This window comes from Bufo gargarizans, chromosome 5 (assembly GCF_014858855.1).
Source record: "Bufo gargarizans isolate SCDJY-AF-19 chromosome 5, ASM1485885v1, whole genome shotgun sequence".
NCBI classification, from domain to species: domain Eukaryota; kingdom Metazoa; phylum Chordata; class Amphibia; order Anura; family Bufonidae; genus Bufo; species Bufo gargarizans.
In genome coordinates, this window is record NC_058084.1 from 208,110,887 (window position 1) to 208,399,244 (window position 288,358).

General features: G+C 42.9%; 1 protein-coding gene across 2 annotated transcripts; it reads right to left on the bottom strand.

Moving 5' to 3' along the window:
• Positions 1–48,611: 48,611 nt before the first annotated feature.
• Positions 48,612–205,897, bottom strand: DPY19L1 (dpy-19 like C-mannosyltransferase 1). 2 transcript variants are annotated; one of them, XM_044293628.1, is made up of 22 exons: positions 205,584–205,897; positions 164,759–164,783; positions 159,666–159,753; positions 157,078–157,215; positions 153,672–153,792; positions 149,898–149,991; positions 133,310–133,367; positions 128,984–129,075; positions 120,262–120,361; positions 114,689–114,766; positions 106,117–106,203; positions 105,690–105,746; positions 104,145–104,225; positions 93,043–93,144; positions 81,615–81,686; positions 74,324–74,385; positions 70,325–70,349; positions 61,168–61,287; positions 56,472–56,646; positions 53,980–54,079; positions 51,889–52,014; positions 48,612–49,727 (listed from the first exon to the last, which is right to left on the bottom strand). In XM_044293628.1, exons 1-22 carry the CDS (start codon positions 205,804–205,806, stop codon positions 49,574–49,576), a joined length of 2,178 nt encoding a protein of 725 aa, XP_044149563.1. In that variant the 5' UTR covers positions 205,807–205,897; the 3' UTR covers positions 48,612–49,573. The 2 variants fall into 2 exon arrangements, with proteins under 2 accessions (XP_044149563.1, XP_044149564.1); XM_044293629.1 differs by lacking the exon at positions 105,690–105,746.
• Between the last annotated feature and the right edge of the window lie 82,461 nt (positions 205,898–288,358).

The following is a 288,358-nucleotide window of genomic DNA, read 5'->3' on the forward strand; positions in this document are numbered from 1 at the left end:
GTGGTTCCGGTTCTCATCCTGACGGACCACAAGAATCTGACCTACCTTTCTGAGGCCAAGAGATTGACACCACGTCAGGCCAGATGGGCTCTGTTCTTGTCACGTTTTAATTACGTGGTCTCCTACCTACCCGGTTCCAAGAACATCAGAGCGGATGCCTTATCACGGCAGTACTCCGAGCTGTCCAGGGAGGAGTCGATTCCGACTTCGGTCATACCTCCGAATCAGATCCTGGCCGCCATTCGCACCAGTCTGACCTCTCCCCTGGGTGAGCAGATTTTGGCGGCTCAATCTGGTGCTCCCTCTGGGAGACCCAACGGCAGGTGTTTTGTGCCTGAGGAGTTGCGCACTCGGTTGTTGCGAACCTACCATAACTCCAAGGCCGCGGGGCATCCTGGAAAGAATCAGCTGTCCTGGGCTGTTTCACGTCTGTTCTGGTGGCCTTCTCTACGTTCCGACATCGCCGCATATGTAGCGGCATGCTCCGTTTGTGCCCAGAGTAAGTCCCCTCGGCACCTTCCGTTGGGCCTTTTGCAACCCATAGCCACCGGGGAGCGCCCATGGTCACACCTGGGGATGGATTTCATTGTGGACCTCCCTGCATCCCGAGGCCATACGGTCATTCTCATGATTGTGGATCGGTTTTCCAAAATGTGCCACTGTGTTCCTCTCAAGAAGTTACCCTCTGCACAAGAGTTGGCCACGATTTTCGCCAGGGAGGTCTTCCGGTTGCACGGTTTGCCCAAGGAGATTGTGTCGGATCGGGGGAGTCAGTTTGTGTCCAGGTTCTGGCGCGCCTTTTGCTCCCAGTTGGGGATTCATCTCTCTTTCTCCTCGGCCTACCACCCTCAGTCCAATGGGGCCGCAGAACGATCCAATCAGGCCTTGGAGCAATTCCTTCGTTGCTATGTCTCCGATCACCAAGACAATTGGGTTGACCTCCTGCCTTGGGCTGAGTTTGCCAGGAACACGGCGGTGAACTCTTCCTCTGGGACGTCTCCCTTCATGGCCAATTATGGGTTCCAACCTGCCGTGTTACCGGAGGTATTCTCTCCCCAGGATATTCCGGCTGTGGAGGATCACCTTTCCGTCCTACGTGCTTCTTAGGTACAGATCCAGAGGTCCCTTGAGGTCTCTGCGCAGCGCCAGAGACTCCAGGCTGATCGCAGACGTGCGCCCGCTCCTTCCTACCAGGTCGGAGACCGTGTATGGTTGTCCACCCGCAACCTCAACCTTCGAGTGCCCACTCCCAAGCTGGCGCCTCGCTTTGTTGGTCCCTTCCGAGTGCTTTGCAGGGTAAACCCGGTAGCCTATGCCCTTGCGCTTCCTCCTGGCATGCGGATCTCCAACGTGTTTCATGTCTCCCTGTTGAAGCCATTGGTGTGTAATCGTTTCACTTCCTCGGTTCCTCGGCCCCGTCCGGTCCAAGTGGGCAATCGTAAGGAATATGAGGTGAGCAATATCCTGGACTCACGCCTGGTCCGGGGTCGGTTGCAGTTTTTGGTCCATTGGCGTGGTTATGGTCCAGAGGAGCGTTCCTGGGTTCCCTCCGCAGATGTCCATGCTCCTGCTTTGCTCCGAGCCTTCCACGCACGCTTCCCTCAGAAACCGTTCCTTACTCCGCGGAGGAGGGGCCCTTGAGGGGGAGGTACTGTCATGGTCTTACCTTCTTGCTGTTCTCCTTCGTTTGACATGTGCTGGCGGCCATCTTGGTTTCTGGGTTTCTTGTAGCCTCCCACCCTGCGGCTTCTCCTTCCCACTGGGAGGAGCTGGATGCCTAGCTCATATATATAGGAGGTCTGTGGCTTCAGTTCCTTGCTTGGTCCTCCTGTGTTCACATGCTTCTAAGACTGCTGCTGCTTCTGGTTCCTGATCCTGGCCTCGTCTGACTACCCCGCTGGTTCCTGATCCTGGCTTCGTCTGACTACCCTTCTGGTTCCTGACCTCTGGCTACGCAAGACCCTGCTTCGGTTTAGCCATCCGTTTGGACTTTTGCTTACAGCTTGATTTTCAATAAAGCCTTCTTATTCCCACTTATCTCTTGTTGTACGTCTGGTTCATGGTTCCATGACAGCTTAGCACTTGTTGGCCCTTTTGCCTTCACTCTGCGGTCCAGCTCACCCCAAACCATCTCGAGTGGGTTCAGGTCCGGTGATTGTGGAGGCCAGGTCATCTGGTGCAGCACCCCATCACTCTCCTTCATGGTCAAATAGCCCTTACACAGCATGGAGGTGTGTTTGGGGTCATTGTCCTGTTGAAAAATAAATGATGGTCCAACTAAATGCAAATCGGATGGAATAGCATGCCGCTGCAAGATGCTGTGGTAGCCATGCTGGTTCAGTATGCCTTCAATTTTGAATAAATCCCCAACATTGTCATCAGCAAAGCACCCCCACACCATCACACCTCCTCCTCCATGCTTCACGGTGGGAACCAGGCATGTAGAGTCCTACCGTTCACCTTTTCTGCGTCGCACAAAGACACAGTGGTTGGAACTAAAGATCTCAAATTTGGACTCATCAGACCAAAGCACAGATTTCCACTGGTCTAATGTCCATTCCTTGTGTTCTTTAGCCCAAACAAGTCTCTTCTGCTTCTTGCCTGTCCTTAGCACTGGTTTCCTAGCAGATATTCTACCATGAAGGCCTGATTCACACAGTCTCCTCTTAACAGTTGTTCTAGAGATGTGGTCTGCTGCTAGAACTCTGTGTGGCATTGACCTGGTCTCCAATCTGAGCTGCTGTTAACCTGTGATTTCTGAGGCTGGTGACTCGGCTGAACTTATCCTCCACAGTAGAGGTGACTCTTGGTCTTCCTTTCCTAGGGTGGTCCGCATGTGAGCCAGTTTCTTTGTAGCGCTTGATGGTTTTTGTGACTGCACTTGGGGACACTTTCAAAGTTTTCCCAATTTTTCGGACTGACTGACCTTCATTTCTTAAAGTAATGATGGCCACTTGTTTTTCTTTACTTAGCTGCTTTTTTCTTGCCATAATGCAAATTCTAACAGTCTATTCAGTAGGACTATCAGCTGTGTATCCACCTGACTTCTCCACAACGCAACTGATGGTCCCAACCCCATTTATAAGGCAAGAAATCCCACTTATTAAACCTGACAGGGAACAGCTGTGAATTGAAAACCATTTCAGGTGACTACCTCTGGAAGCTCATTTGGGTATATCACATTAAGCTTGAGAAAGAGACTCACAGAGTAAACATGTTGCTGCTTGTCTGGTCTGAATAAATATGGTAATCATTTGAAGATTTGGATTGCCGCGGTACTTTCTACTTGTTTGACATCAGCTAAATGCCATGTTGGAAGCTGGTCAAAGTGGAGCTAGCCCGTTTGTTTTCCATATATATATACACACACACAGGTGAAACTCAAAAAATTAGAATATCGCGCAAAGTTTATTTATTTCAGTAATGCAACTTAAAAGGTGAAACTAACATATGAGATAGCCGATAAAGAATAAGAACAGAATACGGCGGCACTGCTACAATATCAGCCGACAACCCAGCCAGTGCCTCAGGCCATGCACCAACAATGCGGTATTCAAAACTTTGTATGTAGTGCTCATCAATTAGAGAGGGAGTAAATTCAAATGCAACAATGTAGAGAAGATAAATAAAGCAACATGCGGCACTCACCAAAGTAGCAAAATAGTGACTCTTTATTCTTCCGTCTCAAGGATAGTGACAGACGGGATACTGGGGCGGACACACTGTTGCAGATGGTAGCGGCTACGGCCGTTTCACACGTACTATAGCGCTTCTTATGGCCGCTGTTGACGTCATAACGCATTATTGCGCTTTATAGAAATGGCGCTCTGCAGCCGGAGCCATCGGCAACAGCTGAGCGCCGCAGACTAGTGACGTTAAAACCATAACATGTAGAAAAGAACAAATACATGTAAGTTAGTACCAATAATTAATTCAGACTTAACTAACATACTGCATTATGCTGTACAGTGGAATTACTCATTCATCTAACATATGAAAGCAATTGCTAAGCAATGAGGGATCCAACTCCTTGAGGGATCAAAAAAATCCTCAGCTATCTAGACACAACACAGATGGATATCTGAATGTCCTACTTCAGATCTTAAAGGAATACAGACATGTCATTTCTGTCGTTCAGCCCCGCCTCTCCCATGGCTCTAGTAAGTAAAATCCACCTTGCTTCCCTCTGCAGGAGTAGACTATGCCGATTCCCCCCCCCCCCCCCCCCCGGGATGGGTCGGACTTGTTCCACTCCTGCAAAGGAAAAACAACGCGGGTAACCGCCATGGGCGGCTCTAATATGCTCGATCAAGCGGGGACATCCTCTACCTGAACGGACAGAATTGACATGTTCTCGTATTCGCTCAAAAAGTGGATCCACTGCGTGTTTAATTCCTCCTATCTGTAACCACTTGCTACATATATTTAGTCCGCAAAAAGAGCAATGCCCACACTTAAAAATTTCCTCTTGATTTTTTACTCGTGAGCCAGGTCTCCGCCTGCGATTTGCAGAGCACACTATTGACCAACTTATCTTTAAGAGTTGGACACTTTCTGAACGTGAACAAAGGTCGCTGACTAGAGAGATTGCTCAAAGCTAGATCCCCTTTCAACAGATCCCAGTTCATATTGATAATCCGCTTGATAACATCTGCAGCGGGACTATATTTAAAAGCGAGGTTGTTCATTATTTCGGTCCCTCTCCACCAGCAATGCGTCACGGTCAAGTTTGGCTGCCCTCCGTAGGGCGGCTGAGACTATTCTCGGTGGGTAGCCCCGATCTAACAACCGGCTACTAAGCTCATTCTAATTTTAAGCTATATTAATGCAATTCCTTTTAATTTGCATTACTGAAATAAATGGACTTTTGCACGATATTCAAATTTTTTGAGTTTCACGCGTGTGTGTGTGTATATATATGTATAAAATGTATATGAAAAATGAGTGAAAAGAAAAACACTTTATTCACCCTTGTGGTCGCAATGTTTCAGCTCATCCATAGAGCCTTGGGGGAAAACGACAAGAGTATTAATACAGTCACAAATACATGTTCTTGTTTGTTTGTGGGGAGACCTAGGAGGTAGTAAGCATAGGGAATTTATTCCTTCAGATTGTCTAGGTGTGAGGAATACAGGCCATTACAGGAGGCCATAGTACCTTACATCTCCCAGTTATAGCGGACTCTGCGTATGATGTCAGAGAGCTGGGGAATCTGGGTGGATCTCCAATGCTTAGCTATAAGTATTTTAGAAGCAGTTAGGACATGAAATAAAACAGTACGAGTTTTCCAAGGGGTATTTTCTAGCCCAATAAGGAGTAGACAGAAAGCTGGCGTGCAAGGGATATGGATATTCAAAAGTATGGTCAACAGGCAATGGATCTCTTTCCCTAAAGCATTCCCAGAACACATGTAAATAGTACCAGTAAACTGATCACATCTTCAGTATATTGCAGGGACCTCCTGGTATATCAAGGATAAGCGGTCAGGGGTCATGTACCATATGTAAAGCACTTTTCTGGATAATTCTAAGTGTAGTGAACAATTAGAGTATCATTGTGGGGCTAGGAAAACTTGTTGCCACGACACAGATCCTTGTAACATATTCAAATAGGTTAATCTTAGATAGTCCTTTATTCCTCCCTAAATCACAAAAAAGTAAAGCTCAAAAGGAGACCCGACAAGGGCCTGGTCCTTAGGGAGAGAGTCCAAAAAGGATCTCAGTCTCTATTAGACAAATGGAATAAGACTAATACCCTTGAGAAGGGAAGCAAATAGTTTCCTTCCCATAGTTGGCCAATTGATGTAATTCCACTTTGAATCCAATCTTTAAAGGAGATATCAGGAATAAGGAGCTGTACTGTATGCAATGGGATCTGGCAAGTTTTCCAACTTACAAATTTTTTGGGGAAAATCATATTCATCCATGAAAGAAAACTAGCCTTAATAGGAAGAAGCTTTGCCTGCTGAGCATCAATTGAAATATTTAGGACCTTTAAGGAAGTATTTTAGATTCCTAATACCCAAAGCTTCAGTTTCAATAGACACCCAGTGCGAAGGGCATCCTATGGTGAACCAGTAACACATCTGATCTAGAAGTGTGGCATGGTAGCAAAGTAATAAAGCTGTAGGTTTATGCAATGTAGAAGCTGCTACTCTATGCCTAGAATTCTGCCAGACAAATCACAAAAGGAGGCATTGCAATTTTTGAATGTAAAACTTTGATAAGGGAATGGGCACATTTCTAAACAGATATAATATTTTAGGTAATACCATCATCTTGACTGTCGCTATCCTCCCAACCAAAGATAGATCCAACGTTGAGTATGACCTAAGATCATTTGTCACTGTGTTAAGGAGTGGCATGTCGTTTTGGTTAAATAGATCTTTACTGGGGAAGGTCAAAGCAATGCCCAAGTAGGGGATGCTGTTTGTTGCCCATTTAAACGGATATTAGGGAGAAATGCGGGAAACTGCGGATGGAGATAGCCCCATATTCAGAATGACAGATTTGGAGTCATTTAATTTATAAAAGATTGTGCTAAATTCTTGAAGCTTCTTCATTACTGCTAGTAAGGATGTTTGTGGGTCAGAGAGTACAATGATCACATCGTCTGCAAACAGATATGTTCCCTGCCTCCCATAGCCACCCCTCTAACATCTGATTAGCCAATGGCTTTATTATAAAAGAGTAAAGATCAAGGGCGATAATGGACACCATTGGAGCGTCTCGTTTGATATAGGAAAAAAAAACTCTGATAAAAACCCAGAGGTCAGTACTTTTTCTGATTGAGTAGTATATACAGCCATGATAGCAGTTTTGGCCAAATTTTTCTAGAACCCTATCCAAAAATCCCCAGTGGACCCTGTCGAACACTTCTCTGCATCCAAGGATAGGAGCAGAGAATGCGTCCGACACGCTTCCACCGCTCCTAGCAAATCCAAAAGCCGTCTAGTGCCATTGACAGATTATCTCCCTTTCACAAAGACTACCTGGTCTCTATGAACTATATTTGGGAGAACCTCCACCAACCTTCAACATTTCTGCAGGAAAGACTCCACTGTATCTCACCTAGTTAATGAGTTTCTTGAGTGAGGGTGTTAAGAGCTCATTAAACTGTTTGTAGTAGTAATTTGAAAGCCCATCAGGCCCAGGAGTTTTATTGGATTTTAGCAACCGAATAGTATTATTAATCTTTTAATAAATTCTGACCTTCATTTGTCCAACTGATTTGATTGCAGCTGGGGCAAAGTCACTGACTCTAAAAAATGGTCAATGGCATCTTCTGTGGGTTGGGAGGTGCCAATATCTTTACCTATATTATATAACGAAGAATAAAACAAAGCAATGGAGTTCGCAATTTGTTGCAGGTCAAATATTTTAGGACCCTGAGAGTCACATAAAAAGGGGATTTTCATCTTAGATGGCTTTACTTTTAATCTAGAGGCCAGAAGCGAGACTGGTTTATTGTCATGCTCATAATATTGAGCTTTGAGGAATATGGATTAATATTTAATGTCAGCCATGTTCCCACACCAGCCATCAGCTGTCAGATAGCAGAGGTAGTGAGCTCCACAGGGGGGGTCTGCTTCAAAGCCAGCAGATGGCAGAGAACCTCTAGCAGTCCACCAGTGTTTACGATTTCTCACCTCCCTTCAGCCAGCCAGGAACCTAGCTAATGGAACAGGAAAAGCGACCCTGCAGGGGGTCTAAGCCATTCACCACTTCAATAAATTATCAGACATCATGGAACCGGCAGTTACTAAGGAATTATGAATCGCCTGTCCATCACAGACATAAACCTGATACATGTTTGTGTCCCTGTGGCCACGATGAAAAGGCCTGTTGTCTTAATTTAGTGGTGGGAGGCCAGGGAAGGGAGATATACATATCTCCCCACCGAAACCAAATAACGGTGCCATGCTTGGACTATACAGGTAGACAGAACCCAGGTGGATCCATTGGTCCCAGAACCAGCTCCCTGCGACATTCTGGTCTGGAGCCATGAGCCCCAATACGTTTTGTGGCTCATGTGCTGCCAGCCCAGCTACAGGTTAAAAGGCTTGTGCCAGCAAGCGGGCATGTCTTTTCTCTGAAGGAGGGTCACATCGTGCCATGTGTTTAGAGGGACCTGCTGACATCACTGCCCTCCATGTGACTACAGCAAAGGATTCATCACGACCCAAAAGAACTCATCAATCTGGTAAACTGACGTTCGCTCTGTTTAATCCTGTTTGTACCATACCACCTGTATGTGTAACCTCAGACCACTGCATATATTCTTTGTGTGTATAGTGTTAACTCTAGTGAGCCCTTAAGGCGATTAAATATCTAATTTATTCTTGCGCTGTCTTATATCTCGATCACGAATCCCCACGTCCATGTTTTGGCATAGTAATACGCTACCACAGGTTGTTTTTTTTACCCTATATGATCCAGTTTGGGGACCGGGCTTATATAAAACAAAAAACTGGTGGCAGTCTTACCGGGCTGAGAACGCGTTGTTTCACTGGGGAAGTGAAAAGGCTCTCTCAGCTTGGACAGGAGGACTCTGTGAAAACTGTACCAAGACTGACCTTACCCGCTCCTCCAGGAGGGTGTAACGTAACGCCTTGCTAACCAGTGACCATATCGTATCTCGCTGGCTCTACGTAGCTGACATCTGACGTCAGTCAGGGCACTGGGTACGGTATTAGTCACATGAGCTTTAAGGCGTCTCAGTGCCAAAACATATTTATGAAGGTTTAGATTATGTAGTCTATCATGAAGGTCTTTTAGCTCTTCTCTAACTGGGCAGAAAGTATGTTTATTCAAATTACTAGAGTCTGATAATTGAGTTAGTAAGTTGTACCATAAGCGCTTCTCTTTCTTTTTTGTCCATAGTGTCTATCATAAAATGTCCTCTCGCAAAAGCATTATGGGCACACCACACAGACTTTATATCAACCTCACCAGTGTCATTGAGTGCAAAAAATTCCCTAATTATTCTTGTAGAGCTAAGTGCAAAAGACGCCCATTTATTTTCCATGTAGTACGGGGCACAGAGTTATATTGGTCAGTTAAAATGATATGAACAGGGGCATGGTCAGACAAACTAATATGTCCTATATCCAAAGACACAACTTTTTGTAGAGTATTGCCGTCAAGAAAAGGTCAATCCTTGAGTATGTTTTATGGATTTAGAAGAGAGAATAAGTAATTTAGATGGGTCATCAGATTTTGGTGGCGCAGAGGAGTCAAATGCTGGCCACATTAGAGAATTAAGATCCCCCATCACAAGTGACCCCTTCTAACAGTTGAGACTAGCTTAAATAGCTTGTTCAAAAAGTGGGCCTTTATTGGGTGTGTAAAGTGCTACCAAATTAACAAGAGAATTGTTGATTTCACAAATCAAAATTATATATCTTTCCCCTTTATCTAAAATAGAATACAGTAACTTAAAGGGGTTCTCTGGGCTTTTAATATTGATGACCTATCCTCAGGCTAGGTCATCAATATCAGATCTGCAGCGGTCCGACACCTGGCACCCCGCCGATCAGCTGTTCGAAGAGGAGGCGAGTGTCGTTTACCTTCTCGCCGTGGCCTCTGCAGCGGTAAGCAGGTGTAATTACACCTAACTGTCCCATTCATTTCAATAGGACGGATCGTTCCCATACACTTGTATAGGAGCGATCTGTCCGACACCCGGCACTTAATCGGCGGGGGTGCCGGGTGTCGGACCCCCGCCGATCTGATATTGGTCATAAATATTAAAAGCCCGGAGAACCCCTTTAGAGGCCAATGAATCCTTAATAGCTATGGAAACTCCTCTTTTCTTCTTTTATGATAAGGCAGCAGAGTAGATACAGTATCTCACAAAAGTGAGTATACCCCTCACATTTTTGTAAATATTTTATATCTTTTCATGGGACAACACTGAAGATATTACACTTTGATACAATGTAAAGTAGTCAATGTACAGCTTGTATAACAGTGTAAATTTGGTGTGCCCTCAAAATAACGCAACACAGCCATTATTGTGCTGCTACGCAGTTAAAATCTATATAGTTTAATTCATTGAACCATTCTTATATTCTATATTTGGTTATATGCTCCCATCTAATGGCGGTTTTTGGTATTTCATTTGTTTTTCTGTTCGTGATATCTGTGACTCATTTCATTGCTCTACCCCTCCTTCTGTGTACCTCACTTCCTGTTTCTTCATACTGCTCCAGGCATTTGCACAGGTACATGTGTATTCTCATTTAAGCTTACAAAAGCATCATCTTTTGACTGCACAATACCAGAATCCATCTGTTCTGCTGCACTCTGTTATCTGGCTTTACAGAATAAAGCAAATTACACAGATAAACTCGGTGTTGGTGAGTTCAAACTATCTGATAAGGATTGTCCACAGTGATTATATCTGCTTATACAGGCCAAGCATAGAGGTCTCACTAGGGATAAATCACTATTACAACAATCGTAGTCAGAATAGTCAAAAAATGCATAGAATTCCTACAACCTGCTGTGTATATGTGTGTGCCTAATCTGCAATCAAGCTCAGTGCCATCCGCCATCTTGTGAATTTACATTGTCGCACAAGCTTACTCCACTTCAAGTAAATGTTGAAAACTGTTTCTCTACATTGCACTGTGTTACCTCACCTGTCTAAGGGCTCTTTCACACTTGCGTTGTCCGGATCCGTCGTGTACTCCTTTTGCCGGAATTACACGCCGGATCCGGAAAAACGCGTAAGAACGCATCATTTTTTCTTTCCGGATGCGTCTTTCCGGCTTTTTTGGTAAGATACTGATCCGGAAATCCTGAAGCCAACATCAACGTTTTTTTTCCGGATCCATCATACGGATCCGGTATGGGGCCGGATCCGTCATCCGGATCCGTCGAAACAGTGGATCCGTCGTGTACTGATGAGCGGATTCGGTATGTAAATTATTATCAGAAAATTTCTAGTTTGTTTTACAACTAATAAAATATGCAAGGGACAAACGCACACAATACTCACCTCCAGGAGCTTCTTTCACGCCATGTCTTCTCCCGCGTGGGCTGTCTAGTGGAAGTTTTTCGCGCCAGCCAAGCCCTTCCTACTTCCTGGCGCAGACGCAACTTCCGGATCCGTCGTTGCATCGTAACAACTGAAGATGTTAGGACGGATCCGGAATAATACATTTCAATGGGCTATTATTCCGGATCCGTCGATACGGCAAGTGTTCAGGATTTTTGACTGGAGCAAAAAGCGCAGCATGCTGAGGTATTTTCTCCGGCCAAAAAATGTTCCGGTCCTGAACTGAAGACATCCTGATGCATCCTGAATGGATTTCTCTCCATTCAGAATGCATGGGGATAATCCTGATCCGGATTTTTCCGGCATAGAGCCCCGACGACAGAACTCTATGCCGGAAAAGAAAAGCGCAAGTGTGAAAGAGCCCTAAGCTGCTGTTCGTCTTCTTAAAGAGACAGTACAATTTTTTGCAAAACCGTAAAAAATGTCTAGACAAGGCTCTGAACACTCTTTTATGGCTGAACCAATGCAGATTCATCATGCCTCTGACCCGGCAGATGTACAGGGAGCAGATTCTGCAGATATTACTGAACAGAGTGTAAGATCCAAACGTACAATAAAACCAACACAGAAACTCAGAGAAAACTATGAAGCCACTAGAGATGAATTCTCGAGTAATCTGTCAGACCTCTGGGACAGAACCTCATACTGCATGTCAGTTTTGTCACACTCTAATGATCAACCAGCTGAAATAAGAGACTCTATAAATCACCTATTTGCTGCGTATGAACGCTACCAGCGGATGTCTGCAAAATACTCAGCCTTCTTGCAGGACTCTAATATAGAGGATTCTTCAGAAGCACTGACCAGGACTGATACACTGAACCAACAAAGGGATCTCGCAGTGCAAAATGCTAAGCTTAAGGCAGAACTCTGCATTACTCAACTGCAGGAGACCAGATCTTACAGATCCACCACAACCAAGCGCACTGTACTTTTTTCCAGAAGATCAACATTAAGCAACAAGTTAATAGAGGTCCACGGTGATGCCGACTCAAAAAAGGCGCAAAGCTCCTTTACCAGAAAGCAAGCAGAGATGGAAGCTCAAATGGTAGCTCAACAAGCAGAGATGGCAGTTTGTCAAGCACAGATGGAAGCTCAAAGGGCAGCTCAACAAGCAGAGATGGCAGCTCATCAAGACAAGATGAAAGCTGAAAGCAAAGTTTTCCAAGCAGAGTGAATATGTTCTAAAGCATAGCATCTGCAAAGATACAGAGTCATCTCCTGTATCTCCTACTAACAATACTGTTCTGACTCCCAACGCAGAGACCTCTCAGCTCTATATGTCTGAGCATCTTCAAGTCTACAACACAAGTACATCTATGCAGCAAACCAGATAAACTCATGTCAACAACAAGGTGACTTCCGGTGATAAGCCGCAGCTCAAACCAAAGCCAGCACAAGCCTTAGAGACTGCTCCATAGTTAAACGCTCATGCAAAATCATTTTATCCTGGTAAACCTCACCCTGCATCATGAATTCCTACAGATTGAATGAGGAAGTGCCCTGGAGTACAATAATATATGGTTAAGGGGAGGTAGTTAATGTCTAATCTGCACAAGGGATGGACAGGTCCTGTGGGATCCATGCCTGGTTCATTTTTATGAACGTCAGCTTGTCCACATTGGCTGTAAACAGGCAGCTGCGTTTGTCTGTAATGACGCCCCCTGCCGTGCTGAATACACGTTCAGACAAAACGCTGGCTGCCGGGCAGGCCAGCACCTCCAAGGCATAAAAGGCTAGCTCTGGCCACGTGGACAATTTAGAGACCCAGAAGTTGAATGGGGCCGAACCATCAGTCAGTACGTGGAGGGGTGTGCACACGTACTGTTCCACCATGTTAGTGAAATGTTGCCTCCTGCTAACACGTTGCGTATCAGGTGGTGGTGCAGTTAGCTGTGGCGTGTTGACAAAAGTGTTCCACATCTCTGCCATGCTAACCCTGCCCTCAGAGGAGCTGGCCGTGACACAGCTGCCTTGGCGACCTCTTGCTCCTCCTCTGCCTTGGCCTTGGGCTTCCACTTGTTCCCCTGTGACATTTGGGAATGCTCTCAGTAGCGCGTCTACCAACGTGCGCTTGTACTCGCGCATCTTCCTATCACGCTCCAGTGCAGGAAGTAAGGTGGGCACATTGTCTTTGTAGCGTGGATCCAGCAGGGTGGCAACCCAGTAGTCCGCACACGTTAAAATGTGGGCAAATCTGCTGTCGTTGCGCAGGCACTGCAGCATGTAGTCGCTCATGTGTGCCAGGCTGCCCAGGGGTAAGGACAAGCTGTCCTCTGTGGGAGGCGTATCGTCATCGTCCTGCGTTTCCCCCCAGCCACGCACCAGTGATGGGCCCGAGCTGCGTTGGGTGCCACCCCGCTGTGACCATGCTTCATCCTCATCCACCTCCTCCTCATCCTCGTCCTCCTTGTCCTCCAGTAGTGGGCCCTGGCTGGCCACATTTGTACCTGGACTCTGCTGTTGCAAAAAACCTCCCTCTGAGTCACTTCGAAGAGACTGGCCTGAAAGTGCTAAAAATGACCCCTCTTCCTCCTCCTCCTCCTCCTGGGCCACCTCCTCTTCCATCATCGCCCTAAGTGTTTTCTCAAGGAGACATAGAAGTGGTATTGTAACGCTGATAACGGCATCATCGCCACTGGCCATGTTGGTGGAGTACTCGAAACAGTGCAACAGGGCACACAGGTCTCGCATGGAGGCCCAGTCATTGGTGGTGAAGTGGTGCTGTTCCGTAGTGCGACTGACCCATGCGTGCTGCAGCTGAAACTCCACTATGGCCTGCTGCTGCTCGCACAGTCTGTCCAGCATGTGCAAGGTGGAGTTCCACCTGGCGGGCACGTCGCATATGAGGCGGTGAGCGGGAAGGCCGAAGTTACGCTGTAGCGCAGACAGGCGAGCAGCGGCAGGATGTGAACGCCGGAAGCGCGAACAGACGGCCCGCACTTTATGCAGCAGCTCTGACATGTCGGGGTAGTTGTGAATGAACTTCTGCACCACCAAATTCAGCACATGCGCCAAGCAAGGGATGTGCGTCAAACCGGCTAGTCCCAGAGCTGCAACGAGATTTCGCCCATTATCGCACACCTCGTCGGTCTGTTGTTCTATACCCCGCCACAACTCCTGTGCGGTGTGGGGCCTGTCCCCCAAACATATGAGTTTCAGAATGGCCTGCTGACGTTTACCCCGGGCTGTGCTGAAGTTGGTGGTGAAGGTGTGTGGCTGACTGGATGAGCAGGTGGAAGAAGAGGAGGAGGAAGCCGAGTAGGAGGAGGTGGCAACAGGAGGCAAAGAATGTTGCCCTGCGATCCTTGGCGGCGGAAGGACGTGCGCCAAACAGCTCTCCGCCTGGGGCCCAGCTGCCACTACATTTACCCAGTGTGCAGTTAGGGAGATATAGCGTCCCTGGCCGTGCTTACTGGTCCACGTATCTGTGGTTAGGTGGACCTTGCCACAGATGGCGTTGCGCAGTGCATACTTGATTTTATCGGATACTTGGTTGTGTAGGGAAGGCACGGCTCTCTTGGAGAAGTAGTGGCGGCTGGGAACAACATACTGTGGGACAGCAAGCGACATGAGCTGTTTGAAGCTGTCTGTGTCCACCAGCCTAAATGACAGCATTTCATAGGCCAGTAGTTTAGAAATGCTGGCATTCAGGGCCAGGGATCGAGGGTGGCTAGGTGGGAATTTACGCTTTCTCTCAAATGTTTGTGAGCTGGAGAGCTGAACGCTGCCGTGTGACATGGTTGAGATGCTTGGTGACGGAGGTGGTGTTGGTGGTACATCCCCTGTTTGCTGGGCGGCAGGTGCCAACGTTCCTCCAGAGGCGGAGGAAGAGGCCGAGGCGGCAGCAGCAGAAGAGGTAGCAGGGGGAGCCTGAGTGACTTCCTTGGTTTTAAAGGTGTTTACTCCACTGCAGTTCATGCTTTGCATGCAGGTGCCTGGTCATGCAGGTTGTGCTAAGGTTCAGAACGTTAATGCCTCGCTTCAGGCTCTGATGGCATAGCGTGCAAACCACTCGGGTCTTGTCGTCAGCACATTGTTTGAAGAAGTGCCATGCCAGGGAACTCCTTGAAGCTGCCTTTGGGGTGCTCGGTCCCAGATGGCGGCGGTCAGTAGCAGGCGGAGTCTCTTGGCGGCAGGTGTTCTGCTTTTGCCCACTGCTCCCTCTTTTGCTACGCTGTTGGCTCGGTCTCACCACTGCCTCTTCCTCCGAACTGTGAAAGTCAGTGGCACGACCTTCATTCCATGTGGGGTTTAGGACCTCATCGTCCCCTGCATCGTCTTCCACCCAGTCTTGATCCCTGACCTCCTGTTCAGTCTGCACACTGCAGAAAGACGCAGCAATTGGCACCTGTGTTTCGTCATCATCAGAGACATGCTGAGGTGGTATTCCCATGTCCTCATCATCAGGAAACATAAGTGGTTGTGCGTCAGTGCATTCTATGTCTTCCACCGCTGGGGAAAGGCTGGGTGGATGCCCTTGGGAAACCCTGCCAGCGGAGTCTTCAAACAGCATAAGAGACTGCTGCATAACTTGAGGCTCAGACAGTTTCCCTGGTATGCATGGGGGTGATGTGACAGACTGATGGGCTTGGTTTTCAGGCGCCATCTGTGCGCTTTCTACAGAAGACTGGGTGGGAGATAATGTGAACGTGCTGGATCCACTGTCGGCCACCCAATTGACTAATGCCTGTACCTGCTCAGGCCTTACCATCCTTAGAACGGCATTGGGTCCCACCAAATATCGCTGTAAATTATGGTGGCTACTGGGACCTGAGGTAGTTGGTACACTAGGACGTGTGGCTGTGGCAGAACGGCCACGTCCTCTCCCAGCACCAGAGGGTCCACTAACACCACCACAACCATGTCCGCGTCCTTTACTAGATGTTTTCCTCATTGTTATCGTTCACCACAACAACAAAAATATTATTTGACCCAATGTATTGAATTCAAATTCAGGCCTTTTTTTAAAGACAACTAACACTATCTGGCTATCTATTTAGGTACCGTATTACACTAATACAGGCACAGCAGTAACCACAGATTTAGCTGACTATAAATTTGAGGCCTATTATTTAGGCGCTGGGTGACAGGTATAGGTTTACTGACAGAATTAGACTTGGAAATGCACAGTAGCGTGTGTGTGACATTATTCAGAATGACCCTATGTGCACCTTGAATCTGATATACGCTTTTAGGGATAAATTTAAAGTAGGCCTGATACAGCAGAAACCACTAAATTAGGAAATTGCTAAAATTGGGAATTGTATTTCAACCCAGAACAAAAACTGTGCTTTGACGGACACTAAATAACTTGACCAGCCACACCAGTAACGACAGATTTAGCTGGATATAAACTTGAGGCCTAGTATTTAGGCGCTGGGTGACAGGTATACGTTTACTGACAGAATTAGACTGGGATATGGCCAAAAAATAACCACACTATTGATGGTTAAATGCACTTGGTGTGACAGCTTGACCAACCACACTACTGAGGGTTAAATGCACTTGGTGACAGGCGCAGCTTGCCCCTGATGTAGTATATGGCCAAAAAATAAACAGACTATTGCTGGTTAAATGCACTTGGTGTGACAGCTTCACCCTGATGTAGGATTTAGCCAAAAAACAACCACACCATTGAGGGTTAAATGCACTTGGTGACAGCTTGCCCCTGATGTAGTATATGGCCAAAAAATAAACAGACTATTGCTGGTTATATGCACTTGGTGTGACAGCTTCACCCTGATGTAGGATTTAGCCAAAAAACAACCACACCATTGAGGGTTAAATGCACTTGGTGACAGCTTGCCCCTGATGTAGTATATGGCCAAAAAATAACCAGACTATTGCTGGTTAAATGCACTTGGTGTGACAGCTTCACCCTGATGTAGGATTTAGCCAAAAAACAACCACACCATTGAGGGTTAAATGCACTTGGTGGCAGCTTGTGCTGGCGCACCACAAGACACAAAATGGCCGCCGATCTTCCCAGAAAAAAGTGACTGAAAAACGCTCAGGGCAGCATAAAAACAGTGAGCAATTCAATAGCAGCAGTTCAATCATCCACAGCTGCAGATCGATCTCTGAATGAAGTCTTTTGGAGGAGTTAATCACTGCCTAATCTCGCCCTACTGTCGCAGCTGCAACCTCTCCCTACGCTAATCAGAGCAGAGTGACGGGCGGCGCTATGTGACTCCAGCTTAAATAGATGCTGGGTCACATGCTGCACTGGCCAATCACAGCCATGCCAATAGTAGGCATGGCTGTGACGGCCTCTTGGGGCAAGTAGTATGACGCTTGTTGATTGGCTGCTTTGCAGCCTTTCAAAAAGCGCCAAGAAAGCGACGAACACCGAACCCGAACCCAGACTTTTACGAAAATGTCCGGGTTCGGGTCCGTGTCACGGACACCCCAAAATTCGGAACGAACCCGAACTATACAGTTCGGGTTCACTCATCCCTAATAATGGCCATCTGAAATTAATCCTGCAGATCATGCTACTAGGCCACTGTCTGCAAGTGTATTTGCAAATTCTTCCTGGTTAACAGGTCCTGAATTCCTGCTGGATCATACAGAAGAGACCACGGCTGACATCTTTGGTCTTCTAGAATCTGACAACGATCCAGAGAACCCAACTATCCTTACCCCAGCTACCCTGCTTACCCAGAAGCTTAGGACCGTTCCTGTTCCACCTGGAAACTTTAAAGACAGAGTTACGATCAATTGAAGCAAGTACAAAACCGTGCCCAACGCTTCTGGAATCGGAAGCTTGAGTATCTTTCCACTCTGAAATGACGCAGTAAATGGCAATGACAGTACCCTAACATACAAGTTGGAGATCTCATTCTGTTCAGCAAGCCGAAAGAATCGAGTGGCCTATGAGACTTATTGTGAAGAGCGTTCCTAGTGATGACGGTAAGGTAAGCATGGTGGAGGTGAAAGTTGCAAGACAAGGAACTGTGAAAGACTTTCATCAGGCCTATCAGGGAACTTATTCTACTCTTGCCCTTTGGAGAGTGAACTTATTGCCTATGTTGCGGAATTCTACCTGAAACTTCAAGCAAGAAGTGTTTGGACTTTAATTGTTTACATTTGAAGCCTTACATTTTAGTTGTTGGATTATATGCCTGTTCTCTTTATGTTTTTCAGGTCCTCGGACATCAAGCAAATTGCACTGTTGTTTATTTGCAATTACAGTTGCAAGAAAAAGTATGTGAACCCTTTGGAATGTTCTGGATTTCTGGACAAATTGGTCATAAAATGTCATCTGATCTTCATCTAAGTAACAATAGACACAGTCTGATTAAACTAATAACACACAAATAATTAAATGTTACCAGTTGTTTTTTTTTAACACACCATGTAAACATTCACAGTGCAGGTGGAAAAAGTATGTGAACCCCTAGACTAATGGCATCTCCAAGAGCTAATTGGAGTGAGGTGTCAGCCAACTGGAGTCCAATCAATGAGATGAGATTGGAGGTGTTGGTTACAGCTTCCCTGCCCTATAAAAAAAACACAGTTTTGGGTTTGCTTTTCACAAGAAGCATTGCCTGATGTGAATGATGCCTCGCACAAAAGAGCTCTCAGAAGACCTACGATTGGAAAAAATTCAGCACTGCTGCTACTCTCCCTAAGAGTGGTGGTCCTGTAAAGATGACTGCAAGAGCACAGCACAGACTGCTCCATGAGGGGAAGAGGAATCCTAGAGTGTCAGCTAAAGACTTAGAAAAGTCTATGGAATATGCTAACATCCCTGTTAATCTACGATATGTAAAACACTAAACAAGAATGGATTTCATGGGAGGATGCCATAGAGAAAGCCACTGCTGTCCAAAAAAACCATTGCTGCACGTTTACAGTTGGCACAAGAGCACCTGGATGTTCCACAGCAGTACTGGCAAAATATTCTGTGGACAGATGAAACTAAAGTTGAGTTGTTGGAAGAAACACACAACACTATGTGTGGAGAAAAAGAGGCACAGCACACCAACATCAAAACCTCATCCCAACTGTGAAGTATGGTGGTGGGGGCATCATGGTTTGGGGCTGCTTTGCTGTGTCAGGGCCTGGACGGATTGCTATCTTCGAAGAAAAAATGAATTCCCAAGTTTATCAAGACATTTTTCAGGAGAACTTAAGGCCATCTGTCCACCAGCTGAAGCTCAACAGAAGATGGGTGTTGCAGCAGGACAACGACCCAAAGCATAGAAGTAAATCAACAACAGAATGGCTTAAACAGAAGAAAATATGCCTTCTGGAGTGGCCCAGTCAGAGTCCTGACCTCAACCCGATTGAGATGCTGTGGCATGACCTCAAGAAAGCAATTTACACCAGAAATCCCAAGAATATTGCTGAACTGAAACAGTTCTGTAAAGATGACTGGTCAAGAATTACTCCTGACCGTTGTGCACGTCTGATCTGCAACTACAGAAAACGTTTGGTTGAAGTTATTGCTGCCAAAGGAGGTTCAACCAGTTATTAAATCCAAGGGTTCCCATACTTTAAATGGTGTGTTGTGTGTTATTAGTTTAAGCAGACTGTGATTGTCTATTGTTGTGACTTAGATGAAGATCAGATCACATTTTATGACCAATTTGTGCAGAAATCCATATAATTCCAAAGGGTTCACATACTTTTTTATTGCAACTGTATATAACTATCGTTATGGTTTAAATAGTGACATTTTCAATTCCAGACAGTGAGTGTACTGCTATGCAGTTAAAATCTATATAGTTTAATTAATCGAACCAGTCTTATATTCTATATTTGGTTATATGCTCCCATCTAGTGGCCGTTTTTGGTATTGCATTTTATTTTCTGTTCGTTATATCTGTGACTCATTTCATTGCTCTACCCCTTCTTCTGTGTACCTCACTTCCTGTTTCTTCATACTGCTCCAGGCGTTTTCACAGGTACACATGTATTCTCATGTAAGCTTACAAAAGCATCATCTTTTGACTGCACAATACCGGAATCCATCTGTTCTGCTGTACTCTGTTATCTGGTTTACAGAATAAAGCAACTTACACAGATAAAATCGGTGTTGGTGAGTTCAAGCTATCTGATAAGAATTGTCCGCAGTATATATACTGCATTATATCTGCTTATACAGGCCAGGCATAGAGGTCTCACTAGGGATAAATCGCTATTACAACAATCAGAGTCAGAATAATTATTGTCTAAACCTCTGGCAACAAAAGTGAGTACACCCCTAAGTGAAAATGGCCAGATTGTGCCCAATTACCAATTTTCCCTTCCCAGTGGCATATGACTCGTTAGTGTTACAAGGTCTCAGGTGTTAATTGGGAGCAGTTATGTTAAATTTGATGTTCTTATGCTTACACTCTCTTATAATAGTAATTGGAAGTTCAGCATGACACCTCAAGAACTTTCGGAAGAGCTGAAAAAAATTATTGTTGCTCTACATGAAGGTGGCCTAGGCTATAAGAATATTGCCAACACTGTGAAACTGAGCTACAGCACAGTGGTCAAGATTATAAAGGGGTTTAACAAGACAAGTTCCACTCAGAACAGCCCTCGCAATGGTTGACCAAAGATGTTGAGTGGCACGTGCTCAGCATCCTATGCAGAGGTTGTCTTTTCAAAATAGACGTATAACTGCTGAAAGCATTACTGCAGAGGTTAAAGTGGTGGGGGGTCAGCCTGTCAGTGCTCAGACCATACGCTGCACACTGAATCATTGGTTTTCATGGCTGTTGTCCCAGAAGGAAGCCTCTTCTAAAGATAATGCACAAGAAAGCCCGCAAACAGTTTGCTGAAGACAAGCAGACTAAGGACATGGATTACTGGAACAATGTCCTGTGGTCTAATGAGACCAAGATAAACGTATATGGTTCAGATGGTGTCAAGAGTGTGTGGTAGCAACCAGGTGAGGAGTAGAAAGACAAGTGTGTCCTGTCACCTGTCCTGTCACCATGCATGGTGGTAGGAGTGTCATGATTTGGGGCTGCATGAGTGCTGCCATCTGTGGGGAGCTACAGTTCATTGAGAAAACCATGGATGGCAACCTGTTCTGTGACATACTGAAGCAGAGCATTATCCCCTCCCTTCGGAAACTGGGCTGCTGGGCAGTATTCCAACATAATGACCCCTAACAGACGTCCAAGACGACCACTGCCTTGCTAAAGAAACTAAGGGTAAAGGTGCTGGACTGGCCAAGGATGTCTCCAGACCAAAACCATAAGGAGCATTTGTGGGGGCATCCTCAAACAGAAGATAGAAGAGCACAAAGTCTATAACATCCACCAGCTCCGTGATGTCATCATAAAGGAGTGGAAGAAGATTCCGGCGACAACCTGTGAAGCTCTAGTGAACTCTATGTCCAATAAACAGCAATGCTGAAAGATAATAGCGGCCAAACAAAATATTTGGACACAATTCGGCCATTTTCACTTAGGGGTGTATTCACTTTTGTTGCCAGCGGTTTAGACAATAATGGCTGTGCATTTAGTTATTTTGAGGGCAGGCCAAATTTCCACTGTTATACAAGCTGTACACTGACTACGTTACATTGTATCAAAGTGTCATATCTTCAGTGTTGTCCCATGAAAAAGTATAATAAAATATTTACAGAAATATGAGGGTGTACTCACTTTTGTGAGATACTGTATGTGGAAAGCACTTATGCTTTAGTCTAGAGGTGTCGGCTCTGAGCAATGCATCTCCTGAATATTTAATATATTGGATCTATCTGTAAAGGCTGATTTCCAAAGTTGTGATCTCTTGAAAGGGCTATTTAGATCCTTTGCATTAATGGAAATGATTTTAAATACCATTATCAAGGATTACAATTAATGCTAAGAGCCGAGCTCTCCAGCCCCAGGTGTTCCCCGCACACATCTCTCTCAAACTTCCCAGAACAATGGTATGGCTTGGCAGTATAAGCACAATATGGAAATCAGACTTTGACAGAATCAGCCGATCAAGCCTAAATGAAACAAAAATAAGAATATCACCAGCGTGCAGGTCCTTCAGGTATCTCAGATGTTAGCCCTCGGGATCTTTCAATACGCATTGGAGACAACAACTTTGAAGGTAAGCGAGAACTTGTAGAGGGCATTAAATGACAGCTGGATATTAAGTTGATAGCTTCTTCAGGATTCGCTGCCACAACATTTCCTCTATTACTAGAGATAAGCAGCTTGAGTGGAAAAACCCACCTATAGGGAATTTTATGGAGGTGTAGGATTCTTGTGGCGTTTTGAAATTCCCTTCTCTTGGCTAAGGTGGCAGCAGAGGTCTGTGTAGAAGGAAACCGATTGAAACCTGTCAGGCAATACCGGGTTATTATGGGCAGCGGCCATTAAGTTTTCATTCACATGGTAGAAAGTAATACGCGCTAACACATCCCTAGGTACATCAGCCGGTAGACGTTTAGGTTTCGGGATTCTATGTGCCTGGTTAATGAACAACTCACTTTATGAAACCCCAAGTAGCAAGGCAGTGAATAAATAAATGCAGGTCTTCTTTCTTGACTGTTTTGGGGATACCACTAAATCAAATATTATTTTGGAGGGCGTGGTCTTCTAGATCAATTACTTTTGCCTTAAGAGTGGCTAACTCCTCATCTTTATCATTTGTAAAGTCAACCAGTTCATTATGAGCTTTAGCAAATTCCGCCATTTTGCTCTCCAAGTGGGAGGTTCTGTCACCTATTTCAGTGATGTCCTTTTGTAAAGGAATTAACATTTCTTTTATGTCAGCTTGAAGAGACTTTCTCAGATCCCCCATTAAAGCTTTCAATAAAGCCTCAGTGACAGGTTTCTCTGTCTTCTTGCCTTTGTAATGGCACAAATGTAATGATGCATTTGATTCCCTCCATGTCCCTCTAAGCAGCTGCCGTGACCCTGCGATACCACAACCCCCAAATACTATTGTGGTTGAACTCCCTATGTACCTTGGATAGGCAAAAGTGCCAATAGAGAAGCTTCCAGCTCGTTACAGGGCCTTCAGAAGGCGGCCTGGATCTCAAGTGCAGTGAAGATATTGTTGAAGCGAGAGCCACGGCCGCAGGTTCATCAGCAGGTTTGTGACGCCACTGCCACCATCTGGAAGAGCGCTTACTGCCGGATAAAAATCTGTGAGTTTTGAAGATATTGGCTTCTTTTTAGTTTTCGCTATTTCCGGTAGGTCCCACGATCAAGACTGACTCCTTGTAGGTTACCCAAATCACTGGGTAAATGCTGTGAGTCGATAATTAGGCTGATAGCACCGGAGCACAGTTAAACTGCAGCCTACTCCATGCTCAGCCGCCCATGGCCCCTGTGCATTACATTCTAGTGCACTCACATTCATAATTAATCTGTTCTGTAGGTACTGTGGCATCAGTATTACAGGCAGTTGTGATTTATCGCCATCTACATCATTGTACAGGGCAATAAGATTCATAGCTAATCCCTTCTGTTAGCTGTGGAATTAATGTGTGTCAGCATTACAGGTCAATAAAAGCATCAGGTCAAATTTATCGCCGTGGACTTAACCGGGCAGGGCCCCAAAATTTCAAGTAGTGGCCCCATGACAAAGCAGGGACATTGGCAGCGGCAGTAGTAGCCCCATGACATACAGGGGACAGTGGCAACAGCACCAGTAGTAACTGTGACAATAGTTTGTTTCCGTTCTCCTGATTAGTCAGAACATAAAACAAACAAAAAAACAAAAAAAATCCTTTATTTTGAGCATCCATAAAGCTTCTTGCAGACAGTCAGTATTTTGCATCTGCATTTGATTAGTAATTGTAAGCCAAAAAGAGTGTGGTTCATTCCGATAACCAATGAGACTCCTCCTTTACCTGCCATGTTTGATACATCCAGCAAGTTCAGCCCATCTGGTTTTAACCCAAATACATGTTGAAAGAAAAATACCATTAAGTTCATAGTATGGAGGTATCCCAGACCTTATGAAGGTATACACATGGGTTAAAATTTAATTGCACTGAACAGTAACGTGAAATTTGTTTACAATTTGACACAACTGTGATGCAGAATACAATTTTCGATAACAGAACATGTTAGCTAGGAATGATAAATTTGGGTCCAGTTGGTGGAGCGATTTGTCTGATACCATCATACTTCTGACAAACTATTGCAGTTATGACGCAGACTAGTTTTTCGCTAAAACAACATATTAGCTACAATAAATTTGAGTCGAGTTGGTGGAGCGATTTGTGTGGTTCATTCCAATAACCAATGAGACTCCTTCCTTATGGCAATAATCCAGCTGCCATGTTTGATCCACCCACTAAGTTTGGTCCATTTATTTTTAACCCAAATACAAGGAGTTTGTTGACCCCATGCGGTCAGCGTCCAACATCTTCAAAGAACAAATGTCTTTTACCACTAACTGTTCTGTGATGCCCTTACTTGTGTGGGGCTGCATGCACTGCACTGAAGGGATCGTTGTGTGTCTAACCTTTGCCGACAGGTGTGGGTGACCGGCTCAACATCATTCGTCATAGAGATCGGAGATTGTAATACTGAAGCAGACTAATTTATTTGGTAAAAGACAAATTTATTCGCTAAAAAATTATTTTTTTCACTACAAGACTAATGTTTTCGCAAAAAAAAATTTCAGATAAAAGAACAACTTTTCCAACAACAAACGACAATTAACTCTGTACTGCGAAGAACCAATTTATTTGCACTGTCAACACAGTGTTAAATATGACTGCTCTGTAAAACAAAACCACAGTAACTGTTTGGCTTACAGAATTGGCTAAATATCAATGTGGACACGCCACAAATAGTAGAATGACACAGCTGTATCACCCCAGTTTTTAAATCAGGCTTATCTGAATCTAATTGCTTATCTATTAATCAACTTGGACATGCCACAAAGTGCAAAATGAGACAGATAATTACCCCACTTTGTGAATCAGGGCCTAATAGAATTGCTTATTTAGTAATCAAAGTGGACATGCCAAAAACAGTAGAATGAGACTGGTGTATACATAGTTATATAGTTGATATGGTTGAAAAAGGACATAAGTCCATCAAGTATCACCCCAATTTGTGAATCCGTGCCTAATAGAATTGCTTATCTATTTTTAATCAATGTGGATACGCCACAAACACTAGAATAAGACAGGTGTATCACCCCAGTTTGTGAACGAGGGCTTAATAGAATTGCTTATCTATTGATCAATGTGGACACGCCACAAACAGTAAAATGAGACAGGTGTATCACCCATAATTTGTGAATCAGGGACTAATAGAATTGTTTTTCTTTTAATCAAATGTGGACTGTTCAATTAGATTGCTCTCTGCCCTACACCGTCCTTGATTGATTCAGCCTGCACTGTCCCTTAAGTATCCCTACAGCTTCAGATAATTGTCCCTGCACTGTTCCTTTCACTCTCGCAATTGTTTTCTTTTCTTTTTTTTAACAGATTGTTAGTAAAACTATCCCTAGTGCAACAGCACTTCCACATCTCTCCCTATGAGCAGCTGGCACAGAAATGGTGGCGACCAATCAGAATTAAACTATTAAAGGGCTGTGACATCACAGAGGGTTGATAGCTCCGGATTGGCTGGCTGCACGGCGTTATGGGTGATAATTCCTGGGCTTGACTCCCTTACACTTACTTTCATGTTGTCACATGTGCAGCTGCCATTTTAGGAAAAAAATTGGATTTGTTACCATGAAGTGCCAGGAGATCGCAAAGAATCAAAGTTTTCCCAAAATTCAGATAGAATTTCACTTCCTTAAGTTCTATGGAGGCAGTTAGTTTGATTAAATTATTTGGTTTATTGTTAATTTTACACTCAGATGCTGCAATCATGTATGAACGGTACAATGACAGGGGCGTCGCTTTCTCAATTCCCTGTCATTGCACCCACTACTTACAAATAAATGCACTTCGTGACTAAGTAGAATTTTTAAGAAAATCGCTTATAACTACTTATAACCACTGCTGAGATTGCATTGAACTTGTGCAATACAGTGTTTAGAAAAGATTCACTATTACAATTAGGTCTATTTTTTCTAGTAGATAAATAAATCTAAATATAAAAATTATGAATTTGCAGTTGTAGTTTTGGGTGTTGACTCCATTGGTAGAAGAACTCTGTAAGGTAAAATGTCCACTTGTAACTTTATCCCCTCACAACGTAACTCTTGCAACTGCTGCTCTTCATTGTCTAGATAGAAATGGGCTAGAGTATGCAATGATACAATGGCAAACAATTTCTCAATCAGGTGGTTTATTTACTTACTTTAATTATTCAGATATGTGCCGAATGTGCTGCACTTTCACAGCTTACACAGCCCAATTTAGGCAATTTTCAGGCTCTCCTGGAAAGAACATTAGCTATTCTACTAAAAATGATAACACATGCAAGCTAATTCAATAATGGAAATGTCACTATAGGTCTGTAGACAGTAAAGCTAAAAATCTGAAGGGTGTGAAGGAACTTTCACACAAGTAGAGCATTCTTGTTCCAAGAAATGCATTTTACATATATTTTCACCGTCGTAATGTACCACACATACCATATTTTCCACCCTATAAGACACACCAGCCAATAAGACACACCTAGGTTTTTGAAGGGGAAAAGAAAAAAAAATTGAACCAAAAGGTGTGCTTTTGGTGGGTTTTCAACTAATGGTGGTCTGTGGTAGACACTGTTATGGGGATCTTTGGGTGGCACTGTTATGGGGGCATCTGTGGATGGCACTTATGGGGACATCTGTGGATGGCACTTATGGGGACATCTGTGGATGGCACGACACTGCTATGGGGGGGGGGGAATCTGTGGATGATACATATATAGCATCTTATGCTATGTGTCATCCACAGACCCCCCCCCCCCCCCCCAATAACAGTGTCCCTGTGTAGTGAATGATTCCCAATTTCCCAATACAGGGGGGGTCGGCATCTGGTTTTGTAATGGCAGCGCGGCCCGGTGCAGTCGCTGTATTTTATTACACCGGGCCCGGCTCACTGTAGTAATCATATCTAACCTGTAGGGCAATGTTAAACTATAGAAATCATGTGCAATCCAGCCTGTAGTACTTACTACAATCTTCCGGCCACCCAATTATTACCGGACAGAAATAAATCACGAAAAAATTGACTCACAGATGGAGCCACAAATATCACCCAAAAAATTGAACCACAATCTTCAGAGAGTGAAAATCAAAAAAACTTTATTGATAATGTATAATAAATACATATATAATAATAAAAGGCAGCACAAAGGTGGAGGTTGGGTCCTGTTCCTCATCCTTGTGTTCCACCTTTGTGCTGCCTTTAATTATTATGTATGTATTTATTATACATTATCAATAAAGTTTTTAGATTTTTACTCTGTGAAGATTGTGGTTCAATTTTTTGATGATATTACTACAATCTTCCGTAGCAGGCAGGAGGCTGGCGTAACTCACTACGTCACGCGCCTGCTTAATTCATAAAGTGGGAGGAGCACATGATTTCTATAGCTTAACATTGCCTACAGGTTAGATATGATTACTACAGTGAGCGGGGCCTGGTGTAATAGAATACAGTGACTGCATCTGGCCCCGCTGCCATTACAAAACCAGATGTCGGCCCCCAGCCCCTCCTCCCTTCCAGCTGATATACCCACTGGCCGCGCAGTGCAGCATCGCGGCAGTGGTGTATCAGTGTAAATTGCAGCATTCGCCCCATAAGACGCACTGCCATTTTGCCCCCACTTTTGGAGGGGGGAAAGTGCGTCTTATAGGGTGAAAAATACGGTAATCTATTGAAAGCGCAAATGTTCATTTAGGTGAATGCATTTAATCGCGTAACATCAAACCATAGTTTGTTCAAATCATATTGGCTTGTGTAACATGTTTTTGCTGCTAAAATGTAATCATAATGGGAGTGATGTTTCACTTGAGGTTAGGTTCACATCTGCGCTAACTGTCTGGTAAAGGAACAACATTCCTTTATTTATTTATTTATTTTTTTCTGTGACAAAAGCTTCTGCCGAAACCTCTGCCACAGATTTGCACTTAGTGTTCACTTGCCCCCAGACAAAGTTGGAAATGCAGCTATTAACATTTAAATGTTCAGGCAAGGTTAAAAGTTGCATTGGAAAGCTACAATCAATTTGCGATTGAAAGATCTCTGCTATTCTAGCACATACATATACATTCTTTGTCAGCAGCAGATCACCATGTGCACAGGCCATCACTGTTTTTATTTGATGTATAAAATACACTATATCATAAAGAACTAGCATTTGTGTATTAAAAGTTAAAGTTCAGCACATTTACATGGTCATATTTTTTAGTGAAGAGTTCATCCAGAATAATTGCTCCAATCCATGGCTCATGTCATTTATGGCTACATCCACATAAGAAGGATTTTAAACAGTTTTTTTATGATTGCATCACAAAAGGAGAAATAGTTATTGGAACAGATAATAATTATCTCCCTAATTGGAATCCATTCTTGATCTACCATCAAAACCAACCATAAACAATGTATTACAGCTAATCATTATTTACCACTTAACCGATCCAGCTCAATATGCTCCGTGATGTTTTTGACTGGACTATTATAACCAATCAAGCTTTTAGCCAAAGAAACTGTACAGCTGATGCAATCTGCGAAGATAGACATAGTAGAAAACTTGAAAAACATGAAAGTGGTTTCTATGGCCTTTTTTGTGATAAAACATAGGTTTTATATTTGGTGTTTTTGAGGGGTTTGGGGTCTTATTTTTTTTTTGCTTGCTTTTTTTTGAACCATTTTTTAGGCATATAATGCTAGCTGTTGCATGGAAGTGTATAGGAAATATTAAACACAGGTCAAAGTAGTGGTTTTTGTAGAGGCATTCTTTTTTACACTAGTGTTGTGCTTTTTTTTTCCAGAGGGCTTCATACTTTCCTACAAAAATAATTAATAAAAGCTAGGCATACAAAAAAACGCCATAAACAACTGCCGGGTGGTAAGATAATCTATGGCCGCCTGCACAGACCAATTCAGATCGGAGCCTTCAGTGAGCAAAATAAACAGGCCTCAGCATAGTTCATTGATATAAAAGAACCTTGGTGCTCCCACAACAACACAGAGAGAACTCAGCAGGTCTGAGTTCTCACAGTTTGTAGTGAGAGCATCGTGGTTCTGTTATGTCAAGGAGGAGGGGGGGGGGGGGTTCTAATTATATTTTCTTAACCATTGGAATCTAAGCTATACGCTGGTGTTAGCTGGGGGTGACTAAATCTGATGACAGATTTACCTTAAATAATATCTTTTTTTGGTCTTCTCTCTCAATGAAGCTCAATCCTCCTTCTCTTTCCATAGTCTTCTGGGAGCAGCATGTAATCAGATCCTTCAGTGAGCAGACAGCCATCGTTGTCTCTCAAGACTGACTTACCTGAAAAGGTTACTGAAGAGGGGTGGGGGATATCCGATAAGATAAATTACAAAGTTTACATTCACCTGTACTATAGATTTATGCAAGGTTTGTTGAAACGATAGTGACCACTTAAGGCTTGTGTACAAGTGTCTGTCTTTTTTTCTTTATTTCCTTTGGCTCCATAATACAGGCTTTGGGTACTATCATATAGTGCTTCCCTCCAGCACTGCGTTTCAAAGAATCTTTACCCTAGAAGCAATACCTCTTTAATACGACATAGTTTATGCTTTTGGTTAGGTTAGGTTAGATTTATTTGTAGCAAGATTTTCCAAATACTTTGTCTAAAAGATGTAGAAAAGTCCAGGTCTTATAATATAATAAAACTGCCAAGGTCAGTTACACCATGCTTACCCCATTATGTATATACTGTACTTTTTAATTGTAATTGAACACTCTATACAGTATGTATTTACCAATGATATAGTACTGACCTATCACCCAGTGCTGTACAGAGATTGTAACAATCTGTATAACATTGCAGTGTCTATTTAAAGGGGTATTCTGGTTACCATAAATATAACTTCTGTTTTAGACTAATTCATCGTCAATAATTACATAATATAATGTACATGTCACATATTTACCATTAAGTAGTTATAAAAGTATTTTTTTCCCTTTGCTAACCACTGTGTTTCCTCATAATATACTATGGCATCGACCTGTAGTTCTGAGCCTTTGTTAGGTCGAGCATGCTGAGTGTGTTGCTATCAATTCTCTAGCTAAATGTCTTGTGAAACAAAGGGCGTGTGGAGGGGGCATGACTGGACTGTATATCAGGCAGCCAATCAATAAACATTAACACTCATGAACAAACACGCACCCACAGCAGAAAAGCTAGGGATTGTAGTTTTGTGAGGGAAGAACAGGTGCCATGATACTTTCAGTGTGTTTCAGGCTCACACAGGAGCTAGAAAAAATGGATTGAGAGGCAAACTGAAACTCTGGTTATATGTATAGGTATGGGTTCTGCTTGGGTCACAGTTTGCAGCCTTAATGCAGTTTTTTAAAAATTAAGTTACTTTACTGGAGTACCCCTTTAAGAAAGAAACCTAGTAACCCATCAGTATGTTTTTTAAATGTGTGGGGGGAAAAGTGCAGTTATATTTATCATACATCTTATTTTTCAGATACTAGAAACAGAGGAAGAAACAGATAGAAAACACAGGAAGTTAACATGGAGAAATACAAATTGTATTTTATTCTTCAATAAAGATATGCAATCCATTACAAAGTTCATAAAAATACTCTTTTCTGCTATAGTAGTAAAACACATCCATCCTTAAATGCTGTATAACTGAGTATGTTATTATTTTAAACTTTTATGGCATGGTAAGGGTTAGCTGGACTCTCTGAAGGTAAATACATTTTAAAACGTTTTATTTTTGTGAAGCAATAGCTAAGATGAGAAATAAGTATTTAAGACAATTACAGTAAGTTACACAATGTAAATCCCTTTACAAGTTATACAAAAATACAATGTAAAGACACTAATAAGGTTAGTCATATATGTTAAAATAACGTTAAAGAAGTATGCATTCAAACCATGACACAAAATTATATATTAAATTATAATATATATAAACCATGCAAACATGACTGAAATTGTATAAAAATAAGCAAATAAAACACAACCCATGCATTAAAGCACTTGAAATAAACTTTTTCAATACAAAATTAAATAAGAGAACCCTTTGCAGCACTTTACATCCATTGCCATTTTGACATATCCAACATAAAAAAAGATGTAAATAGCATGATCAGATAAATTATTAGTTCTTAATGCTAAATAAGCATCTATACTAAACAGTTCCATAATGCCAAGAGTATATAATAAAAATAATTTATAAGACATGGGAGAAAACATTATATTCAGATATATTTATATAAGATATAAATATTCTTAACCTCTCTATTGAAATTTGTAACATACTGCTTAAGGCAAATCCCTGCTGCCTGATTTATACAGACATCATAGAGGGTGCGTACAAAACAAAACAAAAAATTTTAATTCTCTACATGCACAGCACTGCTAGACTATTATCACCATAAAATAATCCAGAATATTTCATAAACTGCCAACCACTAGGTTACAGTTATACCAGACTAAAGAATTCCACTGTGTTTTTAAAACAAAATATATAGTACTCATTAAAAGGTTAGAAAAAGGTAAGTATGTAACAATTTGTACTAAATATAATTTCAGGTTTCATTTTAAATGATAGAAAGGACCTCAAATAATTTCATGTGAATTGAAATATTTGATATACCGTATTTTTCGCCCTATAAGACGCACCTAGGTATTTGAGGAGGAAAATAAGGAAAAAAAATTTTTTGAACAAAAAGGTGTGCATTTGGTGGGTTTTGAACTAATGGTGGTCTGTGGATGACACTGTTATGGGGGATCTGTGGGTGACACTGTTATGGGGGATCTGTGGGTGACACTGTTATGGGGGATCTGTGGGTGACACTGTTATGGGGGATCTGTGGGTGACACTGTTATGGGGGATCTGTGGGTGACACTGTTATGGGGGATCTGTGGGTGACACTGTTATGGGGGATCTCTGGATGGCTCTTATTGTGGTCTCTGGATGGCACTGTTATGGGGGGGGGATCTGTGGATGACACTGTTATGGGGGGGATCTGTGGATGGCACATATATGTGTGTCATCCAAAGATCCCCTTCATAACAGTTTTCCTGTAGTGTGAATGACCCCCAATACAGGGGGTGGGGGTCGCATCTGTTTTTATGACAGCATGGCCCGTGCAGTGACTGTATTGTACTCTACGGGCCCTGCTCACTGTATATACCGTAATCTTATCTATAATTGTAGGCATTGTTAATATATACAAATTCAGGGTAATCATCACCTGTAATACAACAAGCACTCAGTAGCAGAGAGAAGGGAGGAGGCAGGCCGGGAGGACAGGCGCTGGCAGTGTGAGTCACTACGTCATGCGCCCACGCCGCCTGCTTCATTCATAAAGTGGGCGGCGCAGGCGCGTGACGTAGTGACTCACACTGCCAGCGCCCGTCCTCCCAGCCTGCCTCCTCCCTCCTCTCTGCTAACGAGCACTTGTAAGTAATACAGGCGCTGATTACCCTGAATTTGTATATATTAACAATGCCTACAATCATAGATAAGATTACGGTATATACAGTGAGCGGGCCCCGTGTAGTAGAATACAGTCACTGCATGGGCCCCACTGTCAGTATAAAACCTGATGCCGGCCCCCAGCCCCTCCTCCCTCTCAGCTGATCCACCCGCCACGCGGCATCGCGTATCATTGACAGTTCGACAAAATGCAGCATTCGCCCCATAAAACGCACTGCTATTTCCCCCCCCCCACTTTTTTTTTTTTGGGGGGGGGGGGGGTGCGTCTTATAGGGCAAAAAATACGGTATTTGAAATTTACATGTTCTTTGTGTATAGATACGGGCAATAAGAACTTAAAATAATGCTGGCTAAAGAACAGTAATTAACATTTTTTTCCAGACCATGTTATATACTATATAGTAAGTAAAATCTAAATCTATGTATGAAATCATATAGAGGGAAATTATCATACCCAGCATTAAAAAAGTTGCAAAAAATGTCTTGTGTGTCTTTTTTTGGGTCACTACAAATTTGACCATTTTTTGCTTTTTACACTACTCAATCCATTTTTGAAAAGTGGGTGGGAAAGTGGACTCCAACGCAGGCTCAAGCAAAAGTGACTACCTTCCAGAAAAATTCCGCCATAGTCAACAGTGAAAATTGTTTTAGATGTCCTTAACTTGGTGTACTTTTGTAATAAAGAGATGATAGAAGTAGTTTTATTAAACAAATAATGGAGAGTAGAAAATAAAGGAAAAATAATGCTCTGTATTCAGTTCTACTCTTACATTTTTCCCTATGTACACATCTGATGTACCCATAGACTTATTAGGTATACTAAAAAGAGTGTTCTTTTGGCATGTTTTGTTGGTATACCTTTGGGAACGCTGCAGTCTCAAGTATATTGAAATACATAGTTGAAAATGTTTATATATAGAAGTCAACACAAATAATGTATATACCATATGGGATCAATGACAGCTGCATACATTTAGTGCGTAAGGCTACTTTCACACTAGCGTTTTTGCTGGATCCGGCATGGTTCAGCAAAAACACTTCCGTTACTGATAATACAACCATCTGCATCCGTTATGAACAGATCCAGATGTATTATGTTTAACATAGCCAAGACGGATCAGTCATAAACTCCATTGAAAGTCAATGGAGGACGGATCTGTTTTCTATTGTGTCAGAGAAAACTGATCCGTCCCCATTGACTTGCATTGTGGGTCATGATGGATCCGTTTTGCTCTGCATCCCAGGACGGAAAGCAAACTGCACCATGCTGAGGTTTGCTCTTTGGTATGAGAACAGAACAGAATGCATTTTGGAGCACTCCGTTCTGTTCAGTTACGTTTTGTCCCTATTGACAATGAATGGGGATAAAACTGAAGCGTTTTTTTTTTTCCGGTATTGAGACCCTATGACTGATCTCAATACTGGAAAATATTAACGCTAGTGTGAAAGTAGCCTTAGTTTAGTAAAACTCTTCAAATCATTCTGGCAAACATAGTGTCAAAAGGCAGTTTGAAATTATCCCACGTAATAATATATTTGCGTCTCTCAGTGACATACTGTATTAGAAAATCTACACAGCTGTAATAAATTATTTAAAATATGACAAACCATCCCATGATCACTGTGTTGGAAAACTGTGGGTAAAACTTGTAAAGACTGGCACGTCATATGCCAGTCTAAATAACAACTGCACCGGAGTAAAATACAACAAATTTATTAAAAGGTGCAGATCACAATAAATTTGGCAATATCTTCTGGCAGTCTGTGCACCAGAAAAGTAAATACAGGCAAGCTATGAGCTGAAAACTGTTCCTGGTGTAAATTAAAGTTAAAGAAGAAACTCCTGCAATTTTTTTTATTCTCTGACCTATTAGACAGGTACATGATGTAATCTGTATTAAATGTAAGGGTCCATTCACACGTCCGTAGGTGTTTTGCAGTCCGGAAATTGCAGATCCGCAAAACACGGACACTGGCATTGTGTGTTCCGCAATTTGCGGACTGCACATCGCCGGCACTATAATAGAAAATGCCTTTTCTTGTTCGCAAGTACGGACAAGAATGGGACATATTCTATTTTATTTCGGGAACAGAATTGCGTATTCGGAAATTTGGATGCGGTCAGCAAATTGTGGACGTGTGAATGGACCCTAATTCTTATGAATACCTGTATTTGTAATGATAGCTGTGAGCACAGGAAGTCAGTTACTCCTCTAGTCATCCCTATGAGACTGACATTGAGTCTCCCATAGGAATACACAGAGAAACTGACTTCCTGTCCCCAGATAAATGCTGTGTTATTTGGAAAGTCTGATTGCTGGTTACATGGCACAGCTGAGGATCAGAAGGGAGGGGATAGCTCATGAATACTCATGAAGATTGCCTTCACTACAGATTACATCATGTACCTTTGTAGAAGGTGAGAGAATAAACATTTGTGTGGTAGTTCTTCTTTAAATGAGTCAGGCTGTAGAGGGCCACGTATTTCCCATTATCCCATCCAAATTTTTTCAAGAGTAATGTGAGCATTCTGAAATAAATACAAAAGTAACAACTTTTTGTGAAATGCCACTTGTGCAAAAATTTACAGCTTTTGCATAGCAGAAAACTTCCAAACAGCCTTTGATAATTTCCTCCCATTATCTGTCACAGTGGATTTGCTTTTCTAGTAGGTATAGCTCAGGATGAATTTTGCCTGGATGTTCTTTGAAGGGATTATGTTGACACATTGTACAATACTGATATAGAAGTATATAAAAAGACACTTCTGACAATCAGATTTCAAGCTGGTTTTATTTGACAGTGTTGTATTTTAAATATTTTTCCTGATGTCATCTACCCTATTAGTAATACATGAGAAATCTCATAGAATCAATATATACTTCGCAATACAATTACAAGAAGAGATACCGTATTTTCAGCTTTATAAGATGTGATTTTTCTCCCCCAAAACTAGGGGGAAAATGCCAGTGTGTCTTATAAAGCCAATAGAGTAATATTACATGGCTGGCACATTGCATGCTGTGCTGCATAGGCATAGCGGCCTGCCATGTGCCAGTGACATTTTATAGACACGAAAGCTATCAGGGCAGTACTGATGGTACTGCCCTCAAATGCCGGTCAGAAGCTCCATCTTGGGGGAGAAAGGGTTTGGGGGATGGCAACTGCTGCTGCACACGTGTAAAGTCTATTTCGTTCAGCCCCTAGCAGTGGTGCTGCTTTCCAAAACTAATCACTAATCTGCAAGCAGTACTCACTATGAAAGCAGGGGGCAGGCTGGCAGTGCAAGTCACTCACGCCAGCCCACTTCAATTAATGAAGCGGGCAGAGCCGGAGCATGTAACTGAGTGAGTGACGTGCGCTGCCGGCCTGCCCGCTGCTTACAGCTTAGTGATTATCGGTAGTTTAGCAATGCAGCACCACTGCTACTGGCTGAACTGAATAGACTTTACAAATGATAGCTGCGATGACCGGGGCCCAATGTAATGGGGGCAGATCCCCATCAGCTGCAGTTCCCCCCATAAGAGTGTCATCTGCAGATCCCCACATAAAAGTGCATCATTCACACATCGCCCTATAACAGTACGTTATCCACAGATCCCACCATAATAGTGCATCATCCACAGATCCCCCCATAAGTGTGTCATCCACATACCCCGCATAACAGCGTATCATCCACAGGTCCCCCCATAATAGTGAGTCATCCACAGATCCCCCTATAACAGTGTGTCAGCCACAGATCCCCCTATAACAGTGCATCATCCACAGATCCCCCTATAACAGCATCATCCACAGATCCCCCTATAACAGTGTGTCATCCACAGATCTCCCATAACTGTGCCTCATCCACAGGCCCTGCTTAGTTCAAAAGCCACCAAAAGCACACCATTTGGTTTAAAAAAAATAAAAAATCATAGGTTCCTAATCTAAAACCTAGGTGCGTCTTATCATCATGTACATCTTATAAAGCGAGAAATACAATATATTTCCTTTTAATACACTTTGTAATGTAATCGTACTCCCCCTCCTAAACACTATACAATAAGAGAACCCTAAAATAGAGTACAGTAAGTTGAGATATTTAAAGGGATTGCTCAGGTCCAAAATTGATATTTATGTTGAATATAACTGTATAATTAACCACTTACTAATATATTCTTTGTTTCAATAGTGCCTCTTCTCCTTACTATGTTTCCATTTGTTGTTACTTATAGAGCGCTAGTTGTCAACAGTTACAAGTGCTGCTGCAATCCAGCAGCAGTGGCTGTGTCTGCTCACTAGACATTATAGCGCTAAAGAGAGCATAGTCACACATGCGCAGTAGCTCCCTTCCTCATCGTATATGCAGTCTTAAGCAGCTCAAGATATTTAAAGAAATAAAGTATTACATGTCCAGGATCTACAGTCATGTGAAAAAATTAGGACACCCTTTGAAAGCATGTGGTTTTTTGTAACATTTTTAATAAAAGGTTATTTCATCTCCGTTTCAACAATACAGAGAGATTAAAGTAATCCAACTAAACAAAGAAAACTGAAGAAAAGTCTTTTCAAGATCTTCTGTAAATGTCATTCTACAAAAATGCCTATTCTAACTGAGGAAAAAGATAGGACACCCTCACATGTATTCCCTCTTAAATTGGCTCAGATCTCACACAGGTATATCACACCAGGTGCACATAATTAGTAGATCGTTACTCTGCATGTTGAATGAGGCTTGCCCTATTTAAACCTCAGACATTTAGTTTGGTGTGCTCCTGACTGTTGAAGTGAGAGAGCACCATGGTGAGAGAAAAAGAGCTGTCAGAGGACTTCAGAAAAAAGATTGTAGCAGCCTATGAGTCTGGGAAGGGATTTAAAAAGATCTCAAAAGATTTTGAAATCAGCCATTCCACTGTCCGGAAGATAGTCTACAAGTGGAGGGCTTTCAAAACAACTGCCAACATGCCCAGGACTGGTCGCCCCAGCAAGTTCACCCCAAGAGCAGACCGCAAGATGCTAAAAGAGGTCTCCAAAAACCCTAAAGTGTCATCTCGAGAACTACAGCAGGCTCTGGCTACTGTTGATGTAGAAGTACATGCCTCTACAATCAGAAAGAGACTGTACAAGTTTAACTTGCATGGGAGGTGTGCAAGGAGGAAACCTTTGCTTTCCAAGAGAAACATCGAGGCCAGACTGACATTTGCCAGAGATAAAGTTGACAAAGACCAGGACTTCTGGAATAATGTTCTTTGGACAGATGAGTCCAAAATTGAATTATTTGGACACAACAGCAGAGGACATGTTTGGCGTAAACCAAACACAGCATTCCAAGAAAAGAACCTCATACCAACTGTGAAGCATGGAGGTGGAAGTGTCATGGTTTGGGGCTGCTTTGCTGCAGCAGGACCTGGTCAGCTCACCATCATAGAATCCACGATGAATTCTACTGTGTATCAGAAGGTGCTTGAAGAACATGTGAGACCATCAGTTAGAAAATTAAAGCTGAAGCGGAACTGGACCATGCAACATGACAATGACCCAAAACATACTAGTAAATCAACCAAAGATTGGCTGAAAAAGAAGAAATGGAGAGTCCTGGAATGGCCAAGTCAAAGTCCAGATTTGAATCCCATTGAGATGCTGTGGGGTGACTTGAAAAGGGCTGTACGTGCAAGAAACCCCTCAAACATCTCACAGCTGAAAAAGTTCTGCATTGAGGAGTGGGGTAAAATTTCCTCAGACCGATGTCGAAGACTGGTAGATGGCTACAAGAACCGTCTCACTGCAGTTATTTCAGCCAAAGGAGGTAACACTCGCTATTAGGGGCAAGGGTGTCCTATCTTTTTCCTCAGTTAGAATAGGCATTTTTGTAGAATGACATTTACAGAAGATCTTGAAAAGACTTTTCTTCAGTTTTCTTTGTTTAGTTGGATTACTTTAATCTCTCTGTATTGTTGAAACGGAGATGAAATAACCTTTTATTAAAAATGTTACAAAAAACCACATGCTTTCAAAGGGTGTCCTAATTTTTTCACATGACTGTAGTTCCATTTCTCTGGACATGTAATACCGATCGCTAGAAGCAACTAGCAGCTTTGGGCGCGCGCATGCACAGGTAAGCGGTGGGAATGCATTATGCCAGCACCTCTTGCCTGTGACATTGTCAAACCAAGAGGCATTGCTCTCTTCAGCATTGAAAGTGAGCTTATCGACCATCGGGAAAACATTGAAAAGAGGAGGTAAGACAACTCCTTAAAATGTGAGTAGTTTTTGAAGATTTTTCCTAAATGGAAAATATGAAAAGTCCTTTATAGTGACCCTAGGGTAAAGGTACTCACTATTGCCTTAAAGTCAGATTTACCTAGTCCCAACAGTGTGGCATCCATGGACATTGTCCCCCAGGTGCTTAAATGCTATGGGAGCATTTTTTTTTTTTATTATTGCATGGTATTCTTTTTTTTTTTTTTGCTAAAAAACTTTTTTTCAATTGGTCTTTATTAAAAATGCTGAGCACCTTTCTCTCTCTAGCATTAAGATTCTGAAGTAGCAGGCTCGGAATTTTTACTGTTTCCTGTCAGGCAGCTCAGCTGACAGCTGCTTGTCTCTAACCTCCTAAGCACTCATTATAGCTAAAATCTTATCTTACAGATAAGAATGTGGCTTAAATAAGTGTTTATTAACTTTTAGTAATTCAGAGATAAGATTTATTAGATGACCTGAAAAAAGTAACAGTACAGCTAGACAGTTAACCCTTTGTGTCAGAATGGCAGAATATTTTTAACAGAGACCACTTGAAAAAAAAAAAATTTTAGCCCAAAATGAGTAAAATGCAATTATAAAAAAAAAAAATGCCCAAGAAGGTGCACATAGTCTTTAATGCAGTCTCCTATCTCATGTATGTCCTAGACAACGGATGATATGACCTGCCTCTGAAGGTGGACAGGAAGTAATTCTCTGTGTACATTAACAGATATTTTATATTGAGGTTCCCGGATGGCTCATGAGAATGGTTTAGGATCAGAGTATCTCAGGCAGCAGGCAAAATGTGTGGAACTCCACATTGACTAGGAACAGGTAAGTATAAGTTTGGTTGAATTTTCTTTTAGGATTACTTCAAGGTTTTGACCTTTAATAGTAGGTGTATGCTGAAGAATGTTCCCTTAATCTGTAACTTTTGTTTCAGGTAATTTTTCAAAATTACCTGCCGTGTTTATACACAAGGAATAACACACATTCTGACTATTATAGGACTTGTATCTGGCATTGTTTATCAGTTTTTCCCTCTGCAATCTGTCTGTAAGGGCTCATGCACATGCACACAACCGTATGCCCTCCGAGAGATATGGTCTGTGAGAGGGCAATATGTCCCAAAGCGGCATACATCGTGCGAACGGGAGCGCACAGCATCATAGATTACTAGGATACTGTGTACATCGGGCCGCCCGCGGGACTATTGTCCTGCACTCACATGATCATATAAGTTCAGGACAGTAGTCCCGCAGGCGGCCCGATGCACACAGTATCCTAGTAATCTATGATGCTGTGCGCTCCCGTGTGCACGATGTATGCCGCTTCGGGACATATTGCCCTCTCACAGACCGTATGTCTCGGAGGGCATACGGTTGTGTGCATGAGCCCTAATTCTTAGTTTTTGTCAGAGCTACTGGGTGGGGACTGGTTGCTCATCAGGATATGGATAAGAGGACATGGAAAAACCAGATAATCTGCTACCTAGGATAGCACATAGCAGTACTGAGTAATTTAGATGTAAATGCAGCAGGTAAAGGGGTTCTCCAGCAAACATAAAATATTGAAAAAACATGTTAATATAAAAATGCTTCTATTTATAATGGCTCATTATGTCTAGGTTTAGTCAGTGAAGATATTAAAATAGCTGTTGTCAAATTCCTGGAAGTGGAATCCGTCCTGACTTTGGCGGACGCGCCGAGTCAGAATGCGGAGCACAGAACAGGAGAAGTATGGAAGATTCTATATAATGTACAGATCACAGTCAATCTCTCATCTTTTTCAGTCTGAATGGAGTTCACCTCTCCCTCACAAACTAGAATGAGGGACCAGACACACACACTGCTGTGCGAGAGGTGTATCATTAGCAAACACTTCAGCTAGTCATCTCCCCCACAGCAATGTCTAGTCCCTCATTCCAGCTTGTAAAGTACAAAGTGAGCGCCTTTCCAACAAACACACAGCTGTGATCTGTACATAATACGTATAAAGTGCTTTACAGGGCTGATACAGGCAGATACAAACTTCCATACAGCTCCTGCTCTGTATTCCGACTCAGGCGTCCTCCAGTGTCATTAGGATGGATTCCATGTCTAGGAATCTGACAGGGGCCGTTTTAATTACTCCACTGATTGCCCTGTCGACAAAATGAGGCATGTAGGGGTATATTTATATTAACATCTTTATATATATATATATATATATATATATATATATATATATATATATATATATATTATTTTTATTTTAATTTTTCCAGGGTTACACAGGAAATCACTTACAAAGTGAGCAGCATTATATCCGCCAGTCTCTTTGCCTCTGCCCATCTGCAGTGACCACTCCCTTATCCTTCCGTCTCCATAGACTTCTAAGTAACCTGATCCTTCAGTGAGCAGGCAGCCTGTATTGACTGCAGATGGATATGAGAAGTGAGTTGAGAGAAATGGGGAGGGAGAGTGGGAGCAGGACAGGAACCTGATAAGATGAGAAGAAAGCATCTTTCTCTGATGAGATATATTAAAAATGTGTAATATTCACTTGTACTATTCAATTATGGAAAAAAAAATATAAACAGTTGCTCTTAAACAGAGCCAAAAATAAGAAGGAAAACACCAAAACATCAGCTAGAACACATTTTGTGTCACTTGGTTTAAAAAAAAATAGCATTTCCTGTGTCTGTCAAAGTGACACAATAGGACACACCAGCTGTAAAAAAAAGTAGTTCCCATGAGGGAATGTCAACTACTTTTCCAAGAATTCCAAATGGCTAATCTTCCAAGCAAAGCAGTGATTAAAATTCAGGCAAACATCAAATCAGATAAATGAATCTTAAAATTAAAGATGATAACTTGTAAGGGAGCTGGAATAGCTAATTCTGTAAATATAAAAGTATAAAGTAAAAAAAAAAGCCAAGTATAAAAGAATAACTCTAATAATGAATTCCCACTGATTTTAAGTTGGACACCTTCTTACAAAAGTAATGTGCCGGGACAAAGATTTACTTTCATCATAAGCAGCAGTACATTGTATGTTAATATGACATTTGTTTTTGTATAGTTTGTTTTGTACACTAATCCATTTAGTCACATTATTCTGCCCTTTTGTATTGAATTACAACAGATATTGCGGTACAGTTTCAAGGCTATGTATACAATTCAAATGTACTCTAGCTGAACATCTGTTCATTATGAACATTTATACAGTAATTGTAACTTTATAAGAAACTGTCACAATAGAAAGGTCATCAACCTATGTCCATTACAAAAAAAATGAATAAATGTAACAAAATTGTCTAAAGAGACCCATACACCTTCAAAAGTGGCTGGCTAAACGCTCGTCAAACTCTCTAACAACTCCACACACACACACGTTTCGGGCTGTATATATGTGTTTCAGTGGGAGAGTGGAGAAAGCCACAAACAAGCACCTCTGGCCTAGGCTACTTTCACATTTGCAGCATTGTGATCTGGCCGCCAGATCGGGCAGAGAATGCCAGGAATAACCCATCCCTGCAGTGAAAGGAAATGCAAAACCTGTACCCCTGTAATGACAACAGACAAGATCCGGATTCCCAACACACAACAGGACTATAAGATCCCTGGAACATTCACGTTTTCTACAGCCAATGTTGAATACCTGATTCTCAGCACTATATGTCCTAATGGGGGTCTCTATGTTGGAGAAATAGGACAGAAACTGAAAGCAAGTATAAGGTCCCATCGTCACACAATTAACGAGAAAAAAGGTACACTTTCCTGTGGCTAAGCATTTTTGTAACCCAGGACACAAAAAAGAACACATGAAAGTAGTCATATTAAAAGGCAATTTCACATCTCAAAGAGACAGAAGAATGTTCTAATATAAATGTATGACACTGCTTGACACATTGAAAACTGTACTGAATTTGTCCTAAGGATTTATGGCACACTACAAGATCTAAAGAATCTACACCAGAGATAGTGGGGGCACCAGGTCTCAGCACTTACATCAATTTATAGACCATAAAACTTTCACACTGCTTATCTGTAAGCAAATTAAGGACTCGTTCTCATGTCTGTTCTTTTTGAATATACAGATGTAGCAGGGTTAGCACTCAAACTCTTACCTTAAATTTCTTAACTCATTGCGTTATCTTGAGACAAAAGCCATTGAAAAGCAATTGAAGGTGTTTAACGCATTTAGTTTAGATAACCCGTCTCATAAATCATGAGTGTTAACTTTACTACATCCGTATGTATTGCTGTTTTAGATTTGGATTGCCTTGAAAGCTCACTATGTAACATCCCAACTTCTATTTTTGCTAGCTATTAAAAAGGCATCAGACATGCCTAACTCTTATTTTATTTCTCTTAAATGGGTTCTCCGGGAATTAAGAAAATGAAAATACTTAAATATTATTAATAATTCCCAAATACCTTTCATTAGTTATAATGGCTCTTTATGTTTGAGGAGCAATCATTAGGAGAAATAAAATGGCCGCCGTCCTATTAGTGCACACAAAACTTGTCCTAATCACACAGCTGGATAAGTTATTTCAGAGCACTGACGTAAAGAGCTGCCTCATCCTCCTCTCTGCTTGTCAGGGACTATGGTCCTCAATACAGCTAATAAGATCTGGGAATGGAGACTGCAGACAAGTGCTGCTGCTCATTACCCCCACCCTCCGCTCTATATTTCATGTCTCCCCATGAACTCCATTCCTAGAGATTCATTTTATTATCTGTATTCAGGGCCATAATCCCTGACAAGTAGAGCAGAGAGGAGGATGAGGCAGCTCTTTACCTCAGTGTTGTGAAGTAACTTCAAGTCCTCCTGTGTGATTTGAACAGGTTTTGTGTGTACTAATAGGACAGCGGCCATTTTATTTCTCCTGATGATTCGCAGGGAGAATCAAGACCATCAAAAAAAAAAAAAAAAAAAAAAAAAGGCTGGTCTTGATAAATGTCCCCCTCAGTTCGCACATTCCTTGTCTTTTCCAACATCATCTGTTGAGGGAAAGTCAGGAACTAACAGACATAAGATTGTTTGCCAGTCCCACCAAAAATATAGTGGGTTTTACATGACAATACACAATATCTTAATGCCTTATAAACCACTTCAAATACCTTATAAGGGAATTCTAAAGTAAAAGATAGGTAGCCACTTTCAGAACCTCATGGGACCCTAATCATTTCTTAATCTGCAGTACATTGTCATGAATTTTAATTCAGCTTGCGTAATAACCTCAGTGATATTGTGTAGAGACGGGTTCATGCTGCATTGCAGCAGATCTCTGCTGGACTACATATGGAAATCCTATAACTGTCTCAACAATAAAAAGGTACCAATCTCAACATTACCCTAGGAGGTCTTCTTGTCTTTAAAAAACTGTGTGATGTATTGTATAAAAAGGCCTACTACATTTGAGTTCTTGAAGCATACAGCAAAAAGAAAAAACTGTACAATGGAAAAATCATACCATTCGGTATCTGCATACATTTTGATATGAAAAGGGACAAAGAATACTTTGATGGCATACACAGGATTTGGAGCAATTTACGTGACATGTGTATTAGCAAGTGTTAATAATGTAGCATATTTAATCATACTTTTTTTATTTGCTAATTTTACATTACCGGTACTTTATTTTCTAATATACTTTACTTACTCCCGGGAAGCAGTCCAGCAGCAGGGAACCTGTCACTATGAACATGCAGTTCAAACTGCAGGCAGCAAGTTATGGAGCAGGAGGAGTTGAGCTTATTAATGCATAGTTGTATGGGAAAATATAAAGTAAAAGCTGTAATTTGCTCATTTAAACCTCTGCTCTTTCTATGCTTAAAGGGGTTGTCTCACTTCAACTAATGGCATTTATCATGTAACGTTAATACAAGCTACTTACTAATGTATTGTGATTGTCCATATTGCCTCCTTTGCTGGCTGGATTCATTTTTCTAGGACATTATACACTGCTTGTATCCAGGGGTTACGACCACCCTGCAGTTCAACAACGATAGCAGTTCTGGCCACTAGAGAGGCTGGCGCTATCTTGTGTAGTGTGTAAGCACGGCCACCGCTGATGGATTGCAGGGTGGTTATAACCCCTGGATAGGAGCAGTGTATAATGTGATGAATCCAGCTAGCAAAGGAGGCAAAATGGAAAATAACAATACATTAGTACATTTCTTGTATAAACTCTATCTACTTGATAAAAGCAATTTGGTGAAGTGAGACAACCCCTTTTAAAGCTCCACACTGTAATATTTTTTGTCCATATTTGATCCGCATTTTTGGCGGACTGGGAGGACTCATTCATTTCAGTGGGGCTACAAAAGATGCGGACAGCACACTGCAATAAACAAACAAAGGGGTAGTCCTACTCAGTAACTCTGCATGAGTAAGCATAGAACGTTAGTCAGTAATTAGGACCATATACATGACTCCTAAGCGTAGAAAGAGCAAAGGTTTAAATGTATAAATTACAAGTTTTATTTCCTTCCTTTTTTGGGTGACTGAAAATCCTGTTCTGCATTAGGTCTGTATTTCTTCTATAAGAGAACTGCTCTCCACAATCCCCTTACAGCATTCTTTACCACAAAGTCTGAAATTAGACAGTGGAAACTTCAGTTGCGTTTTGAGTCAAAATTCATATGCATCTCCACCGCAGGCATAAAAAATGTCTGCATTATGCATTCCACATGTAGGACACATAATAAAGAAGTGCCTCTAGACCCAACGCAAAACAGCTACTGAAACCTCACTAAAATAATGTTATAAAAGAGAATATCATCTCCAAGGGAAAAGTAGAAAAAAGGCAGTTTTTTACTCTTTATTTAAATGGCCATATTATAATAAAAGAAATGATAGTTTAAATGATACTGTCATTGTAAAGTAATACCGTGCATAAAATGTCATCTGTGTGCAATACTGTATATTATGCGGATAGTAATTCTAATGCAAGTCAACATGGCTTCTACGTTGTCATCTTCCTAACCAGTGTTTCATAAAATTACTAAGCAATGTACCCCTTACTAAAACAGTTGCGTCAAAGTATCTCTTAAGGTTAGGATCATATGCTGTGCAGCATCTTAAAAGAAGCATGAGCACCTATTCTCTAGGGGAAGGGTTCACAACCTTTTCTGGTTGGGGGCTACACTGTCAGAACCCCAAGGGATGAAAATAAAATTTAAAAGGCTATGACCAACTAAAATACTGTGTTTATGGCATATTAAGCACATGGTATACAGGTGAAACTCGAAAAATGTGAATATCGTGCAAAAGTTCATTTATTTCAGTAATGCAAATTAAAACGAGTTGCATTAATGCAGCTTAAAATTAGAATTTTGTGAAAAGGTTCAATATTCTAGGCTCAAAGTGTCACACTCTAGTCAGCTAATTAATCCATACCCCCTGAGCAAAGAGTATCTGAGATTGTGACTTTGGGGTTTCATAAGCTGTAAGCCATAATCATCCAAATTATACCAAATAAAGGCTTGAAATATCTCGCTTTGCATGTAATGAGCCTCTCATATGTTAGTTTCACCTTTTAAGTTGCATTACTGAAATAAATGAACTTTGCACAATATTCTAATTTTTCGAGTTTCACCTGTATATTCTAAATGTCCAGTTACACATCTAATAGGAGAATACATGAAAAATAGATGTAATACATGTCTGTTACTAGATGGGGGGGGGGGATTCACAGAATGGTATAGAGGGCAGCAGGTGGCACCTAGGTCACAGATGATGCAACCCTGAGGCATACCACGGGTTATGAACCTAGGCTGTCACTGTGATATCACACGAAGTCAGATGATCTAACAGTTGGTGATGCTATGTAAGACCAAGGTGACTGCATATTGTAAAATTTGGATGTCTTTAATCTGGTTCCCCTGGCTCATACACATCGGCATATAATATGTTTATTTTAGTTTTATGTACAGAAAAATAATAAAACTAAGTTGTACTTTGTCTTTACTTCATAATTACAACTTCAAAAATTGTGAATTGTGTGAGGGCTTGTTTTTTGCAGGGTGAGCTTTAATTATTATTTGTACCCTTTTGGAGTATGTATAAAAAAAAATATTATAACTTTTTTTTATGAAATTTTTTGAAAGAGGCGTGGTGACCAAAAATAGCAAATATCACATTATTTTCCATTACCGCACTTACCACGTAGGAAAAACATCTTTAGATTTTAATAGTTTGGAAATTTTGGTGGCAGCGATAACCACTAAGCCTATTTTTTGTTTATTATTATTATATGTAAAGTATAGAAGGAAGGGGAGGTCATTTAAATTTTTTCTATTTTTATTTATTTTTTAAATTTTTAGTTGTACATACCATCTTCTGATCAATTGTACCATAGACTGCAACAGAAGATTTTGGGGAATGAGTTTAACTTCAGATTTATCATTGTGACTTTTTTTTAAAAGTCGCAAATAAGTCTTAATCTCATTCCAGGAGGAGGGAGGAGTAGGAAAAGTGGAGGAGCTTCTCTAGACAAGCCAAATTTATCAAACAACCTGAGACATTTGATAAATGAGGAACAAAGTACTCAAACGCAGATTCAAGCAAAACTAGTAAAACACATTACTAGTATAACACTGAATTACCCATGATGCTCTTTATGAATGTCCTAGAATATATGGAAGTAGATTGATCTAAGGCACCATAGTTAATAAGTATATATTGGGAATATACTGGCATTTACACATACTCAGCTTATTATTACAAGCATGTGTAATAATGAATAATGGCTCATTTCATATAGTACCTTTACTTAGGGACCCTCATAATATAAAATGAAGAGATTCAGTGTGCAAAAATGGATCCTTGAAAAATGGATAGCCCCACTGGACTTCTGTGGGTCAGTGACCTATCCGTTTGAAAAACAGATGGCACATTGAAGAAAAATATGGTCTTGTGAATGTGGCCTGAAGAATAGAAGGAAATCTAGTATAGAAACCTGTAACATCAAGCATGTTTTAACATACACTTAAAGGGGCTGTCTCACTTTGTTGTTCATCATGTAGACAAATACAAGGCACTTACTAATGTATTGCAATTGTCCATATTGCCTTTGTTGGCTTGATTCATTTTTTCATTGCATTTTACATTGCTTGTTTCCAGGGGTTACGGCCAGTGATGGCCAGTTTGCCCGTGAACACATGCGGGCTGCCACCTTAACTCACAAGTCTGGCGATGCACAGGTAAGTCCTTACCTGTGCCTGTGTAGGGAGACGGTCTGAAACAAATGCGGTCACCGGGAGCAGGCAGTTCCGAGAACAGCCTGATGAAGGCCCCCGGCAGCTGTTCTCAGAACTGCCTGCTCCCGGTGACCGCATTTGTTTCAGACCGACTTGCGCACAGGCACAGGTAAGGACTTACCTGTGCATCGCCAGACTTGAGTTAAGATGGCAGCTCGCAAGTGTTCGCTGGCGAACACGGCGAACTGGCCATCACTGGTTACTGCCACTGTTGCAGCTGGAAGCTGCTGTTCATGCATACCTATGAACACTCCCACGGTCCTGGCCACCAGAGAGACCGGTGCCCTTTCCTATAGTGTGAAAGAACAGCCACCGCTGCTGGATTGCAGGGTGGTCATAACCCCTGAAATCGAGCAGTGTATAAACTGATGGAAAAATGAATCAAGCCTGCAAAGGCAGCAATATGGACAATTACAATACATTAGTAAGTGCCTTGTATTAACTTGGCCTACATGATAAATGCCATTTGCTGGAGTGAGACAACCCCTTTAGGGGTTATAAGATACTTCAGTCTGAATAATGTCCTAGAAAAAAAACCTGACCAGCACTAAAAGTTAGAATGTTGATTTATTAATCAAAGACATAAAACTTATTACTGCACAATTTAGCTTGCAGGAGCAACCGAATACATGACATCTAACAACAAAAACACTGAAAATACACTGAGGGACATTGCTGAAAACTAGAGCCAATCAAGTATTACTTGGAATGTGATTGTTTGCCATTCACTGGATTCCTTTGCGCTAGTCTTTGTCAATGTCTTTACTCAAATGGAAATGTCAAAGTTAAAGCAAAATATACTAAAATATACTGCATATGACAAATTTACAACACAATATCAAAACCAAGAAGAAAATAAACTATATCATTCTGTACTACCTAGCCTTTCCCCACAAAGTCCCAAGTTACAGAGCTTATAAAGGGGTGTAGCCTTGAGGAAAACCGGTATGTGGCGATCAGTGTGGTTTAACAGAACGTGGGCATATCTGGCATGTACCCATGTACCACTTACTCATAATGTGAGGTATACTGCTCTAAAACTGGCCCTGAAGGTTGCACTCCTTATATTCATTCATTTGGCACTGTAGCAGACACCAGGTTCCCACAGCACCAGTCACGAATCAGTACAAATAAAAATAAATGTAGCATAATAAAACACAGCTACATAAAACATTGTTGAAACCTCACACTACATTACATAAATATACAAATTTCATATTCTCTTTGGTGCTCGACTGAAAAAATTGTCTTGTAACAGAAACGTCTGCCAAATGAAAGCATTTTAAGGCAGTTTTTGTAGGTCTTTGTTCTCCTCATTCACTTGCAACTAAACAAAATAATTTCACCTCTCCACAGAAGGATGTAATGTATTTTTCAAACAATTTTCTTAGCAATAAAGATTTGCATAGCATTGTGTATGTTACAAAACCTCAGGCTACAAACATCTGTAAAACCAGGTTTATACCAGAATTAAAAACTGTTTGTTTTATCTGATATGAATTTTTTTTTTTTTAACTTAAATGCCAACTTTTAAAACTTTGTAAACGTTGTTTTGAAATAAAGTGACAAAGTGAGGCAATGATTCCTTGGACAAAATAGAACATAAGGGAGTCTTCCCAACATTAGAAGGATTCTCTATATCCCAGATCTCTGACATGGTGCAACCAGTTCTGAAAAACAAAAAACAAAAAAGTTCAGAATCCATCAACAGTAAAATATTTATAGCCCCGTTTCCTGTATATATATATAAAAAAAAAAGTCCCAAAACTGGTGACTGACAGAATCTGCTTTAAAAAATAAAATAAAGAGCAGTGAAAGATAAGAAATACAATCCATTATTTTTGACCATGAAGTTACTGATATTTTTATGCAAGATACACCTGTAAGAAAAATAGAATGATGGCCAAAGGTGCACAATGCAAGCTTATTGATGAAGTTCACACATTTGAAAATATTTAATTTACACAATTCATTACGTTTCTGAGCTGGACAGTGTGGATTTCACACACATAAGTCACAGTGTTGTGCTGGTCCAAGCATCTTAGAATGAAATACATTTTACAATCAGACAGGGACAGACTGACGGGGGCCCAGCAGTGGTGGCAGCGGCAGGGAGAGATGAGCACTTCCAATCTCTGTATGCCCTGTTACTGCCACACAACTGGGCATTTTTTGTGTACTGGCGCACATTTTAAGGGGGCTTTATTACAACTGGGGGACTATGGGAGCACTATTACTGCTGGGACACAATTACTGTTGGGGGCACTGTGCGAGCACTATTACTACTAAGTGCACTCTGGCACAGAATTATTACTATTTCTGGGATTTTGGGGAGCACTATTACTGTGGGGGCAGTCTCCACAGTATCAGCTTAGCACAGTTATTTTTGGAGGACATTATGGTTACACTATTAGTGTCAGGGACACTATTTGCTTGGTGCAGTTATTTTTTTTTACAGAATTGTGTTCCAATAATTATTGAAGGGGGCGCTATCTGTTTGAAACTAGTATTTTCAGTGGGTTTATCCGCCTCTACAATATAGTTTTGGGGCGCACAACGTCTCAGTTCTGGGGGTGCATGATGGGATGTTGAGAAGGTGGGAGGAAAAGTAGGAAACCAAGATATCTGTCTGTCAAACTCTGCAGAAATGAGAGATAGCTGAAAGAAATCATCATGGCAGTCTGGTCTGAATGGAGAAGATGAAGAAAGAGATCATCTACATCAAAGGAGACATCACTGGATGTAAGAGGTATGTGGCGCTGTATTAGGCTGCCGTCACATATGCGTTAGTGATTCTAGTAGGCTGTTCAAGCTGAGAACAGCCTGCCGAAATTTACTGCATCCGGCACTGCTGGATGCAGACAGAATGCCCGCCGGCCCCATTAACTATAATTAACTTTTGAACATAGTGAAGAGAAATTCTGTTCAAAGTGTAGGTGATGTCGGCGGTGTGATGTGTGTGTGGGGCGGTGTGATGTGTGTGTGTGGGGCTGTGTGTGGGTGTGGCTTGAGAGTGGGCGGGGATACAGAGGTCCCATAATCTCCTATTGCCCGGGGGCCCCATGAGTTATCAGTCCGCCCCTGCAATTAGAATGTTCAGATCCACACATGTAGGTGAATAGCATACAGCCTTCACGCTGTTAGGGCATATGGATGTCATAGAGGGTGTTCCCTACTCAGGACCCCCTACCTATGAGCAAGTAGGTCTCAGTGTCGCCTGCCCTGGGAGTTGGCTTATCTGTCCATTTCATTCGCTTGACTACAATGTAAGACTACATTTTGGCCGCTGAAGGGGAAATGTAATTGCTAATTGCCAAGAGTTTTGAAGACAGACTTGCATTAGTCAGAGGACTGCTCATTAAAAAATGGATTATAAAGATAAGACAGCCCCTTTCAATGAAGAATAAGGTATATGATGTTTGCAAATAAACATAAAAAATAAGAATTTCTGAGCATTTAGATTATTGTATCTATGTTATATGCAAAAATAAAAATAAAAATCCCAAATAGTATGATTATAATGTCACTTTCTAAGTCAATCACATTATGTAAAGTAGAATATAACATTCGCTTGGATGTAAACCGTTTAAAGTGACAAAATTCACAGATTTAAAAAAATAAACAGGTTGTCCCACCATAAGAACGTATCACCACAGGATAGCTGATAAATACGCGACCAGCATTCTTATCACCGTCAGCCCCATAGAGAAGCATGCATGCGGACTGTAGCTCCAATCACTCCAGGGAAACCTATCTCTTGACTGGTTGGGGTCTCAGCAGTCCGATACTGGTGGGACAACCTCTTTAACAATGACAATCCCACATACTCACTTTGTCCTCCTGGTGCACCATGCATCTTCCAGTATAAAATACTGTACACCCATATCAATCAGGAGCTTTTTTACTTCTTTAGCAGGTTTACGACTGTACATTGAATAAACCATTTTTGTTCGTGCTCTAAAAATATATGAGTGTAAAGAGAGGAAGGTAAGGCATGTTAAATACTGAGATTTAACATTTCTATTAGTTGTGTTCTACTGTTGACAGTCTTAGCATTCAGTGTGCATACAAAAGAAGAACCTTCCAAAGCCTTGAACCTACATACAGAACACGCTAAAAGATACTGAACTTCTATGTGTGCACAAAAGCACACCTGTGCTAGCATAACCAATAGCAGCCAAGGACAAAAGACACGTACTCTGCTAGATGAAAGCCTTAAGAAAAAATGTAGGAATCATATAATGTCAATGGAAAGAATGCGTCATTGCACAACGATAATAGCTCTATTATGGGACAATTATAAAGTGTTGTGTAGGTCTGCATTAATACATTGCTACCAGGGTCATATTTAAGGAGTATTGTCATCAAAATTGTGTTTTTTGCTGTTTTTGAATCATATGCGAAATACGTATGTTCTGCTCTGTGTGACTGTGGTTTGCATCCACAGCAACTATCCTCAATTTTATCTCAGCAACTTAAAAAAAAGATCACTGATGAATACTCATAAAGGCTTACCCTCCTGTCCAACCTTTTTAAAATACAGGATTTAGCAGCTGTTTAGCCAATCAAGTGACCTCACATAAGGGTAGTGATCAACACTGAGTCCAAATAGTCCTGAAATCAGATATTGCCTTTAGACTCACTCAGACACAAGCAGACCCTTCGGACTCTTTCATCCCAAAGTGAATATGCAAAGAGGTCTCTTCCAGGGAAAAAGAACCATCTTGTTGGCAACACCCTCTGGAATTGGCTCTCTAATAAGTCAGTCGTACTTTTTAACAAGCCTTGGAATATGACAAGGGAAAATAGTCAAGCCAAATATCCATCCATAGACAGCTGTTTTGGGGTGCTTGCCTCTCATCAGTACAGAGCAGGACTCTGGAGTGTGATGCCTTCAACAACACAAAGTGAATGCTACTGAATATCAGGAGAAATAAGTCAAAGTAACTGGACTTTTTTTTTTTTTTTTTTTTTAAGACGTCTCGCTAGTCATCTGACTGGCTTTCACAATTCTAATTGAGAACTCTGGTTACTTTGACTTATTTCTATTGATGTACTGTACCATGATCTGAAAGAAAGAAAACCTCCACAAACTGAATGCTACTGAAGACTGGCAAAAATACGCAAAAACATAGTAAATAATACAGTACATAAATGAATGATTAGCTGCAAATGAATTCTAAAAAAAATTAAATTGTTGATTACAGCCTAAAAATTGCACAATTACACTTAAGGCACTTGAGGTCAAGCGTCTAATGTACCGATTTGCAAGAAATCTCATTATCAATATATATCATTGCTGGAACAAAATACCATTTGTGAATTTGGCGTGACTGTGCGTACAATATTGTATGTGCACTAAAAGTGCTTGGGGCAGCATGAACTCAAAATATGGCCTTGTTTGTTGCCTAACTAATCGAATGAAAGGTGGAATCTGATGGCTTACTATAGGTGAAAATGCCCCATTTCTTTTCCTCTTTTGATACATGAGACTTATTTCAAAGGCTAATATGACAACCTTGGTAAAAAGGCCATTTAACAGAGAATCTTCTGCAAAATCAAAAATGCCACAGATTTCAGTAGCAACTACCACAGACCAATGGCAAACATTTTGATGATGACATTTTAAGAGAAAACTGTTAATTTATTATCACACAGTGTTTCTATTAAAATCATATAAAATAAATAAAATAATAAGATAAAAAAACAGCCCTATTGAGATAAAGAGATCAGATACAAAAAGTCCTTCACACTGCGCCACAAGGCTGGTAAATCATGGTTTTGAGATTTTTTATTGCCTTGCATATTTAAAATGTGATATTTTGCTATCAATTAATATTTATTTGTCCCTAGGGTACAATTCAGTGCTTATAAAAAAAAATCTGATTTCATTCCATTTATTTTTCCCACATAGAAACTCACCTTAAACCAGCATCTTCATAATGAGGGTGGTTGACAATGGGGCGTCCTGTAGACAGCTTAACACTTGCCATGGTAGGCATTGCGCCAGCAAATACTGCATCTGGGTAATAGTAGGTATATTATACAAATGATATGCAATTTATGAGATTATCACAGTTTTAGGTACAATAATCAGCAGAAAAAGCTTTGCTGTGCACTTATCTCTACTGAGGTCAAGTTTTAATCTTCTGGATTTGCACATTCCATATTAAAGGGGTTTTCCAAGATTCTTATACTGATGACCTAGGATAGGATCCCAGGCGATCTTCTGTTTGAGAAGGCAAGCTGCCTTCTCAAAATAGCTCATCAGCGGGGGTCCTGGGTGTCAGAGCCCTACTGATCAGATACTCATGCAAAACGGGTTCCCTGTCCTACTGTAAAATCTATGGGCTCTGCGGACGTCTTTGCGATCTTGTTCAAATATTGCGACAAATGCTTAGTCTTGCGTCTATGAATTGACACTTCGGTTATGCGCATAAATTACAGTGTCAAAATCCAGAGCTGAACTTAGCTTCGCTAATGAGGCACAAAGCCGAGCTCAGCATCTAATTTTGACACTGACATTTATGTGCAGAAAGCAAGTGTCACGTCAGACACGAGACGAAGCAAGTTTCACGATATTTGCAGCACGAGAGCAAAGTCCTCCGTGGAGCGCATACATTTTATGGTGGTATGGAGGCTATATTGTTAATTAAGTTTTCAAACTAATAGAGTTCGGATGCAGCAGCCCGAACCTGATTTGCTCACTAGTCATCAATATAGAAATCCTGGAAAATCCTTTTAACTATGCCAAAAGGAGTAACCATTTATTACCATCTGCTATGCAGTTACTTATGAGTAATCTTAACGCTACCAGTTTGCACCCACTGGACTGATGACCTGCTTGTGGTTTCAAGCGTGTGGAGTATGGAACCCATATACCATCTCGCTGCCAACACCCTCTGGAATTGGCTCCCTATAAGGCCTCTTTCACACGGGTGTTGCGGGAAAAGGTGCGGGTGCGTTGCGGGAACATGCACGATTTTTCAGTGTGAGTGCAAAACATTCTAATGCGTTTTGCACGTGCGTGAGAAAAATCGGGATGTTTGGTACCCAAACCCGAACTTCTTCACAGAAGTTCGGGCTTGGGATCAGTGTTCTGTAGATTGTATTATTTTCCCTTATAACCATGTTATAACGGAAAATAATACATTCTGAATACAGAATGCATAGTACAATAGCGCTGAAGGGGTTAAAAAAAAATTATAATAATTTAACTCACCTTAATCCACTTGCTCGCGCAGCCCGGCATCTCTTCTGTCCGTCTTCTGTGCAGTGTGCAGGAAAAGGACCTGTGGTGACGTCACTCCGGTCATCACATGGTCCGTCACATGATCTTTTACCATGGTGATGGATCATGCGATGACCGGAGTGATGTCACCACAAGTCCTTTTCCTGCACACAGCACAGAAGACAGACCGAAGAGATGCCGGCTGCGCGAGCAAGTGGATTAAGGTGAGTTAAATTATTATAATTTTTTTTAACCCCTTCAGCGCTATTGTACTATGCATTCTGTATTCAGAATGTATTATTTTCCGTTATAACATGGTTATAAGGGAAAATAATACAATCTACAGAACACCGATCCCAAGCCCGAACTTCTGTGAAGAAGTTCGGGTTTGGGTACCAAACATCCCGATTTTTCTCACGCGATCAAGTGGATTAAGGCGAGTTAAATTTGTATTTATTTTTTTTACCCCTCCAGCCCTATTGTACTATGCATTCTGTATTCAGAATGCTATTATTTTCCCTTATAACCATGTTATAAGGGAAAATAATAATGATCGGGTCTCCACCCCGATCGTCTCCTAGCAACCGTGCGTGAAAATTGCACCGCATCCGCACTTGCTTGCGATTTTCACGCAGCCCCATTCACTTCTATGGGGCCTGCGTAGCGTGGAAAACGCACAATATAGAGCATGCTGCGATTTTCATGCAACGCACAAGTGATGCGTGAAAATCACTGCTCACGTGCACATAGAAATGAATGGGTCCTGATTCAGTGCGGGTGCAATGCGTTAAACTCAACTCACGAATCGCATCCGCGCGGAATACTTGACCGCGTGAAAGGGGCCTAAGTCAGTCGTATTTTTTAACAAGCCTTAGAATATGAAAAGGGCAAATAGTCAAGCCAATTATCCAGCCATAGACAGCTGTTTCTTTTTGAAGACGTCTCGCTAGTCATCTGACTGGCTTTCTCAATTCTAATTAAGAACTTCGGTTACTTTGACCTTTTTCTATTGATGTACTGTACTGTGATTTGAAAGACCTCATATACTTTCTATCAGAAGATCTGATGAAAGACTGAAGAGGCAGAGGGCTCTGAGTAGTTCGACCCCTTAGTATTTTTATTTTTTTATCAAAAGTTCAACTTACCCTTTAATAAAGAATTCGGTTCAAGAGGAAAAACTTACTTGGTTTCGTGCTAAATTTTATCCACTCCAGTAGTTCTTCCTGAGCAATGTTGCTGAACTCCCCTTTTATATTCAGCTGAGTTTGAATGTTGCCAACACCTTGTATAGACATCAATATTACTACGATAAAAATAAACAGTGGGCGATTCAGCCGGCTGAAGATCCATCCGAAAAGCTACAAAATGAAAATGAAAAAAGTTACATCCTGTTACAATGTACGTTAGCCAGAGAGAAAGATGACTGCAGGATCAAACTACACCTAGGGTTTATAGCCTGTAACCATGGCAGAACATAGGTATACATACAAGCTGCACTCAAAACATATTGGGGGAGATTTATTAAGCTGGTGTAAAGTAGAGCTGTACTAGTTGCCCATAGCAACCAATCAGTAGCCACCTTTCATTTTCCAAAGGAGCTGTGAAACATAAAAGGTGGAATGTGATTGGTTGCTATGTGCAACTAAGCTAGTTCTAGGTTCACTAGTTTGATAAATGTCCCCCATTGTTTCATCCAGGACATGCTGTACTGTTATATGATATTAAAAGAAGCATACATTAGTGTTTTTTTTATTTATTTATTAATTTTTTTATTCACCCTGTTCTTTGCCCTAAATAAAGTGTAAATTATTTTAAAAGCACCTGTCCACAGGATCAACTGTATTAAACTAGGCATGCTGCCGTGTAGGGTTGACCCTGTTGATTAAAATAATACCTGTCTTGTACCCGAGAAAAAAACATATTTTATTTCTCATGCAAACAAGGGCTTCTGTGCAACAAGGGACAGTGCCTAGCCCTTTGGTGTACCTCAGCTTTCCAGGGCTGGCTATGCCTATCAGTGAACTGAAGCTCTCATTTGCACGAAGAATAAAAAAAATAAAAAAAATTCTTGGGCACACCACAATTAATATCATGAGAAGGTAACTTTTAATCAGCAGAATCAACCCCATCAGGCAGTTTTTGTGGCTTGATCAGGATGATCCTGCTGGTAGGTGCTCTTAAAAGTGTAGGCTGTCATGCACATGGGGATACCAAATATTTTATGTCATATACATTTAATGAAAAAACACATTTTACTTACAAAAGTTAAATGTGTATTTTTATATACATTTTATTTTCATTTACATTTTTTTTAAATTAACAATATGCAGGCTTTTTGTGTGTTTCTCCAAAAAGTTCCATATTTCCCTTCTACAGAAAACCCTAAAAACTGGCACTCTAAGGCCCCTTGTAGAAGAGCGTTCCTCCCGCAGCGAGTCCGCATCGCAGCACCTGTCCTGACCTCTCAGCACTGACGGGATTAACATAGAATTATATGGATTTATGACGCTATGTAACACTTACAGTTCTGGAAAGTATTGGATAACACTTGCAGCATTATGCCAGTGTCATCCAATACATTCCAAACCTGTAAGGGTTACATAGCATCATAAACCAATATAATGCTATGTGACCCCCGGGAGTGCTGGGAGGTCAGGCCGGGAGCTGTGTTGCGGACTCGCTGCGGGAAGAACGCTCGTCTGCAAGGGGCCTTAGGCCCCTTTCACATGAGCGTGATGGATTAGGTCTGGATGCGTTCAGGGTGCATTCAGTAAAACTTGCACCATTTTGTCTGCAATTGCGTTCAGTTGTTCTGTTTTTTCCACGCGGATGCAATGTGTTTTGATGCGTTATTCACGCGCGTGATAAAACCATCAGTAAAAAACGCATTGCACCTGCACTTGCTTTCGGATGCAATGCGTTTTTCACTGAAGCCCCATTCACTTTGATGGGGCCAAGGCTGCGTGAAAAACTGAATTTAGAACATGCCGTGTTTTGTACGCAACGTGTGAGAAAAAAAACACGCTCATGTACACAGACCCATTCAAATGAATGGGTTAGGATTCAGTGCGGGTGGAATGCGTTCACGTCACGCATTGCACCCGTGAGGAAAACTCGCTCGTGTGAAAGGGGCCTTAGAGGACGTTCACAAGACGAAGTTTGGGCGTGGACAGCCGTGCTGAAATTTCGCTGAAAGCACGCTGGCAGCGCACAGGACAGTGGATCGGTGTAACTGAGAACGTACATGGTGCTTAGGGTGGTGTCACATGCAGATTATTTTTTTGATCCAACAGAAAAAAGAAAAAGTTCTTCCTTTACATGTCTCATTCCCTTCCAACTCACGTCTCAAAAAAACGGCATCAAAAACTACTGCTAAAGGCAGTGTGTGTGACATGGAGGATGTTATCAGCTAGTTTGGCGTCGATTCTGCCCAAAGATACGCTGGGCACTTTTCTCTATATGTGCCAAATTCAGCTAGCAACCTTTATGTGAATCATTTCATACACAGTGGGTTATTCCTTTATGGATGCAAAGTGAATAGGAACTATAAAAGATGCACTTCGAGTTCTCCTTCCTGCTGGGTCCACGTCTGGTTCTGGTGTTTTTCCAAATAATGCTGCGTGCAAAACCACTCTAATGGTAAAATATATGTACAGGAAGCAACTTGTGAGATATTTACAACAGTAGGAATCATATTTCACATGGATATTCATTCCCATCATGGGAGTAAACAAAGACATTTGACCAAAATTCAAGAGGCTTTACGCAAATTATTTATAATGAGCTTAGCGAAATGTCAGTTATTCCGATTTCCATTTAGATTGCTGCTTGTTAGCATCCAAAAACATACTGATAGGGAATTTAGATTGTGAGCTCCATCAGGGACAGTAAGCTATGAAAATGTCGTTGTGCTGAGGAATATGTCAGCGCCATATAAGTGAGTGAAATAAGTCATACGTCTGTTTTAAGACTTTTTCTGAACTGAAAAAGATAGTCTTCCAAAAATTGATTTTCATTAGCAAAATAATTAGCAAATCTTTAAAACCAAACACATCTGCTGTAACAGCTGCTCTTCTATGCTCGTACACCATGCAAAGTGTGAAAGTACATATTCTGCGATGTATGCAGTAGAAAATGTAAAAAAAAAATGAAAAAAATATGCTGCTTTTACCTTACAGAACTTTGGGCTGTGATGAACGTATACATATTATGATGTAGAAAACTTATACACAGTAATTTTATATTAATGATCATCAAAGGGGTTGAGCCAAGACGGTTGGGTCATCTACTAACCAGACATATGTCTATATTAGGCGTATTTTTGGCTCAGATTGTGGCGGAAAAGGTCCTTTGCGCCACAATCTACGAGTTTTCCCCGCTCACGCTAGGTTTAAAAAAGTTGCCGTGTCGTGGGTGGTGTAGGGGACAGGTCGGCAGGCCTGTCTCATTTATCATTTTCTACGCCTGTTTTAGTTAGGAAGCGGTCTTACATTTAGAAGCGCCAATGGGTACGCTGAAGTTATGTAGAGGACGGCACCTCTGCATAACGCCAGCAGATCCACCGCCAGCTGTAGGTCTAAAACGCCAGTCTTAACAAATGACCCCCAAGTGTCTGAGTGATGGTGGTCCGCATTTGTGCTGGACTGCCACAGATCAGACACTTATCCCCTAACCGGTGGAGAAGTCTAAATCTTGGCACAACCCCTTTAAGGGTCAGCAAAATTAAATAGGTTATTATGAGAATTGCTCCCTTTAAATGCAAGTTATTCCAATAATACTAAGGATAATAATGTTTTTGCTGACACCATAACATAGCATGCCAGTACACTACTGTCCGATGTAGTGCCTCCGAATAGCATCGGTTGACATCAGAGTGCCCATCTCGTCAGATAAATGTGCACACCCCCAGGTTTCCAATGACCTCTGTATCATATATTGCCATAAGGGGCTAATAAAAACAGAAACTGCTTGTAAAATGAGTACACTATAAGGGTAAAAAAAAAGGGGTTTTGTCACTTCAGCAAATGGCATTTATCATGTAGACAAAGTTAACCAAGCCACTTACTAATGCATTGTGATTCTCCATATTGCCTCCTTTGCTGGTTTTATTCATTTTTCCATCACATTATACACTGCTTGTTCCCATGGGTCACGACTACACTGCAATCCAGCAGTGGAGGCCATGCTTGCACTACAAAGCGTCAGGCTATGTGAGCTCCCACAGGCCCAGCCACCAGAGAGGCCAGCGCCTTTTCCTATAGTGTGCAAGCACGGCCACCACTGCTGGATTAAAGCAGTGATGGCAAAGCAGCAGTAATCTGGAAGAGATAATTGAGACGGCATGTGCACACTGCGCGCACCGTCTCCTCATACAGCTGATCGGCAGGGGTGTCTGACTTTCACAGTTCTGAACGGATTCCATCGTCTGCATTATAGGAGCGGATCCGTCTGTGCAGACACCAGACGGATCCGCTCTGAACGCAAGTGTGAAAGTAGCCTTAAATGCCTGGAAAACCCCTTTAAGGGCTCATTTGCATCCCTTTTGTTCCCAGAATTCCAGAGGAGCATGTATGGCCTATAAGTCTCCTCACGGCGACTAGTACCCACCAGGTGCTAAATGTGCACAGGAAAAATAATGGGTGGAATATTATATGCAAATCAGGACAACATGAAATTAATTAATTATCGAATGATGGTCATCAGACTGTTTGTAATAAAGTGGAGTGACATTATCAATGCATTAATATCAATACCAATCAATGACATTATCAATGCATTATTATCAATACAAATCAATGACATTATCAATGCATTATTATAATTGCAGTTTTTGGGAATGGACACATGAAGAACAGACACATGAGACACTACTGCCTTACCGGTCTGGAGCACAGCAAGGACGCCATTACACACATATGGGGTGTTAAAAACAACTTCAGTCTCATAATTAAAATAGCAAGGACAGCAAATGCCACTAGCTGCAAAGCATGGTACACCAGCTGTGGGTGAAAAAAACAAAACACAACATTAATTCAATTTATGGCATTTCCCTTTAATTCCAATTTCAAAAGCAATGTAGTAAATTACTCATGTGTATCACTTGCCCGTCGGATAATATTACTGATTCATGGGGAAAAAGAACTCTTATCAAGACAAGGGAAGGAGCTCACAGGAACATGGGAAGAACATACAAAGTCCATGCAGATGTTACTCTGTGTCCTATTCCGACCAAGGAACTCAGTGCTGCCAGATAACATGGCTAATCACTGTGTTGAAATCCATCCCTTGACATAACGGGGGAGATTTATCAAACTGGTGTAAAGTAGAACTGGCTTAGTTACCCATAGCAACCAATCAGATTCCACCTTTCATTTTTCAAAGCTCCTTTGGAAAATGAAAGGTGGAACCTGATTGATTGCTATGGGCAACTAAGCCAGTCCTACTTTACACCAGTTTGATAACACTCCCTCGTCTTTTAGTCCTCATGCACAGGGCTGTTTGGGTTTGCATCCGAGCTGCTATTTTTGCGGCTCAGATGCGAACCCATTCACTTCAATGGGGCCGCAAAAGATGCGGACAGCACTCCGTGTGCTGTCCGCATCCGTTGCTCCATTCCGTGTCCCTTCCAAAAAAATAGAACGTCCTATTTTCGCTCACTTTGCGAACAAGAATAGGCATTTCTACAATGGGCCGCCCGTTCTGTTCCGCAAATTGCGGAAGGCACACAGACGGCTTCCGTTTTTTTGCGGACAGCAAAAAACAGAACGGTCGTGTGCATGAGGCCTTAAATTAACCTTATTTACAACCAGTGGTTGCCAGATTGTAAAGTAACCAACACCAGCAGCTAGAAAAAAAGGAGTTTGCTAAAAGTTAAAGGAGGTCAGTCACCAGGAAATTCACCGATATACCAAAACGCAATTCCTTATAGGGCCAGCTAAGCTGAATGTAATGATACCTCTCACTTAGCGATCTGTTGCATCATTCTGAAGAAAGTATACTTTTGATCCATATGCAAATCAGAAGTACGCCTAACAGGCTCTCCCCTCGCCTTCTTGATATATAGGGCCAGGTCAGATCACTATGCAGGAACCTTTACTTCTCTCAGACCAGGAGTGTGGGTGATGGCTCAATTACAGCATTACACCTCCCCTATGGCTGGTCATGGCTTCTAACAGTATAGTAATTAATGCAATAGTTGTCTGCTTGAATCTTTATCTAAGCCTATCAAGAGAACAATAATTGCCATTTTGATATTCCAGTCCTCTATCTACTATCCTAAGAAGATTACTATGCAGATTAACCCTTCCCAATTCAGTAGAGCCACAAACTCTGAGATTACTGATAAAGACAATATTTTGTATTTCATTTTACTACCAAAATACTTTTTCTAGAACATTTTAAAAAGTTCTCTACAGATTCTGAGTTTTACAAAATTACCCTTTAAAATGTCCCTTTAAACATTAGCCTGAATTTTGTGTGCGTCTCCAAGAAAACTATTACAAGCTCCTTTCCAGAAAGTACAAAACAACTCAGCTGCTATATGCTCGGGGGCTATCCAAAAGCTACTGGGGTTGCGGGGTGTTGTGGGCTCCCTCTCACATATATGTGGGACGTGCCCTTTAATTTCCCCTTTCTGGGCCAAAATTAAAGAGGTCATCAGAAGGACCTGTTCAGCTGACTTCCGTCTCTCACTAGAGATGTTTTTCTTGGCTAGTTACAGAAAGTCCTACTCCCCTTCTAAAAGAAATCTGATTAAAGGGAACCTGTCATGTGGATATTTGATTATGATCTAACTAATTATGTACAATCATTAACTACTAAAAAGTGCCTTAGATGTATTCACTTACTGGTGTGACAGACGGTTACCTCATAATATACACACAAAGATGCCGCATGCTAATGAGCTGATTCGAGTCCGGCGTGATGTCATTGAGTCCAGCGTATATTTAATTCAGAGCTATAGCCACTCCCCTGCCCACCTGCTGCTGATTCATATGGAAACAAACGGTCATTCAGCAGCAGCTGGGAGGGGAGAGTCAGGAGCTCATGAATATTCAGGACTCATCATTATCAGCTGGAGCTTTTCAATACAAGATGTTGGCAGATTGACTGGGTCAATTGAAGAAAGTGACCCAGGATTTTGCTAAGAGAATCAGTAACTTATTTATGTTGCCCTTAGTAAGGACACCATAAAACTGGTGACAGGTTCCCTTTAAGCATCTCATTGCTGCTGCATAAGCATTGATCCCCTTCCAGGACTGGGTATCAAAAAATAATCAGTCTGCTAGTTTGAAGAATTATCTAGTTGGATTGGTAGATCACATGAGAAATGCCTCCACATAAACTGGCCTCCATGGCAGCTCATTGCCACTACACTGTGAGCGCTCCTCTCCTCACTCAGCTCTAGAAAATGCTGCCTGTAGCTTACATTGTACTTTCATGGTGACAGGATCCCTTTAAGCTAATTCTTTTAGGTGATGTAGAAAGTAAAAAAATTATAATGGGTTCACCAATTCACCACCAAAATGTAAAAGTCCTCTCTAATAAAACAGAGTTCTCCACAGATGGTTCAATGGTTTTATAGCCCCTATGGTCAGCTTGTGACTGGTATTATGTACAGTACATTATCTGCCAAAGGTGACAGAACATTTCCGTCTTGAGATGGTTCTTAGTATAAAGCATGGTCGATTTTGGCCTACTTCTGTGTATTATACTACATTAACCTAAGTATGGGCTTCATTAAAGGAAGTATTTCAGCTTGTTATAGACTATTAAAGTAATCATAGTTGCCTGTAGCGCACGAATAGAACATTTTTGCTTTGCAGATCTGTTTCAGCACTAACCAGAAAAAGCACTTTCTACAAATATGCTATATTAGATGCCCCTCAATGCACTAATTGTCAGTCTCCTTCCCCTTGTTGATTGACAGGGCCAGACATCTGTATCCTGCCCGTGCCGTTTGCCAGAATATTGGTGCATGCTCAGTACAGAATCTGATTCCGGCCCAGGAGAGAGAACTTGTAGTGTGCCAAAATCCTGGCACACAGTGTTGGTGAAAGATTATGGAGCCAGGTGAGAGCAGAGTCGACCATACGAACGGGAAATCTGCTGTTGCCATTACCATCTCACTTTGATCAATATCACCAATCCATCTCTCAACTAACATTTCAGGTTTTGGAACAGATAAAAAGGGCGACATGAAAAGACAGCTATTGCGAAGGGAGGCCTATTGGATCCACACCTTGGGTACATTACAACCCAGAGGACGTAATAGGGAATATGATGTTACACCTCAGACAAAGTAACACTTAACATTTATTATTGTTGTTATTCCTCTTTTACAGACAGCGACTTCAAGATGATCTTATTTGATGTAGGAATTTGCTGCAAGTTTATGGTATCTTTAATATCAGTAATTATCATGGTTTATGTTCCTTTGTTGCTCTTTTGTTTTTGGTCACACAAGCTTGGTATTTACCTTACTAGGGTGTCTTTTGTTACCAATCTGGGCTTCTGACGTCACTGCATGTGGCAAGTGTAACTGTGATTTAAGACAGCGTAACACATCATTATGTTTGTTGATGAAGGCTGGATGGGTCGAAACGCGTCCTCTTTATGGATGTATACCCATGGAAATAAATGAGCATATAAATTGAATACAATCAAGCGTCTGCTGGAGGTTTGTTACACTGTGTTTGCTGGAGCTTCCTCCTTCCCGTGACGGCGCATCAGGTGCTGACCATATCTCTTCATATTACTACGTTGGCAGCATTTGTAAATGCGTCTGGTCTAATTGTGCTACTAAACCAGAGAGTACATCCGCGGCACTGATATATAAAGAAGAATTACTGTAATTTATCTCCGTATCACTCAAGTAAGTGTGCCGGCACACCGGAGGACTATAAGATCATCGTGACTAGAGGTGAGCAGAGTAAAATTGTTAACTGCCGAAGGGATGCCATTGGAAATTTCCCTGCACTAGCGACAAACCTTACAGTTAAATGGGGAGACTCTGGACACTGGTAAGCGGCACCACTGTATTATATACCTAATTCGATCCACTGGCCACATAGGATATAATATTACCACAACTACTGAAATCAATCCAAATATGGAGGTGGCGTGTAATCGGTTAAGTGCATAACCAATGCTGCTCTAATTCTCCCCATATCAGCTATAAAGTGCACAGCTGAACGGGACAATTCTGGATGCTGACAAGTAGTGCAGCTATATGATAAATTGTGCCTATTTATTGGAAACATAGTATCAGCATTATTATTATGACTGATTTAGGTAAAGAGGTGGTGCATAATTAGACAAAAGAGTCATCATAATTGGGACTATATATCAAGCCTGGAAGGAAAAACAATTAAATGTGCACCAACACTGGATTTTTATTTTTAAAAAGGATTTTATTTACCGCATTATATGAAATATTATAAGTTCCTTTTTGCAAGACTTCCACAAATAGGAGCCAATTCAGGGACCGTGATTGAACATTTTTTGATATTACTTTATATATTTTATATTGGTGTATAATTGAATAAACTGTTTAATATTACTTTTGCTGTGAGCCAGTCATTCATATAGGTCTTCTGTCTTAGCTAAGTGGTTATAGCATCGCTGAGCACCAGCATATATTCTGGTGAGCTCTCCATGTTTATTTATTTTGTAAATGTCATTTTATTTTTTAGAAAGTTAGAAGCAATTCTTAAAATGTTAACGAAAATTTCCAAAACCCATTTTTTAAGGACCGTTTCAGTTATGAAGTCACTTTGTGGGGCTCACATAATAGAACTCACCCATACATGGGTGGTTTTTAGAAACTAAAACCCTCAAGTTATTCAAAACAGATTTTACAAACTTTGTTAACCCATTAGCTGTTCCACAAGAATTAAAAGAAAATGGAAATGAACTTTCAAAATTTTCCATTTAATCAACTTTCTGTAACACAGCAAGGATTAATAAACAAAACTCAATAAATCTATTACTTAGATTCTGCAGTTTACAGACACTCCCCACCATACGTAGTCGTAAACTACTCTATGGGCACACTGTAGAAGAAAAGGAGTGCCATATGATTTTTGGAGGGCAGATTTTGCTGGACTGGTTTTTAGACACTAGGTCCCATTTGAAGCCCCCCCGATACACTCCTACAGTCGAAACTCCCAAAAAGTGACCCCGTCTTGGAAACTATAGAATAAAGTGACAGTTTTATTGGTACTATTTTGGTTTAGATATTATTTTTGATCACTCTATATTAATCTTTTTATGAGGCAAGGTAACAAAAAAAAATTCCTGTTCTAGCACAGTTTTAATTTTTTAATTTTTTTTACAATGTTCACCTGACAGGTTAGATCCCATTTACCCTAATAGAATCTCTATTAGAGTGAATGGGACATGGTAGGGGTGGGCAATATGGCCTAAAATCTATATTGCAATATAATTTTAAGCATGTGCGATATGCGATATATATCACGATATATTGTTTTCTATATTTGGGGGGGTTAAACTTTTTTTTTAAACTTTTTATTTAATAACTATTAGCCCCCTTAAGGGCTAGAACCCTTGTCATATTCACCCTAATAGATCTCTATTAGGGTGAATAGGACTTTACACTCTCCCTGCTGCCCTGTGCTTTGTGCACACAACAGCAGGGAGCCGACCATGGCAGCCAGCCTCTGATGTGCCCGCCAGCCTCTGATCAGCCCCCCAGCCTCTGATGTGCCCCTCAGCCTCTCATGTGCCCCCCAGCCTCTCTCTCTCATCAGCCCCCTCTGGTAACTAAACCCCCCCCCCCTCCCCAGTATTAATCATTGGTGGCAGTGGCCACAGGGTCCCCCTCCCCCCCATCATTGGTGGCAGTGCGCCCCTCCCCCCAGTATTGATCATTGGTGGCAGGGGCCCCCCCCCACATCATTGGTGGCAGCAGCAGTGCGCCCCCCCCCAGCATTGATGGCAGGGCCCCCCCATCATTGGTGGCAGCAGCAGTTCCGATCGGAGTCCCAGCTCCGATCGGTTACCATGGCAGCCAGGAGTCACGCTACTGAAGTCCTGGCTGCCATGGTATGTCAGTGAGCAGCATTATACTCACGTGCGCCGTGGCCGCCGGGCGCTCCTTCTCATAGGTCTGTGCGGCGCATTAGCAATGTGCCGCACAGACAGAAGAAGGAGCGCCCGGCGGCCACGGCGCATGTGAGTATAATGCTGCTCACTGACATATCATGGCAGCCAGGACTTCAGTAGCGTGACTCCTGGCTGCCATGGTAACCAATCGGAGCCCCAGCATTACACTGCTGGGACTCCGATCAGAACTGCCGCTCCGTGGTCATATCGTGGTCCGGCGATATACACAAAATCCATATTGTGGCACAAATTTATATCGCATATCGCCTATACCGCCCACCCCTAGGACATGGGATGAAAAGATTCCAGGTTCTAGCCCCCTAAGGGGGTTAAAAGTTTTTATTATAAAAAGTAAAAAAAATAAAAACATTAAAATTTTAAATCACCCCTCTCCGAATTTTACATACACAAAATTAAACAAAATAAAATGTCCTGTGCTGTATTTTTTTTTTTTTCAATTTAAACCCACAAAGAATTTTTTTCACCATTTTCCAATAACAAACATGGCAAACAGAATGGTGCCCTTAATAAATACAACTTATACCACACAAAATAAGCCCTCATATTGCTATATGAATCGAATATTAAGAAAGTTATGGTTATTGGAAGGTGGGAAGGAATACATTAAAATGCAAAACCCCAAAATGGGCCGTATACTTGAGGGGTTAAAGAGGGATTTATTAATGTTACAGGGAATTATAAATAAAAGGTTAACTAACTAAAGGACAGGGACAAAGGGGACAAAAGGAAAGAAAGTGCTCAACCAGCTATGTACGTACAGTCATATATATCAAACGTGAGTTCACAATCACACCCACAAACACCCACAACTCTGGCCTTCTCTCCAATCAGAGTCTAGTAGCACAATGAGGGCACCTTGGTTGTAATGATTCTATCTTCCTGTGGATGGCGCTCTTGCACTTAAAATGAGTCCTTTTAGGTTGTCTCCACTACCCCAGGGCCATTGTACAGCATTCCCTAAATGTTTGCTGATACCACAGAGGCAGTCTCTATGACCTTTCAAAACAATAGCTGTCCATCGCACTCACATCTGTATTCTCCATTGGTATAATTAAAAACTTGTTGAAACCAACGGACAGTTCCTATGGCTTTCACAGGGTATACAAGGCAAGCAACACCAACTTGTTGATAACCAAATGGCACCTGAAACAGGTTGCAGTTCATAGTCCTGTAGCTGTTTGTAACTGTATATATTCAATTTCTGATATGTTGAATGTTGTCCATGTCCATGTTTCGCTTCCAAGAGTATTTACTTGAATCCTTCTGTTAACCAGTTATTAATATGTAAACTGGCAAGATGACAGACTATGCAAATGGCAGGGAGAACTGAACCAGTGGAAAATGATGCAAAGAATAACTCTAAATGTTCTGATGCTCATATCAGGGGGGGATAGAGGGGGTAAAGATGGGGATATGTCCAGGTTTAGCTCTGAACCCAGACAACCCCTTTAACTGAATGCAACTACTGTACACAGCAAAATATTTGTGGCAGAAAAACAGCTGTATACCTTCATGCAAATAAAAAGGTAATGTACATGTAGCACTATAGATTTTACATTGAAAATACTAACTGCTAACACCTTGTTTTATCACTCATTCCTTCCCCGATCTCCTAACTGCTGCGGTCATTTACTGTGAAAATTATTGAACTAACAGCTTGTTTTGGACTTGCCATCAATGAATAAACAGTCTCCACAAGGGATCACCAGAATGGTCATAAAAGTCCACTGCCGCTCCATTCAACTGAATGGGACTGCTGGCTAGAAGAAATCTGTATCTAGGTATCTCCATCAGTATCATAGAGTTTAATGGAGTGGTAGGCCACTGGTGCTCCATTCAACTGAATGGGACTGCTGGCTAGAAGAAATCTGTATCTAGGTATCTCCATCAGTATCATAGAGTTTAATGGAGTGGTAGGCCACTGGTGCAATTGTTCAATACATAGTAACAAGGAAAACAAATGAGTAAAGGCGTCAAAGAGGCTGCAAGCAGAGTAAGTTCGCAGAGATAGATGAGTAGCATGAGCTGTTATATTCTCTATTATCATCCACAAAGTGGATGTTATAGAATAGGTGCAACAAAAATCTTCCAGCATGCAGCCCATCTGTGATCTCACAGACAGAATCAAGAATAGAAACCTAGATCCTCTCTCAATTCCAGGTTCTTCAGACCATTTTACTGTAGCTGGAAAAACTCCAGATCAATTATATCAAAAAGTTTATGAAAAATATGTTTACCATAAATGCTGCATTTGGAGAAAGAGTGGGGGAAATAGCAGTGCGTCTTATGGAGCGAATACTAGTGAGCACTTCTAGTATGCAGGAGGCATGGGTAGCGATGAGTGCAGCACTGCCTGTACTCACAGCTCCCTAGTCTTCCTCTAGGCACCACTCTGCACGTGTCCTGGTTGTGTACAGCATCAGGACGTAGTGTGCACACTATGAACTGATGCCGTAAGCAGTCAGGTCACAGTGCAGTGCAGGCGTGGAGAAGACCTGGGAGCAGTAAGTGCAGGAGAGATCGCCAGTGGTGGCGAAGCAGGAGAGGCACTTACCTTGTCTGATGGGGTCTGATCTAAGGTCTAACGCAGAATGGGGATCTCATTTGAGGGCTGATGGGGGTATATCTGATAATCAATGAGGTCTGAGCTGAAGTCTGATTTTAGGTCTGATCTGAGGTCTAATAATGAATGGGGCCCGATTTGAGGTCGGATAAAGATTGGCGCTCTAATCTGTGGCCCGATGAAATTTTGAATTTTTTAAAATTTGTCTCTAAAATCCTAGCTGCGTTTTATGGTCCTGTGTGAAAAATACAGTACTTAAAGGCACAATAATAAAACAAACTGAATTTTGTAAACTTAAGAGACATTTGGGAATTAAAGGCATTTACCTCTCCACTTGTGGAATGTTCCCAACTAAAACAGAAAGCATTAGAAAAGACAAGTTAAACCAAAACAATTTTCTAGTCTTAAGTGTAATATCATAGAAAAAAACAGACTGCACTAAAATCATCCAAAATGTGACAAAGACACGAAGCTAAAAATCACAAACATTGCGGATTCATCTAAAAAAAAAAAAGGGTATTCTGGTTATATAAAGTTATCCCCTATCCTGTGGATAACTAGTAGATCGGTGTGGACATATCCATAGGCTCCTGTTATACAAAATTAGGCTGTTCTTTTGGCCAACGCTGGGCGGCATACAACATTAACGGAACTGCTAAGTTGTCACGATTATGGATATGACAGACATGTATGTTACTAGTGGTCACAGGAAGTGCTGTTAATATTTTTAATGAAAAAAAAAAGCCTTTTATTTCCTTTGCATTCTATTTTATTATTTATATTTTTTGGTATATTACAGCTAGACCACACATACTGCATCTGTGATTTCTGCTCTGGCGACCTCCCTATTTCAACCGAGTCCTTGATAAATGACCAATATTGTCTTAGACAAGTAGATGACAACATTGGCCAAATGAAGAATCACAACATAAAAAGGATTTTCATAGAAAAGAGCATTTTCAGAGATTAGTAAAATGAAATGACGCAACTGCCACATGCAGCCGACTCACTGTCATTGTGAAGTGTACCAATAATGGCAAAAAGGGCATAGCCTGCTGTGTGGGTACATCTGCTGCGTCTGTGTCAAGTGACTAATTCCGCAACACACAGTGAATCTGTAGGAGAGGTAGGGCTTCAAACCATTGAAGATGAATCGGCTCAAGTTATTATCTCCATCTCTACTGCTATTGGCATGCAGCCATTAAAACTCCAATGTTCAAAGGACATCAGATTTGAAAGGCAGAATAAGTTGCACAGCGTGTCAGAAGGCTTAGTAATAGAGTGACTTGACATGCAGGTCAGGAAGAAAGGACAACAGTCAAATTTCCATCCGTTTTCTCTATAAATGTGCAGGGCGTATGTAGAGAGATGATTCCGGACACTTACATTTCCCATGAAGTCACACTCTAAGTGGTATCAGCCAAATGACATTTGTCAGAGCTCTTTTATAGTGGCATATTTGAATCTGCATGCAATTATACTTAAAATTATGATTCTATACAAAGTCGCACAAGGGCGTAAGTATAAATTAAGGAGATGCAATTTTACGGCCTGTACTACGTATGTGAAAAAAGACCAAAGGGGGTCATTGCGACTGTTACCTGCTCACGCCAGGTCTAAAAAAGAGGTGCGGCGTGGGCGGGCCAGCAGGACCGTCTCAGATATCATCCTTTACACCCGTTTTAGGAATAGAAAGTGGTCTGAATCTACGCCAGCAAGGGAGCTAGCGTAGATTTAGACATGCGGTCTAAGAAATGCTGAAGTTATGTAGAGATCGGCGCCTCTACATAAATTCGGCTGCATTCACCGGCAGCTAAAGGGGTATTAAGAGCGGTGTCTAAAATGCTAGTCTTAATAAATGACTCCCATAGATTTTAGCAATACAGTAGCTTTTTGGATCATGCAATATTAGAAATAAACAAATTGATTCATCTCATCACAAGAGTTCTTCGTCTGAGAGGGGCTGCCCCCCTTGGTGAAAAACGTCCCCCATGCCACTTGATTGAAGGAGCTGGACATCTCACCCAGCCCTGATAATCTTGAGACAGTACCAGCATCTGCTTTTTCTTCTGGAGAAGTAATTGTGCATGCACAGCTATACTCTTGGGTAGTGGCACATAAACATTTGCTCATCTCTATGCAATATAGAGTTGCAATGTTTTGCAAATGAAGAAGAAATTTTGCATTCCAGCTCTTTTACAATTTTTTTTTTTTAAGTGCAAGCTAGTGGTTTACAGTAATAACCACCATCATGCAACTTTAAGATGTACTTCAGAAAAATATAAGATACAGACGTGGACAAAATTGTTGGTACCCTTTGGTCAATGAAAGAAAAAGTCACAATGGTCACAGAAATAACTTTAATCTGACAAAAGTAATAATAAATTAAAATTCTATAAATGTTAACCAATGAAAGTCAGACATTGTTTTTCAACCATGCTTCAACAGAATTATGTAAAAAAATAAACTCATGAAACAGGCATGGACAAAAATGATGGTACCCCTAACTTAATATTTTGTTGCGCAACCTTTTGAGGCAATCACTGCAATCAAACGCTTCCTGTAACTGTCAATGAGACATCTGCACCTCTCAGCAGGTATTTTGGCCCACTCCTCATGAGCAAACTGCTCCAGTTGTGTCCGGTTTGAAGGGTGCCTTTTCCAGACTGCATGTTTCAGCTCCTTCCAAAGATGCTCAATAGGATTGAGGTCAGGGCTCATAGAAGGCCACTTTAGAATAGTCCAATTTTTTCCTCTTAGCCATTCTTGGGTGTTTTTAGCGGTGTGTTTTGGGTCATTGTCCTGTTGCAAGACCCATGACCTGCGACTGAGACCAAGCTTTCTGACACTGGCTAGTACATTTCTCTCTAGAATTCCTTGATAGTCTTGAGATTTCATTGTACCCTGCACAGATTCAAGACACCCTGTGCCAGACGCAGCAAAGCAGCCCCAGAACATAACAGAGCCTCCTCCATGTTTCACAGTAGGGACAGTGTTCTTTTCTTGATATGCTTCATTTTTTCGTCTGTGAACATACAGCTGATGTGCCTTGGCAAAAACTTCGATTTTTGTCTCATCTGTCCACAGGACATTCTCCCAGAAGCTTTGTGGCTTGTCAACATGTAGTTTGGCATATTCCAGTCTTGCTTTTTTATGATTCGTTTTCAACAATGGTGTCCTCCTTGGTCGTCTCCCATGTAGTCCACTTTGGCTCAAACAACGACGGATGGTGCGATCTGACACTGATGTTCCTTGAGCATGAAGTTCACCTTGAATCTCTTTAGAAGTCTTTCTAGGCTCTTTTGTTACCATTCGGATTATCCGTCTCTTAGATTTGTCATCAATTTTCCTCCTGCGGCCACGTCCAGGGAGGTTGGCTACAGTCCCATGGATCTTAAACTTATGAATAATATGTGCAACTGTACTCACAGGAACATCTAGTTGCTTGGAGATGGTCTTATAGCCTTTACCTTTAACATGCTTGTCTATAATTTTCTTTCTGATCTCTTGAGACAGCTCTTTCCTTTGCTTCCTCTGGTCCATGTCGAGTGTGGTACACACCATATCACCAAACAACACAGTGATTACCTGGAGCCATATATATAGGCCCAATGGCTGATTACAAGGTTGTAGACACCTGTGATGCTAATTAGTGGACACACCTTGAATTAACATGTCCCTTTGGTCACATTATGTTCTGTGTTTTCTAGGGGTACCATCATTTTTGTCCATGCCTGTTTCATGAGTTTATTTTTTTACATAATTCTGTTGAAGCATGGTTGAAAAACAATGTCTGACTTTCATTGGTTAACATTTATAGAATTTTAATTTATTATTACTTTTGTCAGATTAAAGTTATTTCTGTGACCATTGTGACTTTTTCTTTCATTGACCAAAGGGTACCAACAATTTTGTCCACGTCTGTATGTGGGTACACTTACTGCGTCCGATGACAGGCATAATTGGCACGTGTAAACTCTGCATATCTTGAACTTATTTTTAGGAGATGATATGTGCCAAAGGCTATGTTTAGTTCAGGCTTTTTCATCAAAATGAATTTTTATAAATCGTTTTTCACCCAAAAAAATTACACTTTGTTTCAAAATTGCATACAGTTGCCAAATGAAATTTTTTCTATGTGTTGGATGTCTACTTTCACAGAATAGCAAAGTATAAATCTGGTCATGATAACGCTAAATAAATTGACACAATAAGTGTTTAAATGAAAACAAGACTTGTTTAAGCTATCAAAAGTGCATACAGTTTACACATTTCTCTCATACGTATATCATTAGAAGTTTTTGTGGGAAAATAAAGAAAAATACCTTTCATTATCTTGTCCCCTGGTAGGTCTTTTTTTACTTGATGTAAGAATATCTTTAAATGTCTGAAACAAAATAAAATCAGCAAATCAGGTCATATGAAAACATGTTTAACATCAGTCATGGAAGGTTTCTAATTTTCTCTGCTGTCAAAGGAAATGCATCTTGTATCAAAGTGGAAGTGGAAAATATAAAGTAATTTATATTGTAAGATGATGTGCTATTGCATTTTAACCAGTCCTGGTACCTCAGTACTCTGAATATGTTGAAGAAGAGATAGATAGATAGATAGATAGATAGATAGATACAGTCAGGTCCTTAAATATTGGGACATCGACACAATTCTAACATGTTTGGCTCTATACACCACCACAATGGATTTGAAATGAAATGAACAAGATGTGCTTTGACTGCAGACTATCAGAGCTTTAATTTGAGGGTATTTACAATCAGGTGAACAGTGTAGGAATTACAACAGTTTGCATATGTGCCTCCCACTTGTTAAGGGCCCAAACGTAATGGGACAATTGGCTTCTCAGCTGTTCCATGGCCAGGTATGTGTTATTCCCTCATTATCCCAATTACAATGAGCAGATAAAAGGTCCAGAGTTCATTTCAAGTGTGCTATTTGCATTTGGCATCTGTTGCTGTCAACTCTCAAGATGAGATCCAAAGAGCTGTCACTATCAGTGAAGCAAGCCACCATTAGGCTGTAAAAACAAAACAATCCCATCAGAGTGATAGCAAAAACATTAGGCGTGGCCAAAACAACTGTTTGGAACATTCTTAAAAAGAAGGAACGTACCGGTGAGCTCAGCAACACCAAAAGACAAAAAGTAATGGGACAGAATAATAATCATAAATCAAACTTTAACTTTTTAACACTTGGTTGCAAATCCTTTGCAGTCAATTACAGCCTGAAGTTTGGAACGCATAGACATCACCAGGCGCTGGGTTTCATCCCTGGTGATGCTCTGCCAGGCCTCTACTACAACTGTCTTCAGTTCCTGCTTGTTCTTGTGGCATTTTCCCTTCAGTTTTGTCTTCAGCAAGTGAAATGCATGCTCAATCGGATTCAGGTCAGGTGATTGACTTGGCCATTGCATAACATTACACTTCTTTCCCTTAAAAAACTCTTTGGTTGCTTTTGCAGTATGCTTTGTGAAGCGCCGTCCAATGAGTTCTGAAGCATTTGTCTTAATATTAGCAGATAATATTGCCCAAAACACTTGCTTTTGTCAGCAGTCACATCATCAATAAATACAAGAGAATCGGTTCCATTGACAGCCATACATGCCCACACCATGCCACTACCACCACCATGCTTCACTGATGAGGTGGTATGCTTAGGATCATGAGCAGTTCCTTTACTTCTCCATAAGCTTCTCTTTCCATCACTCTGGTACAAGTTGATATTGGTCTCATCTGTCCATAGGATGTTGTTCCAGAACTGTGAAGGCTTTTTAGATGTTGTTTGGCAAATTGTAATCTGGCCTTCCTATTTTTGAGGCTCACCAATGGTTTACATGATGTGATGTGGTGAACCCTCTGTATTCCCTCTGGTGAAGTCTTCTCTTGACTTTGACACACATACAACCTACCTCCTGGAGAGTGTTCTTGATCTGGCCAACGGTTGTGAAGGGTGTTTTCTTCACCAGGGAAAGAATTATTCAGTCATCCCCACAGTTGTTTTCCGTGGTCTTCAATGTCTTTTGGCGTTGCTGAGCTCACCGGTACGTTTCTTCTTTTTAAGAATGTTCCAAACAGTTGTTTTGGCCACGCCTAATGTTTTTGCTGTCTCTCTGATGGGTTTGTTTAGTTTTTTAGCCTAATGATGGCTTGTTTCACTGATAGTGACAGCTCTTTGGATCTCATCTTGAGAGTTGACAGCAATAGATCCCAAATGCAAATAGCACACTTGAAATGAACTCTGGACCTTTTATCTGCTCATTGTAATTGGGATAATGAGGACCTTTTATCTGCTCATTGTAATTGGGATAATGAGGGAATAACACACACCTGGCCGTGGAACAGCTGAGAAGCCAATTGTCCCATTACGTTTGGGCCCTTAACAAGTGGGAGGCACATATGCAAACTGTTGTAATTCCTACACCGTTCACCTGATTTGGATGTAAATACCCTCAAATTAAAGCTGACAGTCTGTGGTTAAAACACATCTTGTTAGTTTTCATTTCAAATCCATTGTGGTGGTGGATAGAGCCAACATTTTTAGAATTGTGTTGATGTCCCAATATTTATGACTGTAAATAGACATGAGATGATAGATATTTTAGCTTAACTGAGTGTTTATGAGATCTCAGGAAAGTAAAGGTAAGGGCTAGATTTCTGATGAAATTCATGAGAAGAAACAACAAATACAGATATAAAACTGAAGGCTGTAGAAGACAAAATTGTTGAAAATTATTACTAGTGACCAGCTATAAAAATATTTTTTAGCCCAAGATAAGTGCACAGTAAAGTCATTATTATGACCACCAGCTAATAGCCAGAATACCCGCATTGGACAGCAGCTAGATGGGCTGGGAATGACTCAGTAATGTTCTGGTAGGTTGTCACAGGTATCTGGAACCATGCTAACTGCAATGCATCCCACAACTGCTGCAGGGTGCGGGGGGGGGGGGGGGGGGGGGCAGGATTCATAAAGAGAACCTGACAAACGAGGTGGTACCACAGATGCTCAACTGGGTTCAAGTCTGGAGGATTAGAGGGCCTGTGTAGTATCTGGAAGTCTTGGTCATACTCTTCCAACCATTGTCAGACGGCGCTAGCCATGTGACATGTTGCATCTGGAAGGTCCCATACGCCCCAGGAAAGACAACCAGCATGTCTGGGTGTACCCAATCATAAAGGATGGATTTATACCGAAATTGGTTGAGAGTGCCTTCCACATGAATTAGTGAGCCAAGAGAATTCTATGAAAACATTTCCCAGACCATAATGCTTCCATCACCAGCTTGTGTTCTTCCACTAATGGTGTTTTGTTCTCTGATGTTTCTCATTTGTAGTGCCAACATCCATCTGTTCAATGAAGCAGAAAACTTGACTCATCGAAGGGCACAACCCTTTGACAATCAGCAGAGGTCCAATTCGGATATGGCCACAAAAATGTAAGCATTTTCTGCTGGCGTAACTTCGGAACCAGAGGTGCAGTGACTATTCATCTGTTTCAGAACCCCATATGCAGTAGGGTTTGCTGAACTGTTTTAGACGTTTTGTAGCCTCTGGCTTTATCTTGGTGGTGAGCTGTTCTGCTTTAGCATGTTGGTCTGCCCGTGCACACCTTTGTGGTCGACGTTTATCTCTCACATCAATAACGCGTGGATCTCCTCAGTTTCCACACCGCCTATTCGCAATGGTGCCATTTGTCTACTCAGGATGCTTTCATCACATAGACAGTTTACATAATAAAAAACAATAATAAAATAAAAGCAATAATAAAAACTGCCCAAAAACAGGTCCATAGCATTTTAACCCATTCACGCATTGTCATGTACATGTACGTGAGGGAATGCAGCTTTTTGCTGCATCCTTACTTACATGTACGTGATGTGATCGAGCGGGTGCAAGAGTTGCACCCCCCTGATCTGCAGCATGAGTCGGGCTGTTACTGATAGCTGGGCCCCTGCTGCATCTGCCGGCATCGCTGTATTTCTTTCACATGCCGCAGTGAGCATGTGTGGGGTTTACAGAGGGAGGGGGCTCCCTCTGACTCCATCGGCCCCCCGTGCTGCACCGACAGGAGGCTCATGGTTGCCATGGCAGCCCTGATGCCTTACACAGGCATCGGGACCTGCCAGCTACGGAAGCCCAGGAGATCCACCCTGAGGGGATCCAGCCTGGGTCTCCTAGGTAACTGTCAACGTCTTACTGTGTAAGACGCTGACAGTTTAATTCAGTACAATACAGAATGTATTGTACTGAATTGAAATAGGGATCAAACCCTGAAAAGGTTGAAAATTTCAAGTAAACAAAAAAAAAGGCCCCCTTACCATAAAAGTGTTTAAAAAAAATGTATAAATAAAAAAAGACATATTCGGTATCTCCGCATCCGTAATGATGTGCTCTATAAAAATGTCACATAATCTACCGCCTCAGGTGAATGCCGTAAAAAAATAAATAATAACTAAGCAAAAAATGCTATTTTTTTTGTCACCTTACATGACAAAAAGTGTAACTCTAAGCGATCAAAGACATATATGTAACAGTCAAACCGTCATCTCTTACCACAAAAAATGAGTTACTACTTAACACAATTGCCCAAAAGAAAAAAAAAATGGCTTTCAGAAAATGGAGACACTAAAACACGATTTATTTTTCTTCAAAAATGCTTTTATTGTGTAAAACTGAAATAAATGTAACAAAAAGTAGACATATTAGGTATCTCCACATCCGTACGTCCGTAATGACTTGCTCTATAAAAAATATTATATGACCCCTCCCCCCACAGTGAACACCGTAAAAGAAATAACTAACTGTGCCAAAAATGCAATTTTTTTGTCACTTTCATCACAAAAAGTGTAATACCAAGCGATCAAAAAGTCACACACCCCGAAATGGTACCAATCGTCTCTTCCCGCAAAAAATGAGACCCTACCTAAGACAATAGTCCAAAAAATAAAAAAAATATGGCTTTCAGAAAATGGAGACACTAAAACATGATTTTTTTTTCCTTAAAAATGCTTTTAGTGTAAAACTGAAATAAATGTAACAAAAAGTAGACATATTAGGTATCTCCACATCCGTACGTCCGTAATGACTTGCTCTATAAAAAATATTATATGACCCCCCCCCCCTCCAAGGTGAACACTATAAAAAAATAAAAATGCAATGGTCACCTTTCATCTCAAAAAGTGTAATAACAAGAGATCAAATAGTCATATGCAACCCAAAATAGTACCAAACCGTCATCTCTTCCTTCAAAAAAATAAGCCCCATCATAAGAAAATAACCAAAAAAATGAAAAAAATGGCCTTCAGAAAATGGAGATGCTAAAACAAGTTTTTTTTTCCTTTCAAAAATGCTTTTGTGTAAAACTGAAATACATAAAATAGATATATTAGATATTGCCGCGTCTGTAAAAACCTGCTCCATAAAAATATCACATGATCTACTCCCTCAGTTGAACGCTGTAAAAAATAAAAATAAAAAACTGTGCCAAAACTGCAACTTTCTGGTCACCTTGTCCCCAAAAAGTGTCATATTGAATTATCAAAAAATCATATGTACCCAAAAATTGTACCAATAAAAATGTAAGCTGTTCCTGCAAAAAAAAAAAAAAAAAAGAGTCAGAAAAATAAAAGAAATGTAGCTTTCAGAAAATGAAGACAAAAAAAACATTATTTTTGTTTTCAAAAATGCTTTATTATGTAAAACTGAAACAACAACAGAAAAAAAAACATATTTGGTATTGTCACGTCCGTATCAACCTGCTCTATAAAAGCAACACATGATCTATCCTGTCAGATTTCCAGAAAAAAACAAATAATAAAAACTGTGCTGCAACAGCCATTTTTTGTTTAACTTGCCTCACAAAAGCATAATATTGAGCAATCAAAAATCATATGTACCCCAAAATAGTACCAAAAAAACTGTCGCCTCATCCCGTAGTTTACAAAATGGGGTCAGTTTTTGGGAGTTTCTACTCTAGGGGTGCATAAATGTGACATGGCAACTTAAAATGATCCCAGTGAAATCTGCCCTCCAAACCCCTCATGGAGCTCCTTTCGCTCTGCACCCGGCCGTGTACCGAAACAGCAGCTAACGACCATATATGGGGCGTTTCTGTAAACTGCAGAATCAGGGTAATAAATATTGAGTTTTCTTTGGCTGTTAAACCTTGCTGTGTTGCAGAAAAAAATTGATAAAAATGGAAAATCTGCAAAAAAAAGTGAAATTTTGAAATTTCACCTCCATTTTCCTTTCATTCTTGTGGAACACCTAAAGGGTTAACACATTTTGTAAAGTCAGTTTTGAATAACTTGAAGGGTGTAGTTTCTAAAATGTATGGGTTATTTATGGGTGGCTTCTACTATGTAAGCCCCACAAAGTCGCTTCATAACTGAACTGGTCCTTAAAGTGGGTTTTGGAAATTTTCTTAAAAATTTTAAGAATTGCTTCTAAAATTCTAAGCCTTCTAACGTCCTAAAAAAAATAAAATGACGTTTACAAAATGATGCCAACGTGAAGTAGACATCTGGGAAATATACAGTAACAACTATCTTATTGTAATGGGGAGCCGAAGGCGCACTCGGTCTCCCATCAGCCGAAGACCTGCTGCTTAGCTTCAGGAGCGAGGATCTGTGTTTGGCCTCATTCCCAGGGCGGCCTTGCTAGCTTGGAGGCTCCCTGCTCCTAGGTCTGCCTTGAGCGCCGAGCTGATCACTCGGAGTTCAACTTGTTTGTCTGTCGGTCATGTGACGCTGGCCAAGTCACATGACCCTCACTCCCCACTATAAATACAGGCGGCCTGCTGGCTACAGGTTGCCTGTGATTTTCGTCCTATAGGCTGTGTACTTTATTGTTATTAAGCTACCTCTGGAATTGAACCTCGATCCGCCTCTTGACACCGCTTCTGCCTGCTTCCTGTATCTTGACGCTACCTCTCGGATTTTGACCTCGGCTTGTTTACGGATTTGTCTTTGCCTCTTCCCTTGTTCTGACGTGACCTTCTGGACTGGCCTCAGCTAGTTGACCCGCCTCGCCTTCCGTTTTTGTTCTGCCTCTTGTCCGCTTATTGCAACTTCTCAGTGGCTGTCCACTTCCCTGCTGTCTCTTTCTCTCTGCTTGCACATATTTAGGTACTGTCGCCCAGGTTAGGTACTGTCGCCCAGTTGCGCTCTGTCACCTAGAGCGGGTGGTGCAAGAAGGCAGAGACAGGGGACCGGATGGCAGCTCAGGGGGTGCACCTCCACTCTATCTTGATTCCCGTGACATTTATCAGGTCTCAAAATCTGCTTTAAAAGCAAAGACATTCAAATTTCAAAAATTTTGAATTTTTCCAAATTTTCTGTAAATGTTGGATTTTTTTTTTTATAAATAAAAGGTGAAACAGATTGACTCAAATTTACCACTAACATGAAGTACAATGTGTCACGAGAAAACAATCTAAGAATCACTTATATAGGTAAAAGTGTTCCAGAGTTATTACCACATAAAGTGAAACATGTCAAATTTTCAAAATGTGGCTTGATCCTTATGGTGAAAACTGGCTTCGTCTTGAAGGGGTTAAGGAATATGCACATTTCTTTTCCAAGTTGCTATCAATAGTACTTACCCGCACACATATGGCTAAAAACACAAGGATAACTACTGGAAGTAATAATGTCTTCAGATATCTCCATGGTGTCTAAAATAGAAACAGAAAGATTTTGCTTCAGATAAATCCATTTGTTAAGTGAAGGAAAACATACAGTGCTTTGTAAAAGTATTCACGCCCTTGACTTTTTTCGTATTTTGGTGCCTCACAACCTGGAATTAACATGGATTGTTTGAGGATTTGCATCATTTCATTTACAGAACATGCCCACAACTTTGAAGATGTTTTTTTATTTATTTATTGTGAAGTAAACAAGTAGGACAAAATAACAGAAAAATTCTATGTGCATAACTATTCACCCCCCTAAAACCAATACTTTGTAGAGCCACCTTTTGCAGCAATCACAGCTCCAAGTCGCTTTAGATAAGTCTCTATGAGCTTGCCACATCTTACCACAGGGAAATTTGCCCATTCCATCATGCAAAACTGCTCCAGCTCCTTTAAGTTGGATGGTTTGCACTTGTCAACAGCAATCTTTAACTCTGACCACAGATTTTCTATTGGATTGAGATCTGGGCTTTGACTAGGCCATTCCAACACATTTATATGTTTCCCCTTAAACCAATCAAGTGTTGCTTTAGCAGTGTGTTTGGGGTCATTGTCCTGCTGGAAGGTGAACCTCCTTCCTAGCCTCAAATCATGCACAGAGTGGTACAGGTTTTGCTCAAGAATATCCCTGTATTTAGCACCATCCATCTTTCCCTCAACTCTGACCAGTTTCCCAGTCCCGTCTGCTAAAAAACATCCCCACGTTTCACTGTGGGGATGGTGTTCTTTGGGTGATGTGATGTGTTATGTTTGCGCCAGACATAGCGTTTTCTTTGATGGACGAAAAACTGGATATTAGTACTCACCATAAAATCCTTTTCTCGTAGGATGCATTGGGGGATACAGCACCATGGGTATATGCCCAGCTGCCACTAGGAGGCTGACACTAGAACTAAAAAAGTGTTGGCTCCTCCTATCTAGGCTATACCCACTGCAGATGCAGGAGCAATCCAGTAGGTAGAAACAGTGGCGTTGCTAGGGCTGGTGTCACCCGATGCGGTATAAAATGGTGTCAACCACCACCACCAATTGGGCTAAGGTGGTGGCTACTGCCATAGGGAGCATCCGTTAGCTCAGAAGACCCCCCCCTAGCAGTCAGAGCCTGGTCTCGGGAGGGGCACTTCCAGATTATTTTTCTGTCCGCTGCCACAAAACAATGGTGCTTATAGAACAGACTACACAGTGTAGCGGTATACTGTATATTGTGGGGCACAGTGTAGGCTATATGTGTATAACAAACATATTTCATATGAAAACTTAGTTACTTGGCTTGACCCTTGGGGATCTCGGACGCCACTTCAACACTTGGCTGGGGGGCTCGGCGGAGCTGATGTCGTGTTTTATCCTAATGAGAAAGATTTAATAATAAGGATTTGGAGAAGGGGCAGAGGAATAGCAGAGCAGGGAGAGGCTGGTGCTGCTACTAGGGGGTCATACCACGGGGAGAGTAATAAAGCCCACCTAGTAGAAATTATTCTCCTTATAATGTGACAGTGCAAAAAAATACCCCCTTGTAATGCCCCTAGTTGAGCTAATGTCCCCATAGTGCCCCCATAATGTGCCAGTATAAAATACCCCTATATAGTGCCCCCAGTAAATGCCCCCATAGTGCTCCTCTCCCCCTTCCTGCTAGTGCCCACCATAATGTACCAGTATAAAATGCCCCATATATAGTGCCCCAGTAGATGCCCTCAGTGTCTGGCCTCTGATAGGCTGCCGGCCTAGTGTCCCCCATAATGCCCCCCAATAATGTGCCAGTAAGTGTCCCCATAGATGCCCCCCATCATGTGCCAGTATCAAGTGCCTCTCTCCTACCCCCCACATGTCCCAGTATCATAGTGCCATCTCCCCCCCCATGTGCCAGTATCAAGTGCCTCTCTCCTTTCCACCCCCCATGTGCCAGTATCATAGTGCCAAACCCCCCCATATCCCAGTATCATAGTGCCATCTCCCCCCCAAAAAAATAAAGTGCCGGTATCAAGTGCCCCCCCCCCCCCATGTGCCAGTATCATAGTGCCGGAATCAAGTGCCTTCCCCCCATGTGCCAGTATCATAGTGCCTCCTCCCATCCTCACAGATGACTATGCTAAATGAGAAGTGTGCAAGTTGCTGGCCCTGCTGGCGTCACCCCGTCACTGGTGTCACCCGGTGCTGCCCGCACCTCTCTTGCAATGCCACTGGGTAGAAAAGCAATAGGAGCACAAGACAAAATTATAAGCCAACAAGTCCTAAACCAGAGAGGACCAACAGAAAAAAAATAGCCACAGAGGGTGGGATCTGTGTCCCCCAATGCATCCTACAAGAAAAGGATTTTACGGTGAGTACAAACATCCAGTTTTCTCTTGAATGCATTGGGGGACACCGCACCATGGGACGTCCTAAAGCAGTCCACAAGGGAGGGCAGAAAAACAGCCATGCAACGCAACTAACTCACGGCTGCTTGCAGAACCCTGCGACCCAAACTGACATCAGCAGAAGCCAAGGAGTGGATGTGATAATATTTGGCAAATGTATGGACAGAGGCCCATGTGGCGGCCTTGCAGACCAGGGAAGCTGAGGCTTGATGTCTAACTGCCCAGGAAGCCCCGACCGCCCTAGTGGAATGAGCAGTCAACCGAAAAGGAGGAACATGACCCTTCGCAACATAGGCCTCCTTAAAAGGGGTTGTCCGGGTTCAGAGATGAACACGGACATCCCTCCATTTTCACCCCGGCAGCCCCCCTGACATGAGCATCGGAGCAGTTTATGCTCCGATGCTCTCCTTTGCCCTGCGCCAAATTGCGCAGGGCAAAGGCATTTTTTGGAGTTCCGGTGATGTAAACGGGGCCTTCCATGGGGCTGCCAGGAACCCCAGTGATGTCACTGGCACTGATGGGCAGGTGACATCACCGAACACACTGCCGGGTGGGTTACCGCCCAGTAGTGTGTTATTGAAAACAAAAGAGCCCTTGCTGTCTGCGACTTAGCCCAGGGCAAGGGAGTGCATCAGAGCATGAGATGCTCCGATGCTAGCCTCAGGGGGGCTGCCTGGGTGAAAATAAGGGTATGTCCGGGTTAAGATCTGAACCCGGACAACCCCTTTTACTGCCGACCTAATCCAACGGGATATGGTTGCCTTGGAAGCCTGCAGGCCCTTGCGAGGACCCTCAGGGACCACAAAGAGGGAGTCCGACCGGCGGAAGGACCCAGTCAACCGAAGATAGAGGCGAAGAGCCCTAACAACATCCAAACGGTGAAGAGAAGGCTCCCTAGGGTGAGAGGGGTTAGGACAGAAGGAAAATCTCCTCATTAATGTGGAATGAGGACACCACCTTAGGGAAAAAGGAAGGGACCGGACGCAGAATCACCTTATCCTGCTGAAACACCAAGAAAGGGGATCTGCAAGAGAGCGCAGCAAGTTCAGAAACTATGCGAATAGAAGTAATCGCCACAAGAAAGGCGACCTTAAATGAGACAAAGGAAAGAGAAATATCCTGTAAAGGCTCAAAGGGAGAGGCCTGAAGAGCGTCCAGAACAATGTTCAAGTCCCACAGGAGGACGAAAAGGCAGAACGCTGTGAGCGACCCCCTGCAGAATGGTTCTCACTTGGCGGCGAGAAGCCAGTGGTTTCTGGAAAAGAACAGATAGGGCCGAAATCTGACCCTTGAGAGAGGCCAGCCGAAGGCCCTTGTCAAAGCCCGCCTGGAGGAAAGACAAAGACTCTGGGAAAAGAAAGGTAGAGAGGGTGAAACTGAGCAGCCTCACACCAAGAAAAATAAGTCTTCCAGGTACGATGATAAATTCTGGAAGACTGGGGCTTGCACGCGTGGAGCATAGTCTGGATAACAGACTCCGAGAGACCGCGGCCTCAACAGCCACGCCGTTAAACACAGCTGATGTAAACTCGGGTGGAGTAGCGGACCTTGGGAAAGGAGGTTGGGACTGAAGTAGGAACAGAAGAACAGTAGGAACAGAAGATCCGCGTACCATGCTCGGCGAGGCCAGTCCGGGGCCAGAATCGCCGGAACCCGGGCTGACTTCAGGCGCTAGAGAACCCTGGGAAGGAGCGGAATGGGAGGAAAGAGGTACAAGAGAATGAACTGGGACCGAGGAAGGACCAGAGCGTCCGAGGCCAGCACCTGAGGGTCCCGGGACCTCGCAAAATAATGCGGTACCTTGTGGTTGAGACTGGAGGCGAAAAGGTCTATGTCCGGCGTGCCCCAACGCTCCAATGAGAGACAGCCAGAAAAACCGCCCTGAGCTCGAGAATATTGATGTCCAGGGAGGATTCCGCTGCTGACCACATGCCCTGAGCAGAGAGGGACCCGAAGACAGCTCCCCACCCCGTCAGGCTGGCGTCCGTGGAGATCACCCGCCAACAAGGGGGAGGAAAGGACTTGCCCAGCGATAGGGTGCGAGGTAGAAGCCACCAGCACAACTCCTTGCACACGAGATGGGGAAGACGAACCAGACGGTCGAGGCCCAGCTGGGACTTGTCCCAGCTGGACATGATCGCCAGCTGAAGAGGCCTGGAGTGGAATTGCACAAAGGGAATTGCCTCGAAAGAGGCAACCATCCGGCCCAAAACCTGCATGCTTGTCCGAAGAGGTAGAGGGGACAGCTTGCGAAGGCGAACCACTGCATCTTGGAGAGCCACCACTTTGTCCTGGGAAAGGAACACTCGACAGAGGCGAGTGTCTAAGGTCATGCCCAGGAAATCCATTCTCTGGCGGGGAACCAGGGAGGACTTGGGATAGTTGACCAACCACCCGAACCGAGACAGGACAGACAGGGTGATACGAAGGCTGGTCAGGTTGTCCTCCAGGGACGAAGCCTTCACCAACAGGCTATCCAGGTAGGGAAACACTGCCACCCCCTGAGTGAGGAGGAGAGCGATAAGAGGGGCCAGGACCTTCGTGAAGACCCTCTGGGCAGATGCAAAGCCGAAGGGCAGAGCCACAAACTGGAAATGCAGAGAACCCACCGCAAAGCGAAGGAACCGCTGATGGGCCACGGCAATGGGAATATGGGGGTATGCGTCCTGTATGTCGATGGACGACAAATTTGCCCTCCTCCAGGGAGGCAATCACCGACCTGAGCGACTGCATGCGGAAGTGCCGGGTCCAAACAAGGCGGTTGATCGCGTTCAGATCCAGGATAGGGTGGAAGGAGCTGTCCTTCTTGGGGACCATAAAAAGATTTGAATAAAATCCCTGGAAGCGTTCCAAATGGGGGACTGGAACGATCACTCCGAGGGATTGAAGGGAATGAATGGCCTGGAAAAAAATCTGCCACTTTTACGGGAGACTTGGGGGGACACGACATGAAAAACCGACCCGAAGGAAGAGTGAAAAACTCTATCCTGTAACCGGAGGAGACGATCTCCAGGACCCATGCGTCGTCCACGCTTGCACGCCACAACTCCTGAAAGTCGAGCAAGTGGCTCCCACATGTGGTAAAGCGCAGTCATGCAGAAGAGGTTTTTGCAGACTGGGGCTTTGAAGGCTTGGGGCGAGAATGCCAGGCAGGCCTGGCCTTGAAGGAAGGCCCTCCCTACTTCTTGTCCGAGCAGGAGGAAGAGTCCCGAAAGGAGCGACAATTTTTGGACCTTGAAGCTGCCAAGGGAGGGTAACGGCGACAAGGGCGGTTATGGGGGGGGAGGGAGCTTTTTCCTTCCGTGGCCTCTAAAATAAGCTCCACCAGGCATTTCCCAAACAGCTTTTCACCCTGAAAAGGGAGAATGATCAGCGCCTTTTTGGAAGCCGCATCTGCCGCCCATGAACAGAGCCAGACTGTACGGCAGATGGCCACAGAGTTAGCAGCCGCCCTGCCAGACCAGCGAGCCGATTCCAGGAAGACATCACATAGGTACCGGAAAGCCTGGAAAAGCTGAGAGGCAAGAATGGAAACCTCACCTGGAGCAGAATCCGGCAGCAAACTGATGAGCTGCTTGGCCCAGACCACGCAGGCTTTGGTGTCCCAGGAGGAGGCAAAAGCAGGCTGAACAGCGGAGCCTGCCTCTACAAAAATGGCCTTAGCCAAGGAATCAATCTTCTTGTCAGCGGGATCCGACAAGGTAGCCGCATCAGCCAAGGGAAGAGTGGTGGCCTTGGCCAAACGGGCCACCTGAGGCTCAACCAGGGGTGGGACAGACCAGAGGTTCACTGAAAGGAAACAGAGCGTCCGAACCCTTAGAGGTCTGCAGGCGCCTATCAGGCTGACGCCACTCCTTGGCCAGGAGTGCGTCAAGGTCTGGCTGGTTAGGAAAAACCAACACGGAACGCTTGGAACGGCGGAAGGACACAGAATCCTGAGAAGAGGAAGCAGTACCCTTCTGCACATGGACAGCGTCTCTAACCGCCTTAATGAGGTCCTGCATGGCCGCAGATAAAGTAGAACTCTGCTCTGATACAGAATCGGAGTCAGAGGTGTCCCCAGGAGCGGCAGAAGATGAGACCTCGCCTGCCTCAGACTTGTCCAGGGAGTGACCACAGGATGCCGAGGAAGAGCGGGACGTGGCTGAGATCACTCGAGGTCTTTTACGGGACCTGGTGTCAGAGCGGAGGCAAGCCCCTTCAGCAACATGGTCCCTGTGAGGGGCAGAGACTGCCGCAATTTGAGCAGGCAAACGGTCCAGCGACTGCACCATGGACCGGAACAGAGTTGCGGGGAAGGAAAAGCCATAATGCACTTAGAGCAAGCATAAAAAATAGCCACCCCAATAGACACCTGGGCTTTAGGGTCCGTACTAGCAGAGGACATAATGTCAAAAAGAGACCAACTACAGAAAAGAAGTGTCTAGCCAGAGAGGCTATCCTACCAGGCTCCCAGGTGCTGTGCCCCACAATGCGCAGAAGCAGCGAAGGGAGAATAGGAACACTCCAAATGGCGATCAGGACCTGAGCTGCAAGATGGAGCTTCTCCTTCCCAGCAGCAGAAGATGATAGGGGCTAAGCAGGAGGTCCAACCCAGTGAGAGGAGGAGTCGGGCAGAAGCTCGGGAAGAAAAAAGGGGCGGGGCTAAGTCACGGCCTAGCAGGTCGAAAAGCAGGGGACTAAATTAGTTTAAGCGGCCGGACCGCAGCTCCGGCGGCCGCGCACAGAAATGGAAGGGAGCTGGAAAGATGTGGACCCCAGCGGAGGAAGCCGCAACACCCCAGGAGACCACCAGAAAGAGGTGTAACCAACCAGGAGGCAGGATTGCAGGCCTTATGTCCAGCTACATGCGTTCCTGAATGGAAGAGTCCCCTTGAGTGACTACCCAGGAGCCCCACTGTTACCCAGGAGAGTGAAACCGCTGTTTAGAAGAACCTCCCCTTTTTTAAATGGTCAATAATCGCTGTAGGACGCCAACCTTCTGAACTGAAATAAAAGGGAATACTCCAAACTTCTGAACGGGACTCACGAACCGTGGCTAACTGCCGAATATCCGTAGTACCCAAGCGGCTTACATTACCAGCAACCAGTCTCTAACCGCATACAATAAATCCCCCCAAAAACGAGACCAAGCTCTGTGTTGAGGGTAAATCAGAGTCTCCCTTTACTGAGGGCTACCCGCCCGTATTTATGCAGGTCCCCATCTGGTGGACACTCCCCTAGGGGGACCAGATGGAATACTGTGACACAGGACAGATAAGCAGCAATTCAGGACACACAGACACAATACATCCCCACAATGCATCCTGGTTTTCTCCTCTCTGCCCCGGAGACAACCGAGGAGTAATTCAATTATCTCTCAGTACAAAGGGAAATCACCCTTATACACGAGGGGACAACAGGACAGAAATCACTATTCAAATATACAATGTCACAACCATTACAGTAAACATAGACATTTAACATATCCCCAGATAGTCTGAGTGCATATTATTAGGTGATTGGCACTCAGACTTCACGAATACAGTAGAATCGCCATGGAGCCAAAGTCTAGTCTTTCGTTATCCGAATCAGCTCCATGGCATAGCTATCTGGGTACCCTCACATAACATACAAAACAATTCCAATAGCGCTGAATGATCGGCAGTTCGGTTTACGAACGGCGGCAAAAGATCCATAAGGTGGTAATTCCGCGGGACTTCGGACGAAAAAGTGTCCGCCAAACTGGGCAGAGCATCGCTGGCTGCCCGGGGAAGCTCCAACACCGCCATCGTGTGGCGGCTATGTGCAACAACGACCACCCAGGAACAGTCAATTAAGCTACGGTTAACCGCAGCTTCTGGGTGGTCAATTGGAGGCACACGCCAGCTTCACGATGGTCGTGCATTCGGCAGTACTTTCGGGTAAAACACGGGGAAACAAGGGGACTGTACGGGCAGTGAAATAACCGAACAACAGACGAATGGAAGAAGCAGAAATACAATCAAAAAACAGATGGTTCTGTCACACCCATGAACAGATGCCCTGGCCAAGGTAGTAAGGGATCAGTGGTCCAGAGGGGGGAGAGGGGAGAGAGCTGTACTTACCCTCTGATGTCTTCAGGCACAGCAGGGTCACCCAATCAGCAGACAACATGGGCCCCGTGGGAATGCTGGCAAGCCACTGCAAAGGCAGTAATGGGGACTGGGTGGCCAGCGGTAGCAAAGTACGCGCCCGCAGGGGGTGCAACTAGAGTGGCAGCCCACAATGGAGCACCCACCTGCAGCAGGAGAAAATCCTGCATAAAGAAGAAAAAATTTAATAACAAAATAGCAGAAAGACCTGCAGGAAAAAAGCAGGTTGTGTCTGCCTCCTATAGACACTAGAAAAAAAAACTGGTTTGCTCCTGCATCTGCAGTGGGTATAGCCCAGATAGGAGGAGCCAACACTTTTTACTTCTAGTGCCAGCCACCTAGCAGCAGCTGGGCATATACCCATGGTGCTGTGTCCCCCAATAAATTCAAGAGAAAGTTAAATTGTAGTCTCATCAGACCAGAGCACCTTCCTCCATACATTTTGGGAGTCTCCCACATGCCTTTTCGCAAACTTACAACGTGCCTTTTTGTTTTTAGCTGAAAGTAATGGCTTTCTTTTGGCCACTCTGCCATAAAGCCCAACTCTATGGAGTGTACAGCTTATTGTCGTTCTATGTACAGATACTCCAGTCTCTGCTGTGGAACTCTGCAGCTCCTCCAGGGTTACTTTAGGTCTCTGTGCTGCCTCTCTTCCGTCTCTTGGCAGGTTTGCAGTTGTGCCATATTCTTTCCATTTAGTTATGATAGATTTGATGGTGCTCCTGGGAATCATCAAAGATTTGGATATTTTTTTACAACCTAACCCTGACTTGTACTTCTCTACAACATTGTCCCTTACTTGTTTGGAGAGTTCCTTGGTCTTTATGGCAGTGTTTTGTTATGCCTCTTGCTTAGGTGTTGCAGCCTCTGGGGCCTTTCAAAAAAGGTGTGTATATGTATTGACAGATCATGTGACACAGATTGCACACAAGTGGACATCATTTCACTAATTATGTGACTTCTGAAGGTAATTGGTTGCACCAGAGCTTTTTATGGGCTTCCTAACAAAGGGGGTGAATACATACGCACAGCCAATTTTCTGTTTTCTATTTCTAAACAATAGTTTTATTTATATATTTTTCTCATTTCACTTCACTAACTTAAGACTATTGTGTTCTGATCCATCACATACAATTCAGATTAACAAAACATTGAACTCAAGGCTGTAATGTAACAAAATACAAACAAGTCAAGGGGGTGAATACTTATAGTTCAATTCAAAGGAATTTTTTTACAGAGTGCACAGAGCCATATAATGCTATTTACAGTAAAGAGAACTATGCTCTCTAGGGTTGACTTTCATTATCTAACAATAGAAGATTGTGGAGAAAATCTAACATAATTACAGTCCACACACTGAAGCCATATGACCAATTTTTGCTTTTTTTCTTCAGTGATACATTAGATAGCACAAGATATTCAAGAGGTACAATACACATGGGGGGAATTAATAATGAGGGGAATATTTGAAGCCAGGTTGCTTGAGTCTACGTTGATGTACTTTACGCCACATTTTATCAAATGTCACATGTTGTTTGATAAATTTATCTTATTGTCAAATCTAACAGTAGTTCAGAAGCAGAGTTCAGTTTCAAGTTTTAAATTGGTTTTCCACTTTAAAAAATCAACTACCGAAGTTATTCAACGAAGTCACGCGCAACTTTGTGAATAATTAACTTTGGCTCATCGGAGCCCATATAGTCTAATACTGTACGAAGACAAATCTCCGTACAGTATTAGTACAAATTTTTTAATGAAGCGACTTCGGATGAAGCATCCGAAGCTCGCTTCACTCAACACTAATTTTAACAAAATGATGGAGAGTGGTAAAATAATTTTAAAAAATAACTTACCTAATCTTTCTGCATCCCTTCTGATCCAGCACTGCCACTCACATACCACACAAATCCCATAAAAATTGAAGTGTTTCAAATAAGTTGGGAAAATAAATGAATACTGAATAGAAAATGAACCAAAGCATGTTGTAGCAGGGATTAAAGTGGTATTTCATGAGTTTAAACTGATGCCCTATCATCTGGATAGACCATCAATATTTGCACCAGAAGTAAATGCTGCAACTACAAAGCTCATTCTGAAGATAATGGAACTGGTAAATGCACCATTGTTCCCATTGAAGTGAATGGGGGTAGTGCTGCATTTACCAGCTCTGCCCACTACACAATGGATAGAGTAGTTTAGTTTAGACGCTGACTTAAAGGGGTGTTCCCACCTCGGACAATGAGCAAATATTGATAGGTCAAGACAAAGGGAGCATATCCCATCTCATAAAACGCAGCAGAAAATGAAGCTGGGAAAGTGGTAGCCGGCAGTGCCGGGTCCGGCCACCACCAATCTTTCCTACTGGGCCACTGAAAATAGCTGAGCGGCACACTAGGCTATTTTCAAAATCTCAGTGGAAATGAATTGGAGCGCACCACCGCTTCTATTCACTTCTATGGGGCTGACGGAAATAGCTGAGCCAGTGCTCTACTATTTACAGTGGCCCCATAGAAATGAAAGTTAAGTAGCTTTAGGAGATAGGTGCAGGTCCCAAAGGTGGGACCCGCACCTATCAGACAATGGGGGCATAAACAAGCGTTATGCTCCCATTGTCTGAAATGGGAATACCCCTTTAAGTTGCTGATCCTATTGTACTCTGAAACAGCTGGTTGCTAAGGGTGAAGGATTTTGGACCCCCTGGTGATAAGATATTGATGACCTAACCTAAGGATAGGCCATCAATACAAAAATCTTAGAACACCCCTTTAAAGTTTACAAAAAAAAACAAATACCGTCTATCATACTCAGCAATAGCGGTGGTTTAGTGCATGTGTAATAGTCTTGAAAGCATTTGCTGTTATGAAACCATACCTCATTCTCCATAAAATCAAATTCAGGTGCACAGGTATACATTAATGTGTCAAAATCCTTGTAACTTGTAAACTTTGACTTCAGTATATTGAAGATGTGCGCCTGAAAAAGTTAAGAGAGAGCACTGATGCAGTAAACATATTTCAAATTTAAAGAATACAATGACTAAGTTTACATTCACTTTAATGTTTCTCAAGAGATGTCAATGCTGATGTGGCAGCCATATACAGTGGATATAAAAAGTCTACACACCCCTGTTAAAATGTAATGTTTCTGTGCTGTAAAAAAAAAAAAAAATGAGACAAAGATAAGTCATTTCAGAACTTTTTTCACCTTTAATGTGACCTATAAACTGTACCACTCAATTGAAAAACAAACTGAAAACTTTTAGGTGGAGGGAAGAAAACAAAACAAAAAAACTAAAATAATGTGGTTGCATAAAGTGTGCACACCCTCTTATAACTGGGGATGTAGCCGTGTTCAGAATTAAACAATCACATTCAAAATCATGTTAAATAGGAGTCAGCATACACCTGCCAGCATTTAAAGTGCCTCCGATTAACCCCAAATAAAGTTCAGCTGCTCTAGTTGGTCTTTCCTGAAATTTTCTTAGTCGCATCCCACAGCAAAAGCCATGGTCCACAGAGAACTTCCAAAGCATCAGAGAGATCTCATTGTTAAAAGGTACCAGTCAGGAGAAGGGTACAATTTTTTTCCCCAAGCCATTAGACATACTATGGAACACAGTGAAGACAGTCATCATCAAGTGGAGAAAATATGGCACAACAGTGACATTACCAAGAACTGGACGTCCCTCCAGAATTGATGAAAAGACGAGAAGAAAACTGGTCTGGGAGGCTACCAAGAGGCCTACAGCAACATTAAAGAAGCTGCAGGAATATCTGGCAAGTACTGGCTGTGTGGTACATGTGACAACAATCTCCCGTATTCTTCATATATCTGGGTTATGGGTTAGAGTGGCAAGACGAAAGCCTTTTCTTTTACCAGGAAAAACTTCCAAGCCAGGCTACATTTTGCAAAAACACATCTGAAGTCTCCCAAAAGCATGTGGGAAAAGGTATTATGGTCTGATGAAACCAAGGTTGAACTTTTTGGCCATAATTCCAAAAGATATGTTTGGTGCAAAAACAACACTGCACATCACCAAAAGAACACCATACCCCAGTGAAGCATGGTGGTGGCAGCATCATGCTTTGGGGCTATTTTTCTTTAGCTGGAACTGGGGCCTTAGTTAAGCTAGAGGGAATTATGAACAGTTCCAAATACCAGTCAATATTGACACAAAACCTTCAGGCTTCTGCTAGAAAGCTGACCATGAAGAGGAACTTCATCTTTCAGCATGACAATGACCCAAAGCATACATCCAAATCAACAAAGGAATGGCTTCACCAGAAGAATCCAAACAGAGCCCAGAACTGACTCCAATTGAAAATCTGTGGGGAGATCTGAAGAGGGCTGTGCACAGGAGATGCCCTCACAATATGACAGATTTAGAGTGTTTTTGAAAAGTCAAGTGGGCAAATCTTGCCAAGTCAAAATGTGCCATGCTGATGAGACTCATGCCCAAAAAGACTGAGTGCTGCAATAAAATCAAAAGATGCTTCAACAAAGTATTAGTTTAAGGGTGTGCACACTTATGCAACCATATTATTTTATTTTTATATCTTTTCTTCCCTCCACCTAAAAGATTTCAGTTTGTTTTTCAATTGAGTGGTACAGTTTATAGGTCACATTAAAGGTGGAAAAAGTTCTGAAATGATTTATCTTTGTCTAATTTTTTTACATCACAGAAACCTGACATTTTAACAGGGGTGTGTAGACTTTTTATATCCACTGTATAAACGATGAACTGTGGTATACTTCTATCCCTAGATTAACTTTTTGTCATTTTAAGTTGAAGTTTTGTGTCCTTGCTCTGAGGCATCTCCTAAAACGTACCATATTTCCCCTTCCCATACAGGGGTTTTCTACATGATAGCTGAGAGAGGCTAACGAGATGAGAAAATGAAAGCAAAACAAAAGGAACCTCAAGGAGGAGGTTCTGAAAAATGTCTGTCAGAGCTTCTCAGATGTCTGGTGGTGACATTTTCTCATGAAAACAAGCCCTCTCCTTAGCAGCCAATGGATTTAGCTCTGGCAGCCTTAGCTCATGCAGGGCACCAGTCACCAAAGTTAAATACATAACCCACCACAGTTCATGCAACCTCCCCCTACCCCGATTCTTCCCCACACCCCCACCAGCAATCACATTTATGTTTACTCTGTTTTTATTAAGTATTTTTGAAATATAACATATGAGAGCCATGTGTCTTAGGGTACTTTCACACTAGCGTCTTTCTGTTCTGGCACAGAGTTCCATCATACGGGCTCAATACTGGAAAAGAACTGATCAGTTTTATCCCCATGCATTCTGAATGGAGAGAAATCCGTTCAGGATGCATCAGGATGTCTTCAGTTTAGTCACTGAACTGCGTTTTTCTCTCAGTCCAAAATTCCGGGTCAGTTGCCGGAATGCCAGATCCGGCATTAATTTAAATTGAGATGTATTAGTGCCGAATCCGGCATTAAAAATACCGCAATGCCGAATCCGTCCTTCTGGTCTGCGCATGAGCAGACCGGTAAAGATGTGGAAAAAATATATAACGGATCCGTTTCTCCGGATGACATCTAGAGAGACGGATCCGTTCTTGCAATGCATTTGTAAAACGGATCCGCATTCAGATCCGTCTGCTGTCCGTTTGCATGCAGATTGCTGGATCACTCTGCCGCAAGTGTGAAAGTAACCTTACATATACTCCCATAAAATTTAAAGAAAAAAAAAAAGGAGAAGGGGAAGGGAGATAGGGAAATCATGTGTGGAGAAGGGTCATGATCACTCGCCTAATTTGTACATGCTAAAAAAAAGGTCACAGCATGTTCCGACACTCAGGAGAATCCAGGTAAGTGAGCAGCAGGTAGTATATGTTCATAAATATTTCTGACCACTCCTGTTGATACACTATCAGTTCTTCCATACGTAAAATATACTGAAGTTCCCTAACCCACTCACAGAGAGTGGGTGGAAATTTGGTCTTCCAGTGCCTGGGAATTACCATTCTCGCTGCAGACAGAAAATGCCTTAGAACCCCTTTCTTAACCCTCGAGCCAAGGAGATAAGAGAGAGTAGGGTTACTTGAGGAGTATATGGAATCGTCTTACCAGAGTATTCAGCATACACCCGTAATACTCGATCCCAAAAGGAGCAAATTGCAGGGCAGCTCGACCAGATATGTAATAGGGAACCCCTATCTTTCTTACACCGCCAACACAAATCTGACGCTGAAGGAAACATATGGTGTAATGTAGTTGGACAATAGTACCATCTAGAGAGAATTTTGTAATTCTTTTCTTTAGCTTGTGCCGCCAACGTTATTCCATGGGAGAACATATACATTTTGATAACATCCACATCCATGAATTGGACCTGTAAATCGGATTCCCACCTATCAAAGAATGGGGCCCTGTCCGCACTGTACAAGTCTAGGAGAACCCTATACAATGCAGACAAAGTACCCCTTCTACCCGCTGATCGCAAATATGTCTTGTCAAACCCTGTCAGGGGGCCAGTTGGGTGTTAGAGAAGGTGGCTCCGAAAAAGGAACGCAGCTGAGCGTATCCTAACCAAGAGACCATACAAAAGGTAGAGCTCATATGCAAGGCTTCAAATGAAGCCAGCTTCCCGTATGTTAAGACGTCCCGTATTCTCAGAAAACCGCTGTGCACAGTTTTAATCAGAAACGATGAGGGATCTAATCCGGGGCTAAAAGCTGGGTTGCAATATAACAGAGTCATAGGGCAAGGTCTATACGAGATCTGTGATCTTGAGATCCAATCATCCAAGACTGCTAGAACATGTCTCACAAGATATGGCCAATCCAATCTGGGTGGTCTGTCTCCCAAGGAGATCCAGGGCGCAGCTTTAAGAGATAGTGGAGACAGAGATTGTTCCAGGGAGACCCACAAGTTCTGTGAACCCTTGTGTGTCTAGTCTAGTATCCTAGAAAGTACCGCTGCATTGTGATAAAGGTGAAAAACTGGGAGGCCAAATCCTCCTAGGGATTTATGTTTAAATAGAACCCGCTTGTTTAACCTAGGCTTACTGGTATGCCATATAAACCTGGTGAGGGCCTTTTGTATGGCTGAAAAATAACTCCTCGGAACATAGATGGGTATAGTCTGAAAGAAATAAAGGAATCTCAGAAGGATATCGATTTTAACAGTATTCATACGGCCAAACCATGACAGATGTTTCAACTTATATTATATAACCGTAGGTCTTCAAGAGTCCTCCTCTGCAGTGGCAAGTGATTCAGGGGGAATAGTAAATGAGTAAATGTAATTGTGCTGCAATTTGGATGCCCAAATATGTCAGACATTGGTCTATCTACTGGAAGGACAAATTGCTTTGGATGGATAAAGCCTCTGTCTGGGAGAGGGAGACATTCAATAGTTCTGTTTTAACAAGATTCACCTTAAAATTACTAAGATGACCAAACCTGTCAAATTCCTAAAGTATAGATGGTATAGAGATATGGGGGGGAAGTCACAAAGGAGGAGATCGTCTGCATAAAGCACTAGCTTGTGCCCCTGGTTCTCAACCTCAACTCCTTTAATATCAGGATTATTCCTGATTGCCATGGCTAGGTGTTCCATCGTCAAGACAGAGAGAGAGGGGAAAGAGGACACCCTTGGTGCGTGCCGTTATGGATCTCAAGCGAAGGTGCCAAAATATCACTAGTCCGAACCGGTGCCAAGAAGTGTGTGTACAGAGCTGCTGCCATATCTACATATCTCCTGCCCAGGCCAGCAATCATATATTTAGACCTCATCACCCCAAGAGAAAATGCAGTGCTCGTTCCATATTCTTTATCTTCTCCCCCAACATCATTCAACTAGTCAGACCTCACCCCACATCCAGAGTAACTACAGCTGTTTTCCCATGCCCAGACACAGCACCGTAGTCATATAGACCGTGCTGCCCACAGTACATCCTTGAGGACATACAAACAGTGCTAACTTGACGGGAAACGGCAGGTAGTCACAAACAGAGCTGGGCGCAATTATGGAATAAAGATTCCTGGCAGTCATGTCTCCAGCTTTATTGTGGTGGGTAGAATGATGGTCTGGCTTTCTTCAAGTGTGTGGCATTGTCTACTCTATGTGCTAGCTGAGCTACTAGAGTCCTATGGGATCCAGGACAAATTTTGGATCTGCCTTCCAACCACCACCATGTTGGTTGAATGTGAAAGACCAAGGGTCAGATTTATCATGACTCTGACAGCTCACTCCACTTTCACATATGGCTGGTCAGTTTTAGCCAAGTCAGATTTATGACCGGCCCTTTAAGACTGTAATAAATGTGGTTTGACGGTAGCAGTTTATCCGTCAGTAAGCAGCTTTACGAAAAAGTCGCACGTTTTTATGAAAAAGTCGCATGTTCTATAAAAAAGTCTCATAAGATAAGCATGGTCCTCACTGGAGTGAAATTGCGACTTTTTTGCGACTTTTTAAATAGTCCCAACAGTAAATCTGTCTAGAGATTAATTTACATAAGAAAACACACACACTTTCAGAAAACTGGCGAGCATAGTGCAGAGCGTAAAAAAGTCACAAATTTGTGCACAGTTTTAGCGTTTGGGACTTTTTTACTCCATTATTCTGACCTGAGCTAATGATAAATCTGGCCCCAAGTGTTTCTGCTAGGCCCTATAAATATATAGGATCTCCCCCAACCCAAATAAATAAAAAGCCAGACTATGAAGCCAAATTATCAGCACATAGTGACTAATAATACTGAAATGGAATAAAGACCACTGTACTAAGATAGTGACTATATAAATGGTACACAAATGACCTGCTGGCATTCCAGTACAGTTCTATCATACATCTGCTTCTGATGGATCTCTCTGTCTCTTTTCATACTGCAAGGCGTCTTTCAGTCATTGTTTCGTCAGTGTTTGATCAATGATTTTCATCAGTGATTGTGATCCAAACCCAGTGTGATAATGTGAACAGTGCTGGAAGGTGTGTTGTCCCACTTCAGGTACCTCAGATGGGTGAGACAGATAAAATCCAGAGAGTGGCAGTAGTCTCAGCAAAGCATAGTTTGCTGAGACATTTTTGTATACATTTTCTGGGCTGGATTTTACTTGGACTGGTGGCTAGGCTTGGTAAAGGGAGTTCCCAGTCCACACCCTTCCAGTATGGGTTTTCCCTTCTACCTGAGGTGATCGCAGGTGAGGCCTGCTGTAATCAGGCTTGAATAAAGCGCCTCAGAGTAGGTCAGTCTGAGGCGGGAGAGCGAGACTGTTTTGTGAAGCAGAGGCTCTGTGTGTGGTCTCAGTCAGGAGGACTGAGGGGCCACAAGGCTTTGAATAGCCTGAAGTTTGGAGGACCTAGAGAACGAGAGTTGCACGCCCAGCGTCTGGAGGACTACTGGGCCACACTCCCCCAAAAGGTACTGGAGTTTCCACAGCCTGGAGGCTGCAGTATTGATGTTGGCTGAGGAAAGCTGCATATAATGTCCATGTGTGAACTGAGCTCTATGAGTGAGGTAGGGACGTATTTTGTTTAGGTAGCGCCTAGACGGGCAGGAGTTTATTTGTGTTTTAAGTGTTGGCGGTGCGGGAACCTCACCCCACCCAGTGATGTATAACTGGACTATCCTTTATAAGAAGACTGTCAAAATAAATGCACAGTTTGGACATGAAAATCCGTTGTCTGGTGAGATATCTGCGAGTGCGACCCCATGAAAAGAGATGATCCCTTACACCAGGTACGGGTTAAAAGCACAGAACAGGTGCAAGTCTTTCCATTATACTTTCAGTATAGGCTCCACTTTGGGTTTTGGCTCACAATCACTGGGGGAAACCACTGATTAAACACTGACCAATGACTGTGTGAAAGCAGCCTTAGGGTCTATTCACACGTCCGCAAAATGGGTCAGCATCCGTTCCGCAATTTTGCGGAACAGGTGCGGACCCATTCATTTTCAACGGGGCCGGAATGTGCTGACTGGGTCCGCACTTCCGTTCCGCAAGAAAATAGAACATGTCCTATTCTAGTCTGCAGTTGCAGACAAGAAAAGGCATTTTCTATAAGAGTGCCGGCGATGTGCGGTCCGAAAAATGTGGAACGCACATTGCCGGTGTTTTGCACATCTGAAAAACACATACGGACATGTGAATGGACCCTTAGAGGTAGCAGCAAAACGTGTGAGAAGGTTGTACGTGGCAGATGTGTGTGGAGAGGGGGGAGAGGATCCAAAGGAAGGCAGTTCACACAGACTATAAATAGGAAGGAACAGAGGAGGCCGTTTGCTGGGGGGAGGCAGCAGCATCCTGGAGAACACACATCTTGCATCTATTACTAAGAGGAAGACCACATATGAAAAAAGTTTGACACGCTAAGCAAGTTGCAAACTGAATAATCAGGAGATCTGAAAATAAATGAAGGAATCAAGCTTGCACACTGAAACTTGGTGCGACTTTATACTCAAAGTAATCACTAACATACATAATAATTATTTTATAGGTTAAGTTAAAGGGGTTGTCCGGGTTCAGAGCTGTATCCCCATTTTCACCCAGGCAGCCCCTCTAATATGAACACCGGAGCATTTCAGGGCAAAGGCTGTTTGTTTATAGTGGTGCCCCTGCCTAGAAGTGGTGCTGATGACGTCACTGGCACCGATAGATGGGCTTTAGCGCTGCCCTATCCGTTTTACAGGCTAGGGCAGCGCTAAAGCCTGCCCATTAGTGTCGGTGACGTCACCAGGCTCACTGTTAGGGGGAAGCCTCCGCCTAGCTTTACCTGTAGCCCAGTACATCACTGGATCTAAAAAAAAAAAAAAAAAAAAAGCGCCTTTGCCCTGCACAATTCAGAACAGGGCAAAGGAGAGCATTGGAGCATGAAATGCTCTGATGCGCATATCAGGGAGGCTGCCTGTGTGAAAATAGGGATTTGTCTGGGTTAAGCTCTGAACCTGACAACCCTTTAATCATTTTATGATTTTTTTCCCCCAATACATTGAGAAGTTTATTCTTCCAATTTTATTTTATATAAAAAAAAGTTATTTTTCTTTTCATCTGGGAAGGATACAAGAAAAATCTAAATACATTTTTATTTTTTATTTTTTTACACTGGCACTAGTATTATTCCTAAAAATGTATTTTCTTTCCAGTATAACAATGTTGATATACTGCACTAATACATCTGAGGGACACTGCAACCTTATATTTATTTTTTCACTACTATTTTTATCTGTAACTGTTGCGAGCACTCCGCATTACAGGGAAAAACACGGGCTTGGCATTTACGGTTCCGGTCTGCTAAGACCTAGCAGTTTAGCCCCTACCGAGCACTCAGCCTTCAATTACTCTACCATGTACTCAGCGATCTATGGGCCGTTTACAAGTGGTTAATAGTTGTAGGCTTAGAATTTCTTTTCTCTCTCTAAAGAAAAGGAGACAGTGAGATTTGCCATCTTTATGTAGGAAGTTTCAGTGCCAGCTGGAAGTGGGAACTATCACTGTAGAATTTCACTTGATTTCTTGCCTTCTCTAAGCAAACATCTTTTTCAGAAAATTAAATAAAAATTATATAATTATTATTCCTGTAACAAGATTTAATACAATCTTATTATCTGATTCTTTTTTGAATTATAATAGAGCAGAAATATTCTTCATTCAAGATTCTCTCCTGAAACCTAATTTAGATACGTGACATATGTAAAACAGGTTATTAACTATCTCTGTATGTGAGGGACGATTATAACAAGGTGGACTACTTCATTGTTTATTGGAGAAAATTCATTCACAGACAGATACAATGTAAATGACTGAAAATTAATGGATGGCAATGACCTGGTGCCATTGTGTCTGCATTATGGAGCTAGCAATATAAAGGTAGTCAGTCAAAAAGATGATTTTTATGTGCTTGTATTACATGCATACCTGCCTGTGAATGTAGAAAGAAGTGACGAGATGAGTTATTGTTTGAAAGATTAGAAACAGAGAAAGGGATGTCTGACAAAAATGCAAATATGCACTGATATAATGGTAAAGGACTCAGGGATTGATTTGTTAATACACCAGCCTAAAAAAAAATAAAAAAAATTACCATATATATATCTATCACCGGAGTGAAATGCAAAAAAATGTTAAATTTATTAAAAGCGCCTAAAAACCTCCTAATAAATTTGGTGCATTTCTCCCAAAGTCAGAATTTAATCTGGTTTACTTCTGCCCCAAGCTTTCCGGCTTTAGTATTAATGTATCTGTCTAAAAGTTTTATGCTCTCCCCAGATAAACCATTTCACCATAGCGTCAAAAAGGGTTTATTGTGCTGTCTGCATCTTTTGTGGCCCCCTTGAGATGATTGGCGCTGCATCTGATCTGCAAAAACACGGATCAGATGCAGACTGAAACTATGGCCATGTGCATGAGCCCTTAGGGAAGTGGCAGTTCTCCTTAATGGCCCACTAGGCTGGGTTTGGGCATTCAGGTTTTTAAGGCAGTTTTTAAGCCAAAGCCAGAAATGCCATCAAAAGGAGGAAAAGACTCAGGGTAGATTTATCAAAACTGGCTTAGTTATCCATAGCAACCTGATTCTGCCTTTCATTTTTGAAAGCTCCTTTGGAAAATTAAACTTAGAATCTGATTGGTTGCTATGGGCAACTAAGCCAGTTCTACTCTTCACCAGTTTGATAAATGACCCCATCAGTCTCCCCTTTATGATGCGTTCCATGCTTTGGTTTAAAAAAACTAGATATAGAAAGGAACATGGAATCCCAGCCTATATAAGTGTTTCAGCAATCTAGAGCTGTGTATAAATAAGAGGACAATCTGTACAGCGCACTAATTACACACCGCTTTCTCAGCTTTTAGTTTAATCAATGCTCATTTTTACTATAGTAGCAGATTCATAAGCATATGGACATCATGGTTTGCCGCAAAAGTCACACATGAAAGTTTATGATAAGGATGTTCTGCAGAAATTAGTTAAAATGGCTCCCATAAACCTATTCTAGAATGTGAGCAGGTGCCATCACTTGAACAGCTGCCTGGGGGGGGGGGGGGGGGCAGGGGGATGAGGCCTCACTACACACTACGCTCTCGCACCTGCACATTGTTTCGTTTTCCCGTAAGGCTGCTTACCCCTGATAGCATATCTCAAACAGGATTGCATCATTACCATCTATTATAGACCAGCGTAGTGAGGCACCGCTCCCTCACCACCCTAGGCAGCTCTGCAAGTGGTGGCAACCAGTCCTGCTCACATTGTAGGAGAGGTTTGTGGCGGCCATTTTATATAAATCCTGGAGAAAACCTGCAACAACCTGTTTAACGATTTTTTTTTTAATGGAAATAAATAATCACCTGTATTAATCAAAGTTCTTGAGTGCTGAACCAAAAATCTGCCTAGCAATGCATGAGAGAGAGGTTACGTATCACTACAAAATGAAGATTGTCCAGGAAAGGCATCCCACATGTAACGGACTAACAATTTTTCTCAATAATAAGACAACTTAAAGACGTAAAGAAAATACGTAATCAGACAATTAGCTATTGTTTAAATCAAGTTTCATTTTTTCTTAATTTAAAAAAAAACCTTTTTTTTTAATTGTCAACATTTGTATCTATATTAAAAAAAATCCCATAGAAGTGAAGCAATCATGTCCAAACTACAGGTTTCTATGGTCAATGCTGCTGCTGTAAAGGAAATACAATATCTGAATGCTGTTAATTGCTGTCATGATAATCTACCAGGAAGGGAATAAAACATCAATTAGAAACAAATGTGTGTCAGTACCTGGTTTGAATTAATAAAATTAGAGTAAACCTTTGCATAGTGATGAAAACCCAATAGAAATTAACTTTTTAATATGTTCATGCATTTGTTAGTGGAGTTTCCATGGTGGATATTAGGGTAATTAGGATTATATAGGGACAGTACTCTAGTAGGGTCATCCTTTTTGGGCAGATGCTCCCCTCTTGGTAGGTGAACAGTGTGGATGGTTGCTTTTAAGGTATCATCATACTCACATCATCTTTAACACCAAGTATCATTGATGTCAGTGCTTTCAATGCTACAGTCCCGAAGATCCAAATCAACACTTGCAACATCTGAAAATACAAGGAAACAATATTCAAAGGGCTCTACAGGCACAACTCCTGGGTGGTCTTACAGACATATACTCTTCAACAGTCAAATTGTAACACCAAGAAGATCAAGCCATAAGGTTATGAAAATCAAAGTAGCAGGAGTCCCTAAGATCTGCAGATGAAATTTTTTTCAAGCACCTAGCTCCAATCTGTGGCAAGAATGAGGAGCATAAAGCCAGATTGAAAGTAAAGTTTTTTAGCCTCGTGGGATGATTGTCCGATGCTTCCCATTAATTAAAAGTGGCAGTTATCGTCACAAACTGAAAGGGACAGAATTTGGCAGATCATTATGCGCCTAGGCCGAGATGTCAGCGCTGTTTAACATTGTGTGTCCCGGTGGTTGGGAGAAAATTTACAAACTGAAATGACCTGGAATGAGGAGCAGAGAAGCAATCGATTTTGTACTGCAAGTGAAACTAGACGTCACATCCTAAGCCTACAGCAGCAAACAGTGTCTACACAAACCATTAGAAGGTGTTTGAACAACACTGGGCTACGAGCCAGAGATCCAGCTACAGGAGTTCCATTGACTTCAAACCACCACTCTCAAAAGCTACCTTGGTGCTTAGCAAGATGGCAATGGATGCTAGAATAGCAGTCTGTATTCTTCAGTGATGAGTCCCACTTTTGCCTTGGATGCAATGATAGTTGGAGATTGGTCTGGGGACCAAGTGGGCAAAGCCATGAAGAGGCCTTCACAAGGGAATGTCCTACTCCAAGGATTATTGGGAGGGATGGCATAATGTACGGTAGGTAGCGAGAACACTCAGGTCTTCATTTCAGGTACACTAACAGCTTGGTGTTACACTCATTTGGTTGTGGAATCAATTGTACGTATGGTAATTTTTCCAAAGAGTCTTTTTTATTATTATTATTTTTTTAATCATCAGGACAATGCCAGGAAGCATGTTGCTACTATGACCAGCCTGTGTGGTGTAAATGTGCTACCATGATCGGCAGTGTCATCGAGCACATCTAAAATGTCATTGCTCGGCAAATAAAAAAGGAGCTGCCAGCAACGGATTTTGATGATGTGTGCCCAAGTAAATTCTGAATATTTCTCAGACAATCATTAATAACCTCACTGATAGCACGCCGAGGCATGTGAATGTATGTATTTCTGTGCATGGCGTTCATACTCAATAAATTTAGATGTTTTGAATATTTGTTTCCATTTTTAACATCTGCATCTCATTAACATGTCTATCTATCCTGTGATTTCCATGATTCCATGACTTTTCCTTCTTGCTGTTGCAATTTCAAAATTTCAACAGTGAAAAGATAAAGTAACACAAAATCACATTTTTTTATTTATACATTTTTTTGCAAAGCTGGTCACCTCACATGCCACATTTCTCAGGACTTGTTGAGCTAAGCCAAAAGGCAAGTGAGGACAACAACAATATAAAAATACACACAACATACCCAACTTATTATTGCCATCTTTTCAAGTTTTAGGACGTCTCTGCTTATCGCAATAACCTGTGAAAACATAATGTTTACTGACAGATACAGCTATATACGCCTGAATTTATAGAAAAGGGGATGATGACTGAATGAAAGATAAGTGGGTCACATCACCTACTTCACTATGAGATCACTATGCCAGCACTGAGGGGAGGGAAGGGAACAGGGAAGCTACTGAAGTACAAATTAATATATACCATGTGAAATTAGTTGCAGTGTTCCCGAGAAAAAGAAAAAGACCTCTGCTATAGCTTGTCTGGGATTACTGGTACATGGTTGTGCACAAGATCCTAACATTACTTGGAAATGACTGTGGTTAACAAGTCTTGTACATAAAAACACCAATTTAATATATAAAAACAGTCTACTTACACAAAATACTTACACAAATAACTACGAGCGAAGAAGCATAATAAGATGTCAAAAGCATGGAGTTTCCAAACATCAATATGACGCACAGTCCCAGTGAAACCTAAAGAATCAAACAAATCCTCTAATCAGCAAAAACGGTTTGCACATAAAGGCACTACCAATTTATCCTAATGGTTGTTTCTGCTTTGCCGATAGGCTCCATACAACTCCTTCCCTACAGCAGCTGTCCATGTGAAGAGGGTGACTGCGCTCGACATAGGGGTCCCACAATTTTTTTTTCCTACACGTATTTTCACATAAATATGGATAACATGGCAGTGAAACAAAGAGGTAGTCACAAATTAAGTCCAGCTAAGGGTGCATTCACATCACAGTTTTGTTTTCTATTTTTCTGATCAGTCAGTTGGCACTAAGAGTAACTGACTCATCTTTTTTGAGCATCAGTTATGAGCAGTTTTTTCGAGTCTCACTTAACGGATCTCCAAAAGGAACTGAAGGCTGCAAACTGCTCAAAATGAAGGATTTGCTTTCTATTTATTTTCCTGTTCTTCGGGCGGATCAGAAGTATGGAAAACAAAACTGTAATGTGAATGCATCCTCGATTATAGACTGATTAAAGACCCTGAGGACAGCGGTGACAGTCTGGAGGGCAAAGAAGCTTCCAACAGGTTCTGTTTAAATACTTTTTTTATAATGCAACCATATGATAGAAAACAACCATATGATAGAAAACAACCATATGATAGAAGCAAGATTTGGTGAAAACACCTTTAGGCCCCTTGCCGACGAGATTGACTGGATTAGGTCCAGAAGCGTTTAGTGAAAAATGCGCGATTTCGCAAGCCATTTCATTCAGTTTTGCCTGCGATTGCGTTCAGTTTTTATTGCGCGGGTAAAATGCGCAATGATGCATTTTTCACATGCGTAATAAAAAACTGAAGGTTAACAAATCTCTTAGCATCCATCTGTGATTTTCACGCAGCCCCATTCACTTCTATGGGGCCTGCATTGCGTGAAATAACGCAGAATATAGAACATGCTGCGTTTTTCAAGCAACGCACAAGTGATGCGTGAAAACCAACACTCATGTACACAGACCAATTAAAATGAATAGATCCGGATTCAGTGCAGGCACAATGTGTTCGCATCACGCATTGCACCTGCGCGGAATACTCGCTCGTGTGAAAGAGGCCTTACACTTTGATTGTACGTGCTCTATAACACAGGTTAGGCTGGGTTCACATCACCGTTTAGTTTTCCATTCCTCTGATCAATCAGAAAGACATAAAAAAAAGAAGGATCCGTTATTCAGAGCATCACTTATGATCAGTTTGTGTTACATCCGTCAGAGATCAGTTATTTTTGATGAGATGTATGAAGTACTTTTCATCCTGCCAAAAATAACTGATCTCTGATGGAAGTGACACAAACTGATCATAACTGATGCTCAAAATAGACGGATCAGTTATTTTTAGTGCAAACTGACTAGGCTAGTTTCACATTAGTGCTAGACATCTCTGGCAGCCTGTACCACCAGGGAGTAGCCTGCCGGAGATGTCTGGATCTGGCATTGACAGATGCTGCCTAATATCCGCCAGCTCCATTAACTATAATTGGATCCAGTAGAAATCCAGCCACAACGCAGCAAATATGCCAAGAATCGGACGGCCTAAAACCGTTGCGTGCCTTTAGGCAGCTTCCGGCAATGCTGGATCCAGACATCTCCAGCAGGCTGCTTCCTGCCGGAGAGGTTTAGCGCTAGTGTGCAACTAGCATAACGACTGGAGAAGAAAAAGTTCAGTTTCCAGAAGTGGCAAAACTTCTTTACTGTAAGAACTGTGAATCTGTGGAATAGACTTCCTCAGGACATGATTACAGCAGGAACAATGGGCAGTTTTAAAAATGGTTAAGATGAATTCTTAAAAGTAAATGACTAATGCTTATGAATACGTGTAGAAATCTGACTCTCACTTCCTTCTGGGATTCGCGTCCCCACCTATCCCTTGGCTGAACCTGATGGTCTTTTTTCAACCGTATTAACTATGTAACTACAGTGCCTTGCAAAAGTATTGACTTGACTTTTTTCGTGTTTTGGTGCCTCACAACCCGGAATTAACATGGATTGTTTGAGGATTTGCATCATTTAATTTACAGAACATGCCCACAACTTTGAAGATTTAAAAAAAAATATATATATTGTGACGCAAACAACAAATAACAGAAAATGTAAATGTGCATAACTATTCACCTCCTAAAGTCAATACTTTGTAGAGCCACCTTTTGCGGCAAATCACAGCTCCAAGTCGCTTTGGATAAGTCTCTATGAGTTTGCCACGTCTTATGCCCATTCCTCCTCGCAAAACTGCTCCACCTCCTTCAAGATGGATGGTTTGCGCTTGTGAACAGCAATCTTTAAGTCTGACCACAGATTTTCTATTGGATTGAGATCTGGGTTGTGACTAGGCCATTCCAACACATTTACATGTTTCCCCTTAAACCATTCAAGTGTGGCTTTAGCAGTGTGTTTGGGGTCATTGTCCTGATGGAAGGTGAACCTCCATCCTAGCCTCAAATCACGCAGTGGTAACAGGTTTTGCTCAAGAATATCCCTGTATTTAACACCATCCATCTTTCCCTCAACTCTGACCAGTTTTCCAGTCCCGGCTGCTGAAAAACATTCCCACAGTATGATGCTGCCACCACCATGTCTCACTGTGGGGATGGTGTTCTTTGTGTGATGTGATGTGTTGGGTTTGCGCCAGACATAGCGTTTTCTTTGATGCCAAAAAGTTCAATTTTAGACTCATCAGACCAGAGCACCTTCCTCCATACATTTTGGAAGTCTCCCACATGCCGGTTGGCAAACTAAAAACGTGCCTTTTTGTTTTTACTTTCATAATGGCTTTCTTCTGGCCACTCTGCCATAAAGCCCAACTCTATGGAGCGTACGGCTTATTGTTGTCTTATGTACAGATACTCCAGTCTCTGCTGTGGAACTCTGCAACTCCTCCAGGGTTACTTTAGGTCTCTGTGCTGCCTCTCTGATTAATGCCCTCCCTGCCTGGTCCGTGAGTTTTGGTGGGCGGCCATCTCTTGGCAGGTTTGCTGTTGTGCCATATTCTTTCCATTTGGTTATGATAGATTTGATGATGCTCCTGGGGATCATCAAAGATTTGGCTATTTTTTTTATAACCTAACCCCTTGACTTGTACTTCTCAACAACATTGTCCCTTACTTGTTTGGAGAGTTCTTTGGTCTTCCTGGCAGTGTTTTGTTAGTTATGCCTCTTGCTTAGGTGTTGCAGCCTCTTGGGCCTTTCAAAAAAGCTGTGTATATGTAATGACAGATCATGTGACACTTAGATTGCACACAAGTGGACATCATTTCACTAATTATGTGACTTCTGAAGGTAATTGGTTGCACCAGAGCTTTTTATGGGCTTCCTAACAAAGGGGGTGAATACATACGCACATGCCAATTTTCTGTTTTCTATTTCTAAACAATAGTTTTATTTACATATTTTTCTCATTTCACATCTCCAACTTAGACTATTGTGTTCTGATCCATCACATAAAATTCAGATTAACAAAACATTGAACTTAAGGCTGTAATGTAACAAAACCCGAAAAACGTCAAGGGGGGTGAATACTTTTGCAAGGCACTGTATGTAACTGATGTTTAAAATAACCGATCAGAAGAATGGAAACCTAAACTGTGATGTGAACTCAGCCTTGGTAACACACTGTAGGTATCAATAAGAATGAAACAGTCTTTTTATAGTTTAAAGTCCATTTTATTTCTATCAGATGTTGGAGTAATTCACATTGCTCGTGACATTTGAAGTTCAGCACTGCAGAGAATAAATACAGCAGTCACTCCATTGTGACTCAGAACCCGCTGAATATGTGAATGTTAAGGTAATCAATAAAGTAAATTTGGTTTGAACAAGCACAATTATTGCATTGCTGAATGAAATATTCCAGCAATTAAGATGCATTGTCACTTCAAAGTAAAGTGCGAGAGAAGGCAAGGAAACCTGGAGAGAAAACACTGCAGAAATGAATGTTATGCAAGGTTCACATCTGTGGTGCTAGTCAGTTCTTCTGTTGTGATAAAAGCAATTCTGGATCTGGTGCCCAACGGATCTTTTATATGTTTTATGCCTTTTGTCATTTTGCCAGACAAAATACCTCTGCATGCAGGATTTTTTCATTTAGTGCTTAGCCCGAATAAGTACCTAGCCTTATCATATAATGCACCAGGTTTTAATATTGTTCTCATTAAATAGCATTAGTTATATGGTGATAAACACATTAATATAAAAAAAAAACTGTTATGTAGTAAAGATGAGCAAATTGATTCGTATAAATAGATTTTTTTCATCAGACTTCTTGAGCAACTAGGGGATGGCCCTGCTGCGTCAAGAGGCTCCCCCTTCTGCCTTTTTTGACAGGGTACCTGGAACTGTAGCGGCACATACACAGTTGGCATCTGCGCTAATCCAGAAGCAGCAGCAGAGCCACTTGCACTGCCACCTGGAGCTACAGTTCAGTCGCAAGATTGACAGGGCCAGGTGAGATGCCCAGCACTGTCAATCAAAGGGTGTGTGGGGGGGGGGGGGGGGGGCACACCTCTTGAGAAGCGAGCCAGCTCCTGGCTGCTCAAGAAGTCTCTTAGGTGAACTAAACAATTTATACACATTGGTTTGCTTATCTCAATTGTACAGTCAGTCAAATATATAGGGAGAAATTTATGAAAATATGTACACGTACAAAAGTCACACATCTCTGCACAAGCAGAAATTTGCTACTCTTTCCATATTTCATGACACTCGCTCCACTTTAGAAAAGTGTGAACAGAGCTTAGTGATAGGGGGCATGGTCAAAGACCAGCACAAATATAGCTCAAATCGACACCAGCTTATAGCCATTGTAGATTCTATTTTCTGGCACATGAATTTCAAAAAAGAGGCGCCAATTTTATTAAGAAATTGGCATATAGGCAAAAGAGAAAAACTTTTCTCACTCTACTGACAGTAAATAATACAATAAAAAATTGTGTATTCTAAAACTAAAATATTCTAAAACTCTAAAAATACGACTGGGTTCTGAACCAGCTAGTTTTCCTACTATAAAAGGGCAGTGGCTGTGGACTCACTGTGCCAACTAACCAGTTTGACTTAAAGGGAGTCTGTCACCAGATTGTGACCTTATAGACCGCTTACATAGCGCTCTAGCATAGCAGTCTATGATTCTAATGGTACCTTTGATGTGTGCTTCTGAAGTTCCCCCAAGGCAAAAACGGACTTTTATTCAAGGTATCGCAAGTGCCCAGGGCGGGGTTCACCTTGTTGGAGCCCAGGCTGTTCTGCCTCTTTTCGCCATATCCCCGCCGAGCCTCTTCCTCTGCCCGCCCCGCTCTTCCTTTGCGTCCTCCTTCTCTGCAGCCGAATCCCGCGCCTGCGCTATCCATTGCTTGGCCGGGGCATGCGCACTGCGATGCCCATTGTGGGTGTATCTGGTCCGCCTCCTCGCCGCTGTTGCTCGCCTTTGGCCGGCGCATGCGTAGTAGCTACTGCGATGCCGTGCCCACAATGGGCATCGCAGTGCGCATGCCCCGGCCAAGCAATGGATAGCGCAGGCGCGGGATCCGGCTGCAGAGAAAGAGGATGCAAAGGAAAAGCGGGGCGGGCAGAGGAAGAGGCTGGGGCGGGGATATGGCGAAAAGAGGCAGAACAGCCTGGGCTCCAACAAGGTGAACCCCGCCCTGGGCACTTGCGATCCCTTGAATAAAAGTCCGTTTTTGCCTTGGGGGAACTTCAGAAGCACACATCAAAGGTACCATTAGAATCATAGACTGCTATGCTAGAGCGCTATGTAAGCGGTCTATAAGGTCACAATCTGGTGACAGACTCCCTTTAAGGCTAGACCTAAAGGCATTGTCCTGGCAGTACCTTTTAACCCCTACACAGGGATCTGCACTTTGCTGCAAGAAACCAACCAGGCCATTACCTTCTGGAATAGTCCTGGTGTAGTTGCCAGCTCACCCATGGGTTCAGAGACACCAGTGGGAAGCATCGAAGGATCAGGCTATGCTCGTAGTTAGAAACAGGCGGAGGTCTGAGCAGGCAAAGTTCTTGTAAAACAGGTTCAAAGTCCGGGCAGGAAGGTAAGGTTCGGTATACTGGCAGTCGGACAGAAATAAGCATACCTTCACCAGAACTAGACAACTAGAAAGCTAAAACTCACACAACCTCCCACTAGGGAAGGTGTCTATTATATCCAAGGACAAACAGCCATAGGCTAAGGAAAAAACTGGACGTTCGTACGCTAGCCCTTTAAGAGGCCAAGAGCACACGTGAACAATTCTAGGAGAAGGCTGAGAAGGAGAGTGCATGCCGCACAAGGCTTGAGGAACCCTGGGGGCCGGGCTAGGTGGTGGTAGCTAGGAGCATGTGGATCCGGATCGCTAGCAAAGCATCATGCAAGGCAGGGTAAGAGATGACGCCTTTTCCTGCCGTTCAGAGCAGGGCAGCAGCGGACAAAGGCCGCCATTGTGACAAATACAATGCATTCAGAATGTCTTCAGACCCTGTACCGTTTTTTTCGCCCCATAAGACGCACCCCCCCCCCCCCCCAAAGTAGGGGGAAAATGTTAATGCGTCTTATGGGGTAAATGCAGTGCAGGGGGAAAAAATGGCCAGCACATTGCATGTTGCCAGCACATCGCAGGCTGTGCAGCATAGGGATAGCAGCCTGCGATGTACCGGACATCTGTCTTTTCACTGACTGCGGCAGAGTGAGTGCGGCAGGGGCTGGAGGAATGTGCTGCTGGAGAGCCCGGCGGGGGGGGGTGGCTGAAGGAATGTGCTGCGGCACATATCTTCCCCCCTTCTTTGTCTAATCGCCAAAATCTGATTCATGTATATTGGCCTTAACACTGCCAAAATCAGCAATTCAGATCATCCATACATGGTTAACTCTACACAGATTCCTTATACACAATTTATATGGCACCTATATAACAGATTAACTAAAATACTAGTGCTCTATGCAGATACATTTCTGTATCACAGATAAAAAATGTATTTGAACGAGAAAAATCTAATAGCTGAGATAAACCATGCCAATTTGTATGAAAAATAAATAAATCAATAGATGTGACAGAAAATACAACTCAGGTAACATTTTGCTGTTCTCTTCGCCATTTGCAGCATGAACATTTGTTATCAACCATTTTGCAGTTAATTTTATAAAAGGACACAGCAGTGAGGTTTCAATGGTTTTCAAAATAACATTAGTAGAAAAATCAATACTTGTAAAGCTGGTCATAGACATTAGATCCGTGAATCTCAATGATTTAGACGGGATCTCACGTTTATGGGGATAGCCCAGCTGTGTCCTTTAGGGCTAATTCGACACAAAAAAATAATCAATGCAAATTTTTAGCATCGAGGATTCATTTGTCATGTGACCACAGAGCGGGAGTGAAGCGCTTGCTATTATTTAGCGCTCCGTGGTCACCCGACGACCCGTACTGCACTGCACTGGATCCTGACACATCGTCAGGTCATAGTGCACATAAGCGCGCACTATGACCTGATGCTGTGTGATGTCAGGATCCAGTGCAGCACACGGAGAAGAAGAGGAAGAAGCTGTGGAGCGGCGCCCCTACAGGAAAAGTATTTTATTTCACTGCTGCTGGGGACATGGCACTGAAGGGGGACAGCCGGCAATGGATGGCATGGAGGGGCTGATCTGATGGCACTGGGGGACATGGAGGGGCTGATCTGATGGCACTGGGGGACATGGAGGACATGTCAATGGATGGCATGGAGGGGGTCATGGCACTGGGGCCGTGCAGCTGAAGGCATTTGGGGAACGGAGCTTATGGCACTGGGGTGGGGGGAGCTGATGGCACTGGGGGAAACTGATGCACTTGGGCTGATCGCACCGGGGGGAACAAAGGGTTTTGGGGACTGATGGCAGGGGGTCTGATGAGTTTTTATAAAGGAAAACAGTCTATTAATTAATTTTTTCTTATTAGATTACTCGATTAATCGCTAAAAATAATCAACAGAATACTCAATTACTGAAATAATCGTTTACTGCAGCCCTAGTCTCCTTAAGTGTCCAATGAAGGCAAAAGAGGTTGAAAGGGTTTGAGCTTGTAATTCCTAAGCTCTATTGCCTAAAGTTGAACTGTAATCATCAACATACAAAACTTAAAGGAACTGTCCAGATTTTCTTCTGTGCCCTATCCTTAGGATAAGACATCAATATTACATACACATAGATGAAAGTTTGACTCTTGGCACCCTCGATGATCAGCAGTTTGGAGCGTCTGCAATGCTCTGGTGACCACTGAGGCCTCTCCATTGTTTACCAGGTACAGAGCTGTAACCTTTGCAGTGGCTCTGTGTGGTACTGCAGCTTTGCCCCATTCAAGTGAATGTGACAGAGATGTGTAATGCCAGGCACCACTATCAGATGCACAGCACTTTGCCTGAGGTACAAGAAGTTAGACTTCAACCAACTTCATATAAAAAATAATGCAGAAAATAAATAACCTGAAAATCAACTTACCATGTGAGTATACAGTATGTTCAGAAATTTCTCAGAATCAAGGTAGCCAATTATATATATTGCAAAAAGTGAGGCTATCTGGAGAAAAATAGAAATAATTATTATTTGTAGTAAGCGCCATTTATTGCAGGGTGCTGTACACATGAAAATAGTTAAAGTTTTAGTATACAATAAGATAAAAACAACAAGTACAATAAACATGAACTAAATAAGTGACATACTGGTTGAGCGAGAGAAAGGACCATGCTTACATTCTACAAGGGTGGAAGACAATATGTGACCCATGTTGTATTGTAGGATTTCTTTAAGAAGTAGGTTATCAGACTGCTTTTGAAGGTTTCACTGAAGGGAGAGAGTCTGATGTCCTGGGGTAGCAAGTTCTAGAGCAGTGATGGTGAACCTTTTAGAGACCAAGTGCCCAAACTGTAACCCAAAACCCACTTATTTATCACAAAGTGCCAACACAGCAATTCACCCTGAATACTACAGTCCAATACAGTATATCTTCCATGTACTTTATCATTTAGATATAATAGCCTGCCTACATTCAATGCACTGCCCGTGCTTTCAAAGTGTGCCCTGCGCTGATGAATGGCAGGAAGAGTCTAACCATAGACTTTTTCCAGGGCGTGGGTGCCCACAGAGGGGGCTCCGAGTGCCACCTCTGGCACCCGTGCCATAGCTTCGCCATCACTGTTCTAGAGTATGGGAATGCACATGAGAAATCTTGGAATCGACTGTGTGAGGGGAACACAAGAGGAGGGAAGAGAAGTCGTCTTCTTGGAAGAGATTATTCATTAGGTCAGAGATGTATGGTGGGGATAGGTTGTGGACATTATAAATAATTTGAAATTAATTTGCTGGGCGGGAGGGGATGGGAGGAAACACCAATAATATATCATCTAGATTTGTTATCTTCTTACAATAGACAGTTCAGAAAAAGTAATTACATTTTAGCTTACTTTTGTGAATCACAGCAACATATTAATATATCAAATGTAAACATAAGTGTGATTAGACAGACATTGTCTGCAAAGTAATATCTAGTAGCATGGGATTATTACTGGCCAGTGTTTTATTTCTCTATGGACAATGCACATAATCTAGCACAATACGGGGAATTTATCAAGGTTGGTATTTTATGTCTTGATCTAGTTTGATCATGAGAGAGATGCACCTAATTTATTAAGAGATGCAAGCTTCTAAGGGCTGTGTTACACTGGCAGATGAGCGTAACTTCCTGATAATCGCCTGCTTGGCAGTGAAGCAGACCATTGCAATTACATGGAGCGATCGCTTGTCCCCATACAGAATCATTATTTCCCGGCAGTGGAGCGCGATTAGATGGTACGATCTGCTGCCGGCATGATTTTTTTTGCCTGCATAAAAGATGTGATTTCCTGATGAACGAGCATTTTCCGACCCTTGGCCAGTGCAATACAGGCATAAATTAGGCACAGCTCTGGCTCTCTATGCAGCAGAATAACATACTACTTTAAAGTATGATTGGTGAAAACCAGTCCAGAAAGGATCTTCCTCATTAAATAATTTACAAGACGACTAAACAGGGAAAAATAATACATGACTTTTAGTAAAATCAGAGTTAAAGTGAACCTGTAAAGGGATTTATAGTGCTCTGTGAGTAGGATAGGATAGAGGGAAACAAGCTAAGCTCTGTGATGCATAGGTACTGTAGATTTTATTACCATAAAAAAGTATTGCGATACTGATACCATGTGAAAAAAATAAACCACCAAAAAAGCTGCGCGCATTCGGCATTTTATGGAACATCCGGCCCATAATAGAACCTATTTATTGGGGGGACAATGTGACAAAAAATGGCAAATCTCGTGATTTTTTTTTTTTTTTCTGTTACTGCAGAGGCCTCTCACTTACTGTAGCTGCTATTCCTTGCCCCAAATCCTAGCACAGCCTAGAAGACCCTCCCAACATGCACACATCCGGAAGAGGGGACAGCCCTGCTCTGCACACAGCCTCACTATTGGGGTAGGTAGAGAGAGGCAGTCAGTCACACGGCAGCACAATGCATCCTCCCCATCCCACATAACAATGGGCCCGCTGCCCATGGGAGAGCTGCATTCCATTCCTGCCGTTTACTCTGCTGGGGCTGCAGTGTCATTGAGGCCAGGTGACGGGTGTGATACGGCCAGCAACCGCATTTGTATTAAGGAGTTAATTATATTCATTGGTGGTGCAGTGGCCCCAGGTCCTCCCCTCCTCCTCAGTGCTATTTTCATTGGTCGTCAGCAGCAGCCGCGTCACAGTGGGAAGGGAATGCCTCTTTTTCCACTGTGCCGGCTAATGAGAACATGCTGTGCGGTAAGGGAGGTGCGCGCCATGTTCTCAAACTGATACTAGGCTGCGGTACAAAAAAAAAACAAAAAAAAAAAAACTTTGTTTAATGCCATGTTCAAACCGTTATTATCTGTTTGCTAATAACTTAAATGATGGAACAAAAAAACTAAATGTAAAAACGTTGATATAAAAGTTGATAAAACTCAAATTACTCATACTCTCCAATTAACAAAGAGATGGTCCCAGGTAAGACAACTGGAACTCTGTACTCCTTAGAGCACCGTGAAATTAATGGAGGGGCAAGTCAGGCATTCATTCAGGTCTTCTGGAAATAGTTGAGCGCAGTACGCATGCTCGAACCTTCCTCTCTATTCATTTTCGGGTGCTCCAAGGGGTATTGGGTGATTGGTGGGGGTCTCAGCAGTAGGACCCACTCTGGTATAAATGTTATAAAACTTTTTACAACCAGAATTCTTTTTAATGGGAGAGTATGAGTACTTGATATATCTTGTTACTTTAAACACCTTTAAAAATATTTTTTGAGCTAAACAACCCCGAAAGTTTCTTGCAGCCTGCTAACAATCTATCATTCTAATCATTTCTCCGTTTTAACAATAAATAATAAAAGATTGCCACATTTTTTGCAGTAAGTGTATTTTTGACATAATACCTTAACTCCAGTTTATTTTTGTAATAATACCATAAAGTTACATATCATTGCAAAGATGATTTCAGGAAAAATGTAAGGCAGCATATTTTATAAAGAATCCATAGTAGAACAGCAGTTATAGACAAGAAAATTGAAACACATAAAAAAATATAAAAATAAAGACAAAAAACAAATACTCAAAACCACCTTCACAATGTCAGATAATACTTATTTTGGAACCTTTAAACTTAAAGCATACCTAACCTTTCAACAAACTTTGCAATAAGTAGTAGGGTGTGTGTACATGAGGAATAACACTATTTCTGGCCATAATATCACTTGTAGCTGGCATTAGAAGTTTCTACTGTGCATAGTGAATGTCTAGTTTGGAGCTCTCTCAGACACGGTAGGTGGAGACTGGCTGCCATCCACTGCACACAGAGAGTAGAAGGGATTCTGTTTCTTAACCTTCTCTTTTTCACTCGGAAGCAGCCCCAAGATCATGGGGAACATTACAGAGAGTTATGGGCCTGTAAGATTATGAATAAAGTGCTTAGGAAGTTTATATCTCAGGCCATGTACCTATAGTAGTCTGCATATCTGTGTGTGCTCCTGCTCACTCCTCCACCTTCTCCTCTCCATAGACTTAGATTGATAAATGTATAGCATTTTTTAATTGATTTATGCAAAGTTGTGTGACCATTTAATTACGTCCTTACAACGCCTATCCATGGAGTGAACCAAGTTATTGAATTATTCAGGTGTTATAATCTGAAACCAAGATTCAATTCTATTAATTGTGTTTTATTTCTTGGTTGCTTCTGACTAACAAATTTATTTAATTGGCTCCATATGTTTGCAATAGGATTATGGTCAGGACTACTTCTGAAACCACTTTTTGAACACAGCAGCAACATGACATGGAGATGGATCTTGATTAAATACATCTTGGAAAAGATCATGTACCGAAGGCTTCAGTTTGGACTCAAGTATGTAATTTATGTATCTTTTGGCATGTACAGTCCAATATCATACATTTTGGCCACAACTTTCGCTATCATACATCTTCAAATTATAAGACCAATTCTCCTTTTGTATTTAATGCAATCACTATCGAACAGGAAGATTCTGGTCTTCTTACTCCAGATGATTCTGTCCCATTGTTCCCCTGTCCAGTTTACATGGGTTTTAGCCCACGGTAATCTTCTCAATTTTCATTTGATACAACTCCATTTTTGTGAAATTCTAACCTTTAGACCAAATTCTTTCAGTCTTCACTGAACAGACCTTGCACACAAATTCAAACTACCTTGAGACAGTTCACTATGTATAGCTATAGATGATTTTTCTTCTTTTTTTCCATCACCACTTCTTCTATCACTTTTACTATTCTGGTTTTGTAGTGAGTCAGTCTTCTTATCCCTCCTTAAAAGTTTCAAAATGCCTCCTTTGGTGAGGTTTCCTCTAAACAAGTATGGCCTTGTTCACGCAAATTACTATTTCACATCACTTTCTGGGTGACCAGTCAACTTTGATCACCATTGTTATCTTCATTTTACCAAGTTCTACAAGCTCACTACACAGTAGAAAACAAAAAAGCAACCAACTTCATAACAATCACACAACACGGAGAGATATTCTGCTGTCAGCACTGATACCCGACTTTGAGAGCAGAATGTACACTGTAACCCAACACAAAACTACAAAACTTACTGCATTACATTCAGATTGAACAGGCCCAAAGGGGAACAGGAGAACCCTCCAGTGGGCCCCTGAGCATGGCCCTAGTCCCCCACCCCCTACACAATAGGCACAGTAGACAGACTGCACTACATAGATTGGCAATTTATTATTGTAGATTCATCCGGCAGTTGAGATGACTTCTAGGCACAGAAACAAACCGGCCAGCATCCTTTTTCTTCTTGACCTGCCTTTTCAAAATTGCTGTAGGGACCCAATAATCAATCATCTTGTATCCTCTTGCTGCTGCGTGAACAGATGGCATTTGCTTGTAGCTGTACAGTGGGCCTCAGAATGAATGTTACTGGTTGGCTCTAGGAACCTCAGTCCGGCACTTATTACAATCTAAATTAAATTATCTTAAAGTCACAGTACAAAAATCCCTCCTCTTAAAAGTTAACTTTTAATAGAGACTAGTAGAAACCACAATATAACCCCCATATACAAAACAAAAATATAAGAGTAATATCTGTTTGCTCCAAAGGTAGTCACCTTATATAATAATCATTAGATACTGTAGATATGAAAAAGTATACCTGATTCATATTATGTGATATTATCTTACCCACGATACATAACTATGCGGTATTACTAAATTAAAAAAAATATCTGGTGTTATGAGCCTTCAAACATCAAAAATGCACTTTTCATGCTGCAATATGTCGATTTATGCTGTAGCTTTCACCCTTGCAATGCATACCTTGAAATCTGCTGCAAATCCTTGACAAACCACATGCATTGATTCCATCCTGGAATATACACCTGGTTTGGCTGCAGCCTAAAGATATACATCCAGACTTCAAGAAAAATATTAACACAAGATATTTGGATGTGGTTTGGATCATATATACAATGTTGGAAGGCTTACCTGTGTTAAAAGAACAAACTGGGCAAATTGCCATGGAAGCATAAAACAGATATTCGAAACACAAAGAACCAACATGCTTCTTCGACCAGGAGTTGGCGTCCTGAAAAAGAAAAACAAAAAATGGTAAGATGCCTAAAAAATAAAAAGGTAAAATAAAACAAATTAAAATGGGAAAATATCATGTTATGAAGTTAGACTGCATTTTACTGAAATTGAAAGAAGAGAAAATAACTTTGTAGACACATAAAAAATAAAAGAAAGAAAGAAAAAAAAAATGACAGCAAACCACTGAGCACTGTCAAGTGCTGTTCATTACGGCAATTGAAAAGAACAATACGATACATTAAATGCTCACTTAATAATGGTGTGCTTATGTAACTTACTGCTATAAAAAAGAAAGATCAGCAATAAAGTCATCCAGAAAAGATTATTACCAATAATGTTCAATGCATTAGTAAAATACTAGCATTAAAATAATGGCATTTGATTGCTCCTGTAGAGTTCACTTTTGATTTGTCCTTTAGAAAAAGTTTCTAAATGAACAAAATGAATGACTGGCATTAAACTTAGTCATATTCATGTACAAATAAAAACAGGAAATGTCTACAAGTAAATTAACTAATACTTTGTCCACACGTTTGGTAAAACCTGCATAAAATAATAGGAGGAACTATTACTGTGAATTCTTGCTAATATTAATCAGGAAATTATCTTATTATAAGGTTATTAAAACTAAACCCTAACTAAATTATACTAATGCACAATGTTAAAATACCGTAGATAGTGAACTGAATACAGAACACGTCTGCAATGTAGAAACTGAAATAGACAAATACCGTATATGCCTGAAGGAACTTCAGCATAGGATGCCTAAATACAAGAGAATCTTATTTTCTACCTGGTACCCCGCTGGTCTCTGCTCACTAGGTTCTCTGCTGGCCACATCAGTGAGTTGCCTAAGAAAGTGACTGGCTGAGCAGTCAAATATTGTGTGTTGAGAGGGACCAGGAAGTAGACACTGGCAAGGGGCCACCGGAGACATCAGAACTGAAGTGGCAGAGGATTGCAGTGTCCAGCAAGAGATGCAATCACAGGGCAAATGTCTTCTTCCCTCTAATACACACATCACCAGGAAAGGATACAGGTTCTGTCAGATATTTGCATGAAGAAATGCTAAACAAAACAATTAGGATCAGCAACCTTCGGCAATCCAGCTGTTGTGAAACTACAACTCCCAGCATGCTCCTTTTACTTCTGTGCGAGTTCAGAAAACAGCCAAGCAAGTGTGCATGATGGGAGATGTGTTTTCACAACACCTGGAGTGCCAGATGTTGCTGACCCGGGCACTAGAAGATGCATAGTTGCCATCACTTTTGGGAAAGGGTGAATCCAACCGAAAAGGGTGGGGAATGGGTTGGGATTTGTGCAAATTTATCACAAAATGGGAAAATTATAGGAGTTTTCTAGGAGTTTTAGGGAGGTTATGGGCACAGGAATAAGCAGCCCTGGGGGACAGGCTTAAAGTGTAACTGAAATTCATTTTTTTTGTTTTAAATACATGTGCACTCTATGTAATTTTTTTTTTTTTATGATCATAACACCCAATCACTAACACCTATGGTTTTCCTTCTAATGTGCCGCGAAGGGCAGCGGCATTGAGGATCAGTGGTCATAATCAGACAGAGGCACAGGGGCAGGACAATCCATTGCAGAAATACCCAATACACTGAAACATCAGGTGATTGGGTTTTTCAGCAGCGAACCGGCTGAGGACAAGCTGTGCCTCTAACCTGTACATGAGCCACATTCAGTTGCTGAGAGAACAAGGTGCTGCCACACAGTGCGATTGTGATTCACTTATAAACTGCATGGAGTCACTGCATCAAGAAAAATGCATTTAAAACACAAGTTGTAGAATTTAGCCAGTTTGGCACCTAATTAAACACTGCTGTTCTGCATTGGAGAATTTATCTGAACGATTAAATTAACTGCAGCGGACTACATTCAAAAACGGTGTTGTGAATTCATATTTGTTGATGCAGTAACTGCATTGCAATGGCATCCCGAATGTACTGTGTGCCAGCATACTTAGGGAGGGTGATAAAGTAATATGGAAAAACTTCATAAAATCACCCAACCTACCGGAAAGCTCACCAATGTATAGTATATGCAGGAGCCAGAGTCTAATACAGAATTGTCATACACTTCTTTATGGGAACAGATATCATAGCTATATTTTGTTTGGCATGGCATCAGTGCAAGAACTGCCATGTTTAGCATGGAAATTGGTCAAAAGAATGTTCCCCGACAGCAGCATCCTTATGAAAAATCTGCAAAGGTCTGAACCTTGTAATCTACAGCATATGCTGCTGTGTCTGTGTATCCCCAATGACTAATTAAGTATGAGGATCAAGCCAAATAATTCCAAATCATGTCGAGATAAACACTGAAGAAGCGTCAAACAAGTCATGCCAACTTAGAAAACCTCATCGCATCAGAAAACAGTTTTATTCCAGGTCACTCTTGCCCTAGATTCTGTTAAGCGAGGAAATAGATTTTTAAGATTAAAATTAGTTCTTGTACCGTCATGCTAAAAGTAGCGCAGAATATGTCTACTTCTGCATTTCCAACAATAATCACACATTCAGCAGACTTTGCATGGCAGTCACCAATGATTGCTAAAGTGACAATGAACAGTAACACTTAACTAGAAGTAAAATTGAAAATAAGCAAATATTTGGCTACTGTGCTGCAAATTTGCACTTTGACATTTTCTTAATATGACATATAACACTCTAGTTTCACAATATGAGCTTAATTTAAGTTATAATATGCAGGCGTTATGAAATAAAACAGACAGTAGGAGCAGCTATGAATGATATCTAATAAAAAAAAGTTTCAGGTTAATTTTAATGGTGGTGTTCAAAAACGTAGAAACAAATAATAAAATGAAAAAAGAGATAACTAAAATAGTACCCACGTATAGAGTTCCTCCAGTCATCCCGCCTTCCCCCACCAGTCTTTTGTTTATATCTCAGGATGGATGAAGTGCCTCCTTATTATCATAACCACTGAGGTCAACGTTTTCAAGATATTTCTTTAGCCGTTTGTGAATGAGAAGACTCTTGCTTAGAGCAGGAATGGTTATGTATTCGTTTGTAGCTTCTATCCCCAGTTAACAGGGTTCTCTCACCTCGAAGACTGGTGGCATATCGCTAGGATTTGCCACCAATGTCAGATGGGTGCAGGTCACACATCTGGGAATTCTTCTGAAATGCAGAAACGCTGGCTCATCACACCAGAAATGGTCAATACAAACAGCACACTGCACTACACAAACCTTATTCCTGCACATATAAGCATATTTTTAATAAGTAATAATGGGTATAAAAACATAGAGGGTCATTCATTAAGACTGTCGTTTTAGACGCAAGTCTTAATAAAGCTCCATAACTGTCCATGGATCCGCCAAAGTTATGAAGAGGCGCCAGCTGCAGAAAATGATGAATGGGACGGGCCTACTGGCATCCCTTTACTGGCCCACAATTGTAGACCTGGCATGAGCGTGAAAAAGTCGCAGATTCAGCGATGCTGAAGATGAGACGGAGGCCGATGCCCATAGGATTGTATTGGGCATGTGCCGGTTCTTGTGAAGTCTGGGACAGTAGTAGCCGCCCAGCGAAGTGAATATTGATGAGCTGGGCGGCGCTTCAAAATGGCAGTTGGGGCAGCTGGCTGGGCGCAAGTGGAGATGAAACGCCGCCCCTTGGGCAGATTGAAGACGCTTCAACCAGGTTATAAAACTTCGGTTTACTGTATTTATAAGGTGGACAGGGGGATACTTAGATGATTTTAATACACTTTAGAAGACCTGTACCGGGCGACCCGGTAGGCTACTCTCCAGAGTAATCTCCAATCAACAACCTAAAAAACATATAGAGAAGGTTCGAGTGAGGGATGGTAGAACAGTTACTGGTCAGGGTCCGGTGGAGAAGGCCTTTTTTGATTATTTTCTTGATATGTATAAGGCTGATTCTAATATTACAGACGATAAGATAGATCTCTACCTAGATAGGATTAACTTTTCAACTATTACTGAGAACCAAAAGAAAGCATTAGAACTGGAGGTCTCAATTAAGGAACTTGAGAACTTGAGGGAGCTATTAAATTATGTTCATCTAATTCTACTCCCGGTTCAGACGGGCTTCCATATGAATTTTATAGCAAATATGGGGACTGTATTTTTCCTAGATTACTGGAGGTCTTTACTAAATCAATGGAGGATGGGAGGTTGCCAGATTCAATGATGGAGGCTACAGTGATACTAATTCCAAAAAAAGGCAAGGACCCTCTAGATTTAGAATCTTACAGACCAATTTCACTGCTTAATGCAGATGTAAAGCTTTTGGCGAGGGTCCTTGCTACAAGGCTCTCTGGGGTCATCTCCTCCATAGTCCATCCGGATCAGAGCGGTTTCATTAAAAATAAGGGTACACATTATAATCTACACCGGCTCTTTTCTAATATCCAGGCCCCTGGGGGGACCGCCCGCTCCATCCTGTCATTAGATGCCTCTAAGGCCTTTGACAGGGTGGAGTGGCGTTTCCTCTGGAAGGTTCTTGCTAGGATGGGCTTTGGAGAGAGGTTTATACGTACTCTTAGGCTATTGTATGGATCTCCAAGGGCTAAATTGAGTCTTAATGGAATTTTGAGTAGCAGTATCGAGTTAAACAGAGGCACCCGTCAGGGTTGCCCACTATCTCCCTTATTATTTGATATATATATCGAACCCCTTGCGATGGCCATTAGGCAGGACGATCAGATCAAAGGATTTGGTACGCTAGGAACACAAGATCGTATCTCACTATATGCAGACGATGTTCTGTTTTTTATAGATCATACGGAAACCACTCTCCCTAGGATTATTCAAATGGTTAAATTATTTGGTGAGGTTTCTGGTCTTCTTATAAACTGGACCAAGACTAGTCTGCTTCCAATAGACCCCCTACCACAGAAAGAGATTCCTGTTACACAGTTGGATATTGTTGATACTTTTCAATATTTGGGTTTGACGATATCGCCTCGGGTCGAAAATTTTGTAGAACTTAATTTGATCCCCATAATAGTAAAGATCAGAGCTAAAATAGGAATTTGGCTGAAACTTCCCCTATCTAGAGCTGATCGAGTTTCACTAGTCAAAATGGTGATATTACCACAATTGCTCTATGTGCTCAGGAATACACCTATTTGGATACAAGACAAACATTTCAAACTTATAGAGAGACTAATTAATGATTTAATATGGGGAAGAAAGCGAGTTCGAATTAAGTTGGAGTATTTGTATAGATCAGTGGAGTGCGGGGGTTTAAATCTCCCCTACTTTAAGGGATACTTTATTGCAGCCCAGCTATTGAGGTGCTATGAATCAGAGCATAGCGCACTACTGGGGAAGTTGGTAAATAGTCATGCCCACAATAATATTTTTTCCTTGTTGGAATCTGGCCTATTGAAGAGCTATGAGCAAGGCTACAGAGAGACTATAAAACTACTCCTTAAGGTGTGGGCTACAACTAGGACATGGTTGAAAGTTAAGGGTTCACTTACATTTACGCCACTTTGGCATAATTTGTATTTACAAAGGCTGGATGAAATTGCAGCTGACACATTTTGGCAGAAGAATAAAATTTTATATATTTCACAGGTAGTTAAAGATAGAGAAATTAAATCCTATATAGAAATGATACAAAATTTAAAAAATCTTTCATGGTTTAGGTATTTCCAATTGCGTTCTGTGTTATCCAGCTTGGATGATAAGCGGCTGTTGGATATAGATAATGTATCCTTTCTGAATGATTGGGTAGGAGGTACACATTCCAGAATAAAAATTTCAAATATATATAAGTTATTACTTAAAGCACGGTTTAGTGACATACACTCTCCAGGACAAAAAGCGTGGGAGGTGGACTGTCCGAATGTACAAATAGAAGGGTGGGATAATATTTTTGGGAATCTATCTTCACTATCCCAGAACTTTAACCATGTCCTGATACAATTTTATATCTGCCACAGATTATATATTACTCCATTGTGGATGAACAAATGTGGGTTAAGAGACTCGTCCAACTGTCCCAAATGTGACACTGTAGGAGCAGACTTTCTCCATATGATATGGACCTGTCCAGAACTTATAAACTACTGGAACGGTATCAATAACTATATTATGTGTAAACTAAAAATTCGAATTCCTTTTGAACCACAAGTATTTATTCTCAATGATCTCTCCAAATTAAAAAATCATAAGTATCAAAAGATTCTCTTGAGTAGAGTATTGATGTTGGCTAGAGTTTTGATCAGCCGCACCTGGTTTGCCCGATCCACTCCAAACAAAAACACATGGATAAATTTAATTGATAAGGTAATGAACTACGAAAATTTTTTATACAGACGGAGGGAAAATGAATATCAATGGACCAGGATATGGGGTGGTTGGAGGTCTGGTTAGCTGAGATCAAGTTGTTTTATATATAAAGGTCCTACTTTGACGCACCACAAACTGGGAGGGAGGGAGGGGAGGGTTTTCTAAATATTTTGAAAAGATGAGTGGAATATACGCACATATAATCACTTGGGTTACTAAGAATTGAGAGACTGTAATAAATTTTTTATTGTAAATGTTTTGTAGTTTTCCCAATAAAATTTAAAAAAAAAAAAAAAAAAAAAAAAAAAGAAGACCTGTACTGTGATATATATACCTAAATATGCTTATTGTGCCTGTAGGTGTCCCTTTAAGGCTAATCCGCAGTGTTCAGCTGCAAACACAAAATGGCCAGGAAAAGTGTACTAAGGATAATCTGAAATGAGCCCTTTTTTCCAAAGCTTGTATTTATTAGGTTTTTCCAACAGAGCTCGTTTTTGTAACAACATTGGTACAGCTAATGAGGGGGTGGATTTTGTCCAATAAATATATTATAAATATATAAATATATTAGGCAAGATGCCCTGCAACCAGGGGGCAAATACTTTTATCAACAGTTTATAGTCTTGGCTCATAAGCACTATAAGCCTAAAGGACTGAGGTACATCGGGTCCCTTGAGGTTAAGGGATTAAAATTGTGTGGGCTTTTGTACTGTACAGCGATCTGGATGGACACCATGTTTATAGATGTCATTATATAGCTTATTTGGATAACGGAGAATTTTGTGAAAAACCATCAGTTCCTGGTGTTTTGTTATTATGGTAATGGACTATGGCTCTCTGTATTTCTGCATCTGCCATTGTCATGTACTATACAATGTCTGATTTTAATTATTTACATAAATCGTGGCATAACCCCTTTAAATAGTTTACTAAGAGGCCAGAATTTATTGTCTTTGGATGGATTGTCTATATGATTTAAATGGGTTTTCCGAGACTTTACTACAGATGACCTATCCTATAGATAGGTCATTAGTATCTGATGGGTGGGAGTCCGACACCAGTGAACCCCGCTGATCAGCTGTTTGAGAAGGCACCGGCGCTCCTGTGAGTGTGGCAGCCTTCTCTGTGCTCACCAAGCATAGCACCATACATTGCATAGTCTCTGTGGTTAGTTTTGCAACTCAGTCCCATTCATTTCAAAGGAAAAGCGGAGAGAAGGCCGCGGCGGTTCTGCGAGGGCCACTGCCTTCTCCAACAGCTGATTCGCGGGGGTCCTAGGTGTCGAACCCCCACCGATCAGATACTGATAACCTATCCAGACGATTGATCATCAGTAATGAAATCTCGGAAAACCCCTTTAATTGTGCCTGTGTAGTTTTGAAATATTCCCTATCCTTTCAATGATGTTAATTCAACATAACTATCTACATGTCCCTCATGACTGCTTTAGAGGTTGTCCATAACAAGATTGCGTTGCTTGATGTTATTGTCCATTAAGTTAAGTCAATTGGTCTGCAGATAGAGCAGAGGTTTAGTGAAGATTGCAAGGTTGTGGGAAATTCATAGGTTTTACTTACGGGCTGATTAAGCAAGGTAGTAATGGTTACTGTACTAGGCCCATAGTCATAAACCCTTATGAGATAGATAGCAGAGTCTCATTCCTTAGGATAAAGAGAGGAACCCAAAAGGATTGCATCTATCCTAGAGTGGGATTCATGAACAAGAAATTAGCACTTTTCTGCGGGAGAAGTAGAAACAGATTGAAGTAGACGGTAGAAGAGTACAGTATATCTCAAGACTCCTATTATGCTCACTGAGGGTCATATGCAGTACAAAATTCCATCAGGGCCACAGATGTGAAAAAGAAGGTGCCTGTCTGGGTGGCAGGTAGCATTAAAACATGTCCCTTAAGTCTCATGCACACAGCCGTTGCCATATTGAGGCCCACAAACAGGACGTCCGCAATATGCGGGCACCGGCCATGTGCTCCCCGCATCACGGATGTGGAACCATTCACTTGAATGGGTCCGCAATCCGGGGCTGCGATGCGGAACGAAGGCGCAGAACCCCACAGAAGCACTACTGAGTGCTTCTGTCCGTGCCTCCGCACCGCAAAAAAATTGAACATGTTCTATTTTTTTTACGGTGCTGATGGATCACGGACCCATTCAAGCTGAATGGGTCTCGATCTATCCTGGCCGCCTCACGGATGTTGCCCGTGCATTGCCCCCACAAATTGCGGTCCCCATTGCACAGAACGGCCACGTGCATAAAGGCTTTAAGAAAAGTTGAAAAGGAAAATACCTTAGGATATACGTCAAGATGAACATTTGAAGAACCAGGAATGGGTATGAAAAACTCTCACGTAGAGGTGGAGTCCACATTACTCTTGTGCTCTAAAAAAAAAAAAATATATAGATTATTAATATATTATTTCCATATACAAACGAAAAACATGTGAAATAAAAGTATTACAAGTTAGTATCTAAAGCAATTCTAATGGGACTGCCATAATGATCTGTTTCAAAAGTTTTGACTTTATTGGTGACCTTAAAAAAATGTTATATATGCAACGTATTTTTTGACCTATTAGATGCAGAGGAGGAAAATGAGAGAAAAATATTTCTCATTAGACCTCAGCTCAGATCCCCAATGTTAATAAGACCACAATCAAACCCCCAATGTTTATAAGACCCCCAATAAGACCTCAGATCAGACCCCCAATGTAAATAAGACCCCCTATTCAGACCTCAGATCAGACCCCCAATTTGAAAGCTCCCTAATCAGACCTCATATTGCTTTAATATTTATTTTGGAATAAAGAAGATTTTTATTGGAGCCTGTTGCGATCATTTTTCTATATTTACTGTTTAGAATGTGATTGCAGTCTTCTGTAGGGCAATGCTGTTAGCTATATAGGTGTCAGCAGAATTGTACCTATGAAACTAGCTGACCTGTGGCAGCTGAAGACAACTGTGTTGCTCCCATGTTCATATGTTCCCTCATTGCTGTAAAAAATGATGTTTTAATATATGCAAATGAGCCTCTAGGTGTAATGGGGGGCATCACCATTGCAGAGAGCTGTGCCCATTGCTCCTAGAGGTACAAATCTGCTGACAGATGCCCTCTAAGTTCAAGTTTTTTTAAGCAGAAATGTACAGACTCCAGCTTAAAAAAATATTCAGGTACTGTTATGACCGACACTTAGCATCCCCATCATTCAGCAATGCTTGTATGAGTTCTGTCTTCTTTGTCCCATCCACTTGAACAGAAAGGAGCCGGCCCATTGAAGTGAATGGAAAGCGGAGCGGTTGCGACAGTGTGCAGGTAAACAATTAAGAGAAGGTAGCGCTCGTAGGAGCACGGCTTTCTCTTCAAACAGCTTATTGGTGGGGGTGCCAGGAGACGGACCCATGCCGATCTAATACTGATGACTGATCCTGAAAATAGGTCATCAATATAAAAAAGTGGACAATCCTGTTAGGCTCACTAACTTCATTACAATTACAGCTGACGTAAACCTTTGCTGAAAACATGAAGGTGCTGAATTGCTGCTCACATAGCTCTGCACCGTTTGGATTTCATCGGCTCTGCTTGGCTACTCAAGAATGTGTAATATGCATCACATATACTTTCTATGGATCTAACTAAACACTCTCCAAAAGCCGAGCAGAGCTGATGAAGGCAGCAGGTGCAGATTTTCAAAATGGGACTGAATCAGTATTTTAACAAGAAACAAATAAATGAAATGGGGCAAATTTAAAGATGTAAGCAGTAAAGGGCATCAGTCAACAGCACTTTAGCCAAGCATAAGACCTTATCTAATATACTGTATATTAAGCATTTTGCTCACTTCTGGGAAGGCTATCACTGACAAACTATAAAGTTGAAAAGTACAAAAATCACAGAGGAGAAGGATAGGTACATCAACAACGTATTTATCTTATGGGATGGCACTAGGGACTCATTCTCAGAATTTATGACCCACCTTAATATCAATACGATAGGTCTGAGATTTCCTCATGAGATCATCAGGGATAGTATTGCATTTTTGGATATCTGTATCACAAAATACCAGGGGGCGCTGCACACTGAAACCTATCGAAAACCTACGGCTCAAACAGCCTGTTACAGTGGGACAGCTATCACCCTGTGAGTCTAAAACGGGGCATCCCTAAGGGACAAACCCTTCGGCTTACAAGGAATTGTTCCTCGTATGAATCCTTCTATTGTCAGGCTGCGGACATGCGTAAAAAAATTTCAAAAACAAGGCTACCCCAGTGAAGTCCGTAGAGATGCCTTTCAACACTCCAGTAGAATCGACCATCACTCCTTACTAGTAAATAATGCTCGAAATGACCAAGATAAGACCAATAATGTCATTAGAATCATCGGCACATATGATTGTGAAACCCAGAGAGTGGAGGGTATCCTAAGGAGATACTGGGATATCCTTCTTACTGACCCTGATGTAAAAGACGTTCTCCCTCCTGTACCAGCAATTACGTATAGACGTGAAAGATCTTTAAGAGATAGGCTGATACCCAGCCATTATCAAAAACTGACAAGAGCAACAACATGGCTCAATCCTAAGCCGGTGGGCACTTATAAATGCGGCGGGGATTGCATTTGTTGTCTCTTCATTTTGAAGTCTAAATTATTCACTAGCAACAGTACGGGGATAACATATACCATGCGCGATTTTGCCACACACAGGGAGTCATCTATCTCTGTACCTGTGGCTGTCCTTTAAACTATGTCGGCAAAACCAAACACGATTTGAGGAGACTAGTTGGTGAGCATCTAGGTGATGGGAGAAACCGCAAGGGATAAACCCATCGCACGTCATGTGCTAGATGTTCACAATGGTGATGTTAATACCCTTAGATTTCAGGTTATCGAGGTCATACGACAGTCACCAAGGGGTGGCGACTGGGACAATAGAATTCTCCGCAAGGAAGCTCAGTGGCTATATCGCCTTAAAACGGTATATCCCCTGGGATTAAATGAGCAGATATCATTTAGCTGCTTTATCTAGGTATTTTTTCTCCCTCTTTTTCTGACTAACCATTTCTATGGTGATCTGCTTACTAAATTCTTTTGAAGCTTAGGATCATCTGCCTTATATCGAACAGAGATTGGTTCATATACATAGTTATCAATTCTGATGGGCATCTGTGTGGGACATTATTTCAGTGTCCCCACAGCTATATATTATCCCCCAATATAACCCCATTATTAAGAAAAGGGATATCCTTGTACTAAAGTGTATTTATTTGAATGATCTTACATTTAAGCCTTTATATCCACCTAACCCAGAATATGAATGGCATATACCTCTAAATATGCCATTCCACTTGCCTTCAGTTGTTCTAATCATTGCTATGACTCTCCCTAGTCCCTGTGCATGCTCCCTGATGCGTTCCATGCACCGGAAGAATCAATCGGCTGAAGCGCCTAAGCACTTCCGGTTTTGGAATCACATGTGCGTTCCACCGACCGGAAGTAGTGCATTTATTAGTGCTGGCTTTGCGATTAGCTGGCTGAGGAGGAGGGGTGTTCTATTAGCGCCAAATTCAAGCTATTTAAGGCTGATTCCCCATTATGCGAGTGCACCTTACTACACCAGGATGCCTATATCATTCTGATATTTTCATTGATGCCTACGAATACTGGAATTACTTACCTTTGGTCCTCTGATGAACCAGCTCGAATGACACTGGGGAAACACGTTGGGACAAGCATTCATTATATCCACTGGCAGGGTCACAAGTAGGTGACAGCGAGGGCTTAGCCACCGAGAGGTGGGGTTGCCTCTTTCGGGGCGGGTGCTCCGCCTTTAGGCAGGGGTAGCTTTTAGGGGTACATCAGGAAAAATTTCTCCCTGTCCTGACCTCACTTCTCGTATGCCAAGTATCCAAGCCCTCGGTCTCCAAACTGTAAGTTGTTGCATCTTTGTTTACTTGGATGGTATTATCCTGGACATGTCCAAAGTAAGGCTCTGCCTTCTCTATTTTGGCACAGTATGTTATCATATCTTCTATATATTGTGGGGTATTATTTTAATATCTAGAAGTAAAAGTTAAGTTTCATATGAAAAGTCATTCTCTTCTGTGATCGGTCATTTCTGGGAAGGCAGATATAACTACTTAGGATCAAGTGCATCTATAATAGAAGTTTACGTTGGGTCCAGGGCAAGACTCTCTGTCTTCAGACTGAGCACTGATTACACTTCTGCTCGATGCTGACCAGTCGCTCCCATAACTGCCTTTGCAGAGAAAAAAAATGCCTGCCTGGGAGTGAAAAATATTAGATGTATACAAGACCTGCTGAGGGAGATTTTTCATAACTGAAACTGGAGGCAAAAGAGAAAAGATTTCTAGAGCACAATTAGAAATAAAACCATCAACCTCATTGATTGATAAAGGTTTCACTTTTTTCTTACACTCATTTTTATTTTATTTTTTTATCTTCCCCAATGTCTTTATATGCCCCACATTGGCCATTTCCAGGCATAAAAAAAACAAATTAATATAGTAGGGCCCAGCAGGTCCCCGTTAGAAAAATGCACAGAAAACTCATAGAAAACATGGCAGTGGTTTACTCATAAATAGATTAGCACATTCTTACCTCCCCATGGTTATAAAAGAAGCACAGGACTGTCATAAGTCCGCCAAGCCGACTCCCACTGGAAACCAATAAAAGAATAGAGATTAATTCCAGTGGAGCACATCCATGTTATAAATAACATGCATCATATCAAAAAAACATTATACACATCAAAAGTACAAGATTGCATGCAGTTTCTTGTTCTACAATGGGGCTTGTGAATCCTTCAGAATTTCCTATATTTCTACATAAAAACTACATCAGATTTTCACATCCTGATAACTGTGATTGCTAACCTTCGCCACTCCAGCTGTGGTGAAACTATGACTCCTAGCATGCTCCATTAATTTCTAGGGAGTTCTGAGACCAGCCAAGCAAGTGTACATCTTGGGAGTCGTAGTTTTACTGCAGCTGGAGTGTTGGAGTCCATAAGTAGATAAAGATAACCAAATCAAACACATAAATATTAGACTTGATCATTTTTTTATGGAGGAAAAAGATCCAATATCACATGTGTGAGTGGCAAAAGTATGTGGACGTATGCTTTCAGTATCTGATATGACTTCCTTGTGCAGCAATAGCTGCAACTAAAGGTTTCCAGTAATTTAATAATCCTGCACATTGGCTTGGAGAAATTTTAGCCCATTCCATTCTATAAAATAATTCAACTATGTTATGTTGGTGGGTTTTCTCCTACGAACTGCTTGCTTCAAGTCACTCCACAACACTTCTATTGAATTAAGGTCAGGGCTTTGGCTTGGCAAAGTTCTTCCTCAAGCCTGGGGCATGTCCTGGCAGAACTATACTGCTCTTGACTTCCTTTCCCATACTTCTAAGCCAGTGATGGCAAACCTATGGCACGGGTGCGGCACTTAGAGCTCTCTTTGTGGGCACCCTGGAAAAAGTCTATGGTGTACCAATATACTCTGGACTTTACCAGCCATTCATCAGCGCTGGGCACACTATGAACAGCACTGACAGCACATTGAATGTAGGCAGGTCATTATACTTAAATGATAAAGTACATGGAAAATATACTATACTGGACTGTAGTATTCAGGATAAGTATTCAGAAGCACAATGAGCTAATGTTGGAAAGGTATGTATTAGCTAAGGTATCTTGCAATTCTGTGCGAGCCATAAGAACAGAAGCTCCAGAAGGGTTATTAAATGGGGAATGCAAATAGTTACTAAGACATGTGTCAGGAGAGGTGACAGGTCCTCTTTAACCCCAAAAAAGTGTGGATAAAAACCTCTAGTTACAACACTCTGAGCTGTATTAATAGTGTTGGTGGTCATGAAATTCTGGGCCTGGCATTATATTCCCTTAAAGGGTTATTCCAGTTACAAGTTGTACCCTATCCACTGAATAACTTGCAGGGGAGCTTGCTTGCACGCCATAAGGCTGAAGACATGAGAAGAGTGTGCAGGCTGCAGCATGCAACACAAGAGCGGGCCAGTGGCGGCCCCATGGAACACTAGCGGCCAGACTTACTGCAGGAGACAGACGAAGGAATGTGGGTGTGGACCGCTGGTAAAGCAGAATGGGAAGTGGGCTAAAAGGACAATTGGCTCATGCCCACTCAGGAGAACAGAGCATTGGTGGTCATGGGCCACCATCATAACAGGAATAAACAGTTGCAGTTACACTGCACTGCTGGTATGAGGGTCATGGCGTGCAGTTAAAGTTTGAAGAGAACAAAGCACTCTCATAAGATAATCAGTCATGCGGAGAATCGAACCACCACCAATCTGATAAGTCATCAATATTACACCACTGTACAACACAATTTGCTCTCCCTGCAAGACACTCCTTCCCTGTAAGATTTGCTTCCCTGTTGCTCTGAAAGAATAGGAGGAGGACAAAAAAGTGAGTTGACACAAACAGGAGGTTTGTACTGTTGGATCTGTGTCAGAAGCAGCTGTACAGCTACCAAGGCGAAGGAGTAACACAGACTGAACAATACAGCAACAAAATTATGCACCATTTTTAACGAAGACTAGTTAGAAGTAGTGCTGTAGCAATCGACTATTTGTGTAATCGAGTATTCTACCGATTAATCCAACGATTGAGTACTCTAATAACAAAAACTAATTAAAAGGACGTTTTTCTTTATAAAAATTCATCAGCACCGCCCCCCCCCAATACCATCAGCTTCCCCCCTTAGTTGCGTCATATATGAAAAAACCACAGCACTCACTTGTCTTCAATTCTGTGGAATTTATTTCACCAGCAATAATGCAACGTTTCGTAGTCAAAACGTCGCATTATTGCTGGTGAAATAAATTCCACAGAATTGAAGACAAGTGAGTGCTACGTTTTTTTTATATATGACGCATCCAAGGGGGAACTTCAGACTGGCTCCCAACACGGCTGGCACCACCACAAGATAAGGTTTTATTTTATTTTTTGCTGTCCAGCAGGTTCCTCCCCAGTGCCATCAGCTGCCCCCTAGTGCCACCATCTCCCCTTCCTAGCCATGTCCTCAGCGTCAGTGAAATAAAATACTTACCTTTCCTGTAGAGCGCCGCTCCATAGCTCCTCCATCTTTTCTCTGCACTGTCTTCCTGAAGTCACACAGCGTCAGGTCATAGTGCACGCTTATGTCCTGGCGATGTGTCAGGATCCAGTGTAGGGCGGTACGGGCTGGCGGGTGACCATGGAGCAGTAAGTATAGCAAGCGCTTAACTCATCGAGGATTTTTTTGCATCGAGTTACTTGATCTAATCAAGTAATCGCTTCAGCCCTAGCTAGAAGGTTGCTTAAATTTTTTAAAGAAATTAAACAATAAAAATAATTGCAGTACAAAGGTGTCCATAGCTTTTAAATGACCAGGCAATTTTTTTTGTTTGTTTTTCGAATTCTTAATATTTTTTTTTACATTTATTTTTACAATGGCCATGGGAGGAAATGCTCAAAAACCCCAAACACTGTGGCGTGTTTATAACCGGGGGAGCAATTCCTCCGCATGTGATCCGTTGCTAACGGCAATCCCCAGCAAAAATGCATACAATGGAGGATGTCGGCAGCGGACCACATGCACCACAAAGGCATCCTACACAAGATGGGATAATGTGTGGATGTGAATATAAAAATACATAAATCACTGCGAAAAAGGTGCACCACAATGATATGCAACTGACAACACTGGCTAATCCCTCAAGCTGATGTTAAGAACTGAGACTTTAGCCAATGTATTCCAGTTAGGAACACATCGGAGCCCTTTTGCACCACCGTCAAAGTATCTCAGTGTGGCAGGGGTTCCTAACAACATGGGTTAGCCAGTGTTGTCAGTTGCATATCATTGTGGTGCACTTTTTGCAGTGATTTATGTATTTTTATATTCACATCCACACATTATCCTATCTTGTGTAGGATGCTTTGTGGTACATGTGGTCCGCTGCCGACATCCTCCATTGTATGCATTTTTGCTGGGGATTGCCATTATCAACGGATCACATGCGGAGGAATTGCTCCCCCGGTTATAAACACGCCACAGTGTTTGGGTTTTTTGAGCATTTCCTCTATGGCCACTTCATTTCAGTTATTTTTCTTGATATGTCTAGAATGTGTCATTGTGTACTGCTGGTAGAATTCTGTTGCACCTGGTAGCCTGTGTCCAGGGGCGTAACTACCATAGCGGCAGACCATGCGACTACTACGTGGCCCAGGGCAAGAGAGGGCCCATTCTCAGTTGGGATTATCACCTCTACTACTGGAGGTAAAAACTTGGTCAGACCTCTACCCGCCAAAGGAACAACTTTAAGCAAATCAGGTAGTGGAAAAATGGCCCAAGGGTCATTGAAAAGGGTTTAGGTAGAAACCCTTTTGTCCTGTTTCGGGGGCCAGGTTTGAGCCTTGCTATGGGGCCCTTACTTCTCTATGTACGCCACTGCCTGTGTCACATGGCCCGTTATAGGTGGGGCTTGGCTATAAGTTGTATCTTAGCACCTCTCAGACCGTTGTTCACACTCTGTAGGTAGTCTAGTGGTAGGACCCATGCCATACTGAGATACTTTGACGGTGGTGCAAAAGGGCTCTGATGTGTTCCTGACAGGAATACATTGGCTAAAGTCTCAGTTCTTAACATCAGCTTGAGGGATTAGCCAGTGTTGTCAGTTACATATCATTGTGGTGCACCCTTTCGCAGTGATTTATATCTTTTTTTTCCGATGTACTGATTATTGTTCATAATTTTTTTTTTAGCACATGGGGCGACATTTTTTGTCAGGCTGTTCTGTATATCATACAATCACATTACATATATGCATAGCATAGAGTCTTTAGATAAAGGCACTACATGACGCAAATGCCCATCATAATGGGTTACGATTTCTGCAACAAACCTGCCATGGGTAAATATAACCTCACATTGTGTCTAATGTTTTATTGATATAGGTAGCAAAAAATTCTCTGCAGGGTTATCGCCATGTGGACATTTATTGTATATCTACAAGATAAGTCTAAAATGTCCTGAAAGGTGCGGGTCCCAGGGCCTGCCTATCTATCTGGAATACAAGGGCAGCTGCATGGTGGGCGGACAACAGGCTTGTTGCACTGTTGAACGTAGAGGTGATTGCACATGCGCGGCATTCTATTCACATGGAAAGGCCTACATCAAGCACATACCTGCTGCAAGGTGCACCAAGCAATATGATTAAATATACAAAAAATGAATTTAACTTGTGTTTCTGAAACAAAGACAATAACAAAAAAAAAACAACAAAAAAATAGTAATAATAATAATAATATTATTATATATATATATTTTTTTTTTCTTTCTTTTTTCTTATTAATGCTATGGAGTTTAAGTAAAAATGATTTTTATGATGCTGTAAGGTATAACTTCTTAATTCAAAGCGCTTAATCAGTTTGTTTCAGCAATATGTTACAGATGAAAAATGATTAATATAATCCAAAGCTCCATATTACAGAAACAACTTATTCTTGATGAATTCTAAAACATTTTGCCAACTAATTAAAAGCTAAATCCTGAAACAGATTTCCTTGGGGATATAGTCAGCACATAACCTGTAAAGAGTTTTACAGAAGCAGATTTCATTTTTCACAGGAAACTACTGCCATCTAGTGGTAAGTTAGTAGTATACTCCAATTTCTAAATCATGCCGTAAACCAGGCATGCCCAAACTGCGGCCCTTCAGCTGTTGCAAAACTACAACTCCCAGCATGCCATAATAGCTGTAAGCTATCCAGGCATGCTGGGAGTTTTAGTTTTGCAACAGCTGGAGGGCCGCCGTTTGGACATGCCTGCCGTAAACTCTAAAGAAAAAGGATTTATAGTGACTATAACATTTAAATTGTTAAAAAAAAAAAAAAGATGCACAAAGAGATAACTGTGCTTTTGTTCTTAATGAATGCATCCAACAACATGGCGCAGCAGCAGTTAAAGAAAAAAGGTGTTTAATAAGTGACTTCTATAATGCCCTAATGATAACCTACAAGTGGAACACATCTGTCTGGGTTCTGGATGACACAACATGGGCATCAATCGATGGGGATGTTCTGTCTAAATGCTGATTTGACAGGTACCCAACACATTTTCATGACGTAGCATACTATAAACTATATGGCTATGAGTAAACATGCCTAGTTTACACGTCCAGCACATGGTTCTGTATGTGAATAATTGAATGTTTAATTATATAAATAAAAAATGATAAAAAAGAGTAGTTAACAGTGTACGGAAAGGCAAGGCATCTAACTAGGTTATGCCACCATTTCCAGAATGGTAAGGGTGCAATTGCCTGAAAATGACTGGGCCACAGTGTCCCCATAGTGTTTTCCTAAAAATCTGTGCTCTAAGTCCCCATTTGTGCAACAAACTGCATCACAGCTCCATTAAAAATCCATGTCTTGCCCCTACGGATCAGAAAATGATAGCATATCCTAGCAATAAGTCATGACTCTGTAAGGAGAAAAGAAGATTTTGTGGACTCATCTGTAAAATCTCTTTCTTGCAGAGTTCATTGGGAGGGGGGGGGGGGTGGGGGAACACACAGGACAGTGGGTATAGCTGTTGCCACTAGAAGGCAACACTAAGCTAGAAAAAGTGTTAGCTCCTCCTGCCAGCTCTACCCCCCTCCCACCTGGAGAGAGCTGATCAGTTTGTGCACTAGCAGTAGGAGGAGAAGAATCCAAAAATGATATAACAAAACAACCAGGAGGTCCGAACCTAGAACTGAGGACCCAACCAGCCAACCAACCGCCGCCTCAACGGCAAAATCAGAGAACAAACAAAGGGTGGGAGCTGTGTCCCCCAATGATCTCTGCGAGAAAGAGATTTTACAGGCGAATCCACTAAAATCTAATTTTCTCGCTTGTATTATTGGGGGACACAGGACCGTGGGACATTCCAAAGCAGTTCACGGGGAGGGAAAGAAATCACATGCCTAGCCCGCGGGAGCCTAATACACCACAGCGCGCAAATCCTTGTGACCTGGAGCAGCGTCAACCGACGCAAAGGTATGCACCCAGTTGAATTTGGTAAATGTGTGCAACAAAGACCCAGTAGTTGCCATGCATAACTGCAAAGCGGAAGCCTAGCAAAAACGGGCCCAAGCAGCGCCCACTGCCCTGGTAGAGTGAGCCGTGATATGGGATGGGGGGAGGCGCCTTGCCCTGGAAGTGATACGCATCGGCTATGGCCAAGCAAATCCACCTGGCAATTGTAACCTTGGAAGCTGCCAGATCCTTGGGGGACCCTCAGGAATGACAAACAGGAAGTGAGTACATCGAAAAGACTCCGAAGCGGATAAGTAAATGCACAGGGCACGAACCACGTCCAGCCGGTGGAGGGCCTGTTCCCTAGGATGTGACAGAAAAAGGGGAGGACAAGGTCTTCGTTGATATGGAAGGCGGAGACCACCTTTGGAAGGAAGGAGGGCACGGGGCGAAGCACAGCCTTATCTTGGTGTAGAATAAGAAAATGCTGCCTGCAGGAAAGTGCCGCCAATTCTGAAACACTTCTGATGGAGATGATCACCACAAGAAAGCCCACCTTCCAGGAAAGAAGGCAAGGAGAAACAGTGTCAGGCTCGAAGGGTGCTGACTGAGTAGAGCCAAGTACAAGATTCAAATCCCAAGAAGGGAAAGGGGGGGCGATAAGGAGGAACGGTCTGAGCCACCCCTTGGAGAAAGGTCTTTACCAGAGCCTTTTCAGCCAGAGGCCGCTGGAAAAAGATTGACAGCGCTGACACCTGACTACTCACCCCATCTTCTTTTCACCCTCCCTCGGTGGACCAACAGGTCACCTCCTCAACTACTGGCACAGAAGTGGCAGGGAGCTGGAGTGGAGGGAGGGATTGGCAGATCCAGGTGACCCCATGGCTGGTGGGATGTAGGGGAGCTAGGCTGCCCTGGGCCATTTTGTCTTCTTGGGGGACCTGGACGGAGAGGGGAACAGACCACAGCCATGCTCTCCAGAGGAACAGAGAGGCTAGGCGTCTTTGTTCCCCCTACCTGTAAAAAATAAAATAAAGAAACAAAAAAAAAAATGCAGAATTGATCCTGCAGTGCAGGGGGGGTCTGCCTCCTACGACACTAAGCTAAAAAACTGATCAGCAATCTCCAGTCTGGAGGGGGTATAGCTGGAAGGAGGAGTTGACACTTTTTCTAGCTTAGTGTCACCTCCTAGTGGCATCAGCTATACCCACGGTCCTTTTTCCCCCAATGATACGAGTGAGAAACCCCTTTAATGTTAGGTTCACAAGGAGATACACATACAAAGCTAGCTCATCTGGTCTGATCGAACAGAAGAACTACTGTAGCACAAATTACTGAACATGCTGGCTATGATAGAAAAGGTTGTCACAGTGTCAGAACACAGAAAGATGTATTGCAGCTTTCTGTATATGGGACTGCGCAGGCCCTACGGACCCCTGCCCACCACCATTTGTCTACAATGGGACTGTGAGCATTACAACTGGAACATGGAGCAATGAAAGAAGATAGCCTGGTCTGATGAATCATGATTTCTTTTCCATCATGGGGACAGCCAGATGCATTGAATACCTTGGAAGGAGTGGATGGTATCAGGATGCACAATTGGAAGAGGACAAGCCATCGGGATTAGTGTGATGCTCTGGGCAATGTTCTGCTGGAAAATATCGGGCCCTGGAATTCATATGGATGTTACTTTGACACCCAGTCATGTTTAACTGTATTCTCCAAAGGCAGTGGCCTCTTTTAGCAGGATAATGCATGCACCACAATACAAAAATTGTTCAGGAATGGTTTGAGAAACATGAAAAGAATTAAAGGCGTTGACTTGGCCTCCAATTTCTCAACCTGATTGAGTATTTGTGCTAGAAAATAAAATTAGATCCATATGAGGCCCTACTTCAAACCTCACAGGACTTTAAAATGATCTTCTGCTAACTTCTTGGTACTAGATGCCACAGGACAAAGTCAGATGTTTTGTTAAGTCCATGCCTCGACAGTTCAGAGCTGTACTGGTGCTACGAGGAGTACCTACACAATTTTAATGATTTCAAGTTCGGTGTACAAGGTTCGGGTTAAGATTATCTAAGAATTCCGTTATGGATTCCGCTACCACGGACCATAAGTTATGCTCCGTGGTAGCGGAATACATAACGGAAATCTTAGATAGCCCGAACCTTGTACGCCGAACTTGAAAGAAGTTTGCTCAACACTAGTTATGACTAGGGTTGAGCGAACCCGAACTGTAAAGTTCAGGTTCGTACCGAACTTTACGTTGTTCGGCACCCGAACATTTCAGTAAAAGTTCGGGTTTGGGTTCGGGTTATATTAATATACCATCGGATCGGAGTTTTCTCCAATCCGATGGTATATTTTAACTTGAAGCGTCCCCATCACCATGGGATCTGCACCTGAGGGGTTAATTGTGCAGATCTCAGCCCCCTGTAAGAGATCTGGTGCTGCCAGGCAGCAGGGGCCAGACCCCCCTCCCTCCTCAGTATTAAAATCATTGGTGGCCAGTGCGCCCCCCCCCCCCCCCCCCCTCCTTCTGGTAAGTGAAAGGTCCGTGCAGTGCTTTGCTTATAGCACAGACCTGTCACTTACCAGTAGGAGGAGTGCCCGGCCGGCCACAGACAGCGCACGTAAATATAATGCTGCTAAAAGTGCTAAGTAAATCAAATTACAAACAAAGATTATCAGGTAGTTGACACACACAGGCCTCAAAATATCTATCTTCCAGGTGACTGTTTAGAATAAGCTGTTGCGTGCATGAAATAGTGTGTGTGTATATATTACAAAAATAAGGCCACTGCGCTCCCAGCACGTTAAATGGATTGTCCGGGCTACAGATATTGATGACCTATTTTCATGATATGTCATCAATATCAGATTGGTGGGGTCTGACTCCCGACACCCCCATTGATCAGCCGATTCTGGCAGCCCCAGCGCCAGAAATTATACTGTGAACAGAGCACAGCTCGGTACATGGTATATCGGCCATGCATCTGTCCTGAAGCGCAACTCCCACAAAAGGGAATGGCAACTGGGCTACAGTACATTGGCAGGTGAAACTATACAGTGTACAGAACTTTATGCTTCCAGCTCCACACCTTGTATAGATTCTGGTGCCACGGCTGCTGGTGGGTGTGCCGGATGTCGGACACCTACTAATCTGATACTGATTACCTATCCTAGTGAGAGTTGTGAGAGATGGATTTTATTTCTCTACATTCTGTAGTACACATTTTTGTCCATTGGATGGCAGCAAACTAGATGTATGAGCCTTGTGTGCATTCTTTGTTTTAAGGTCAAGGGGGAGTTAGGTTGTAGTTTTCAAATCTACCTATGAACTCAGAGTTGAAGTTGCTGATACCACTCCCATCACGTTAAGGAGCCAATAGTCTCTTCTTCAGGAACACCCCTTTTGTGATGTCATATCTGCTATATATGTGAATGTATTTTCAAATAAACAGGGTCTTGCTCAGGGGGATGAGGAAGTGCTTTCCCATGAAACCACCTAGTGTGTCTGGTCTCATTATAAAAGCTGTCTGGCATGCACATACTTATACTTTTCATTGATTTGGCACCATACAAAAGAAGAAGGGAATCACATAAATTGCGATGACAAAGTCAATATCTGTAACCCAGGCAACTCTTTAAATGTATTTCAAAAATGTATATTGTGCTGCACTGAGATGCGGTTCTGCTAGGGCAGTATATTGTGCTGCACTGTGGTGTTTGGTTCTGCTGGGACAGTATATTGTGCTGCACTGTGGTGTTTGGTTCTGCTGGGACAGTATATTGTGCTGCACTGTGGTGTTTGGTTCTGCTGGGACAGTATATTGTGCTGCACTGTGGTATTTGGTGCTGCTAGGACAGTATATTGTGCTGCACTGTGGTGTTTGGTTCTGCTGGGACAGTATATTGTACTGCACTGTGGTGTTTGGTTCTGCTGGGACAGTATATTGTGCTGCACTGTGGTGTTTGGTTCTGCTGGGACAGTATATTGTGCTGCACTGTGGTGTTTGGTTCTGCTGGGACAGTATATTGTGCTGCACTGTGGTATTTGGTGCTGCTAGGACAGTATATTGTACTGCACTGTGGTGTTTGGTTCTGCTGGGACAGTATATTGTGCTGCACTGTGGTGTTTGGTTCTGCTGGGACAGTATATTGTGCTGCACTGTGGTGTTTGGTTCTGCTGGGACAGTATATTGTGCTGCACTGTGGTATTTGGTGCTGCTAGGACAGTATATTGTACTGCACTGTGGTGTTTGGTTCTGCTGGGACAGTATATTGTGCTGCACTGTGGTGTTTGGTTCTGCTGGGACAGTATATTGTGCTGCACTGTGGTGTTTGGTTCTGCTGGGACAGTATATTGTGCTGCACTGTGGTATTTGGTGCTGCTAGGGCAGTATATTGTGCTGCACTTGGTGTTTGGTTCTTCTAGGGCAGTATATTGTGCTGCACTGTGGTATTTGGTTCTGCTGGGACAGTATATTGTACTGCACTGTGGTATTTGGTGCTGCTAGGACAGTATATTGTGCTGCACTGTGGTGTTTGGTTCTTCTAGGGCAGTATATTGTGCTGCACTGTGGTATTTGGTTCTTCTAGGACAGTATATTGTACTGCACTGTGGTGTTTGGTTCTGCTGGGACAGTATATTGTACTGCACTGTGGTGTTTGGTTCTGCTGGGACAGTATATTGTACAGCACTGTGGTGTTTGGTTCTGCTGGGACAGTATATTGTACTGCACTGTGGTATTTGGTGCTGCTAGGACAGTATATTGTGCTGCACTGTGGTGTTTGGTTCTTCTAGGGCAGTATATTGTGCTGCACTGTGGTATTTGGTGCTGCTAGGACAGTATATTGTACTGCACTGTGGTGTTTGGTTCTGCTGGGACAGTATATTGTACTGCACTGTGGTGTTTGGTTCTGCTGGGACAGTATATTGTACTGCACTGTGGTGTTTGGTTCTTCTAGGGCAGTATATTGTACTGCACTGTGGTGTTTGGTTCTGCTGGGACAGTATATTGTACTGCACTGTGGTGTTTCGTTCTGCTGGGACAGTATATTGTACTGCACTGTGGTGTTTGGTTCTGCTGGGACAGTATATTGTACTGCACTGTGGTGTTTGGTTCTGCTGGGACAGTATATTGTACTGCACTGTGGTGTTTGGTTCTGCTGGGACAGTATATTGTACTGCACTGTGGTGTTTGGTTCTGCTGGGTCAGTATATTGTACTGCACTGTGGTGTTTGGTTCTGCTGGGACGATATATTGTACTGCACTGTGGTGTTTGGTTCTGCTGGGTCAGTATATTGTACTGCACTGTGATGTTTGGTTCTGCTGGGACAGTATATTGTACTGCACTGTGGTGTTTGGTTCTGCTGGGACAGTATATTGTACTGCACTGTGGTGTTTGGTTCTGCTGGGACAGTATATTGTACTGCACTGTGGTGTTTGGTTCTGCTGGGACAGTATATTGTACTGCACTGTGGTGTTTGGTTCTGCTGGGACAGTATATTGTACTGCACTGTGGTGTTTGGTTCTGCTGGGACGGTATATTGTACTGCACTGTGGTGTTTAGTTCTGCTGGGTCAGTATATTGTACTGCACTGTGGTGTTTGGTTCTGCTGGGACGGTAGATTGTACTGCACTGTGGTGTTTGGTTCTGCTGGGACAGTATATTGTGCTGCACTGTGGTGTTTGGTTCTGCTGGGACGGTAGATTGTACTGCACTGTGGTGTTTGGTTCTGCTGGGACAGTATATTGTACTGCACTGTGGTGTTTGGTTCTGCTGGGACAGCATTTTGTGCTGCACTGTGGTGTTTGGTTCTCCTGGGACAGTATATTGTACTGCACTGTGGTGTTTAGTTCTGCTGGGTCAGTATATTGTACTGCACTGTGGTGTTTGGTGCTGCTGGGACGGTATATTGTACTGCACTGTGGTGTTTGGTTCTGCTGGGACAGTATATTGTGCTGCACTGTGGTGTTTGGTTCTCCTGGGACAGTATATTGTACTGCACTGTGGTGTTTGGTTCTCCTGGGACAGTATATTGTACTGCACTGTGGTGTTTGGTTCTGCTGGGACAGTATATTGTACTGCACTGTGGTGTTTGGTTCTGCTGGGACAGCATTTTGTGCTGCACTGTGGTGTTTGGTTCTCCTGGGACAGTATATTGTACTGCACTGTGGTGTTTAGTTCTGCTGGGTCAGTATATTGTACTGCACTGTGGTGTTTGGTGCTGCTGGGACGGTATATTGTACTGCACTGTGGTGTTTGGTTCTGCTGGGACAGTATATTGTGCTGCACTGTGGTGTTTGGTTCTCCTGGGACAGTATATTGTACTGCACTGTGGTGTTTGGTTCTCCTGGGACAGTATATTGTACTGCACTGTGGTGTTTGGTTCTGCTGGGACAGTATATTGTACAGCACTGTGGTGTTTGGTTCTGCTGGGACGGTATATTGTACAGCACTGTGGTGTTTGGTTCTCCTGGGACAGTATATTGTACTGCACTGTGGTGTTTGGTTCTGCTGGGACAGTATATTGTACTGCACTGTGGTGTTTGGTTCTCCTGGGACAGTATATTGTACTGCACTGTGGTGTTTGGTTCTGCTGGGACGGTAGATTGTACTGCACTGTGGTGTTTGGTTCTGCTGGGACAGTATATTGTACTGCACTGTGGTGTTTGGTTCTGCTGGGACAGTATATTGTACTGCACTGTGGTGTTTGGTTCTGCTGGGACGGTATATTGTACTGCACTGTGGTGTTTGGTTCTGCTGGGACAGTATATTGTACTGCACTGTGGTGTTTGGTTCTGCTGGGACAGTATATTGTACAGCACTGTGGTGTTTGGTTCTGCTGGGACGGTATATTGTACTGCACTGTGGTGTTTGGTTCTCCTGGGACAGTATATTGTACTGCACTGTGGTGTTTGGTTCTGCTGGGACAGTATATTGTACTGCACTGTGGTGTTTGGTTCTCCTGGGACAGTATATTGTACTGCACTGTGGTGTTTGGTTCTGCTGGGACAGTATATTGTACTGCACTGTGGTGTTTGGTTCTGCTGGGACAGTATATTGTACTGCACTGTGGTGTTTGGTTCTGCTGGGACAGTATATTGTACTGCACTGTGGTGTTTGGTTCTCCTGGGACAGTATATTGTACTGCACTGTGGTGTTTGGTTCTCCTGGGACAGTATATTGTACTGCACTGTGGTGTTTGGTTCTGCTGGGACGGTATATTGTACTGCACTGTGGTGTTTGGTTCTGCTGGGACAGCATTTTGTGCTGCACTGTGGAGTTTTCAGTTCTGCTGTCGCAGTATTTTCTGCTGCACTGTGCTATTGCTGGCGCTGTCCAATTGTGTTGTCCTACCGTCTAACAATTTTATCTCATCTACAACATGGTTTCACTTTTAGTTATTTTGTTTCTTGGAGGGCCACTTTAAGTTCCCAGTCCACCCCTAGTCCTGAGGTCACATCTCATTCATTCTACAACCTTTTCTCAGGTTTTATACTATACAATTAAAAACCTGAAACATGAGTACATGTTTTGTGTGTTTTTTTTCTTCTAAATGGGTATTTATGGCAATATATATTGTGATCGCCCAACCCTACTCAGAATGCTGCCATTTTGTATATGCTGCCAATGGGAGTTATAAAGCTGTATTCCCCCCTTGTAAAGTGAGAGCATATCACTAAGGAAAGGACTGTGACATGCCACCTCTTAAACAAGATGGGACTAACCCATCAAGCAGAAAATTATTACATTTTTGAGGGGTAGCTCATAGTCACAGCTTGATGTACAAGTGGATTTAATCTTTTCCCACCCTGGTCTATACTGTCATGTCACTTCAAGTATCTTGGTAAGAGCCCGTTCACACAGAGTTTTTTGGCACTGGTTTTGGAGCTTCAAAAACACATAAAAAAAGTCTTCCATTCTTTTCAGTGGGAAGCTGCAGTTTTTTTTTTTTTCCCCATGTAAAAAAAAAAAAAAAAAAAAAAGTGGAAAAAAGAAGCAGCATACCCTATTTTGGGGCAGAATAAGCTCTGAATCTCCCACTGAAATGAATGGGAAGCATAAAAAAAAGCTCAATTTTTCACACTGAAAAAAAAAAAATTGGACTGGACTGAAAGGGTTATATCCATATCATATATTGGTGGCACAGCAGTTGGATACAACACCAATGCCAGGTAGGTGTGGAATTTGGGGGGGGGAATTCTGCCAGTTTAAGGGTTTCATTTTTACAGTGTTCCCTAAGAGTTAAAACTGGCCTGTTATTTTCATTCTTCAGGTCAGTATCATTACAGCGATACCCCATTCAAAGTTTTGCTTGAAAAAGTTTTTGGGTGTATATAACTTTTTGATCACTTTTTATAATTTTTTTTTGGGGGGGGAGGGGTAGTGAAGCAATGAAAAAAATGGCAAATAGGGCACTTCGATTTTTTTCTGTTACGGAGTTTACCGTACTGGAAAAATACGTTTACATTGTAACGGTTCTGGCATTTTTAGACATGGCAATGCCCATGATGTTTTTATTGTTTAGTTTTATTTTAATTACGGATTGGGGCGATCTAAATTCTTATATTTTTTAAAACTTTTTTACCTTTTTCTTTTCTATGTCACCCTAGGCGAGTATAAGAAGAAATTCACTGCAGATGTGCTATGCTCTTATGGAGAACTGCCACCTGCAGGGCGCCATGGGAACTACAACAACATAGGTTTCTTCAAATTCAGGTGCACATGTATGACGGCTGTCAGGAAGGGGTTAAGTATCAAACCAGTCTGTGTCCTTAAAGGGGTTGTGTGCAATCCAGCAGCAGTGGCCATGCTTGCAAACTATAGAAAAAAAAAAAAAAAAAGCACCAGCCCACATGAACTCCCTTAGGGCCGTTTCACACGAGCGGATGCCGTACGTGGCATCCGCTCCGTGAAAGAGTGCCAAGACCCGCTGCAGACTGCAGAGGCACGGAGCAGTTGTCACTGTGATTTCGTAGTAAAGAGATCACAGAGAGGCACGGAGCATTAACAGTCATGTTACTGCTCCGTGCCTCTGCAGTCTGCAGCGGGTCTTGGCACTCTTTCACGGAGCGGATGCCACGTACGGCATCCGCTCGTGTGAAACGGCCCTTAATGGTGTAAAAAACAAAAGCAGGAGGCACTGCCGTGTCATATATTAATGAACTGGGTCCACTAACCCCTGACCCTTTTCCAAGCACGTGTACGTGGTGCTCAGCCCAGAATAAATGCCAATAACAATAAAATGTGGAGAGTAGAGAAAGTGGGGCACTCAAATACTGGTAAAAAAATAAATAAAAAAAAAATAAATAAATAAATGAACTCCCTTGGTCCCGGCCACCAGAGAGCTTTTTCATATATTTTGCAAGCACGGCCACCGCTGATGGATTGCAGGGTGGTCGTAACCATGGAAACAGGCAGTCTATAATGTGATGGAAAATTAATGAAGCCAGCCAAGGAAGCAATATGGACAATCACAATACATTAGTAAGTGCCTTGTATTAACTTTCTCTACATAATAAATGCCATTTGCTGAAGTGAGACAACCCCTTTAAGTGGTTAAGGTCTCTTTTAAGAGATAATTAAAATCAGGTTTAGACATGTTTGGTTAACATGCATGTTAGATAAATTTGTCTACAGGACTTTGACCTCCACTAATCAGCTCATGCTGAAAGTATAGAGTCAATCATTATAATAAAGTATCTAGAAAGAACACACAGCAGGACAGGGTAGTATGTGATCAGAGGTTGTCTTTATGGGTTAACTACATTAAAGGGAATCTCTCACCACAATTTTGGATTATCAGCTGTTGTAATACATGAGTAGTACTGCAGATAAGGAGTCCATATTACTACGTTTTATTTTCCTACTGCACCCCGTTCTCCCGCTGTCAGCTTTTAAATCTGCATTAAAATAAATGGTCAGGACTGCTGGGCATGGAGTCCTCTCCATTATATTAGCGCTGAACAGCAGTCCATCCAAGCTGTGCATTTCAGGGATTGGGGGGTAGTAGGAAAATAAAAAAGGGCAACCTGCCCTCCTTATGGGCAAAGCTACTCATGTATTACTGCAGATAATGGTCTAAAATCATGGTGACAGACTCCCCTGAAGGGCTGGAAAAATGCTTACCTTAAATATGTTCCATATATGTAGAATAAGGACATCATTAGGCCATTTAAAATGAAGATCAGTGTGACATAAAAGTAGGCAGGATCTCCAAGGCCTGAAAAACACAGGAGAGGAAATTTATTACAATGGGAATTGTTAATGTCAATTTAGCTGGAGTCTGTGTTGCTGTAATTTAGGCCAAATTTATCAAAATGTTGCATGTGGTTTGATAAATTATGTGCATCTAGCCCTTTTTTCTTACTCTACTTTTTATGCCACCCCTTTACTGGAGTAGGGCCTCATGCACACGACCGTTGTGTGCATCCACGTCCGTTTCGTCATTTTTCACAGTTTAGCGGAGGTCCCATTCATTTCTATGGAGCTGTAAAAAAAAAAAAACTGATAGTCCTCCGTTTTTTCTCCGCGTCCGTGATTCCAGTCCGTCAAGAAAATATAACCTGTCCTATTCTTGTCAGTGGAAAACGGAGGACGGACCCATTCAAGTCAATGGGTCCGTCCAAAAAAACAGATGCACAACTGGTATGTTATCCATGTCCGCGTCAGTGTCCGTTTTTTTCTACAAGACCTCGGTGCAATAAAATTACACTTTTCAATAACCTTCCTTTTTTTTCCCGTCAGACAAAATAAATAAATAAGGAAGACACAAGGAAACACAATTGAAGTAAAATCGGACCACTGAAGCCAAATCCCTGACAGTGAAAAAAAGACAGACAATTTTTGACAGTTTAAAAAGCCTCAATTGATAAATTTGGCTTACATCAGCTCAGCAGGCTAACCCCACCCACTTTTTAAAACTAATGTGAGTGGTGCAAAAATCTAAAATGGTCTCTAAATTTTTTTAGCAAATTAGGCTACATTCACACTAGCGGCAAGGAACTCAGGCAGGCTGTTCCAGGGGGTGAACATCCTGTTGGATCCGTGCTGCCGCTAGTGCACATGTGCCCCCGGACTACTACTCCGGCCCCAATGACTATATTGGGGGCGGGCCGGAGTTCCGGCAACATGTCAGAGTTTTATTTCGGCCGCCTCTAGGCATGTTTGCCGTGCTACCGCCAGAACTCCGGCCCGCCCCCATTATAGTCAATAGGGCCGGAGCAGTAGTTTGGGTGCACAGATCCGACAGGCTGTTCACCCGCCGGAACAGCCTGATGAGTTCCTTGCCGCTAGTGTGAAACTAGCCTAAGCAAAAAAAAAAAAGTCTAAAAGCTCAATTTTAAGACTTTCTGAAGCAAGAATTCTGGGGTGCTGACTCTGATAAATTTTCCTCAGGGTTTAGTGACACTTTTTGGCCAGTTTTACACCAGCAATCGGGACATGCGACAGGCTGTTCCGGCAGAGTACAGCCTGCTGCAGTTCTCTGGATCCGGCATTGCCAGAAAGTGCTGCCTGCTGGATGGACCCCGTTGGCTATAATGGGAATCAGTAGAGATCCAGCACTCCGGCATATATGCTGGTATTAGGCTGGACCAAAATTGCTGCAAGCCACGATTTTTGTCCAGCTAAATCCCAGCACATATGCTAGAACAGCCTGCCGGATGTCTCCTAATGATGGTGTGGAAGCAGCACAAAATAAAAGAAGCGTTACTCACTTCACCAATCCCCCACCATTTCTACTCTTGAGCGGTCCGAGCAGAACCAGTGAGTAGCTCCTCTTTTATTTCAATTTTTTTTAACCCACTCTGAAACATTTGCCAACATATTTTCCCAATCTACCATCTTTTTTTTTACAGTTTACCACCAATTCCTACATGTTTGGAGTAGCCCTTTAGGCTGAGTTTGTGGACTTGGCCACCTGTTCTAAATATGGACTGAACTACAGTTTTTGAGTTGGAATCGCCACAGATTCCACCATTTACATATTTGAAAATCTAAAAATCAACAGCAGTTTCACAAAATACTACATTTTGATATACTGCATGGTACTACAGTATGTAACTGAGGGCAATGTGAGAAACTGATACAATATCTCACAAAAGTGAGTACACCCATCACATTATTTAAATATTTTCTTATATCTTTTAATAGGACAACACTAAAGATATGACACTTGATACAATGTAAAGTAGTCAGTGCACAGCTTGTATAACGGTGTACATTCGGTGTGCCCTCAAAATAACTCAACACAGCCATTACTGTATAAACCGCTGGCAACAAAAGTGAGTACATCCCTAAGTGAAAATGGCCAAATTGTGCCCAAAGTGTCAATATTTTGTGTGGCCACCATTATTTTCCAGCACTGCCTTAACTCTTGGGAAGAGTTCACTATAATCCTCTTACACTCCACCATGATGACATCACAGAGCTGCTGGATGTTTGAGACCTTGCGCTCTTCCACCTTCTGTTTGAGAATGCCCCTCAGATGCTCAATAGAGTTTAGGTCTGGAGAAATGCTTGGCCAGTCCTGCACCTTTACCCTCAGTTTCTTTAGCAAGGCAGTGGTCGTCTTGGAGATGTGTTTGGGGTTCTTATTAATGTTGGAATACTGCCCTGCGGCCCAGTTTCCAAAGGGAGGGGGATCATGCTCTGCTTCAGTATGTCACAGTACATGTTGGCATTCATGGTTCCCTCAATGAACTGTAGCTTCCCACAGCCGGCAGCACTCATGCAGCCTCAAACCATGACAATCCCGCCACCATGCTTGACTGTAGACAAGACACACTTGTCTTCGCACTCCGCACTTGGCTGCCATCACACACGCTTGACAACATTTGAACCAAATACATTCATCTTGGTCTCATTAGACCACAGGACATGGTTACAGTAATCCATGTCTGCTTGTCTTCAGCAAACTGTTTGGGGGCTTTTGTGTGCATCAACTTTAGAAAAGGCTTCCTTCTAAAACGACAGATATGTAGACCAATTTGATGCAGTGTGCGGCATGTGGTCTGAGCACTGACGAGCTAACCCCTTTAACCTCAGAAGCAATTCTGGCAGCATTCATACGTCTATTTTGAAAAGGCAACCTCTGGATAGGTCTGTTCCGAGTGGAACCACTGTATGGTCTTGGCCACCGTGCTGTAACTCAGTTTCTGGGTGTTGGCAATCTTCTTATAGCCTAGGCCATCTTTATGTGGAGTAGCAATTGTTTTTTATTCAGATCCTCAGAGAGTTCTTTGCCATGAGGTGCCATGTTGAACTTCCAGTGACCAGTATGAGAGAGTGATAACACCAAATTTAACACACCTGCCCTCATTCACACCTGAGACCTTAACACTAAGGAGTCACATGACACCGGGGAGGGAAAATGGCCAATTGGGCACAATTTTCCCATGTTGACTTAGGGGTGTACTCATGTTTGTTGCCAGGGGTTTAAACATTAATGGCTGTGTGCCGAGTGTTTTTGAGGGCACAGCAAATGTACACTGTTATACAAGCTGTACACTGACTACTTTACATTGTATCAAAGTGTCATATCTTCAGTGTTGTCCCATGAAAAGATATAATAAAATATTTATAATAAATGTGAGGGGTGTAGTCACTTTTGTGAGATACTGTATATTCATGCAGTTTAAATCTGCAGTCAAACTATTTGTAACGTTGGACTTGCTTCTTAGCTTCAGGTTCAGGTGACGGGTTCTTCACTCGGTATGCTATGTGGCATTAGAGCTGGCTTTTCAAATTTGCAAGTGTTAAGAAGTAGGTCAGAGGAGATTTTCATAAGCAACTGCAAATGGAATGAATTAATCTTCTCAGCAGCAACTCATCTATCACCTCCATGACAGATCCACTTTAAACATAAGGTTCTAATATTTAATGTTCTGCTTGTGAACTTACCTTCACAGCTTTCTACAGGACTGAGCTCATTGCCCCGATTTACTGTCCAGCAAGTCTTGGTCTCGATGCCAACAACACTCATTGTAGATGTATAAATGCGGAACAAGCCGGCTAGCATCACCTGCATGGAGAATGGGATTTTGAGTCATGTGGAGAATGCCTTTATAATAGAGTCCATACACGTCTGCCAAAAAATGGTATTATTGCTCGCTTTGCCAATTTTGAAACAACCACTGACATGTTTTGCAATCACAACCACTGCAGCAGAATATAGCAATAAAATGGCAATCTGAATATGAGAACAAAAACATATTCAATTTTGTTTCTACAATCACAGCAAATTTCTACCTTTGAGGTGACGTACTCTAAAAACAAGCATTTTTCCAATATTTTACAAAAAATACTTTATTTTTAGAAGAGTAATTCACAGAGAATGTTATAGCCTTTTCGGATGCCAGAAGCATGATGTGTTGCGCCAATTGTCCTCTCCAATAATCCACAGCCTCAATTGCCTCAAAAGCCAGATCAAGTGATGCTACAATGTCTTTTGATCCAGAACAACCTTGCTGGAGGACATCTACACTGGATATATGTGAAGTCAACCATATACAAAAAAGAGTTGAAGAGCAGCACACAAGCAAACAACTGGTGCAATACCTTGAAAAAGACCAAGGTCTTGTTGCATATACAAAAAAGAAAAACCAAGGCAGCACACAGGTATCCGTGTCAAACAGTGGGTAATTTATTAACCCATGTGATAGCAGCAACGTTTCAGCTCACTCCATGGAGCCTTCGTCAAGCCTTAATACATGTGCTTATAAAGCATACATAATTAACATGGTGATTACATGATTGAGTGTCAATATCCTTCAAAACAGTTTAAAAATCCATAATTCAAGGTGATATAAACAAAGTGTATATTATTCATGATCAAACATAAAGTGCAGTGTGCCAATATTACATACATAAATGTATGTGTTACGGTACATATCCTAAAAGACCCTTGATTAGCCAACATCCAATCTCAGGTGTACATAATTGTGTATATTAAAAACAAATAGCTAATTATCCAAGATTCTCACATGTAGCTTGAGACGGCAGGACCTGTTCGGCGTCAAAGAAACCACACTGCGCAGGCGTAGAGTACTTCTCATCCCGCTAGATTAACATATCGCATAAAGGACATACGAAACCACAACCAAGATGGCAACCCAACAATAAATGTCGACAGGATGATGTGACCGGCAGATTGCATCCACCTCCTTATGGGCTTGAGCATGCTCAGTCGACATTTATTGTTGGGTCGCCATCTTGGTTGTGGTTTCGTATGTCCTTTATGCGATATGTTAATATAGCGGGATGAGAAGTACTCTACGCCTGCGCAGTATGGTTTCTTTGACGCCGAACAGGTCCTGCCGTCTCAAGCTACATGTGAGAATCTTGGAATCTTGGATAATTAGCTATTTGTTTTTAATATACACAATTATGTGCACCTGAGATTGGATGTTGGCTAATCAAGGATCTTTTAGGATATGTACTGTAACACATACATTTATGTAATATTGGCACACTGCACTTTATGTTTGATCATGAATAATATACACTTTGTTTATATCACCTTGAATTATGGATTTTTAAACATATATTTGTAATGTTTCGATATATTAATTAATAAAGATAATCAATTTAAAAAAATAAAAAATAAAAAAAATCTTGGATAATTAGCTATTTGTTTTTAATATACACAATTATGTACACCTGAGATTCGATGTTGGCTAATCAAGGGTCTTTTAGGATATGTACTGTAACACATAAATGTATGTATGTAATATTGGCACACTGCACTTTACGTTTGATTGTTTGGATATATTTGATCATGAATAATATACACTTTGTTTACATCACTTTTGAATTATGGATTTTTTAACTGTTTTGAAGGATATTGACACTCAATCATGTAATCACCATGTTAATTATGTATGCTTTATAAGCACCTGACTTTGCACGATGTATTATGGCTTGACGAAGGCTCCATGGAGTGAGCTGAAACGTTGCTGCTATCACATGGGTTAATAAATTACCCACTGTTTGACACGGATACCTGTGTGCTGCCTTGGTTTTTCTTTTTTGTGAATGCAACCATAGCTATACTTAGCATAGTGAAGTCTGCTAAGCTATTGTATACAAAGACTTCCCACCAAAAATATATAGTTTTTATTTTTAAACATGGGAGCCTATAGGTGACACATACTACTTTATGGATAGCTGGAATGTGATGTCCAGTCTGGTGTAGTAGGAGAGGTTGATAAGCAATTATTTACATGGATTTAGCGTGATAACTTCTAGTGCAGACTGCGGCCATGAAGTCCTATCATGGGGGTGTAAGTGGGATTGGGGAGGATTCTAGACTATGTTATCTCTGCAATTCACATATACCAATAGCAGGGTCAGAAAATCAGTGACTGATACTGTATCATTCTTTGTGTAAGTGTGTATACAGAGATAGCTGTCAGTCACTGATGGCTGTACACAGGGGAGGTGTTATCAGTGAATGATAGCATTCTCTGTATAAGTGTGTATACAGAGATAGCTGTACGCGGGGGAAATTTTATCAGTGATTGATAACATTTTCTGTGTAAGAGTGTGTGTGTGTGTGTGTATATGTATGTATATATATATATATATATGTGTATATATAGATAGCTGTCAGTCACTGATAGTTTTACACAGGGAGGTGGTATCAGTAATTGATAAGATTCTCTGTGTAAGTGTGTATACATAGATAGCTGTCAGTCACTGATAGTTAGGTGACTGCACTACATCTCACATGCATCATAAAAATCAGGCTGTTGATCCGGCCTAAATATCTGCTGTGTTGTGGATTCTGACGAGGATATAGCTGTGGATTTTTAATATTTCTTTTTGCACTGTAATGAATGAAATCTATGGAGAAAATCTGTGCCATTTCCGCAACAACATGTTACAAATATAAAATTCTTAGAATGTGCTAAATGCAGTGTGATTGGTGTGAAACTGAAGGCCATACTGTATACTCACATCTCATACAGTGGCATATGGCAGCTACTAGCCAAGGTGTAAAAAAAAAAAAAAAAAAAAAAGAATATTGTGTGTGATGTGTTCTTTTGTTGTTGCCCACTGTATATGAAAGCACAGTCTGATAGGCTGGTATGTTGGCAGACACATCACCCTAAAAGGACAATCGTGTCTGAGGATACGTTTAGCGAAATAACAACTTTCACTACTACCAAACTAGAAATAAAATTGTCAAAGCTGAACTGCAAGTTAGTGTACAGTACTGTAGAGAAAGTGATACACTACATTGCAAAAATAATAAAATAAAGCAACTGATTTAGGAAGCCGGCAAACCTTCTCCATGTCCTCTTACCTCGGGGTAGACATTAAACCTTTTTAAAGTATTTATTACGCTAGGATATTCTGTAACATTATCATTCATGATGAACAGCAACCCAGAAAAATAGGATGGTGCTTCAGCGATTGATTTGAAGAAGGAATAATAGAGACCCTGGAAAAAAAAAAGTAATAAAAATTCTGGTTTAATACACAAATAACAATACTTTACTATTACTAGGAGACTGATGTCAAGTCATAATAAGCATTATCTGGGGGTTATTTTACTCTCAGGAAGCATTGGTAGTCTGTGGTCCACTTCGTGTGATATTTTTCTAGAGAAAAGCCATTAATCCACATTTGCTAAGTTTAAAAGGGTTTTCCAAGATGTTATAACTGATGACCTATAGTCAGGATAGGTCAGTGATGGTGAACCTTTTAGAGACTGAGTGCCCAATCTGCAACCCAAAACCCACTTATTTATCGCAAAGTGCCAACACCGCAATTTAACCTGATTACTACTGTCCAATATAGTATATGTTCCATGTACTTTATCATTTAGCTAAAACAGCCTGCCTACGTTCAGTGCACTGCCTATGACGTTCGTAGTGTGCCCTGTGCTGATGAATGGCAGGAAAAGTCTAAGCCATATTGGCACAAGGGTGCGGGTGCCCACAGAGAGGACTCGGAGTGCCATCTCTGGCACCCGTGCCATGGTTCATCAACAGTGGGATAGGGATGGTTCATTACCAGATCAGCTGCTCCTGTGTGAGCCATGCTCTTCTCCGTGCTTACCAAGCACAGTACCTTACGCAGTAAAGCAGACTGTAGCTCAGCCACATTCACTTCTATTCGGCTGAGCTGCTCCTAAGCCACGTGACTGATGTACGTGTGGTCACTGGCCTAGGAAAAGCTGAGAGAAGGTTTTGGCTGGCGCTACTGCGAGCGGCCCTGTCTTCTCAAACATCTGATTGGCGGGGGTCAGATCCCCACTGATCAGATACTGATGGTCTATCCAAAAGATAAGTCAGCAGTTATGAAGTCTCTGAAAACCCCTTTAAAGCCCCCATTTTCTGGTCTTGTTTGCGCCATTTTTTGTGTAGATATATCCATTATATATTTATGTCAAAAAGTCGTGTGTCACTATTGTCTTTTTTTGTTTGAAGGTGGCTGTGGTTTAGTGGAGCCATATTCTGCAGCAAATGTATTATTTACAAGTGCGCAAAATAAAAATGGTCCAAAGTAATTTAACCAATAGATTGATTAAAAGGGTTGTGCCATAAACTACTTTTCACTCTAAAGTATATTTTCAGCAATTACTCTATATCCCATTCCTCCTTGATATTTTTATTTACTTTTTTATTCACCTTATTTGCAGTTTGTCATGTTTCCGCTGTCCCATCATGCCTTTGGGCAGTGAGATGTGTCAGAACATCAGCAGATCATGTGACACTAACCACGCCCCTTGTCCTTACCAATAAATCTTCCTACATCCAACATTACAAGGCTCCTATAAAGGTTCCTACATAACAAGTCTCTGTTACAGCAACTGAATATCAAAACCGATTTGCCACAGGGCGCCATGGTTGGCTAATAACTTTGGAATAAGGCAGTTTTAATAAATGGCGGTATTTGAAAAAAGTGATAGAACTGTGATATCTGTTGAGTGGGATACATTTATATTAGTGGCACAAACCCTGATGTGCCCATCTTGTGCCTGGCTGGTCTATATATTAAGGCGCATAAATACGACCGTAGTGTTTTGCAGTCCGCAATTTGTGGATCCGCAAAACACGGATACCGGCCCATGTGAGTTCCGCAATTGCGGACAAGAATAGGACATGCTCTATCTTTTCTGCGTAACAGATGCAGACCCATTCATATTGTCATGTGAATTAGCCTTTAGACAGCATAGGGTCATTACGTTTTAGAAATGCCAGTACTCTACATACCTTGGAAATGAAATTTGAAAGATCAAATTATAAAATCATAACTAATAAAAAATTGGCAAAATTAAAGGGGTTGGCCCCTTTCTGGCTACTGTTGACCAATATGTTTGTGAGATGATAATATGACACTAACATAGTCTTTGTTGTAATTTGGCACCATTTTCTATATTTCATAAGGTGTGCGCCGTGGCTTACAAAGTTATTTGTGCTATCCACACAGAGGTCCTGTTCATAAAATGGCTGCTGATAGAGGGTCATGTGACCAGGCAAATCACCTCCATGTGATGTCTCTTCCATTCAAATACACTGCACCTGGACTAAACTCCCAACAGAACAAGTAGAGATGGCATGTGCAGTGTATTTGAATGGAGCAGACCTCTATATGGACAAGACCTCTATGTGGACAGCACATAAGGGAGAATACCTTATGAAATATAGAAAATGGTGCAGAATTACAGCAAAGACTATATTAGTAAGTCTCATATTATCATCATCATCATCATCTCATAAACACACTGGTCAACAGTGGACAGAAAGTGTCCGACCCCTTTAATAATGCCACAGATACTTTTTAACAATGTGAGCCAAGTGTAAATTTCAAACCAAATTAATATGGACCATAAACTACGACAGGTATCCTTAATACATGAATTCATTCTAGATGATGAAAACAAACCATTTCAGTGCGGAAGGCCATCTCTCGCTCTAAAGTAGAAAGGTGAGAAAAATGACGATCATTTTCAAAAAGGGTTGATATGTAACCCCTGGAGAAAGAAAAAGGAGAAGAAAAAAAATAAATAAAAAAAGAATATAAATTGAAATGAACCTTAAATAATAAATCATCTTTTTTTAACAAAATCTGTCAATAACAAAGCTAGATTCTCTCTTAAAGGGGCTCTCCAAGAATGATTTAAAGTGACCGTCAAAAATTAGTACCTTAAAGGGGTTATATTTGTACTATAAATATGTCCTCCATATGCCGAGCCCCTCACAGTGAATATACTTACCCTGCTTCCTGCACCGCCGCTTCTTCCTGTGCACGGATGTAAACATCCGGTGTCGGGGGGAGTAGCCAATGGCAGACGGGGACAAGCCTCCCTAGCGGTTGACGCTAGAGAGGCTTGTCCCTGTCCCTGCCTGCCATTGGCTGCTCCCCCCGACACCGGATGTTTTCATCCGTGCACAGGAAGAAGCGGCGGTGCAGGAAGCAGGGTAAGTATATTCACTGCGAGGGGCTCGGCATATGGAGGACATATTTATAGTATTGGATAACCCCTTTAACTCTCTTGACATATTTTGTTTTAGAAAATACTTGTATTGCACATAAAATACAGATTAAGCAGTTCTTAACCTAAGGGCTCTTTCACACGAGTGGATGCCGTGCAGGTAATCCGCTGCGCGAATGACAGCCAAGCCCCACTCCGGACAGCAGAGACACGGAGCAGTAATATGATTGAGGACGCTCCAGGCCTCTTTGTTATCTTTTTACTGAAAAATCACGGATGACAACGTTATCTTACTGTGATTTTGTAGTAAAAAGGTCACAGAGAGGCACGGAGCATTATCAATCATGTTAATGCTCCGTGCTTCTGCTGTCCGCAGGGGATCTTGGCTGTCATTCACGCAGCGGATGTCACGCATGGCATCCGCTCGTGTGAAAAAGCCCTAACTGACATCACATCACAAAATTAATTGAAAATTAAGGGCTCTTTCACACGAGCGTGCCAGATTGGCTCCGGATGCGTTCAGTGAAACTCGCATCATTTTGCAAGCAAGTTCAGTCAGTTTTGTCTGTGATTGCGTTCAGTAGTTCCGTTTTTTTCAGCGCGGGTGCAATGCGTTTTTCACACGCGTGATAAAAAAAGTTAAGGTTTACAAACAACATCTCTTAGGCCTCTTTCACACGGGCGTCATGTTTTTTGCCCGGATAAGAGGCGGGTGCGTTGCGGGAAAATGCGTGATTTTTCCGCACGAGTGCAAAACATTGTCATGCGTTTTGCACTCGCGTGAGAAAAATCGTGCATGTTTGGTACCCAAACCCGAACTTCTTCACAGAAGTTCGGGCTTGGGATTGATGTTCTGAAGATTGTATTATTTTCCCTTATAACATGGTTATAAGGGAAAATAATAGCATTCTGAATACAGAATGCTTAGTATAATAGTGCTGGAAGGGTTAAAAAAAAAATAATAAAAAAGTTAACTCACCTTATCCTCTTGATCGCGTAGTTCCCGGTCGGTCTCTTCTTTAGCTGTGGGCTAAAGGACCTGTGGTGATGTCAGATCACATGCTCCATCACCACGGTGATGGACCATGTGATCTGACATCACCACAGGTCATTTAGCCCACAGATAAAGAAGAGACCGACCGGGAACTACACGATCAAGAGGATAAGGAGAGTTAACTTTATTTTTTTTAACCCTTCCAGCACTATTATACTATGCATTCTGTATTCAGAATGCTATTATTTTCCCTTATAACCACGTTATAAGGGAAAATAATACAGTGAATAGACTGTCACCTAGCAACCATGCGTGAAAATCGCACCGCATCCGCACTTGCTTGCGGATGCTTGCGATTTTCACGGAACCCCATTCATTTCTATGGGGCCTGAGTTACGTGAAAAAACGCTGAATATAGAGCATGCTGCGATTTTCACGCAACGCATAAGTGATGCGTGAAAATCACCGCTCATGTGAACAGCCCCATAGAAACGAATGGGTCAGGATTCAGTGCGGGTGCAATGCGTTCAACTCACGCATTGCACCCGCGCGGAATACTCACCCGTGTGAAAGGGGCCTTAGGCTACGTTCACACTTGTATTTTAGGCTTATCAGTCATGGATCTGCCAAAACTGATCCGTTACAATAATACAATCGCATGCATCCATAATGAACGGATCAGTTTGTATTATCTGTAACATAGCCAAGACGGATCCGTCATGAACTCCATTGAAAGTCAATGGGAAACGGATCCGTTTTCCATTGTGCCAGATTGTGTCAGAGAAAACGGATCCGTCCCCATTGACTTACATTGTGTGCCAAGACAGGTGTGTCTGCTTCCAGAGCGGAATGGAGACTGAACAGAGGCAAACTGATGCATTCTAAGCGGATCCTTTTCCATTCAGAATGCATTAGGGCAAAACTGATCCGCTTTGGACCGCTTGTGAGAGCGCTGAACGGATCTCACAAACGGAAAGCCAATGTGTGAAAGTAGCCTTAGCAACCATCAGTGAAAAACACATTGCATCCGCATTTGCTTCCAGATGCAAAGCATTTTTCACTGAAGCCCCATTCACTTCTATGAGGCCAGGGCTGCGTGAAAAACACAGAATATATAACATGCTGTGTTTTTCACGCAACGCAGAACTGATGAGTGAAAAAAGGTCCTTCTATCTTCATTCAGCAGGACCTGCGCTGACGTCACCGCGCTCACCACATGATGAGCGCGATGACGTCAGCGAAGGTCCTTTTGCAGGTCCTTCAGGAAGAACAAAGAAGAGGATCCCGGCTGCGCAATCAAGTGGATGAGGCGAGTGATGTTTTGTATTATTTTTTAACACTCAAGTCACATTTCACTTTGCATTCTGTATTAAAGAATACTATTATTTTCCATTATAACCATGTTATAATGGAAAATAATAAACTAAATGGGGAACCGAGTCGCTCATCTCTTTAGCAACCATGCGTGAAACTCGCATCCACACTTGCTTGCACCATTCAGATCTATGGAGCCTGCGTTGCGTGAAAAATGCTGAATATAGAACAGATTTTCACGCAACGCACAAGTGATGCATGAAAAACATTGCTCATGTACACTGACCGACTGAAATGAATGGGGCAGGATTCAGTGTGGGTGCTATGCGCTCACGTCACGCACTGCACCCATGCGGAAAACTCGCACGTGTGAAAGGGGCCTAAAGATTTCTTGCCACAGAATAAGTTAAATCGTTAAAGGGTTTGTCTCACTTCAGTAAATGTCACTTATCGTGTAGACAAAGTTAATAAAAGGAACTTATTAATGTATTGCGATTGTCCATATTGCTTCCTTTGCTGGCTGGATTAGTTTTTCCATCACATTATACACTGCTGGTATCCAGGAGTTATAACCACCCTGGAATCCACCCTGAAAAAGCACTGGTCTCTCTTGTGGCTGCAATAGCGGGAGTGCGCATAGGTAGTCACCTTTTCTATAGTGTGCTAGTACGGCCACCGCTGCTGGATTGCAGGGTGGTCATAACCATGGAAACAAGCAGTGTATAATTTGATAGAAAAAATTAAACAAGCCAGCAAAAGAGGCAATATGGACAATCACAATACATTAGTAAGTGCCTTGTATTAACTTTGTCTAAATGATAAAAGTAAAGCCAAGTTAAAGTAGAATTCCCATAAATATTTTTATTCTCTGACCTTCTAGAAGGGTACATAATGTATCCTGTAGTGCCTGTATTTGTCAGTTATAACCTCCCTTCTGATTCTCAGCTGTGTCATGTGACACAGGACAGAAAGTCAGTTCATTCACTTTTCATTCCTAGAAGACCGACACTGAGGCTCCCATAGGAATACATAGAGAAACTAGCTTCCTGTCCACACATAAGATGCTGTGCTATTTGAAGAGTGTTGGTCACATTACACAGCTGAGGATCAGAATGGAGGGGATAACTCACAAATACAGTCACTGGTAAGAAGATTTAGTACGGTTTACATCATGTACCTTTCCAGGTGAGAGATTTTTTTTTTTTTGTAGGAGTGCTTCTTTGAGTGTCAAGATGAAGATTGCTACATTGTCACCAATTTCTTTTTCAGAACTCTGCATAGTGCCATCCCTCTGTTATTCTGTGTAAAACATGAATACTCCAGCCATAAAACATTCATGGTTTGGCCTGCACATATACTATAAATGTCTGAGAAAAGCACTTTAGAGGGAACCTATTACACTGAACATGCAGTCTGATCTGGGGACAAGAGGTTCAGTATAACTTTCTTTATATGGAGAAGGTTGTCAATCACTGAAAGAGGCCACCCACTTCCTCTAAAGGACCATTCAGATGCTAGGTTCGCAGTTGACCATGAAATCTGAGAGTTTAAATGTCCGTGAACACAGTTGTCTCCAAACACACTGCAAGCAGATGTGCGATAACAGCAGGCACCCACTGACTATGGCACCCGCCCAGCTTCTGAGCAGGAGCCATGTTTACAGACCCTACATCCGCCATACATGTACAGGGGATGTGGCAAACCCCTCCTGCTCTATTGCACAACATTTCCATGGCGACAGGTTCTCTTTAAAAGCTATGTACACCTTCGGAGGCAAATTTTTTATGACTGTATTTTACTCATTTGGGGCTAAAAATCATTTTTTTAAATGGTCTTTATTAAAAATATTGAGCCGTTCTGTCTCAAAGGGTTAACAGTTTTTCTAGCTGTGTGCATCCTACTAAATTACTAAGAGGTCATAAACACGTATTTAAGTCACTTTCTTATCAGTAAGATAAGGATTGAGCTTTGATGAGTGTTTATAATGTCTGAGAGCAGAGATAAGGAGCCCATCAGATTAGCTGGCTGACCGAGGAGAGAGAAAATTTAGATTCCTCTATTAGAGCATCTCAGCCCTGTACAGAAAAAAGTGTTCCATATTTGTAATTAAGACCAATTTAAAAAAAGAATTTTAGCTGATAAGGAGTACAATGAACTAATAAAAAATAATTTTCCCCATAGGACATTACAGACATCATAAGTTTTGATTAGGGGGGGAAAAAAAGCACAACTTACCAGTGCAAAACACCTACAAAAGCAGCTGAAAGGAAAGCAGACATCTATTAGGTTTTCTACAAATCACTTTATAAATGTCACTAATGAGAAGTATTTAAAATAGGTTGTCTTAAGATTTAAATGTATCCCCTTATCCACAAGATAGAGGATGTCCAATTGATGGGGAAGCTTTCTTACTTTGCAGGCATCTCTAGGTTGAGAAGGAGGCAGGGTAGTTAGCAGTAGTTTGCCAGTGCTAGTGCAGAGAGCTCTGGGCACTGTATGAAGGAGGTGAAATAGGGGGTGGGGCACTTCTCCTGCAGCTCCTGACATCAGCTGGCACCTCTGCGCTTTCCCACGGTCCCAGCCACCAGAAAGTCCGCCCCTTTTTCCTACAGTGTGCATCAGACCTCAGATCAGAGCCCCAATGTTAAGACCCCCAATTCAGAACTCAGATCAGACAGAAATCTTAATAAGGATTATCAATCAAACACAGACCAAACCCCCAACGTTAGGACCCCTATTTAGACAATAACACTAAAATCAACTTACCTCTCAGCACCAATGTCATCATACTGTGCGCAATCACAGCACACTGAGCGACTGAGGACCAGGAAGCAGCGAGTACAGAGCGCGGGGAGTGCTGCCTTCACTGCTTCCAGGTCCTCCTGTACTAATGAGTACTAATAAAGCGCTCATTAGTATCCAACCCATAGGACGCACAGACATTTATTCCTCACTTTGGTGGGGGGAGTTGAGAGTCTTATAGGGCAAATAAATATGGTAACTTGTATTTTATTCATTTAAATTCTTGCTCATTTTGAGTTTTGAAGTCAAGGAGGCGGTCCTATCAGTGATTGACAGCTATATGCGTATGTACAGTCATGGGAGGCTGTCTTGACTTCAAAACTCAGAATGAGACGGAATTTAAATGTATATACTGAATCTTTTCTCCTAAAATGATAGATCCATCTGTTCAGCTACTCCAGCTCTGTAAAATGCTTGCAGCTAAAACACCATGTTCAATGTGAAAAGTTCCCTTTAACAACTGCACGCGCTAATAGCCAAAACAGCAGAATATAAAGAATATTTACAGTTCTGTCCAAAACCCCCTGCCTCAAGTCATGTGATCAGCATAGAAGGCCTCTGTATGATAATGATTTTTGGGGAAAGAGCTCTCCATATAGAGTAATGTGTCTTGTTAGAATTGCTACTCAATTATCTGTCCTACGAGTCAGTAATTTGTAATTATCATATGACAGACATCACAAATACCAAGACCGTATCCCACCTGCACACGCGCTGTTTCGCTGTGCGTCAAGCTAAACAGCATGTGGGTAGAGTGATCAGCATGAAGATCAATTACCTTGTCATGTCTTGAATTGTGCTCCAATTAAAATGCTGGTCCATGCGATGAGTCATGATGTCTTTTGGAGCAAACAACGTTACTTACAACTATTCCAATTCCACTCGTCATGAAAACCGAGAATGGGAATGCACTGCACCTAAGGAGTTGTACTTCTGGAATTATTCTCTCTCCCTGTGCATACTCAGCAAAAACGGAGGAGACACCCTCAGTGAACGGCTTTGTTTTGAGCCAGTCATTTTCTTAAAACCCCCTTTGAGCAGCTCCAGTGAGACTCAAGAATGGACTCAATGTAGTGCACAAGCCCTCTGAAAAAATAAATAAAAAAACCACTATAAAACTGCTGACGGCTTCCCTTTATGCCTCATGTGCACAACCTTATACGTTTTTGCAGTCCTCAAATTGTGGATCCGCAAAACAAGGATAACGGCCGTGTGCATCCCGCATTTTTCCATTCCATAGACCCCGCAATATATTTGAAATGCCTATTCTCGGCCGCAAAATGGAGAATTTTTTTTGCCACGCCACAGAACGGACATACGATGTGTGCTGTCTGCATCGTATGAAAGGTGGAATCTGATGGGCAACTAACTCCGTTCTACTTCACACCAGTTTGATAAATTTAAAGATTAATTTGACCCAATTACTTTTTAAATTCATATGTAGGTTTTAGTAAATAGCCACTGGCATAAGATGTGCCAAAATGATTAAAGGGGTTATCCAACCCCTATAATGACCCCCCCTAACTCCTAGGCCCCTCATATACATTATACTTACCCCGCTCCTGATCGCTGTTGCATATCCCCGTCGTGTGGATCAAAACCTCTGGCAACAGGGGAACAGCCAATAGCAGGCCGTAACAGGGGTCATTATAGGGATTGATAACCCCTTTAAGAGGCACACGCTAATCATTTTGCTTTATCTCAGGAGTGCAGCGTGCCAGAGTTTTGTTGCATAAGATATCTTAAAGTGGCAGGGTAGCAACATATGAAAAGTTTAGATCGGTGGGGGTCTGAATGTTGAGACCCCCATCCATCTCTAAGATGAGGGGAGAGAAGCAGGTGCTGCAGGACAGGATGCCAGATGGACTCATTAGATTGTCAGCGTAGTAAACAGTTATGTAAGCAAAGGATTTGTAGAATCTGCCCTTGAAAAAGTGCAAAGAATGTACAAAACCTATAAGCAGGCAAGGGGTTGTGTCACTTCAGCAAGTAACTTTCTCTACTTGATAAATGCTAATACAAGGCACCTACTAATGTACTGTGATTAGTCCATATTAAGGTTGTCACAATACAAACATTTTGATTCGATTTTGATGTCCTAAAAAATTATTGCGATACATGATACCATTCAATATACGGTACCACGCGGAAAAAAAAAAATCATCAAAAAGGCTGCGTGCATTCCGCATTTTATGGAAAGTCCGGCCCATGATCAGTCCTATCCTATATTTTTGGGGGACAAGGTGACAAAAAAAAAAAAAAAAAAAGAGAGAATCTCCTACGGCATTCACCACATAGGAGGTACTTTTTAATAATGTAACAGTTCGCACTTTTTCGAGTGTGGTGATATGTAATATGTTTATTTTTTATTGTTTATATATTTTATATTTAAAATTGGGGTGATTTAAACTTTTTATTTACTATTAGCCCTCTTAGGGGGCTAGAACATGAGCCGTTTTAATCCCTCTTCTTATTCACCCTAATAGAGCTCTATTTTATTAGGGTGAATAGGACTTCACACTCTCTCTCCCTGCTGCCCTGTGCATAGTGCACACAGCAGCAGGGAGATAACAATGGCAGCCAAGGCTTTAATAGCGTCCTGGCTGCCATGGTAACTGATCGGAGCCCTGAGATTTCACTGCTCGGGCTCCGATCGGAAGCTGCCACTGCCACCAATGAAGAGGAGGGGGAAGGGGACCCTGTGGCCACCAATGAATATAATACTGGGTTGGGGGGGGCGCACTACACCACCAATGAATATAATTAATCCATTAATTAAAGTGAAGGCTGCAGGTGCCTGCAGCAGTATCACATACCCGCCACCTGGCCTCTATGACAGGGTGCTGCAATCCGTCAACTGAGGGGTTAATTGCCGTGATTCACTGGATCACATGCCCTGTTATTGAGGACTAATGCCGGGTATGTGATACCAGCACCCGCAGCCTATACTTGAATTAATGTGTTAATTATTTTTAATGGTGTCGCAGTTGCCACAGCCCCTCCCCTCCTCCTCAATATTATGTTCTCATTGGTGACAGCAGCAGCACAGTGGGGAGAGACTGATACTAGGCTGCGCAGTAGCACAGTCTACAGTAGTATTGTTAAATAGTAAAACCGGGTATCGTATCAATCCAGGTCTAAAAGTATTGATTGGGTATTGATACTTTGATACCCGATGCAACTATAGTCCATATTGCCTCCATTGCTGCCTGGATTAATTTTTCCCATCACATCTTGTTTCCATGGTTATGACCACACTGCAATCTAGCAGCAGTGGCCGTGCTTACTGACTACAGAAAAAAGCACCAGCCTATGTGAGCTCCCGCAGTCCTGGCAACCAGAGAGGCCAGCAATTATTCCTATAGCGCTGCTGGATTGCAGGGTGGACATAACCATGGACAACAAGAGTGTAATGTGATGGGAAAATGAACCAAGCCAGCAAAGGAAGCAATATGGACAATGACAATACATTAGTAAGTGCCTTGTATTAACTTTCCCTTTATTTCGACTAGAAATTATGAATGAATTGCTAGAAGTCTGCAGTAAGGGTACAAAGGGGTGTTAACCAATTGGGGGTGTGGGTGTACCTGCACAGACTTTCTCCATCCAATCAGTGCCCCAAATTCTTTATTGTTCACTAGCAGAAGGATCTGGCTAAAAGATAGACAGTATCCCCCATAACAGTGACCTCTACAGAACCCACCCCATTAACAGTGAACTCCACAACACCCCACCCCTTAACACTGACCCCCCCCCCCCCACAGTGCCCCGCCACTCTAAAATGGGACCTCCACAGCAGCCCATCCGCTTAACTTTGACCTTCACAGCAGCCCACCCCTTTAACAATGAGTTCCCCAGCACCCCACTCCCTCGACAGTAACCTCCACAGTACTCTGCTGCCTTTACAGTGACCTTCAGAGCAGTTGCCCCTTTAATAGTGGCCCATGCCCCTTTAACAGTGACCTCCACAGCGACCTGCCCCTTTAATGCTTGGGCTACACGACAACATGCATCGCGCAACATTTTGTCTCAACAATTTTTATAATGATAGGATATGGTGTTGCACTGCGACATGCTGCGACACGACAGTTGCTAAAAATCCATCCAAGATGGATTTTCCTGCGACTGTCGGATCGCAGTCGCAGCATGTCACACTCCAATAAAATAACAATGGCTCGTCCATCCCAACGCGTGTACTCAGCTGAAGAGGCATATGCCTTTCTTGCCTCCGATACAGAGACTGCTAGCGAGGGAGAAGAGGATGCCACTTTCCTCTACTCCTAATGAGGGACCCTCTAGAAGGCACCCCAGGGTAGCAGTGGAGGCAGACCCCCAGAGTGACCCCATATGGACCCCAGCCCCTGATGATTATCAGCCCCAAATTCCAGAGTTTGTGGGAAATTCTGGAATCCAAATTGACTGCACGGTCTTCACTGAAAAAGATTTTGAAAAAAAATCTATTTCTGTGAAGATTTATTAAATTTTATTGTGGCCCAAACAAATTTATATGCCCAGCAGTTTATTACCCAGAACCCCACATCGCCATTCGCAAGACCCCTTGGTTGAACCCCAGTTACAGCAGCAGAAATGAAAATCTTCTGGGGGCTTCTGCTGCATATGAGGCTTGTTAAAAAAAAAAAATAATGAAATTAGACAGTATTCGAGTGCGGATGTCTTGTACCACACTCCAATATTCAGTAATTCCATGGCCCGGAATAGAGTTGAGTCGATTTTGAAGTTTTTGCATTACAACGATAATGCACAGTGTTCTATCCTCAGATGCAAATCCAGTTATCTCTGTGTGTTTACCAGTTACATTACCTGTGTTTGTATCCCATCTGTATTATATTGTATGGTAACAGCACCATCTACTGGTGGGTTTGTGCATTTTGTCTAGCCTGTAGTTCCGATGCATTGTGGGTAGTTCCTGTTTCTTGGTGGTCTTGTGCTTGTTTAGAAGCAGCAGCCATCTTATGTCTGTCTGAGGAGCCACACACTCACTTGTTTTTCTGCTCATGATCTGTTATACAGCCTGTTTCAAGCATAGTCGGTAAGGGCACCATCTATGTGTCAATATACTGCAGTTTATTGAGCTCATTGTCATTGCATTATTACCTCATGTACTGTATGTATAGCAGATTATTCTGTATCCTATACAATATACTATTGCTATATATGTTCTGAAATACTACTGTTTTATTTCTGTAGTTTCACCTTTCCTGTCACAATCTACTAACAATAAAAGAGAAGGTTACAGCTGCACAGCCTTTTTTCTTAAGAAGACAGGGGGTTTAGCTACATGTCAGATTACACACTGTGCTAACGTGTATGAGGACAGTATACACAGTGTCTGCCCCAAAATGACCCAACATTTGATCGGCTGTTTAAAATTAGGCCCGTTCTTGAACACTTCAGCACCAAGGTTGCTGAAGTGTACACCCCAGAACAAAATATCTTGATATGCCTTTTCATAGGATATTTAGATATAAATGTTAAACTGTAGAGGGAAGTCAGGTGGGCGTATGTATATGGATATATATATGTATCTGCCATGGCTCTCCCCCAGATATAGATAGATAGATATTGCCCCAGGTTTATAATGAGTGTATATAGATGCACCCCAAGTATATATATATATATATATATATATATATATATATATATATATACACACACATCTATATACTTAAATGCAGCCAATTTTCCTAACCAGCCAGTTCCTGCAGGCGTGGATATGTCTCCAGGTGGCTGGTGACTTCAAAGGTTTATGGATCAATTGATCTGAGGCCTTTTGTTGAGTTTAGCAGCCTAGTTACTATGCTCTGCCCCACCTTATGTTTGTGACATGGCTGGGCGTGTGGTGCTGCTAGCCTCAGGGGGCCAACTGGCAGTCCTGGGTGCAGGCATACGTCACAGTCACACTATGATGTCACATCCCTGAGGAGGGGAAGGTGAGCTGTTTCTGAGGCTGATATAGGAGCCCCAAGTCAGGAACACGCGCCCTGGAGAAGGCCTAGTAACCCTGGAAGGGCCAAGTATACCCCTGCAGCATTATCCCCCTCACTGCTGCCATGATTAACCCCTACCTGTCTAGCCCCTACCCACCCCTCACACACACCCTATATAACCCCTTCCCTGCCACCAACACATCCCATTGCAATCCCCTGCCCTATCCCTGCAGAAGCATCCCTGTTCCCCTTTACCCCTTTTACCCCTGCTGTAACCCTGTATTAACCCCTGCAGTGTCACCGTTAACCCTTCGTTCATAGGGATAGTTTAGAGCCAGGTTGGGTGGGCTGCTAATGTGTATGTGTGTGTAGAGTTTATAGGGTGGAATTGGGATTGTGTGTAGTGTAGTATTATCTGTGTTGTAGGTGTTTATTGTAATAATCTTACTGTACTGTGATGTGTCAGTCTATATGTGTATATATATCTATAACCATTGATCTATAGATATAGCGTAGTAGTAAACTATTGTGTAATAAATATTTCAGCGCAGCGTGCAGACAAGGCGAGGGTGCATATGTTATATTATGTTAAGGGAATAAATAGGCGGGGTCATCAGTAGACGATTTCGCCTATTTATGAATATTATTGATATTTGCATAATTATTGGTAATTAATACGCCCCCCTTAACACTAATTATAGTGGATTTGGTATATAATAGGCCATGTGTGTTATATTCACCATTGTGTATTTTAAAGATGGACAAAAGAAGTTCATGGAAAGGACACTGTTCATAAGGTTTATTCTCTCATAGATGTACCAGTCTGAGAAGAGTCATTCTTGTCTCCTTTTAGATTTATGACTGAGATAAGGATATTTTCTAGACACAGCTGGTGCTAATTACCTCTATAGTTTGGTATCTATTAATGAAGAAGAAAATCTATATATGCTTATAATCAACCTTAGAAACAAAGAAAGCCCAGGAGAAAGATCCCAATGACCAGGACAGACTTTGGAGCCGACTTCCCTTAGGCTACTTTCACACTCGCATTTGGTACGGATCAGTCATGGATCTGCACAGACTGATCCGCACCGATAATACAACCGCATGCATCTGTTCTGAACGGACCCGTTTGTATTATCTTTAACATTGACAAAACGGATCAGTCTTGAACACCATTGAAAGTCAATGGGGGACAGATCAGTTTTCTATTGTGCCATATTGTGTCAGTGAAAACGGATCCGTCCCCATTGACTTGCATTGTGTGTCAGGACGGATCCGTTTGCCTCCGCATCGTCAGCGTTTTGGTGTCCGCCTCCAGAGCGGAATGGAGGCGGAACGGAGGCAAACTGATGCATTCTGAACAGATCCTTATCCATTCAGAATGCATTAGGGCAAAACTGATCCGTTTTGGACTGCTTGTGAGAGCCCTGAAACGGATCTCACAAATGGAAACCAAAACGCCAGTGTGAAAGTAACCTAATATGTAAGCCCCAGAAAGTGACTTCAGACCTGAACTGGTCCTGAAAAAAATTGCGTTTTGGAAATGTTCTTAAAAATTTTAAGATTTTCTTCTAAACTTCTAAGCCTTCTAACGTCCCAAAAAAATAAAATGTAATTTTCAAAATGACCTAAAACATGAAGTAGACATATGGGGAATGTAAAGTAATTACTATTTTTGGAGGTATTACTATCTATTATAAAAGTAGAGAAATTAAAATTTTTAAATTTGCTAAGTTTTTAGTAAATTTTTAATTTTTTTTCAAATAAAAATATTTATTTTTACTCATTTTTACCACTGTCATGAAGTAAAATATGTGACAAGAAAACAATCTCAGAATGGTCTGTATAAGTTAAAGCGTTTTATTACCACATAAAGTGACATGTCAGATTTGCAAAAAATGGCCTGTGCAGGAAGGTGAAAACTGGCCCAGGGTTGAAAGGGTTAAGTGTTCCCTTTATTTTTTTTGAGCAGTGTATTTTTACCGGTCATTATTTGGGGGTGCTTTTATACCCACTGGGTTGAAAACACACCAACAACCCCCAAAAAATAGCATGCAGTACTGTACTGTCCATGGTTTTTCTTCTGCAGGATACAGCCTGAAATAATAGCCTGTATGAATTATTCTCATTTAAATCACATAGAAAAATCTGTAAGAGAAGATTTAAGAACATAATGATTTGTAATGAATAGGAAAATTTGTTTTTTTGTACTAAATATAATATATAATTACTAGTCAATTAATTCATACCCCCTTCAAGATAATAAATGTGCTACTCTGAAAGCTTTTCATTGCAATGTAAAACAGGTGTGATGAAACGCTATCTTTTATAATGAGAACACTAAACTGGCCCATATCCAATTTTTCAGAATACATACATGTGGCCATTAAGGCTGTAAGGCCTCTTGCACACGACCATATGTATTTTGCGGTCTGCAAAAAAACTGATCCACAAAAAAAAAAAAAAATACGTATGATGTCCGTGTGCATTCCGTATTTTCCGGAACGGAGTAGCTGGCCCTTAATAGAACAGTCCTATCCTTAGCCGTAATGCGGACAATAGGACATGTTCTATTTTTTTTGCAAAACGGAAATACGGATATACTGAAAAGGAATGCACACAGAGTAACTTCAGTTTTTTTGTGGACCCATTGAAGTGAATGGTTCCGCATACGGTTCGCAAAAGAAACCGGAACGGACACAAAGAAAATACCGTACCTTCATGTGCATGAGCCCTAAATCAAATTCATATGCTAGTATCTAATGCCACAAATCACTAAAGCTTCATTCGCACCTGCAACTGAAATTAGAAAATGAGCTCTGGTATTAAGTAGTTGTTAATATGCATACAAAGCAAGCTGTGGGTAAACATCATTAGGATATGTCTCAGAGAGTGAGCGGTGACTCACGTACCAGCCATTACACAAAGCTATTTAGGGGGATAAGCAATTATTGCAGGCTATACGCTAAAAAACCCTATGTGCTGAGATTTACGCTCCAGAAAGTAGAACATACTGCCATCTTAAAGGGATCCAAGAATCCAAGCCCTGCAAACCTCAGGCTAAACTGAAGGACATGATGGGACAAGACAGTGCTGTGGCAATGCACATGTTAATACAAGGTGAAGCTGCTTTAGTGTTCCAGTTTTAGGGGTCTGATGCAAAGTCATTTCATACAAGTCCAATCTTTCATTACATCAGTCACAAGTGCCACTCAACATGTACAATGGTCTAAATAATTATATAATTTAAAGGGGTTTTGTCACATCAGCAAATAGCATTTATTATGTAGAGAAAGTTAATACAAGGCACTTACTAATGTATTGCGATTGTCCATATTGCTTCCTTTGCTGGCTTGATTCATTTTTTCATTACATTATATACTGCTCGTATCTAACGTTACGGCCACCCTGCAATCTAGTAGCAGTGGTCATGCTTGCACACTATAAGAAAAAGCACGGGCCTACGTGAGCTCCCATTGTCCCAGCCACCAAGGAGGCCAGCGCTTTTTCCTACAGTGTTTATGCACGGCCACCACTGCTAGATTGTAAGGTGGCTGTAACCATGGAAACTTGCAGTGTATAATGTAATGGAAAAATGAATCTAACCAGCCACAAGCAATATGGACAATTACAATTCATTAGTAAGTGAATTGCATTAACTTTCTATACATAAATGCCACTCCATGAAGTAAGGGAAAAAAAACAAAAAAAAAAAACTTTTAACCCTTTCTACCCGAGGCCAGTTTTCACCTTCCTGCCCAGGCCATTTTTTGCAAATCCGACATGTGTCACTTTATGTGGTAATAACTTTGGAACACTAAATTATCCAAGTCATTCTGAGATTGTTTTCTCGTGACACATTGTACTTCACGACAATGCTAAATTTGAGTCAATATATTTTTCCTTTATTTATTTTAAAAAATCCCAAATTTAACAAAAGTTTAGAAAAATTCACAATTTTCTAAATTTGAATTTCTCTACTTTTAAGGCAGATAGTAATACCTCATAAAATAGTTATCAGTCATCATACTCCATATATTTAACCCAAAAAGGCACTATGGAATACTATTATATATAAGTATATAAAAATAGTCTTTATTAAATGAATTACAAGTATATATGATAAGACAATTTGGCAGAGATAGACCTGATGTCAAAATTGATAGACAAAAACATGGCTAGGTAAGGTAAGAGGAGGAAATGTAGGAGTATATCATGCCACAACCTCCCCAAATATGCTACTGCTATCTATAGTGGCAAAATTGCACAAATAGTAAGAATCAAATAAACTGCCTTGATGATTGGTGAGGAGTCATCTATAGGAGGTCACAAATATGATGTACAGATGATATGAAAATGTTGTTTTGCAACCTCATTAATCCATCACAATCTCTAGTGCATAACTGTAACTAAACAATGGTGCCAAACGTGCAATTCCACAAACAAATCGCCCCACATAGATTCAGTAGCCTAGGGTTAAGCGTATCTACTCAGCTGTAATCACATACATGGTCTCTAACATACCTCAAGACATGATAAGTCACTGCTAGGACGACGCCTCAATCATCTGACACCCCGACGTGCGTTTTGCTCCTCAAAGCTTCGTCAGGAGGTAATCTGTCCATAGGATGTTGTTCCAGAACTGTGAAGGCTTTTTTAGATGTCATTTGGCAAACTCTAATCTGGCATTCCTGTTTTTGAGGCTCACCAATGGTTTACATCTTGTGGTGAACCCTCTGTATTCACTCTGGTGAAGTCTTCTCTTGATTGTTGACTATGACACACATACACCTACCTCTTGGAGAGTGTTCTTGATCTGGCCAACTGTCATCCACCACAGTTGTTTTCTGTGGTCTTCCGGGTCTTTTGGTTTTGCTGAGCTCACCGGTACGTTCCTTATTTTTAAGACTGTTCCAAACAGTTATTTTGGCCACGCCTAATGTTTTTGATATCTCTCTGATGGGTTTGTTTTGTTTTTTCAGCCTAATGATGGCTTGCTTCACTGATAGTGACAGCTCTTTGGATCTCTTCTTGAGAGATGACAGCAACAGATTCCAAATGCAAATAACACACTCGAAATGAACTCTGGACCTTTTAGCTGCTCATTGTAATTGGGATAATGAGGGAATAACACATACCTGGCCATGGAACAGCTGAGAAGACAATTGTCCCATTACTTTTGGACCCTTAACAAGTGGGAGGCACATATGCAAACTGTTGAAATTCCTACACCGTTCACCTGATTTGGATGTAAATACCTAAAATTAAAGCTGACAGTCTGCAATTAAGGCCTCATGCACACGACCGTTGTTTGCTTCGGTGTCCGTTCCGACGAATTTAGCGTTTCAGGTGTGGACCCATTCATTTCTATGGAGCCGTTGAAAATGCAGATAGTGCACAGTTTGCCATCCGCGTCCGTGACCCGTGGTTCCAGTCCGTCAAAAAAAATATAACCTGTCCTACTATTTCTGCGGAAAAGGGTTCGCAGACCCATTCAAGTCAATGGGACAGCTAAAAAACGCGGAGGCACACAAGATTGTCATCCGTGTCCGTTTTATTCCTATCATTTGCATGGCAAACCTGTCAGACTTTTTTTTTACATTCCTTTATGTCTGGTGGTCCTCCAAAAATAAAGGAAGACACACGGAAACAAAAACGCAAACAGATCACGGAACAACGGAACCCTATTTTGCGGAAATGAACGCAACAACGGTCGTTGAGGCCTAAAGCACATCCTGTTTGTTTAATTTCAAATCCATTGTGGTGGTGTATAGAGCCAAAAATTTTAGAATTGTGTTGATGTCCCAATATTTATGGACCCGACTGTATATATTAGTATTCCATAGTGGCTTTTTGGGTTAGGTTTAGTTTCATTATCTTGCCTATGGGTTAGTATTAATGCATAGAGAGGTTTTTGTAGATAATTTATCATTCCCCATATGCCTGCCTTATGTTGGCATAATTTTGTAAATGTCATTTTATTTTTTTAGGATGTTAGAAGGCTTAGAAGTTTAGAAGCCATTTTTTCAAATTTTCAACAAAATTTCCAAAACCATTTTTTTAAGCACCAATTCAGTTATAAAGTGATTTTGAAGGGCTTACATAATGTAACCACCCATAAATGACCCCATTTTAGAAACTAAACACCTCACATTATTCAAAACTGATGTTATAAACTGTGTTAACCCATTGGGTGTTCCGCAAGAATTAAAAGGAAAATGGAGAGGAAATTTCAAAATTTCGTTTTTTATGCAATTTTTCATGTTAATCAATTTTTTCTTGCAACACAGCAAGGGTCAACAGCAAACTAAACTTCGAAATGCATTACTCCGACTCTGCAGTTTACAGAAATACCCCATATGTGGTGTAAACTGCTCTATAGGCATGTGGTAGTGGTCAGAAGGAAAGGAGCGTCACATGGATTTTGGAGGCAGATTTTGCTAGAATGGTTTTTGGGCCCCATTTTGTATTTGAAGAGACCCTGACGTACCCCTACAGTGGAAACCCTCAAAAGTGACCCCATTTTGAAACCGACACCCTTCAAAGAATTAAGAAGGGTACTGAGCACTTTGACCCCCTATGCGGTTTACAGAAATTGAAAACACTTTGCTGTGAAAATGCAAAGTTTCATTTCTTCCAATAAAATGTTGCTTTAGCCCCAAATTTTTTATTTTAATAAGGGGTAACATGATAAAAACCACCCCATGATTTGTTACCCAATTTCTCCTAAATACAGCAACACCCCATATGTGGTGGTAAACTGCTATGGGGTCACATGGCAGGAATCAGAACGGAAGAAGAACCATATGGCTTTTGCAGCTAAAATTTTGCCATTGGTTTTTATTTTTGAGCGATTGTCTTACGTGAGGGCTAATTTTTTGCTTGGTATTACACATTTTATTTTATCCACAACTTTTGGGCGTCTGATCCCCTGTACAATGCATTACAATACTTCTGTATTGTAATGCATTGGCTGCAAGTGTATTACCAGTGTAATACACTTACAGTCTTCCTCTGCCTGTGAGATTCAGGGGGCTGGATCTCACAGGCATACATGGAAGGCAGCCCGATGCCTAAGGAAGGCATCGGGCTGCCTTCTCTGCCATTGGGTCCCAGTCACAGCAGCGCGAGGAGCCGATGGGGAAGAGGAGGGTGCTCCCTCCCTCCACACACCCGAAGGTCAGCACTGACCGCGGCATAGTAAGGGTTAATGCGCTGGCATCAGTGTTTTCACAGATGCCGGCGCATACAGCACGGGTCCGGCTAATGAGAACAGTCGGTACCCTGCAGCTGATCGGGAGGGTGTAGCTCCTGCGCTCGCCTGATCAGGAAGTCATGCCCCGCAGTGCCATACTATTATGGCGCTGGTCTGGAAGGGGTTAACTCCTTAATGACCAGGCCCTTTTGAGCCTAAGGCCCCTTTCACACGGGCGAGTTTTCCGTGCGGGTGCGATGCGTGCGGTGAACGCATTGCACCCGCACTGAATCCTGACCCATTCATTTCTATGGGGCTGTGCACACGAGCGGTGATTTTCACGCATCACTTGTGCGTTGCGTGAAAATCGCAGCATGCTCCTCTTTGTGCGTTTTTCACGTAACGCAGGCCCTATAGAAATGAATGGGGTTGCGTGAAAATCGCATGCATCCGCAAGCAAGTGCGGATGCGGTGTGATTTTCACGCATGGGTTCTAGGTGACAGTCTATTCACTGTATTATTTTCCCTTATAACATGGTTATAAGGGAAAATAATAGCATTCTGAATACAGAATGCTTTGTATAATAGTGCTGGAGGGGTTAAAAATAATAAAAAAGTTAACTCACCTTCTCCTCTTGTTAGCGCAGATGCCGGTCTGTTCTTTATCTGTGGGCTAAAGGACCTTTGATGACGTCAGATCACATGCTCCATCACCATGGTGATGGACCATGTGATTGGAGCATGTGATCTGACGTCACCTCAGGTCATTCAGTCCACAGCTAAAGAACAGAGTGGAATCTGCGCGAACAAGAGGAGAAGGTGAGTTAACTTTTTTATTATTTTTAACCCTTCCAGCACTATTATACTAAGCATTCTGTATTCAGAATGCTATTATTTTCCCTTATAACCATGTTATAAGGGAAAATAATACAATCTTCAGAACATCAATCCCAAGCCCGAACTTCTGTGAAGAAGTTCGGGTCTGGGTACCAAACATGCGCGATTTTTCTCACGCGAGTGCAAAACGCATGACAATGTTTTGCACTCGCGCGGAAAAATTGCGCATTTTCCCGCAACGCACCCGCCTCTTATCCGGGCAAAAAACATGACGCCCGTGTGAAAGAGGCCTTAAAGGGGTTGTACAGCGTCGATTATAACTCAGTGGCCAGCTGGACGATGTATAAAAACACAAAGCTATGTGGACATATGTGCAAGAATGGCATGTGACCGCTGAGCATGTGTGGTCACGTGCTGTTCCTGCTCACAGATCACTAGTTCAGCTATTGATTAGTAGACATAGAAAGTAATCTATTCTTAAAAAATGTTTTCTGCACTTTCCAGATGACGTCTCTGTTTTAAAGGGGTTTTTAAATTTTTTCTTTTTTCATATTGATGACCTCTACTCAGTATAGGTCACCAATATCAGGTCTGCGTGGGTCTGACTTTAGAATCCTCGGTAAAATCTCACTCCCTTGACATGACTGCACAGGTAGAAGTCCAAGTCAGGGTTAGGCCTCATGCACACGGCCGTTGTTTGGGTCCGCATACCAGCCGCCGTTTTTGCAGCTCGGATGTGGACCCATTCACTTCAATGGGGTCGCAAAAGATGCAGACAGCACTCAGTGTGCTGTCCGCATCCGTTGCACCGTGCCGTGGCCCCGCAAAAAAAAAATATAGCATGTCCTATTCTTGTCCGTTTTGCGGACAAGAATAGGCATGTCTACAATGGGCTGACTCGCCCATGTGAAAGGGGCCTAAGGGTGAATAGGACAAGGGTTCCAGCCCCTAAAGGGGGGCTAATAGTAAGTAAAAAACACAAACACTAAGGCTACTTACACACTTGCGGCAGTGTGATCCGGCGGGCAGTTCAGTCATCGGAACTGCCTGCCGGATCCGCCGATCTGGATGTGACTGAAAGCATTTGTGAGACGCATCCGGATGTAGATCAATCTCACAAATGCATTGCAAGAACAAATCCATCTCTCCGCTTGTCATGCGGACAGACAGATCAGTCTTGTATCTTTTTACACATTTTTACCGGTCTGCGCATGTGCAGACCGGAAGGACGGATCCTGCATTCCGGTATTTTGAATTCCAGATCTGGCACTAATACATTCATGTGAGGGAAAAATGCCGGATCCGGCATTCAGGCAAGTCTTCAGTTTTTTCGCCGGAGATAAAACTGTAGCATGCTGCGGTTTTATCTTTTGCCTGATCAGTCAAAATGACGGAACTGAAGACATCCTGAGCGGATTGCTCTCCATTCAGAATGCATTGGGATATAACTGATTAGTTATTTTCCAGCATAGAGCCCCCGTGACGGAACTCTATGCCGGAAATTAAAAACGCTAGTATGAAAGTACCCTAAAATATAAAGTTTTAATCCCCCCTTTCCCAATTTTACATATAAAATATATAAACAATAAATAAATTAACATTTTGCATAGCGCTGCGTCCGAAAAGTCCAAACTATGAAATTATTAAAAAATATCTCCTATGCGGTGAGCGTTCGCCATTTTTTAGTCACCTTGTCAACCCAAAAAATAGGATCGGACCGTTCTATTATGGGCCGAACGTTTAATAAAATGCATGCCGCATTTTTTTTTTTTTTTGCGCGGCATTAAGTAACAATACTTTTTTATGGTGATGAAAGCGAATAAAAAATGTTGGTATCGAAACAACCCTACGCCGATCTGATTGGCGTAGCGTTGTCACAATACCAAAATTTCGATTCGGTTTTCATTTGGCGACTAAAAATTTTATTTGGATCCTAAATTTTTCAGTTCAGGAGCCAATGGCTACTAGGTATTTTTTTTAGTCTGGAGCACTGGCCTTAAGCAATGAAAATCCTGAGTGTGGCGCACATTGATCTCAATGCATGGTAAATGGGAGAAGTGGATCGTCTTAAGAATTCAAAACAATGGGGAGCACATTGAGAATATCCTGCAGTTAATAACTTTGGCAGGAATAAGCACAGTTTTGGATTCCTCATCAAATTCTCATCACAGGGATGCCCAACCTGCGGCCCTCCATCTGTTGCAAAACTACAACTCCCAGCATGTTCAAACACCCTACAGCTATCAGGGTATTTTGGGAGTGGTAGTTTTGCAAAAGCTGGAGGGCCGCAGGTTGGGCATCCCTGCTCTATCAGACACGTCACATGCATCCCGTATCATTTGAAAATATCAACTTGGTGAGCCAAAACCAGGTGTGGGTCTAAACACAGAACAGGTGCAATTGGTTTTGGCTCACAAATCACTGATGGAAATCACTGACGTGTGAATGAGGCTTTATGAACAAGGGGCCAGATTTATCATGACTGACAGCTCACTCCACTTTCACATATCGCTAAAGTCAGTTTTAGCCAAGTCAGATTTATGATCGGCCCTTTAAGACTGTAATAAATGTGGTTTGACGGTAGCAGTTTATCCGTCAGTAAGCAGATTTACAAAAGTCGCACATCTTTACGAAAAAGTTGCACGTTTTTTATGAAAAAGTCGCATGTTCTATTAAAAAGTCTCATAAGATAAGCAAGGTCCTCACTGGAGTGAAATTGCAACTTTTTTGCGACTTTTAAAACAGTCCCAATAGTAAATCTGTCTAGAGATTCATTTACATAAGAAAACACGCCCACTTTTAGAAAACAGGTGAGCATAGCGCAAATTTGTGCGCAGTTTTAGCGTTTGGGACTTTTTCACTCCATTATTCTTACCTGAGCTAATGATAAATCTGGCCCAAGGACTGCTGTATTAGGGGCCAGATGTTACACAAGACCGATATCCATGTTTTGTGGATCCGCAAATTGCAGACCGCAAAACATCCAACAGTTGTTGGCACGGGGGGGGGGGGGGGGGGTTCATATTTATTTATTTATTACATTAGTGGTCAAATCATGTTTTTGTTGCAATTACAGGAAAGTCCTGGCAAACATTCTTGCAGAGATTTCAGCATTTTGTTGTGGTAATACTGTATTAAGATAAAGCAATTTTACAGCTACCTATGAATGTATTATATTATATTACTAGCAGTATTTTCTCCTCTAATAAACAGGAAATAGGACCACGGAGAAATGAACTACTAGAGGACATGCCCAGCAGGAAGGCAATCAGAAAATAATAAGTATTTGGAAATATTACTGATTCTATGTACTCAAAGCACTGAGCCAACAATGTGATCTTGGGAATACCCCTCGATAGGAACATTGAAATCCTACTACTAGGAAACACCATCAAGCCAGATCACAGGTGGCTACAAAATGTGTAGCTGCTATAGGGTAACAAAGCTAAATGGGTAACAAACTTGCAGAATCTGGTTATAAAAGCCAAAATCACATCACAAGAAATAGGTTCTACCACAGCAAAAACAATGACAACATAAATGAAGAATTTGACTGTAGTGTTGTAGGATTTCAGCCATTTTCCCCCTCATTCCCACAAGCTTATGATTGCAATAGAAGACCAAGTCCCACCTCATTTAGATAAGCCCAGTCCTTCAGCTGTCTGTCCGTCACAAATGGAAGGGATCAGGACGGTGTTGCCGATAAAACTAAAAAAAGGGGGAGATTTATGAAGACCTTTCTGCGCCGGTCTTGATATTCCCTGGGCTGCTGAAGGATGTGCCCAATTTATGACGAGGTGCACGTCTCGTTATGAAATAGGTGCATCCTATGGCAGTTTGTGTGCCTAAGGTAACTGAAATCTACCACAGCTCAGAGCCGCCAGAAAACTTGTGCAAATAAAGATAAATTTGTCTCTGCTGTTGGCCACGCCCCCTTTAGGAAAAACGGCAAGTACAGTGTAAAAAGAGGCTCTTGCAACTTTTTCCCCCAAAAAAACTGCATTTAAAAAGTAACAAATGCACAGCTTGCGACTTTTTAACCACTTGCCGCACGCGTGACGCTGATCGGCATCCGGGCGGCGGCAGTCTCAGGCTCAGTGACTCCTATCGGCGTCATCTCGCGAGACCCGAGATTTCCTGTGAACGCGTGCTCACAGGAGCACGCGTTCACAGGATCGCGCAGTTCACAAGTTCATCTACAGCCTGTCGGCCGCGATCATTGGCTGGCGGGCTGTAGATTTTTAAAATAACCAATGAAAGAGGTATATCAGACGCTATATTGTAAATGGCGTCTGATATACCTGCTACCTGGTCTCTGGAGGTCCCTTTTGCTTGGATCGACCACCAGAGGACACAGGCAGCTCTGTAAGTAGCACCAATCACCACACACACATTACACCTCCCTGTCACTTATTAACCCCTTATTAACCCACCTGATCACCCCATATTAGACTCCCTGATCACCCCCCTGTAAGGGTCCCTCATTACCGGCAGGTAGTTAGCTACTTGTTAGGTAGTTAGCGCCCAGCCCACCGCAGTCACTGATTAGTCGCTGATTACCGTCATCGTTGTCGCTAATCATCACTAGTACTATATAGTATCTGTAAGTGATCAAGACTGATCGCAATCAGATCTATATCAGTAGATTAGGGTCACCTTAGGCTCTACAAAAAACGCAGTGTCCGCCCAATCAGGCCTGATCTTGTGTGCACACTTGTGTTCAGTCCGCCCCACCGCAGTGACAATTTTTTTTCTTTCTGATCACTGCAAAAACACTGTAAAATCGCTGCGCCGCTATAAAGATCACTTTTGAGCTTTCTGGATCTTTATTAGAGATCACAGCTTTACTTCGCAAGCACTCCTTTTTACTAGGTAGGTTTGCTCTTTTTCCTGGATAGTCTCAGAGGAATACCCCCTAAATTTAGTTAGCCCAAAATGTCAAACAAGGGGTATTCCGCTGAAGAGGCCTACAGGATTCTGGCCGTGATGGATGAAAGCGATGGGGACGCCTCACCCGCTGAATCCAGTGGTTCAGAATATGAACCTGTAGACCTGTAGACAGCAGTGACACGCTAACCGCTAGCGAAGATGACGAGGTTGAGGTCCCTGCTACGGTCAGGCATACCCGATCCCATGTCAGTGTTCTGCATACCCCTCATTTGCAGCAGAGTGGTTCTAGGGCGGATCTTTTTATGGTGCGGCATACACCAGCAGCGCAGCACATCCTGGACCTTCTACCAGCACTGCCGTATTCCCTTATGAAGTGGCGAGCACCAGAAGGGCAGTTCAAGCTGGTACGGTGGCACGTGCAGTAACTCCCCTGTCGCAGCCACCACGTTCACTGGCCCGTAGAGCCCTTAGTCTCCCAGAGGTGCTGGCAAACCCAAATTGGCACTCCCCTGTTTCCGCCGCACCCGTATTGCCCCCTTTCACCACCCAGTCTGGAGTTCGCGTGGAGACAGCTCATTTAGGATCAGCCCTCGAGTTTCTTGAGCTGTTCTTCACCGCGGATCTCTATGACTTAGTTGTGGCAGAAACCAACCGCTACGCCACACAGTTTATAACCGCCAATCTGGAAAGCTTCAATGCCCAGCCTTTCCGATGGAAACCAGTCACAGTTTCCAAATTTAAATTATTTTTGGGCCTTATCCTCAGCATGGGTCTAACTAAATAAAATGTATTGTGGTCCTATTGGTCTAAAGACCCAATACATTACATGCCCATGTTCTCTGCTGCTATGTCCAGGTTTTGAGGGCATCATGCGCTTTATGCATTTTACTGACAATAAAACCTGTCATCCAAGAGTCCACCCTGCTTATGACCGGCTCCACAAAATTCGGCCCCTCATAGACCATTTGTCATCCAGATTTGCAGATGTGTCTAACCCCAATCAGAACATCTGCATAGACGAGTCCCTAGTACATTTTTCCCAGCGCCTTGGCATCAAACAGTACATCCCCAGCAAGCGCGCCCGGTATGGGGTCAAACTGTATAAGCTCTGTGAAAGGGCAACAGTCTATACATATCGTTTTAGAGTCTATGAGGGAAAAGACTCAAAACTGGAGCCGGTCGGATGTCCTGACTACCTGGGGAGCAGTGGCAAGATTGTCTGGGACTTGGTGTCACCCTTACTCCACAAGGGGTACCACTTATATGTGGACAATTTTTACACAAGCGTGGCCCTCTTTCGGCACTTACATCTAGTCGGAATTCAATGCCATGGCACCGCGCGACCCAGTCGCCGGGGCTTCCGCCAACGGCTCGTTAACACCCGACTTGAACGGGGGGGGCTGCCTTGTGTGACCAAGAACTGCTTGCGGTGAAGTGGAGGGACGTTTATCTTCTGTCCACCATTCACGCAGACACGACAGTGCAAATTTAAAGGGCAACTAGAGAAACCCCTCTCTGTCCACGACTATAGACTATAACCTTCACATGGGAGGGGTGGACTTGAATGACCAGATGTTGGCTCCCTATTTCACCAGTTAGTGGAATGAGACTTTGTAATAAAGAAAAAAAAAAAAAAAAAACATTTTCCGCTAACTTGTGCCAAAAATAAATAAAAATCTTCGATGAACTCACCATGCCCCTCACGGAATACCTTGGGGTGTCTTCTTTCCAAAATGGGGTCACTTGTGGGGTATTTATACTGCCCTGACATTTTAGGGGCCCTAAAGCGTGAGAAGTAGTTTGGAATCCAAATGCGTAAAAAATGCCCTGTGAAATCCTAAAAGGTACTCATTGGAATTTCGGGCCCCTTTGTGCACCTAGGCTGCAAAAAAGTATCACACATGTGGCATCATCGTACTCCGGAGAAGTAGGGCAATGTGTTTTGGGGTGTATTTTTACATATACCCATACTGTGTGGGAGAAATATCTCTGTGAATGACAATTATTATTTTTTTTATACAAAGTTGTCAATTTACAGAGATATTTCTCTCACCCAGCATGGGTATATGTAAAAATATACCCCAAAACACATTGCCCTACTTCTTCTGAGTACGGCCATACCACATGTGACACTTTTTTGCAGCCTAGGTGCGTAAAGGGGCCGAAAGTCCAACGAGTACCTTTAGGCTTTACAGGGTTGCTCACAATTTAGCCCCGCCCAAAATGCCAGAACAGTAAACACTGAATTTTTTTTTTTTTTGCCAGAAGTTAACAGAAATGGAAACATATATATATATATATATATATATATATATATATTTATTTATTTATTTTTTTTTCCTCAGAAAGTGTCAATTTCCGCTAACTTGTGCAAAAAAATTAAATCATACATGAACTCACCATGCCCCTCTGCGAATACTTTTGGGTGTCTTCTTTCTAAAATGGGCTCATTTTGGGGGGTATTTATACTATCCTGCCATTCTAGCACCTCAAGAAACATGACAGGTGCTCAGAAAGTCAGAGCTGCTTCAAAATGCGGAAATTCACATTTTTGTACCATAGTTTGTAAACGCTATAACTTTTGCGCAAACCAATAAATATACACTTATTGGATTTTTTTTTTCTGACACAAACTTGTAATTATATTTGAACAATTTAACCAGAGAAAAGTTAAAATACACTTTTTTTTTATTTTTAGAAAATTGCGGCCAATTTAGATTAATATCGGAAAAACTAAAAATCTTAGCAGCAATCAAATACCACCATTTGGGTGCCAAGTTGCATGACCGAGCAATAAACCGTTAAAGATGTGAAGTGACGATTTGTAAAAAAGGGCCTGGTCACTAGGGGGGTATAAACCTGTGGTCCTTAAGTGGTTAAAGCCATTTTTCTGGTACAAATGAGATAATAAAACTCCTCCAAACTACTTTTAAAGACAAACCAAGCAAGGGGAGAAAAGCCCAGTGTGCATTGCTTTCCTGCCCTGCTTGACTGGTGTGTCACCCTATGGGCAAATAGGGAGAGACCAATCAATCAAGACAAGCTGGGAGAAGCCACTCAAGGGACTCTTCTCGTGCCTAGCTTGTTTGCAATTCTGTTCCTTTTTATTATTACCTTTCTGTGTAAGTCTAGTACCCATCCTCCCCCATCCCCATTGTGCTGATAAGACCACATTCCTGAGTGATCTCCGAGACATGTGCTGCACACTGGAGGAGAGGCTAACAGGTTTAAACTCTGTGGCACATTTTGGGAGACTCCAGCTTAAACTTCATCCTAGGTAGGGCTCATGCACATGACCGTATGTATTTTGCGGTCCGCAAACAATACGGATGACATCTGTGTGCATTACGTATTTTGCAGAACGAAACAGTTCTATCCTTGCCCGTAATGTGGATAATAATAGGAAATGTTCTATTTTTTTTTGCAGAACGGACATACGGAAGCGGAAAGCACACAGAGTAACTTTGTTTTTGTTTTTTTTCGGACCCTTTGAAATGAATGGCTCTGCATAAAGTCCGCAAAAAAACAGGCACGAAAAGAAAATACGTTTGTGTGCATGAGCCTGTAGGATGTAAGTATTGATTTGCCGTATCTCTTGTATACCCTGCGGTGTTGGTGATGTGTTATAACGTGGTAGACAGCCATGTGCTACAGCATGATCTCCACCCGATTTAGGCTAGTAATGGTTATTTACATTTTATTATTCTGTATGTGATTTGTCTGTGTTATTTTATATCTAAATCACACTTAGTAAATATATTTATTCACTTAGCCTGTGTAAGCTTACTCTTTCTCAAATCTTTTGAATTAACATTATGTTAAAGTTTCCCATACCAACCAGATTGCACCATGTTATGAAGCAGGAGAAGCAGAGCAGACTGACAAATAGTTTTCAGGAAAAAGTTTCAAAGTAACTTGTATTTTTATTAATTTAAAGGTGCTGTGCAAGAATGAGTGAGGGGTGTTAGCCATCTCCCCCCTTCCACTTGGCCGGACCAGTAAAGGAAAGATTGCTTGCTTCTCTGTTATCATCGCTTCACTTACTACAGTACAATATACCAAATTAGCAGCTCTCTAGGCATGAAAGTAATACAGTGGTCAACTATGAAGTATAAATAAATCTTTTACTTACTAATTAATTTACTTTTATAAAACAAAACAATAATTATATACTGGTAATGTAGCAGTAAAGAAAAAAAGGTGCAGGCCAATGCAGGAAACAAATATTAAAATATAAATTAAATATAGGCAAGTATAGGTGACCTCCACAGCACTCCACACCCTTAACAGTGACCCCCCCAACCGCTTAACAGGGAGCTCCACAGACCTCCGCCCTCTTAACATTGACCTCCACAGCATCCTGCCCCATTAACAGTGACCTCCACAGCACAAAGTCCTCTTAAGGCCTCATGCACACGACCGTTGTGTGCATCCGTGGCCGTTGTGCCGTTTTTTTCCGCAGACCCATTGATCCGTTTTTCCGCGTCCGTGATCCGTTTTTCCAATCCGTGAAAAAAATAGGACCTGTCCTATTTTTTTCACTGACAACGGTTCACGGACCCATTCAAGTCAATGGGTCCGTGAAAAGTCACGGATGCACACAAGATAGTCATCCGCATCCGTGTCCATGAACCGTGTCCGTTTTTCCTATCATTTTCAATGCAAACTTGACTTATTTTTTTTTTTTCACTTTTCATGTCCGTGGATCCTCCAAAAATCAAGGAAGACCCACGGAAGAAAAAAACGGTCACAGATCACGGAACAACGGAAATCCATTTTGCGGACCGCAAAAAAAAACGGTCGTGTGCATGAGGCCTAACAGTAACCTGTAGCAGTGAGGAAAAATGGCTGAGTTGTTATGGAAACCTAGTATAAAACTGTGTGAATGTCAAGACTGAATGACCTGCAAGCTTCTATGGGCCAATAAGGTTCATGTGACTGTGTATGGCAGTTAGCCAATAGGAGCTTGCATATCCTAATACATTTTTTTGGGAATATCTCAAGAACCATATGTCCTAGAGCAGGCATGCTCAACCTGCGGCCCTCTAGCTGTTGCAAAACTACAACTCCCATCATTCCCGGACAGCCTACAGCTATCAGCCTAGAGAACGGAAGTTGTTGTTTTACAACAGCTGGAAGGCCGCAGGTTGAGTATCCCTGTCCTAGAGAACTGAGACCTTTATGAAAACTTTCCCAGACACTTGATGTACCTATGTGCCAAATTTGGTGCAGAGTGGACAATAGACAGAAATTCATTTATATATATGCAGCTCTCACCTCCTCTGACGAGCAGGCAATTATCTTCTGCCTGTTGTCGGCCCATATGAACGGGCCTTAAAGGGGTTGTCCAGGTTCAGAGCTGAACCTGGACATACCTCCATTTTCACCCCGGCAGCCCCCCTGACATGAGCATCGGAGCAGTTCATGCTCCGATGCTCTCCTTTGCCCTGCGCTAAATCGCGCAGGGCAAAAGCATTTTTCTGAGTTCCGGTGACGTACCGGGGCTCTCTATGGGGCTGACAGGCAGCCCGGTGACGTCACCGGCACTGATGGGCGGGATTTGGCTCTGCCCTAGCCAGTAAAACGGCTAGGGCAGAGCTAAAGCCCGCCCCTCAGAGCCGGTGACGTCACCGAACACACTGCTGGGCGGAAGTTACCGCCCGGCAGTGTGTTATTGAAAACACAAGAGCCTGTGCCCTGCGCGATCTAGCGCAGGGCACGGGAGCGCATCGGAGCATGAGATGCTCCGATGCCAGGCTCAGGAGGGCTGCCGGGGTGAAAATAAGGGTATGTCCGGGTTCAGCTCTGAACCCGGACAACCCCTTTAAAGGGGTTGTCTCATCTGTGACAATGGGGGGATATCGCTAGGATTTGTAACTATTGGTGTGCGGGACCCACACCTGGCAGACAATGGGGGTAATATCCTAGCAATATGCCCCCATTGTCTCAGATGAGACAATCCCTTTAACAACTGGGGTGGACAATGTTGTCAGTATATCTGCATGCATAGTTAAGCACACCTAATCTGGAGCATAGATTGTAGCCGTCTCTTTACGCAAGCAATAGTTCACCAAAATGAGTCTCCTTGATGAAAGTAAACATTGCTAACAATATTCTCAGCTGCTTTTACAGAGCTAGTAACTTTTTGCTGTGTCCCTTTAGCACTGGAATATTGGATCCCTGTTAGAAGACTGACTGGATATCTGGAAACAGAGACGCCTCCAAAGTGAGTAGTGGGGGGCTGGTGATGGCTGTTTATGGAGAGTAAAGAGTGTATTAGACAGGCAGATTGTCTGCCAGATCATTGCTAATGAGTATTCGTATGAACGCTCGTTAACGTTGATCTGCCACTGATAACCCGACGAATGAGCGTTTGCTCATTCATCAGGCAATTCAAAATCATTGTTTGCCAGCAGCAAAACGTGCTGTCTAATCACAATCTGCTGCCGGCAAACAACTAGTCAGTATTAGGGTTAGCGATGGCATTAGTGATTGCTCCTCCCCATACTGAGGAGGAGATCGCTGCATGTCATAGCAATGGTCTCCTCCACTAACAAGCAGGCAATTGCTGGGAGGGAACGCTTCCTGCACGCTCGCCGTATGCAATACAGCCTTTACGCATGCGTAAAGGCTGGTGACAGAATCCCTTTAATGGGTCTGTGTACAGGAGCATTGTTTTTCACGCATAATTTCTGCATTCAGGAAAAATTACAGCATTTTCTATATTCTGTGTTTTCAACACAGAATATAGGTTCCATAAAAGTGAATGGGGTTTGCGCTTTTCACTGATGGTTGCTAGATGTAGATTGTTATTCTTCCGTTTTTTTAATCATGCATGCGCGTGAAAAACGCATCCAAATCGGATTGCACCTCATGGAAAAAACTGAACACAATCGCAGACAAAAGTCACTGAACTTCTGTGCAAAACAGTCAGTTTTTTCCTGAACAGACCCCGAGAGAATCTGTAACGCTCATGTGAAAGAGGCCTAAAAGTTACTAAAAAGCTACGCAACAGCAGCTGAGAACATGTAAGAAATAGTTACTCCCATCAGGAAGAATCGTTTTGGTGAACTATTTCTTGCGTCAAGAGACAGCTACATCCATATTACACAATAGGAGTGACATTGTCCATTCCAGATGTTACTGATAGAACTAAGAATTTCAGTGGATTACGATTCTGTTGGATTCTGCCCTTTTATCAATAGCTAGCCATTATTGTGAGTCAAATATTATTAGTGGCTGCTAGGTCCCAGCAGCAGTTCATTTTAATAACTGTATTTTTCGTCCCTATAAGGCCTCTTGCAGACTAGCGTGAGCGGATTAGGTCCGGGATGCGTTGCGGATGCGTTCAGTGAAAAATGCGCAATTTCGCAAGCAAGTTCATTCAGTTTTGTCAGCGATCGCGTTCAGTTTTTATCACGCGGGTGCAATGTGATTTAATGAGTTTTGCACGCACGTGATAAAAATGGAATGTTTACAAACAACATCTCTTAGCAACCATCAGTGAAAAACGCATCGCATCCGCACTTGCTGGCGGATGCGATGCGATTTTCACGCAGCCCCATTCACTTCTATAGGGCCCGCGTTGCGTGAAAATTGCAGAATATAGAAAATGCTGCGATTTTCACACAACGCACAGGCGATGCGTGAAAACCAACGCTCATGTTCACAGATCCATTGGATTGAATGGGACTAGATTCCGTGCGGGTGCAATGCGTTTGCATCACGCATTATACTTGCTCGTGTGAAAGGGACCTAAGACACAGGTTTCAGAGGAGGAAAGTAAGAAACAAAAATATGTTTCATCAGACCTTAGATCAGAGCCACAATCAGACCTCAGCTCACACCCCCATGTTACTACGACCCTCAATCAAACCTCAGATCAGACCCCCAATCAGACCCCACATGTTAATAAGATCCTCAATCAGACCTTTGATCAGACCCACATGTTACTAAGACCCTCAATCAGACCCCACATGTTAATAAGATCCTCAATCAGACCTTTGATCAGACCCACATGTTGCTAAGACCCGCAATCAGACCCCTAAGTTACTGACCCTCAATCAGACCCCATGTTGATAAGACCTGCCTGAAAAACCTGCCACTCCTGAGAGCCAGCACTCCTCCTGCTATGCAGTGCTGTGACCCGCAATCGCACAGTGTGCGGTGACAGAGCGCGCCAATGTCCTCACGCCGTGCGCAGGTCACAGCACAGCGTGCAGAGCCCTGCAGGACAAGCCTAGGAAGTGGTGAATACCAGCAAAGGAAGCGCTGCATTCACCGCTCCCTGGTCCTCCTGTACTAGTGAGCATTAGTTTTTGCCCCATAAGATGGACTCCACCCCCCCTTATATTTATTTTATATTTTAATATTTGTTCCACTGCACCTTTTTACCTTCTATACTACCTTTACAGTATATATTGTTATTGTATATACAGTAAGTATGTTATTTAGAAGTAGCAGGGGGCAGCACAGTGGTGGTGGCTCAGCACTGGTACCTTGCAGCTCCGGGGTCAAATCCAACCAAGGACAACATCGGTATAGCGTTTGTATGTTGACCTCGTGTTTGCACAAGTTTCCCTGAGCTTGGCTGCCATCCCAATAAAAAAATAAATTAAAAAAAAATAAATTAAAAATCACAAACATTTTTTATGGACAAACTGGAAAACCATTATGAATGATTGAGATTATAAAATAAGTAGCACATGTCTATAGCTCAATATACTAATAACACCTTGTGAGCTATAAAATGATGATAACTGCTACCAAAACAATCTAGCCAAGTACCACAAGGCTCAAAAAAAAAAAAAAAAAACACAGACACATGAAATGCTCTAATGCTCATATCAGAGGGCCGGAGGGGTGAAGATGGGGATAAGTCTGGTTTCAGCTATGAACCCGGACAACCCCTTAAATGGATTTGTCTCTTTTCAACATATGGCATTTATCATGTAGAGAAAGTTACGGTAATACAAGGCACTTACGTATTATTACATATTATTATCCATATTGCCTCCTTTGCTGGCTGGATTAATTTCTCCATCACATTATACGCTGCTCGTATCCATATATGTATATGACCACCCTGCAATCCTGCCTGTACACTATGGGGACATGGGGTCGCACATAGGTATGCATGCACAGCAGCTCCTGGCCACCTCGTATCCGTGCTGCCGCGTTGCGATAACCCCTGGAGACGAGCCGTGTATAATGCAATGTAAAAAAAACATTACTAAGTTTCTTGAATTAACGTTTTCTGCATGGTAAATGCCATTTTCTGAAGCGATACAACCCCTTTAATCTCTTTTGCGCGCACAGTATAATAGCAGCTAGATCTTTAAACACTTCTACTCGTAATGCTTCTTACATATTTATAGGCAATGAGTTTACACAGCACTGGAGGATTCAATGGCCTTGTCATGTGAAGCATCGTGTTGCCAGGCAATGAATGGGGATTCAAGCGTATTAGCTCTATTTTATAATAGTGGCACTACTAGAAAACCGTTACAAGCTCAGGCACTGCTCACCTACATAAAGAAGGATCCATATTCTTTTATCTAATTAATGCCTTGACAAAAAACAGCTTCTCAATGATAGCTACTGTTGAAAGAAAACAGTCATTAGTGCTTAACGCCTCTCCCATCATATGCTTTTCATATTCTTCTACACCGGCAAAATAATCTGCATATTCAAAGTGAAGATGGCTTCGCACTGTGCCATATTTCAGTCCAACGAGACAAGCATGAAAAATGAGCACGCTCCTCTGGCATACCGAAGTGCTCAATTTTGTAGATTTTCTAACAAAGTGAAAAACCTTTTTAGGGATTAACACATTCTTCCTTTTCTCCTTAAGGGCTAATTCAGTCGACCGTATGAATGGCCCTGTATACATTCCTCAATTTTACGGAAAGGGCAAGGACCCATTCATTTCAATGGGTCCGCATCCGTAGTTCTGTTCCGCAGCCCTTTTACCTCTTGCAAGCAGCTCCGTTCCAGTGTGAATGTTCCCGTCCCCGCTGTTTCCAGACCCAAGTGGACTAGAAGTCTGAACATTCCATTCATAAGCATGTGCACCTCTGAAGTGAACTGCCGCATGAAGAACTTTCAGCAAACTCTGCACCAGTTACAGGAAGATTTTGCTGTGGATTTCTCCCTATGCCTTGTAAATTCTGAAATTTGCAGTGCAGATCTGCAGCATAAACTGAAACTTTCTACACCGATTCTGCACTTATCTTTGCATCCCATTTCTGGGTAAGAGATTTGTTCAGAGGTCATACACTTTGCTGCAGATTTGCGGAAGATTGCGCCACTAAAAGCAGGAACGAGCTGCCCTAGCTTCACTGCGCCTACAGCTCCGCTCCCTGCGCCGCCGCGGCGTCCCCCGCCTACAGCTCCGCTCCCTGCGCCGCCGCGGCGTCCCCCGCCTGCAGCTCCGCTCCCTGCGCGGCGTCCCCCGCCTGCAGCTCCGCTCCCTGCGCGGCGTCCCCCGCCTGCAGCTCCGCTCCCTGCGCGGCGTCCCCCGCCTGCAGCTCCGCTCCCTGCGCGGCGTCCCCCGCCTGCAGCTCCGCTCCCTGCGCGGCGTCCCCCGCCTGCAGCTCCGCTCACTGGGGCACATTTACCAGGCTCACCTGTTTTTAGGTGTAAAATTAGCCTGGCATATTTGCTTTGTCTGTCAGTCTTTTGCCTAGTATTTTATTAAAAGTCGCACAGCACGTCATGAATTAGACTAGGCGTATCGTTATTGGTCAGTTTCAAAGTCACATAGACTGAACTAATTAGTATGTTCATGAAAAAAATAAAAAATAAAGGCGCAAATGAGCTGAGAAAAGTCACACATCTCCCTGAAAGTGCAACTTTTAATACAAAAAAAGTCACACTTCACCTCTCAAAACAGAGAGAACAGTATGCCAGCCCTGGAGTGGAGTAGAAATTAAGACTATTATTGAGACAAATTCCTACATAAATAGGATTGGAAAAAGGGGGTAAAAATTTGAAAACATTGAACTTCAAAATAATCTAACGAGGTGCAAAAGTCTCCAAAACAGGTGCAATTTCAGTGGTAAATGCAACAAAAAAAGTATTTGCCTGTCTAAAGACAGGCGCAAAGACTATAGTAAATGTGCCCCACTATGTAGTGGCTGTACCTGGTTACTGCGGCACTACTACCATTCACTTGACAGAGCAGTGCTGCAGTAACTAGGCTCAGCCAATACACAGTGAACGGAGCTGTGTAGTTTTAGGACTAGTTCACACTTCAGTGTTTGGTCAGTGATTTGTGAGCCAAAACCAGAAGTGGAGCCTCCATATACATTAGGTAGAAGGGAAAGATCTGCTCCTGTTCTATGTTTAGAGCTGCACCTGGTTTTGGCTCACAAATCACTGATGGAAATCACTGACCGAACACTGAAGTGTGAACGAGGCCTTAGGCTGGGTTCACACCTGAGCGTTTTACAGCGCGTTCCTACGCGCTGTAAAACGCTCAACAAGGAGAAACCAATGATTCCCTATGGGAATGGTTCACACTTGGGCGTTTTACAGCGCGTACGATCGCGCTGTAAAACGCCCGACGCTCCAAAAAGTACATGAGCGACTTTTGGGGCGTTTGTGGCCATAGGACACTGTAGTGAATCACACAAACGCGCGTCAAACGCGCGTTTACTATTACAAAAACGCGCATAAAAATGCGCGTCAAAAACGCGCGTAAAACGCGCGTTTGCGCAACGCTCAAGTGTGAACCCAGCCTTAGTGTCTGGCTCTGGCGCTGCAGCTAGTGAAAAAAAAAATCATTGGTGGAGGTGCTGGGAATTGGACTCCTGCTGATCCAATCTAGATGAGTTAACCTAAGGCTGGGTTCACACTTGAGCGTTGCGCAAACGCGCGTATCACGTGCGTTTTTGACGCGCATTTTTATGCGCGTTTTTGTAATAGTAAACGCGCGTTTGACGCGCGTTTGTGTGATTCACTACAGTGTCCTATGGCCACAAACGCCCCAAAAGTCGCTCATGTACTTTTTGGAGCGTCGGGCGTTTTACAGCGCGATCGTACGCGCTGTAAAATGCCCAAGTGTGAACCATTCCCATAGGGAATCATTGGTTTCTCCTTGTTGAGCGTTTTACAGCGCGTAGGAACGCGCTGTAAAACGCTCAGGTGTGAACCCAGCCTAAGGGTACTTTCACATTAGCGTTTTTCTTTTCCGGCATAGAGTTCCGTCACAGGGGCTCAATACCGGAAAAGAACTGATCAGGCGTATCCCCATGCATTCTGAATGGAGAGTAATCCGTTCAGGATGCATCAGGATGTCTTCAGTTCAGTCATTTTGACTGATCAGGCAAAAGATAAAACCGTAGCATGCTATGGTTTTATCTCCGGCAAAAAAAAACTGAACACTTGCCTGAATGCCGGATCCGCAAAATACCGCAATGCCGGACCCGTCCTTCCGGCCTGCGCATTCGCAGACCGGTAAAAATGTAAAAAGATACAAGACGGATCCATCTGTCTGCATAACAAGCGGAGAGACGGATCCGTTCTTGCAATGCATTTGTGAGACGGATCCGGATGCGTCTCATAAATGCTTTCAGTCACATCCAGATTGGTGGATCCGGCAGGCAGTTCCGACGACGGAACTACTTGCCGGTTCACACTGCCGCAAGTGTGAAAATAGCCTTATAATAAAAAATTTAAAAAGTCCTGGAAAGCCCTTTAAAAATGGTAAAATGAATGATATAAATACATTTTAATAACTGAACGAGTTTCATGTGACTCAAGCAGGCAATTGCAGCCACGTAGGATGATCTAAGGACAACAGGAAGTGGCAGAGTACCCCCTGCCCAGGCCAGGAACAGTTCCACATGTAAAGGCAGAATTATTCCTTTTTTTTCTCTTTTTTTTTTTTTTTTATGTTTTTTCCTCACTGATAGAAGCTTAGCTTTGTCTCTGCATCAAATCCATTGTCCCGGCTGGACAAGCTTTCAAACACAGCTTTGTCAATAAAATGTGCAGTACGTGTTTGCAGCCTATTGTAATGTAAAGATCAGCTGCTATTTTCTCAATATGTGGCCAAGAATGTGCAAATGTCGTCATCTGTGAAAAGAACAAAACAGAACTGTTTCTCTCCCAGAACAGGGGATGAAATCTCTGATGTATCTCCAAACTCTCCAATCTCTGCATCTCATTTTTAGGCCTCATGCACATGACTGTATTTTGGGTCCGCGTCCAATCAGCATTTATTGCAGACCGGAAGAGGACCCATTCATTTCTATGGGACCGCATTAGTGTGGCTGTGGCCGTTTCGCAAATTATAGAACATGTCACAAAACGGACAAGAATAGGCAGTCCTATTAGCAAAATGCGGAATGCACATGGCCAGGATCCGTGTTTGCGGACCGCAAAATACATACGGTCGCGTGCATAAGGCCGTAGGCTAAGTTCACACAGGTCTGATCTGCTGCAGAAATCTAATCCAGAATCTGCAGGGAAATCCACACTACATTGTGCTGGCCATTGGAAGGGGCAATCCTAAATATATTTTATGTTCTATCAATCTAAGGCCCTTATTTATCAAAACCAGTGATAAGCAGGGTTTTAGTGGTGATAGAAAATCAGTTCTCACCTCTCCTGTGTTCTCCCCTTTCCTTATACTATAAACAGTGATAAGTGGTGACATATAATCAGTTCTTTCCTCTTCCGAGTTCTCTCCTGTCCCTTATTCTATAAACAGTGATAAGCAGGGTGTTGTAATGGTGATAGATAATATATCCTCACCTCTCCTGTGTTCTCTCCTGTCCTTTATTCTATAAACAGTGATAAGCAGGGTGTTGTAATGGTGATAGATAATCAGTTCTCACCTCTCCTGTGTTCTCTCCTGTCCCTTATTCTATAAACAGTGATAAGCAGGGTGTTGTAATGGTGATAGATAATATATCCTCACCTCTCCTGTGTTCTCTCCTGTCCTTTATTCTATAAACAGTGATAAGCAGGGTGTTGTAATGGTGATAGATAATCAGTTCTCACCTCTCCTGTCCTTTATTCTATAAACAGTGATACGCAGGGTGTTCTAGTGGTGATAATCAGTTCTCACCTCTCCTGTGTTCTCTACTGTCGTTATACAAGGTATCTTCATGCTGTTCTAATGCTCTTAGTTACAATGCCTGAAACTGTGCTGCACACACTCAGCAGTAAGTTCCTCCTCTAAAGACCAGAAGAGGAAGTTCACTGTTGGAAAAGCCTACAAGATATCTTAGAACTGCTAGACAGGACAGCATTAAAAGGTGTTGTCTGGTAATAAGTAACTTTTCACAGGCGCCTGCACACTGCCTTCGCTAAGGAAAGATTCATACTTACCTACTATCCGCCACTCTGGTCCTGCGTGCTGACTCCTGTTTGTCCATCTTTTGATGCATGCATGTTTAATTTGTTATTGGCATGGTCCATCTGCAGCCAATAGCTGGCTTCAGCAAGTGGTGATGTGCCTCTTGTGGGGAAGATAATCATGCTCAGGCTGGAAAAGAAATAAACAAGCCGCGGACCACAAAATGGGCACATGGGAGCCACTGCACAGGACTGCAGCTGCAAGGAACAGGTAAGTATGACTCTTTTCTTAGCAGAGGTAGGCTGTGGGCACCTGTGAAAAGTTACTTTTTAATGCAACATCTTTCAAGTGCAACACTTTAAGTCCACATACCGAATTATAGTAGAATATAATATTATGGATATGGAATCCACTTTGTCATCACTGTCTACTGACCATCACCCAATTCTCTCCTTTCCAGGTAGGTCTGCATTGATCCTAACTGCTGCACCCAACTTTTCCATTGTCCGATATTGTCCACACCCCTCATCTTTCCTTCTCATCCCCTGGTCTGCATTGAACTTTTAATGTCTCTTTCCTGCTGGATTTGTTGAGTATTTGTATGTGCTCCCTTGATTAGGCCAAATGTAGCCCCCTCCCCTCTTGTTCACGCCTGATTAAAAACGGAGTCGTATGAATCTGAGGGTACTTTCACACTAGTGTTATTCTTTTCTGGTATTGAAATCCGGTGAAGGGTCTCAATACCAGAAAAAAAAAACGCTTCCGTTTTGTCCCAATGCATTCTGAATAAAAAAAGCAATCTGTTCAGTATGCAACAGCATGTCTTCTGTCCCGTCCCTTGTACGGTATTTGACTGGTGTTTTCTCCAGCCAAAATTCCGGAACACTACTGCACTTGCATTGAAGTGTATTAATGCCGAATCCGGTACCAAGTGTTCCGGAAATTGCTGCTAAAATTGGTTTTCCAGTCTTTCTAGCTTTGAAAAAAATTCAATACCGGATCAATTATTCCGGATGATACCGGAAAGACTGATCCGGTATTTCAATGAATAAGCTTACATGCACACGTGTTTTGCGGTCCGTATCTGAGTTTTTTATTTATTTTTTCTTCGATTTAAGTCCTCTTCCGTTCAGTTATTCCAGAAAACATATCCGTATGGTTCCCGTATGCAATCCGTTTTTTTTGCGGATCAGAAACGGAAACAGGAACTTATTAATCACCAAACACATGAGCTATAGTTTTTTTTTTACTTTTTGGGCAATTGTCTTATATAGGGGCTCTTTTTTTGCCGGATGGGGTGACTGTTTTATTGGTACCATTTTGGGGGGCATACGCCTTTTTGATCGCTTGGTGTTGCACTTTTTGTGATTAAGGTGACAAAATGGCTTCTTTTTTTTAAACAGCTTTTATTTTTTATGGTGTTTATCGGACGGGGTGGATCATGTGATATATTTATAGAGCCAGTCGTTACGGACGTGGCAATACCTAATATGTATGTGTTTTCTATTCTCTCTTATTTTTCTATTTTATTATATAAAATCAGGGGAAACTGGCGTTTATTTTTTATTAAAACCTATTTTTTTTTTTTTTTTTTAGGGAGAGGGAGACCCGATAGGCTCCCTCACCCTCCGCAAATCCCTTCTATGCCGCGGTCAGTGCTGACCACGGCATAGAAGGAGTTAATCCGCCGGCATCGGCTTGTACAGCGATGCTGGTGGATATAGCAGGGGCCCGGCTATCGGGGACTGCCGGGCCCCTGTAGTGATCAGGCGCACACCGCTCCGATGCCCGTCCGATCACCATGACATAATAGTACGTCAAAATGCAGGAACGCACTATTACATCATATGTCGGGAAGGGGTTAATGTCTCTTTCCCTGCTGGATTTATTGAGTATTTGTTTACATTAACTATTTCACCCCTGTATCTGGTCCTCACTTAAATAGGCCAAATGTAGCCCCCTCCCCTCTTGTTCCCACCTGATTGAACACTGAGTGGCATGAATCTAAGTCCTTAGGTCTTTCAGACCTTGGTCTTTTCAACGCAACATCTTTCAAGTGCAACTATTTGGCAGATGAGCGTTCCTCCAGCAGCGACTCGGCATCACAGCACCTGGCCTGACCTCCCATTGCATTATATTGATTTATAATGCTATGTAACCCTTACAGTTTTGGAATGTATTGGATAACACTGGCAGCATTATGACAGTGTTATCCAATACATCCCAGAACTGTAAGGGTTACATAGCATCATAAATCAATATAATGCTATGTGACCCCCGTCAGTGCTGAGAGGTCAGGCCGGGTGCTGTGATGCGAACTCGCTGCAGGACGAAAACTCGTCTGCAAGGGGCCTTTAAAGGGGTTGTCCAAGTTATATTTATTGATGACCTATCCTCAGGATAGGTCATCAATATCAGATCGGCGGGGGTCCGACACCCGGCACCCCCTCCGATCAGCTGTTTGAAGAGAAGGTGTGCGCGGTGTCAGCGCTGCCTCCTCTTCACTGTTTACCTTCTAGCCGTTGCATCTGCAGTGGTGAGCAGGTGTAATTACACCCAAGCCTTCCTATTGAAATGAATAGGACGGCTTGGGTGTAATTACACCTGCTCACCACTGCAGATGCAACGGCTAGAAGGTAAACAGTGAAGAGGAGTCAGCGCACGCTTTCTCTTCAAACAGCTGATCGGAGGGGGTGCCGGGTGTCGGACCCCCGCCGATCTGATATTGATGACCTATCCTGAGGATAGGTCATCAATAAATATAACTTGGACAACCCCTTTAAGTGCACATACCGAATTATACCAGAATGTAACCAGAAGGGGACCAAAGGTAACTACAGAAATAATTAATGCAAACAATGTTTCAGTCTTTCATCTTACTCTTCCCACTTTTCCAAATCCTCCTGAAATACCCCCACATCCATTTACCTAGCAAGGAACTATTCATCTCTTCCTCCATCTTAACTTCTCATCTGACAGCTTGCGCAAACCTGTTTGGCAATGTAAAACACTTCCTTCCCAGACACACACAGATACCTCATGCCCTCTCTTATTCTCACCTACTTAGGCCCCTTTCACACGGGCGAGTATTCCACGCGGATGCGATGCGCGAGTTGAACACTTTTAACTACCTTCTCCATCCCCCAGCGCCCCCACCCTCTCCTCTCATCTCAGCTGAGGACTTTGCCACATTCTTCAAGCAAAAGATGGTCAACAACAGAGAAAGCTTCAGTGCACAGTCCCCACAGACCCTCTACACAACTGCTCAGTCCTCTTCTCCTAAAACCCGCTTCTCCACCATTACAGAAGAAAAACTCTCTAGATCACATCTGACCACCTGTGCACTTGACCCAATCCCATCTCATCCCTAACCTCACCACAGTGTTTATCCCAGCTCTAACTCATCTCTTCAACCTATCACCATCCTCTGGCGTCTTCCCCTCTGGTTTTAAACATGCTACCATTACACCCATCCTAAAAAAAGCCTTCACTTGACCCATCTTCTTTGTCCAATTATCGCCCCATATCACTTCTTCCATATGCCTCAAAGCGACTTGAGAACATGTCCATTCTGAACTGTCCTCTCATCTCTCCTCCTGCTCCCTCTTTGACCAGCTACAATCTGGCTTCTGACCCCACCACTCAACTGAGACTGCCCTTACTAAAGTCACCAATGACCTACTAACAGCCAAAACCCAAAAAACACGACTTTGCCCTCCTTCTCCTTGACCTGTCCTCTGCCTTTGACACTGTCGACCACTCCCTTCTGTTACAAACTCTCATCTCTTGGCATCACTGACCTGGCCCTCTCCTGGATCACATCATACCTCACAGAGTGGACATTTAGCGTCTCCCACTCTCAAACCACCTGCTTGTCTCATTCCCTCTCTGTTGGTGTCCCGCAAGGCTCTGTCCTAGGACCTCTGCTTCTAAGTCCGCTGCCTTGGAGTGACCTTGGATTCTGCCCTCTTCTTCAGACCGCACATCCAAGCCCTTTCCACCACCAGCCGCCTCAAACTCAAAAACATCTCCCGCATCCGTGCTTTCCTCAACTTTGAGTCTGCGAAAATGCTTGTACATGCCCACATCATCTCCCGCCTAGACTACTGCAACATCCTCCACTGTGGCCTTCCATCTAGCACTCTCGCACCCCTCCAATCTATCCTCAACTCTGCTGCCTGACTAATCCACCTCTCACCCTGTTACTCCTCTGCCTCTCCCCTCCCCTTCACTAGCTGCACTGTTTACATGTTTATTTATTTATTCCCATTTAGAGTCCCACATGATTCTCTGCATTTCTGGGAAATACATATGGAGCTTTTTAACTTTTTTAGGTAAAATTCATAGATTTCTAACAATTATTACGTTTAACTGTGTTTTCCAGTTATTAAATACATAGTGCATTGCATATTTAACTTACAGGAATTTAGAAAAGGTCAGGAATTTCAGAAATTGTATTTCAATAAATATGTATTATGTTCTAATAATAGCCTGATTACTTAAATAATGATAATAAAAAGTCAGATGTTACCATTTTACTACTGTTATTACTAAATTATTAGCCATTTATGAAGGAGTGGGAGTGTGCTAAAATGGAGTCAGAACATTGGCAGCCCCTGCAGTTTTTGCTGTAGATCTGCAGGTAATCCCCTGCAAAATCCAGCATTTCATTGCAGATTTTCCCTTCCACTTGCTCTTTGTGCAGCAGAAACTGAGATCCTACATATTTAAAAATCCCCACCACTGGTCTGTGCAGCACATTTTTACAGCATGCGATTAGTTCTGAATGAAACCTACATTGCCGCCATTGTATTCTGGCGCAGGTTTTCCATGCTGTTTCTTTGTATGCAATTTTCTGTTTGAAGTGGTTTTTGATGTGGACTTTGATGTCATTTTCAGGACTCCCATTGATTTCAATGGGTATTTTTTTTTAACATGGAATCCACATTATCAATCATCGCATAGAAAAAGAAAAAACACTTTGTATGAACTACAGAGCGGATTGACCGATTAAAAAAAGAAAAATCGAGTTGGATTGAGAGCAGGTTATGTATGGATTTCGGTGTGGAACACGTGCAAAAACCTGCAAACAAGATATAGCAAGTGAACATGGCCTAAAGCTACATCCACACGTAGAAGAAATTCTGCAGAAAACCCACAGCGTGTACGAGAAAGGGATATTTTTTTTCCATGAGGACATGTTCTAAGAATCCAAAAAGGCTGGAATTAAATTAAATAAAAAGAGTGAGATCTGTGTCTACTGACACCAGAAGGAAGAGCAGCCGCAGAAGACCCTGCCCGTCAGGGTGACACTGCCATATGATGGATTACGTGTGGTAGAAACCCGTTATATGATACATTCATCTCCTCAATACCTCTGGCTGTGTACAAAGGCACATGGAGATTTCCTCTAGTACGAATTGTTTTATGTTATATTCCTGCTTAAAAAGGTTGATTTATGCCACTTATTATGATTTTTTTCAATAGGCTTTTATTAAAGGAAATCTGTCACCTAGTTTACCCTATAGAGCTGCGGACATGCAGGGATAGATCTCCGCTAGCATGTCCGCAATATACCTGTCCCATAGGGCTGTGTGGTTTTATTTCGTTTAAAAAATTATATATATATATATATATATATATATATATATATACCTGGTAAGGCGCCCAGCACCGCCCCCTGTGAAGGCGCCCAGCACCGCCCCCTGTGAAGGCGCCCAGCACCGCCCCCTGTGAAGGCGCCCAGCACCGCCCCCTGTGAAGGAGCCCAGCACCGCCCCCTGTGAAGGAGCCCAGCACCGCCCCCTGTGAAGGAGCCCAGCCCCCCCTGTGAAGGAGCCCAGCACCGCCCCCTGTGAAGGAGCCCAGCACCGCCCCCTGTGAAGGAGCCCAGCACCGCCCCCTGTGAAGGAGCCCAGCACCGCCCCCTGTGAAGGAGCCCAGCACCGCCCCCGTCCTCCGAATCTCCTCCTTGCTCACAAAGTTACAGTGCCGTAATCTCGCGATGCCTATATATAAGTGCCTATATCTGAGCAGCAATGTTTGCAATAATTTTTTAACGCAGATTTGTCATTAGGCTTTATTTACACTAGCGTATTTGTCATCAACTGCATTTTTTACAGACAGCACTTTAACCCAATCATGTCTATGGGGCCATGCACAAGTCTAGATTTTTGCAGATGCGTGTGACCGTTCCACAAATTATAGAACATGTCCTATTCTGGTCTGTATTGGGGAGAAGGACAGTCCTTTCTATTGATGGGGGTGAGAACATGCAGGACGCACGAGGAAGGTTTCCATATTTTGCGGATCCGTTGGTGGTCTCGAGTAGTGTTGAATCGCGTAATGGATTCCGCTACCACAGACCATAACGGAATTTAGAATCCATAACGCGATTTTTCGATAACCCGAACTTTAGACGCCGAACTTAAAACACAAGTTCGCTCAACAGTAGTCATGAGGCATTAAGAAGAGACATGTCACTTTATGCGGTTCCTGCTTGTTAACCGCGATGGCTTCGCTGCTCAAGGACTAGATCTAGTCCACATGGGGTAATTACTGTACAGACCCATGGCAGTTGTTGGGGTTAAGCCAAGTTTTCAAGTTATCCCCTACTGATTGCTGGTTCCCCCGCCAATGCGGAGAAACGGGGGTCCCGTTTCCATGTCTTGATGGAGCTGCATGCCTCACCATTCATTCTTTATGGGACCGCTGCACTCAACTCCCTCCAGCAGTTCCATAGAGAATGAATGGAGCTTGACATGTCGCTCCACTAGGAAGGGGGAACAGGACCCCTTTCTCAGGATTGGTGGGGGTTCCAACGGTTACTGACTGAAGTCTCATATCTCTGTCACAAAAATCCACTACATGATCTACCCACAATTCTGAGGTGGAAAGTCCACAGCATATCTGCTACATGTGAACATATAGAGGACTACTACCATCACTATGTGGACCCTTAGAATGGCATAATACATAGAAGCACAGATCTCTGCCAGTCCCTGGCATCAGACCTAACATTATAAACTTTCATGCCCTGACCTTACAATGCACACATCCCCAGAAATCAGCTCTCACCAATAATCAGGGTCGTCCCAACCGTTACATTGGCAGGGCTGAGGTAAGACGTTGCCTTATTCCTGGACTGGGTGGTCTCTGTGCCCGGGTGCGGGGTCCTGGTCCTCCCCTTGGTGCCAGCTGTACCCCTCTGCCTGTGCCTAGGGTGCATATCCATTAAGCCACTCTGCTCCTTCGACTTGTTTGACAGATCTTTATGGCCGGACCTTCCTTCCACAGCCATGCGATGGATCACCTCCAAATCACAACCCCTGCGATAGAAATGGAGAGCTCAGGCACTGATGGGAGCAGAGCTCAACCTAGCGATCACTGTGCGCAAGTTAATTGGAGGGTACAGCCTAGAATGTATTGGCTTCTTTGAGAGCGTGACGTCAGGAGATCACGTGACTGCTTCTCCCCGCCCCTTACAGACTGTGCCAGATGCAGGACAAGAGCTGGAAAGAGGAGCAGAGCAGCAGTGCTGCGTCCAGGGCAGGGAGAGTGCGGGCACTTGTGCTGTGGTCTGATGAGGGCCCTGGCAGCTGTATAATGTAGTCTGTAGGGGAGTATATAAGGGGTCTGAGAGCTGCTGGAAGCTGTTATAACGTACATCACCATACAACCCCTTACAAGGTATTTCTAACTCCTCTGTGCTCCTTCCACACTGTGGTTTTTCCTCCTTAGTGCCCCCTCCACATGGTGGTTTTGCCTTCTGAAGTCCCCCCACCCCACCACGCTGTGGTTTTGCCTGCAGAGTGCCCCTCACGCGGTGGTTTTACCTGCGGAGAGCCCCTCACACTGTGGTTTTGCCTGCAGAGTGCCCCCTCCACATGATGGTTTTGCCTTCTAAAGTCCCCCCACCCCACCACGCTGTGGTTTTGCCTGCAGAGTGCCCCCCACGCTCTGGTTTTACCTGCGGAGAGCCCCTCACACTGTGGTTTTGCCTGCAAAGTGCCCCCTCCACATGGTGGTTTTGCCTCCTCTGTGCCCACTCCACACAGGTTTTGCCTCCTCTGTGTCCCCTTCACATGGTGTTTTTTTCCTCCTCTGTCCCCTCCACACAATGGTTTTGCCTCCTTAGTGCCACCTCCACATGGTTTTGCCTCCTGTGTGCCTCTCCACATGGTGGTTTTGCCTCCTTAGTGGCCCCTTTGGACTATAATTTAGCCTCTTTAGTTCCCCCCCCACCGCATGGTATTACCCTCACACAGAAGTTTTGCGCCCTTTGTGCCCCCACACGGCAGTTTAGCCTCCTTAGTGCCCCCCCCCCAAGGCTAGTTTCGCTTTTAGTGCCCCCACAGTCTTGCATTCTTACCCCCACAGTACTTTTTCCCATTTAGTGCCCCCCAAACACGGAGGCATCAGAGGCTATGTTAGGGTTGCCACCCGTACGGGAATGACCCGGACAGTCCGGGGTTGTAATCCTGTGCCCCGGTACAAGCCTTTCTCAGACCCGGGCACAGGATTCAAACTGCAGACTTGCACACCTGACAGCTAGCGGTGAGCGGCGGCCAATGAGGTGTCAGCAGCGGGGACGATCAGCTGTCACTGCGGGCGATTTTCTGCTTGGCCCGTTCTACTGTCCTCTCTGATATCCTGTCTGCTTGGCCCGTTCCTCAGTTACAGCTTGCGCTCCACAGCTGGACCCACTTCCGGCCTGTGGAACGCACTCGGCCCCGATGCGTTCCACCGGTGTTCGAGTTTGGCTTGAAGAAAAGGTGGCAACCCTAGGCTATGTGCTGTAATTCCGTTACACTACAGAATGGTGACGCTGTTTCTCACTGCTTCCGATGCTCTAACGGGCGCAGTGTACGGTTTTGGAAACGCTTCCCTGCTGCATTGAGTTCCACCCCACCGTTAGATTTGGAGCTAATCAGTGACATTCGTGCAAGCAGCCAATGAGCTCACAGCTTTTAGGTGCATCCTTTGTCGCGAACAGTAAAAGAAGGGTGCTGATAGGCTGGCAGCTCAAAGCGCAGTCAGCTGTGGAGATAAGTAGTAAACTGGCCGTCTGACTGAGCACGAAAAGACCCGGCTGCTGCACAGAGAAGAAATGGGGGTGGCACATGTCCCTTCAGAATTCACATAGAAACAGTCCTCCACTGTGGAAGTTTTCAAGCAATTTTATTTTCAGGCACCAAAGTTAGTAAAAAGCACAAGTGGTCAAAGTCCTATAGCAGTGTGTGCCAACCATAGATGCCCTCATGTTATTAAGCGTGTGTGCCAACCATAGATGTCCTCATGTTATTCAGCATGCATGCCAGCCATAGATACCCGTGTGTTATTCAGTGTGTGTACCAGCCATAAATGCCCTCATGTTTTTCAGCATGTGTTGCAGCCATAGATACCCTCATGTTATTCAGCGTGTGTGCCAGCCATAGATGCCCTCATGTTATTCAGCGTGCGTACCAACTATAGGTGCCCTCATGCTTTTCAGCGTGTATAGCAGCTGTAAATGCCCTCATGTTATTCAGCGTGTGGCAGTTTTCTTAAAGAAGTTTTGACATTTAACCTCTTAAGGACCCATGACGTACATGTATGTCATATCTGGGCAGGACTTAAAGACCAGTGATGTACATGTACGTCACAAGGTCCTCTGTGCGCTGGGGCACGATCGCGGTGGAATCAGGGCACCATGGCTGCTCTTACCAGCATGCAGCCATGCCAGGTAAGGGCAGCATGGTGCTGCAGCTCCAAGCGCTGTGATTGGCCGGTCAATGAAGACCGGCACATCGCACCGCTGGAAGCTGTATACAGCTGCGGGGCGGGTAAGGGGGAGGTGACCGGTGCTGAACTAGTCCCCTCCGAGGTAAGGCAGGAGACACCAGTGTTTGGCATCCCCTGCCAGCGCTGTGATTGGTTGGAGTAACGCTCCAGCCAATGACAGCACTATAGCTGCACAGGAAAGTGTCAGTTTAAAATTTTGCACGAACGCACCATCAGCGTACAGGTATTTTGCAACCACTGAGCACAGATCAGTAGTGTCCATTACTGATCGTGTCTGCTCAGTTTGCACTGCAAGTTTTTTTTTTGTGTGCAAGTTTTTTTCACAATTTTTTTTTTTGACGTCAGGATAGTGCAGTGAATAAATTAAGTAGTAGGCAGTGCTGGGCTCTGGATCAATGGGCGCGGCTGGGCTCCAGGAGATCGTGGGACAACCCCTTGGGCTCCTGACAGAGGTGATTTACATATGAATACGATCGCTTTTTATAAGAATATAAGGCACGCAGAGCATAAACAGAGGGTTCATTGTAAACACTGCATGAAGACTAATGGGCACATACAGTCCTGATCAAAATTTTAAAACCACTTGAAAAATAGCAAAAAATCATATTTAGCATAGCTGGATCTTAACCAGGTTCCAAGTAGAGCTTCAACATGCAACAAGAAGAAATGGGAGTGAGACAATACATTTTTTGAGCATTCAATTAATTGAAAATAATGATTAAACTGAAACAGGCTGTTTTTCAGCTGATCAAAAGTTTAGGACCACATGCCTTTAAAAGGCCAAATCTGTGCAAAGATGTGGATTCATTGTCATTTTCTGTCAGGTAGTCACACGTTGTGATGGCAAAGGCAAAAAAACACTCCCTTTTTTAACATGGTCGGGTTGTTGAACTGCATAAGCAGTGTCTCTCACAGCGCGCCATCGCTGCTGAGGTGGGACGCAGTAAGACAGTCATTTGGAATTTCTTAAATGATCCTGAGGGTTATGGAACAAAAAAGTCAAGTGGAAGACCCCAAAAATTTTAATCAGCACTGAGACGGAGGATCCAATTGGCTGTCCGTCAAGACACTAGACGATCCTCGACCCAAATTAAGGCCCTTACTGGTGCTGACTGTAGCCCCATAACCATCACACGGCATCTGAGACTGAAGGGCTTCAAAAAAAAAAAAATCTTCAAAGATCTCGCCTCCTTGAACGCTACAGAACTGCTCATTTGGAGAGCACCAAACATGGGACATTCAAAGGTGGAAGAAAGTTTTATTCTCTAATGAGAAAAAATTTAACCTTGATTGTCCTGATGGTTTCCAACATTACTGGCATGACAAGAAGATCCCACCTGAGATGTTTTCTACGCGTCACAGTGGAGGGGGCGCCATAATGGTCTTGGGTGCTTTTTCCTTCAGTGGAACAATTGAGCTTCAGGAAGTGGAAGGGCGTCAAACGGCTGCTGCCTACGTCCAGATGTTGCAGAGAGCATTCCTCATGACTGAGGGCCCTCGTCTGTGTGGTAACGACTGGGTTTTTCAACAGGACAACGCTACAGTACACAATGCCCGCAGGACAAGGGACTTCTTCCAGGAGAATAACATCAATGTTTTGGCCCATCCTGCGTGTTCCCCTGATCTAAATCCAATTGAGAACCTTTGGGGATGGATGGCAACGGAAGTTTACAAAAATGGACAACAGTTCCAGACAGTAGATGGCCTTCGTGCGGCCGTCTTCACCACTTGGAGAAATGTTCCCACTCACTTCATGGAAACGCTTGCATCAAGCATGCCAAAATGAATTTTTGAAGTGATAAACAATAACGGCGGAGCTACTCATTACTGAGTTCATGTTTGGAAGTTGGATTTCTGTTTTGGGGGGTTTAGGTTTTTTGGGAAGTGTGGTCCTAAACTTTTGATCAGCTGAAAAACAGCCTGTTTCAGTTTATTCGTTGTTTTCATTAAATTGAATGCTCAGAAAATGTATTGTCTCACTCCCATTTCTTCTTGTTGCATGTTGAAGCTCTACTTGGAACCTTGTTAAGATCCAGCCATGCTAAATATGATTTTTTGCCATTTTTCAAGTGGTCTTAAACTTTTGATCAGGACTGTATAAATATCTACATATCGTTAATCCTGGTGACAGAATCCCTTTAAGAAATGTGTGCTTTGAAATCCTTTTACAAATGTTTCTGCCTTCTGTGAGACACTTGTTTGCTGAAAAGTTTCCTTTTTACCACTTAAAATGTTCATACTGGGGTGCTCTTTCCAAAATGGGGTTACTGCTTCGGTTTTTTATTTTTTGGGGACCTCAGGAATTGCGACATGGCACCTAAAATCCATGTCTGTTTATTCAAGCCTGCAAAAACCATATTTTGTACTTTGGCTCTTGGTGCACCCATACAGCAGGCTACAAGCACATATTGGGTGTTTTCTGAATGGGGAGAAAATGGGGAACACATGCTGTGGTGCATTTTCTACTTTAATCCCTTGTGCGGAAAAAAATAGGGTCTGCTAGTAATTATATTTTTTTTTTCACAAATGTGTGCTTTGTTATTCAAGCCTGCAAAAAATATATTTAGCACTTTGCCTCTAGAGCCATGCTGTGCACCCCTACAGCAGACTACAAGCACATATGGGGTGTTTTTTGAATAGGGAGAAAATGGGGAACACATACATTTTCATTTTCAGAAATGTGTGCTTTGAAATCCTTTAAGAAATGTTTTTGCCTTCTGTGAGACACTTGTTTCTAAAAAGTACCCTTTCCACCACTTTAAATGTTCGTACGGAGGTGTTCTTTCTAAAATGGGGTTACTACTTGGGGTTTTAAATTCCTGGGGACCTCAGGAATTTTTTCAATACAATACAGAGATCGCCTTGACTTGCGGCAGACGGGCTCAAATTATTTTGTACAAAATGTATTTGCCTAGCATCTCTAATTTATAAGTATAGCACTAGCAATTATTATGCATTTTTGTACTTTATTTGGTTTGCAGAGAGCTGTTGCATTGCATGTTTTGTTTTAGGCCCCATGCACACGGCCGTTGTTCACAGCCGTGTGCGGGCCGTGGAACCGCGGCCTGGATCCCTCCTGAGAGCAGGAGCGCACGGCGTCACTGGTTGCTATGACGCCGTGCGCCCCCTGCTGCCGGCACAGTACAGTAATACACTGGTATAGATCGTACCAGTGTATTACTGTACTGTGCCGGCAGCAGGGAGCGCACGGCGTCATAGCAACCAGTGACGCCGTGCGCTCCTGCTCTCAGGAGGGATCCAGGCCGCGGTTCCACGGCCCGCACACGGCTGTGAACAACGGCCGTGTGCATGGGGCCTTACAGTGTTGTTTTCAGCCATAGCAGCGTGCCCCTGCGCATTGGGATGTGCTGACTGACCCCCTTTTTTCTCTGTAGCTTTTGCTGGAGGTGTGGCTGACACCTCAGTCGTGCACTCCTGACCAGCTCGTCTGCCCCATAGGCTGATTTTAATTAGTGTGTGTATATAGCTTAGCCTGCGCTCTCTCATTCACTGGAAGCCATTTGGCATCAGGAGAGGTATAGTGTGGACTCTTATTGCATTCTTTGGTGGCCATTTGGCACCAGGAGAGGTGTGGAGTGGGCTTATCATGCATTTTGGTACCTGCATTTCTTGGATATAATGGAGGCCATTTTGGCACCAATGATAACAGAAATTAAAGCAGGCCCAGCATGCATGTGGAACCTACACTCCCCTCTGGTTGATGCTCTGACCACTTCAACGCCCTGGAGGCTAATGGCGGCAGTGCTATCTGAATGACATTCAGACATATGGCGCCCTATAGGGGTATCTGCTTTTTTGCGAATATCTCCCAAAGGCTCCCCTATACGTCGCCTGGACTCTCAAAGCGTCTTGCCCTACATATTGCATACCACATGTACAGGTCGCAAGGTACACCAGTCCCATGGTCTTACAGTTAATAAAACTTCTGATGTCATAGGACCGGCCTGTTGATGTACAAGTGAATATGCTACCTTTTTTGATGGAACGGCAGGCAATGCACTTCCCGCATCTAAACGTCCCTTTTAGCGGATTTTGTAACCAATTACTTGTGGCCATAGGGGGTTAGAAGAAACTGTGCACCAGGTCTCTGATGTTACGGCCTCTTCGATATGTAATAATAGGTCTCTCTCCAACAAAGTGTCCCACATCCGGATCAGCACCAAGATGCACTAAAATTCCGATAGCACTCCCCTCACAGCTTCATGGGAATTATGAAAGTTGCCTATAATGCAATTTTTTTTCCGTTTTCCTCCCTTACACACGGATTTAATAGGGATGCTCTATCCTGACTAAGGGCATGATGATATGCTCGTTTAAGAACTTTGTCAGGATAGCTCTGAGATAAAAAAAAATCTGTCGTTAATCCACAGCCGCCTTCTGAAAGTCCCGTAGGGGATGCCACATCTCAGGGGTGCCGGATGACAACTCCTCCAACCCAAGAGACTGTTATGTAATGCTCAATGGGTGGGTCTCATATGTGAAAAAAGGCCCAAACCGTTAACATTAAGTTTGGCCTCAAAAGATGCAAACATATCTCTGTTCTCCTTGAGAGAATGAACACGTCATCAATGTATCCATATTACAATTGACAACGTTTCTTCCATGAATGCCTCTCCAGTAACAATCTCACGTTCCCACCTGCCTAGATATATATTGGCGAACGTGGGGGCGCATGGGCTTCCCATGGCCAAAACCTTTTTTTTGTCAGATGAAACTTGTTATTGAAGAGGAACGTATTATACTCCAAAATGAATGACATCAGTTGGAGCACAAATGTATTATGGTTATGGAGGTGGGTTCCTCATTGAGAAAGAGTATTCGCCACTGCCTCACATCCCCTATCATGGGGAATAGAGCTATGCAGTGCCTGTATGTCCAGGCTTGCTAGTAACATGTCATCTTCCATCTGGATGTCTCAATACGTTTGATGACATCCATGGAATCCCTGGCGTAGGAAGGCAAGGCAGTGACGAATGTTCTTACTATCTGGTCCACATATGTACTGATCGGGTGCGTCAGGCTGTTTGTGCCTGACACAATGGGTCTACCCTTTTATGGGTTGAGACCCTTGGGGATTTTAGGAAGCCCATAAAAGAAGGCCATTTGCGCATTTTTGGGCAATAAAAAATCAACTCCGATCTGCTTATAAGTCTGAGTTCAAGGGCCTGTGATAAAATAGTCTGCAGCTCATGATGATGTGCTACCATTGGATTGGATGAGAGAACTGCATAACATTGTCGATCATCCAAAATCCTCATGCACATGTCCATGTATTTCTGACAGTCCAAAATCATGATATTTCCTCCCTTGTCAGAAGGTTTTATAGCAATCGAAGAGTCTGACTATAAAGACCTCAGCGCTGTCATTTCTGCCCTAGTCAAGTTACTGGGGCCCAACCCATGTCCCTCCTGTTTTTTGAGCTGGCCCATTGCAACCAGCGGAGGTCCCTAACCCAATCAAATACATTAAATGCATTTGTGGGGACAAACAACAGGCCCTTCTTGAGGAGACTCATCACTGTTGAGGGATTTTTTGGACAAATTGGTTATCTGCATTTCATCTGAAGGTCCTGAGGTGCTATTTTCTGTCTCTCATTAGGTATTCTGACATAGGTTGGTCTCTCCCTAAAAAATTACTCCTGTTACGTGGGCCTCTTGCTTGTCTGTCTCTGTAAGTTCTACCTCTGGATGGGGCTGGTTGATTTGGCAAAAATGGTTGTGCTTTGTTAAAACCACAATCAGACTCACCCCCAGAAAGATGAGGGCTCAGTCTCTAATTCAAGCGCCTTACTTTGTTTTTGACTTCAGTCAAATATATGTCCCTCTTTAAAATCGGTGGAATCCCTGACAAATTGAAAATTTTTATGCTCCTTTACTTGAGCCGTAAACCTCTTCACTGTTTGCTGGAGTGTTTGTTCTTTCTTCGGGAACTCAGGATTGCTCGCAAATAGTTTTATACCTTCCATCTGTTCCCTCAAAGCGATAGTATTTTTCTCGTATACACCTTTTCAAGCAGTAGGGACATTAAATGTAAAGAGGAGTCAATCAACCCCTTTTCCCACTTCTTGAGGAATTCAGTGGAACAAATGCAGACTACAGGTACCAATGGAATTCTGAGACTGCGAGGTACAATCCCGAGCTTTACATATGTTTCCAATGTCTGGATTTCCCACCATTCTCTGATGTTATCTTTATATGTGTTTGTTAATTGTTTGAAGGAATCATTAATACTTGGCGCCCGTGATTCCACAGGTAGATTTGCCTCTGAAAACACTAGCATGGCTTCATCTGCCCAACCTGTTGTATTGATACCACCTGACAAATATCCTGCCATTCCTGTGTGCAATTTTTGAATAAGTATCACCGTATCAAGCTATTAAGAAAAAAAGGAAGCAAAATATGTAAAAAAAAAACTAACATGGCCATGAAAACCCACTGACACCGAATACATTGCAAAAACACAGAAAAACAATGCTGTGTATGTAGTCATTAGCAAATATAAAAACCACACCTGAATAGCCTAAACAATTACAAGTTTTATAATGATATATGTGATATATAAGCACATAATTAACTGGCAGATTAAAAACTCTTAAAACCTGATTTATACATGAAGAGTAATTTTTGAAATATAATTATGGCTATCACCCCACCAAACAGCACTGACCCCCAATAGGGTGACCATAACCATGAGACCAAATACTATGAAATTTCTATCTCATATAGCATTCTGAGTTTGGTTAGATTAAACCAAACCAGTGAATGGCATAAATAAAATTCAAATGCTTAAGTGACATAAATGACAAACAAAAGTATAATGTGGCATCAAATAAATATAAAGTAACATAGTTTCTAAGTACGTAAAAAGACATCTGTTCATCCAGTTCGGTCTGTTATCCTGCAAGTTAATCCAGAGGAAGGCAAAAAAAAACTGTGAGGTAGAAGCCAATTTCCCTCACTTAAGGGGAAAAAAATTCCCTCCCGACTCCAATCAGGCAATCATAATAACTCCCTGGATCAACGACCCCTCTCTAGAATCTATAGCCTGTAATATTATTACACTCCAGAAATACACCCAGGCCCCTCTTGAACTCTTTTAGTGAACTCACCATCACCACCTCCTTAGGCAGAGAGTTCTATAGTCTCACTGCTCTTACCGTAAAGAATCCTCTTCTTTCCTCCAGACGCAGAGTATGTCCCCTTGTCACAGTCCTGGGGATAAATAGATGATGGTAGAGATTGCTGTACTGACCCCTGATATATTTATACATATTATTTAGATCTCCCCTCAGTCGTCTTTTTTCTAAAGTGAGTAACCCTAATTTGGATAATCTTTTAGGGTACTTTAGTCCCCCCATTCTAGTTATTACTTTAGTTGCCCACCTCTGAACCCTCTCCAGCTCTGCTTTGTCTGCCTTGTTCACAGGAGCCCAGAACTGTACACAGTACTCCATGTGTGGTCTGACTAGTGATTTGTAAAGTGGCAGGACTATGTTCTCATCACAGGTATCTATGCCCTTTTTGATGCAACCCATTATCTTATTGGACATGTTATATATTTTTTGGGGTGCCACGGAACAGAGTGCTGTCCGCATCTTTTACGACCCCATTGAAGTGAATGGGTCCACACCCGAGCTGCAAAAACTGCTGTTCGGATGCGGACAAAAACAACGGCTGTGTGCATGTAGCCTTACCCAGTGTTTTACCATTTAGTATGTACGGGTGACTTGCAATTTTCTTTCCCATGTGCATAACCTTACATTTGTCAGTGTTAAACCTCATCTGCCACTTATCTGCCCAAGAGTCCAATCTATCCAGATCCCTCAGTAGCAGTATATTGTCCTCTTATGTGTTAATTACTTTACACAGTTTAGTGTCATCTGCAAGAATTGATATTTTACTGTGCAAGCCTTCTACAAGATGATTAACCCCTTAAAGACCGGGCTCATTTTCACCTTAAGGACCAGGCCATTTTTTGCAAATCTGACCAGTGTCACTTTATGTGTGAATAATTTTAAAACGCTTTTACTTATCCAGGCCATTTTTATTTATAAAAAAATACCAAATGTACCAAAATTTTTGAAAAATTTCCAAGTTTCAATTTTTCTACTTCTATAATACATAGTAATACCTCCCAAATTAGTTATTAATTTAGATTCCCCATATGTCTACTTTATGTTTGCATCATTTTGGGAATGCCATTAGATTTTTTGGGGACGTTACCAGGCTTAGAAGTTTAGAAGTAAATCTTGAAATTTTTCAGAAAATTTCCAAAACCCACTTTTTAAGGACCAGTTCAGGTCTGAAGTTACTTTGTAAGGCTTACATAATAGAAACCCCCCAAAAATGACCCCATTTTAGAAACTACACCCCTCAAGGTATTAAAAAATGTTGTTAACCCTTTAGGTGTTCCACAAGAATTAATGGAAAATGAAGATGAAATTTTAGAATTTCACTTTTTTGGCAGATTTTCCATTTTAATAATTTTTTTTCCGCTAGCAAATCAAGGATTAACAGCCAAACTGAGCTCAGTATGTATTGCCCTGATTCTGTACTTTACAGAAACACCCCATATGTGGTCATAAACTGCTGTACGGGCACACAGCAGGGAGCAAAAGGAATGGAACACCATATGGGTTTTGGAGGGCAGATTTCACTGGGATCATTTTAACTTGCCATGTCACATTTGAAGACCCCCTGATGCACCCCTAGAGTAGAAACTCAAAAAAAAGCGACCCCATTTTGGAAACTATGGGATAACATTGCAGTTCTGTTGGTACTATTGTAGGGTACAGATAATTTTTGGTTGCTCTATATTACACTTTTTGTGAGGCAAGGTAACAGAAAAAATAGCTGTTTTTGCACTGTTTTTATTTTTTGTTATTTACAACGTTTATCTGACAGGTTAGCTCATGTGGTATTTTTATAGAACATGTTGTTACGGGTGCAACAATACCAAATATGACTTATTTTGTTGTTTGTTTCAGTTTTATATAATATAGCATTTTTGAAAAAAAAAATTTTTGTGTCTCCATATTCTGAAAGCCATAGTTTTTTGTTTTTTTGGGGGCGACTGTCTTATGTAGAGCCTCATTTTTTTTGGTATGAGATGATGGTTTGATTGGTACTATTTTAGGGTGCATATGACTTTTTGATCGCTTGCTATTACACTTTTTGTGATGTAAGGTGACAAAAAAAATTGCTTTTTTGACACCGTTTTATTTTATTTTTTTACGGTGTTCATCTGAGGGGTTAGGTCATGTGATATTTTTATAGAGAAGGTTTTTACGGATGCAGCGATACCTAATATGTCTGTTTTTTATTCACACTACATTTTGAAACACAAAAATCATGTTTTAGTGTCTCAATAGTCTGAGAGCCATAGTTTTAACATTTTTGGGGTGACAGTTAGATTGGTACTATTTTGGGGGGCACATGCCTTTTTGATCGCTTAGTGTTTCACTTTTAGTGATGTAGGGTGACAAAAATGCCTTTTTTTGACATTTATTTTTTTATAGTGTCTATCGGACGGGGTGGATCATGTGATATATTTATAAAGCGGTCCGTTACGGACGCGGCAATATCTAATATGTGTGGTTTTTTTTTCATTTTTTTAATATTTTTTTTCTTATAAAATTAGGGGAAAGGGGCGTTTTTAACTTTTTTTTCAACTTAAACCTTTTTTCAACTTAAACACTTTTTTTAAAATTTTTTTTACTCTTATTTACTCTTACACTAACAGGTTGCTTAGGAGACCCAGCCTGAGGCTGGATCTCCTCCGCTCCTGTAGAAGGCAGGTCCCGATGCTGTGCAAGGCATCGGGCAGCCTCTGCACTGCATTGGGCAGCCTTGTCATGCATCGGGTCCCCGCCACAGGAGCGCAGGGACTCGATGCGCTCACTCAACCACAAACAACTTCTATGTCGCGGTTAGCGCGGGATAGAAGGGGTTAATTCGCAGTGATCTCTGATACGGGGGGGGGGTCACAGGACCCCCCTCGGCATTGTCACAGGGTGCCTGCTGAATGATTTCAGCAGGCACCTCATTCCGATCACCGCCCGCCGTGCGACAGTGATCGGAAAAACCCAGGGCGTACCTGTATGCCCTGTGTCCTTAAGGACTCGGACATCAGGGCGTACAGGTGCGCCCTGTGTCCATAATAGGTTAATAAATATATTGAAGAGAATAGGACCCAATACTGACCCCTGTGGTACCCCACTAGTCACCCAATATGAGTGTGTAACATGTCAGAACTATTGGGTATAAAAAGAGTCCATAGTATAAGGCCTATGCAGATGTATGGACATGAACTTTAAGAACGACCATTTGTCTTATTTGGGAAGGGCAGGATGAGGTCAAAGCCCTTTGAACTCAGGATTACTAACCTAAGATTAACAATGAGAACAAGGTTTCACAAGGTCTAATGAAAAGTATTTACCCAGATAAGACAATGGAGTAGAAATGTACTGAGTGTTAGTTTATCTCAGTGAATAGAAAGAATATAATTTTATTATTCATTGTAAGGTTTATATTAATCCTCATGTGTATGGATTTTAGGTTCTATATGATATGTCCTCATATTGTGTGGGTTTTAAATAATTAGATGTGTGATTTTTATATATATATATATATATATATAAATAAATGTACGATATGTGTAAAAATTAAGGGAATGTCTCCCAGAGTAAAGTGTAAGTTAATGATCTATTTCCCTGAAGATTTCTTGAATAGAGAAATGTGGAAACAGGTGATCATAAACAAACCCTGTCTTTTTACCAAACAATGACCACAAGTGTTGTAGTGTATGTTTGGGAGGAATTGGGTTCAGTCAGGGATTTAGAAAGAGTCTAGATGTTTGACAAAAGATAAACGTCATTGTTTCTTTCCAGTCTCTTCAAGTTCTGTATGAAACCTTAGTTAAAATGTATCCCTTCTTCAAATTAAAAGAATATATACAGGAACTAGCTATAATTGCCTCGGCTTTTGTATGGAGTACTGGTGCCATCTAGTGTAAGGATAACATTAAAGGGGTTCTGCACTTTCTGATCGGCGGTTTGTATAGATAAACCAGATTTGGGTTTAATCAGATATTTGTCCGCTGAGAGAAATCAGGTATCAAATTGATTTAAAATATAATTGAGGGGTATTGTTATAATTATTTATTTTTATTTTTAATTTTTTTTTTCTCAATTATTTTGACTTTCTTACTATTTTGCATATCATTGATTGAATTTCAATTGTCACCAATTTTCTTGTAGATTAGTTTGCACTGTATTATTGTTATTTAATAAATATATATTTTAATTTACCACCGCCTTCTTTTTGTCTTCTAACTTAGCACAGATCACGAGCTTGTTTTAGCTTGGTATTTATGATAAAAGATTAGAATCTCCTTCATTACAGATTCTAATTTATTCACATAAATAATATAGATTGTCAATCGGAGACAGCATAAATATTCCGACAAACATTAATAACCACCCTCTGTTTTCTGTTACTCAGCCAGTTACTTACCCACGTACAGACATTTTCTTCCAGTCCAAGCATTCTCAGTGTCAAATGCTTTGGAGAAGTCCAGATATACGACATCCATTGATTCGCTGCTGTCAAGTCTAGAACTTACCTCCTCATAGAAACCGAATAAATTAGTCTGACATGACCGATCCCTCATGAAGCCATGCTGATATGGCATTATTTGCTTATTTTCATTGAGGTACTCCAAGAAAGCATCTCTTAGAAAACCTTCAAACAGTTTACCCACGACAGATGTTAAACTTACCAGCCTATAGTTTCCAGGCTCTGTGTTTGGACCCTTTTTGAATATTGGCACCACATTTGCCAAGCGCCAATCCTGTGGGACATTCCCTGTCAGTATAGAATCTGCAAATATCAGAAATAATGGTCTGTCTATGACATTACTTACTTCTCTTAGGATATGGGGTGTATGCCATCTGATTCTGGCGATTTGTCTTTTTTAATCTTTTTAAGACGCCACTGTACTTCTTCCTGGGTCAGACAGGGCATTTAAAATTTCTTTATTTAAACATACTTTATTGGATTTTCTATATATGCCAATAAGACAAGAAAAGAACAATCATTGCATATCCAATATGCGACATAGATATGAAGTTATACAAATTCTTCACGATTGTAATGACATATAGTGAGATTTGAGGTACAGTACATTGATAATGATTATTCCGGTACATTTAGAACAAACATCCCCGAACTTACCCTCCCCCCACCTAAGATGTTGGTGCTGACATTTTTCTCATTTAAGGAGTTTTGCTTTCCCAACATCAGTATACATGCCCACAATAGACATATCCCTCCCGACCCATCCAGTCACCAATCACCTAGTCCCTTGTATCATAGTACTTATGTATTTATGTAATGACAGATCATGTAAACTTGTTTGTTTATTAACTTGTTAATCTGATTGTATTTCGAGATGTTACTCCAATTTTCCCAGTATACCTCTTACCTATTCTGTCAAATACCAAGTCGTTGATCTAAATGGTTTTATTACCACTTGTATTTCTTCCTTGTCAAGTACCCTCCATTTTTTCCATGAGACCTTTTATTAGACTATCCTTTGCGTGTTCTGCCACTAATAATTCCATTCTCATGCACCATTTGATTTGGTTTACTATGTCATTTAAATGTGGTGTTGATGGTTTCAACCAATTTTGCAATAAACAGCTCTTTGCTGCTAATATGCTTATATGTGTTATTTGCGTTATTTGTGTGATATGTGTATTTTCTGGGTGATAGTGGCATAACAATAACTCAGGTGATAATGGAATCTTAGTCTTCAGTACGTCCTCAGACCAGTTTATGAAAGTTTTCCAGTAAGAAACTGACTGTGGGCATACCCATAGTCCATGATATAGGTTTGTATTACTAGTTTTGCGCTTTGGACAGTGTGTTATTCTACATTGTTGTAGATTGCTCTGGGCTTGCATAGAAGCCATACATTGCTTTGTGGTTTATCCTGAACTGTGTTTTACGCCAGATTTCATTTGGGGTTCATTTGGGGTAAAAAATATTTAATGCTTTGCTTTCTCGTCATCGCTCTCTGCAACTCTTCCTTCATTACTCTGTAGAGAGCTGACACCTTCAGATTTATACTTTTTACCATTTATATAATTGTAGAACATTTTAGGGTTAGTTATGCTTTCTTTGGCAATTAATCTCTCGGTCTCTAGTTTGGCAGCTTTTTTTTGTTTTTTACATATTCTATTTTTTTACTTTTAGTTTTGCAGTGCTTCCTCTCTACCCTCCTGTTTTAGTGATTTAAATGCTTTCTTTCTGTCATTTATTTCTTTCTTTACAGTTCTATATATCCACATTGTATTTTTTTTGTTCCTTAACCTTTTATTCCCATAGGGTATATACATCTCACAATTAGATTTTAGGATGTTTTTTAAAAATATCAAATTTTTGTGGCTGTTTTTTTTATTTTTGAGGACTTTTTCCCAGCTAGTTAGGGCTATGGCCTCTCTTAGTTGGCTAAATTTTGCTTTTTTGAAGTTTGGTATTTTTGTTCCTCCCTGAATAAACACTCTTTTGAATGACAATTGGAAGGTTATTACTTTATGGTCACTATTTCTCAGGTGTCCCCCAACCTGCACATCTGTTGTTCTGTCAGGTCTATTGGTTAATACTAAGTCCAGTATGGCTGTCCCTCTAGTCGAGTCCTGAACAAGTTGGGAAAGGTTATTGCCGTTTCCTTTATGATATATACAGGTTTCAGTTTCCCAGTCTATATCTGGGTAGTTGAAGTCCCCCATAATTACGACCTCATTATGATCTGCTGCCTCATCTATCTCATTTAGTAGTAGATTTTCTGTGGACTCTGGTATATTAGGTGGTTTATAATAAACTCCTATTAGTATTTTATTATTGTTTTTGCCTCCTTGCATTTCTACCCACAGTGACTCCACATGTTCATGTCCCTCAATTATACCTTCTCAGACTGTGGGCTTTAGACAGGACTTTACATAAAGGCAGACCCCTCCCCCTCTCTGTTTTTTGCGATCCTTTCTAAACAGACTGTACCCTGTATGTTAACCGCCCAGTATCTCAGTTATTCCCACTATGTCATAGTCCTCCTCACACATCACTAATTCCAGTTCACCAGTTTTATTAGTAAGGCTTCTGGCATTAGTATACAGACAATTAAGAGGTTCATGTATAATTTTTACCCTACACATTTCCTTCTGAACTATTCCCTCCTTCCATTCCTCCCCCAGTCCCATTTCCTTGCCCCCGGTCTCTATCTTCCCATCCTATAACATAATTACCCTCCCCCAGTCCCTAGTTTAAACACTCCTCCAACCTTCTAGCCATTTTGTCCCCAAATACAGCTGCCCCTTCCACATTGAGGTGCAGCCCATCCATACGATAGAGCTTGTAGCTGACAAAGAAGTCAGCCCAGTTCTCCGGGAAGCCAAACCCCTACTTCCTACACCAGTTATTGAGCCACTTGTTAACCTCCCTAATCTCCTCCTGCCTTTCTTGTGTGGCTCATGGTACTGGTAGTATTTCGGAAAACAGTACTTTTGAGGTCCTTGCCCTAAGCTTGTGAACTAAGTCCCTAAAATAATTTTTAAGGACGATCCACCTTCCTCTAACTTTGTCATTGGTTTCGATATGGACCATGACTGCTGGATCTTCTACAGCTCCTCCCAGTAATCTGTCAACCCGATCCGCAATGTGTCGAACTCGAGTGCCAGGAAGACAACACACTGTTCGACGATCCCGGTCTTTGTGACAGATCACCCTATCTGTTCCCCTGATAATTGAGTCTCCCACTACCAGCACCTGTCTGGCCTGCCCTGCTCTCCTGGTCCCTGCTTACTGGAGCTGACATTCCCCTGATTGGCATAGGAAGGGTCCAGCTGAAGCAGTGCTCTCCCTGACACCCCTCTCATCTGCCAACCTTGCAAACTTGTTGGGGTGTGTCAGATCAGGGCTAGCCTCCCTGGCACTCTTCCCTCTACCCCGCTTTCTAACTGCCAGCCAGCTAGCTACCTCACTTTCCTGAGCCTCCTTGCTACCACCCTGCCCCACATCTACCCCAAGACTGAAAATTCTCCCCAAAAATGTGCAAGGGAGAATGAATAAGGAAAAAAAGATATTAGGTGAACAAAAGCCTGCAAAAATTGTATGAACGTCCACAAAGCTAAAATGCAGGAGATGTGGACTCTGAACAAGTGGTATTGTGAGATGGAGACACCATGTGTTTTGCTGGGGGTAACTAATAACTCATGTCAGTAGTGAAGGATAGGTCATCAATATTAAAAGCCTGGAGAACCCCTTTGATCATTACTTAACGCACATGTTTCAGCAGCTAGAATATCTGTCAGTATTGAAGGTACCTTACTGCGTATGCTAACAAGAATCTAATGTGATAGCTACTGCGCCAGCACATCAAATGCCAGACCTTCGATATAAATCGGGTAGTGCATGTCAGTAGATTTCCTGCCCAGTGACTACTGCACATACTCATGAGACCCGTTTAAATTATGGTAAATGGTGAATACATATTGTCTATTCATACACTAGAGATGTCACCATTATCTTCCGCTACAGATAACAAGGGAGAACACTTGAGAATAAAGTGGAGTGCCAGCAATGGTTTTAAACACCCAAACTTATCACTGAAAACAGGCAAAACCATATGAAAAGCAGCACAAGTAAAAATGAATAATAGTATAATATTTTATTAAAAATCCAAGAAATTTAAATATCGCATATAATAGAAACCTTGTGCAGGACTGGATAAATCCATGCACAAACACGTGCACATTTAGACCCAAATGTGGAAAATCAAATATAACCAGGCAACACCAAACATACGTGGTAAATATAATCCAAATTATTAACTGAAACATGAGATCAAATGCAATAAGATAAACAGCAATACCCACAATAATGGAGGGTGTCCCGGTAAAATGAGCACACCTACCTTGCCCCACCATTATCCTCCACTATACATGCCCCTATGTTTAATCAGAATAGTGCTGCAGAACTATTGATATACAGTACAGACCAAAAGTTTGGACACATTTTATTCAAAGAGTTTTCTTTATTTTCATTATACAAGTAATTAGAGAGGGCTCACCTATAAGCTCAAGAATGGAAATGGGTGCACCTACCAAGAGGATTCACCCAATCCTCAAAAAACAGTAATAAAATTAGAACAAAAAGTGGTAGGGCACACCAATATTCGGTACTACACAGATGGTTATACCAATATTTTATTTATTTGTGATATACACTGTTGAATAAACTTACATAAAATATAACACTCTTAAAATTAATAAAATACTAGAAAACCATTGAATACATTAAAACCCAATATGATGGTAATCGAATAATATTTGGATATAATTATTGAAACCCTTAGGCCTCATGCACACGACCGTTTTGGTCCGCATCCGAGCCGCAGTTTTTGCGGCTCGGATGCAGACCCATTCACTTCAATGGGGCCGCAAAAGATGCGGACAGCACTCCGTGTGCTGTCTGCATCCGTTGCTCCTTTCGGTGGCCCCGCAAACAAAATATAACCTGTCCTATTCTTGTCCTTTTGCGGACAAGAATAGGCAGTTATGTCAATGGCTGTCCACGCCGTTCTGCTGCGGAACGAACACTGACGCCATCTGTGTTTTGCGGACAGGAAAACACATAACGGTCATGTGCATGTAGCCTTAACTGCACTCCAGATGTATCTCCAGTAACTGGTGCGCACATAAGGCCTTTATAATTAATTACTTCCCAGAATAAAGTTAAAATGTATCCATTACCTACAGATTAGTGGGGGTCCTACTGATGAGACCCTCACCGATCACGAAGGCCCCGTACCCCTGCTGCTTCCTTCAGCAACAGGCACTCCGGTCATTTCAAGGGCGCAAAAGGGAGAAGCGTGGGGAGGGGTGTCGAGCAGCAGGAAGTATGCCCCAAACTGAACTGTGGATAGGGGATAACTACCGGAATACCCCTTTAAAACATAACCCCTAAGTGTACATAGGGTTACACTAGTGATGACAAGGAAAAAGAAGATAGATACAGTAAAATATGTTTAGTTTACAAATAAAAACAAAAAGCAAACTCCAAGTCATTCACCGATTGGCGGTATAAAATATAAAAAAAAATATATATATATATATATATATACCAGCATGTTGTCTTTGCAGTGACCCTATGCAGCAGAAACGTTAAAAATCACCTAAAAAGGACACTTCTGAGTAAAATAGACACCCCAAAGTATTCAACGAGGGGTATATTGTGAAATTAGCATTTTTCTTTTTTTTTCCACTTCTTGCTGGAAGATGGAACAAAAAAATATAAAATAAACATTTTTTCACTTTGCTGCTAATTTAGCAAAAATTACAGTACAGAAAACATGCTGCAAACCATCAAGAAAAAGCACCCCAATATCAATGTGGGAAGCACCCCTGAAAAAAAAAAGGGTCCCTTAGGGTGCATTCACACGTCCATCTGCAGAACAGTTGCTGACCCATTCATTCTCTATGGCAGGCATGTCCAAAGTGCGGCCCTCCATCTGTTGCTAAACTACAACTCCCAGCATGCCTGGATAGCTTACAGCTATTAGGGCATGCTGGGAGTTGTAGTTTTGCAACAGCTGGAGGGCCGCACTTTGGACATGCCTGCTCTATGGGGCAGGAATGGATTCAGACAGCACACAGTGTGCTGTTCGCATTTCTGGAGCGCACCTCCGGAAAAAAAATATAGCATGTCCTAGTCTTGTCTACAATTTCAGACAAGAATATGCAGTTCTATGGGGGTAACAGCCGGGTATATTTTCAGATCCGCAATACACTACGGACGTGTTAATCGACCTTAATTGTGTACGTCACCCACTCCCAGGGCATTTTATGGTGCCCAGAATTAAAGGCATACAATTCAGCTTAGATAGCAGCACACTGTCTTTGCAATGGCCCTATGCAGCAGAAATTGTAAAAATCACCTAAAAAGGACACTACTGAGTAAAATAGACACTGCGACATATTCAACGAGGGGTTTATTGTAAAATTAACATTTTCATTTTTTTACACCTTTTGTTGGAAGATGGAACAAAACTTAATTTTTCACTGTGATATTCATTTAGCTCAAACTACAAAAAATAAATAAATACTACTACAGCCCTATGTATACCAAAAAACATGAGAACAGCAATATTATACGTATTTTTCTTTTGCAAGCAAATTTAAGTGTGCCTGTCTACGACACACTTTAAAGCAGTTTCCAATACACAGTGGTGGCAGAGAAGGGCAGTCAGGGCAAAAATATTTTGTGTCTCGTCTGATGCCTCTTTTCGTGCAGACATGGCACCTTCTTTGTGGATGTCTTTGGTTTTGTATAGCTGCAATAAAGTTCCTTTCGACTAATCCCTTTTTTTTCTGCTTCCAGTGGTAGGGTGGGGCTCTAACAGATACTATTTTGCCCAGATAGCCTGTAACAGATGCTACAAGCTTGGTTATCGCTGGGCAAAAGTAGGAAGCAGCAACATTGCGGGGAAGCACTGCAGAGAGCAGCAAAGCAGCACTCCTTTACTTTCATGGCTGCCAACATCTAAACACGTGCTAACTGCATGGTGCATGTACAGTTATATAGGTACAGTCCTGATCAAAAGTTTAAGACCACTTGAAAAATGGCAAAAAATCATATTTAGCATGGCTGGATCTTAACAAGGTTCCAAGTAGAGCCTCAACATGCAACAAGAAGAAATGGGAGTGAGACAAAACATATTTTGAGCATTCAATTTAATGAAAACAACGAATAAACTGAAACAGGCTGTTTTTCAGCTGATCAAAAGTTTAGGACCACACCTCCCAAAAAACCCTAAACCCCCCAAAACAGAAATCCAACTTCCAAACATGAACTCAGTAATGAGTAGCTCCGCCGTTATTGTTTATCACTTCAAAAATTCGTTTTGGCATGCTTGATGCAAGCGTTTCCATGAAGTGAGTGGGAACATTTCTCCAAGTGGTGAAGACGGCCGCACGAAGGCCATCTACTGTCTGGAACTGTTGTCCATTTTTGTAAACTTCTGTTGCCATCCATCCCCAAAGGTTCTCAGGGGAACATGCAGGATGGGCCAAAAGAGTGGTGTTATTCTCCTGGAAGAAGTCCCTTGTCCTGCAGGCATGGTGTTCTGTAGCGTTGTCCTCAGTCATGAGGAATGCTCTCTGCAACATCTGGACATAGCCAGCGGCCGTTTGACGCCCCTGCACTTCCTGAAGCTCCATTGTTCCACTGAAGGAAAACTGTGGCGCGTAGAAAACATCTCAGGTGGGATTTGCTTGTCATGCCAGTAACATTGGAAACCATCAGGACCATCAAGGTTACATATTTTTCTCATTAGAGAATAAAACTTTCTTCCACCTTTGAATGTCCCATGTTTGGTGTTCTCTTGCAAAGTCCAAACAAGCAGTTCTGTGGCGTTCAAGAAGACGAGATTGTGACGGTAGTAGAAAATATCCCCGTCAAGCATTCCCTTCTTCCCATGAAAGAAAGTCACCCAATATTCCACGAGTAGGAATATCCCTGGAATCGCCGAGTAATCCACACATGAGTCAACTTAATGCTGGAAACACGAGACTAACTTTACTGGCGCACAGAACTCACAATTTATGCAGCATAAAACTCCTCCTCTGGGCCCGGCTAGATAATTGAGTTTTAACAATACACACGGCTCAATTGTCTGCTGGCCAGAACATTTACAACTTTTAACACTTTCAGAATACACACAGCTCAATTGTCTGCTGGCCAGAACATTTACAACTTTTAACACTTTCAGAAAAGTACTTTCCATCCCACATACAAACATAATTTCAGCCTCCCTGTTCGGCACACGAATACATTCATTCTTGACATTTGGAACCAAACAATATAGACCTTAAAATAGCAGGGAGAGAATTAAACTGAAGCATATAGGCAATTGCATCAAAGTCCTTCACAGAGATCTTTGAAGAATTTTTTTGTTTTTGAAGCCCTTCAGTCTCAGATGCCGTCTGATGGTTATGGGGCTGCAGTCAGCACCAGTAAGTGCCTTAATTTGGGTCGAGGATCACCCAGTGTCTTAACGGACAGCCAATTGGATCCTCCTGCTCAGTGCTGATGAAAATTTTGGGGGTCTTCCACTTGACTTTTTTGTTCCATAACGCTTAGGATCATTTAAGAAATTCCAAATGACTGTCTTACTGCTTCCCGCCTCAGCAGCGATGGCGCGCTGTGAGAGACCCTGCTTATGCAGTTCAACAACCCGACCACATTCAAAAGGGAGAGTTTTTTTGCCTTTGCCATCACAACGTGTGACTACCTGCGGCGCAGTATGTCTGCCGAGCAAAGGCTTATAGTCACGTTGAGGTAAGAAATATAAAAAATGTATATTTTGGTAATTTTATTTAAAAAAAATATTTTTAAAATTGATTAAATAATTTTTGTTTTTGTTTTCACAGATTCCTTGCAACTGGAAATTCGTTTGCATCGCTGCTCTTTGAGTTTTTGCTTGGGAGCTCAACAATCTCTGGGATCGTCTGTCATACGTTTAAAGTCATATGGCAGCGACTCAGAGAAGCGGTGATGCCCACCCCAAGGCGGAAGATTGGCTTCGTATCGCCGAGAGATTTTACCAATCAGCGCAGTTTCCTAACTGCATTTGGGCACTGGACGGAAAACACATCCATGTAAAGAAGCCGCCTCACTCAGGGTCCCGGTACTTCAATTACAAGCAATATTTTTCTGTAGTGCTGATGACCTTGGCTGTCAGTAATTACAGGTTTGTAATTGTGGATATCGGGGCCTACGGGAGCACTTCTGACAGCCGAATCTTTAGTGCTTCCAGAATGGGTGAACTGCTTTGCGAAAACCAGCTTGCCCTGCCAGAGCCAAGAAGATCTGTCCGCCGGCTCCATTTTTGATCTTGGCAGATGAAGGATTCGCATAGTCACACCACCTGATGTGGCCCTTCCCTGGACGCGATCTGGATAATCGGAAGCGCATCTTCAACTATCAATTGACTCTCGCCCGTCGGTTGGTGAAGTGCGCTTTTGGAATACTGTCCACTAAGTGGAGAGTATTCATGTCATCCATACAGATGAATCCGGACAATGCCACCCTGGTGATACAGGCTTGTTGTCACGATCAGTGTGGGTGGTAAACTTCACACTAAACACAGGAGGGAAGGGGAACAGTAACTGGGCCTTGAAACTAGGGAAGGAACAGGTCACCTCCTAAACAACCGTAATCCGGGCCCTAACTACCTATTAATATGAATAGACCTTGAAGGTAGGAATATTCATATGCTTTATACCTAGTCCCCTATATGTCTATAAGGTCCTGGAATGAGGTTAGGACCAGAGACAACCCATTCCTCCCCAGATGGACGAATGGAAGTCTCTGTCTCAGGCCCATATACAAACAACAGGGAATATAACAAACACAATATAATAAGAAAAGATAAGACTTATCTGAAAGTAGAAAACTGGCAACTCCAGAAGCACCACAGGATACAACTGACCAGCTAGTTAGAAGTCAGGAAGAAAATCTATAAACCGCACCTCCAAGAGTGAGAAGCCGCTACTTATGGGAAAGGTGATTTTAACAAGCAACACCTGAAGCAAGGGGTGTGTAATACACCAAAACACAGACACAACAAGATCCACAGGGAACTTGTCAATTTAACCCACAAGTTGCCAGTCTCTCCGATCTCCTGGTACCTGTCACGGGAACGTCCGTGACACTTGTGTACTGCTACACAACTTCACCAGGATACATGATGCCTCCGCTGATGCAGATATTGGTCAAAATATGACATCTTCTGTCATTATTGATCAAAGCCTGACTGGAACGGCTGTACTAGCTGTTCGGGAAGTCTATGCCAACTTTTTCTGCAGTCCAGAGTTGGCATTACCGTGGCAGTTGGAAGCCATCCGTGGAAAACATTGATTTCAGCTTAATTCTGGATTCCAAATTAATATATATGTTTAGTTAGATCCCCTGTTGTTAGTTTAGTTTAGGGACTTGCAAGAGAATGAGGATCCTTGACGTAGGCTTGCGGACTGAGGTATTTAGTAATTTCCAAAATCCACTATTAATTTAAATTAATACATTGATAGTGAATTATAATTTTTTTTTTTTTTTTTTATTTGGCTTAAATACCTTCTAATACCTCATTACAAATGACATCTTAAAAATAGTAATAATCATTACTCGATTTTTTTAAGACGCAATTGTACCCGCACTATGTTTATTACAGTGTTTTACATCAACAATTATTTAAGAAAATTGCTAATTAATAGATAATTATTTAAGAATTTGTTTTAATGATTCATTGCTGACTCTATAAATATAGTCCATATTGCTTCATTTACTGGATATAATAATTTTTATACACTGCTCGTTCCCATGGTAAAAGACCACTCTGCAATCCATCAGTGGTGGCCGTACTTGCACATAATAGTAATAAACTTTACCCGCTCTGGTGGCCAAGAACATCTGCCTGTACCTAGGCTAGTGCATTTTCCTATATAGTGCAAGTATGGCCATCACTGATGGATTGCAGGGTGGTCTATAACCATGGAAACGAGCAGTGTATAATGTGATTGAAAAAATTATTATAGACAGCAAAGTAAGCAAAAAGGACTATAACAATACATTATTAAGTGTTTATTTAATCTACATGGATAAATGCCACTTAGTTAGGGCTCATGCACATGAACGTGTGTCGGACGTTTTGTTCATTGGGAACCGCAATGGCGTTCCCCAATGCACTTGCAACCTCTAAGCCAGCTGGCGTAAACGAATCTAGACCGATTCAACTTGAATGGGTCTGTGATCCTTCCATTCTCAAAAAAATATATGCATGCACCAAATTTTTGTTGTGTGGAGGCATGGCCTGATACACCACAGAATATAAAATTATTCCAATGAAAACTATGAGATATTATATTAATAAACATAATACATTTTATTAGATTAGTAGCAAAATCAGAAAATAAATTATAATTCAAAAAGTTCCCTAGTAACAGGATTAGTAGCGGGGAGACGACTTCCCTCTGATGATCCTTAGTATTGACCAATGTATTGTGCACTCCCTGGCGAACGATGTTCGGAAGTATTATAATACCTAGGAGGAGGTGGATTATGGTATACAGTAGGTTTGAATGGCCTACAATTTAGCATGGCATCCCGAGCTTGCTTTGTGGACAGTATCAATTGGTTCTTCTGGACCAGCAAATAGGTCCAGAACAAGTGCCATTGCTAAAATACATCTTGCTTTACGTTCTTCTGGTATACGTTTTAATAATGGGACCAAACTTTTTAATAAAAGTATCTAAACCAGAATCATGGGGAGGGGGACCCCTACGTCTGCCAGAAGAACTACGCTGTGTATTTACCGGCTGGTCTGCAGGAATATCTTGTCACTCTCAATTTGTTGGGATACACCTTCGGTCTGCACATGTTCTTCAGATGAATGAGGTGAAGGTGCCTTTGGAATTTCTACAGAAGCCTGCACAGACGTTCCTGCAGCTTGAATTGTAGATTCTTCTATCTCAATGCTCAGGTTATCAACAGTCCTATAAATATATAAAAAAAATTGCATTTCTTCAGATTTTTAAAGAATAGTATAGGACAGGCATGCTGAACCTGCGGCCCTCCAGCTGTTGCAAAACTACAATTCCCATAATTCCCAGACAGCCTACAAAAGGGCATGGTGGGAGTTGTAGTTTTACAACAGCTGGAGGGCTGCTGGTTTAGCATCCCAGGTATAGGATATGTAAATGCCTTAGGCCCATTGCAGACGAGCGTCACGGATTCTGTCCGGATGTGTTGCGGACGAGTTCTAGTAAACCCACGTGAGTCTGCACGCAATTTCATTGATATTGCGTTATGTAGTTCTGTTTTTTTTGGCGCTAGTTCTAAGCATTTTAAGACGTTTAGCATATGCGTAATAAAAAACACAATGTTGTTATCTAGAAACGAAACCGTACTTCTTCACAGAATTTCGGGTTTAGGTTAGATATTCAATTGATTTTATTTCTTCCATTATAACATGGTTATAAAGGAAAATATAACTTTCTTAATACAGAATGCTAAGTAAAATGTCCATTGAGGGGTAAAAAAATATAAACTCACTCGAATGAAGATAGAATGTCCTTCTATATTCATTCAGCAGGACCTGCGATGACGTCACAGCGCTCATGTGGTGAGCGCAATGACTTTAGTGCAGGTCCTTTTTCAGGTACTGCAGGAAGAAGAAAGAAGAGTAGACCAGCTATGCTATCAAGTGGATGAGGTGAGTTCATAATAAAAAAATAAAAACTTAATGGACATTTCAGTTAGCTTTCTGTATTAAGAATGCTATAATTTTCCCTTATAACCATTTTATAATAGGAAATAAGTAAATTTCGGGGTCAAGTTCAGGTTCGCTTATCCCTATTTGGATCGGATATTTGCGCATGGGAGCACATTACAATGATGCTGTGCACGTCGGGCCAGCCGCTGTTCTATTGTCCCGCAGTCATATAATATGATCATATGAGTGTAGAACAATAGTCCCACGTGCGGCCCAACGTGCATAGCATCATTGTAATCTATGATGCTGTGTACTACAACGCTCACGGACAGTATGTCACGGCCATATGGTCGTTTACACGAGCCCTTTAAAATCTAACTCAAATCATCAAAATAAAATAGAAATAGAATATTTATACTTGTTTCCATTATTGGTCTTAGAAATTGTAGGTGTGCCGTATACAGATATGGCTTCTTTTTTAATGTCCTATCACCACTTTTCTGCTTGATATTAAGGTCCCTTTTGAACTGATCACTACAGGAATACCATTGATTCTTGATCCAAGAAACTTAAAAAAAATATATATTTTTGTTAACCATACATATATGTTAATATTTTCATAAATGTAATATTCCGTTTATATGAGAATATCAAACTATGCAACCACTATTCTATTACATATACTGTATTTGCTCTAATGGATTAAAATGTTTGCGAAAAAATGCATACATATGCAGCTGTATATTGATGCCTTGCTATGCAAAAGTGTGCAAAGTACATTTATTAGAAGTGAGGGGTTAAAATGTTTGCAAAGCATACATATGCAGCTGTATATTGAAGCTTTGCGATGCAAAAGTTTCCAAAGTGCAGTTTTTTAGACGTGAGAGGTTAAAATGTTTGCAAAGCAAAAAAAATAAATGCATACATACGCAGCTGTATATTGATGCAATTTCAAAGGCATGGGCAACCTGCTGCTCTACAAATGCTGAAAAACTACAACTCTCTACAACTCATCATGGTGGGAGTTGTAGTTTTATAGTTGGAGAGCCACAGTTTGGCTAGTCCTGAATACACGCTGTTGATACCAAAATGATGGGCATACATATACAGAAAATATAAAGTCTTTATACTCACTGACAGTTTGATGCTTTTTGGAGTCAGCCTTCTTCTTTAATGATCAATCAATTTATTTTCCTATCTCCTCCCATGACTTGTCTTTTTGAATTCTGTCATGGTAGGAGTCGGACCTGGTATGCCATAGGCTGGGAGGTTCTTCAATGAGGGTTATAAGCTTTTTTTAACATCTATCATTGGCATCTTCAAGACTTGGCAACACTGGTGAAGACATAATCCTGCTCTGCCAGGGCCTTGCTCTTTGGTCTCTGAGGGCAGGACTTAATTTCCAGGAACGGAATCCACAATTTTATATCAAGACACGGAGGCTCATATTGCTATCTCTTTCTTTACTCAAATCGACAGCAGCAAAGAAGAGTAACCAAGGTAACATACAGAAACACCCCTAAGGGTAACCCCTCCCACCAACCAGTCCATAAATAGGTCCTCCTTAGTGACATCTTCCTCTTTCTTTGCTGCTCCATGGCAGATAAGTAGTCAAGTGTGGTGTTATAAGTAATCTAGTGTGGTTGTTATAGTTGCCTCCTGATTTAATATTTTTTCCCCAATAAGTCTGGGTTTAACTCTTTTCTCCCCTCTTTTAGTTTAGGTCTATTGGTATCCTTTATATTGTGTTTAGTTGAGTTATCATCTCTATATTGTCTGTTGCCGTGATATTTTCCTTTTATTCTTTCCAGTTGTTCCCCTCATCTCCCTACCGTATCGTGCCACCGGCGCCTTGCCCTTCCCTCACCCTTCCCCACGCTCTGCTTTGTCTTGTCCTCACCTGTCTTGTGGAGGTTTCGTCGCATTCTTTCGCCTCTTGTTGCCTCTGTTGCGTCAGCCCGGTCTTCTTGTTGCGTCCGAGATCTCGCGAGGGACAAAATTTCGTGCGCCATCTTGGTTTGTCCCTGCCGCACTCGGGATTCGCTTCCCGGGGCGGCACCTTCATTAGGGGTGGCGCCAATCTTACTCTCCTTCCTGTTGGCTCCCGGAAGGGGTGGGGGGCATGTTCCCCCTGCGTTTCGCGGCCGTTCTTGCGATCTCGGTCGCCATTTTCTGTGTCCTGCTCTGCTGTGAGGTTGTGTTCTCCTGTTCTCCCTCATCTTGCCTGTTCTCTTCAGGAGTGACTAACTCCCTTCGGTTTCTACCATGTCTCATCCTGTCGATTTTAACCCCTCAGTACCAGTCAGTTCACAACTCCCCATTCCCCTGCTCATCCTGGGGCTGTTGCTATGCCCTCAGCGGACGCCCAGGCTTTGGCCTTATAGCAGTCAACCTCCCAGGCCATTGCTTCAGCTATGGGGTCTATGTCCTCAATAATCTCGCAATCCATATCGCAGGCCCTGGTCCCTCCAGAAATCTAGCGAATGATAGCGTAGTTCTATCAAATGAGAGCGTGCTCAGCACACGCAAGAGAGCCTGTCCACGCCAGGCAGAAAAAACGCATCCGTGGAAATCAGCTCGCACTCTGCCCAAGCCTAGTTCTAACTCCGATATGGAGTCTGCTGAGGAGGCTTTGATTTACTACGTTGGTGGTTCAGATAATTAAATTGCGGGCGCTACGGTGGATCTGGAGGTGGACGGTGTCGTCCCTTCGTCTAGGCCTTCTACTAGTGCTGCCGCAGACGCTACCCCTTTGGGCCCTGCCCCTCTTACGGATCCTTCAGGGGAACCCCTTTTTGATCCAGATAATTTGCATCATCCTAGGTCTGCGGAGTGGATCCCCGCCCCACATGTGGCCCATTATTTAGAGGTCAGGATCAGAACGCCCTTGTGTAAAGAGACACGTAACAAGTTAAGGGCTGAATGCCCACGCCCTTTAATACCTAATAAGGTCTGCGAGACCCCTAATGTGGACCCTAAAATGGTCCAGTTCCTGGCCAAGTCAGGGTTTAACCCCTGTAGGGGCCTAGATTTAGCACTTCGGGCATGCCAGGATAAACTCCTGGATATGTTAGGTCCCCTTGCTAAGATTTTTGAGTTAGAGTCTACCAGAGCGGACAACACGCTGATAGACCCGGAGGAGCTCCGAGGATGGGTGTAGCGTGCTATTTGCATTGCGGGCAATGTGAATACTTCCCTCGTGATTGAGAGGAGGAAGGCTATCCTCATGAAGATAGAGCCAAAATTGTCCAACATGGCTTTGACAGAAGCCGGCAAGAATGCTCAAGGGCTCCTTTTTGGCGATTCCTTCATAAAGGAATTAGTAAAATTTGTGGGGGCCTTCACGGCCTTGGATAAGGCGCAATCTTCTATGCGCAAAGTTTTTCACGGTAGGGTCTCTACCAGGGCCGGCAGTGTTAGGGGCCGACTGTCCGGCCGTGCGCATTTTCAGACCCAGTAACACAGGTCGAGGTCCCTTCAACCAACGCCCTACGTTTCAGGACCAGAGACAGCAGGCTTCTTTCTTCCCATCCAGAGGCACTTTCGGAAGGTCCAGAGGTTTCAGAGGAACTCCGGGTTCAAGATGTCCTTTCAGTGAGTCCAAAAACTCCACTTCTGTCTTCTTCCCTTTACATAGGAGGTAGACTCCAACATTTTTTACATGCCTGGTCGCTCATCACGTCCGACCCATGGATCCTGGCTACTGTCAGGGGTTTTCAAACAGAACTGATAGACGCCCCACTTTGTCTCCCTCCATCCAGGGCAAGGTAGTTCTTGCCGGCTCATAGACACAGAACTCTTATCCCTGCAGGAGAAAAGGGCCATAGAAAGAGCCCCGCTATCCCAGGGAGGTGTCATCAGCGACATTTTCCTGGTGGAAAAGAAGGGAGGACAGTTGCGTCCAGTGATAAACTTAAAAAACCTGAACGTTTATGTCCTGTACCGTCATTTCAAAATGGAGGGTATCCACCTTCTCAGGGACCTCCTTCTGCCAGGGGATTGCATGGTCAAGCTCGACCTGAAGGATGCTTACCTTACAGTGCCGGTTGCCACGCAGTCCAGGGACCTGCTTAGTTTCCTTTGGAGAGGGCAGGTCTGGCGGTTCACCTGCCTCCCGTTTGGCCTTTTCTCGGCTCCATGGTGCTTCACCAAGCTCATGAAGCCGGTTGTCTCATGGCTTCGCAGGCAGGGTGTTCGTCTGATAATTTACTTGGACGACATGCTGCTCATTGCCCAAGATCCCCCCATTCGTCTGGCTCACCTAAGTTTGTCCATCTCCCTTCTCACCAGGCTCGGTTTCGTTATCAATCGAGAGAAGTCTTGTCTTCAACCGTCGAGATCCATAGAGTTCTTGGGGTTTAGGGTGGATTCAGCTGCACGCACTCTGTGCCTTCCCCTGGCCAAGGTCCAGTCCATCCGCAAGGAGCTGCGTCACACTCTGCGGTTTCCCCGGGTTTCCCTACGAAACTTGGCCTGTATCTTGGGTCTCCTGTCGTCCTCTATTCAGGCGATTTTCCCCGCCCGCTGCATTATCGGGCACTTCAACGGCTCAAGATTGCACATCTTCAGGTGGGTGCCTCCTACGCGGACTTAGTGGTCCTGGATCAGGACACCAGAGATGAACTAATGTGGTGGATTCACAATCTCGACTCGTGGAATGGCAGAGCCATCGTGGGCCCCCAGCCGGATCTGGTAATCGAGTCGGACGCCAGCCTGCAGGGGTGGGATGCTTGCTGCAACGGCATTTCCACCTGGGGTCCTTGGTCAACGTCAGAGGCGACTTTGCACATCAATGCTTTTGAGCTTTTAGCGGGCTCCTTCGCGATTCAGACAAGGTCAGTGCTTGCATACGACTCGGGATGGACAACGTGTGAACTCCATCGTTCGGCGATGTTAACGCATCTGGCGAAGGAGTTCTGGTCTTACTGTCTGGACAGGGGCTTCACGGTGGTGGCGGATTATATTCCGGGTCTTCTCAATGTCCACGCAGATCGGAATTCTCGGTACATCTCGGATTTCAGCGACTGGAGATTGGAGTCGACAGTGTTCTCTTCCATCGAATCCCTCTAGGGGCCCTTTTCCTTGGACCTGTTTGCTTCGCGATGGAACGCTCAGTTGACCAGGTATTACAGCTGGAGGCTGGATCCTCATTCGGAGGCAGTTCTCCAGGATTGGTCAGGCACCCTCTCCTTCCCACCCTTCGCCTTGATTCCCCGGGTACTGTCTCAGGTGCGTCGCCAAGCGGCGAAGATAGTTCTGGTGGCTCCCTTCTGGCAGGCCCAGGTGTGGTTTCCCCAACTTTTGGAGCTGCTGATCGAGGACCCTCGTCTTCTCCCGCCTCGGCCGGATCTCCTTTTGGGCCCAATGGGCCAGCACCACCCCCTCCTCATGGACAACTCGCTTCGTCTTCTGGGGTGAAGAGTTTTGGGGGTCGCTGGAATATCGGTGATGACTAGATTCCTTCTAGAAAGTGCGTGGGCCCCTGGTACCAGAAGGGCCTACCGGGCGGCCTGGGGATCTTGGTCCCATTGGTGCATGGTCCGGAACCTGGATCCCGTTACGGCACCTGTAGAGGAGATTTTGCAGTTCCTGTCCTCTCTTTTTGAAGACGGCAAGGCGTATCATACTATTAATTTGTACAGGTCAGCTATTTCTTCCCTTCATCAGGCTTTTTCCGGTTGCCCGGCGGGTCAGCATCCTTTGGTGCGCCGTTTGCTCACGGGATCTCATCTCTCTCAGCCTCCTAGACCCCAATTCACTTCCTTGTGGGACGTGTCTTTGGTCATTGATTTCCTTTCTCATTGGCCTCTGAATTCGGATCTATCTCTTCGTCAGCTTTCGGCGAAGCTTGTCACTTTATTTTGCCTGGTGTCTTGTAAACTGGTTTCGGATATCCGCGCTTTGGACCTCGACGCAGTTTCTTTTACCCCGGAGGGGGTATCTTTCAACATTTCTCGCCGTACCAAAACGAGTATCAGATCGGTCTCGTACCCTGCCTTTCCCGAGTCTCCTGCGGTTTGTCCGGTTTCGTGTTTCAGGGAGTCACCAGTGTTACCCTGTCTCGCTGGGTCAAGTGGATTCTGTCTCTCGCGGGCATAGATACTTCTGTCTTCACAGTCCATTTGGTTCGGGGTGCTTCTGCCACATCTATGGCAGTCTCTGGAGCCCGTCTGGAGGATATTTTGAAATTGGCGGACTGGTCCAGAGCTTCTACGTTTAGGAATTTTTATTTCAGACCTAGTCCTCATGCCTTTTCTTTGGTTATATCATCGCTTTAAAATTGTATGATTTTCCTAGTCTATGACGTAAAGTCATGATTTTATGAAAGACACGGAGGCCAGTATTGCCCTCCTTTTTCCCTCCCGACTCTTTTGGGTTTGAACACTGTATTTCCGTGGAGAGTGTATCTGCTAGATTTCATTTATTAGATTATGTTATTATGTAAGCTGCACCTTACCAAATGTTGCTACAGTTTAAAATTATTATTAATCAAATTTGCCGTGCAATTACCACACATTTTATTCTCTTTTTCCTTAGATTGAGATACCTGGTTCCGGAATGGTTCCTTAACGTCCTATACCGGCACGTTCCATGGCTGTCACTCCAGTTTACAACTCCGTTATGGTTGTCTCCCGTTGGAGTCTCACCGGTTTGAGAAGTTCCAGTGTCTCGTTCGGGGCCCGTTGGTTCTGCAGTTGGTCAAAGAAAGAGGAAGATGTCACTAAGGAGGACCTATTTATGGACTGGTTGGTGGGAGGGGTTACCCTTAGGGGTGTTTCTGCATGTTACCTTGGTTACTCTTGTTTGCTGCTGTGGATTTGAGTAAAGAAAGAGATAGCAATACTCGCCTCCGTGTCTTTCATAAAATCATGACTTTACGTCATAGACTAGGAAAATCATACAATTGCGGATTACATATGGAATGTCATCCGCATGTCTTCCGCATTTTGCGGATCCATTGACTTTCTATTGTAGCACGGACCGCAATTTGCGGGTAGTAATAGGACAAGGTTTATATTTTTTGGGCCTTGCAGAACAGAATCACGGATGCGGACAGCACACATTGTGCTGTCTGCATCTTTTCTGGAACTTATTGAAAATGAATGGGTCTGCACACTGTCTGCACCTGTTTCGCAAAATCCAGAACAGATCCGGAAAGGAGTTGCGGACGTGTGAATGAACCCTTAGAATCAATTCACCCTTCACTTATTTGGTCAGATAGAGGTCAAAACCGGATCAAAGAACTTAAGTGTGAACTCAGCCTTACAGGTCAATGTTAGCGTCACATATAATGGATGAACTCCTATAAATATACTAAACACCACACAAAATAATGAACAAGAAACTTTATTAATGAACACATATCAAGACAATTGTATAAATAATAAAAACATATATTGAGAAGTGCAAGGATGTAAGGAAAAGATCCCTCCAGCCACAGAACTAAGTACAAATCAATAATACAGCGCAGCAGCCTTAGTGGTGTAATGCCACACGCCCATAATCATGGAAGTAAAACGGTACCAACAGGCATCCATAACCTACATGTCACTAGAAACATCTGCAGTAACTCCTAAGGCTCCATTCACACGTCCGTGGTGTGTTGCGGATCCGCAACACACCCGCCCGACACCCCTTTAGAAATGCCTATTCTTGTCCGCAGCTGCGGACAAGAATAGGACATGTTCTATCTTGTGCGGAGCTGCGGACCCGAAGATCGGGGCCACGCTCCGCAAATGCGGATGCGGACAGCACACTGTGTGCTGAAGAAATGGCACCGGCAGCATCTCACATCCTCCAAACTTTTATTGCAACCCCCAGACAAGTAAAAACAGCAACGTTTCGGCTGAATCCCAGCCTTTGTCAAGCCTGACAAAGGCTGGGATTCAGCCGAAATGTTGCTGTTTTTACTTGTCTGGGGGTTGCAATAAAAGTTTGGAGGATGTGAGATGCTGCCGGTGCCATTTCTTCTCTACGTGTATCTTATGGCCTGTTGGATCAAGGGCCAATGGTGAGGCTGCTGCATCCTGCTACACATCGACACAGGACCGTATAGTGCTGCTTCTATTTACTATTTGAGCACACTGTGTGCTGTCCGCATCCATTCCGTCCCCATAGAAAATGAATGGGTCCGCACCCGTTCTGCAAAATTGCGGAACGGATGCGGACCCATTTGCGGTCGTGTGAATGGAGCCTAAGGAGCTGCAGAGTCCAACAAATATGGCTGAGAGCTATGATATACATATATAGTACATACCCGGGTTCAAGGGAACTGCCCAACATCAGTTTCGCTATCGCGCTTTGTCAAGGGCACCCATATAAATTGACTTGACTGTCTAGTGGCCCAAGATTCTACTATAGAGTGAAAGAGCACTCTCCTTTTACACTGTCTGCTGATTCCACATAGATTGCTAGAGAACCTGTTCTGTTACACGCTGATACAAGTAGTCGGCACATGGCAAAGCTTGTCCAGGGCAGGAAAGCTTGTCCAGGGCAAACTTGGCCAGTTGCGGCCACAACGCAAGTTTGGCTGCCCAGTAGTCCTGGGGATCTTGGATCTGGGATATCAGGGTACAGTCCATGTATGCCACCACCCGCTAGTTCAGGTTCTCCTCCAAGTCCTGCTGCTGCTGGGTGGTTTCTTCAGTGAGCGGGTAAAGAAAAGTGCTTATTAGAGACTCCATACTTAAGTTTCTGCTGATGGAGCTGTTGCTGCAGTAAAGCATGACCGGTCAGACCTTTGTGAGGATGGATAATGGCCCACATAGGCAGCGGCCAACTGACTACATAGTATGTCATGATAGTAGTTGAGTTTATCCTCCCTCTCAGCAGGTGGAAAAAAGGCCCCCATTTTGGAGCATTAGTGAGGGTCTAACATGGTGGAGAGCCAGTAGCCTGTAGTCATTCCTCTGCCACAAGCAACTCAGCATGCATCTGGACATTTGCGCAAAGGACTCGGAGGGACTCCCTGTTCCCATCTCCACTGCATACTGCCCCGATGTCGGGGTCATCTGCCTGGTCTTCCTCATTGCCCTCATGCTCCTCCTCTCCTGATACTTGTGAAGAAAAACCACCCATTTCTGTGTACATTCCTTGTGCGTGAATGTCCTCTTCCTCTGCCAGAACAGCCCACAGGGCCGTTAGATGTAAGTTCCACATCTCCTGTCTAGGGTTGAGCGAACCCGAACTGTAAAGTTTGGGTTCGTACCGAACTTTAGGATTTTTGGACCCCGGACCCAAACCCGAACATTTCAGTAAAAGTTTGGGTTCGGTGTTCGGCGAGTTAATGGCGCTTTTTGAAAGGTTGCAGAGCAGCCAATCAACAAGCGTTTAACTCTGTGCCCTTAGAAGCCATCACAGCCATGCCTACTAATTGCATGGCTGTGATTGGCCAGTGCAGCATGTGACCCAGCCCAGGGCCGATCCTAGGGTCACAGGCGCCTGGGTGCAGAAATATTTCTGGCGCCCCCACATGGGCGTGGTTATCTTACTAACTCCTCCCCTTTACAATGTTTCTATGGCAACAACTTCAGCCCCACGAATCGGCGGCTCGGCTTAAAAAAAAAAAAAAGTCAAAAAAAAAAAAGTCAAAAAAAAAAAAGTCAAAAAAAAAAAAGTCCCGGCGGCTCGCTCGGCCAGGGCCGGACTGGGGATAAAAACCAGCCCTGGAAAAAGTTGCACACCAGCCCCACAGCATTGCGTCATTATTTACTTGTTTATAATAGGAGAAAGCATTCATTTTAAAACACGTGTGTAAACACGAATATGAACTTTGCCCCACGATAGCTCTTTTGTAGAACCCCCATAAAAACTTACAGTTACTTGACTTGGCCCTTGGGGATCTCGGACGCCACTTCAACACTTTGGCCGGGGGCTCGGCGGAGCTGATGTTGTGCTTTAACCTAATGAGAAAGATTTCATAATAAGGATTTGGAGAAGGGGCAGAGGGATAGCAGAGCAGGGAGAGGCTGGTGCTGCTACTAGGGGGTCATACCATGGGGGAGTAATAAAGCCCACCATAATGCCCCCCCCAGTAGTAATAATTCTCCTTATAATATTCAAAACATTTGTAATGCCCCCAGTTGAGCTAATGTTCCCATAATGTGCCAATATAAAATACCCCTTCTCAGTGCCCCCGTAGATGACCCCCATAGTGCCCCCCCCTTCCCCATAGTACCCACCATAATGTGTCCCAGTATAAAATGCCCCTATACAGAGCCCCCATATAAAATATCTTCTTTTTTAGCCTCAGTAGATGCCCCTATAGTGCCCCCCAATAATCTGCAGTAAGATGTGCCCCCATAGATGCCCCCAATCATGTGCCAGTAATAAGAGCCCCCCCACCATCATGTGCCAGTAGCCAGAGCCCCCCCATATCATGTCAGTAGCCAGAGCCCCCCCATATCATGTGTCAGTAGCCAGAGCCCCCCATATCATGTGCCAGTAGCCAGAGTGCCCCCAATCATGTGCCAGAAATAAGAGCCCCCCCACCATCATGTGCCAGTAGCCAGAGCCCCCCATATCATATGCCAGTAGCCAGAGCCCCCCCATATCATGTGCCAGTAGCCCCCCTTATCATGTGCCAGCCCAGTAGTCCCCCCTTATCATGTGCCAGCCCAGTAGTCCCCCCTTATCATGTGCCAGCCCAGTAGCCCCCCTTATCACGTGCCAGCCCAGCCCAGTAGTCCCCCCTTATGTGCCAGCCCAGTAGCCCCCCTTATGTGCCAGCCCAGTAGCCCCCCTTATCATGTGCCAGCCCAGTATTGTACCTATATAAAAAAATAAAATAATAATAATACACTTATACTTACCTCCAGCAATGCGATGCGATGCAGGCCGCCTCTTCCGTCGCTATACGGCTCAGGCGACGCGATGACGTCATCGCGCCGCCTGCACCGGCCTGAGCTCTGATAGGCTGCCAGCACTAAGCCGGCAGCCTATCAGAGGAACAGGAGGGGACACACCTCTCCCTCCTCTGCCGCAGCACAGGCATCTGTATTGCCGTCCTGAGGACGGCAATACAGATGACTATGGAGATGAGCGCTTCCACAATGGAGGCGCTCATCTCCTGCTCTGCCCTGCCGCCGGCCGCGGCCGCCCCCACTTGTCACCAGGGCCGCGGCCTTGCGGCACTCAGGCTTGCCGGCCCACCGGGAAATTTCCCGCTATCCCGGCAGGCCAGTCCGGCCCTGCGCTCGGCGCCTTTCGGGTGACAGCGCTGGGGTGCGGGGCACCCACTGCACCCCGTGTAGGATCGGCCCTGACCCAGCCTCTATATAAGCTGGAGTCACGTATCGCTGCACATCACTCTGCTGTTACTAGTGTAGGGAGAGGATGCTGCTGCTGTGAGGGAGAGAATAGGAAAGAATCTTTAATCAGAAGTGCTTGTTAACTCAGCAATCTACATAGATTTAGTTTTGTGGGTGCTGTGCACAATCTTTTTACCCTGCCCTGAGCCCAGTGACACAGAAAAATAACTTTTATCCGTCAGTTAGGTGGGCGGCGACGACCATTTTATGCAAGCTCAGTGCACCAGCACAGCATATATGCTTTTGTGACATTCAAATCCAAGCTTGAAATACTGCAATAATTATCTGGGTTTTAAAAAAACACCCATTTTTGGCAATATCCTACATCTGGTGCCTTTGCAGCATTTGTCAGTGTGAAAGGCAAGCTTGAAACATAGAAACATAGAATGTGTCGGCAGATAAGAACCATTTGGCCCATCTAGTCTGCCCAATATACTGAATACTATGAATAGTCCCTGGCCCTATCTTATATGAAGGATAGCCTTATGCCTATCCCATGCATGCTTAAACTCCTTCACTGTATTTGCAGCTACCACTTCTGCAGGAAGGCTATTCCATGCATCCACTACTCTCTCAGTAAAGTAATACTTCCTGATGTTACTTTTAAACCTTTGCCCCTCTAATTTAAAACTATGTCCTCTTGTAGCAGTTTTTCTTCTTTTAAATATTATCTCCTCTTTTACCTTGTTGATTATCTTTATGTATTCAAAAGTTTCTATCATATCCCCTCTGTCTCGTCTTTCTTCCAAGCTATACATGTTAAGGTCCTTTAATCTTTCCTGGTAAGTTCTGTACTGCAATCCATGTACTAGTTTAGTAGCTCTTCTCTGAACTCTCTCCAAAGTATCAATATCCTTCTGGAGACATGGGGCCAGATTTATCATTAGCTCAGGTCAGAATAATGGAGTGAAAAAGTCCCTAAAAAAGTCCCAAACACTAAAACTGTGCACAAATTTGCAAATTTTTTCTCCCTCTTTCTACTGGTAATTCCTCTCCCTATACACCCAAGCATTCTTCTAGCATTTCTTGCTGCTCTATGAAATTGTCTGTCTACCTTTAAGTCTTCTGAAATAATGTCATTTAAATCCCTTTCCTCGGATACTGAGGTTAGGACTGTATCACTGATTTTATATTCTGCTCTTGGGTTTTACGCCACTGGTGCATTATTTTGCACTTATCAACATCAAATTTTAGTTGAGGAAAAGTGAATGGTCACTCTTATAGATGGAATCACATAGACTCAATATGTAGTAGATCACTAAAATGTATTATGTAGAGTATATAGTATAAATCTCATATATATATATATATATATATATATATATATATATATATGTATAAAAATGTATAATAAATAAATGTTCAAAAAATATAGCCAGATGATAGCAGCACTGTGATTATTCAGTAAAATATTCCAAGGATAAAAAATATGTATGTCAGCTGGTAAGCTGTAGAAAAAACTTCTGAGATACAAGTCCCATGATCAAGGCAGAGAAAGATCCAAGTAGATCATAGATGTGGCGTCAAGAACAGATTTCTTTTTATCAATATTGCGTGGAAAAATTGGTACCCAGTTCAAAATGTGACCTATACCAGTGATAGGTCTGATTGATATAATCAAAATAAGTGCAAATGAAAAAGAAAGGATGCAAAACAATACATATAAAAAAGGTGTGTCGAGGGTGTAAATAAATCCAAAATACAAAAAATGCAACAGAATGTAGAGATGTATGTTGTCTCTGAAGTGCAAACGTGCTGACAGAAAAAATGATCAGGAAAAATAATCAGAGTAGCGATGTGTTGTCTCCATGATAGTAATACACTTTCAAAGTAGTCTCTCTGGAGAGTGTAACTTATAGTTGCTGATTAGTATTCATATATATTGTTGTGAACTGAAACCTGAATTCAAAGTATGATCGCAAGGGTTCAGTGATAAAAAAAATGTGATTGCAAATAGTTATTCCAGTACTCACGTATGTGTAGAGAATGTCCTGTTCGTGGCATCCCACGTGAAGTAAATATAGGGTAAGCTTACCTCTGACTTTTATCTTTTGTAATCTCAAATAAAAGGCTTCGATAGTACCTCACTTACCAAGAATACATTATCTGTATAGCAGATGCAGTCTGTTATGACTGGTGGACGGAGCACTGCTGTGTTTCGTTGCTCCTCTTTAGCGATCCCAGAATCGGCTTGTGGTGAGGCCCCCTGTGTATCTTTGGCGTCCCTCGTGTCTCCGGTGATGCCTGCACAGGTAATGGAGCTGGACTAGCTTCCTGCTACTTCCTGTAGTGCACCGATCACTGCCGTAGTTTCTGGACCTTTTATTTGAAAGTGCTTTCTTTAACATCAGCTAGAAGAGCAATGTTGAATATCTAATTGCCAGTTATGATGATGTCAGATCAAATATGTCTTATGCGCCAGACGCATTTTGAAGACTCTGCTGTCTTCTTCCTCAGTGGCTTCCTGGAGGGCTCTATAGTAAATCTGAAATGGATTTTATGGTGTAAGATGGGATTCTTATTGGGTTGCAGTTATATTGCGTTTTATGTGCTTTTTTTCGGCACTGGTGCATTTTTTACTTATAGGTATCTCTGACTTCTGTAGAGAATCCTCTATAGATTATTTTAGACCAAACTCCTTGCACTATTATTCAATGTGAATACATTTTAAACAGATATATAAAAAGATATAAAAAAAAATATAAAAAAAATATAAACACGATAGAGAAATGTCTCAAAAAGGAAATGTATTTCTATATGATTTTCTTGTAGGATCAGAGCTGTGTTTCTTATTACAAAATTCTACGTCAGTGTATACAATGAAGATAGGGGTATAGGTATTGATATACATAGACCTTGATTTATGAAGCCCTTCTGTTTCTCATATATTCACTGAATGTTAATCACAGGTGTCTTATAGAGAATATAGTCGTATTGTCACGAGTTGGAGGTCCCAGGAGAGACCTCCGCGTCGTCAAGCAATAAACAAACTGAAATCAGGTACAGACACACAAGAGTTTATTGCACAAACAGAATCAAAAGGAGGAAAACACAGGGAAATTGAGAGCTCTATGTACCGTCAGCACAGTGGGAGCAAACCCCCACTGCGCCACTGTCTAGTAATACTTCAGAGGGGCGTGACTAAGCAACTCCTGGTATTCACTAGGGCCCCGGATGGTAGGGTTAGGCTTTGCCGCAGGGAGTTGCCAGGGTCCACTCTGGAGCGTGAACTAGACAGTGACAACAGGTGCAAACGGACAACAGGTACCAGAAGGTACCGACGGTGCATAGGCAAACATAACAAGCAGGCAACTAAAAACACAAGCAGGAGTTCATAGCAAGGAAACAGGAGTGACAATGAGCAGAGAAGGACTAGCTCCACCAGTAGTAAACTGCATGGCCTTTCCCATGGCACTCTGCTGCAAAGAAAGGTGCAGCAAGGACTTGCTGAACAGAGACATATGAATACAAAATAGGTGACTAAAACATAACTGGCAGAACAGATAACAAAACACAGGAAAGAGGATGGGAATAAACAAGTAGGAAACCCACAAAGCACAGAGAGACACGGATCCCATGGGTCAGAAGCATGGGACAGTGAGTATAAACTAGGAGCAGGACAAGACACACACCAGGAGAGCTGACACAGAACTGAGGAAACCTCAGCCTTATATACAGGTTCCATGGGTGCAGCAGAGAGGCCACACCCATGGAGCAGACAGAGGATTAACTCCTAATAGGCACACAGGGGAGTTAACCCATAAAGAACCACAAACACACAGGAACGGATCTGCAGCAAGAGCATAGACAGAAGGTCACAGCCAGAGGTAACGACTGTGACACGTATACTGATAACAGAATGCCTGATTCATATAAAGTATAAGAAATGATGTTTACAATGCTGTTCATCATTTGAGTCTATAGGGGAATATACTCTAATAAATAGACAGATCAAGTGTGTAGTTCAGATTCATTGAAAAGTTCAATGACCAATTTTGGGGTTTATTTCCCACTGTTGCATGCTCATGGTGCTGTGCAAAGTGCATGTTCTCAGTAGGTGTATTGGGAACTGTCTTGTTTTAATGTGTATCATTCCCAAACCGTCTTGTCATATATTATGATTCCATAAAGTGTCATGTCCAAGGGACTGGGACCAGAGTGCGTGTATCCCTCAGAGCGAAGACAAGTGTTATCATATGGTCACATCTAATTTTCATCTGGGATAAATGGTATGCGACTTAAACAGCAATGGGAAATCAAGTCTCTAAGACAATGTAGTGAACATAAAAGAATCCCTAAAGGATTATTATTGTCCAAGACCCCTGCACAGGATATATGCAACGAAGAATTCAACAAAAAATGGGATACCCTCTTATTTTCACAGTCAGTGATTTTAACACAATTGATTATAAAAAGGAGATGGCAGTTACTAGAATAAATAACTGACAAAATTAATCAGATTAAAATTCAAGTGGAGAAACTCCCAATTAATGAGGAGCTTTCCGTGTGGCAAGAGCGCCTATGCAGAAGTCTGGACAAAGTGGAGTGGACAAAAAAGACGAAAAAGTACAGACATAGCCCCAAATTTGATGAGAGAGAAATTCAAAGAAATGACTCACAACAGAGACAAACACAGACACTAGACCCACATTAGAATTAACTAGTGATCCCAATTATAATAAATACAACATCCCAGTAAGTAATAGATTTGAATCATTGAATCACAATCATTTTTTAGACAGGACCCCACCACACCACAAAACAAGGATCAGACGCAGGTCACAGACACCAATTGTAACACACCCTAAACACCAACAATCACCACTGACACATCACAATACAATAATCAGACGCAGGTCACAGTCACCAGTAATGACACTCCTGCAACACCAACAATCACCACCGACACATACATACAACCTAAGGAACAGATTCAACTACCAATCAGACAATCACGAATCACAACAGAGGGACTGGTTCCCAAAGAACCACAGATATCACCCCACACCCAAATACCCAAGAAAGGGAACACAAAGACACCAACACAACGAACACAAGAGAGGTCCAAAAGAAAGACACAAAGAAGCCAGAGAAAAAAGAGGGGCTTACAACAGCCACAGATAAATACGGAAAACCAGGAAGCTATAGTGAATCTGAGTTCAGTGATTTTAACTGATGCACAAACGAAATTACTGAACAAAGATTTTAAATTTGCACCAACATTAAAGTTGAATATGTTTGATACGTATGTGGAGGTAGAGAAGTTTGTGAGGAAACTCTGTTTAAAAAATCATTTAAAAAAAAATCCAGTCACAATAAACACATGCGAATAGAAGGAGGCAGAATTTAAACATACAGAACTAAAACCAAAGTCAAAGAAATTCCCAAGACAAGAAATGAGTGCAGAAATAGCCACTTTTCAAAGTAAAATAGAAACTGAATTGAGAAGAATACCAGAGAAATCCACCAGAAGAAATAATTTTACAACACAAGAGATACGCGCAATTAAAGAATTGCAAACACAGAACAATCTAACCATCCGTCCAGCTCATAAGGGAGGAGCTATCGTCCTTTTAGAAACAGATAAATATAATGCGGAATGCTTAAAGGGAACCTGTCACCGGGATTTTGTGTATAGAGCTGAGGACATGGGCTGCTAGATGGCCTCTAGCACATCCGCAATACCCAGTCCCCATAGTTCTGTGTGCTTTTATTGTGTAAAAAAAACTATTTGATACATATGCAAATTAACCTGAAATGAGTCAGAGCTTGAAGATATGACTCTTCTCTGGTCACACCAGTAAGATATGACTCTTTTATGTTAATTTGCATATGTATCAAATCGGGTTTTTTTACACAATAAAAGCACAGAGAGCTATGGGGACTGGATATTGCAGATGTGCTAGCGGCCATCTAGCAGCCCATGCCCTCAGCTCTATACACAAAATCCCGGTGACAGGTTCCCTTTAAAACAACTCTCAGATGATACAACATACAGGAAACTCAAAGACCCCACAGAAGAGTTTATGGAAACCTTGACTCAATACTGTAATAAAGGTTTTGAACAAGGTCTATTAACAAAACAAGAATTTATTTTGGGGACCCAGCAGAGGCTACCCATCTTCCACTGCCAGCCTAAAAGACACAAAAATCTGATAGATCCACCAGGACGCCCGATTATATCGGGCATCGATTCATTGACATCAAATCTGTCTCAATATATTGATCAATTAACCCAACCAGCAGTGAAGAAAACTCACTCTTACATGAAAGACACCACACAGATCGTCCAAGTTTTAGAGAATCTGAAAGTAGAACCACACTGGCTGATAGGCACTCTGGACATACAATCACTCTCTACCAGGGATGCCCAACCTGCAGCCCTCCAGATGTTGCAAAACTACAACTCCCAGTATGCCCGGACAGACTACAGCTATCATCTTACTATTGGCATGGCTGTGATTGACCAGTGCAGCATGTGCCCCAGCCTCTATATAAGCTGGAGTCAAGTAGCGCTGCACGTCACTCTGCTGTTACTAGTGTAGGGAAAGGATGCTGCTAATAATTTCAGGGAGAGAATAGGACAGAATCTGTTATCAGAACTCCAATTTAACTCAGCGATCTACATACATTTAGTTGTGTGGGTGCAGTGCCCTGCCTTGAGCCCAGTGACAGAAAAAATACATTTTTATCCATCTGTTAGGTGGGCGGCGGCGGCCATTTTATGCAAGCTCAGTGCACGAGCACTGCATCTGAGCTTTTTGTGACATTCAAATCCAAGCTTGAAATACTGCACTAATAATCTGGTTTTAAAAAAACACCCTTTTTTGGCAATATACAACATCTGGTGCATTTGCAGGATTAGTCAGTGTGCAATTTAAGCTAGAAATACAGCCATAATTTTCTGGGTTTTTACAAACACCCTTTTTTTGGCAAAAATACACTATTTTACAGCCCTTGCTGCATCTGCACGTGTGAAATTCAAGCGTTATATACAGCTTTCATATTCTGTTAGTAAAAAACACACTTTTTTGGCAATATCCAACATCTGGATTAGTCCGTGTACAATTTAAGCTAGGAATACAGCCATAATTTTCTGGGTTTTTAAAAACACCCTTTTTGTGCAAAATACACTATTGTACATCCTGTGGGGATCAGCTCAAACAGTGACTTTAGGTGTCATTTAAACAATAGTCTTTTATTTTGTTCAACACAGAGTTAACAAATGCTCGCTTACTTCAGCGGGTAAACACAAAGAAACACAGTCCATATGAAACTCAAGATCCTCTGTAGTTCCAGAGCTCTACCACCCACTGGAGAGGGGGGAGAGGGGGGGGCGGGGGGGGGGGGGGGGGGGAAGAGTAGGCAACGGCAGGCTTATCCACAGCAACACAGCACACAACTTTACTCCCAGTCTGTTACACTTCCAGACTAGGAACCACCCCCCAGATCTCCTGGGATACCTGGCCTGGATACGTGGGAGTGGTCATCCCACCCTGCTCTTTGACTACTCCAATGAAACCCGATCTGGATCAGCTGCAGCTAGCAGCTAAACTACGTCTAGCAACTGTCAGTAAACTAGGGTTACTGACAAAACATTACCGGTTCATTTCACTTAGGCCAGGCACCTCGGTGACACGTATCTATCATCTATTATGGCACCTTGTGCCTTCTCACATATCCCCCCCCTGTCTAAAGCCAGGGGCTTGCACATCTTTAGCCCCCAGACTGTGTATTTTTATGGCCAGACACTCCTTCTCAACGATGGCATAATTCCTTTCTGCTGGGGACAGTTTTCTACTCAGGTACATCACTGGGTGCTCTTCTCCATTCACTACCTGAGACATGACTGCACCCAGACCCACATCGGAGGCATCGGTCTGGACCATAAACTCACAGGAGAAATCCGGGGCGATCAACATGGTTGCTTACACACGGCCTGTTTAAGCTCTTGAAAGGCCCTTTCCGCTTCTGGGGACCACCTCACCATAGCAGACTTTGTGCCCTTTCTCAGGTCAGTCAGGGGAACCGCTATTTCTGCGAACCTGGGGGCAAACCAACTATAGTAGCCCACAATACCCAGAAATGCCTTGATCTGCTTCTTAGTTAGTGGACGGGGCCAATTCTGAATGGCTTCTACCTTGTTAAGCTGGGATTTAATCTCCCCTCTCCCCACTACTTAGCCCAGGTATCTGGTTTCCTCCATGCCTAGGGCACATTTGGCTAGGTTTATCGTAAACCCTGCCTCCCTTAGAGCATCAAGGACAGCCTAACCTTTTCTGAGATGGCTTTCCCAATCGCGACTAAAAATAACAATGTCATCTAAGTACGCCGCGGCATACTCCTTATGGGGCCGTAGTATTTGGTCCATAGCCCTTTGGAAGGTGGCAGCAGCCCCCTGCAAGCAAAACGGCATTCTTACATACTGAAAAGACCCCTCAGGTGTAGACAACGCAGTCTTCTCCTTAGCCTCTTGCGACAGTGGGATCTGCCAGTATCCTTTAGTGAGATCTAAGGTGCTAATATACCTTGCTCGACCAGCTCATCTACCCTGGGCATAGGGTAAGTATCAATCGTGGACACTTCATTAAGCTTGCGGTAGTCATTGCAGAATCTCCACTCCCCGTTTGGTTTTGGCACTAACACTATGGGGCTGGAACAGCCACTTTTAGACCTTTCAATCACCCCTAGCTCCATCATCCACCTAACCTCTTTGGAAATCACGTCCTGGCGGGCTTCAGGGATCCTATAGGGTTTTAAGTTCACCCTCACTTGGGGGATCTGTGAGGATCTCATGTACTATCACATGGTACGGCCAGGGTTTTCTGTGAAGAGATCAGTATTCCTCTGCAGCAGTTCCCTAAACTGTTGGTTTTGGGAGGGGAATAGGGTCTCTGAAATTTTAACAGCTTCGATGGTGGACCCCTGTTCAGCCACCAGGCAAGAAGCTTCAGGTGGGTCTATCTCCTTCCAGAGTTTGATCAGATTTACATGATATATCTGGTAGGGCTTTCTCTTCCCTGACTGGTGTACCCTATAGTTGACCTCTCTCACTTTTTCCACTATCTCGTAGGGACCCTGCCATTTGGATAGGAATTTGCTTTCGACAGTAGGGACTAACACTAACACCCGATCTCCTGGATTAAACTGTTTTAGACAAGCGGACCTATTATATGCCCGGGCCTGTGGCTCCTGAGCCTGAGACATACGTTTCTTTACAATGGGCATGACCCTCGCCATCCTCTCTTGCATCTGTGCTACATGCTCTACTACACTTTTGTAGGGAGTTGCCTCACTTTCCCACGTTTCCTTTGCCACATCCAAGAGACCTCTGGGGTGTCTGCCATATAGTAATTCAAAGGGTGAAAAACCTGTGGAGGACTGGGGCACTTCTCTATTAGAGAACAGTAGGTATGGTGACAGACAATCCCAGTCCCGCCCATCCTTCTCTACCACCTTCCTCAGCATGGCCTTTAGGGTCTTATTAAAATGCTCCACAAGGCCATCCATCTGAGGATGGTATACGGAGGTTCGCAGCTGAGTGACTCTTAAAACTTTGCACAGTTCCCTCATCACTTTTGACATAAACGGGGTCCCCATATCTGTAAGAATCTCTTTGGGAATACCCGTTCGGGAGAAGACATGGAACAACTCCCGGGCAATATTTTTGGATGTGGGGTTCCGTAGGGGAACAGCCTCGGGGTACCGGGTAGCATAATCAGCGATTACAAGCATGTACTGATGCCCCCTAGTGGACTTAACCAATGGGCCTACCAGGTCCATTGCTATCCTTTCAAAGGGGACCTCAATGATTGGTAAGGGGATGAGAGTGCTAGGGAAGTGTGCTACCAGGAAAGTGACCTGACAAACTGGACACGATTGACAGAATTCCCTAATCTCTCGGTAACACCCGGCCAATAAAATTGTTGTAGGACCCTCTCAAGTGTTTTGTCTGCACCCAGGTGACCACCTAACACATGGGATACCACCATACGTGGATATGGTCCCGGGACTAGTAGCTGCTCTATCACTTCGTCTTGTATCTTGGTCACCCGGTATAATAGGTCCTGATTCGGGGCAAAGTGTGGAAACTGTTGGTCGACCCTGGGCTCTTGCGGAACCCCATTAAGGACCTCAACATTCTCTAGTGCCCCTTTTAAGGTCAAATCTCGAAGTTGGGCCGTACCAAACTTTCCCTGGGATACCTCCAAGTCGGGGACATTTTCCTCTGTGGTATCCTTTTCCTCATTGTCTCCTAGCAGGACAGTCAGAGGAAACTCCTGGGTCGCCTCTGGACTCCCACCCACTTTTGAACCAGATGTAGCAAGTCAAATAGCTGGGACCTTGGAGGTTTGTCCAGGCTATAGGTCCAGTACTGTACCCTTTGGGCTCGCACTGCCAAAGTAACACCCAGCCATGCCAGGATCTCGGCTTTTAATTTGGGGTACTCTTTAGCGTCCTGCAGGGCAAGATCATAATAGGCCTTTTGGGGCTCCCCAGTTAAATACGGGGCCAGGACTTCAGATCCGGTGGTAGCTTTTCCCGGTCAGCCATCCGCTCGAACACCGTGAGGAAAGCCTCAACGTCATCCTCCAGGGTCATCTTTTGTAAAGCTTCCCTCACAGTCCTCCTGACACGATGACCATCATTCGGAGTGGGGGGAGTTGAAGTCTCCCGGGTCCGAACGGCGTCGGTCAGAACATGGCGTCCGTATGTGCTTTCTGTTGCTGCAAGTTTGCCTGCACCAGGTGCTTAATCACTTCCTCCATGGCAGCTGGTGTGGGTTGGCTCTGTGTTGCAGCTTTGACCCAGGACATGTAATTCGACCGTGGGTTTATGCCCGCATCCGACACCACTTGTGGGGATCAGCTCAAACAGTGACTTCAGGTGTCATTTAAACAATCGTCTTTTATTTTGTTCAACACAGAATTAACAAATGCTTGCTTACTTCAGCGGGTAAACACAAAGAAACACAGTCCATATGAAATGGTACAACTCACAGTCCTCTGTAGTTCCAGAGTTCCACCACCCGCTGGAGAGGGGGGAAAAGAGTAGGCAACGGCAGGCTTATCCACAGCAACACACCACACAGGTTTACTCCCAGTCTGTTACACTTCCAGACTAGGAACCACACCCCCAGCTCTCCTGGGATTCTTGGCTTAAATAGGCCAGCCAACACCTGGCCTGGATACGTGGGAGTAGTCATCCCACCCTGCTCTTTGATTATGCCAATGAAACACGGTCTGGATCAGCTGCAGCTAGCAGCTAAACTACTTCTAGCAACTGTCAGTAACCTAGGGTTACTGACAAAACATTACCAGTTCATTTCACTGAGGCCAGGCACCTCGGTGACACGTATCTATCATCTATTATGGCACCTTGTGCCTTCTCACAAGCCCTAGCTGCATCTGCACGTGTGAAGTTCAATCATTATATATAGCTTTCATATTCTGGTATTTAATTTTTTTTTGCAAAATACTTAATATTGCAGCCCTTGCTGCATATGTGATTGTTAAAAAAAAAAAATACAGCTACCACAGGAGCTGTTACTTCTCATAGGTCAGAGATATAGTCCTACAAGGCTACCACCATATGCGAAAACAAAAATCTAAAAGGGAAGTAGTAAAATATAACTTTTAATAGTTAATCTAAAAAGTCAAATGGCTTAAGTTGTAACCATGAAGCCATGGTGATTAGGCAGTGGACATCACAAAATTCATGTTGGAAACATGTGTATGGATAGGTATACTGTGGTAACACCGCTTACCCAGATAGATGTGTAGGTAAAGGTGGGCAGAACCAGCAATTACACCAAATAAATCTCTTTCTCACACACAGATGAAATCGGCTCCGGTCATCTTCAATCCTCAAACACGTCACCCCTAGTCATTTACTTTGATGGTGTATAGTGTATCAGAGGACAGTGAAGAGATAAACCCCTATCTGTATTGATTGAAAGGGTGCTAAGGAAACCTACTTACAGGTGCCCAGATAAAGTGAAAAAAGTGTTGTCCCTACGCGTAATGAAACGTGTAGGTACAACAGTTTTTTCACTTTATCTGAGTGGGCTATATAAATAAATGAATATTTATATAGCCCAAAACTCATTAGGGGACATAGGGCTAATGCAACCTAGAGTGAGAAGCAAAAGAGAAACCAAAAATAAATAAATATATATCTATTTAATATAAGAGGTAATCTAGCCACCCATTATCACCATTCAGGGCAGCCGTTAGACCTCTTACTCACGTCTATATGGGATAGTCCAATCCTAGAATAGTCGTCCTGAGGGGGTGTAAGGTCCCACCTCCAGTGATGTTCACCCATAAAAGATGTGGGTGTTGTAACATAGGGTAAGAAGCCACTATAGATGTGTGGCGTCCCCTATCCGATGTGGCGTCATAGCAATCAGGCGCCGTAGCGCGCCTTCTTTTCAATACACAGTCCTGACGTCATACCACCTCCGCATGTTTCGTCATCGTGCATGTGGGGAACGTCACATGGAATTGCAACATGTGTCTAAGGTGGAGGACAGGAACCTATTTGGTCAGTTACGTCAAGTCCCGCCTACTCATAGGTCCTGAAAGATCATTATGCCACCAACCGGCCATCAGGTGCCGCCCCCTCCCAGGTCCTGGAAGGTCAACACCTCGCCTGTATACACAGATCATGCCGGTACCAATAAGTGGCATACAAATGGCTACCCATATAAGGGATTAGATACATCAAATGCCTCAATAGGTTATCGTCCCTCAAAGGGACAATCAATAGATACAAGGAGCAATTGTAGACATTTAAAGGGAACCTGTCACCAGTTTTATGGTGTCCTAACTAAGGGCAACATAAATAAGTGACTGATTCTCTTATCAAAATGCTGGGTCACTTTCTTTAATTGACCCAGTCAATCTGCCAACATCTTGTATTAAAAAGCTCCAGCTGATAATGATGAGTCATGAATATTCTTGAGCTCCTGACTCTCCCCGCCTACCTGCTGCTGATTGACATTTTTTCCCCATATGAATCAGCAGCAGGTGGGCAGGGGAGTGGCTATAGCTCTGAATTATAAAAACGCTGGACTCAAAACATCACGCTGGACTCAAAACAGCTCATTAGCATGCGGCATGTGACATCTTTGTGTGTATATTATGAGGTAACCATCTGTCACACCAGTAAGTGAATACATCTAAGGTACTTTTTAGTAGTTAATGATTGTATATAATTAGTTAGATTATAATCAAATATCCACATGACAGGTTCCCTTTGAGGCTGGTTTTCACCATGTCATATCAAGAAGCACATGACTAAAGAGATATAATCTTTTAGATAAAACAACTAAAATTCAGTTGTTCATTGAGGCCATGGGGGTTAGACGTACCATGTTAAAAGATCCAACGACATTCTCTCTGTAAGATACGTCTATCCCAGTCACCTCCTTGTTTGGGTTTTTGGACTCGTTCAATACCTGTAAATTTGAGCACCATCAATCGTCCACTATGAACCGTGTTTACATGTCTCGCTATCGGCGTGTCTCTATTATTCCGGACATCACCGAGATGTTCGCCTACCCGACGGTGCAGTTCTCTACCCGTCTTACTCACATACTTCAATCCACAGATGCAGGTGACCAGGTAGACAATCCCTGGGTCTGGCAAGTGATGAAATCACGTGTAACATGTTGTTTCTGTGTATTCGTGCTAGTAAAGTTTTTTCCTGATCTTATAAATTCACAAAAACTGCAATTCCCACATCTAAAACAACCCCTAAGCTGGTTCTCCAGCCAGTTGTGTGGTCTCTCAAGTGGGACATAGTGACTATGTAACACATGATCTCTCAGGCTTTTCCCCCTTCTGCACGTAATTTCTGGTCGGGGGCTGAGGACCTACTTGAGATCAGGGTCCATTAGCAATATCTCCCAATGATGACCAAAAATTTTCCTAACCTTATCCGCTGCAGTATCATAGGTCCCTATTACTCTGATTATGTTAGACCTCTCACTTCTGGACTCACTTCTTGGATGTGGTAATGTTGTGCGTGTTTGTGCACGTTGATATGCGACACGTAAAGTTCTGTCAGGGTAACCCTGAGCCCGGATTCTATTTCTCAGGTCCCCAGCTTGTTTTTTAAATTCTCTTAGGTCGGTACAATTTCGTCTCAATCTTAGATACTGTCCAGTTGGGATCCCACGCTTCAGTGAAGTTGGATGGTTAATCTCCCACCTGAGTAATGAATTTATAGCAGTGGGTTTTCGATAGATGGTGATATTGAGTCCTCTCCGACTATTTTCTTGAAACTAAGACATCAAGAAAAGGTAGTTTGTCCTCCACTATTACAGACATAAAGTGAAGATTGATCTGATTGACATTAAGTTTTGTCACAAGATCTTCAAAATAAGCCTTGGTCCTGCTCCATATGACAAAAATGTAATCTATGAAGCGGGACCACAGGACAACATTCTCCATTTCTTTTAACAGGTTCTTACCAAAAACTAAAGTCTCCTCCCACCAGCCCATCGCTGTGCCCCTGAGCTGGTGGAAGTGTTTGTTATTAAAATGAACGAAGTTTCTGGTGAGAATAAATCTTAAGAGTTCCAGTACGACTGCATTGTGGGGCAAAAATTGTTGCCCTCAAGAAATATTCAACGGCCATGATGCCGATATCATGTGGAATCGATGAATAGCGGGCCTCAACATCTATCAAAGCCAAAAACCATTCTGGTTCGACAGATATGCCCTCCAATTTGGTCAAGAGATTCCCTGTGTCCCTAATGTATGAGGGTAAACTCTGTACAAATGTACATAAGATCTTATCAATATAGATGTCACAGTTCTGCAACAAACTGCCCACCCCTGATACAATCGGGCGTCCCCTCAATGGCATAATGCCCTTATGTACCTTGGGCAGGCACACGTACCTTGACGTAACTGACCTAATATGTTCCCGCCCTCCCCCTTGGACGCATGTTGCAATTCCATGTGACGTTCCTCACGTGCACAATGACGCAACATGCGGATGTGGGATGACGTCAGGACTGGTGGGCAGAGAGTGTATTGAAAAGAAGGCGCGCCACGGCGCCTGATTGCTATGACGTCACATTGGATAGGGGATGCCACACATCTATAGCGGCTGAAACGTGTAGGGACAACACTTTTTTTCACTTTATCTGAGCACCTGTGAGTAGGTTTCCTTAGAACCCTTTTAATCAACACAGATAGGGGGTTATCTCTTCACTGTCCTCTGATACACCATACACCATCAAAGTTAATGACTAGGGGGTGACGTGTTTGAGGATTGAAGACGACCGGAGCAACAAGTTTAAAAAAACAAGTTTAAAAAAATGAATTTAAATAATTTTCTGTCTTTGAAAAACACCAATCCAGCCTAGTGAGGATCAGTACGTGTGAGATACATCCTTTAGATACTGTTGTTATAGTCAATAATTTGAAAAACAGCCATTTTGGGCAAAAAACGCCTACATGTACTGACTGATGGGTCTGCCCCCTTCATGGCCTGAGCTTGCCCTTTACGCCTTGGAGGTGCTGGCCTGCCGTGCAGCCAGTGTAATTACTGAACGTTTGTTTAGCACGGCTGGAGGGGGTTATCACAAATTATATTTCCCAATGTTTTGGGGTGTATCCTAATAATAAAATAAAAATAAAAATGAAACCAAAAACAAAGTGTTGGATACCTCCTCCTCCACCGCCGTTTCCACCTACACCGTCACATCCACCGAATCCTCAACTTCCTACTCCATATGGACCTCCTCCTCGATCAAGATTATTATTTTTAATTTTTACGTATTTTATGTTATTTTAAGTCATTTCCCTATCCACATTTGTTTGCAGATCACTTGTGATGCTCTTAACCACATCTTGCTGCCATTTGCAGCCCTTTAGCCCTTTCCATTACTTTTTTTAGAGCCATTTTAGTGCTCAAAAGTTCAGGTCCCCATTGACTTCTATGGGGTTCGGGTTTGGGGTCAAGTTCAGGTTCCAAACTCGAACTTTTTTGTGAAATTTGGCTGAACCCGTCGAACCCGAACATCCAGGTGTCCGCTCAACTCTGTAATTTTAGAGCAAGAAGGAATTTTAGCATTCTGGCATTTTAGAGCAAGAAGGAATTAGTAACAAGTAATTCCTTCTTGCTCTAAAATGCCCACCTCTTCAAAGTGCAGCTTTGCCTATTGATATTGATGCAAGTGTGTATGCCTGAATGCAGTTCCTACCTGTGAGGGTGGTGCATATGTAACCAAGGCTTTCCGTCAGCCTAGCCTTAATTGACAGATAGTGGGAGTTTTTGTCTGGATGTGTGTTCACTTGATGATGTGCGATTTATGACACACAGTTATGGTAATAAATAAAATTAATTATTGAAAACCATATGGAAAATGAGAAATTACAAAGGCCTGATTGTGATGGGCAACTAGGGCAGTAGAAAGGGGTATTCCTTCTCCTTCCATGCTTCTGAGGATATTAGTGGGTGGCAGTGTTAAGGACTGGGTGAAGGATAGCCTTTAAACATCCTCATTCGAAGGCTTGTCCAGGTGCGGGGGACTCAAACAGGAGACTTTCAACCACCTTCTCTTGGAACTCAAGTAAACTTAGCGTTTCTTTGGCCTTTTTAAATAAAATCATTAAAGGTAGCAACCTGAATTAGATAGAACCTTTTTATACTAGGCCCTGTTTTTTGCTTCACCAGGTAGGGTTGAAGCGCCTTGTCCAAGAGGTCTACACCTCCCATAAATTTACACAGACAGGTTTGCGCTAGTCACCAATAGTCCCTCTCTCCCTAACTGCCAAGTTTTGTCTTCATACTGTACATGGTGTTTAGCATATATACATCCTTCCTTTATTTCCAATTCAATGCAAGCAGCTGGTAACTTGCAAGGGGGAAGGATGCTCCTTTCTCCAAATGTTTGGACAATAGTGGTCGTGAGAATCCCGCTTTGTTTTTGCATACTGTCCCACAAGCCCCTGTGTTTGCAGCATGGAGAGATTTAAAAAGGGGTACACTGGTATAAAAATTATCAGTGTACAAGTGGTACCCTTTGTGTAGGAATGGTGCCAAATAGGCCCCACACAATTTCCCCATATGTTCCAATTAATTCAGGGCAGCTTTGAGAGTCTCTTGGGTAGTGATGGACAAACATCAGCCGGAACGTTTCGCGAACACGCGTTTACAATCAAATGTTCGCGAACCGCACATTCGCGGCGCGCCCCATTCACCTCAATGGTAGACGAACCTGAAAAACCTTCAGGTCATATGTGCAGCCACCAAATACTTACTAGAACTCCACAAATAGTCCCACAACATGGACAGTGACATATCAGGAGGGGGGGGGGGGGGGGGTCAATGGCAAAAATTCCCACAAAAAATATGTATTTTAATCAGGGGCCATTTTTATGCATCTTAAATGGAAACTCTCAAAAATGTGCCCTGTTGGAGCCTAGAAAAGTTTTATTTTAGGCCAAGGGAGTACGTGCCCCAAAAATTAGGCATTCACCTTACAGAAAAGAACAAGTGATTATGTGGCTGGAGGTATAGTAGACGGTCAGTGGATAACAATTTTACCATAGGCCAGTGGAGTACAGGCCCCAAAAATTATACATTCAATTGACAGAAAAGAACAAGTGATTATGTGGCTGGAGGTATATTAGACGGTCAGTGCATAACAATTTTACTGTAGGCCATTCACCGGACAGAAAAGAACAAGCGATTATGTTGCTGAAGGTATATTAGATGGTCAGTGGATAACAATTTTACTGTAGGCCAGTGGAATACAGGCCCCAAAAATTATGCATTCACCTGACAGAAAAGAGCAAGTGATTATGTGGCTGGAGGTATATTAGACGATCAGTACTTAGCAATTTTACTGTAGGCCAGTGGAGTACAGGCCCCAAAAATTATGCATTCACCTGACAGAGAAAAACAAGTATTTATGTGGCTGGTGGTATATTAGGCGGTCAGTGGATAACAGGCCCCACAAATTTGACATTCCACCTGACAGAAAAGAACAAGTGATTATGTGGCTGGAGGAATATTAGATGGTCAGTGGATAGCAATTTTACTGCAGGTCCCAAACATTAGGCATTCGTCAGATAGAAAAGAACAAGTGATTATGTGGCTGGAGGTATATTAGGCGGTCAGTGGATAACAATTTTACTGCAGGCCAGTGGAGTACAGGCCCTAAACATTAGGCATTTACCGGACAGAAAAGAACAAGCGATTATGTGGTTGGAGGTATATTAGGCGGTCAGTGGATAACAATTTTACTGCAGACCAGTGGAGTACAAGCCCCAAACATTAGGCACTCACCGGACAGTAGGCCAGTGGAATACAGGCCTCAAAAATTATGCATTCACCTGACAGAAAAGAACAAATGATTATGTGGCTGGAGGTACATTATGCAATCACTGGCTAAAAATTTTACTGTAGGCCAGTACAAGCCCCATAAATTAGGCATTAACCTGACAGAAAATAACTTGTGATGATGTGGCAGAAGGTGCAATAGGCAGTCACTGGCTAACAATATAGCTGCAGGCCAGAACAGGCCCCAAAAATTAGGCATTCACCTGACATAAAAGAACTAGTGTTTATGTGTCTGGAGGTACATTAGGCGGTCACTGGATACAAATTTTACTGTAGGCCACTGGAGTAGAGGCCCCAAAAATTAGGCATTCACCTGACAGAAAACGCCTTTTATGCCGCTGAATATGCATAAGACAAGGACCATTCTGGGTGGTGGCGGATATGTGTGGGCTGGCATGAGGAAATTCAATTACACGTGGTTGTCACAGAAATGTGAGGTAGTCCACACTGTCGTGGGCTAGGCGAATGCGCTTATCGGTCACGATCCTCCCTGCTGCGCTGAACATTCTTTCGGACAGGACACTCGACGATGGGCAAGCCAAGAGTTCCATGGCAAATTGTGCCAGCTCTGGCCACAGGTCAAGCCTGCACACCCAGTAGTTCAGGGGTTCCTCACTTCTCAGAGCGTCCACATCAGCTGTTAACCCGATGTAGTCGGACACCTGTCGCTCTAGGCATTCCCTGAGGCTGGATTCAGAGGGTGGCTCTGGATGGGTTGGCTGCAAGAATGATCTCATATCCAAAGTGACCAACACATCTTTTTGCAGGCGCGGTAGGATTGCTACCCGCACCTGTTTAGCTGTGGGTGGATATTCCTCTGCCCGCACCCGCAACAGCAGAATGCAGCATCTCTCGCAGCAAGGCCTGGAAATGCTGCATTCTGACAGCCCTCTGTGATGCAGGTAACATGTCTGCCATTTTGTGTTTGTACCAGGGGTCTAAGTATGTTGCCGCCCAGTACTGGTCCTTGCCCTTTATGATTTTTATAAGGGGATCCCTCTTCAAACACTGGAGCATGAAGGCCCCCATTTGCACTAAATTGGAGGGGGTGGAGCGCCATGGCTCCTGCTCATTACCCAAGAGAATGTCCTCCCCTCAAAGCCTATTAATCTTGCCCCTCCTCTTCCCAGCCACCATCTGCCTCTGACTTCTCTTCAGACTCCTGCTGACTTGTCTCAGATGGAGTAGCCCCCCGTGGGAATTCATTCAGCATTGTGACTTCCTCATCTTTCTGCTCCTCGACGGCTTGATCAATGACATGACGCAATGCACGCGCCAGAAAAAAGGCGTAAGGTACAATGTCACTGATGGTGCCTTGGCTGTGACTGACCAGTTTGGTGATCTCATCAAATGGCCGCAGAAGTCTGCATGCATCACGCATGAGCAGCCACTGGCGCGGTGTTATGAAACCAAGCTTCTAGAACCTGTCCTGCTGCAGAGTTGGTACAGGTAGTAATTAATGGCACATTGCTGCTGGAGCAGCCTATCAAGCATATACAAGGTAGAGTTCCAGCGCGTTGGGTGTCACAAATCAGACTTCTGACGGGCAGGTGGTGTCTCAGCTGAACGCCGGCAAAGCGAGCTATGGCCGGGAAAGATCTTTACACCACTTTACCAACTATCAAATTGAGCGGGGTTAGCCACTGATTGGCCTGTGACAGCAGAGCTGAAAGAAATGAAGGACCAGTGTGGCTCTTGGCTTCCAGGCACAACAGCCAAAGCACAGTATGGCAATGTCTCACCTGGCACATCAAATAGGTTCTGGGGAACTTGGGGGGTGCAGCAGAAGAGGCGGTAGCAGTGGAAAAGGAGGAGTCACCTGAGGAGGAGACGGAGGATGGAGTAGGAGAAGAAGAGACAGGCCTGAATGCAATCCGTGGCGGTAACACTAAATCCACACAGGTCCACGGGTTACATGCTTGACGGTCGTCAGAAGGTTCACCCAGTGGGCAGTAAAAGTTATGTACCTTCCCTGCCCATGTTTACTAGACCACGTGTCTACAGGGAGTGCAGAATTATTAGGCAAATTAGTATTTTGACCACATCATCCTCTTTATGCATGTTGTCTTACTCCAAGCTGTATAGGCTCGAAAGCCTACTACCAATTAAGCATATTAGGTGATGTGCATCTCTGTAATGAGAAGGGGTGTGGTCTAATGACATCAACACCCTATATCAGGTGTGCATAATTATTAGGCAACTTCCTTTCCTTTGGCAAAATGGGTCAAAAGAATGACTTGACAGGCTCAGAAAAGTCAAAAATAGTGAGATATCTTACAGAGGGATGCAGCACTCTTAAAATTGCAAAGCTTCTGAAGCGTGATCATCGAACAATCAAGCGTTTCATTCAAAATAGTCAACAGGGTCGCAAGAAGTGTGTGGAAAAACCAAGGCGCAAAATAACTGCCCATGAACTGAGAAAAGTCAAGCGTGCAGCTGCCAAGATGCCACTTGCCACCAGTTTGGCCATATTTCAGAGCTGCAACATCACTGGAGTGCCCAAAAGCACAAGGTGTGCAATACTCAGAGACATGGCCAAGGTCAGAAAGGATGAAAGATGACCACCACTGAACAAGACACACAAGCTGAAACGTCAAGACTGGGCCAAGAAATATCTCAAGACTGATTTTTCTAAGGTTTTATGGACTGATGAAATGAGAGTGAGTCTTGATGGGCCAGATGGATGGGCCCGTGGCTGGATTGGTAAAGGGCAGAGAGCTCCAGTCCGACTCAGACTCTAGCAAGGTGGAGGTGGAGTACTGGTTTGGGCTGGTATCATCAAAGATGAGCTTGTGGGGCCTTTTCGGGTTGAGGATGGAGTCAAGCTCAACTCCCAGTCCTACTGCCAGTTTCTGGAAGACACCTTCTTCAAGCAGTGGTACAGGAAGAAGTCTGCATCCTTCAAGAAAAACATGATTTTCATGCAGGACAATGCTCCATCACACGCGTCCAAGTACTCCACAGCATGGCTGGCAAGAAAGGGTATAAAAGAAGAAAATCTAATGACATGGCCTTCTTGTTCACCTGATCTGAACCCCATTGAGAACCAGTGGTCCATCATCAAATGTGAGATTTACAAGGAGGGAAAACAGTACACCTCTCTGAACAGTGTCTGGGAGGCTGTGGTAGCTGCTGCACGCAATGTTGATGGTGAACAGATCAAAACACTGACAGAATCCATGGATGGCAGGCTTTTGAGTGTCCTTGCAAAGAAAGGTGGCTATATTGGTCACTGATTTGTTTTTCTTTTGTTTTTGAATGTCAGAAATGTATATTTGTAAATGTTGAGATGTTATATTGGTTTCACTGGTAAAAATAAATAATTGAAATGGGTATATATTTGTTTTTTGTTAAGTTGCCTAATAATTATGCACAGTAATAGTCACCTGCACACACAGATATCCCCCTAAAATAACTAAAACTAAAAACAAACTAAAAACTACTTCCAAAAATATTCAGCTTTGATATTAATGCGTTTTTTGGGTTCATTGAGAACATGGTTGTTGTTCAATAATAAAATTTATCCTCAAAAATACAACTTGCCTAATAATTCTGCACTCCCTGTATGGTCAGATGTATCTTGGCACCGACACTGTGTGCCAGAGATATATTCACTTGCTGCTGAATGTGGCCATATTGCTCTGGGATGCCTTCTTGGAAAAATATTTCCTTCTGGGGACCTTACATTTTGGTGTGCCAATGGCCACATTAAAGCCCTCTGAGTCCACCAGTTTATATGGCAGTAGTTGGTGGGCTAGCAGGTCCGAAATGCCAGCGGTCAGCCGTTGGCCGGGAGTATGGGCTCTGACAGTGTTGCTCCCACTGGGCTCGGTGATGGGAGGCCAGGTGCCTTCTTAAGGCGGTCGTCCTTAAGTGAGTGTTGGGCTTACCGCAACTTATGCATTGGCAGCACAGGCTGCAGATGGCAACATTATTATCAGCAGCTGACACGTTTAAAAAAGCCAAAAACACAGAAATATAGTGGCAAATCTGGGGGAGCTGCTCAACCCCTAACACTGTAGCGTGTTTTTCATTGGGGGAGCAGCCCCACCGCATGTGGACCGCAGCAAACGTCTATCCCCAGCAAAAAATATTTTGCATACGGTGGAGGATGTCGGCGCGGTCCACATGCACCACAAAGGCATCCTACACAAAACAGAGCATTGTGCGGATGAAAATATAATCATAAATCACAGAAAAAAATGCACCACACGGATATGCCACTGACTATACTGGCTAGTCATAAATGCAGATATTAAAAGCTGAGACTTTTGCCAATATATTCCTGTCAGGAAGATATCGGAGCCCAACAAGCACCACGTCACGGTTCTCAGCATGGCAAGGGGTCCTACCACTACGCTACCTATGGTGTGAACAAGGTCTGAAGGTGATGTAATCCAGCTCACAGCCAAGCTTCCACACAACCGCCTAGCAGGACAACTAGTGCAATGTGAACAAAGCCAGACTGTAAGCCACACCCATATCAGACCATGTGATGGAGGCTACCAGGTGCAAAGGAGAGTGTTTGAATGCCAGGTGAAGGCACATACACTACATATAAAACAAGACAAAAACACAGAAATATAGTGGCAAATCTGGGGGAGCTGCTCAACCCCTAACACTGTAGCGTGTTTTTCATTGGGGGAGCAGCCCCACCGCATGTGGACCGCAGCAAACGACTATCCCCAGCAAAAAATATTTTGCATACGGTGGAGGATGTCGGCGCGGTCCACATGCACCACAAAGGCATCCTACACAAAACGGAGCATTGTGCGGATGAAAATATAATCATAAATCACAGAAAAAAATGCACCACACGGATATGCCACTGACTATACTGGCTAGTCATAAATGCAGATATTAAAAGCTGAGACTTTTGCCAATATATTCCTGTCAGGAAGATATCGGAGCCCAACAAGCACCACGTCACGGCTCTCAGCATGGCAAGGGGTCCTACCACTACGCTACCTATGGTGTGAACAAGGTCTGAAGGTGATGTAATCCAGCTCACAGCCAAGCTTCCACACAACCGCCTAGCAGGACAACTAGTGCAATGTGAACAAAGCCAGACTGTAAGCCACACCCATATCAGACCATGTGATGGAGGCTACCAGGTGCAAAGGAGAGTGTTTCAATGCCAGGTGAAGGCACATACACTACATATAAAACAAGACAAAAACACAGAAATATAGTGGCAAATCTGGGGGAGCTGCTCAACCCCTAACACTGTAGCGTGTTTTTCATTGGGGGAGCAGCCCCACCGCATGTGGACCGCAGCAAACGACTATCCCCAGCAAAAAATATTTTGCATACGGTGGAGGATGTCGGCGCGGTCCACATGCACCACAAAGGCATCCTACACAAAACGGAGCATTGTGCGGATGAAAATATAATCATAAATCACAGAAAAAAATGCACAACACGGATATGCCACTGACTATACTGGCTAGTCATAAATGCAGATATTAAAAGCTGAGACTTTTGCCAATATATTCCTGTCAGGAAGATATCGGAGCCCAACAAGCACCACGTCACGGCTCTCAGCATGGCAAGGGGTCCTACCACTACGCTACCTATGGTGTGAACAAGGTCTGAAGGTGATGTAATCCTGCTCACAGCCAAGCTTCCACACAACCGCCTAGCAGGACAACTAGTGCAATGTGAACAAAGCCAGACTGTAAGCCACACCCATATCAGACCATGTGATGGAGGCTACCAGGTGCAAAGGAGAGTGTTTCAATGCCAGGTGAAGGCACATACACTACATATAAAACAAGACAAAAACACAGAAATATAGTGGCAAATCTGGGGGAGCTGCTCAACCCCTAACACTGTAGCGTGTTTTTCATTGTTTAAAAAAGCCCACGCTGCGGAGCCATGTGCCGACATCCTGGGAGCGCATGATGTGACGTGCATGGTAGATGGCTCGCTCCAGATACATTTGCAGTTGGCTTTTTGTCTCCTGTGCACTGCAAGTTCTGCCTGCTTCTCCTCCTTTTTCTCTCCAGTATCTGCTGCTCCGTCTCTCTCTCTGAACTCCCCTCCTATTCCTCTCTTGTGGACACCCACATGACTTCCATCGACACATCATCATCGTCACCATCACCACCACTGACATTAGAGATCTCTGAGTAGGCAGCAACAGCGGGGACCACCCTCCTTGGGCTAATCTGGGTACTGTCGTCAGACCGCTGGGTGGCGGCCAATGCTACCTCCTCTTCCTCATCCGATGCCAAGAATGGCTGCGCATCGGTAAGGTCTGGGAATGGATGGGAAAATAATTCCTCTGACTCAAGTGGTGGGGCTATGGTGGTGGTATCTTTGGGGGTGCACACAGAAGAGAGTGAGGAGGTTGCAGATACAGAGGATGAGGAGGGTGCAGAAGCGGAAGGCTGAGGGAGCCACTCAACCAACTCTGGTGCATCCTTTGTAATCGCACACACCTTCTCCAACTTCCCACTTAGGCTCCGGCCTGGTGCACCTGCCCGACCCCTACCACCCCTGCGGAACGGCCTGCTTCTTCCTCTGCCTGTCATTTTCAAAATGACCCTGTGCCAAAGTCCTTAGAGAAGAGCAGTATTTGTGGAAGCACGTATATCGCAGGCCTCAATCTGTATTTTGTGGAAGCAGGAATTTCAAACCCCTTAATCAGTATTTTGTGGACACAGGTATATCGTACCCCTCAATCACAATTTTGTGGAAGCTGGTGTAATGCAGGCCTCAAACAATATTTGGTCAAAGCAGGTATATTGCACCCCTCAGTCAGTATTTTGTGAAAGCCGGTGTATCGCAGGCCTCAATCAATATTTGGAGGAAGCAGGTGTATCGGACCTCTCTATCAGTATTTTGTGGAAGCTGGTATATAGTACCTCTTAATCAGTATTTTGTATAAGCAGGTATATCCAACCTTTCAATCAGTGTTTTGTGGAAGCATGTGTATAGAACACCTGAATCAATTTTTGGTGGAAGCAGGTATATCGCATCTCTCAATCAGTATTTTGTGAAAGCAGGTATATCAAACCCCTTAATCCGTTTTTTGTGGAAGCAGGTATATCGCACCCCTCAATCTGTATTTTTTGGAAGCAGGTATAACAAACACCCTAATCAGTATTTTGTGGAAGCAGGTATATCACACAAATACACCACTGGTCAAAAGACCAAAGAAAGTCCCTATAGGGGTCTACTAATTTAGAAGTTTAAGACAAATACTTTATTAAGTTCATTTAAAAAGGGAGTTATTAGATACCCAAAAAAAAAACACACATTTTAAAACTGTCAGGTGGCAATGCAAATTTGTGTAAAGACTTGCTTTTCTCTCATTTAATAGGGGAGATATATGTGCAGGTGGGTGGTTGGTGACAGTTGACCACAATTGGGTATGCCCTATTGCTTGGCGTCCTGGGACCTGGGCCCAAGTTCCGGACACCAATACGTTGGGTGCCTTTGCACTGGTACCACAACAAACAACACCACACTGGTTCAACACACACAGAACTAAAGCCCTACTGCTACGTGGGGTTAACACATTTGCTGCCAACTGAGCTAAAAAGAGCGCCTAACACTAGTCCCCACCCGACATGTTTCGCCGCGATGCGGCTTCGTCAGGGGTTCGGGGTATTAGCGTCGGCGCGCTGAACAAACAAGGGTTATATGCCCTAGGTAACGCCCACTGTTTGTATATTGCAGGAGACCCATTGGTCATAGCCGCAAGGGGGCGTGTCTCCGAAGTCACGTGTGCAGACGCCTAGTGACGAGGTCACCACAGGCCGCATGCGCCCGGCCATATCACTGTTTAAGCAGCGGTTGAGCTATTGGTTACAGCCGTCCGGGGCATGGCCAGTGCGTGACGTGCACAGGCGCCCAGCGATGACCTCATCACCAGGCGTCCACCCACCCCGAGCTAGTCATTGACGCCGTCTGATGACAGCGTGCTCATCGTCATCACCTCACCACCTCCCCATGAGGGAAATGGGAGTGGTTATCTCAAAAGATACAATGCCAGAACCTACACTGGATACATATTAAATGAAAATGACTGGATGCAGGCAAATGGACATTATTTACTTAGATAAGGAGAAAAGAGCAAGGTGGAAAGATACACATTATATTTGAGTAACACCAGCGATTTATAAACTATATATGATTTGCTGGTCAGAATCATGTACACTACATTTATCATATAGTATCTATCACCCTTCTCCATTTTACCACAGCATATATAGCCATGTCGGCTCTAAAAATAGGTTTTTTAGGGATACTCTTATCACTTTATAGATATTTTATGGATTTATTTTATTTTTATAATTTTATCCTCTCATAGATGACGAAATTTCTTTTTTACAGAATATTATAATTATTATTATTACAAAAAGGCAGAAAAGGAGAAGCCTTCATTGAGGCCAGATGGAGTTTGACTTGACAGTCTGTATATCCATTTGGCTTCTTCTCTTAGCAGTCTGGTGTCCAAGTTTCCAGATCTAGGGCCCAATTTGACTTGAGAGAGCCCCCAGAATTTCAATACATCTATACAGCCATTGTGAATATATGATACATGTCTATATAGGGAAGTATCTTTTTTCGTGTTAATTGCACTAATGTGTCCCGAAATCCGTCTCCTCAGTTCCTGAACCGTCTTGCCAACATACAACTTAGGACATGTGCAGGAAGCTATATACACTAATCCACTGCTCTTGCAGTTAAACCAGTCACGAATTTCATACTCCCTCCCATCGACTGGGTTCACAAATCTTTTGATTTTTGGTAGGAAGCTACAAAAAGAGCAGCCACCACATGGATATGAACCGGTCACCTTTGATCTTAGCCAATTGCTGTTTTCCTGTCCTATTTTGGGAAGGAAACTATGTACCAATTGGTCCCTTAGACTTGGACCACGTCTAAAGGTGACACTGGGATGAGGTGGGAGTACCTGACGTAGATCTGGATCGTTAAGGAGAATTTTCCAATATTTCCTTAGAATGTTTGTCATCAGTCGATGATGACCATCAAAAGCACCTATACACCGGATGGTCTTGCTGTCCTGGGAGGTCACAGAGGGGGCAGTCCTGCATGAGATAAGGGAATCTCTTGTAAGGGTCTTTGCTCGATTAAAAGCCCTTTTAAGAACCTTTCGAGGGTATCCCCTATCGCGGAATCTATTATATAGATCATCCGCTTGGATCTTAAACAATTCATCCGTTGAACAATTTCTCCTGGCACGTAAGTATTGTCCAAATGGTATTCCATTTTTTAATGCAGTTGGATGCCAGCTTGAGAAATGCAGGAAGCTATTTGTTGAAGTAGGTTTACGATAGATATCGGTCTGAATCTGTCCAGACTCATCTTTTTGTATCGTAAGATCTAAAAAGTTTATTTGGGTCGGATTAATTTCAAACGTAAAATGCATACCGATATCATTTGCATTAAGTAGCTCAACAAAGTCAAGGAACTGTCCCCTCTCCCCCTCCCAGAACAGCAAGACATCATCAATGAAACGGCCCCAATAGCTAATGTACTTAGTGTAGGGTTCCATGATTTCAGAGAAAACAATATTGTGCTCCCACCACCCCAAAAAAAGGTTTGCGAACGTCGGGGCACAGGGCGTGCCCATCGCGGTCCCGTGAATTTGGTGAAAAAAAGTTCCATTACATAAAAAATAATTGTGTGTGAGGACAAACATTAATAATCGTATTACGAAATCGTTATGCCTGTGAAATGACGTGCTTTTCGTGTACAAAAAAGATTTGACCGCCTCAATACCTAATTTGTGCTCAATATTAGTATATAGGGCCTCAACGTCGAGGCTTGCTAAAAATGTGGATTTTGATAATGTGACATTAGCTATTTTTGACAATACATCATTTGTGTCCTTAATATAGGAAGGTAATTCTGTCACAAAGGGCCTTAAAATGGTGTCAACATACTCACTAGCAGGTTGGGTTAATGCATCATTCCCCGAGACAATGGGTCTCCCTGGTATTGGGACCCTATTTTTGTGCACTTTGGGAAGTGCATAAAAAGTGGCGATGGTTGGATATTTATTATATAGGAAAATAAATTCCTCCTTAGAAATTAATTGATCGTCTCGTGCATCCTTGAGAATCGCATGCAGTTTAGTGAGATAGGCACTTGTTGGATTGGTGTCTAGAGTTTCATAGATTTTTTTGTCACTTAGTAATTTGTCAACCATCAGGTCATATTCATTCCTATCTTGCACCACCATATTTCCCCCCTTGTCACTTGACTTGATTACAATTTTGTCATCTTTTTTTAGGGATTCCAAAGCGGAAACCTCCTCACTGTTCAAATTACTTTCCCCACCAAGTTTGTGCAGTTTGATGGTCCTGATTTCATCAGTAACTAAATCCACAAATGTTTCAATATTTTTATATTGGGAAAAAGGTGGTGTCCACCTTGAATGAGGTTTCAAATTTGTCAAGGGGGGTTCTACAGTGGTACATGTACCCTCACTTTCTGCATGCAGACTCTCTAACGTCAATAGGGCCTTCTGTTCCTGTTGAATTAATTTATGTGAATCCTGTGTCAGGCTTAAATGTTGTTTATGAAGTGCAAGTTTACGTGCGAAAAGGTTAATATCCTTCACCCAGGTGAATTTATCACATTGAGGTACTGGTGTGAAAGTCAGGCCCCTGCTCAGGACATCAATTTGTAATTGAGATAAGGTCTTACAGGATAAATTAATAACCTGTGTGGTTATTGGTCTGGCGCCAGATACCACATTTATGGATGTATCGGGGGGACATGAAGGGTTGCCATTATGTTGTATTTCAGTCGTAGTTAAATCACTGAATGTGGCCCTCCTTTTTGTCATTTCATCGAGAAACCCCATTTCTCCCTGTCTCTTGCTTGTGTCCCTGCCTGACCTAAAAAAAGGGGGGCGATGGGGGGAGTGGTAGATGAACTCGTGGGGAATTGATTTCCAGATAATAATGCGGGAGATCCACTCATTCTGGATTCCACATTCAGTGATTGCTCTATACCCGTCGTCATGGTTGTTGTCCCACTTGTCGCTATATTTACAATAGGGGTCTTCTTCACCCCAGTTAAAGACACATGACCATCCACTAAAACTGATGAAAATAAAGATGGCCCAGAATCGCCCAGGGGGCGGCCACTTGGCATTTGTATTTGACATTCACTCTGAGATGTTGCTTTTTTTGAATTACGGTTTCTGTTATATCTAATTTTTCTTTTTGTTCCCGTATTGGGACCCGTCTGGCTTGCTGTCTCTGTTCCTGATGTTTCTGATTCGGAATAATCGGTATATCTAGTTTTTCTAGCTGGAAGATTCCTTTGTTTTTTCCAAGAGTACACACGGTCTGACTCAAAGTCTATCTTATCTCGTATATATTTACGGTGTTTTCTCTCTTTGATCTCAGTTTTGAAATTTTCTAAGTTATTTTGTAATTTTATTTCTTGATTTTTGAAGTCAGTTTGTTGACTAAAACTGAGTATTTCCTTTACTTCCTGAGTAAGTTGATCAGACACACGCTCCAGATATCGTTTTTCGTATTCAACCATATATTGCATCAACCTAAGAGAGTTTTCAGTCATAACCCGGTCCCAACCCCTAACAAATTCTGGGTCATCAGTATGATTATTTGGTCTAAGGGGGTTCCTGAGGCCCCTATATACTAACCCTTGAGTTATATAAGTTTCCAGACTCACTATCTCCCACCATGAGCGAAAGTACTGTTTATAGGTTACACTGAGGTTCCTGAATCCACTATTGATGTCAATAGTGTTCAGCGGAATAGATTGCTTGGAAAACACTTGACCTGCCTCAATCAAAAGCGCCTCCTTATCTAGCCCTTGCATAAGAAATCCTGCCATTTATAGGATAAACAATGGATATAATTTCCTTTAAATAGGCCACAAAGCAAAGGGTAGTTTACACCCAATCAATAGAGTACACGAAGTTAGGCCCTAGTCAGACCCTCGGGAATTAACCCTCAAATACACCACTGGTCAAAAGACCAAAGAAAGTCCCTCTAGGGGTCTACTAATTTAGAAATTTAAGACAAATACTTTATTGAGTTCATTTAAAAAGGGAATTATTAGATACCCAAAAAAAAACACACATTTTAAAACTACCAGGTGGCATTGCAAATTTGTGTAAAGACTTGCTTTTCTCTCGTTTAATAGGGGAGATATATGTGCAGGTGGGTGGTTGGTGACAGTTGACCACAATTGGGTATACCCTATTGCTTGGCGTCCTGGGACCTGGGCCCAAGTTCCGGACACCAATACGTTGGGTGCCTTTGCACTGGTACCACAACAAACAACACCACACTGATTCAACACACACAGAACTAAAGCCCTACTGCTACGTGGGGTTAACACATCCATAAAATATCTATAAAGTGATAAGAGTATCCCTAAAAAACCTCTTTTTAGAGCCGACATGGCTATATATGCTGTGGTAAAATGGAGAAGGGTGATAGATACTATATGATAAATGTAGTGTACATGATTCTGACCAGCGAATCATATATAGTTTATAAATCGCTGGTGTTACTCAAATATAATGTGTATCTTTCCACCTTGCTCTTTTCTCCTTATCTAAGTAAATAATGTCCATTTGCCTGCATCCAGTCATTTTCATTTAATATGTATCCAGTGTAGGTTCTGGCATTGTATCTTTTGAGATAACCACTCCCATTTCCCTCATGGGGAGGTGGTGAGGTGATGACGATGAGCACGCTGTCATCAGACGGCGTCAATGACTGGCTCGGGGTGGGTGGACGCCTGGTGATGAGGTCATCGCTGGGCGCCTGTGCACGTCACGCACTGGCCATGCCCCGGACGGCCGTAACCAATAGCTCAACCGCTGCTTAAACAGTGATATGGCCGGGCGCATGCGGCCTGTGGTGACCTCGTCACTAGGCGTCTGCACACGTGACTTCGGAGACACGCCCCCTTGCGGCTATGACCAATGGGTCTCCTGCAATATACAAACAGTGGGCGTTACCTAGGGCATATAACCCTTGTTTGTTCAGCGCGCCGACGCTAATACCCCGAACCCCTGACGAAGCCTCATCGCGGCGAAACATGTCGGGTGGGGACTAGTGTTAGGCGCTCTTTTTAGCTCAGTTGGCAGCAAATGTGTTAACCCCACGTAGCAGTAGGGCTTTAGTTCTGTGTGTGTTGAATCAGTGTGGTGTTGTTTGTTGTGGTACCAGTGCAAAGGCACCCAACGTATTGGTGTCCGGAACTTGGGCCCAGGTCCCAGGACGCCAAGCAATAGGGTATACCCAATTGTGGTCAACTGTCACCAACCACCCACCTGCACATATATCTCCCCTATTAAACGAGAGAAAAGCAAGTCTTTACACAAATTTGCAATGCCACCTGGTAGTTTTAAAATGTGTGTTTTTTTTTGGGTATCTAATAATTCCCTTTTTAAATGAACTCAATAAAGTATTTGTCTTAAATTTCTAAATTAGTAGACCCCTAGAGGGACTTTCTTTGGTCTTTTGACCAGTGGTGTATTTGAGGGTTAATTCCCGAGGGTCTGACTAGGGCCTAACTTCGTGTAAGGTATATCACACCCCTCAATCAGTATTTTGTGGAAGCAGGTCTATAGATCCCCTTAATCAGTATTTTGTAGAAGCAGGTATATCGCACCCCTCAATCAGTATTTTGTCTAAGCCGGTGTATTGTAGGCCTCAATCAATATTTTGTGGAAGCAGGTACATTGCATCGCTCAATCAATATTTTGTGGAAACAGGTATATAGAACCCCTTAATCAGTATTTTGTAGACCCAGGTATATTGCACCCTTCAATCAGTATTTTGTGGAAACAGGTATATAGAACACCTGAATCAATATTTTGTAGAAGCAGGTATATTGCACCCCTCAATCAGTATTTTGTGGAAACAGGTATATAGAACACCTGAATCAATATTTTGTGGAAGCAGCTATATCGCACCCATCAATCAGTATTTTGTGGAGGCAGGTATATCACACACCTTAATCAGTATTTTGTGGAAGCAGGTATATCGCACCCCTCAATCATTAATTTGTGGAAGCAGGTATATAGAACCCCTTAATCAGTATTTTGTAGAAACAGGTTTATCACACCCCTCAATCAGTATTTTGTGGAGACAGATATATAGAACCCCTGAATCAATATTTGGTGGAAGCAGGTATATCGCACCCCATAATCAGTATTTTGTGGAAGCTGGTGTATTGAAGGTCGCAATTAATATTTGGTGGAAGCAGGTATATTGCACCCCTCAATCAGTATTTTGTGCAAGCAGGTATATAGAACCCCTTAATCAGGTATTTTGTAGAAGCAGATATATCGCACCCCTCAAACAGTATTTTGTGGAAAGAGGTATATAGGACCACTGAATTAATATTTGTTGGAAGCAGGTATATCGCACCCGTCAATCAGTATTTTGTGGCAGCAGGCATATCGCACCCCTCAATCATTTTTTGGGGGGCATCAGGTATATCACACCCGTTCTATATTCGGATGTAGTAGAGTTAACACACATGTTTATGAGATGTGTTATCTAAACTAAATGCGTTAAGCAAACACCTACAATTGCTTTTCAATGGCTTTTGTTTTAAGATAACGCGATGAGTTAAGAAATTTAAGTTATGAGTTTGTGTGTTAACCCTGCTACATCTGTACCTGCGGTATAGCAGCAGAACCATACACAACTGCTGCACAATACAAATGCACTACACTTTCTATGTTAGAAAGTATATTACAAGTATATTACACCCCTCAGTAAGTCACACCTATCGATAGCACACCTATGCCAGTCCTTAAAAGGACTTTTGTGACCCTATTAGCTAGTGTTTGGTGTCCCTAACAGTCTGTCCCTACTCCACAAAGCAGCCTCTCCCTACACACAGAATGTAAAATGGCTGCCAGATAGGGTTCTGTTATAGGGTGGGGGTGCGTCCATGTGCTGAAATGTCTGAATTGGCTGTCTTGTCCCACCTGATGGATGTGTCATGGGTCAAAGTTTGGCACAATGCAAAAGAATATAGCGCAGGCGAACATCACCATATGTTCTGCGAATCGCAGGCAAGCAAAGTTCACCGCAAAACGACCGCCGGGGCGAACCACAAGGACATCTCTACTCTTGGGAGCCTTCATATACAGAAAGACTGCAGGTATAGTCTGTCATGCTCTCACATACCTTGTATACTTTTACCCCATATCTGTATAATAAAAAAATAAATACCTATATAAAAATAAATATAAACATTATGGGTATCACCTGTACCAAAAAGGCCCATACTATTAAAATATAGAAAGAAATTCCAATACGCTGAATGGTGTAACAGAAAAAAGGGTAAAAATGGCCAATTTTACATTGCTTCTCTTACCCTAAAAAATGTAATAAAATGTGAGCAAAAAGTCACACACACTCCAATATGGTTTCAATAAAACTACAGATTTTCTCACAAAAAATAAGCCCCTATATAGCTCAGTAGACATGTGTATAAAAATGTTATGTGGGTCAGAATATGGTGATGTAAAAAAAAATATTTTTTCCCAAAGTTTACATTAATTTTTACACTATCTCGACATAGAAACCTATACATGTGGTCTATTGTTGTAATCATACTTGTCATGGTCTTACCTTCTTGCTGTTCTCCTTCGTTTGACATGTGCTGGCGGCCATCTTGGTTTCTGGGTTTCTTGTAGCCTCCCACCCTGCGGCTTCTCCTTCCCACTGGGAGGAGCTGGATGCCTAGCTCATATATATAGGAGGTCTGTGGCTTCAGTTCCTTGCTTGGTCCTCCTGTGTTCACATGCTTCTAAGACTGCTGCTGCTTCTGGTTCCTGATCCTGGCTTCGTCTGACTACCCTGCTGGTTCCTGATCCAGGCTTCATCTGACTACCCTGCTGGTTCCCGATCCAGGCTTTGTCTGCCTACCCTTCTGGTTCCTGACCTCTGGCTTCGCAAGACCCTGCTTCGGTTTAGCCATCCGTTTGGACTTTTGCCTTACAGCTTGATTTTCAATAAAGCCTTCTTATTTCCACTTATCTCTTGTTGTACGTCTGGTTCATGGTTCCATGACATTAGGACCAAGCCATGAATTCTGACGGTACAGGGCCATCCTCGCTACCTACGCTGGTTGCCAGACTTGATCAGCAGGATCACCTGTTGGGTCGGTTCGCTGTGGCGTTGCAAACCCTGCTTGAACGCACGGCTCATTTAGCTTCCGTTGCCGATGGGTCGGTTGTCGCCCCTGGGCCCGCTCCTACTGCCGCTCCGGTTGTTGCGCCAGAGTCTACCCCGACACCTGTTGCTGCGCCTGCGGTGTTTCGGGGTATGACCGGTTCTGCCCTCCCACAGCGCTTTGGGGGAGAGCCAACTCAGTGCCGAGGTTTCCTTAACCAGGTGGGCATTTATTTCGAGTTGCTGCCACATGCCTTTCCTACTGAGAGATCAAAGGTGGGCTTCTTGATCTCGCTGCTCTCGGACAAGGCCTTGGCCTGGGCCAGCCCTTTATGGGAGAACAACAATCCGGTGGTTGCCGAGTTTTCCGGTTTTGTTGCTTCTCTTCGGAAGGTATTCGAGTGCCGGCTCGTGCTGCCTCTGCTGCGAAGCTCCTTATGTCCATCAGACAGGGTTCACGATCCGTAGCTGAATACGCCATTGAGTTTCGTACCCTGGCAGCAGAGGTGGGCTGGAATAATGAGGCTCTGGTCGCTGCTTTCTCTCATGGTCTCTCGGATGCCTTGAAGGATGAGGTTGCAGCTAAGGACCTACCAGTGGAGCTAAAGTCTCTTATTTCTTTCCTGATTTTGATTGACACCAGACTCAGGGAGAGACCTTCCTTTAAGGAGAGCCTGCAGAGGTCTTCTAACAGATTGGCGCCTACGTTTGCTGTCCCACCCGTGCCTCCCTCTCCTCCCACGCCTCCTGGGGATGACTTGTCTGGGGGTGAACCCATGCAGCTGGGGTTTGCTCGCCTGTCCGAGGGGGAGAGGGTACACCGGAGACGCGAGGGCCGATGCATGTACTGTGGTCTCGGTGGGCATTTTCGGTTGGCATGCCCGAACCGTCCGGGAAACGCTCGCACCTGAGATCCTGTCGGGGGCAGATCTTGGGTGGAGTCTCCTCGTCCCCGGTTTCCCGTGTTGACAAACCACTGATTACTGTTGTCCTCTCCTGGGTCGGGGGCTCGGTGACGACCCAGGCGTTGGTGGACTCTGGTGCTGGTGGTTTGTTCATTGATAGTGTGTTCGCTGCCGCCAATTCCATTCCTCTGCAGCCTCGAGGTTCTCCACTGGCTCTTGAGGCGATAGACGGCAGACCCCTTCTGCCGCCACACGTGACTCAGGAGACCCTTCCAGTGGGGATGGCCATTGGTGCCGTTCACAGAGAGTCGGTCTGTCTCCAGGTTATTTCGTCTCCACACTACTCGGTGGTCTTGGGCTACCCCTGGCTCCAGAAGCATAATCCGACTTTCGATTGGAGATCGGCCGAGATCCTCTCGTGGTCACCGCAGTGTGGGGCTAGTTGCATCCATGGGCCTGTCAAGTTGCTGTGTACTTCCTCGGACTCTCTGTTGCCTCCTGAATACGAGGAGTACCGGGATGTATTCGATAAGGTGCGTGCGGTTGCCCTACCTCCGCACCGCCCATACGATTGTGCCATAGAGTTACAACCTGGTGCCGTTCCTCCTCGTGGCAAAGTCTATCCTCTGTCGGTAGCGGAGAATGAGGCCATGGAGGAGTACGTCAGGGAGGCGCTTTCACGCGGACACATTCGCAAATCCTCGTCCCCGGCAGGGGCTGGATTTTTCTTTGTGAAAAAGAAGGGCGGTGAGTTGAGGCCTTGCATCGATTACAGGGGTCTCAATCGCATCACGATCAAGAACGCTTACCCGATACCCTTGATTTCCGAACTGTTCGATCGCCTCAAAGGGGCCACGGTCTTTACCAAACTCGACCTGAGGGCGGCATATAACCTGGTAAGGATCAAGGCGGGCGATGAGTGGAAGACCGCGTTTAACACCAGGACCGGTCATTATGAATCCTTGGTTATGCCCTTTGGGTTGTGCAATGCGCCCGCAGTCTTCCAGGAATTCATCAACAATGTTTTCTGTGACCTGTTGCAGCAGTGTGTGGTGGTCTATTTGGATGACATCTTGGTATATTCTGAATCCATGGAGGCCCACATTCTGGATGTCAGACGAGTGTTGCAACGGTTACGAGAGAACAAGCTGTTCGGTAAGCTTGAGAAATGCGAATTTCACCGATCCCAGGTAACCTTCTTAGGTTACATCATTTCCGCTGAGGGGTTCTCCATGGATCCTGAGAAGGTTTCGGCTGTCTTACAGTGGCCCCAGCCCAGTGGTCTTCGTGCCCTGCAGCGCTTTTTGGGCTTCGCCAATTATTATCGGAAGTTCATCAGGGACTTTTCCATGCTAGCCAAGCCTCTCACGGATCTGACCAGGAAGGGCAGTAATCCCCAGGTCTGGCCGCTCGAGGCCATCCGAGCTTTTGAGGCTCTAAAGTCCGCCTTTGTGTCGCCTCCGATTCTGTCACATCCCAACCCTGGGTTGCCTTTTGTCCTCTAGGTGGACGCGTCTGAGACGGGAGTAGGCGCCCTTCTGTCTCAGCGTAGAACACCAGAGGGTCCTCTGCTTCCTTGTGGGTTTTACTCCCGGAAACTGTCTTCCGCGGAGTGCAACTATCAGATTGGTGACAGGGAGTTATTGGCCATCGTGCAGGCCCTTAAAGAACGGAGGCACTTGCTCGAGGGCTCGGTGGTTCCGGTTCTCATCCTGACGGACCACAAGAATCTGACCTACCTCTCTGAGGCCAAGAGATTGACACCACGTCAGGCCAGATGGGCTCTGTTCTTGTCACGTTTTAATTACGTGGTCTCCTACCTACCCGGTTCCAAGAACATCAGAGCGGATGCCTTATCACGGCAGTACTCCGAGCTGTCCGGGGAGGAGTCGATTCCGACTTCGGTCATACCTCCGAATCAGATCTTGGCCGCCATTCGTACCAGCCTGACCTCTCCCCTGGGTGAGCAGATTTTGGCGGCTCAATCTGGTGCTCCCTCTGGGAGACCCAACGGCAGATGTTTTGTGCCTGAGGAGTTGCGCACTCGGTTGTTGCGAACCTACCATAACTCCAAGGCCGCGGGGCATCCTGGATAGAATCAGCTGTCCTGGGCTGTTTCACGTCTGTTCTGGTGGCCTTCTCTACGTTCCGACATCGCCGCATATGTAGCGGCATGCTCCGTTTGTGCCCAGAGTAAGTCCCCTCGGCACCTTCCGTTGGGCCTTTTGCAACCCATAGCCACCGGGGAGCGTCCATGGTCACACCTGGGGATGGATTTCATTGTGGACCTCCCTGCATCCCGAGGCCATACGGTCATTCTCATGATTGTGGATCGGTTTTCCAAAATGTGCCACTGTGTTCCTCTCAAGAAGTTACCCTCTGCACAAGAGTTGGCCACGATTTTTGCCAGGGAGGTCTTCCGGTTGCACGGTTTGCCCAAGGAGATTGTGTCGGATCGGGGGAGTCAGTTTGTGTCCAGGTTCTGGCGCGCCTTTTGCTCCCAGTTGGGGATTCATCTCTCTTTCTCCTCGGCCTACCACCCTCAGTCCAATGGGGCCGCAGAACGATCCAATCAGGCCTTGGAGCAATTCCTTCGTTGCTATGTCTCCGATCACCAAGACAATTGGGTTGACCTCCTGCCTTGGGCTGAGTTTGCCAGGAACACGGCGGTGAACTCTTCCTCTGGGACGTCTCCCTTCATGGCCAATTATGGGTTCCAACCTGCCGTGTTACCGGAGGTATTCTCTCCCCAGGATATTCCGGCTGTGGAGGATCACCTTTCCGTCCTACGTACTTCTTGGGTACAGATCCAGAGGTCCCTTGAGGTCTCTGCGCAGCGCCAGAGACTCCAGGCTGATCGCAGACGAGCGCCCGCTCCTTCCTACCAGGTCGGAGACCGCGTATGGTTGTCCACCCGCAACCTCAACCTTCGAGTGCCCACTCCCAAGCTGGCGCCTCGCTTTGTTGGTCCCTTCCGAGTGCTTCGCAGGGTAAACCCGGTAGCCTATGCCCTTGCGCTTCCTCCTGGCATGCGGATCTCCAACGTGTTTCATGTCTCCCTGTTGAAGCCACTGGTGTGTAATCGTTTCACTTCCTCGGTTCCTCGGCCTCGTCCGGTCCAAGTGGGCAATCGTGAGGAGTTTGAGGTGAGCAATATCCTGGACTCACGCCTGGTCCGCGGTCGGGTGCAGTTTTTGGTTCATTGGCGTGGTTATGGTCCAGAGGAGCGTTCCTGGGTTCCCTCCGCAGATGTCCATGCTCCTGCCTTGCTCCGAGCCTTCCACGCACGCTTCCCTCAGAAACTGTTCTTTACTCCGCGGAGGAGGGGCCCTTGAGGGGGAGGTACTGTCATGGTCTTACCTTCTTGCTGTTCTCCTTCGTTTGACATGTGCTGGCGGCCATCTTGGTTTCTGGGTTTCTTGTAGCCTCCCACCCTGCGGCTTCTCCTTCCCACTGGGAGGAGCTGGATGCCTAGCTCATATATATAGGAGGTCTGTAGCTTCAGTTCCTTGCTTGGTCCTCCTGTGTTCACATGCTTCTAAGACTGCTGCTGCTTCTGGTTCCTGATCCTGGCTTCGTCTGACTACCCTGCTGGTTCCTGATCCAGGCTTCATCTGACTACCCTGCTGGTTCCCGATCCAGGCTTCGTCTGACTACCCTTCTGGTTCCTGACCTCTGGCTTCGCAAGACCCTGCTTCGGTTTAGCCATCCGTTTGGACTTTTGCCTTACAGCTTGATTTTCAATAAAGCCTTCTTATTTCCACTTATCTCTTGTTGTACGTCTGGTTCATGGTTCCATGACAGTACTGACCCAAAGAATGAAGGGCATGGGTCAGTTTTGCCTCAAACTCTGTGGGAACAAAACCTGTAAAACGGTGGAGGATTTGCGCTTAAATGGCTGGGTTGATTAGTTGGATCTGAGTCTGTTGTATGTTGAGTCTAGTTTTAAGATGCAGTGCCCCAGAAAAGACCATTGTATGTTGAAAATATTGTATCCTGAGGCCATTGTATCTTGAGGGATCACTGTGTATTGTTGACAAGATCATCAAGTACTCTAGGGGACCTAAATAAGTGAAACAAAAAAGTTTTAAAAGTATTTAAAAATATTTTAAAAGTTTAATATCTCTTTTTCTATTTTTCATATAAGATAAAAACAAAAGAATTAGCATAATAGTTATTGCCAGATGCAAACATGAACAAATTATAAAAATATTGCATCAGTCATTATGGTGAACACCATAAAAATATGTTATAGTTTAAAATGCCAGAATTTACATTTTTGGTCGCCTTTAAAAATGATTGAAAAAATAAAAAGTCATATGTACCCCAAAATGGTACCAATATAAACTACAGCTTTCCCAACAAAAAAGCATAAGGATATGTTAATGAAACAATAAAAAATATATAATGTATGGCGGAGAAGAAAAAACATCAAGTCACTGCATCCTGTAAGGCAGAATTCAGATTTTGTGAATGCCGCAATGGGGCTAATCTGCACTCGGATTCATTGTCAAATGGCAAAAATCTAATTGATCCATGATCTAAATCAGTGTTTCCACCTGTGAAGGAATTTGATCCACAGATAATATGCCTAGACATATTCTTGGTGTGAAAATCAGAATAATGCAATACATGTGGGAGTCCCATTTCAATATGTTTGCTCCACATGTCTGTCACGTTGATCTTGTAATAAATCTATAAAGTACTGTCTAGTAGCGATAAAATCAATCAGAAATTATTTAAAATGTGTACATCTCTGCCCCGTGTTCTCCTGCTGAATAATATTCTGCTGCGTAAATAATGTGTGGCATCTCTTGTAAAGTTTCATTTCAACATGGTATTTAACCCGCAGAGAAATCCACAACACAGTCTGCACCAATATAAAAATATGCAACAAAATCCTCATTTTTGTAAAAAAAAAATAAAAAAAAACATTTACACCAGTGTATTTTCTGACAGGTTTTTCTGCCACATGTTATGGCACTCTAACAAATCTGGAATACTTTATTTAAAACTATAAGATTCAATGTGTCATATTTGCTGTAGGCAAATCTTAAACTTGGCTACAGTACTGCAACAGAATCTGCAGTGGAAATCCAAGGCAGCCATACACATGATTTGCGCCATTCAGTGGGGCTTATCCACCGACTTTTACCTGCAGAATTCACAGGAATAAGTATTGTAATATGCTACTGATCCCTATGGGGAAAAATATGCACTAATTTGCACAGATTTATTTTCTAATTTATGTGAATGGGATTAAAAAAAAAAACATTAACATACAGGGAATAGAGACCATCATCAGATTTGGTGTGCATTTTGGCACAGGTATGCATAATCACTATCCATCAGAATGAACGTAGGACACTAAACAGTCAGCTGCTACTCCAAAATATTTCCATCCTAGCAAAAAATTGCATCATTTTGATTTTATTCTATAAGTATACTGTACATCATATATTCTTTTGGGCCAGACTTAAAAACACTTGACTTTCTTTAAAATATACACTAGATGGCGCTACTGCATTTCTTTAAATACACAAATTGTAGAACCTTTATATATATATATATATATATATATATATATATATATATGTATAGGTTTTCCTATAAGAATACATGCTCCAGAATTGTTATTACATGAGGAATGCCTGTAACTATTAAAACAGGCTTGTCAGGATTGGTGACAGGTCTTTAACTCTAAAACCTATCTTGGGAATTGGGAGCTTGGTGATTCTGCATAGCACTGATAAGCACCCATTACAAAATAGTGCACTTGAACTGACCTTTAGGTTGTGCATGTGAAATGTTGTTAAACGGGTTAGGGGAGCATTTATTAGTGTCGGAAAATCCCTTTAAGCCAGTAGAGTGAAGTGGACATTTATGGTGTGATGAACTAGGTAATGTGCTGTTAACATGCCATTATTTTTCAGGTACTGTGGCTTTAAAAGGTTAATGCTGTGTTTGCACTGTATATTGTGGGAACAGTGGCTGGTGTGGTCTATGGTCATGTGTGCAGAGGCAGGGGCATTTTGCTCGATGGGTTCCATGATGATGTGAAGCTGGACTGTATAATGAGTTACTTTGGGATCCTTATGGTTCTTAGCAATAGTGTCTGTATTGTAAAGTACATAGAGATCTGTCAAGAGTGAGATGAGTACACACCGGACTGACACTGCAGTCCTAAGGCCTTTTTCACACGGGCATCAGTTTTTTGCCCGGATAAGAGCCGGGTGCGTTGCGGGAAAATGCGCGATTTTCCCGCGCGAGTGCAAAACATTGTCATGCGTTGCACTCGCGTGAGAAAAATCGCGCATGTTTGGTACCCAAACCCGAACTTCTTCACAGAAGTTCGGGCTTGGGATTGATGTTCTGAAGATTGTATTATTTTCCCTTATAACATGGTTATAAGGGAAAATAATAGCATTCTGAATACAGAATGCATAGTAAACCAGCGCTAGAGGGGTTAAAAAAATAAATAAAAAATAATTTAACTCACCTTAGTCCACTTGATCGCGAAGCTGGCATCTCCTTGTGTCTCCTCTGCGCTGAGCGGCTGAACAGGACCTGGGGTGAGCTGCTCCATTAAATACAGGTTAAGGACCTTCGATGACGTCACTCCGGTCATCACATGGTACGTCACATGATCTTTTACCATGGTGATTCACCATGGTAAAAGACCATGTGATGACCGGAGTGACGTCATCGAAGGTCCTTAACCGATATTTAATGGAGCAGCTCACCCCAGGTCCTGTTCAACGCAGAGGAGACACAAGGAGATGCCGGGCTTCGCGATCAAGTGGACTAAGGTGAGTTAATTTTTTATTTTTATTTTTTTAACCCCTCTAGCGCTGGTTTACTATGCATTCTGTATTCAGAATGCTATTATTTTCCCTTATAACCATGTTATAAGGGAAAATAATAATGATCGGGTCTCCATTCCGATCGTCTCCTAGCAACCGTGCGTGCAAATTGCACGGCATCCGTACTTGCTTGCAGATGCCATCCGATTTTCACACACCCCATTCATTTCTATGGGGCCTGCGTCACGTCGAAATCGGACAATATAGAGCATGCTGCGATTTCAACTGAACGCACAAGTGATGCGTTAAAAACAACGCTCATGTGCACAGCCCCATAGAAATGAATGGGTCAGGATTTAGTGCGGGTGCCATACGTTCGCCACACTGATCGCACCCGCACGGAAAACTCGCCCGTGTGAAAGGGGCCTAACAGTTAGGGTTCATGCACACAACCATATGTATTTTGCGGTCCACAAAAAACAGATTCGCAAAAAATGTGGTTGACATCCGCATGCATTCCGTATTTTGCAGATCGTAACAGCTGGCCCCTAATACAACAGTCCTGTCCTTATCTGTAATGCGGACAATAATTGGACTTGTTTTATTTTTTTGCGGAAACGGAATGCACACGGAATAATAAATGGTTCCGCATACCGTCTGCAAAAATAAATAAATGGAATGAACACGCAAAGAAAATATGTTCGTGTGCATGAAAAAAAAAAACTATGCATGAGACTAGTGTAGCAAGATATTTCTCAGAAATGAGACATGGTGTTTCTGAATTAAAATGGAGAATATTGGAAGAAGTGGTAGGAATAGAGGAACAGCAAATTAAAGCTTCAGAGAGAAGTATTTTGGATACATTGTAGGTGAGGGCCTGCTGGTGAGCTGACCCTCTAAAAAACTATATGTGAGGGCCTGCAGCTCAGCTGACACTGCAAAACATTGTAGGTGAGGGCCTGTTGGTGAGCTGACCATTTAAAAAAATATATCCGAGGGCCTGCAGCTGAGTTGACCCTGTAAAACATTATATGCGAAGGACATATATGCGACGAATAAGCATGTTGATATGATGGAAGAGGAGGATGAGAAAAGGAAGATACAACCATATACCCTTGTTTGTGGTGGAAGGGGTGCATGGGAATACAGTGTATTCAGTACATTATAAACAACACATTTAAAGTGCCTTTATGTACATCAGCTTTCCTCTGGTGGAGTCGATAAGTCATGGTCAATCCAGGCCGTGTTCATTTTTATATGAGTGAACCTGTCAGCATATTCAGTTGACAGATGGATATGCTTACTGTATCTGTTATAATGCCACCAGCAGCACTAAATACCTGTTGTGACAAAACATTGGCAGCAGGGCAGGCCAGCACCTCCAAGGCGTAGAGCGCCAGTTCGTACCACGTGTCCAGCTTGGACACCCAGTAGTTGTAAGGCACTGAGGGATCATTGAGGACACTGACACGATCTGCTATGTACTACTTCACCATCTTCTAAAATGTTTCCCTCCTTTTGACACTAGGCCGTGCATCAGGGTGAGTATTGCCCTGCCTCTGTTGGAACTGCTGTGTGTTCCCCTTTTCTCCCCTCCTTGGTTTGCCAAGGAAGTACGGACTCTGCCAGCGTTGTCAGATAGAAATGTTTGGAGCAATTTTTAAACAAGGATCTTCTGGTATTGCACTGAGGAATGAGAGATGAGAAGTTATTTTTGTAGCGGGGGTCGAGAAGGGTGAACACCCAGTAATCCGCTTTGGCTGAAATGCATATAATGCGTGGGTCACTGGAAAGGCAGCCTAACAAAGTCAGCTATGTGTGCCAGAGTAACAACAGGCAAGACTTTGCTGTCATCATCAGGGGGATCACTCTCAATCTCCTCATCTTCTTCCTCCTCTTCTGCCCACCCACGCTGAACAGATGGAATTGAACTTCCATGGGTACTACCCTCTGTAGCAGAGGCAACTATCTCCTGCTCCTCCTCCTCCCCTTCATCATCCAATATCTTCCCCCATTTCCAACTCTTCCACATGCAAAGCGTCGTCCTCAATTGTGAGCAGCGAACTTTTGAGTAGACACAAAAATGGCATGGTTACGTTGATAATAGCGTTATCGCCGCTCACCATCTGTGTTGATTCCTCAAAGTTTCTTAAAACCTCACAGAGGTCAGAC

Bases quoted from the DNA above. Each gene is read 5' to 3' on its own strand.
- DPY19L1 (XM_044293628.1), bottom strand. From the start codon at position 205,806: ATGGCTGTGGAAGGAAGGTCCGGCCATAAAGATCTGTCAAACAAGTCG. The intron at 133,368-149,897 runs GTAAGCATTTTT...ATTGGTTTCCAG, and splicing joins ATATATGGAACATATTTAAG to TGGGAGTCGGCTTGGCGGAC. The intron at 70,350-74,323 runs GTATTTTTCTTT...TTTCTGTTTTAG, and splicing joins AGGGGACAAGATAATGAAAG to TTGGGAACATTCCACAAGTG.